The sequence below is a fragment of the Patella vulgata genome, chromosome 1 (genome assembly GCF_932274485.2).
Source record: "Patella vulgata chromosome 1, xgPatVulg1.2, whole genome shotgun sequence".
NCBI classification, from domain to species: domain Eukaryota; kingdom Metazoa; phylum Mollusca; class Gastropoda; family Patellidae; genus Patella; species Patella vulgata.
The window spans coordinates 82,813,749-83,102,106 of record NC_065879.2 but is presented as its reverse complement, the minus strand read 5'-3'; the positions used below and the strand labels follow the sequence as shown (position 1 = coordinate 83,102,106).

Genomic DNA, 288,358 nt, shown 5'->3' with positions numbered 1-288,358 from the left:
TGTACGTTGTTTTTATTTGAAATTTAATTTGCAATTAAACCGAATCGAAATTTGAACGTTGTAGATCGTGGATCGAACCGAGACGGCTAGTGTCGGTTATCGGTGCACCGAACTGAATCGTTGCAGCTCTACAAAACATCACTTTAAAATACCAGAGGCGCCCCGCCCCCCCTAATTTTCGACAGTGCCCTTTTTTACTGCTGAAAGTGCCCTTTTGTCAGACCCAAATATGTCCATTCCCAACCCATTGCAGGGATCCCAAATGACTCAAACCATCGATTCAAACACACCAGTCTGGTCTAATTAATGCTTCCACTTTCAAACGAATTCTTGTTGTTTAGCTGACGGTGCCCTAATCCTTTGTGGAATCGGCGGCGTATACACTCGTGCCCATCACCGACGCGCATGAGTGCAACTTGATGTAGCATTGTTTCATGTGTGGACAGTACAAGTTACAAGGCTTAAATAGGCATGAATTGGCTAGGGAATAGATTCGTCTTTTTTCCCATCATGATGCCTCGCTCGCCTTGACGATTTTCGAGTCACATGTTCAACTGCCTTTTTTGCTCGATTTTAAGGCTCTTTTTCAACGATTTCCGAACGTTTACTTAGACGAAAATATCAGCCAAATAGCTCTTGAAATGGCTACAGATGCAAGGAAATGACGGATAATTTTCTTGGGGACCCCCCCCCCCCCAAAAAAAAAAATCCCCTCTCAGCGGCGTGCCCTGTCTCTGCGGTCAGTGCCCTTATTTTGCGGCGACCCCCCCATTTCAAAATTCCTAGATCCGCCCCTGAATACACTAGTAGCTGTTTTCCATCAGTATGTGTTTTTGATTTTAATACTCTTTTGTTAATATTTATAACCATTTCTTGTAGATGATGTTGAAGCAACCGCGAGGGAAAAAAAGAACCAGATAGAAGATTCCAGCAACGAATTTCCGCTCCATCATTCAGCGTATGTTGACGATATACATAAATTCATATCAGTATTAGACCAGTATAAAGATAGTATAAAAATAGTAGATAACGATGGTAAAACGCCTTTAGAAAGAGCTTGTTTTTCTGAATTTGAAATTGTACATAAAGTAAAGCTTCTTGTTTTTAGAGGTTATACATCCTGTAAAATGCTTGTTAATATATGTCAATCAGCCCCAAATGATTTACTTAAACTTATATTTGATAAAACTATATATGATACAATGAACGAATTTGATCAAACCGGGATACTAGAGATTAGAAACCGTTTATTACAAGGTGGAGGTTTAGATGATCTAGATACAAACAAAAAAACATTATTGCATTATGCCTGTCAATATAGCACTTTAACGACTGTTCAGTATTTGATTGATAATAACTGTAACGTGAACTGTGTAGGTGGTAAGTATAAAAGAACACCAGTATTCTATTGCTGTTATAAAGATGTACCTCAAGCAGTTGAAAAGATGCAAATCTTGGTGAGTAATGGAGCTAATTTAGATGTTACAGATATGGATAAGACACCCCTGTTACATAGAGCTTGCTATCTAAGTACAGTAGAGGCTGTTCAGTGTTTGATTGATAATAACTGTAATGTGAATTGTGTAGGTGGTAAGTATAATAGAACACCACTATTCTATTGTTGTCATAAAGTTGTACCACAAGCGGTTGAAAAGATGCAAATCTTGGTGAGTAATGGAGCTAATTTAGATGTTACAGATATAGATAAGACATCCCTGTTACATAAAGCTTGTTTGTTAAGTACAGTAGAGGCTGTTCAGTATTTGATTGATAATAACTGTAACGTGAACTGTGTAGGTGGTAAGTATAAAATGACACCAGTATTCTATTGCTGTTATAAAGATGTACCTCAAGCAGTTGAAAAGATGCAAATCTTGGTGAGTAATGGAGCTAATTTAGATGTTACAGATATGGATAAGACACCCCTGTTACATAGAGCTTGTGCGTTAAGTACAGTAGAGGCTGTTCAGTTTTTGATTGATAATAACTGTAATGTGAATGGTGTAGGTGGTAAGTATAATAGAACACCACTATTCTATTGTTGGGATAAAGATGTACCACAATTGGTTGAAAAGATGCAAATCTTAGTGAGTAATGGAGCTAATTTAGATGTTACAGATATAGATAAGACATCCCTGTTACATAAAGCTTGTTTGTTAAGTACAGTAGAGGCTGTTCAGTTTTTGATTGATAATAACTGTAATGTGAATTGTGTAGGTGGTAAGTATGATAGAACACCACTATTCTATTGTTGTGATAAAGATGTACCACAAGCGGTTGAAAAGATGCAAGTTTTGGTGAGTAATGGAGCTAATTTAGATGTTACAGATATAAATAAGACACCCCTGTTACATAGAGCTTGCTATCGAAGTACAGTAGAGGCTGTTCAGTGTTTGATTGATAATAACTGTAATGTGAACTGTGTAGGTGGTAAGTATAAAATGACACCAGTATTCTATTGTTGTGATAAAGATGTACCACAAGCGGTTGAAAAGATGCAAATCTTGGTGAGTAATGGAGCTAATTTAGATGTTACAGATATGGATAAGACACCCCTGTTACATAGAGCTTGTGCGTTAAGTACAGTAGAGGCTGTTCAGTTTTTGATTGATAATAACTGTAATGTGAATTGTGTAGGTGGTAAGTATGATAGAACACCACTATTCTATTGTTGTGATAAAGATGTACCACAAGCGGTTGAAAAGATGCAAGTTTTGGTGAGTAATGGAGCTAATTTAGATGTTACAGATATAGATAAGACATCCCTGTTACATAAAGCTTGTTTGTTAAGTACAGTAGAGGCTGTTCAGTTTTTGATTGATAATAACTGTAATGTGAATTGTGTAGGTGGTAAGTATGATAGAACACCACTATTCTATTGTTGTGATAAAGATGTACCACAAGCGGTTGAAAAGATGCAAGTTTTGGTGAGTAATGGAGCTAATTTAGATGTTACAGATATAGATAAGACACCCCTGTTACATAGAGCTTGTGCGTTAAGTACAGTAGAGGCTGTTCAGTTTTTGATTGATAATAACTGTAATGTGAATGGTGTAGGTGATAAGTATAATAGAACACCACTATTCTATTGTTGGGATAAAGATGTACCACAATTGGTTGAAAAGATGCAAATCTTAGTGAGTAATGGAGCTAATTTAGATGTTACAGATATAGATAAGACATCCCTGTTACATAAAGCTTGTTTGTTAAGTACAGTAGAGGCTGTTCAGTTTTTGATTGATAATAACTGTAATGTGAATTGTGTAGGTGGTAAGTATGATAGAACACCACTATTCTATTGTTGTGATAAAGATGTACCACAAGCGGTTGAAAAGATGCAAGTTTTGGTGAGTAATGGAGCTAATTTAGATGTTACAGATATAGATAAGACACCCCTGTTACATAGAGCTTGTGCGTTAAGTACAGTAGAGGCTGTTCAGTGTTTGATTGATAATAACTGTAATGTGAACTGTGTAGGTGGTAAGTATAAAATGACACCAGTATTCTATTGTTGTGATAAAGATGTACCACAAGCGGTTGAAAAGATGCAAGTTTTGGTGAGTAATGGAGCTAATTTAGATGTTACAGATATAGATAAGACACCCCTGTTACATAGAGCTTGTGCGTTAAGTACAGTAGAGGCTGTTCAGTTTTTGATTGATAATAACTGTAATGTGAATTGTGTAGGTGGTAAGTATAATAGAACACCACTATTCTATTGTTGTCATAAAGATGTACCACAAGCGGTTGAAAAGATGCAAATCTTGGTGAGTAATGGAGCTAATTTAGATGTTACAGATATAGATAAGACATCCCTGTTACATAAAGCTTGTTTGTTAAGTACAGTAGAGGCTGTTCAGTTTTTGATTGATAATAACTGTAATGTGAATTGTGTAGGTGGTAAGTATGATAGAACACCACTATTCTATTGTTGTGATAAAGATGTACCACAAGCGGTTGAAAAGATGCAAGTTTTGGTGAGTAATGGAGCTAATTTAGATGTTACAGATATAGATAAGACACCCCTGTTACATAGAGCTTGTTTGTTAAGTACAGTAGAGGCTGTTCAGTTTTTGATTGATAATAACTGTAATGTGAATTGTGTAGGTGGTAAGTATAATAGAACACCACTATTCTATTGTTGTCATAAAGATGTACCACAAGCGGTTGAAAAGATGCAAATCTTGGTGAGTAATGGAGCTAATTTAGATGTTACAGATATAGATAAGACATCCCTGTTACATAGAGCTTGCTATCGAAGTACAGTAGAGGCTGTTCAGTGTTTGATTGATAATAACTGTAATGTGAACTGTGTAGGTGGTAAGTATAAAATGATACCAGTATTCTATTGTTGTGATAAAGATGTACCACAAGCGGTTGAAAAGATGCAAATCTTGGTGAGTAATGGAGCTAATTTAGATGTTACAGATATAGATAAGACACCCCTGTTACATAGAGCTTGTGCGTTAAGTACAGTAGAGGCTGTTCAGTTTTTGATTGATAATAACTGTAATGTGAATTGTGTAGGTGGTAAGAAAAATAGAACACCACTATTCTATTGTTGTGATAAAGATGTACCAAAAGCAGTTGAAAAGATGCAAGTTTTGGTGAGTAATGGAGCCAAGTTAGCCTTTATTGATAACAAGAACTTCACACCACTGCACCGGGCATGTGAATTTAGTACGTTAGAAGTGGTAAAGTATTTACTAGATAGTAATTGTAATGTGAAGTATAAGGCTGGTAGGTACAATAACAAATCAGTATTCTACAGCTGCTGTATCTCAGAAACACACCGTATTGATAAGATTAAACTATTGCTGTCTCGTGGAGCTGTATTAGAGGAAGCTGAAAAGTCATCTTGCATTAATAGGGCAAAATCCCTTGGTTATTATGACACTGTAGAATTTGTGAAGACAATACCCGTTAAAAGATAGTAGCAGTTCAGCTGGTGATCATACTGTCATTGCAGCCACGTCCGTTAATATTTGTTGCCATTGGTAGAATTAATAAAGTATAATTTCAAGAACAAATGATATCAATGTGCGTTTGAGATGTGCTTATCATTCTACCAAGGTATTTATTTGTTTAGAAATATACTTGTTCTAATATTATATTAAACACTATTTATTTAAACGGAAAATCAAGCCGATATTTTTAAGCTGATATGTTCCGTGTCAGTGGAATGCCTGGCGTATTGTTAACTTTAATACTCGTATTAATTAGATGAAACGCTGTTTAATGTTACGTCAGCACGTATTGAAATATGTATCTACCCTCTCTTGCCGAATAGTGTAACGCGTGGTGTACCTCGTGGCATAACGCGCGTACTTTAGTGTTTAACGCCCGCTTCCACCGAAGGTGATATCGCAGACAAGTTTTATTTTTCATTATCTTAGCGCACGCGCATAGGTCTTTCATGTGGGAGGAAACCGGAGTACAGTACCCCCACAAGGTTGAGAAGGCGCCTCTATTTCCAAGCCACATACGCTCACACCAGGGATCAAAGCCACAACCGCAAGAGGTGACCGGCCAGCTAGAGGTCGACCATCCCAGGACCCCTGCAGGCTACTTTAGACCAATCAACTGATCTATATATAAACTGGATTGCTCATGACGCAGGCCAATCAATGACGTAAGTTCAAGCCACCTTGGTGTTTCTCGGTGCCCCCCCCCCCCCGGTTTCCTCTCACTGCTAACGACCCTTACACGCACACAAATCATTGAAATAAAAATCAACCTTCTGTTCGTCCTGAAATGACTTAGTTTGTGAAGATTTGACGTTAAAACCCGTTTTACTTTCTTCTACTTACATATTAACTGAACCTAACCAGTATTTAATAAAACGGGTTCAATATCGGTTAACTCATCCATTTATTAAAAATACATTATGTAAGATTTAGATAAAAAGCTGACCGTTCTCGTTATAATAGTTTAAAGATACATAATGGAAAAGGAATATGTTAGACATTTCAGTCAAATTACTTCCTTCTGAGCAGGGTTATGAATGTTTATGTAGCTGAGCAGGGGGGGGGGGGCTGCGCCTGTGACCGTTCTCGTTATAATAGTTTAAAGATACATTTCTGTCAAATAACTTCATTCTGAGCAGGGTTATGAATGTTTGAAAAATAGCGGATGTTTCGATTTTCATTGCTACCGTTGTTATCGATTATTGATTTTTACATTAAATTATTAACCGCCAATCGTGTTTAAATCCGTTGAAAATCAAGAGCATCCGATATCATAGAGAGTTGATTATGTCTTGACAAGTTAATACATGTCTAATTAATAATTTATATAACATTTGACGCCACGCGAAAGGCAGATTTAGATCTTTAAGATCAACTTGAGTGAATCATCAAAGAAATTGTATATCTTTTAAACACATATAAAAGAAAGTATGATTGTTGATTCGCTATATATAGAAAACAAAACGGTTGTAATAACCACCTATTTGTGGTGCTATTTAGTTTGTATTTGGTGCATCATTAATAATTATTGCGTTGTTATGAAAACATCTTAGAACATATCATAGACTAACCCTGGTCAAAACTATATAAAGACAATCATAACTAAGCATCTGCGATATCACCTCGGTGGAAGCGGACGTAAAATACAACTAACTAACAACAACTAAGCATCTCCCGTTATTTATACTCTATACTCGTCAGATAATCACCATCTTATTTACGATACCACTTATCACCTGAACAGTTCACATAGCTAACATATTTTAAGGTATATATGTTTGCATTTACGCCAAACAGGGAGTTGGCATACATGCTAAATGTTGGTTATAATATGATCTATAGAAACAATATGATAATTGTATAACCTTTATAAACAATATGATAATAGACGGCTGTATAACCTTTATAAACAATATGATAATAGACGGCTGTCTAGACGGCTGTATAACCTTTATAAACAATATGATAATAGACGGCTGTATAACCTTTAGAAACAATATGCTTTACTACACAAGGCTATAACCTCTATGAACAATGGTATCTTAATAGACCCGTTTATTGCTTACATGTCTATTGCCTATTGCACATTAACACGCGTCTTAATACGAATTATATTATACTATACTTGTTTCTTATCTCATCTTCATAATATCATTCTTTATAAATTGTTACCTTGTCTTAATATAATTGTTACCTTGTCTTAATGTTATCATTCTTTAGAAATTGTTACCTTATCTTAACATTATAATTCGTTATTTATGTTACCATGTCTTAATATTATCATTCTTTATAATTGTTACCTTAACTTACCATTATAATTCGTTATAAATGTTACCATGTCTTAATATTATCATTCTTTATAAATTGTTACCTTATCTTACCATTATAATTCTTTATAAATTGTTACCATGTCTCAATATTATCATTCTTTAAAACTGTTCCAAGTCTTACCATTATAATTCGTTATAAATGTTAACTTATCGTAATATTATTATTCTTTATAAATTGTTACCTCATCTTAATAATATCATTCTTGGAATCTTACCTTATCTAAATATTATCATTCTTTATAATTTTTACCTTATCTTAACATTGTAATTCATAATAAATGTTACCTTATCTTAATATTATCATTGTTTATAATTGTTACCTTATCGTAATGTTAGGTATAGAACAGGTTTTTTTTAAAAAACCAGTGATAATCACATTATTTAACTCACACTGATTCCAAACGCTATGAGATATTATCTTACCCTGTGTTATCAACCTGTGTCAGTTATCAAAGATCTAATATATCATCTTACTCTGTAGTAGTTATCAAATATACCATATTATCATGTGCTTGTTATCAAAGATACGATATGTTATCCTACTCTGTGCTATTTATCAGATACGCATGTTATCCCACCCTGTGCCAGTTATCAAAGATATATGTTATCAAAGATACTATGTTATCCTACAGTGTGTTGGTTATCAAAGTTGTGATATATTATCTTAACCTGTGCTAGTTATCAAAGATATAATATATTATCTTATTCTGTGCTAGTTATGATATATTCTATAATTCACACTTATGGAAGAACTATTACTAATTTATTTTGGCCCCGTATCTTGCTTCTGATCTTGCTGATATCCTACGAGGTTTCTGATTTGGTGTTATTGCCCTGCACAATTGTGACTCTACTTGCTTTGAAACGTTGAGAGAATACTCTTCGACACATTGTCCCCAAAATAAATTAGTAGTTATTCTTCCATATGCGTTATAGTTATCATTCTACCCAGTTACTAAATACCACTAGAGGATTATTGTATCAAACAATATGTCAAACGTACTGTAAAATAGATGTATATATGTCATAGTTAATAAATTGAAATATTCACTATATTAAGGTATACATGTTGGCAGCCATCTTTGTTGTTTTGTTCATTTACATTGTTAAAATCTATACAATCTGCTTAAAATACAGATCTATATTTCGTTCCGTTGATGTTTCTAGTTCTTACCCACAGTTCCGTGCACCGCACGCCAAGAACTCGTCGTAACAGGCCGTTTCATTGCATAATCCTTTCATTGCACATCAACCAGAACATGGGTTATACAACAACTCTTCCAGATCCTAGTGTAGTAAAGACAAGTAAAACAAAATGTTGAACTATAAAAAACGAACGAAATAGGATCTGTGTTTAATCAGATTATAATCTACACCCACAAAATTGAAATGAGGTTTAACATCCTCCTGGCTATAATTATTGGCACATTATTCATCCCACCGACAGGTTATGTAGGGGGATAGTCCGCCAGAGTGTCTACAAGCTATGTAGGGCGATGGTCCGTCAGGGTGTACACCAGCTATGTAGGGAGATAATCCGTTAGAGCGTTCACACACTCTGTAGGGGGATAGTACGCTAGAGTGTCCACCAGCTATGTAGGTGGATAATCCGTTAGTCCGCTAGGGTGTCCACAAGCTATGTAGGTGGATAGTCTGCTACCAGCGCATGGAAGTAAAGCATGAGAAGAGAAATGAAATGAAATGGGGTTAAGGTCATACTATTCAGCTCCGACTGAGATATTGGAGATAGGCAAACGCTATACAGTGTGCTATGGGGGAAATTGTGCCCAAATAGCAGCGCTACGGGCTACTCTTATATTGAAGGCTGATTGACTAAGGTCCCTTTACGTTCAGACAAACGACGCCATTTCGATGAATGCAGGAGAAAAAACATACACACTGCGTACACGTGATTAATTTACCCAAGCCATCGCTTCGAAACCAGCTATAATTATTTAGTAAGAGTAGCAGAAAGAAGGCAGCGCCATCAGGGAACCAATACCTTTCAAGGCCGTCGCCTGCAGTATTGGACATCAAGTCGGCAGTCAAAACAAACTAACATTTACGACACCCGGTCAATGCAAGAGAGTGCGTTTTCCCACAGGCTTCTGTACCACTAACCTACGGAGAGAATAACTAATTAATAACAATGGATAATGTAATTCTATTATTTGAATTGCTTAAAGATAAACCTTAATGCTCCTAATCTTTAAAGAATTTTACACATCAACCAATTGTCTGTCCCTTGTACCAATGTTATTTCTGTAGTATCACAGCTTATGTGTGTTTCTGTAAGAGTATCACAGCTGATGTGTGTATCTGTAACAGTATCACAGCTGATGTGTGTATCTGTAACAGTATCCCAAATGTTATGTGTTTCTGTAATTGAATTGACACAGAAAAGATAACAAAAGGCAACCCCCCCCCCCCCCTATAATAAATCAAATATACGCCCACGGCAGCTAAATCGTCCGCGCGATCAACAAGGGTTGTGACATGTTCATTCTATTGTTGGTAATGTTGGACATTTACAAAACTCTTTCGTATAGATCAGTTTATAATATTTTTCGTTTGAGGGCCCACGTGGTTCTACAAACTGAAACAAGGGTTTCTACTCTGGAAGTAATTTACAGGAATTGTTGAAATTGGAAGGCTTTTTCGTGTTACTAATTTAAGTAATGCATATAAATTTCATACAGATCGGATGATAATATTTGTTGTTCGAGCGTTCACAAGGTTCAGCAAAGTAAAACAAGGGCCATAACTCTAGACGTAGTTAAATAAAATTGCTGAAATTCAATATTATTCTTCGTTTCACTAATTTAAAAGACGCATATATATTTCATACAGATCAGATGATAACTTTTGTCGTTCGAGCGTTAACAAGGTCCAACAAAGTGAAACGAGGGCCATAACCTTAGAAGTAATAAATGGAGATTGCTTTAATTCAATCGGCTTCTTCGTTTTACTAATTTGAATGGTGCATATACATGCCATACAGATCGGGTGATAAATTTTGTCGTTCAAGCGTTCACAAGATTCAACAAAGTGAAACAAGGGCCATAACTCTAGACGTAATTAATCGAAATTGCTGAAATTCAATACGATCGTTCGTTTCACTCATTTAAATGACGCATATAAATTTCATACAGATCGGATGATCACTTTTGTTATTAGAGCGTTCACAAGGTTCAGCAAAGTGAAAAATGGGCCATAATATAGTAGGGTGAATTTGGACTCAATAGTAAATGTTTAATACGTCGTGCTAATCCGCACAGTGTTCCTTAATTCAGTAAATTATATTTTAATGGATCTTAATCCACCTTAATTACCCACCATTTATATCTACTTCGTGCTAATCCGCACAGTATTCCTTAATTCAGTAAATTATATTTTAATGGATCTTAATCCACCTTAATTACCCACCATTTATATCTACTTCGTGCTAATCCGCACAGTATTCCTTAATTCAGTAAATTATATTTTAATGGATCTTAATCCACCTTAATTACCCACCATTTATATCTACTTCATATTGTCTTATATATTTCATTAATCACCTGTCTCCAGTATTCTTTGTTTTAAACTTTAAATTGAGCTTATAAATTATAATTAACGTCAACGGGCTATAGCGTTTAGTTACCAGGGTATATTGTTTGTAGATTTATAGGATTAATGCCCTAGGCGATGCATGGGGATATGTAAGCCAAAATGACAGAATTTGGGAGAAGAGGCTACACACGTGTCTTGGGAGATCAACTTAGATCACATACCTAAGGACAGACCTTATTTACCTGTATTTGGATATTTGGAGACATAAGTTGATGTCAATTCCAATATCCACATTGGAGCTTATTTACTATTAAGCATTGGACCAATAATTGTTACATTAATTGTCTGTTGTGATATTTGTTGATTACTGTTTACCAAAGAATATAGAGAACTATTAACCACCATCAACAGTCTTGTCTTATTTTAATCAACAACAGAGATTCCAGAAAATACACGAAAAGTGCACTTGTACAAATGGGGAGATTGCTTTGAGTGGCAAGATTTCGTTCGTACCTCAAACAGCCAAGCGAGAAGTTTGGAACGAGCTAGAACACTTTCCAACAATATAAATATTCAAGAAAGCAGAATTGGATACCAACAGTCCTGAGGAAGAAGAAACCACAGCTACACTAACCCTAGATAAGCAAAAGCGGGAAGAAGGCGAAAATGTTCCGGTCATCTAATCCAAGATATCCAGACCATGGTGGAAATTCGTACAGTCAAGACGTTGGAATATTCAAGCCGACATCATCAAATGGAGCTTTAGATAACAGAAGACAAAAAGGTATGTGGTCTTTTTATCAAGGTAATCGCCATGCGCCATCTAGTTATTGTCAGTTTAATTATCAACATCATAGTCCTCGTGCTATTGCTCCTAAACATGAGTATAAAGTCAAACGATCTGTTTCTTTAAATGTTCAAAGAAATAAAAATAAAACATCGGCTAAAACCGATCGCGACACTAAAAGAAAACATGAATATGAAACGCGGAAATTCTTTATGAGGCAACTTCCATTTTCGCAAATTGGCATACGAGCGTTTCATGAAATTCAAAATTTAAATGGCGTGTTAAAGCAACAGTTAAAAGCAGTGATGAAAAAATTAGACGTTACCCATACTATTAGGAACACGCCTATTCAAAATCTAAGCCATGATAAATGTAACATTGAAGCTAATAAATTAAATAGGAAAATCTCTGAATTGACCTCGGAACTTGAAAGCGCGCATAAACATAAACTTGAGATGCACCTTGATCTCGACGAATTATTACGTTCTAAAGAACAATTAGAAAAGACCCATGGAAACGCCATGCTCGAAATTGAAAGATTGGGCGTGAGAGAAAACTTTTTAGAGTCGAGCAAGAGTGACATAATATGCGAGCTTATTGAACATCAGAAACAGATCGAAGACCTTCAAGAAGAAAATGAACATTTAAAACAAGATTTGAACAATTGTTACGACTATGATGAAAACGATTTTTGTGATGGTCCACCCAATACTTGGCCCTGTAATAACGGGAACGATTTTTATGATGGCCCACCCAATACTTGGCCCTGTAATAACGGGGACGATTTTTATGATGGCCCACCCAATACTGGTCCATATGATAATGGTGGTAACGATTTTAATAATGGACCACCCAATACTTGGAAGTATAATAATGGAGATGATTTTTATGGGGGTCCATCGAATATGCGGCCATATAATAATGTAGGAAATCATTTTAATAATGGCCCACCAAACAATTGGCCAAATAACAGTGGACCAAAATATAAAAATAAATTTAGAAACAAATCTTTTAAAGAACGATTTTAATTATTTTATTTACGTGATAAAGACTGACAATATAATTACTTTGATAAACCACATACCTATTCCAATTTATATTTCATGCATACTTTTTTGATGGCTCAACAGTTTTAATAGTTTTAATTTATATGCTTATCGGCATAGTGTGTTTCATTATGATTTTTTTTATATATATTTTTGTTTTATGATATTAATTAAACTGGAACAGGGCGCATATATCCACTATGTGTCGACTCCCAGCCCCTTTACAGAATTTATTAATTTTTATATTTGTACTTTTATATGTTGATATTGATATGATGTATTATGATTGTTTTTATATGTTGCCGATTAATATTCGGGACGAATATTTTTTTTAAAATCTGGGAGTATTATAGTAGGGTGAATTTGGACTCAATAGTAAATGTTTAATACGTCGTGCTAATCCGCACAGTATTCCTTAATTCAGTAAATTATATTTTAATGGATCTTAATCCACCTTAATTACCCACCATTTATATCTACTTCGTGCTAATCCGCACAGTATTCCTTAATTCAGTAAATTATATTTTAATGGATCTTAATCCACCTTAATTACCCACCATTTATATCTACTTCATATTGTCTTTGTATTTCATTAATCACCTGTCTCCAGTATTCTTTGTTTTAAACTTTAAATTGAGCTTATAAATTATAATTAACGTCAACGGGCTATAGCGTTTAGTTACCAGGGTATATTGTTTGTAGATTTATAGGATTAATGCCCTAGGCGATGCATGGGGATTAATAAGCCAAAATGACAGAATTTGGGAGAAGAGGCTACACACGTGTCTTGGGAGATCAACTTAGATCACATACCTAAGGACAGACCTTATTTACCTGTATTTGGATATTTGGAGACATAAGTTGATGTCAATTCCAATATCCACATTGGAGCTTATTTACTATTAAGCATTGGACCAATAATTGTTACATTAATTGTCTGTTGTGATATTTGTTGATTACTGTTTACCAAAGAATATAGAGAACTATTAACCACCATCAACAGTCTTGTCTTATTTTAATCAACAACAGAGATTCCAGAAAATACACGAAAAGTGCACTTGTACAATAACTCTAGACGTAATTAATCGAAATCGCTGAAATGCAATAGGCTTGTTCGGATCGTGACCTTAAACACTTGTTCGTTTCACTAATCTAAATGATGCATATAATACGGATCGTTAGAGCACTGACCAGGTGCAACACAGTGAAACCAGGGCCAAAACTCAATACGTAATTAACGGAAATTATTAAAGTTAAATAGGAGTCTTCTTCTCACCACTGTAAACAACATATATCAATTTAAAAACAATCAGATGTTTTCTTCATCTAACTAATCTAGCAATTAATGTGGTTTCTAGAGTATTATTCATTTTGTACATTCAAAAGATTTTACGTGAGCAAGAACAATAACTCTAAATGTAATTATAAGAAATCTCTGAAAATGAATAGGATTCTTCATCTAATTAATCTAGCAATTAATTTTGTTTCTAGCGTATTATTCATTTTGTACACTCAAAAGATTTTACGCGAGCAAGGACAATTTTTACTGTTCACGTATTTCACCACACATAATAGATTACAAATTACAATAAATTGTTTTAAAATTGAACATAAATCTCTTTATGTACATTCATATTACATTATTATGTACTTTGAGACACATTTTTGTCTTTTTTACGGTTTCAAAGAATAGAGAGAGAGAGAGAGAGAGAGAGAGAGTTTAACATCCACTCGACACAAACTAGGTCATTTCGGGACTAACATATGGTTTAATTTTATTTCCATAATTCGCTTGCGCGTAGGGGTCTTTAGCAGTGGGAGGAAACCGGAGGCTGGACAGGCGACCCTACTCCTTGTCACGTACAACCGGGGTTCAAAGAATAGAACAACAATACACCCTTTAAAGTAAAATTATGTAAGAGCTAAATCTGCTTATAGCAGGTCTTTATTTTGGCTTCAAATATTATATAAATTATTATTTAGACATTTATTCACATGACACTGCATATACTCAAGTTTGTAGAACAACAGAAGGCAGATATGTAGACGTACTGAAATAAGATCGGTATTTAATGATTTAATTTAAAAATGCTGAATCTCGATTGACAAGTAACGTTCATCAGTGATAACGTCGCTCAGAATCAAGTAACTTGAATGAAATTTTCAATATATCAATTATGAATTCTCTTTTTTTAAAACCATTATAACATGTACGGCCAGCCCTTACATAAATCATCTTTAAATATAAACCGATCTGTTGCTGACAAGGTGCTCTGTGTCTTCATGATTATTGATATAATGTAGAGGTCTACGAGGTGGTCAATAATATAATATATGGATTCTAAGAAGTAAATACAGGCAAATATTTATAGAATTATAATCTATTACTGAATGTTAAATGTTAGATATTAATTAAAAACATTAATTTGAAAACATCAGGTGCGTATAAATACTAACAAACTTCGGCACAATAATGTAGAAATAAATTTACTTAACTTTAAATATTGGTTTATAGACGGTATACAAGTAATCAGTCGTCCCTGGCCATGAATCAGTATGGTTACAGAACACAACAAACGAATCCATCAATAATTATACAATAAGGTTGGTGATGCTAGGAAGATAACAGCAGCTGATCTGATAGAATTAATAGAAACAAATAGTATAGATGGAGACCCAGTAAAAGGTATGAAAATAACAGGTATGAAATTACATTATTTAACGAAGAAACATCTCAAGATATAATGAATTCAGAAATACAATTAGACAACGAAATAATTAATTAATTGATTGTAGTGTGGTATGTTATCAGGGTCGTATAAATGAATTCAAGAAAACAAAGAACTATTGAAATTCTTAATACCGGAATTTCAATAATATCGACTTACTGCTCAATATATTCACTGCATGTCTCCGTGAGACTTGTTTGGATGGAAATCTCATCAAAACAGTGTCCAAAACTTTGAAAGGTGTAGTGATATACAATACTAACAGCCCCGGGCCTGCTATCCTATTCAAGGATACTTTTCTTAATCAAATTTAAAATGACCAGATCAAGAAAGAGGGTTATTTATTCACAATAATACCCATCTTAAACATGACAATTATGTACAAACTACTGATTAGCAAAGGCTGTTCCATGTATAAAAATGAAATACCGATATGGTCAATCAAAGCAAAGAAATGAATTCATGAAAAAGTAATATGGTATAAAAAAATTTAAATTATGATCAATGTAAATCACACGCTTTAGTACTATATGAGAGGAGAAAAGGAGCATCTATAAAAATGGAATGCCGATATGCTGGATCAATCTGAAACAAGGGGATCACGTGGCTAAGTGGGTAAGACGCTGGGTAAGACGCATTGGCCAAGAAAGTTCATTCCGATTTTCCGGCGTGGTTTCCCCTTGTCAGTGTTGCAGGACGGAGGGCCTGACACAGACAGCTGTCTAGTCGTTCGGATGGGACAAAAAACCGAGGTCCCGTGTACACATTGGTGTGCATGTAAAAGATCCCCTGGGAGTTGGAATTCGATATAAGAGTAGACCGTAGCGCCGCTTCCCGGGCAAAATCTCCCTCATAGCACACTGTATGGCCTATGCCCGTCTTCATTAGCCTAGATTAGGAGCAGAACAGAAGGACGTTAAACCCCATTTAATTTCATTTCATCTGAAACAAAGACTGAAAAGTTTAGCGAAAGAATGTGGTCAATGAAAGTAAAGAAATGAATTCATGAAAACACTGTTAGAAAAGAATAATTAAAGAAAGAATACAGTAGGATTCTTCGTCTCATGACCTTAATTATTAAGTCACCAGAGCGTGGACAGACGTGGGCGACGACATATATGACATGTCAGCGTATAGAACAGTGTCGAAAACCTGAAATCATCAAATAGGTTTAAAATACATTTATCCGTATTCAAAAACCTGTCATTGAAATGCTATAATTTGTATGCATCGTAAATAAATAGCCTAAACAGGTATAAACTGCCGAGTAAACATTAATATATGGCGTGCAAAATACCCGTTATAGATTTTGTGTGATACAGGGCCTGTGATAAACTTAGCCTCTCTCGTATCCGTCCATTTTCAATCAATCATTGAACTTCTTACACAAACAAAGAATCCAGTGTTCAAGTCAGTTATCGACCTTGACCTCGGGGTAAAGTTAGATAAACACCCTAGCTCGTGCATTGAACACCTCGAACGCTGCGCTTTCTCGATGCACAATGTTTTATCAAACTTGAACCCCTCTATGTCAGTAGATAACCTTTAAATATCATTCTAATAGATAGCTGCACTAATTTGAAATTACTTTGACATGACTTTTAGTCGCCCGGCTATGAAAACGGGGGTGATGAAGCACTGCAGATACCAGTATATTATCTGTCTCTTTGACTTTTGTATCAAGATAAATTTGAAATTTTAGGATAATAAAACCCTGTGCATACCTGTAAGTTATTTATCTCTATAATTACAATTGATACCAAGAGATATTAACATATAATTCGATGGTATATCTTATGGAAGAATAACATTGCCAATATTATTTCAATGTTCACGGCAAATGTCAGCAGTTCAAAATGCTTATTTAATTTTACAATTTGCATTTTCCATTGCTCCACGGCGGTGTTGGCCGAGAAAACTCATCGGATTTTCCGGCGTGGTTTCCACTTGTCAGTGGTGCAGGACGGAGGGTCTGACAAGAACAGCTGGTGTACACGTAAAATATCCCTTGACAGCTGGAAAACAGTTGCAAAATTAGTGCGTTTGTATTTCATGTAATTTATCCAAGAGAATAAATCCTACCTTTCTGTACCAAAATTATTATGAAGATTTGCATGTTTTAATATATTTCATTACTTGATTCATAATAATAAACTACACGTCTTTATGGTTCTTGCATTCCTATTTGTTTATATCATATATCCATATAAATATATAAACAATGTATTCTCGTTATTTATTTGCTGTCCGGGCAAAATTTCCCTCATAGCACACTGTATGGCGTATGCCCGTCTTCATTAGCCCAGGTTAGGAGCAGAACAGTAGGACATTAAACTCCATTTCATTTCATTCGGTTATTTATTTATAATATTTATATCCAGTCATTATGTTTGTATTCTCGTTATTTATGATATTTATATCCAGTTATTATGTTTGTATGATGTCCTCATTGGATGGTTTGGTAAAAAAAAAATCTTATCTTATCTTAAGATTACATTGATATACGTGGCCGATACATATATCACTGCACGCTCAAGGTCCAAGTTCAATTATACGAAGAATGCAATATAAATACATGCTATACATCATAATGCATATGGAAATGTGGGGCGGAAGACCCCTTTTTATTTATTCATCCTAAAGCATACAAAGACACCTTCGTTGTAACAAAGTTAATAACTTGAAGTCCAAGTAAGTAGTCACTGGTTTTTTTTTTTCAAATTTTAAAAGACTGGATACAAACAGTGAACTGTGTTCTCGTTATATTTTATAGATCTTAAACATGCTTTATGGAAGAGGAAAATCTGCCTATTGCTGGTCTTTCTTTAGGCCTGAAATGTTATCTAAATTATTAATTAGACATTAATTAACTTATCCAGACCGTAATCAACTCTGGATGTAATCTTATATCAGATTTTCATTGGATTTAAATCCGATCTGCTGTTCAACGTCCGTTGATGATTAAACGCAAAATTAGATTATCGAGAGAGGTGGGGTTTAACGTCCACTCGACACAAACTAGGTCATTTGTGGACTAACATATGGTTCAGTTTTATTTCCATAATTCGCTTGCGCGTAGGGGTCTAGCAGTGGAAGGAAACCAGAGGACCCGGAGAAAACCCACGAGGTTGGAAGGAAACCCTACTCCTTGTCACGTACAACCACGCCAGTTGTCTCAATGACAGACTTTATGATACAGCGCGCACGTGCTAACCATTCAGCCATCCAACCCCCCTTGGATTATTGAACCTTTGTTAATTATCGTGACAGTAGTAATAATGACAATCGAGTCTACAGTGGTTTCAAAATAAGGTTTTCTCGGTTTAGAGTGAATCAATTTGACTGAAATTTTCAGCATTTTACATTTACATTATCCAGCTTTTAACTATGATAATGAGAACTGTCAGCTCTCTACCTTATCTTCCATAATGTATCTTTAAAGTTACAATTTCATATTTTTAAGTTATATTTTTAAAATGTATTAAAATAAAGCCCTAAAATAGATAGTATCTATAAACAGTCCTACCTTGTTAAAGAATAATCCTATTAATCCTATAATTCACTTGCCAGTTGAGAAATTGGCAAAAATATCATTCTCAACTTCAAATTCAAACGTTTGAAGATAGCTACTCCATGGTGGAGAATAGAAAACAAGGGAGGTAATTGGGAGGTAATTATGTTATTATTTCCGGTGTAAATGAGTTTTAAGTGTGAGAATGACACGTATGATCGTATAATAGTGAATTGATAAGCCATTTAGCAAAAGACAGAAATAATTCTGTTTTGACTTTCTTAGAAAATATGAAATTGTAACTACAAGCTAAATCATGCATCGTCAAATTTTCTCCCCTCAGAACGGGAATTGGAAATTATAAGGGATCTCCATTATTTAATTAGTGAATAAAATCAAATGTCTTTGTTGATGGCGATTGTCATAAGAATGTATTTTACATTTTACAATCCCATCATTAATATTTTCGTGGACAACAAAATGGCGGCATAGCGAGTAATTTCAATTCCACATATATTAATACCTACTGGACGGAATTGGACCATTTCATTTTGTTGGGGGATCAGCCATTAGAAGCCATAGTTTCATTTCATTCTCGATGAAATTTTGGGAGATTGGAGATTTGAAGAGATCTTATCATACAACTAGTGAATACGAGACCTTTATCTTTCAGAACCGATGTCCCGTGTATACATTGTAATGCACGTAAAAGATCCCTTGGCAGTTGGAATTCGATATAAGAGTAGGCGATAGTGCCGCTGCCCGGGCAAAATATCCCTCATAGCACACTGTATGGCTTATGCCCGTCTTCATTAGCCCAGTATAGGAGCAGAATAGTAGGACGTTAAACCCCATTTCATTTTATCTTTCAGCTAATAAAACGGGGACAATGGCGACTTCTTCCGGTAATTTCACAATGCCTGTCAATGACTCGGGGAGAATTCAGCGCCATTATGACTACTTTCTCGAGAGAGTGTTCAATCCCGGTGACCTGATCACCAACTTATTCTCTAAAGGTGTTCTTGATCTTGACAGAAAAACCCGTATACTTAATACAGAGACCGGTAGACCTAGAGTAGAAAAGCTATTGGACATCTTAATGACAGAATGTGGTGATTGTTATCAGATATTCCTAGAGACTTTAAGAGAAAGGGGTTTTGGACCTATAGCAGATACATTAGGTAAGATATCATTTGTAGTACCTATCCACACAATCATCGGATTAACATAAAGGATTGGTCGTAATGGCAAATGTCGTCGAATCACAAGTCGAACGTAGTTAATCTGGATTTAATTGATTTATTGTTATTCCCCCTGTCTATAATGTTGGTGTGAAATCGCCATCAATTTCATTAGACCGATCGTCCGTCCTCTTCGTTTCCAGAGTAGAAAGCGAACAACATTCACTATTTTTATAGAAAATTATTTAAACTCACCAATCGCGTGTTGTGGTGATGCCCTGTAATATATTGTCTATTTTTATGTGCATACAATTAGACTTAGTCTGGCCTTGAAGTGGGTCTCATTTCCGGATCGGATCTCGAGAATCATGTAATATTTCTTCCATTCTACACACATCTCCTAGTGTTCAAGTGTGTTATTTACCATTCAAAATTTTTAATTTTCCTTTTAAATGCGTACTGTTTAACATATTCGTGGAGAATGAATTCGCCTTAAATCCTTGAAAACATAATTCATGAGAGTTATTCCCCCTTGTTCGGAAATCTGATATATTATCTAAAAAGGGAGAGTGAGTGAAATGGAGTTAAACGTCCATTCGACAAAACTAGGTCATTTCGAAACTAACATATGGTTGAATTTTATTTCAATAATTCGCTAGCGCGTAGGGTCTTTAGCGGTGGGAGGAAACCGACGGAAGCGGAGAAAACCCACGAGGCTGGACAGGCGACTCTATTCCTTGCCATGTACAAGCGGCGGCGATTCGAAACCACACCGCTTGACTCCAAGACAGACCTTGTGATCAAACATGCACACGTTAACCATTCGGCTACCCAAACACCCTATATATACAAAGATTTGTCTATTAAAGATCAAAAATCGTGGGATCGGATCGAAACTTTATGGATTATGGCCTCTGATTGTACGAAAAATCACGTTGTTAGCTTGTGGACCTTCTAGAGGTCACAATTTTGAGCCGATTTTGATGAAACTTGAAATGAATTTTTATAACCCAAAGATCTTGGTTCCTTTCGATATTTGCGCATATCTGATCGTAACTTTCCGGATTATGACCTCTGATTGTTCGAAAAATCGCCCTTTTAGCTTGTCGTCTATCTGGAGGTCACAATTATTATCCGATTTACAAAACCGTTTAAATATCTCACCGTTACACCGTAAGGTTGGTTGAGTTCGAATTTCGTACAAATCGGACCGAAATAGCCGGACAAAATAACCGTCGCTTGTACGCTTAGTGTAAATAAATGGTATATCAAGGTTGTGGACCCTGCAGAGGTCACAATTTTAATTCGATTTTGACGAAACTTGAAATGCATGTTTATAACCCAACGATCTTGGTTGCCTTAGATATTCGTGCATAACGGATCGTAACTTCCTGAATTATGGCCCCTGGTTGTACGAAAAATCGCGTTTTTAGCTTGTGGTTCCTCTAGAGGTCGAAATAATAATCCGATTTAAAAAACGTTCAAACATTTCCTAATCGTTACACCGTAAGGTTGGTTGAGTTCGAATTTCGTGAAAATCGGACCAAAACTGCAAACAAAATGGCCGCCCCTCGTACGCAAATAGTGTAAACATCTGGTATATCAAGGTTGTATACCCTCTGGAGGTCACACTTTTGTGCTGATTTTGGTGAAACTTGAAATATATCTTTATCACCCAAAGATCGTGGTTCCTGTCGATATTCGCGCATATCGGATCGTAACTTTCTGAATTATGGCCCTTGATTGTTCGAAAAATCGCTTTTTGTTTAGCTTGTTCTCTATCCATCAATTGCAAAATGTGCGCGTATCCTGCCTGGCAGCCGCTGGTTTTTCTTCCCTTTCTGTTTCGCACTATTTTGCTTTAATGGCGAAGAAACGTGTAAAAATAACTTTATATAAAACATTCAGACTTTTTTAAATTTCAAATATGTCACAATAAGCTGAATTTGTCAGTACCATACTCACGCTTCCAAATTTGGAATATGTCACTATGCAATATTGGGAAATACAGTTTCAAGTAGCCAGCATCAAGAAGAAAAGAAATAACCTCTCAAAAATTAAGGCTTGAAATGCTATGAGCACAAAGTTACTCAACATCTTTAAATGTAGATGCAATTTCAAAAACATTCTACATTTTGGCTTACACATTAGTATATGTGCCCGAACAAGACAGATATACCGACGTAAATATGGGAACACTGAATAAAGTACCCCCGTTTCTACGATGTTATATTGTGGACAATCATTATAGACCGGAGGCTCAGTGCGGGGGTGTCCATCAATTGTGGGCACAAAACCAGACCCACCTTTTCTTAGTAAATTTTTTCGTAGAATACGTTGCCTTGTGGTAAACAGTCCGCCGTTGGGCGTTGTCGAGATATTCGGGGTCAAGGGTCAAATGGGGCCATTTGCACTGAAAGTGAATGCGGACGGTAAACACTAATAGAAGATGATGATGTATCGATTCACTAGAACGTCCATTAATGCGATATACAGGCTGTTCTTTTCTTTTCATTTGTGAATTCAGTATGTAAATCTAAATCATTGATTATTTCATTCCAAATCTAATTATCATCTTGGAATAGTTTCAATTAATTTTCTAAATATAATCTGTAATACAAGCCATCATTGCTATCTTTGTCTTTGTTAGGCAAACTAGGTACATAACGGATGATGAGGACTGTTGGAGGGGGTACTATAGTCTTCTTCCTACCGACATTGTATAATCTTGAGTTACTTCACCCCGTCTGTTCATGTCCCGTTTATTCCCAATTTTACTGTTCCAGATGAGCATAAGATAAACAATAACCCTTTATTATTTTACAGGTGAACAATCTCCTGCACATATCAGAGTGGCACTCATTGGCAAGACTGGAGTTGGTAAAAGCCACTTGGGAAATTTACTTCTACATAGAGATTATTTTAAGTGCAGTAATTCGCTTCATTCGTGTACATCAGTCTGTTCAAATGGAGAACGCGCTTTAGATGAAGATACGAATTTGAACATCATGGATACTCCAGGTCTTTTTGATACAAGAGATAACAATACAGAAACGGTTAAAAAATTTCTTTCCATCTTCAAATTTACTGGTATTCACATATTTTTAATGGTTGTCAAAATTGATGTGAGGTTTACAGAAGAGGACGAAAATGCCCTGCGGTCTCTATGCGACGTGTTTGGCGAAGACATAAATGACCATCTTATTGTCATAATGAATAACCAGAGCCAGGGGATCAAATCCAAAGAAAACTTGCTTCCTGAATTACCGACGTCGTTAAAAGATATTTTAGATCGTTGTAAATACAGATGTTTAGTTGTAAATTATGTTACTGATGTCACGGTCGATGGTAACGAAGAGATCGAAGCAATTATAAACACTATACAATCAACCGTTACTGGAAACAAAGGACGCTCTTATACACATCAAATGTACAAGGAAGCTGAAAAGGCATACACTGAAACATTTAAAAAACAAACATGTGATTTCGCGAAGACAATTAGACGACTTCAACGTGAAAATAATGAGTTGAAAAAATCTAGTCTATCAACTATAACACTACCAAAACCTAAACGAGAAAAAACTAAATACCAAACAGGTTCGTTCTAGAATTTACACTGTTTAATAAATAATGTGGGATTTTGTGATAGATGAAGAATTGACTAGTTGTCAGATCAATACTACCTGTAGGAATTGTTGCCTCCGCCTTTCGAAGAAAGCAGGGGACTATTAAAATGGGTTCGTGTGTCTGTCTGTCTATCCGTCACATTAACTCTCTTTTTAATTGAGCTAGAATGTTTAAACTTGGTGTATGTGTTTATTAGACCAATTCTTTGATGGAGTCCGAAGATGAGATAAGCAATTTGATTGCTTGGTGCTTTGGGACACGAAAACTTTAGTTCTTATTAATTGAGAGTGATAAAACTTGGTGTATAGTTTCATGACATCACAATGTAACCCAGGTATCATTTAATCGTCTGTATCTAGCACTACTTTCTTTCACAGATGTTTAATATCAAATTTGTTTGAAAAAAATTCGTAAAAACTGATTAAAATCACCATAAATCGTTTGATTTGTACTTCTGTCCATTTTAAAGCTGACCATTCAATTTTGATTATGAGTGTCCAATTTACAAGTGTTTAATTTCTAAATCACTGTTAATAAATGAACAATCCAATTGATAAATGATATATAATGATTAATTTTTGTACAGTGGTCAGGAAATTGAACACTTGTAAATTGAACAATCATTATCAAAATTAACCAGTCAGCTTTAAACTGGACACAAGTACAGATTAGAGCTGATGATTTTTGGTGATTTTAAACGATTTTTACGAATTTTTAAACAAAGATTTGATATTAAACGAATGTGAAAGAAATTAGTGCTAAATACACAAGATTAAATGATACCCAGGTTACAGTGTCAATACCTGTTCGATAATGAACATTTTCTGCTGAGAGTAAGCAGAGCGATAAGCAATTTGATTGGTCCAGACTTTAGAACACAATAACTCTCCTTCTAATTGAGGTAGAATGTTCAAACTTGGTGTAGGCGTTCATTAGTTGAACATTGCCTGCTTACGGTAAGCAGAGATAAGCGATCTGGTTGATGCTTTGGGGCACGATAACTTTGGTTCTAATGAAGTGAGAGCGATGGAACTCCGAATATAGATTCATTATATCATTACCTTGACTAAGTTTGATGGCGAGAATTTTCCGCTTAAGCAATTTGATTGGCCAAGACTTTGGAACATAACAACTCTACTTTTAAATGAGGCAGAATGTTTAAACTTGATGAAGATGTTCATTAGGTGAATGTCTCGACTGAGTTCGATGATTAACATTTTGAGCTGAAGCTAAGCAGAGCTAATCAATGTCATTGGTCGATGCTTTGGGACAAGATAATCTTGATTCTATCTGATAGAGAGTGATGAAACTTAGTGATTGTTCGATACTTTTGAAAAAAAATGAATGTGCGATTAATTAATACGTGTCATCTATTTATTTTGGGATTTCGGTGGGGGACATCCGCCTCACTGTTGGCTTGTTTATATATGAGGTATAATCAAGACACTACCTGCGCCCCTACAACAATGTAACGAATGCATGTTCATACTAAAGCAAATTAGTACTGTTACTATTATTTATCAAATAGCTTTTACCGAGAAATCATCTAACTAAATTGAATTGTCTGTACTTGGGTGGCCACTCTGTACATTGGAAAGGGGGGCGGGGTGAAATTTTGGCTTTAGCCTTTAGCGGTCAAGCAACGCATTAAAACCAACCGATAGAAGGACAAAGCATGGAGGGATCGTAAAATCGAAGATGGTCGTCAAATAGCCACAGCACGACATATCCTTTCATAGCATTTCAGAAATAGCATTTGGTGTACCACTTATTCTCTTATCTTATTTTTTGACGTCTGTAAACTATTATAGACACCAAAATTGATACCCTAGCATGTATGGGCGGTTTATATAGAATTTCACCCTTCCCTGTAAAATGGCATGAGAGCATTAACATTTTTATAGCCAAGGGATTGTAGCTTCAATCTTTCGTTAGGGCTAAATTCCACAAGGAAATCCTAATTTGCTTTTACAATGTTTGGTCTGGATGAGTATGTATTCGTCGGTCAGATAGAGTGACACTTTTGTTTTGCTTTATTTTCATTATTATATCATTATACTTCAATATTCAGGTAGAAGAATATTATTAAAATTATTCCATTTCGTTTCGTTAAAGATGCCGAAAATTTACTTCATGATGCCTCAAGTAAGCAGTTTGTAGAGACAAGAGCTTTCAGAGAAGGGAGGCGTATTTTGGAAAAACATTTTATCTTGGGTATAATTGGCGCTGTAGGAGATGGTAAAACAGTAATGTGTCGGATGGTCGCCAATTCGTTCTTGACGGTTCATAAAAATTTTATTCCATTGGAAATAGGACACCCGAGGGACCTGGATTCCGTAACTTTTACAGATGAGGATAGCTACTTATTGATTATTGATGTAATGTTTGGTATATGGACACGTACAATAAAAGAACAAATGCAAGAATGGCCAAAAAATTTTGAGTTATTATATTTAGCAAAACAAAAACGTAAATCGGCAATAATCTATGTTATGAGACATGATGTCTACCAGGCTTGTCAGCATCTTCTTGGGAAGTATGAAATATTCTCTACATTATATCGGTTACAGCTTCATGAGACACAATTCCAGTTGTCAAATGATGAAAAAAGGGATATTTTGCGATACCATTTGGGAAACTGTTCCGACAATATGCTGGGGAAGATGGTGGAACACAGTTCAGGATGCTTTGGTTTTCCAGGTATTGTCAGTCTTTGTAGTAAAAGTAGTAAAACTTACACAGAAGAAGAAATTTGGATGCTAAATGGTCTATTTGATTTTTTGAACAGGGAATACGACATATTCTGGAAGGAAGATAGAATTAAGTATATGGCTTTATTTGTTGTATTTAGTCCACGGCCTCTCTCCGAGGATGGAATACGACAAAAGACGAATCACTTACTACAAAATCAGATACAACAAGCAATGGGGTATTCCGGTGGAGTAGAAGATATTCTCGATTCGTGCAAAAATTTAACTGGTTCTTACGTAATATGTGATGAGGAAAATGAGAAGCGCATGTCTTTATCAGAAAAGGTGATCAGACCCTTTCTGCTTCATGTCTCTCAGCGATTTATAGAACTGACAATAAAATTTTGTCCCTTTGATCTCTTAATAGATCACGTGTCTACCGTACCGGATGATCACAAGGTTTTCATAAAGTCCTCTCGTTATGTTGATCTATATGAAAGATTCTCTCGTGAATTGCAGGAGAAGAATGAAGCTGTGTTATTCCACCAAGCATTTCTTGACAGTAATTTCTTGCAAAAGGTACTTAATGTAGATAGTGGTGACATGCTGCTAAATCCCGAGCTAAAGATACAGCTTGGTGGTGATCCAATGGACGAGGGACATTTTCTGCATTATGTATGCTTATTTGGATATTTGAAAGAGATGCAAATAGTTTTCGCATACTCCAGCAAAAGTACTGCAATTTTATGTGACATAAAAACAAAGCTTGGGTTTGATTTATTAAGCCTTGCTGTTAAATCCAAGAACGAGGCAAAAGATAAAATAAAATATTTACGTGATGAGAAAAATGTTATGGAATGCCAGAGTAAAACTGAAATTCAACAACTTATTCGTACAGCAGCCAAGGCAAACAATTTGGATACTCTGAAACATGTTAGTTCTTTTACAGATATTGACATTAGCTCTGTGGATCTTAACCAGCAAACTTTTCTACACCATGCCTGTGATTCGGATTATGATGTCCCAGAAATCGTCCAATATCTCATTGCAAAAGGCGCGGATGTCGAGGCAAAGGATAAAAATGGCTGCACTCCTCTAAATCTAGCAGTTAAACGAGGAAAATTCTTGACAATAGATTGTCTCATAAAACTAAAAGCTTCTGTCACCGTGGCTGACAAAGACAGCAAATTACCCATTCATGTAGCTGCCAACTCAAATGCAGGCCGTTTGGATATTGATACACCTGGTATAATAGAACTGTTGGTGGGCGCTGGATCACCTGTTAATGCTAAAGATGCTAGCGGTAGAACACCACTGGTAGAAGCCCATGCTAAATTTGACGAAAAGACGATTGGTGTGTTAATTAAAAAAGGAGCAGGTAAGATCCAGTCTTTAATCTTGTAAGGATTCCGACCCTGGTTGTGAAGATCTGTAACACCCTCGACATGTAAGCATCGCGTAGTTAAACGAAATGGGGTTTAACGTCCTACTGTTCTGCTCCTAACCTGGGCTAATGAAGACGGGCATACGCCATACAGTGTGCTATGAGGGAAATTTTGCCCGGACAGCGGCACTACGGCCTACTCTTATATCGAATTCCAACTGCCAAGGGATCTTTTACGTGCACGCCAATGTGTACACGGGACCTCGGTTTTTCGTCCCATCCGAACGACTAGACAGCTTTCCTTGTCAGCCCCTCCGTCCTGCATCACTGACAAGGGAGAACCACGCCGGAAAATCTGGATGAACTTTCTCGGCCAATGCAGGGATCGAACACCCGACCTCCAGGCTAGCGAGCTAGCGTCTTACCCACTTAGCCACGTGATCCCCGCGTAGTTAAACAAGGTTTAATGAAAATAAATTGATTGTATACATGTACCTCTTTTACAGGTGCACCTCCGCTACTTTAGGGCTGGCTTGTATTATAAAATATCCTTAAAATTAAAACCGAATGAATGAAGTCTTAACACGATTGTTTCTGCGCATGTCTAAAATACGTTATTAATTGTCGAATGGCATAATTTTGGGACATTTTAATAATGTGAATATCTCTGTGTTCTTTTAAATTTCGAATGTCATTGCTCGCATAATATATATATATACTGATGTCCAAAAGAAAGTATACACTGTGAATTTTGTGCTGCATCAACCAAAGTCGTTTTTCCATGGTATACGGTATTTGGGTAGAATGTCAATTTGTTTCACATTTTTATTTTGCTTAGAAATGTTGAGTTTGGACGCAAGAGACAAACCCAGTAATGCTTTATCAAATGTTTTTAATCTAATCAAACCTTAGTGATACTGTTAGTGTGTATACTTTCTTTTGGACATCCAAACATATTTAAGAACGTTCGCTGCGCTTGTTCATACAATTTCTTCAATCTCCTCTAGATGATCGACAAGCCAAACACGTGCAATCAGATGCTATATATATTTTAAGTTTCAGCAACCTCGGATACAAATTATGGCCTCTTTTGGGTCAACAACCTAAAAAACGTTACTTTTCGTGAAATCAGGGGTCATAATTCACGAAGTTACGGTCCGGCATATGCCAATATCGTCAGGAATCCTTGGAATATAAACATATAGCCTATTTTTAAGTTTCGTGAAAATCGAATAGTAATTGGGACCTCTAAAGTTTCTACAAACAAATGTGAACGACATGGACGTATAAAATAGAACGATTTGGATAACATTTACACCAGTTCGTGCCCCAGGCCCCCATCCCCAAAAGAGTCTGGCGGATCCCTTTACACCCCCACCCCTGGACTTTGGTATTTAACTCATCAGAGTTTATATTGGAAATGACAAACATCTGTAGTAACAGATCAATCCTAAAGACTAACTTAAGCTCACCTAAGTAACTATTTTATAGTAGACCAAACTCCTTCGGATGAACAACTTTCTACGGATGAACAGTTGTCTACAGATGGCCAACCTCTTATGGTTAAAGATCATTCTATAAATGAACAGTCTCATTCAAATGGAATTCATCTTACGGATGAACAGCTTTCTACAGACGAACAGCTTTTTACAGATGACCAGCTTCTTACAGCTGACAAACGTTCTGCAGATGGACAACCTACACGAGATCACAAAGGTAAGAATGCGTTTCTATGGTTTACCAACTTTGAGCATGTGCCAGCTTTTCCTGTATTTATCGCATTAGTGGGTTCGTTTTGCCAAAAATGCGTCTTATGATCGACATTGAAATGAAATGGGTTTAACGTTATAGTGTTCTGCTGCAACTGGGCTAACAAAGGAAATATTATTCAGACAGCGCCGCAACGGCTTGAGCTTATTTCGAATTGAGTCGGGGCACCCAGATAAATAAATTGTAGTGATGACATTTAAATAGTAATTGTAAATGACAATGTAATTACATTGGCCATTTAATAGCCACATCCCTGAGTGTACTTCCCGTAAGTCTAATGCTACATATTGGGAGTATAAAGATAATCTTCCTGTGTGTCGACGGGGACGTTAGATCATAAAGTCTGTCATTGAATCAAGTGGTGTTATGTGGGTTTCCTGCTTGTTACGTAACAAGGAGTAGGGTCGCATGTCTAAAATTGTTTCTTTCCTCCAACCATCTGTTTCCAAAAAAGGAACCTTGTTATCCTGTAGTATTACATTTTGAGCAAACATTAATACCATTTGACACAGGATAGGAAACGGGGATAAAAGCTCAAAGAGCTTGCAATGTACCGGGTCTAGTAAGGGACCTGGAAAAATAAATGGCTGAATTAAGAAAAAAAAGGTCCAAAATTGTGAAAAATATATTCGATTTTGTGCATTCCTGTGTATATTCTTGGCGAGTAACACAAGTTAAATGAAAAATAAATATTGTGTATTTTTTTTGTATTAAAACATAAGTTTCAAACATCAGTCGACCAAGTCGTACCAAAGCCAGGCATATCTAATTCAATTCTTGTACTCAACCATAAATGTTTGGGGGTCTGGGACATTTGTGTGTAAGACGCTAGTCTGGAGGTCGCGGGTTCGCTCCCGGTGATGGCCGAGAAAGTTCATCAAGATTTTTCCGGTGTGGTTTCCCTTGGCAGTGGTGCAGGACGGAGGGCCTGTCTAGCACAGCTGTTCTTGTCAGGCCCTCCTCCTGTATCACTGACAAATGGGAACCACGATGTGAATATCTTTGAAGTCTACGTGTTTTTTGGTGGTTTTTTTTTTTAAATTTCAAATGGTATTGCTCGTATTGCATATTTAATTTTATATTTAAGAACGTTGGCTGCGCTTGTTCATTACAATCTCCTCAATTTCCTCTAGATGATCCACATGCCAAACACGTGCAATCAGAGACTATATATTTTAAATTTCATCAAACTCGGATACAAATTATTAATTCTTTAGGGTCTACAACCTAAAAAACGTTATTTTTCGTAAAATCGGTCCGGCATATGCCAATATCGTCAGGAATCCTTAGAATATAAACATATATTTTTAAGTTTCGTGAAAATCGTATAGTAATTGGGACCTGTAAAGTGTTTACAAACAAATGCGGACGTATAAAATAGAACGATTTGGATAACATTTACACCAGTTCGTGCCCCGGGCCCCCATCCCCAAAAGAGTCTGGCGGATCCCTTTACACCCCCACCCCTGGACTTTGGTATTTAACTCATCAGAGTTTATATTGGAAATGACAAACATCTGTAGTAACAGATCAATCCTAAAGACTAACTTAAGCTCACCTAAGTAACTATTTTACAGTAGACCAAACTCCTTCGGTTGAACAACTTTCTACGGATGAACAGTTGTCTACAGATGGCCAATCTCTTATGGTTAAAGATCATTCTATAAATGAACAGTCTCATTCAAATGGAATTGATCTTACGGTTGAACAGCTTTCTACAAACGAACAGCTTTCTACAGATGACCAGCTTCTTACAGCTGACAAACGTTCTGCAGATGGACAACCTACACGAGATCACAAAGGTAAGAATGCGTTTCTATGGTTTACCAACTTTGAGCATGTGCCAGCTTTTCCTATATTTATCGCATTAGTGGGTTCGTTTTGCCAAAAATGCGTCTTATGATCGAAATGGGTTTAACGTTCTAGTGTTCTGCTGCAACTGGGATAACGAGGAAAATATTGTTCAGACAGCGCCTCAACGGCTTGAGCTTATTTCGAATTGAGTCGGGGCACCCAGATAAATAAATTGTAGTGATGACATTTAAATAGTAATAGTAAATGACAATGTAATTACATTGGCCATTTAATAGCCACATCCCTGAGTGTACTTCCTGTAAGTCTAATGCTACATATTGGGAGTATAAAGATAATCTTCCTGTGTGTCGACGGGGACGTTAGATCATAAAGTCTGTCATTGAATCAAGTGGTGTTATGTGGGTTTCCTGCTTGTTACGTAACAAGGAGTAGGGTCGCATGTCTAACATTGTTTCTTTCCTCCAACCATCTGTTTCCAAAAAAGGAACCTTGTTATCCTGTAGTATTACATTTTAAGCAAACATTAATACCATTTGACACAGGATAGGAAACGGGGATAAAAGCTCAAAGAGCTTGCAATGTACCAGGTCTAGTAAAGGACCTGGAAAAATAAATGGCTGAATTAAGAAAAAAAAGGTCCAAAATTGTGAAAAATATATTCGATTTTGTGCATTCCTGTGTATATTCTTGGCGAGTAACACAAGTTAAATGAAAAATAAATATTGTGTATTTTTTTTGTATTAAAACATAAGTTTCAAACATCAGTCGACCAAGTCGTACCAAAGCCAGGCATATCTAATTCAATTCTTGTACTCAACCATAAATGTTTGGGGGTCTGGGACATCTGTGTAAGATGCTAGTCTGGAGGTCGCGGGTTCGCTCCCGGTGATGGCCGAGAAAGTTCATCAAGATTTTTCCGGCGTGGTTTCCCTTGGCAGTGGTGCAGGACGGAGGGCCTGTCTAGCACAGCTGTTCTTGTCAGGCCCTCCTCCTGTATCACTGACAAATGGGAACCACGATGTGAATATCTTTGAAGTCTACGTGTTTTTTGGTGTTTTTTTTTTTAAATTTCAAATGGTATTGCTCGTATTGCATATTTAATATCTATATTTCAGAACGTTGGCTGCGCTTGTTCATTACAATCTCCTCAATTTCCTCTAGATGATCCACAAGCCAAACACGTGCAATCAGAGACTATATATTTTAAATTTCATCAAACTCGGATACAAATTATTAATTCTTTAGGGTCTACAACCTAAAAAACATTATTTTTCGTAAAATCGGTCCGGCATATGCCAATATCGTCAGGAATCCTTAGAATATAAACATATATTTTTAAGTTTCGTGAAAATCGAATAGTAATTGGGACCTGTAAAGTGTTTACAAACAAATGCGGACGTATAAAATAGAACGATTTGGATAACATTTACACCAGTTCGTGCCCCGGGCCCCCATCCCCAAAAGAGTTTGGCGGTTTCGGTTACACCCCCACCCCTGGACTTTGGTATTTAACTCATCAGAGTTTATATTGGAAATGACAAACATCTGTAGTAACAGATCAATCCTAAAGACTAACTTAAGCTCACCTAAGTAACTATTTTACAGTAGACCAAACTCCTTCGGTTGAACAACTTTCTACGGATGAACAGTTGTCTACAGATGGCCAATCTCTTATGGTTAAAGATCATTCTATAAATGAACAGTCTCATTCAAATGGAATTGATCTTACGGTTGAACAGCTTTCTACAAACGAACAGCTATCTACAGATGACCAGCTTCTTACAGCTGACAAACGTTCTGCAGATGGACAACCTACACGAGATCACAAAGGTAAGAATGCGTTTCTATGGTTTACCAACTTTGAGCATGTGCCAGCTTTTCCTATATTTATCGCATTAGTGGGTTCGTTTTGCCAAAAATGCGTCTTATGATCGAAATGGGTTTAACGTTCTAGTGTTCTGCTGCAACTGGGCTAACGAGGAAAATATTGTTCAGACAGCGCCTCAACGGCTTGAGCTTATTTCGAATTGAGTCGGGGCACCCAGATAAATAAATTGTAGTGATGACATTTAAATAGTAATAGTAAATGACAATGTAATTACATTGGCCATTTAATAGCCACATCCCTGAGTGTACTTCCTGTAAGTCTAATGCTACATATTGGGAGTATAAAGATAATCTTCCTGTGTGTCGACGGGGACGTTAGATCATAAAGTCTGTCATTGAATCAAGTGGTGTTATGTGGTTTCCCTGCTTGTTACATAACAAGGAGTAGGGTCGCATGTCTAACATTGTTTCTTTCCTCCAACCATCTGTTTCCAAAAAAAGAACCTTGTTATCCTGTAGTATTACATTTTGAGCAAACATTAATACCATTTGACACAGGATAGGAAACGGGGATAAAAGCTCAAGTAGCTTGCAATGTACCGGTTCTAGTAAGGGACCTGGAAAAAATAAATGGCTGAATTAAAAAAAAAAAGGTCCAAAATTGTGAAAAATATATTCGATTTTGTGCATTCCTGTGTATATTCTTGGCGAGTAACACAAGTTAAATGAAAAATAAATATTGTGTATTTTTTTTGTATTAAAACATAAGTTTCAAACATCAGTCGACCAAGTCGTACCAAAGCCAGGCATATCTAATTCAATTCTTGTACTCAACCATAAATGTTTGGGGGTCTGGGACATTTGTGGGTAAGACGCTACTCTGGAGGTCGCGGGTTTGCTCCCGGTGATGGCCGAGAAAGTTCATGAAGATTTTTCCGGTGTGGTTCCCCTTGGCAGTGGTGCAGGATGGACGGCCGTTCTAGGACAGCTGTTCCTGTCAGGCCTTCCGTCCTGTATCACTGACCAGGGGGAACCACGCCGGAAAATTTGGATGAACTTTCTCCGGGATACCATTTTAGAAACATTGATATTCAAATGTAATGTCTATAACGATGTGAGATTCGTATTTCGTAAAACAATCACCTTCCACTCTTCCATGTCGTTCTGTTCATCATGCTTATTTAAAATCCCGAAGTTCTGAATTCATACTGCCATACACATATGTAAAGTAAGAATTGTTTATGCTAGGTTCCCAATACCACGAATCGTGTTTTTAATCGTGAAGTAATCGTGGTGATCCTATCAGGTCTTATCATATATTGAGGTCAGTTGTAGCAATCGTGTTGAGCGTATCGAAACGTATCCGAGCGTATCTGCACGTACTAGATCGTAGACTCATTAGAGACAATCCTATCATAACGCATCGCACGACAGTGGGAACCTAGCATTACGAAACTCAGGCCCGCCAACGAAACCAAGCTTGGCAGGTACCAATAAAGGACATGCTCTGTAACTCATCTCATAACAGATTCATCTACCAATACCCTCTTGCCTCATATATGTATTGCTGTATTATATTGATAACGTGGAGGGAATACTCATCAAAACATTAGGGCTGCAACGATTCACAACTACCTCGATTCAGTTCGGTTCGATTATCGATTTTAACCATTGATTCGATTATTTTCGATTCGATTATCAGCTACAATAACCAGTAATTTTTCCTGTATATAATTCATTAAAAACAATAAAAACACAAGACTAAAATTCTCTTGAACACTTTTATTGGTTTGACAGGTTTGTTGTGTTGCCACATCTTCAGAGTTTTTTCTTACATCAAAATGATCCCAAACTTTAGATTTCAAATGACCAGGTGGTCGAGAAAGTACGTCGTCTGCCGTAATTTTACCTTCCAGTCTTTACTTGACAACGGGTAATAATCGCTAAACACGAAAATATCCGAAGATAATGACCGGAATTATCAGCTAATGAGATCGTTTAGAATTTAGATAACCATTACCGAAGCTATTGACCTAAATTAATATCCAATGAACATTCGGTACGTCACCAATTTTAAATAAATTAACTTTCGTCAGCATACGGAAATTGTTTTAAAGGGAGGTCACTCTGTTTTAGTTATGTTTTCGAGTGACATTCGTGTTTTGTTAACTAGGCTAACGTAAATTAAAAGTTATGTAAAAACAATTTTTTTTTAAAATTTTAAGTGGACTTAATTGCTACAGGTCTTTCATTTTTTTTCATATGGTAAGGTGTACGTTGTTTTTATTTGAAATTTAATTTGCAATTAAACCGAATCGAAATTTGAACGTTGTAGATCGTGGATCGAACCGAGACGGCTAGTGTCGGTTATCGGTGCACCGAACTGAATCGTTGCAGCTCTACAAAACATCACTTTAAAATACCAGAGGCGCCCCGCCCCCCCTAATTTTCGACAGTGCCCTTTTTTACTGCTGAAAGTGCCCTTTTGTCAGACCCAAATATGTCCATTCCCAACCCATTGCAGGGATCCCAAATGACTCAAACCATCGATTCAAACACACCAGTCTGGTCTAATTAATGCTTCCACTTTCAAACGAATTCTTGTTGTTTAGCTGACGGTGCCCTAATCCTTTGTGGAATCGGCGGCGTATACACTCGTGCCCATCACCGACGCGCATGAGTGCAACTTGATGTAGCATTGTTTCATGTGTGGACAGTACAAGTTACAAGGCTTAAATAGGCATGAATTGGCTAGGGAATAGATTCGTCTTTTTTCCCATCATAATGCCTCGCTCGCCTTGACGATTTTCGAGTCGCATGTTCAACTGCCTTTTTTGCTCGATTTTAAGGCTCTTTTTCAACGATTTCCGAACGTTTACTTAGACGAAAATATCAGCCAAATAACTCTTGAAATGGCTACAGATGCAAGGAAATGACGGATAATTTTCTTGGGGACCCCCCCCCCCCCCAAAAAAAAATCCCCTCTCAGCGGCGTGCCCCGTCTCTGCGGTCAGTGCCCTTATTTTGCGGCGACCCCCCCTTTTCAAAATTCCTAGATCCGCCCCTGAATACACTAGTAGCTGTTTTCCATCAGTATGTGTTTTTGATTTTAATACCTTTTTGTTAATATTTATAACCATTTCTTGTAGATGATGTTGAAGCAACCGCGAGGGAAAAAAAGAACCAGATAGAAGATTCCAGCAACGAATTTCCGCTCCATCATTCAGCGTATGTTGACGATATACATAAATTCATATCAGTATTAGACCAGTATAAAGATAGTATAAAAATAGTAGATAACGATGGTAAAACGCCTTTAGAAAGAGCTTGTTTTTCTGAATTTGAAATTGTACATAAAGTAAAGCTTCTTGTTTTTAGAGGTTATACATCCTGTAAAATGCTTGTTAATATATGTCAATCAGCCCCAAATGATTTACTTAAACTTATATTTGATAAAACTATATATGATACAATGAACGAATTTGATCAAACCGGGATACTAGAGATTAGAAACCGTTTATTACAAGGTGGAGGTTTAGATGATCTAGATACAAACAAAAAAACATTATTGCATTATGCCTGTCAATATAGCACTTTAACGACTGTTCAGTATTTGATTGATAATAACTGTAACGTGAACTGTGTAGGTGGTAAGTATAAAATAACACCAGTATTCTATTGCTGTTATAAAGATGTACCTCAAGCAGTTGAAAAGATGCAAATCTTGGTGAGTAATGGAGCTAATTTAGATGTTACAGATATAGATAAGACACCCCTGTTACATAAAGCTTTTTTGTTAAGTACAGTAGAGGCTGTTCAGTTTTTGATTGATAATAACTGTAATGTGAATTGTGTAGGTGGTAAGTATGATAGAACACCACTATTCTATTGTTGTGATAAAGATGTACCACAAGCGGTTGAAAAGATGCAAGTTTTGGTGAGTAATGGAGCTAATTTAGATGTTACAGATATAGATAAGACACCCCTGTTACATAGAGCTTGTGCGTTAAGTACAGTAGAGGCTGTTCAGTTTTTGATTGGTAATAACTGTAATGTGAATGGTGTAGGTGGTAAGTATAATAGAACACCACTATTCTATTGTTGTCATAAAGATGTACCACAATTGGTTGAAAAGATGCAAATCTTGATGAGTAATGGAGCTAATTTAGATGTTACAGGTATTAATAAGACACCCCTGTTACATATAGCTTGCTATCTAAGTACAGTAGAGGCTGTTCAGTGTTTGATTGATAATAACTGTAATGTGAATTGTGTAGGTGGTAAGTATGATAGAACACCACTGTTCTATTGTTGTGATAAAGATGTACCACAAGCGGTTGAAAAGATGCAAATCTTGGTGAGTAATGGAGCTAATTTAGATGTTACATATATGGATCAGACATCCCTGATTCATAAAGCTTGTGCGATAAGTACAGTAGAGGCTGTTCAGTTTTTGATTGATAATAACTGTAATGTGAATTGTGTAGGTGGTAAGTATAATAAAACAGCACTATTCTATTGTTGTGATAAAGATGTACCACAAGCGGTTGAAAAGATGCAAATCTTGGTGAGTAATGGAGCTAATTTAGATGTTACAGATATAGATAAGACATCCCTGTTACATAAAGCTTGTTTGTTAAGTACAGTAGAGGCTGTTCAGTTTTTGATTGATAATAACTGTAATGTGAATTGTGTAGGTGGTAAGTATGATAAAACACCACTATTCTATTGTTGTGATAAAGATGTACCACAAGCGGTTGAAAAGATGCAAGTTTTGGTGAGTAATGGAGCCAAGTTAGCCTTTAATGATGTCGAGAACTTCACACCACTGCACCAGGCATGTGCATTTAGTACGTTAGAAGTGGTAAAGTATTTACTTGATAGTAATTGTAATGTGAACACATTAGTATTCCTCAGCTGCTGTATCTCAGAAACACACCGTATTGATAAGATTAAACTATTGCTGTCTCGTGGAGCTGTATTAGAGAAAGCTGAAAAGTCATCTTGCATTAATACGGCAAAATCCCTTGGTTATTATGACACTGTAGAATTTGTGAAGACAATACCCGTTAAAAGATGGTAGCAGTTCAGCTGGTGATCATACTGTCATTGCAGACACGTCCGTTAATATTTGTTGCCATTGGTAGAATTAATAAAGTATAATTTCAAGAACAAATGATATCAATGTGCCTTTGAGATGTGCTCATCATTCTACCAAGGTATTCATTTGTTTAGAAATATACTTGTTCTAATATTATATTAAACACTATTTATTTAAACGGAAAATCAAGCCGATATTTTTAAGCTGATATGTTCCGTCTCAGTGGAATGCCTGTCGTATTGCTAACTTTAATACTCGTATTATTTAGATGAAACGTCAGCACGTATTGAAATATGTATCTACACTCTCTTGCCGAATAGTGTAACGCGTGGTGTAACGCGCGTACTTGGATGTTGTTGTTATTAGTGTTTAACGCCCGCTTCCACCGAAGGTGGTATCGCAGACAAGTTTTATTCCTGTGGGAGGAAACCGGAGTACCCGCACGAGGTTGAGAAGGCGTCCCCTATCTCCAAGCCACATACGCTCACACCAGGGATGGAAACCACAACCGGAAGAGGTGACCGGCCAGCTAGAGGTCGACGCGCGGCACACTAGACCACTAGGCCATTCCAACGCCCCTGTACTTTAGATCAATCCACGGATCTATATATAAATCAATGACGTAGCTTGAAGCAGCCACCGCGGTGTTTCTCGGTGCCCCCCCCCCGGTTTCCTCTCACTGCTAACGACCGTTACTCATTGAAATAAAAATCAACCTTATGTAGGTCCTGAAATGACTTAGTTTGTGAAGATTTGACGTTAAAGCCCCGTTTTACTTTCTTCTACTTACGTATTAACTGAACTTAACCAGTATTTAATAAAACGGGCTCAATATCGGTTAACTCGTCCATTTATTAAAAATACATTATGTAAGATTTAGATAAAGAGACAGTTCTCGTTATATAATAGTTTAAAGATACATAATGGAAAAGGGAATATGTTAGACATTTCTGTCAAATTACTTCATTCTGAGCAGCGTTATGAATGTTTGAAAAATAGCGGATGTTTCGATTTTCATTGCTACCGTTGTTATCGAATATTGATTTTTACATTAAATTATTAACCGCCAATCGTGTTTAAATCCGTTGAAAATCAAAGAGCTTCCGATAGCATAGAGAGTTGATTAGGGTCTTGGCAAGTTAGTTTTTTTATTAGATTTTATTTTCTTTGTGAATATATTTGTTCTACTCAATGTAATATAGTATAGCCTTCAACATTAAACCGACGCTATCTGTATGATGCTACACACTGTGATTGTAATATGTGAACTATGTACTATGCTGTTATTGATTATTTGAAATAAAGATTTAAAAAAAAAAAAAAAAAAAAAAAGTTAATACATATCTAATTAATAATTTAAATAACACTTAAGGCCAAAAGAAAGGTAGATTTAGCTCTTTAAAATAAATTTGAGTGAATTATAAAATAAATTGTATATCTTCTATACAAAAAAGTATGCTTGTTGATTGGCCATAATATATAGGAAACTAAACGGTTGTAATAATTTTCTATTTGTGGTGGAAGTTTTCTCAGGGGTGCTGTAAAATTGACGGACAATTTATTCCCACCTTAGTTACGGGCATGTATTTATTTTGTATTTGGTGCATTAATGTAATTACTGCGTTGTTATGGAAACATCCTAGAACATATCATAGTCTTCTGGACAAGCTAGGGTATGGGTTATAGAATCTGTCGTTATATATACACTATACTTGTCAGCTAGGATATTGACTATAGAATCTTCCGTTATTTATACACTATACTTGTCAGCTAGGATATTGATTATAGCATCTGCCTTTATTTATACACTAGGCTATACTTATCAGATAATCATCATCTTATTTACTATGTCATACTTAATATTCGATCTAGAACATCTGATACCACTTATCACCTGAACAGTTCACATAGCTAATATAAGGTGTATGTTTGTATTTACGTCAACAGGGAGTTGGCATACATGTTAAATGTGGGTTATAATATGATCTATAGAAACAATATGATAATTGTATAACCTTTATAAACAATATGCTTTACTTCACAGGGCTATACCTCTATAAATAATATTATCTTAAAGGCTCAATACCACTCTTGTTGTAACTGAATAATATGTCCCAATCTTTATTCTGGTCAACAAATTGTACTATTTTACAATATTCCAATTAATTGGTGATATAAATTTCATCTTAACACACCTAATTTAAAAAATTCAACTCAATGATTTGAAAAGCCTGACGTAAAGCTTTTCAAATGTTACTTGGATTTAAAAATATTTTTGAACCCTCTGGACAAGTAAAATAGGATTTAATGGATAATTTACATAACAGGTAGGACACTAACACATCTCGTACTTAGAATAAGGCTATTTTTTTTATTTTCTAGAGCTGTCAAGCCAGCAAGAGTGTTATTGTCCCTTTAATAGACAGGGGTCTGTTTCACGAAATTTTACATAAGATAAAATCCAAATTTTAGTAATTTGATTGGATAATATTTGATTGATTTTAGTGCTCAGCCAATCAACATTGAAGTATCTACTAAAACTTGCATTTTTTCTTTAGTTAAGATTTCGAGAAACAGGGCCCTGGTTTATAAACTATACAAATAGCGTGCATTGCACAATAACAAGCTCCTTCATACGAATTATATTATACTATATCTGTGCTTTATCTCATCTTAATAATATAATTTTTTATAAAGTGTTACCTCATCTTAATATTACCATTTTTTATAATTGTTACCTTATCTTAATATTATCATTGTTTGTAATTGTTACCTTATCGCGCATGTATATTGCCTATAAGGCTATGTTACCTTACAATCATTGTTACCTTGTCTTAATATTATCATTCGTTCTTATTCTTACCATATCTTAACATTATAATTGTTATTTTGCCATAACATTATAATTTTTCTTTACAAATTGTTATCTTGTCATAACATTATAATTATCTATATAATTGTTACCTTTTCCTAATATTATCATATAAATATGATAAATTGTTGCCTCATCTTATAGACCAAGAGCCAGTGACGAAAAAACTGCCTCATAAGTAATAGAAGGTTTGACTATATCAATTGGCAGCTATTGATAGGGCAAATTCAAAACACCCAGTCTTACGAGGTTTCAGTGGGGCATTTGGCTGGGAGGGGCAGATAAAAAGGGCCAAAAAGGACTAAAATTTGCCTCATAAGTAATAGGATCAGAATTATTTCTAAAATGTTGCCATACAATGTATGAATATAAAAAATATAAATCTGACCAGAAAAAGTGGGGCCATGCCCTTTTCTGACTGCCTTAAAAAGTGCTGACGGGGGCCAAAATTTGCCTCATAAGTAATATAGTTGAAATTGGTGCCAAATGTTAGCTATGTACGAGCCGATTTTAAAAATATCAAATCTGACTGGTTTCAGTGGGGCATATCCCTAATCTGACCACTTAAAATCTGCCCGATCTGCCACGCCCACAAAAAAGGTCAAAATTTGCATCATAAGTAATACGATCAGAAATAGTTTTGAAATGTTGTGGTGCTATATCTGAATCTTAAAATGTAAAATCTGACCGGAAAAAATGGGGCCACACCCCTTTCTGACTGCCCTAAAAAGTGTGTCCGGGGGCCCAAAAATGCCTCATAAGTAATAAGATTGAAATTGGTGTCAAATGTTAGCTAATTATGAGACGGTTCTAAAAATATCAAATCTGACTGGTTTCATTGGGGCAAACCCCTAAACTGACCACTTAAATGTGATACATCTGCCACGCCCACAAAAGGGGTCAAATTTTGCCTCATAAGTAATATGACTGAAACTGGTGTCAAATGTTAGCTGTGTATTAGTTGGTTCTAAAAATATAAAATCTGACTGGTATCTGTGGGGCATATCCCTAATCTGACTACTTAAATATCACAACCCACCACACCAGCAAGGTGAATACACATTTTGTTTTCACTTAAAAGTTAAATCTACAAACAGAAATATGATTCAAATTTGTGCCAAATTTCTGTGAGTAGGTTCTGTTTGGTTTATAAACCTTTCAGAACTTTCTATATCTGGCCTAATTTACATTTGTTACATGACATAATCCATATATGCGACAAACCTTTCTATTGTAGGTGTATCTTCGTCATTCATATCTTGGTGGCATCCTAAGTTCGAAAATTATTCTTGGGACTCTGTGAATTGCCCTAAGGACCTTTGTTGGGAAACTTTCCCATTCTGAAGAGTGCAACAGTATAGTCACAGTCAGTGAACCCATGAAAAGCTGTCAAAGCACTGCATAATGATGAAACTAATTGTCTCAATATATCTCAAATTATTTTGCGACTGTATTCCAAGCTCTATCCACACATTTCCAACACAAGGAATTTTCAAGTAGAATGATCAAAACATCTGTAGCTATGGAACGGACAATATTATGTTTGGACAGGTTTGTCGCAATTATATGGAAAAGCATTCTTGAATCTGCTTCTTCGAGCATACATCTCAATGTAGAATCTTTGTTACACTGAAGGGACCCATTTACATTTGAAGAGTCCAGGGGAAGAACGATCTAAGTCACATTTTTGTCTTTCCGCATAAAACGCAAAACAGACATTTGGACGAGAATGTTTGACGCGAACAGAACAACGAGTGGGTTTAATTACAACTTCAAAATGATGTCACGAACCTTAATTATCAGTACAACAGACTTCAAATTTTCAGGCAAATTAAGGTTAAATAAAGGGTCCCATGGACTTGTATTTGTCCGGCAGGCCATTTCAGAAGGGCCTTGGTCCGATGTGACTCCGATCGTTTTTACCTGAAATTGATTGTTCCACAGAAAGCTTACACAATTTGCTACCAGATGGCGCCATTAAATGGGGTTTGTTGAAAAAATGACTTAGATCGTTCTTCCCCAGGACTCTTCATTTGTAAAACATAACCGTCCGTATCCCGAGTTACATACAATGTCTTAGATCTAATAACTGGCAAAAAGTCAGTACACATTCAATTGCTAACTATGTACTGCACAGAGATTTTTTGAACATGTCATTTTTTAATGCTGATGTAAAGTTTGATGGTAGTCTCATGTTTGGACCTGAAATGCTGTATTCTTGGTCTCGATAGGAACCAGCACGTCTATCTCTCTCTATGTCCTTTATCGATGATTTTTCATTTCTGTCAAATACAGAATGGATATCTTGACACAACACATTACATATTTTAACCAAAATATAACCAGCAATTGCACCAAATGTTGCTGGGGGGTATCCAAGAAGATGGAAAAAATCCATTTAGGCTCACAAGACTCTATTCTGCTTTCAAGGGCCTTCAAAAGCAAAGATGTTTGAGTTGATATCATGGTTTCATCTATATAACTAAACACAAGTGGCATTGTGTGAGCGGATAAGATCTGGTAATCACCAGGTCTTAATTTATTTTTGATAAAGAAATCGACTCATCATATCTTTCTCCATTTTCAACTGTAGCCTATGATCTTGCCGGGTTTTTTTCCGTTTCTTTTAGGTACCGTCAAAAGCAAATGTGCTTGGTTTTGACCGTTTTATGTGTTTATCAAACCAGGAGGGGTTTGCAATAACTTCTGAAATACATTTGTCACTAGACATGTTACCATTTTCATAAACGTTTAAAAGGAAATCTGTTGATTAATGTTAATTAATATATCTTGTTCCGCATTATTCTTGAATGGATTAGACATGTTTACAATTCTTTCAGTAATTTTGATGCGATGTGCTGTGTTCTTCTGAATATTAGCTTGTCTCAATTCAGAAGTTTCATCTTCAGGTCTGGAAATGCCTAAATGTTCAAACACATGTCCAACTATAGTTGCCCTCATATAACGAGACATGGACCATTTCCGTCTAGCTGCCATGGAATTTCTATGATGATACTAATACCTGAAAAACGATCAGCAGTATCTGCATTAAATGTCTGTTCTGCGTATGGGAAGGGCACCTCTATGGAATTCGTCAGATATTCCAGGATGTGTTTCATCTATTTTCATCATATTGTCATTCAACCAGATTTAAAAGGATTGGAGTAAATGACCATCTTTTCCGACAAACAGGAAGCTGGTTATCATTGTCAGTTGTTTCATTACTGGTACTTGTATCTGATACAGTTTGTAGTAATTGTCCCAGGCCGTGTATTCCATGTGGAACCGTACTCTGTTCTTCCTGTAAACTGTATGTTAATTCGTCTCTAGTTCATCAATGCCGTTGTAATTAACGATTTAAATATCAATTACTTTTCTTAGGTTTCCTGTTATACTCTTCATCGCCATTACAAGAGTCAAATGTTTGGAAGTTTTAATTTTGCCACACGAATAGTGTACATGGCATCTTGAGAAATTGAGGAAATTTTTCTTACATTTTTTTCTGTTTTCCTACCTCTCTGGCCAGGCCCGCCTAATAAATGAGTAAAAAGTCGATTAATAAATCTGGTACAGAAACCTCTCCTTGAATTATATCCTGCACTGATAATTTTGATGATAAAGTGGACTTTGATATATTTAGTATTTCCTTCCGTAATATGTATGCCATGTCACGAATCTTTGCTTTTATCGATGATTTTCTAAGAACACACTCTTTAATGGCCTCTTCAACATTCATTCTATTGTTATAAATGATATTTCCTTTAGTATTTGATGATAATAATGTCAATTTCTGTGGTCCAAAGTAATCCACTATCTTCCTTTCAAAATTGAAAATAGTAAAATCACCAAATATATTATTATCTTGGCTGCCATCCTCTGAAAAACTGGTATATACTTCTAACAGATTGGCAATGTACTGACTATACAGCTCTTTTGTTATGTTTACGTTTCCTTGTTCAATAATAGATTCTTGTATAAAAGATATTGTCATGAAATAATTTAATATTATAATCGCTATTCTTTGGCACCTGGAAATGGACACAAATGGGTCACAACACATAAAATAATGTAATATGAATGTATATAAACTGGTTTACATTCAATCGTTTCGGTTATTATTGTAATTTCTAATCAGTAATGTTTGGCGAAATAGGCAACGAGTCCGAATTGAATGGTAGTCTTTGGCATCTGGTTATTCCAGTCTACACTGGTAGTATTCTCCTACATGGGATATGTTTAGCCTCGTTCATCAAGTCGCTTCATACAAATTGCGCTCAAAAATGTTCTGACACACGATTCGTGTGCCAATTTTAAAATTTCATTTTGTCTTAAATGCCAGAAGCTCAACTTTTCATGGTAAGATAACAACATCAATGTATGTTGATTTAAATTGACCATTTAAGTCGTGTTTGCAACCTTGAAAACGGATGATATTGACTTCAAGACTTTGCCCCTTTAATGGAGAATCGTATCACTTGGTTGAAAATTGGGGATGATATTGAGTTCAAGACTTGGCCTCTTTAATGGAGAATTGTATCACTTGGTTGAAAATTTGGGATGATATTGAGTTCAAGACTTGACTCCTTTAATGGAGAATCATGTCACTTGGAGGCCAGCCATGCTGTATTGAATTTCTACTATGTTGTTGAAAACTGTAAATTAATAGTGGGGTGTCAAATTAGTTAGATTATAGATTTAAATTTGAATTGAAATCAAGCATGAGTATTCAACCTTTGGGTGGTTGGTGACAATTAAGTGGTCAGATTAGGAGTTTGCCCCACAGAAACCCATCAGATTTTATATTTTTAGAACCGACTAATACATAATTAACATTTGGCACTAGTTTCAGTCATATTACTTATGAGGCAAATTTTGACCCCATTTGTGGGCGTGGCAGATTCGGCACATTTAAGTGGTCAGATTAGGGGTTTGCCCCAATGAAACCAGTCAGATTTGATATTTTTAGAATAGTCTCATAATTAGCTAACATTTGGCACCAATTTCAGTCTTATTACTTATGAGGCATTTTTGGGCCCCCGTCCACATTTTTTAGAGCAGTCAGAAAGGGGCGTGGCCCCATTTTTTCCGGTCAGATTTTACATTTTAAGATTCAGATATAGCACCACAACATTTCAAAACTATTTCTGATCGTATTACTTATGATGTAAATTTTGACCTTTTTTGTGGGCGTGGCAGATCGGGCAGATTTTAAGTGGTCAGATTAGGGATATGCCCCACTGAAACCAGTCAGATTTGATATTTTTAAAATCGGCTCGTACATAGCTAACATTTGGCACCAATTTCAACTATATTACTTATGAGGCAAATTTTGGCCCCCGTCAGCACTTTTTAAGGCAGTCAGAAAAGGGCATGGCCCCACTTTTTCTGGTCAGATTTATATTTTTTATATTCATACATTGTATGGCAACATTTTAGAAATAATTCTGATCCTATTACTTATGAGGCAAATTTTAGTCCTTTTTGGCCCTTTTTATCTGCCCCTCCCAGCCAAATGCCCCACTGAAACCTCGTAAGACTGGGTGTTTTGAATTTGCCCTATCAATAGCTGCCAATTAATATAGTCAAACCTTCTATTACTTATGAGGCAGTTTTTTCGTCACTGGCTCTTGGACTATTAATATTATCATTCTTTATAATTGTTACCTTATCTTAATGATATCATCAGAACAGGTGTTATAGAACCAGTGATATCCCATTATTTAACTCACACTAATTCCAAACGCTATGAAATATTACCTTACCCTGTGTTATCAAATATATAATATATTATCTTACCCTGTGTCAGTTATAAAAGTTATGATATTTCATTTTACCCTGTGTTATTAAATGTATGATATGTCATCTTACATTGTGCTAGTTATCAAAGATATAATATATTATCTTACCCTGTGCTAGTTATCAAAGATATGATATCTTAACCTGTGCTGGTTATCAAAGATACGGTTGGTTATGTTACCCTGTGCTGGTTATTATATATTCTATGACACACACACTTATGGAAGAACTATTACTAATTGATTTTGGCCACGTATCTTGCTTTTGGTCTTGCTTTTGTCTGATTTGGTTTGCTTTTGTCTGATTTGGTGTTATTGCTCTGCACAATTGTGACTGTACTTGCTTGAAAACATTGAGAAATGAAAATGAAATGAAATGGGGTTTAACGTCCTACTGTTCTGCTCCTATACTGGGCTAATGAAGACGGGCATACGCCATACAGTGTGCTATGAGGGAAATTTTGCCCAGGCATTGGCACTATCGCCTACTCTTATATCGAATTCCAACTGCCAGGGGATCTTTTACGTGCATTCCAATATATACACGGGACCTCGGTTTTACGTCTCATCCGAAGGACTAGACAGCTTGAGAGAATACCTTTCGACACATCGCCAAAATATATTACTAATTGGTGTTAGATTATTTGCTCTATCCTGTCACTACATGGTTATTGTATCAACAAATATATAAAACTTACTCTAAAACATACTGTAAAATAGATGTATATATGTCATAGTTAACCAGTTGAAATATTCACCATAAAGTTATACATGTTGGTAGCCATCTTTGTTGTTTTGTTCATTTATATTTTCATAACAAAATTGAAGTGGAATGGGGTTTAACGTCCTACTTTTCTGCACCAACTGGGGTAATAAAGACAGTCCCGGCCTAAGGGAGATGTTGACAAATTCCAACTTTCGAAGGTTCTATTACGGGTTGGATGGCTGAATGGTTAGCGTGCGCGCGCTGTATCATAAAGTCTGTCATTGGCGTGGTTTCGAATCCCCGGTTGTACGTGACAAGGAGTAGGGTCGCCTGTCTAACCTCATGGGTTTTTCTCCGGGTCCTCCGGTTTCCACTGCTAATTCAAGCGAATTATTGAAATAAAATTAAACCATATGGTAGTCCCGAAATGACCTAGTTTGTGTTGAGTGGACGTTAAACCCCATTTCTCTCTCTATTAGGTACATGCCAACGTATCATCCAACCCATCAGATGGTGTTCCTTCCCAGAACGTCTATCGTGACAACCACGGTGAAAAATTCCGAGGAACCTTCTCGGCCACTACTAGAATCTCCTGGTGGATGAGCCAGAGATTCACTTACTGAGTCACCGTGTTCCCCTTTCTTTACACTAACAACCAGTGGCTATAAACATCAATACATTATTTATCCCACCAGCGACAATCTCTGTCAAAACTGATCCGTTTGTTGAAAATACAAATTGTGATCACTAGAGGGTCCACCAACATGTAGGGGGATAGTCCGCTAAACGGTCCACAAGCTATGTTACTATGTAGGGTGCTAGTCAATTAGAGGTTTCACCAGCTATGTAGGGGATTGTCCGCTACAGGGTCCACCAGCAATGTAAGGGGATAGTCCGTTATAGGCCCACAAGCTATGTAGGGGGATAGTCAGCTATAGTGTCAACTGTTCTGCTCCGACTGCGCTAATGAAGAGGGACATGTGCTATATAGTGTGCTATGAGGGAAATTTTGCCCGAACTGCGGCGCTATGTCCTACTCTCATATTGAAGTCAGACTGACAATGGTCCCTTTACGTTCACGTCAATGTGTACACGGAACCTCGGTTTTTCGTTCCGTCAAACCCTCCGTCCTGCACCACTGACAAAGAGAAGCTGTGCAGAAAATGTGTCAGACAAACGAGGTGCAGGAGAAAAAAAAATATGCTCTGCGTACACATGCCTAATTTACCCAAGCCATCGCTGCGACAACAGCCATAAGCCATAATTATTAGTAAGGGAGAGAGAGAAGTGGGGTTTAACGTCTACTCGACACAAACTAGGTTATTTCGAGACTAACACATTGGTTCAATTGTATATCTATAATTCGCTTGCGCCTAGGGGTCTTCACAAGGGGGGGGGGGGAAACCCACAAGGTTATTTAGTGAGGGAGGCAGAAAGAAGTCAGTCCCCCCCCCCCCCAAAAAAAAAACTTTAAAAAACAACACTATTTTATTTGAGAACGAAAACATCCCCACCCTGTATCCTGCAGTATTATACACCAGGTACAGCTGTAATATAATCTTCACAATACCAAGTCAATACGTTTTCAATTAGGGGGCGTATATTTCCCACCCCAGAGGACAGTCACTGTAACTGGGATTACGGGACCGTCCTGTACCACTCACCTTCGGAAACAATAAATAATTAATAACAATGGATCCTGTAGACCTAAAACATTTAATTCTATCATTTGAATTGCTTATAAACCTTAATGCTCCTAAATCTTTAAAGAATTGCACATATCAACCAATTGTTCTGTCCCTTGTATTAATGTTAGTACCAAGGTTATTTCTGTAGTATCACAGCTGATGTTTGTATCTGTAACAGTATCACAACTGATGTGTGTTTCTGTAACAGTATCACAGCTGATGTGTGTTTCTGTAACAGTATCACAGCTGATGTGTATTTCTGTAACAGTATCACAGCTGATGTGTGTTTCTGTAACAGTATCCCAAATGTTATGTGTTTCTGTAATTGAAATGAGTCAGAAAAGATAACAAAAGGTGATCCAGCCCCCCCCCCCCCCCATTAATAAACCAAACATATATATGCCCAAGGCAGCTAAATGTTGGACATTTACAAAACTATTTTGCATAGATCAGATTATAATATTTGTCGTTTGAGGGTCCACGTGGTTCTACAAACTGAAACCAGGGTATCTACTCTGGAAGGCTTTTTCGTGTTACTAATTTAAGTAATGCATATAAATTTCATACAGATCGGATGATAACATTTGTTGTTCGAGCCTTCACAAGGTTCAGCAAAGTAAAACAAGGGCCATAACTCTATACGTAGTTAATTAAAATTGCTGAAATTCAATATACTTCTTCGTTTCACTAATTTAAAAGATGCATGTATATTTCATACAGATCAGATGATAACTTTTGTCGTTCGGGCGTTAACAAGGTCCAAAAAAGTGAAACGAGGGCCATAACTCTAGAAGTAATAAATGGAGATTGCTCAAATTCAATCGGCTACTTCGTTTTACTAATTTAAATGGTGCACATAGACATACAGGGTGCCCAAAAAATGTAGTTAGGTTCTTAGTATGTTACATAATAATAATAATAAATTCGCTGTTAAATTGGACACATTCAAGAACGCAATATTTTTTTATACAACTTTTACAAAGTACAATTGTGTGCCCACATTTTCCCATCATTTGGTGCCCAAAATGGCCCCCCCCCACCCAGCTCGTATGCTTATTGGTGCATATACATGCCATACAGATCGGGTGATAAATTTTGTCATTCAAGCGTTCACAAGGTTCAACAAAGTGAAACAAGGGCCATAACTCTAGTCGTAATTAATCGAAATTGCTGAAATTCAATACGATCGTTCGTTTCATTCATTTAAATGATGCATATAAATTTCATACAGATCGGATGATCACTTTTGTTATTAGAGCGTTCACAATAAGGTTCAGCAAAGTGAAAAATGGGCCATAACTCTAGACGTAATTAATAGAAATCGCTGAAATTCAATAGGCTCGTTCGTTTCACTAATCTAAATGATGCATATAAATGTCATACGGATCGGTTGTCGTTAGAGCGTTCACAAGGTGCAACACAGTGAAACAAGGGCCAAAGCTTTAAACTTAATTAACGGAAATTATTAAAGTTAAATAGGAGTCTTCTTCTCGCCACTATAAACAACATATATCAATTTCAAAACAATCAGATGATAAATGTAGTCTGTAGTGTTCACAAGAAATTGTGGACGACGGACGGACGGACGGACGAAGGCGACGGCAATATACAACCACATTTCCATGTGGCGTATAAAAAAACCCAAAGAGAATATATAAATTATGTAATAACAATTATATTCTGTAAATATGGCATCACAAAATATTTGATAATTATAAGCAATAATATGAAAATCACCATAAAAAGAAGTATTTACACTACCTTATTGTGATTTTAACTGAATATACTCTAAGTATAAGGTTATACTTCTATGTAAAACAGGTACTAAAAGCATAAGGCCATACTTCTAAGGTTTATCGTCTAGCTTGAGGCGCTTTAATTAGACCAATAATTAGTATCAAACTATTCACGTGGAAAACAGCTACTAAATGTATAAAGCAATGGAAAACAACTGCTAAATATCAAGACCATACTTCTATACCACATGTATAAGGTCAAAAATGTAAGTAATGGAAAACAGCAATTAAATGTATAAGGTCATACTTATAAATATTGTAAAACAGCTACCAGATGTATAAGGCCATAGAACAACTAAATATGTCATAGTTCTAAGTAATGGAAAACAGCTACTAAATGTACAAGTCCATCCTTCTAAGTAATAAACCATAATGCCTAATTATGGAAAACAACCAGTACTCTATTTGGACAATGGAATACAGCTACTAAATGTACAAGGCCATCCTTCTAATTAATAAACCATAACGCCTTATTATGGAAAACAGTCAGTACTCTATTGGGACAATGTTTGGAAAAGTATTATTTCAACATGGTTATGAAACTAATAACCTGGCCCAAAAGGGTTAGTGGATGTTTTCCATAATTATTCTATATAGTCTATTACTCTATCCAGTTACTAAATGCCTTTAAAAGAAAATAATACTTCCAATCTCGTAGCTGTTTTCAATAAATATGTGTTATAGTTTACTGTAATGGAAGCAGCTATATATCGATAACAGAACGGCCAATTTTCGCCAATTGATTTATATTTAGGAGTTTTATCATTATTTCTGTTAATTTAAGGAAAAAACAAAATCTTATCTCAGTTTTTTTTATTTTTAAAGAATTCGAACAATGGATAAAAGTTCTTGCGCTGTATAGACCAGAAGTAATGATAAACATTTTATAGGCTTAATATAGTATCAACAACACAGATAATGTATATCAATATAAAATCTATTACTAAAGTTTAACAAATGAGCAAGCACTTGGGAAATATTAAATACATCTTCTCTCGTGGTTAACAGGAACCGTGGTGACTCAGTGAGTAAGACATTGGCTCACTAATCTGGAGGTCCCATGTTTGATCCTTGTGTTGAGAAAGAAAGTTTATTCAGATTTCCTGGCTTGGTTCCCCCTTGTCAGTTATCCAGGCAGCAGGGCCTGGGAAGGCACACCGCATAGTCGAAATACCTAGCTACCGTGCACACATTTGGCATGCACATAAAAGATCCCTTGGCAATTGGAATTCGATGCTGGCTGTAGCGCCACTGAATATCTTTGTGACTAGACACTCACAATTATAAGATTCTACAAAGTTAGCCAGGGCAATTCAACTTCAACAAAGTAAGCAAGGGGAAATAACTCTAGGAATGAAATGAAATGGGATTTAACTTGCTACTGTTCTTCTCCGACCGGACTAATCAAGACGACTGGGCTAATCAAGACGGCCATACGCCATACAGTGTGCTATGAGGGAAATTTTGCCCAGACAGCGGCTCTATGGCATACTTTTATATCAAATTATAACTGTCAAGGGATCTTTTACCTGCTTGCCAATGGGTATAAGGAGTATCGTTTTTCGTTCCTTCCAAACGACTAGACAGCTGTCCTTGTCGGGCACTCCATCCAGCACCACTGACAAAGGGAAACCACGCTGGAAAATCCTGATAAACTTTCTCGGCCAACACCGGGACCAAACTAAGCTGAAATCCTAGGCTAGCGAGCCAGCGTCTAACTCACTTAGCCACATTGGCTCCAACTCTCGGAGTAATTTTTATCAGAAATTGTTGAACTTCTATAGGATTATTCATATCACTAATCTAGACAAACTATATAAATCATAAGCAGTATGATCACTTTGGTCATTAGTACATTCAAAAGACTTTATGTCAGCAAGGACAATAACTCTAAATATAATTATAAAAAAATGTCTGAAAATGAATAGGATTCTTCATCTAACTAATCAATGTGGTTTCTAGTGTATTATTCATTTTGTACATTCAAACGATTTTACGTGAGCAAGGACAATAACTCTAAATGTAATTATAAGAAATCTCTGAAAATGAACAGGATTCTTCATCTAACTAATCTAGCAATTAATGTTGTTTCTAGAGTATTATTCATTTTGTACATTCAAACAATTTTACGTGAGCAAGAACAATTTTTACTGTTCACATATTTCACCACACATAATAGATTACAAATTACAATAAATTGTTTTAAAATTGAACATAAATCTCTTTATATACATTCATATTACATTATTGTGTGCTTTGAGACACATTTTTGTCTTTTTTTACGGCTTCAAAGAATAGAGCAATACACCCTTTAAAGATGAATTATGTAAGAGCTAAATCTGTCTATTACAGGTCTTTATTTTGGCTTCAAATGATCAAATTTTATATAAAATAAACTATTATTTAGACATTTATTCACATGACAATCAACTATCTAGAATATCTAATGTACACGAATTGGATTGCCATTCAATGATTTAATTGAAAAATGGAGAAGCGAGACTGAGTCAATTAACAAGTAACCTTAAGTAATCTATGCCAAAACTTCAATCAGTGATAACATAGAATCAAGTAACTTGAATGAAATTTTTAATATACATTATCTATTTTTGAACAATTATAGCATGTATGGCCAGCTCTTTCTCTAAATCTTACATAATGCATCTTTAAATATAAACTGATCTGTTGCTGACAAGTCTATCTCTGTCTATAAGGTGGTGAATATTAAGAAGTTCAAACTACCGGTATTTATAGAATTATAATCTATAACTGAATGTTAAATGTACAGATATTAATTAAAAACATTAATTTGAACACATCAGGTACATATAAATACTAATAAACTTCAGTTTACAGCTGTTTACATTGATACCAGTGGGGGGGGGGGGGGTGTGTGGAATGATTAACATGTGCCCTTTAGATCATAAGGTCTGTCGTTCAGTCAAGTGGCATGGTTTCGATGTTTTAAACAAAGAAGTAAAGGATTGAGAACCTAACCCAAGAAGAACAGACACTGTGTTGATTAGTTTAAAATGTTAATGTTTCGATCTTAATCGATCTTCTGATGTATCTGATGATGGAAATGAAATGAAATGAAAAGGGGTTTAAAGTCCTACTGTTCTGCTCCGAACTGGGCTAATGAAGACAGACATACACCATACAGTGTGCTATGAGGGAAATTTTGCCTGGACAGCAGCACTACGGTCTTCTCTTATATGGAATTCCAAATGTCAAGGGATCTTTTACGTGCACACCAATGTGTACACAGGAACTCGTTTTTTTGTCCCATCCGAACGACTAGACAGCTGTCCTTGTCAGGCCCTCCGTCCTACATCACTGACAAGGGGGAACCAGGCCGGAAAATCTGGATGAACTTTCTCAGGCAATGCAGGGATCGAACACCCGACCTCCAGGCTAGCCAGCCAGCGTCTTACCCACTTAGCCACGTGATCACCATCTGATGATGGTCGATTATGACCAAAACCTTATTATGATAAACTAATCCGATCGATACAGTCTCTTGGGTTAGAGGGGGATACGATGGCTAAATGGTTAGCGAGTGCGTGTTGTATCGTAAGGTCTGCCATTGAGTCAACTGGCGTGGTTTCGATTCCCCGGTTGTACGTGACAAGGATTAAGGTTGCCTGTCCAACGTGACAAGGATTAGGGTCGCCTGGGTTTTCTCCGGGTCCTCCGGTTTCTTCCCACTGCTAACAGACCCCTACGCACAAGAGAATAATTGAAATAAAATTGAATCGTATGTTAGTCCCAAAATGACCTAGCTTGTGTCGAGTGGACTCTCTCTCTCTTCTCTCTCTCTCTCCCTCCCTCTCTCTCTCCCTCTCTCTCTCCCTCCCTCCCTCTCCCTCTCTCTCTCTCTCTCTCTTGGGTTAGGGTACTTTTACTTATTTTGTTCACGACCACTCATTGATCCACCAAGCATCTTGAGATCCTTAAAAAGACAGTTTGCTGCTACACAGATTACCTCCACCTACCCCACTGTTTAGTATTTAACAGTTTTTCTCCAGTCAATGACCTCAGTGCGTTTTAACACAATTGAGCATGATATATGGTTCACTGTTCACAACACACTTTATCTAATTAATCATAAGTTATGATACTTGAGATTGTTATAAATTATTCTATATATTTTACAGATATCTGGTACAAAATGACTCACATTGTACTGAAAAACTCTGTCACAACTCATGTTAACAGAATATTCATAATCTACTCAGACCAAACTAATTTGATTTTCAGTTTTACAAGGCATTGATAAAAAAAACAGCCACTTAAATCACATGAATACGGTGGCCGTTTTAGGACACGCAAAGAAAAAATAATATCTTGGGTGCTTGAGATGATAAGTCGAGCGCTTGAGATAATTAATTCGAGAGCTTGAGATAATTAAGTCGAGCGCTCAAAATAATTAAGTTGAGCGCTCGAGTTAATACAACCGAAAATGTCTCAACCGATGTTTTAAGCTGTATAATTTTGTGCATAATTTGATGATAAACTTGCAGAATAAAGATATTCAATTGTTCGTTTTTTCAGCCCATCCAAAACTGAAGTGACGGAGTGGATACCCCCCCCCCCCCTCTTGCACGAGATATTTTTTTTTTTTCCGTGTCCTAAATCTGCTACCGTACATGAAAGATGTTGAGCTTAAAATTTGGAACTAAAATCTTTTTGAACAGTGCAACCAAGTACTTTGGATTTTTTTAATGTTTACCAGTGTTCCCAGAGAACAGAAAATAAAATTGGTGTGGCCTTACTTTAAAATACAGATATTAATCTATTCAGTATCAAAGTTGGGTTTTCTTGTAAAATTTGTGGCCTGGTTGTGGATTGCTAATTGAATTGTAGCGGCGTTACATCTGCATAGCAATAGGTATAGGTATTGCGACACATTGGTATTGCAATATGTATCGTGACAACTACGTAGTAATAGGTATCGCGAAACATCTATTGCATTATGACAACTTTGTGATACATATCGTAACTGATTATCAGTTGGTCTTTATGATACTGTCACTCTTTCTCATCAGTGAGAATCAAGAATTGCCCCCACTTTCAATTATCTGCTTTAAATTCAATTCAGTTAAATACTCTGGACCTTACGCATGACAATTTAAACTAAAATATATTAAGGATTCAGACTTTTCATTGGCTAAGAGCTCAAATTTATTTTAGAATTTTAAATCTTATCGAATGAAAAAGCTGTATTTCATTTTAAATCTTATCCAGTGAAAAAGCTGTATTTTATTTTAACTCTTATCCAATGAAAAAGCTGTATTTTTTGTTAGGTTTTCATGAGTAAGCCGTTAATATGGGGTATTAAACGAAAAATGAATGATTGATTCACTTGTCTCAAATTCAAAATGATATAAGAGTAATCTCTGTTTGTATTTAAAGATGCATTCTAGATCATTAGATGGCCATGATATTAAATGGATTAGAATAACCACTCCATTTAATAATTCATTATTGTTTATTATAAAGTAATATGACTGAAATTTTCAATATGTTCATTTTGAATTAACAAGAACGGCCAGCTCTTTATCTAAATCTTACATAATGCATCTTTAAAATTCGCCGATAATATCAATATAAAGATAAATGTACAAATTTATTTATATAAAAATAGTAAAATATAAAAAATTTAATTCATGTGAATACTATCAGCAACATGTTGATTTTTTCTCTACACCGGCTGGTCTGTTAGAGTCTATAACTATCTTATCATTGTCATGATCGTTGTCTCCTAGTTTCATTGCTTTATCTTTCTCTAAAATCTGAAGAAGAATAAAAATCATGCTTTAATAAGTTTTAAAATCAGCGATTCAATGATACTTAAAAAAAACTATTATAAGTTCTAAATTCAGTGCTTCAAAAATAGTGTTTATATTTGAAATGAAATGGGGTTTCATTTCTTACTTTTTTGCTAATGAAGACGGGCATACATCATGCAGTGTTCTGTAAGGGAAATTCAACAAAGTTAGCCAGGGCAATTCAAAGTAAGCAAGGGGAAATAACTCTTGGGGTGAGAGAGAGAGAAACTAGGTCATTTCGGGACCAACATATGGTTCAATTTTATTTCAATAATTCGCCTGCGCATAGGGTTCTTTAGCAGTGGGAGGAAACCGGAGGAACCGGAGAAAACCCACAAGGTTGGACAGGCGACCCAACTCCTTGTCACGTACAACCAGGGAATCGAAACCAAGCTAGTTGACTCAATGACAGCCCTTATGATACGGCGCGCACACCCTAACCATTGGGCCATCCAACCCCCCAACTCTTGGAGTGAAATGAAATGGGGTTTAACGCTCTACTGTTCTGCTCCGGCTGGCCTAATGAAGACAGGCATTCCATACAGTGTGCAGTGAGGGAAATTTAGCCCGGACAGCAGCACTACTCTTATTATTCCAATCATCAAGGGTTTGCAAGACAACATCTTACTCAGTGCTTGAATGATACATAATAACAGACTTTATCTTTATCTAAAGTATAATTTTAACTGCCATTTATATAGTGATGAACATTATTAAAGTGGCATTATTCAAGAGCTATATTTCAAGAGGGACCACAAACTAAAAACGTGATTTAGGGGCCATAATCCAAGAAGTTACAGTCCGATATCGAAAAGAAACCGAGATCTTTGGGTTATAAACATTCATTTCAAGTTTCATCAAAATTGGATAAAAATTGTGACCTCCAGAGTGGCCACAAGCTAAAAACGTGACTTTTCATACAATCAGGGGACACAATCCATGAAGTTACAGTCCAATACATCCCAATTTATAAAGGAACCAAGATCTTTTGGAGATAAACCAAAATCGGATAAAAATTGTGACCTGCAGAGTATCCACAAACAAATTTTGGCCGGACGGATGAACAGGAGCGACGACAATATACCTGAACACTAAAATGTGGGTATATAAAAATAGATAATCAAGACTTTGTTTATTATGGTAACAATGGTAGCAATGACAATCGTGACTACATTGTTTTGTAATCGACAATATCTCCGCTCAGGATGAGGTAATTTTACTGAAATTTTCAGCTTGTGTCCATTTCATTATCTATTTTTTAACTGTTATAGCAAGAACTGTTAGCTCTTTATCTAAATCTTACATAATGCATTTTTTAACTGTTATAGCAAGAACTGTTAGCTCTTTGTCTAAATCTAACACAATGCACGTTTAAATTTACAATTTCATATTTTCTAAGAAAGTCAAAACATAATTATTTCTATGTCTTTTTGCTCAATAGGTTGTCAACTCGCTATTATACGATCATAGGTTATCTTTCTCACACTTAAAAATCTTCACACTGGAAATAATAACACAATTACCTCCCTTGTTTTCCTATTCCCCACCATGGAATAGCTATCTTCAAACGTTTGAATTTGAAGTTGAAAATTATATTTTTGCCAATTTCTCAACTGGCAATAGTGAATTATAGGATTAATAGGATTATTCTTTAACAAGGTAGGACTGTTTATAGATACCATCTATTTTAGGGCTTTATTTTAATACATTTTAAAAATATAACTTAAAAATATGAAATTGTAACTTTAATGTAATAACTCACTTTTGTGACAAGAAAACGAGCCGCTTCATCTATATTAATATTTTCTTTAGCTGATGTCTCATACCATCCAATAAAACCTTTTTCTTTACAAAATTCATCCATCTGAGCGGTGTTATTCACTAAACCTTCTTTTGCTTGGTCACACTAAAATACATCAATGTAAAACAAAGTAGAACCATTTTATTTATTTAATTCTTGTGATCAATATAAAACAATTCAAGTAGAACCAATTTATTTATCAAATTCTGTGATCTAGAGAGAGAGAGAAATGGGGTTTGAGTCCACTCGACACAAACTAGGTCATTTCGGGACTAACACATGGTTTAATTTTATTTCTATAATTCGCTTGCGCGTTGGGGTCTTTTAGCAGTGGTAGGAAACCGGAGGACCCGGAGAAAACCCATGAGGTTGGACAGGCGACCCTTCTCCTTGACACATACAACTGGGGAATCGAAACCACACCAGTTGACTCAATGAGAGACCATATGATACAGTGCGCGCACGTGCTAACCATTCGGCCATCCAACCCCCCTTCTGTGATCTATGTTTTAACAATAAGTATCTGGTTTCAGAATTTTGGTCCATTTCAACACTTGTTCCAAACGAATAACCTGTGGATAGATCTCGAAAACCAGTCGCCCACCTGCCCGCGCAAACAGAGTAAGAAAACGTTGACATATTTCAATTTATGATTTTATATTAAATAACCAGCATAAAATATTGGTTGAACGTTTGGACAGCCCCTTTCTCGAGGACAACATTGCTAATAATCAAAATTCTGCAGCATTAACCGGTGAACCAACCCTAAACGGCTTGGGGGGGGGGGGGGGAGGGGAGGGGTGGTCAATAAAGGCACTGGACTCTCTATTAGAAAGCCCTTCAGCACTGGCTTGTGAGACCTTCATATACTTCCAGGGGTGTGTAGTAGTCTAGACAGTAAAGACACTGGACTGTCATCTAGAATATCCCGTAGCATTGACTGGTAAATCGTTCATTAACTTCCAGGAGCTGCAGTAGTTGAATGGGGAGAGCATTGGGTTCTCAACAAGAATACCATGCAGCATTGGCTGGTGAATCGTTCATTAACTTCCATTGTGCCAAAGTAGTGGGCCGAAGAGAATCTTACAATATTTCAAACTTGGTTCCCACTTGAGTCATTTAATCTGGGCGCCTCAATCCGTTGCTTGTACATGTCAAGGAGTAGGACCACCTGCTGAACCTTGTTGGTTTTCTCTGGGTCCTTCAGTTTCCCCCGACTTTGACTGGATGTTAAACCTCTACCTAATGAGGAATACTTACTTTATTTGCTAATAAAACACAAGGTACTGGTGAACCATCTGGTAACTGAACTTTACTATCAAGGTCATTCTTCCATTTGGAAACTGCTTCAAACGTGGATGCTCTTGTAACATCAAACACCACGAAAGCTCCAACAGCTTCCTTATAATATACCCTAGTCATATTGCCAAATCTCTCCTGACCTGCCAACATATAAACAAAACAAATGACTTAGGGTACAACGTCCTACATTGTTGACTGACAAAGATGGACAAAAGAAGTAAAATTAGAATCTGTAAGGACTGGACTCCTCCTTTTAAATATTAAGTGCAGGAGGACACAACAGCACACAACACAAAACTGATAAGACAAACCTGTGGACAAGGTAACCTACATAGACATTGCAAGATATACAAAAAATATCATATTAATATATATCTGAGCTTGGGGTCAGCCGTAAGCATCAACTGCGCTATACCAGGGGCCTGCTTCACGAAACTTTAACTAAGATAAAATTCAAATTTTAGTAATTTGATTGGATAATATTAAATTGATTTTAGTCCTTAGCCAATCAAAGTTGAAGTATCTACTAAAATTTGGATTTTATCTTTAGTTAAGATTTCATGAAACAGGCCCCAGGCCTGTATTCACTCAAAATGAAACAAATTTGATTTACAAGAAAGACCTGACAGAAATAATGCGACTGATCATGATGGTGGTCATCTTTCTGCCAATCAACCCAAGAGTTAGAATGTCCAACTATTTTAACAATAAGGGCAAGATTTTATCCACACTGCTAAAGACCCCTACGCGCAATGACCCGAAATGACCTAGTTTGTGTCACGTAAAACTCTCTCTCTCTCTCTCATATTATCCAAATATTTTGGATACCTATATATCTTAAATTGCTTTTACACATAGAAGACAAGCTCTAAATATATCAGTGCTTACTGTTGTATGGGTAAATTCTTTGACATTCAAAGTTTGACATAAATTGACTAACAGGTCAGTTATTGTTTCGGTCAATTTGAAAGCCAGTCAGTCTAGGCTGACAAATATGGCTGAAGCACGAGCCCTACTATAACCATACTGTACCTGCTATATCCCATAACTGAAGTCTTATCAATGTGTCTGCATCCCAATTTAATACTTTTAAAGCAAAGTCTACACCAATCTATTTCATTAATTAAAGATCAATAATAATAATAACAAGCCAACAGTGAGATTGATGTCCCCCGCCGAAATCCCAAAATAAATAGATCACACATTATTAATTAATCACACATTTATCTTTTTTCAAAAGTATCGAGCAATTAAACTACACACTAAGTTTCATCACTCTCTATCAGATAGAATCAAGATTATCTTGTCCCAAAGCATCGACCAATGAAATTGATTAGATCTGCTTAGCTTTAGCTTGAAATGTTAATCATTGAAATCAGTCAAGACACTCACCTTATGAACATCTACATCAGGTTTAAACATTTTACCTCAATTAAATGCAGAGTTTTTATGTTCCAAAGTCTTGACCAATTAAATTGCTTATCGCTCCTTAGCCCAGACAGAAAATTCGCACAGTCGAACTTAGTCAAGGTAATCGCTCTCACTTCATTATAACCAAAGTTATCGTGCCCCTAAAGCATTAACCAATCAGATTGCTTATCTCTGCCTACCTTAAGCAGACAATGTTCACCATCGAACTCCGTCAAGAGATTCACCTAATGAATGCCTACACAAAGTTTGAACATTCTACCTCAATTAGAAGGAGAGTTATTGTGTTCCAACATCTCGACCAATCAAATTGCTTATCGCTCTGCTCACCCTCAGCAAAAAATGTTCATTATCGAACTTAGTACAGGTATTGATGTAATAAAGCCATACACCAAGTGTCCTCACTCTCACTTAATCAGAACTAAAGTTATCGTGTCCAAAAGCATCAACCAATCAATTGCTTATCTCTGCTTACTCTAAGCAGAAAATGTTCATCTTCGAACTCCATCAAGGCATTGACCCAATAAACACCTACACCAAGTTTGAACATTCTAGCTCAATTAGAAGGAGAGTTATTGTGTTCCAAAATCTTGGCCAATCAAATTGCTTATCGCTCTGCTTACCCTGAGCAGAAAATGCTCATTATCGAACTTAGTCAAGGTATTGATGTAATGAAACCATACAACAAGTTTCATCACTCTCACTTAATTAGAACTAAAGTGATCGTGTCCCAAAGCATCGACCAATCAAATTGCTTATCTCTGCTTACCCTAAGCCGAAAATGCTCATCTTCAAACTCCATCAAGGTATTGACCAAATAAACACCAACACCAAGTTTGAACATTCTAGCTTAATTAGAAAGAGAGTTATTGTGTCCTAAAAAGTGTGACGGACAGACAGACGGACAGACGGATGAACCCATTTTAATAGTCGCCTGCTTTCTTCAAAAGGCGCTGGACAATAATATGAACACTTGTACAGAACTAATTCCACACTTAAAGTTTGCTTTTTGTGCTTCTGAAAGATACATTATGGAAGATTAGATAAGAAAACCTTATCTTAAAATCACTGTATAGGCCTAAAGAAAGACCTGCAATAGGCAGATTTAGCTCTTGCATAATGTGTGATTAATCGTAGGTGAATCAATTCTGTTACATAAATAAATGCCATCAAGTTATGAACAAAGGGGCGTGTCCAAGGTGGAGAGAATTCAAGAATTTAAGTTTTGTGCTAAGTCAAGGGTAACTACCCACGAATTGGATAAAATCAGAAGCTTTGTTCACTTAGGTTGACACATGTAAAAGATTTTAGTGGAGTGAGCAAAAATAACGGCAATATTTCGCAAGTCAAGGGTAACTACCCACGAATTTGAAAAAAACCAGACGCTTTGTTCATTTAGGTTGATACATGTAAAAGATTTTAGTGGAGTGAACAAAAATAACGGCAATATTTTGCATGTTAGTTTTTTCGATGTTATCTCCATGAATGTCGGAGAGAAAAAATATATGCTCTGAGCCAGCAAATGAGGCTTTGGACCCCATTGTTCCCCTCTCCCACCCCACCCCACCCTCCCTGCCTGTGAACACATTGGTAGATCAATGGTTGTGTTTTCCTGTTTTTATTTTATAATTTATAACATAAAAACCTTGTGAGTTTTCTATGAGTACTCCGGTTTCCTCCCACTGCTAAATACCCCTACATGCAAGCTAATCAATGAATTAAAATTGAACCATAAGTTACTCCCGAAATGACCTAGTTTGTATCAGTGTGGACGTTCAACCCCATTTCTCTCTCTCTCTTTTTTTGGAGAGAATTTATTTAGCCTCTTGACTGTTTTTCAATCTGATTAAATTGAATAAAACATTGTTTAAACTAAATCAATCGTTTCCTTAATTTGGAGGCTCTTTCATAAATTAAACTGAAAAATTAACAGGGAGGATTAAAAATTGAGTCAATGTTGTCTAAGGTGACGTCATTGGGCAAGGTTTATGAAAGTGGGAGGAGCTACATGTATAAGTCTCTGACGGAAAGGTCAAAGCGTCAAACATTCCTGAACAATGATAGACCTCGTTCTTAAGAGGAAATGTTTTTTTTTTAAATCTTGAAACTTCTTCCTGTTTCCTGTGCAGACAATTTGCGTCACAATGATCAAGCTTCAGTCTCTAGTGTAATACCATGTCTTATATAAATGAATGAATGAATGAATGAATGAATGAATGAAGTTATATATCCTACTTTTCTACTCTAATTGGGCTAATAAATACGGATATACTCAGACAGTGTGTTATAAGAGAAATATTGCGGATACATGCTTACCAAATTCTTCCAAGATATTCCTCAGACATACAACTAATACTGATCTATATTTCATTTTGTTTTTTTAAACTTTTGATGGCCTCTACTACATGACCCTACGACATTAGACATTTGATTAACCAATCAGCATTGATGTTTCTAGTAGGATACCCACAGTTCCATGCAACTCGCTGCAGCAGACCATTTCATTGGCTAATCCCTCACATCAACCACAAGGCGGGTTATATAACAACTCTTCCAGATCCTAGGGTAGTAAAGACAAGTAAAACTAAATTCTGAATTATAAAAAAACAAAAAACGAAATAGGACCTGTATTTTAATGAGATTGGAATACATCCTCCCTCCTGTTAACTTTGTTATTCTTGGAATAATAAAGGATACAGTTGCTCTATAATGCTGTGAGAAGAACTGATGAACATATCTTTTGATTATACTGGTTTTTCCTGTACCTAATTCTCCTATGACTAGAATCTTATAAAGATGTTCTTTCTTCTCACCTCCTGCTGCCTGAAAGAGAAAGAGACAAATGGGGTTTAACATCCACTCGGGACTAACATAGGATTCAATTTTATTTCAATAATTCGCTGGAGCGTATGGTGTCTTTAGCAGTGGGAGGAAACCGGAGGACCCAGAGAAAACCCAAGAGGTTGGAAAGGCGACCCTACTCCTTGTCACATACAACTGGGGAATCGAAATTACGCCTGTTGATTCATTGACAGACCTTATGGTACAGTGCACACGTGTTAACCATTTGGCCATCCCACCACTCTTGCTGCCTGAAAAAATAAAATGAAATTGGGTTGAACATACTGCTTTTCTGCTCCAACTGGGCTAATGAAGATGGGCATATGCACCATGCGTTTTGAGGGAAATTTTGCACAGACAGCCGCGCTACAGCCCACTGTTATATCAAATTCCAGCTCTCAAGGATTTTTTTATGTTCACGCCATTGAGTACATGTACATGGCAACTTGATTTTTCATCCCATCCAAATGACTATATGTTTCCCTTGCCAGCCCCTCTTTCTGGCACCACTGACATGAGGGAACCATACCGGAAAATCCTGATGAACTTTCTCGTCCAACACGGGATGGACCACAGGACACCTAGGTTAGCGAGCCAGCGTCTACTCACTGAGCCATCATAGGTACATCTGAAGGGACAGAGAGAAATGAAGTTTAACGTTCACTCGACACAAACTAAGTCATTTCGGGACTAACATATGTTTTTTTTAAAATTCATTTCAATAATTCGCTTGCGTGTAGGGTTCTTTAGCAGTGTGAGGAAACCGGAGGCCCCAGAGAAAACCCACGAGGTTGGACAGGCGACCCCACTCCTTGTCACGTACAACCGGGGATTCGAAACCACGCCAGTTGACTCAATGACAGGCCTTATGATTAGGGATGATACAGGCGCACATGCTAACCATTCGGCCATCCAACCCCCCCAGATGCGTCAGAAATAAAAGTAATTATAATAATAATACGATAAAACAACAAGATAAACAACATAACAACAATTATAAAAGGATAAAACAACATATAAATAACAATAGGATAAACAACATAACAATTATAATAGGATGAACAAGTTTGATTCAATCTAGAACAATCCTGCGGAGTCCATCAAGTTCTATCCAGTTCCGGTCCACAAGAGAAGACTGAATTCGAGCAGAGCTTAGATCTCATGATATATATAAATATTAGCTGAATATTTGTCACTTGGATTTATAAAGAACTAAATCAATGTCAACAATGGTGACAGAATGAAGAACATTAATATAACACACAGAGTAGACTTAATAGTTTAATATCCACTAAACAGAAACTAGTTCACTTGACATTGTAGAGGTGTTTATTAGCTTTTGGAATCAAACATGGTTAGGCAAGCGAAATGAAATGAAAAAATGAAAGAAATAGGGTTTAACGTCCTACTGTTCTGCTCCTATACTGGGCTAATGAAGACGGGCATACGCCATACAGTGTGCTATGAGGGAAATTTTGCCCGGGCAGCGCCACGATCGCCTACTCTTATATCGAATTCCAACTGCCAATGGATCTTTTACGTGCATTCCAATGTATACACGGGACCTCAGTTTTTTGTCTCATCTGAAGGACTAGACAGCTGTCCTTGTCAGGCCCTCCGTCCTGCATCACTGACAAGGGGGGAACCACGCCGGAAAATCGGAAAGAACTTTCTTGGTCAATGCAGGGATTGAACACCCGACCTCCATGCTACTGAGTCAGCATCTTACCGACTTAGCCACCTTGATTCCCAGTTAGGCAAGCAACTCTACTCGTCACGCAAGCTTGGAATTGAAAACACACCAACTGACTCAATGATAAAATGTTAAAGATGCATTGTGTAAAATTTAGATAAAAGCTAGCCATTCTTGCTATAATAGTTAAAAAAAAATAATAAATAATAATAAATAGATTGCCAGGCAAAGAAACATATGCCCACATCAGGTAAATAGTCCTAGCAGTCGACAATTGTTGTCGCATATATATTCTTTTGTAGGTAATAAGTGCATTTACAAGACACTGACATCAATTAAATACAGTCAAAGGGTTCACAGGGAGTTTATCAAAGTGAAACAAGGACCATAACCCTAGAAGTTTCTTTGTTTTACTAACTCAAATATTGCATATAAATTTAATACAGATCGGATGCATTTTATCGTTAAATTTTAAAATCTCACATGTATTAATATCCATTTAAATCTCAGCCATCTGATATTCTAGAGAGTTGATTAACACCTTGCCATGTGAGTAAATGACTAAATACTCATAATTTATATAACATTTGAAGCCACAAAACAGACCTGCAATAGGCAGATACTGCTCTTACATAATGCAAAATGAAAATGAAATGAAATGGGTTTAACGTCCTACTGTTCTGCTCCTATACTGGGCTAATGAAGACGGGCATACGCCATACAGTGTGCTATGAGGGAAATTTTGCCCGGACAGCGGCACTACGGGCTACTCTTATATCGAATTCCAACTCTCAAGGGATCTTTTACGTGCACGCCAATGTGTACACGGGCTTACATAATGCATCTTTAAATTCATGTCTACTTTTTAAAGTAAAATTTCTTCTTACCCTTGTCACTCTTTTTGAACTTTTTACCCTCATGTCTATTTTTAGGCTAAAACTCCAATTTATTCCTACATGTATCCATGCCACTCTATTAATACTGATAAGCTTAACACATCATCCTTATGAAACATGCTCCGAATGCTAATTTAAATTATTCATGCATGAAACTAAATGGTTCAGTTGAGATACTGAACTACTCTTCTCTATTCAATTATCCTAATTTCAATTTATTATAATGAGTACATTTATAATCATTGATGACAAAATCGTTATATTCAGTGTATATGTATACACCTTACAATATGTGGTCTCCCTCCTAGCCGAATATATCACTGTATTAATGTCTCTTGAATGATGCACATAAATGAGCAGACATATACAATGTAGTCTTATGTACAATCTCTCAGACCTTATGCCCCAAACTTACTGAGAAAACCATTATATTTTCAGTGTTTTTTCGAGCTCAGAAAACTTGTCCCCAGACAACTCGTCCCCGGGGACTATTCATACCCCACTATTTGTCCCCGGATAATTCGTCCTTGGACATTTCATCTCCTAGCACTATTTGTCCCCTAGCACTATTTGAACCTAGACAATTCGTTCCCGAGGACAATTCATCCTTAGACAATTCGTCCCTTAGCACTATTCGTCTACTAGGAATATTCGTCCCTGGGTTGTTAAAAAAATATGAAGGCCAAATGGAGGAAGAAATATTAGTAGTTTGACCTCTTCCTGTCTGAAGACTACTATTTTCTGCCAATTGTGAGACCCTTCGGTGGAGGTGGGGGTTGAGTGCATTCCACTGAACCCCAATCCTTCCAATTCTAAATCACAGATCAATTAAATCCATAATTAGGAAACCATTTAAACATTATGACCCTTTTTATACAACTGTAAGGTGTTTGGCAAAAGCTATCCGCTGGTGATTTGAGTCACAAAAAGGTGATGAAGCCACCAGAATGAACAACAGAGAGAGAGAGAAATGGGGTTTAACGTCCACTCAACACAAACTAGGTCATTTTGGGACTAACATATGGTTAATTTTATTTTAATAATTCGCATGTGCGTATGCGTAGGGGTCTTTAGCAATGAGAGGAAACCGGAGAATCCAGTGGAAACCTAAGAGGTTGGACTGGCGACCCTACTCCTTGTTACATACAACCGGGGAATCGAAACCATGGCAGTTGATTCAATGACAGATCTTATGATACAGCGTGCACGGGCTAACCATTCGTCCATCCACCCCCCCCCCCCCCCCCCCCGAATGGAACAATATATAACTATGCAGATGATATTTCTATCAATTATCACTTCAGGAACCATTAAGTTAAGGTCTAGATTTAAAGGACAATATTGGTGATGGAACTGGTTAAACATATTCCAAACATAATTTTAACACAGATAGCAGAAATTCGCCTGTGTATGTGTTATCACTCGTCACTTCAGTCAGTTATATATAGAGAAATAACACATGTTTTGCGTTTGTCACCTCCGATTGTTGAAACCTTCATTTACGCAGCTATCGTAGCAATGATCTCTGTGTTAAAATGATATTTGGAACGTGTTTAACCAGTTCTATTACATATGTGGTAATGACTTTAATACTAAACATAAAATGATGTAAATCTAGCATCAAAACTGAAATTTAGGATAAAAAGTAAAGATTAATTCAGTTTTTGATAATGGAACAGGGGGCCAAGGTGGCTATGTGGGTAAGACGCTGGCTCGCTAGCCTGGAGGTCGGGTATTTGATCCCAGCATTGGCCAAGAAAGTTCATTCAGATTTTCCAGCGTGGGTACTCCTTGTCAGTTATGCAGGATGGGGGGCCTGACAAGGACAGCTGTCTATTCATTTGGATGGGACGAAAAACCGAGGTCTCGTGTACACATTGGCTTGCACGTAAAAGATCCCTTGGCAGTTGGAATTCGACATACATGTAAGAGTAGGCCGTAGTGCCACTGCTCAGGCAAAATTTCCCTCACGGTAGAACAAAACATGGCATATAGTGACATGTGATCTATGACAAACTCAGGGCATAAAACAATGATAAAACATTCAAAATTGTATTGAAATATGAAATGATACAGGGACGTCCGTTTTCTCTGTACTGTGGTACGGTAATGAAGACAGGCATAGGACATGCAGTGTGTTATAAGTGCAATTTTGTAAAGGCAGTAGTGTTATGGCCTTCTCTATTTCAAATTCCAACTGTCAAGGGTTCTTTTACGTGCACACCTCTGTGACCTTGTAGGCCTACATCGGGTCTTGATTTTCCATCCCAATCCCAACGACTTCAATTCTCTTCCTGAGGTCCTCCATCCTGCGCCACTGAGAATAGAAAACCATGTTGGAAAATCATGAAGAAGATTCTCAGCCTACACCAAGAGAGAACCCAAAACCTCCTGGAGAAGCCAGCCCACACGCACCTCACCAGAGCCATGTTGCTCTCACACACGCACTAGCTTAGCTTTCTTTAAAAATTCCCTAATAATACTAATAGGCCTACTTAAAACAAACTATGGATATTGTTTGGTAATTATTTGAAAGAATATTATTTTGTTTTATTCATATGCAAATTCGAATTTAAATGAATTATGTTTGTATCTGTTAGAAATTGAGTGATTTGGGTAATTTTGTTCATGTGACATGTTGGTGCAAACAAGAAAATGAAGGACCAATATTTGCAATGTTACTATAAATAGCGTCGGCTGCTATCCGCAACGCTAGATCTAAAGAAAAATAATGAGTCTAAATTTATCAGATCGAATGTCAGCAATAAGATCTTATTCAGTTGGATTATGAACACTGACAAAACGGTGATTTTAATGTCACTCACCATTTTTGTTGCGGCTGAAGGCCTTAATATTGTAAATCGCTCAACACCTGGATTGAAATCACATGACAGCGTAAATAAATACCGTAAATGGGCTCGACTGTATTTTTACGACAATCTCATGACCGAGAAGTCCCAAGTTCGGATTATTTCATAATTGTGTATGACTTCTCAATGAATTAAGTTGCTAAAGTTTGTTGTAAAACAAAAGCGTGATAAATAACCCAACAACTGAATTAATATATGTTTTGTTGAAGAAGTCAGAAATAAATATTGCCTGTCGTAAAATGCCCAGGTGCACGTGACATTTGCCGCTGTGGTTTGAAGTAACGATACTGCCCAAGAAAAGTACAGTATCATTATGATAACGTAATGATAACAATATAGATATATTTCAGATACGGGACTCTTCAATTACATTACACCAACCTTACAATAACGTTCAAAAGTTATATAGAAAAAAAAAACCGACACAAAAGGGTCACAACAATTGAATTGTGAATTTAAAATCAGGCGTTTATAAGTTTTATTATTATTAATATACTATATAGACCTATGTATAATCATGGACAAGTTGATATGATATTATATATCATATATAGTCAATGATGTAATCTCCAAAAAATTATTATATAATTATAATATATATTAATCACTTACTAGAATAAGGCCACTTAAAAAAAATGGAATCGCTGATTTTATCCAAAAATTTGCGAGGGGGGAGGGGTATAATAAATAATAATTATACAGAACTATTGCATCAGCTTTGTACATTATTGTACTTCTTTCTGTGTTGTTGCCGTAGGTGAATTTGAAAAAATAGTTTTTTTTAATTGCAGCACTCTAGTGCCCAAAGTTTGACTCTTTAAATCAACACCTATGTTATAAAACAAGCTGGGAGTTGGATGGCCGAATGGTTAGCATGTGGGCATTGAATCATGAGGTCTGTCATTCACTCATTGAGTCAACTGGGCATAGTTTCGATTCCCCGAATGAACATGAGAAAGAGTATAGGGTCGCCTGTTCAACCTCGTAGGTTTTCTCTGAGTCCTCCGGTTTCCTCCCACTGCTAAAGACCCAGGCTATGCGCAATGATATTTATGGAGAAAACAAATTAACCACATGTTAGTCCCAAAATGACCTGGTTTGTTTTGAGTGGACGTTAAACCCAATTTCTCTCTCATAAACAAGCTTATTTTAAACCATATATGTGGGCCCTACTCAATATTTTTGTTTTCGTTTGTTTTTCAGGGAGCCATGGTAGTTCAGTGTGAGTAAAACATTGGCTCACTAACCACAGAGATCCCGAGAAAGTCCATTAGGATTGTCAGTGGTGTGGATGAAGGGATAATGTATAGTCATTCGGATGGGTCGGAAAACTGAGGTCCTTGGCGTGCAGATTAAAAAAAAACCCTAGTAAAATTTTCCTCATAGCACACTGTATGGCGTATGTCCATGATCATTAGCCCAGTCAGAGCAGAACAGTAGACTTTAAACTCCTAATTTGCTTCATTTTTTTTTCAGATTGTTTCAGCGTTAATACTAACTATCGAAGTTGAACGAAAATGGTTGAAGGCCCAGGATGTAAATTAAAGGGAGAGAATATCAGAGCGAAGTTGAAGGATAAAAGAATATCAAATATTATTGTTAAACAAACCTCTCAAAATGTAAGTCAATAAATGAATTGAAATGGGGTTTAACGTCCTTCTGTTCTGCTCCGACTGGGCTAATGAAGACAAGCATATCGCTATGCCCTACTCTTATATCGAATTCTAACTGCCAAGGGATCTTTTAGGTTCATGACAATGGTACATGCTAAGTCTCCAACTCAATATCATCCAAAATCTTCAACATTGAAAACACAAATTATTTGTCAATTTAAATCAACATTGTTGTTGTGATCTTACCGGGAAAAGATGGGCTTCTGATATCCAATATTTAAGACAAAATAAACATTTTACCATTGGTACACGAACCGTGTACCATAATGCGCTTCAGCCCCAGTTGTATCAAGAGACTCGAGGGACGAGGCTAGACACGTTGCAACAAATCAAACGGCGTATGTAGACTGGAATAACCAGACGCTAGAAATTTGCACTCGCTTGAGACTGCTGGCTTATTTCGCCTAACATAACTGATTTGAAATTGGAGTAAAAACGGAAACCATTGAATGGAAATCAGTTTATATACATTCATATTACAGTATTATATGAGTTGCGACCCACTTTTGTCAATTTCTAGGTCCCAACTGTTAGCGATTTAGCTCCTTTAAGTTGCGCTTCCCCCCAAAGATATAAGAAGCAAAAATTAAATAGGTATTTTTGAAGAAATGAAATGAAATGAAATGGGGTTTCTTTTCTGCTCCGACTGGGCTAATGAAGACGGGCATAGAGAGAGAGAGAAATGGGGTTTAACGTCCACTCGACACAAACTAGGTCATTTCGGGACTAACATATGGTTTAATTTTATTTACATAATTTGCTTGCGGGTAGGGGTCTTTAGCAGTGGGAGGAAACCGGAGGCCCCAGAGAAAACCCTCGAGGTTGGACAGGTGACCCTACCCCTTGCCACGTACAACCGGGGATTCGAAACCACGCCAATCGACTCAATGACAGACTTTATAATACAGCACGCGCACGCTAACCATTCAGCCATCCAACCCCCCGAAGACGGGCATACGCCATACAGTGTGCTATGAGGGATATTTTGCCCAGACAGCAGCACTACGACCTACTCTTATATCGAATTCCAACTGTCAAGGGCTAATGAAGATGGGATGAACAAATATAAAATGAAGTATAATTTAAAGTATCGTTGAGTCTTTTTTTGAAAATAAATTTAACAGTATAATTTAAAGTATCTTTGAATCATTTACCTTTTTCGGAAAATATCAGGTTTTCAGTTCAATACTAAAATCAAATAAATGAAATGAAATGAAATGAAATGGGGTTTAACGTTCTACTGTTCTGCTCCTATACTGGGCTAATGAAGATGGGCATTTTCCATACAGTGTGCTATGAGGGAAATTTTGCCCAGGCAGCGGCCCTATCGCCTACTCTTATATCGAATTCCGACTGCCAAGGGATCTTTTACGTGCATTCGAATGTATACACGGGACCTCGGTTTTTCGACTCATCCGAAGGACTAGACAGCTGCCCTTGTCAGACCCTCCTTTCTGCACCACTGACAAGGGGAAACCACATCGGAAACTAAAATCAAATAAAGAAAACAAGTCAAAATGTGAGTAGACTTTCTCCTGGCTTGGGTTTTCAGCCTTTTATCTGATGATTGCCTCCAAAGTTATGTTTCTTTCCCCTGTAACCTGATATGAGGCAAAAGATAAATTAATTGAATATTATTGCAAAATTGCGACAAGATTTGAATTGCCCTTTCACACTAACACGCTGGTGGTGAGCACATGTTTTGTTGCCTGGCAATGTATGTTTTTTTTTAAATTGTGGTTTGTATAAAACATTGACTGGTGGAATTTGTTTTGTTGCCTGGCAAGCTTTTTTTACCTTGTCACAACTTACAAATAATAAGGGGTATTGTGTGGCCGGATGGTTAATGCATGCGCAGTTAGTCAAGTGGCGTGGTTTCAATTCCCGGCTTGTACATGGCTGGGAGTAGGGTTGCCTTCCAACTTCATGGGTTTTCTTCGGGTTCTCCAGTTTCTTCCCATTGCTAAAGACCCCAACGAACAAGCAAATTATTGAAATAAAATTGAACCATATGTTAGCCCCAAAATGACCTAGTTTGTGTTGAGTGGAGTTAAACCCCATTTTTCTCTCTCTATCTACAAATAATAATTATCTGTGATGCAAATACCAGGGGCGGATCCAAAGGGGGGGGGTTAGGGGGTCGAAACACCCCTCCCTGCTCAGCTACATAGATTTTTTGGTAAATCAACACTTTTTGTGAGAAAGTTTCTCGGCCGTGTGCTTTATCCTTTATCGTCAGATTTGGGACAGGATGGGCACTCAAAGCACGAGATAATGATATAGACATTATGTGATATCACAATTAATGCTTTGCATCCATGAAATTGAATCACAATGTCATTGTATTAATTCATAATAAAAATTGACGTCAAACGAGGTGTTGAATTTCTCTGTTTAAGAAGCTCAATGTGTATGTATATACGCCAAAATGACGATAGAGACCATGCGGGAGGGGGTGGGGAGATATATTGTCTCCGGAACATGCCCCCCCCCCCCCCGGCAAAAATTCCTGGATCCGCCCCTGAAATACTTATGAAATTTTATTGTTGAAATATTTTCAGGCAAATGGGAGTTGCAGTGGGAATAAAAAGCAGGAGCAATGTAATAAAATTGTTGGTCAAACCTTGGAAGAAGTAATAACACTTGGCAAAGAATTATTTATGGTGTTTGGAGATCAGTGTTTAAGGTAGATAATATTCCCAGGGCCAGATTAAGCTTTTAAGCTTGTGCAGTTAGCTCCCCTCCCTCTACCTTGACCTTGAGGTTTTCTAAGGGAGAGAGGGAGAGAAATGGGGTTTAACGTCCACTCGATACAAACTAGGTCATTTCGGGACTAACATATGGTTTAATTTTATTTCAATAATTTGCTTGCAGGTAGGGGTCTTTAGCGGTGAGAGGAAACTGGAGGACCCAGAGAAAACCCACGAGGTTGGACAGGCGACCCTAATCCTTGTCGAGTACAACCAGGGATTCAAAGGTTTTCTAAGGACAATTGGGGTTAACAGAGTCCAGAATTTCGTCACCAAAAGTCGTTGCCTGCTTGAGGAAATAACGTCAATAAGCTGCTATTCCGTTTAATGGACTTCAACTAGAAATATATTTTATGTTATGTAGAATATCATCTCGGCCGATTGGAAAATTGCGTAGGACATGTCACTTACCATTAATTTTAGAGTTACTGCCCTTGTCTTCATAACATAGAGAGAGAGATCGAAAGAAATGGGTTTAACGACCACTCAACACAAACTAGGTCATTTTGGGACTAATATATCGTTAAATTTTATTTCAATAATTCATTGCACGTAGGGCTCTTTAGCAGTGGGACAGACCCAGAGGACCCGGAGAAAACACACGAGGTTGGACAGGCGACCCTACTCCTTGTCATGTACAAGCGAGGAATCAAAACCACACCACTTGACTTAATGACAGACCTTTGATCCAACACACACGTGTTAAACAATCGGCCACCCCCCTCATAACACAGAGCAATTATACTTGCAATTATACATTACAGTGGGATGTTAACCCAAAGTCCTTATTGGCGTGCATAAAGAACCCTTATTGACAATTGTTGGAAAATGCTGCTGTCCGGATAAAATTTACATCATAAAAGAACTACATAGCATATATGGTCGTCTTCATCAACTGGATTGGTGCAAAAAAGAAGGGCCGGTTGGGTGGCCGAATGGTTAGCTTGTGCACGCTGTATCATAAGGCCAATCGTTTTTAATCCCCGGTTGTACGTGACAAGGAGAAGGGTCGCCGGTCAAACCATGTGGGTTTTCTCCGGGTCCTCCGGTTTCCTCCCACTGCTAAAGACCCCTACTCGCAAGCGCATTATTGAAATAAAATTAAACCATATCTTAGTCCCGAAATGACCTGGTTTGTGTCAAGTGGACCTTCAACCTCTCTCTCTCTCTCTCTCTCTCTCTCTCTCTCTTGCAAAAAAGAATTTTAAACCCGATTTCAATTCATTTGCTTTCCAGAGTTCACTTTTTAATGAATGGTTCACATCGTATATCTCCATCTACAGTGGTATGTAATGATAAGAAAGAAGAACCAGTAGTATTGTTATACTTCCAACAAACAGTGTTATATTTCTATCAGTCAGCTTTCGATGTCAGGTAAATTAATCCCCCCATCGGTATTTGGATTGTATCTTTGGGGTGGGGATGGGGGGAGTAAAAGTGTGCACATTAACTCATAAGGTCTGTCATTGAGTCAAGTGGTATGGTTTGGATTCCCTGCTTGAACATGACAAGGAGTAGGGCTGTCTGTTCAGCCTAGTGTTTTTTTTCTCTGTATCCTCCCTTTTCTGGCTCAATGACAGACCTTATGATCTAAAGCACACTCGGCCAACCAACCAACTGTGCCACATGATGGGGGGTTGGATGCGTTAGATCATCAGGTCTGTCATCGAGTCAAGTGGCGTGGTTTCGATTCCCTGCTTGAACGTGACAAGGAGTAGGGTTGCCTGTCCAACATCCTGGGTTTCCTCCTGGTCCTTCAGTTTCCTTCCACTGTTAAAGACCCCTATGCGCAAGCTAACTATTATTATTGAAATAAGATTGAACCATGTGTGTTTGTCCAGAAATGACCTTCTCTCTCTCTCTCTCTCTCTCTCTCTCTCTCTCTCTCTCTACTACAGGATATTAATTAAATTTGTTTCAGATCCACCCAGTCTTGTTTACAAAGATATGAACAGCTAAAAGATGTAGATATTTGTTCACAATATTTTAATCCCAAAAAAGCCCTATCCTTAATTTTTCCACAGAAAGGGAGACAACTCTGTGATGTACTTCTCGATCAGACCATTCTGCCTGGTGTAGGAAATATTATCAAATAATGAGGTAATATATAATGAAAATGGTTGTTATAAATGTGATGTGAACAACCCAAACCTAGAAATTGGCAACTGGAGACTAGAATTTGCAACATATGTCAGTCACAGAACTTGGTTGTTATAAATGGGATGTGGGATACACAAACTGGAGACTGAAATTTGTGGCCTATGTCAGTCACACAACTTGGTTGTTATAAATGTGATGTTGGATACACAAGTCTGAATATTAGCATCTGAATTTGTGGTGTTTGTCAGTCACAATTTGACTGTCTGTCACAAATTTTAATTTGACTTCACAATATTCCTAGATAGTAAATCCTACTAGGTTTGACGATGTCATTTTGTGTAAAAAGGTGTTTTTTTGAAGAGCTTGTGCTCTACTTCTGGGGCATTTTTCAGTCAAACAAAACTGTCAGAAATTTTAGTTTTAATTACAATATATCTTGAAATTTAATCCAGTGTTGCCTAAGGTTTATTTTTAATTTTGTACAAAAAGGTATTTTTTGGAGACCTTGTTTTCTACTTAAGCGCCTTGTTGCTGCTTGATGTACTCTGTAGCAAGTAATTGTGATCTCATATCTGGGTTCTTTATTCTGGCTTGTTCTATATCTTGGAAGGAATGGTAACATTGATAAGGAATGATGTTATAAATATTGATAAGGAATAATGTAATAAACATTGATAAGGAATGATGTTATAAACATTGATAAGGAATAATGTAATAAACATTGATAAGGAATGATGTAATAAACATGTTGTAATTTATGAAAGAATGAATGGTAACATTGATAAGGAATGATGTAATAACATTTGATAAAGGAAGGAATGATAATAGACATTGATAAGGAATGATGTGTAGTAAATATTGATAAGCAATGATGTAATAATAAATTTGTTTTGCTCCTTCAGGCTTTGTTTGACAGTGGCATCAACCCATGTATGCTGGTAGGTTTACTTTTAGTCAAATAATATAACATTTCATGAGAATCTGTGCAGTATTAAACCCCGTTTCTCTCTCTCTCCAATCTATTTGATAATTTTTTTTCAATCCCTGCATTAGCGGAGAAAGTTCATCGAGATTCCCCGACGTGGTTTCCCCTTGTCAGTTATTCCGGATAGAGGACCTGACAAGGACAGCTGTCTAGTCGTTCGGATGGGACAAAAACCGAGGTCCTGTGTATACATTGGCGTGCAAGTAAAATCCCTTGGCAGGTGGAATTCTATATAAGAGTAGGCCATAGTGCCGCTGCCCGGGATATGCCCGTCTTCATTATCCCAGTATAGGAGAAGAATAGTAGGACGTTAAACCCCATTTCATTTCATTTTTTGTCTGATAATTATTTTGTTATTGAGCCCACTTTCCATTTTATTCCAGGTGGATGAGTTAAAACCAGAGCATATTTCTAACATCATAAAAATGACAAGAGATTTTACCATGATATTTTACCAGGTAAGTAAAAAAAAATAGTTTTATTTTTCTCTTGAATTGTAGTGAATCAGAACCACACTGACCCCGAATATACACTTGATATAAGATCATGCTTGATACCAGTAAATAAACCAGACCCAGAACATATACCTAAGTAAAATAATGGCGATACCAATGAACACACCATACCCGGAACATATGCTGATGTAAGATCATGACAATACCCGTAAACAAATAAGGGCTTTCACATCAAAAATTTGAAGAAGCGGTTCAGTGAGTATGGTAAGGCTCACTTACTATGATTTGATTATGGCGTGGTTTCGAATCCCCGGTTGTACGTGACAAGGAGTAGGGTCACCTGTGCAACCTCATGGGTTTTCTTCAGGTCCTTCGGTTTCCTCCCACTGCTAAAGACCCTATGCGCAAGCGAATTATTAAAATAAAATTAAACCATATGTGAGTCCTAAAATAACCTAGTTTGTGTCGAGTGAACGTTAAACCCCATTTCTCTCTCTCTCATATTGCAGTGTGCAGTGGGGGGGGGGGGGGGTGGATGGCCGAAAGGTTAGCATGTGCACGCTGTATAATAAGGTCTGTCATTGAGTCATCTGGCATGGTTTAGATTCTCCGGTTGTACATGACAAGGAGTAGGGTTGCCAGTCCAACCTTGTGGGTTTTCTCTGGGTCCTCCCACTGCTAAAGACCACTACGTGCGAGTGAATTGTTGAAATAAAATTAAACCATGTGTTAGTCCTGAAATGACCTAGTTTGTGTCAAGTGGATTTTAAACCCCATTTCTCTCTTTTTTTTGGTCATGTTGTTGGCTGAGAAACTTCCTCTCAATTTTTCAGCCTACTTCCCCCTTGTCAGTAGTGGAGGATTTCTGTCAACTTCTTTTTCCGCTGTTTAATTACAGAGTCTGTTATACGTTTACACCTCTCAATGTTCCCAAATCCACCTAACCATTCGATCAGGAAATAACAAGCTAGCATGCAATAAGTTAGTGATACCCTGACATTTTTGCCCAGTGCTTGCCCCATGGGTGTTTTTCGGATAATCCAGTATTTTTCGAGTAAGACTGGGTGTCCTTGCTTTCCATATATACCAAATTTTTCATACTTTTATTGGAAATAACCACTCAATAAATACTTTCAGGACAATGTATCTTTAAAAATTAAGGTTTAGTTTATTTTGTTTTGTTTTGAAGTGTCGTAAAACTGGGAAGCCTCTCAATAAATATTATAGAATCTACGCCCAGGAGACGTGTAAATCGTGTGGTACTAGAGTTACGAAAACTAGAATGGGTGATGACAGTGGAAGAGTTACATATTTCTGTTCCTCTTGTCAGACAGCAGATACCAGTAAACTGGATAAATTGTAAGTTTACATGTTTTACGAAATAAAGAGAGCAGTATTTTGAGCATCTTCAAATGTGTTGGAGGGGTTGGATGGCCGAATTGCTAGCTCGTATCATAAGGCCTGTCAATGAGTCAGCTGGCCTGGTCTCAAATTCACGGTTGTACGTGACAAGGAGTAGGGTCACCTGTCCAACCTTGTTGGTTTTCTCCAGGTCCACCGGTTTCCTCCCACTGCTAAAGACCCATATGCGCAAGCAAATTATTGAAATAGAATTAAAACCATGTTAGTCCCGAAATGACCTAGTTTGTTTCGAGTGGGCGTTAAACCCCATCTCTCTCTCTCTCTCTTTCTCAAATGTTCTGAATGGACTTAAATCCCATTAAATCTCTCATTATTAATGATTGTTCATAGGTGTATGACGCGGGGGGAGGGGGGGGGTATTAGCCCCCTAACTTTTGGCAATCTGAATTTTCAGACAGACAGGTAGAGTGACAACAAAAATTATTATTTCATTTAGTTGGCCAAATATAATGCCCAAAATTTTTTGGGCATAAATTATTATTTGTAAATGCAGCTATAACTCTGATTGGATGGTTAAAATTTTAATCAGCATAGAGTAGGATTTCGGTTGCTCCACTCCTTGCCTCTCGCTGTCGGTCACCCGAAATTTTTCTGCCATTTCAGGTTCTGACCCCTAACATTCATCGAGCCGTAACGTCTATGTGATTGTTTCTTCTATTCGTACATTTTCTACAGTATTTTATTTTTTCAGAACCCTTCCAAGTAAAAATAGTCTTCTAAGTTGGGTGAAAACTGCCAATTGTAAAACAGAAGTTGATTGGTCATGTCCAGTTTGTACTCTTGTGAATAAAGTCACACATTTGAGCTGTGATGCTTGCCTAGGGCCAAAGCCAAACCAATCAGACATTCCAGTACAAAGAAATGGGATTCAAGACCAATCAAATAGTTCCTTATCTAGAAAGGAAACCGCTATAGACCAATCAAATAGTTTCTTAGCTATAGATTTAAAATTCAAATCTACACAAGAACCAAAAAGTTTATCATTAGACACTGCAAAAAAAGTAATCGCTGTGTCCTCAACTGACATATTATCATCAAAAAATTCATTTCAAGGATCTAAAAAACGGAAGTCATCTGATTCCCAAGATTCAACGCAACCTCAGTTTAACAACAAAAAAATAAAGAAGGAAAATGTCGGAACAGAAAATAATGTCAAGAATGACTTGAATAGTAAATTTCCTAATTGTTCTCAGCATGGGAAAAAGTGTTCTTTGTGGCAGACGCATAAACCTGGGCCTAATAGAAACAGATGGTTTTTTACTTGCTCTATTAAGGGACCCAAAAAGTGCAATTATTTTGAGGTAAGAGGGTTTATTTGAAAGCTTAAATCCTATTTCATTTCATTAGCCCAGTTGGTGCGGCAAAATAGGATGTTAAAATTAACCGTTAAACTCATTTCATTAGTCCAGTTAACAGTTAAACTTCATTTCATTGGAAACACAACACAGTTTATATGGAAATACAATCACTGGTTTATAGGCATAGCACGATGTTTCGACAAGTATTCTCTTATCATTATCAAGCACAAATAGTTTAGTTTAAAAACTTCATTTCATTAGCCAAGTTGGAGCTGAAAAGTAGGATGTTTAAGTATTTCATTAGCCCAGTTGGTGAGGAAAGGTAGGACATTAAAATTAAGGGTTAAATTGCGTTTGGCCATTTCATCTCATTAGCCCAGTTAATGGTTAAACTCCATTTTATTAGCCCAGTTAGTGTGGAAAAGTAGGAGTTAAAATTAATGGTTAAACCTGTTTTCATTAGCCCAGTTAACGGTTAAACTTCATTTCATTAGCCCAGTTAACGGTTAAACTTCATTTCATTAGCCCAGTTAACGGTTAAACTTCATTACATTAGCCCAGTTAACGGTTAAACTTCATTTCATTAGCCCAGTTAACGGTTAAACTTCACTTCATTAGCCCAGTTAACGGTTAAACTTCATTTCATTAGCCCAGTTAACGGTTAAACTTCATTTCATTAGCCCAGTTAACGGTTAAACTTCATTTCATTAGCCCAGTTAACGGTTAAACTAATAATAATAATAATAATGACTTTATTTAAGAAGGGTTGAAGATTAGGCTATAATAGCCCTTTCTAACATCCTGCCCTTCGTAGAAAATATAATAATAAAGATATGGCTAATAAATTAAATAACACACTTCATTTCATTAGCCATGGGGGATTGGATGGCCGAATGGTAGGCATGTACGCACTGTATCATAAGGCCTGTCATTGAGTCAACTGGCGTGGTTTTGAATCCCCGGTTGTATGTGACAAGGAGTAGGGTCGCCTGTCCAAATTTCATTAGCCGGGTTCACGGGTTTCCTTCCACTGCTAAAGACCCCTACGCGCAAGTGAATTATTGAAATAAAATTAAAACCATATGTTGGTCCCGAAATGACCTAGTTTGTGTTGAGTGGACGTTAAACCCCATTTCTCTCTCTCTCATTAGCCTAGTTGGTGTGGAAAAGTAGAATGTTAAACCCCATTTCATTTCATGTTTATTATGAATTATTTAAATTTGGGTTCCCGCGTACAAACTGGGTGATTTAATGGTGTTTATAGACCAAAAACATTCAAACTAATTAATTTGTCATAATTATGCTTCAAATCCTTCTCAAACATTGTAATTGCGAAGGAATGCCCTGCTATTAAAATTCGATCAAACCAGGTCATGTTTACGTCAAGTCTTGGGAGTCAGAGGAGAATTCATTGCATACATAAGACGATGTTGTCTTTAATCGCTTACTATTTATTACAAATATCGAATCCTAATTAAATTCTCGGATTATCCACTACCCGCGTCTTTTTCCATCATTTTTATCTCAGAAAGTATTGTATGTCTAACTCTTCATAAAGTTTATCAACTTGTACATCAAGCACTCAATGTTCGCTTGTGACCTTTGACATCACGCATGCAGAAGTTCCTAATCGACGGGCTGTTGATTAGGGGAACCCTTACATTTTTGTCCCGTATACGCCCCATGAGTGTTTTTCGGGGAATCCAGTATTTTTCTAGTAAGATTGGATATCTCTACTTTCCATATATACCAAAATTGCCATACTTTTATTGGAAATAACCACCCGATAAATACTCTTCTGGGAACCCATCTTTAATCTGATTGGCTGTTTTTATTTCAGTGGTGTGATAAAAGGTTTCCAGCTTGTTCAGGACATGGTAAAACTTGTGGTTATCACACTGTTCTAAAACTTGGCGCCAACAACGGCAGAAAATTCTTCACTTGTTCACTTCCAAAAAAAGAACAATGTGAATTCTTTGAATGGGCCGATGGATTTGGAGATGTTGTAACAAGGAAGTAATTGCTGTGGACGGACACCTGTAAATTATTTATTTGTATCAATATTTTAAAGATGCATTATGTAAGAGCTAAATAAGTCTGCCTATTGCAGGTCTTTAATAATAATAATATTGTCATTTATAAAGGGTGTTAATACTGAAGAAAACAGTTTCTATTTTAACTATTATTTAGACATTTATTCACATGAAAACCCTATAAGCAACTCTCTAGACCGAGATTTGAACACCTGCTAGATTTAAAATTTATCGATTAAATCGATAGTTGAGGCTAAGTCTAGGTTGTCAAGTACCGTTGCTATGATAATAAACAATCTACGCTACATTTTCAAACAGTCATAACTTCCCCCAGAATAACGTCATTTAAATGAAATTTTCAATATACTCATTTTGCATTATCTATTTTTGAACCAATTTAGCAAGAATGGACAGCTCTTTATCTAAATCTTACATAATGCATCCTTAAAAAAAGTTTTCTCTATCTCCAATAAATCAATATACAAGCAAAAGATGAACTTGCTAGTGAATAATATTCTGGCCAGCAGATAAGGAATTGGACAGAAAATCGTGAACATGGAGAAAGATGCTAAGATGGTTCTCCACTATTTCCTGAAGCCTTATGTGTCCTGGCCCCGAGTTTACAAAGCATTCTCAGACTTAAATTAGGAATTTACTCAACTTTCAATCCCTGCTTATGAGAAATATCTTTGATCCAGAAACACAGAACTTTACACATAGTTTCTTATTGATGTATTTGATACTTTAAAACAACAAAAGTTTTATAAACGGCTATATTTTAGTTAAAATATGGCGAACAATTTTGAGTAAATTCTTAATTTAAGTCTGAGAATGCTTTGTGAACTTGGGGCCAGATGAGATTTTACAAAATTATATTAAAGCAATGAAAAGATGTACTTAATTATTAATTAATAACTTCAATTATAAGTCTCCAGTGAATTATCAATATCTCTATTTATTCAGGGGCAAACTTGAGCTGGGGGGGGGGGGAGTCCTAAGGCAGTACAAGGTGCTTTCGAGAGTATGTCTTATTGTTTCTAGCTTATGCACAAATTTAGCATGTTGCAATCTAATGGTACGAGCGTAGGTTCCCACCATCGTGTGATGCATTACAATAGGATTGTCCCTATGGAGTCCACGATCTGGTGCATGCAGATACGTTCAAATACAATCACCATGATTGCTATTTTTATTTATTTACATATGTAAACATGCTTTTAAAGGGCTCACACACAATGCTGCACGTGAATATTGGGTTTTTTCATGTGCATCTCGTGCAATTTTTTTTGTGCTCATGGGCCGATATTTTTTGCGATTGGGAGCATTGTGTGAAACAATAGTTCATAGTATTGCATAATATTATACATACAAAACCACCTAGTAATAAAATATTTGGGAAAAAAAGTGATGCGTTTTCCATGGCGCTCAGTATATATAACTATCTATTTAATTAAAATTTTTAGATTGTAAATTGTACAATTTGTTCTGTCCTCTTGTCTATAATTTAACTGATATTTATATGTATGTACATGTATTTGAAAATAAACTATATTACCTGTTATACATAATTATTCTGCTCATCCAGAGAGGGGGAGTGGGAGAGATTTAAAAGTCGACACAAACTAGATAATTTCTGGAATAACATACAGATCAATTTTATTTCAAAAACTTGTTTGCGCATAGGGGTTTTTAGGTGTAGGATAAAGCACAAGACTGAGGTTATGCTGGGCAAAGAAAGACTGAAGAAAATAACCAGAGAGAAAGAAAAACCGAGGCCGGTAGGCCGAGGTTTTTCTGTTGAGGGTTTTTTCTGAAGTCTTTCTTCCCCAGCATAACGGAAGTCGAAGACTTTATCTTGCTTATAAACCGTCTATGTTTACATGTACGCAAGATGAGAATATCCCAGAATTCCTGTAAGAAAAAACTTATATCATGTTTTCTTATGGAAAAAAACCTACCCTGGAAGAATAACCCGGTACAGGTTTAAAGAAAAACTTTCAGAAGAATAACCCCAAATTTCCCTGTATATCCAAAACCTCCCCCGACTTTCAGACCGTAAGTTATTCCGGGCATAGAATATACCCCAAAGATCAAAGAGATTTAAAGTTACAGGTTTATAAAATTGAGAGAAAACCTTTAAGGGACAGGCTGCATCGAAACCATGTCAGTCGACTAAATGACTGAACTTGGGATCTAAAGCTCATGCATCAGACCATACGCACCCATTCTGAATTGATTAACAATTGCTGTTTCCGTAAAGGAATGCAAAAATAAATCCTTCTTCAAACTAAAATTAAATCTTGTGTTTATTTTTCTAAAAAGCAACACCTCAACATATGAACAAATCTCTTTGAAAAATGAAAATATGTGACACCAACAGATCAGATCGAGTCATCATTTATATACTTAAAATACAGATGTGACATCATCCTTTGATGTTGGCATACCATTATTTCCAATAATGTACGGGCAACTTGCCAATCATACATTATCTAAACTAGATGAAATATTGGATTCGCAGGATGTATTTCATTGAAAAGCACGTGTGGGTCAGGTATTTTAAATTGTTTAATGGTCTCGATCTAAAGACATTGTGTAATATATTGAAATACACTCAGCTAATGCCTCGTGCAGTATCAATATATTACTTAAAGTTACAATTTCATATTTTCTAAGAAAGTCAAAACATAATTATTTCTATGTCTTTTGCTCAATTGGTTGTCAACTCACTATTATACGATCACAGGTTATCTTTCTCACACTTAAAAATCTTCACAACGGAAATAACACAATTACCTCCCTTGTTTTCCTATTCCCCACCATGCAATAGCTATCTTCAAACATTTGAATTTGAAGTTGAAAATGATATTTTTGCAAATTTCTCAACTGGCAGTAGTGAATTATAGGATTAATAGGATTATTCTTTAACAAGGTAGGACTGCTTATAGATACAATTTTTTTTAGGGCTTTAATTTAATACATTTTAAAAATATGAAATTGTAACTTTAATAATGTCTCGCTCTTGACCATTAAACTATACATAATGTTATTAAGTTAAAATGATTAGCACTCCGGCAGCAGTCATTAAGTTAAAAAGGTGACTACTGAATGATATACATCACTTATTGGTCAGCTTTGTGTATTCAATATAGGGATGGGTATTAGAAATAGTAATGATTTTACACAATAACAGCAAGTTACACACCTGTTAATTAATGACTACTGTATAATTTCAAACACTTTCTATAAGTTATGATCATTTGTATGAATACTCAAGCCGGAAAAAGCTTAGTTTGGGTCCCTGGCTGAAAATGTTACAGAGGGCCGACCCTATAACATCAACAGTTGAAGGAGGCACATGTGGTACATTTACCCTGGTTCCCTAGTTACCATAGCCTCAAAAGTTTTATGCCCGACTTATTAAACTTGGCCGTAACATTTGATATGTTTTATTTATTTATTGTACAAAATTATTTTTAAAACTAATTTGGGGGACTCTGGCTGCATTCACACCCCTACCCTTTAATTAGTTTAAACATGCATTATGCAAGAGCAAAATCTGCTTATTACAAGTCTTTCTTTAGGCCTGAAATGTTATCTGAATTATCAATTAGACATTAATTAACTTATCCAGACCATAATAAACTCTCGATGTCAAGGCTAGCCTTCGATGTTGGCTGGATTAGATTCCTATATGCCGCTAACGGCCACTGATAATTAAATCAGAAAAAGTGGATAATCGAGACTATGCTGTTTATATTAATGATTTTAGTAATGATGACCGAGACTATGCAAAAATTTCACCCGCTTCTTTCTCGGCTCATAGTGGATCAATTTGACTGAAATTTTCAGCAAATTACCTTTACACTATCTAGTTTTAACTATTATAGCGAGAACTGCCATCTCTTTATCTTATCTCCCATAATGTATCTTTAATAAGACGTGTGAATGTAGGGAGCATATGAATACATGTAATTTCAAACTATTTTTATATAAGTTCATGTTATCAGTTATAAAAAATGACTTAGAAAAGAAATGTGTATCTAAAACAATGCCCATATATTGATCTTGAGACCTGAAACCGTCAACATATATTTTCATCTTGTTTCGGTCAGTTCCTGCTGTGATTCGGTCTGTTTCTATCTATTCCGGTAACTATTTATAGCTCAGTGATCGACATTCCCAATACGTCACTGCTGGGATTCCCCTGTTTCCTGTTAAAAGCGTGAAATGAAAAATCTGATGAAATTGTCCTATCACCTGGACTAATATTAATTTTCATTAGAAAGATTTGCGAAGTATGGATAACAGCTGTAATTTGTACTAGACTCTATATCGCATCAAACAAGGGTAGACTTTAATTTATTTTCATTTGTGACCCCTTTTTTTACTACCCGCTAACCCGGTATAAAACTTGTTAAAGCAAAGGAACTCTAGACTGAGCCAATAAGATATGAAAAATATCCATAAATTTCTCCCATTCGAAATTCCATCGCTTGATTCCCGTCAATGAAAAGTTAAAAAATTACTAAAAATGATAACACACTATATTATATCATGGACCTTTATAATACATGCATTATAAGGTCCATATTTGACACTTTCAATACCTTAGTGAACAACACCAGCTGTACTAAACTAATTATTTCGTTATGGTAGGCTGCCCCACCATAAATAAATATCTCCAAATATCTCGACAATTACACCACAATACTTATATATATACTAAGCCTTAAATCAGTTTCGCACAATTATAGTCACTAAATAAATGGTCATGTTGTACTTAATAAGATATGATCATTTAACCATCTATAAATAATACACTGAAAAATGGTTCAGAGTGTCGTCCATGACATCCAGACACTTTTGAGCAAAAAATAGGTTACATGCCCTTGTTTGAAATTAGTCTCACTTAACCAGTCTACCGACCATTCTCCGTCTGATTGACAGGCCGGGATAATCAAGACTACTTTTTTACGAAACATGACAGAAAGCTAGAACAAGAAATTGAATTTAGAAATAACGCCCAGTGGGCGACACAACAATTGTTTTAAGAACCTTGTAAAAGTAAAATGAAACTACTGCTAGTATCATTTTCCTGTCCAACCCGCGTTATTCAGAGATATTATTTGTACTAAACCAAAAGATGCCACTCCTAATGGTCTAGTTAATGATAAAGCAATTTAAAAAAATAATACGAGCGTTATTTCTAAAGCTGATGTAATAACCAAAAAGCTAAATATTACTGCTATTCAGAATCGTCAACAATAGATTTTTTACGTCGGTAATAGTTATTACATGTGTTGAGAATTTCACGTGCTGTGGCTATTTATAGACACAAAGAGAGCCTGAGACTCGTCTGAAATCAATTAGAGTTATGTCACTGAAGCGTGCACATTCAACGTGTCGAGTACAACTTTTAGTAGGGAAAAGTTTCGACCACGGGGCACCCTAGTTATGGTAGGCCTACACAGCTAGTATAGAACCAGAGTGACAATTTACCAATGGCAAATGGCATGTGGGTGGTGGGGTTGGGATGGCCTAGTGGTCTACTGTCAGTCACCATTGGCTTGTGATTGTGGTTTCGATACATGGTGTGATCTGGTGTGGCTTGGAGATTGGGGTGCCGGCCTTTTTTAACCTCATATGGGTTTCCTCCCAAAGGAATGACCCCAGTGCATGCGCAAAGCATAATAAAATAAGACAACTTGTCTGCAATATCACCATCAGTGGAAGCGGACCTTAAACACCAACAGAAGAAGAATAATAGGGCATGACACTTTGTTACATGTTGTACGTCCAGTTTACTAATTGCTGAGCAGTTTCAAAACATGTTCCTTTAGGAACTGTCTCTGATCATACAATGTCCACTGACATTTCCTATCCATCCCTATATAGCTGCAATATGAAAATACCGCTCTTCCCCATATCTGTTCTAGGGCTATTTTGGAATCCTTACCTTCTAATATCTGACAATATGGTACTGTAATGATTTTACAATGTAAAACTTACTTATTTAAGATGGCAGACTGTCAAAGTAAAGATAAAAAAGGTGCAGTTCCTGATAATATCAAAACACCCAATGAAGGTAAAAAAAAGCAGAAATCAAAAAGTAAATCACCACGAGGCCAGGATTCAGTGAAGTCACACAGTCCAGGTGGCGCAGCTGTACAACAAGAGACAAAGGTTAAACATACATTATTATGCAAGAGCTAAATCTGCCGATTGCAGGTCTTACTTTAGGCCTGAAATTATTAATTAGACATTAATTAACTTAAGCAGGCCATAATCAACTCTCGATAGCATTGGATTTCTCCAATATAAAATAGATTAGAACAGTTCAGCCATATTTTGATTTAAGCTAAAAATGGAGGAGGGAGACTTAGTCTCGAACAACCAGTACAGCGGTTGAAATTATTGCACACATCTTGCCAAACCTTCAAAGGCTAATATCTTGGCTCGCAATAGAGTAATTTGAATCAAATTTTCAAATTATTCATTTTACATTACCTATTTTCGAGCCATTATAGCAAGAATGGCTAGCTTTTTATCTAAATCCTCCATAATGTATCTTTAAGCGACCAGATTCTAAAATTAAACAAAGTGATGTAAAGAAAGATACACCCGGTACTCAAATGGAAAATCCTAAAGAAATGAAAAAAAAACACAGCAAAGAAGAAATTCAGAAGACAAACAAAAATGAAATTCAGCAGACGAAGATCAATCAAAAATCATCTTCTGTTGACGTTCCTGGATCATCAACAGAAACAACCGATGGTCAACCAAAATCTAAGGCTCAGTTGAAAGCTGAAAGACGAGCAGTTCAGGTGAGGAATATGATGTTAGAAACGAGCAGAGTAGTATATTCATGAGCACGTTAAAGGGTTCGACACATGCGAGAAACAGGTTCTAATAAAAGTTTAACATGCATTATTCAAGAGCTAAATAAGCCTATTCCAGGCCCCAAATTCACAAAGCACTCTCAGACTTAAGTTAAGAATTTACTCAAAATTGTTTGCCTTATGGTAAATACAATATAGCCCTTTATAAACCTTTTGTTTTAATGTATCAAATACATCAATAAGAAACTATGTGCAAATTTTTGTGTTTCTGGATCAAAGATATTTCTCATAAACAGTGATTGAAACAATGAAAGTTGAGTAAATTCTTAACTGAAGTCTGAGAATGATTTGTGAACTTAGGGCCAGGTCTTTCTTTATGCCTTAAATTTTATATAAATTATTAATTAGACATTAATTAACTTACCAAGACCATAATCAACTCTTGATGCCATCGTAAAGTCTAGATTTTCAATAGATTTAAATATGTGTTGTGCTGGATGAAATGTATCCATAACAATGGATAATCAAGACATTGTTTATTTTCATAACAATGGTGGTAATAATAGTCAAGGCTGGCCTAAAATTGAATTGCTAGAGTTATCTTCCCATTTATATTCAAACTAATTTTAAACTTAATGTTAAAGATGGGTTCCCATAAAAGTATTTATCGGGTGGTTATTTCCAATAAAAGTATGGCAATTTTGGTATATATGGAAAGTAGAGATATCCAATCTTACTAGAAAAATTACTGGATTCCCTGAAAAACACTCATGGAGCGTATACAGGACAAAAATGTAAGGGTTCCCCTAATCGACAGCCCGACGATTAGGAATTTCTGCACGTGAGATGTCAAAGTTCACACGTGAACATTGAGCGCTTGATGTACAAGTTGATAAACTCTATGAAGAGTTAGATGTACAACACTTTCTGAGATAAAAATGATGGAAAAAGACGCGGATAGTGGATAATCCGAGAATTTAATTAGGATTCGATATTTGTAATAAATAGTAAGCAATTAAAGACAACATTGTCTTATGTATGCAATGAGCTCTCCTCTGACTTCCAAGAGAAGTAAGTCACGTGACGTAAACATGACCTGTTTTGATCAAATTTTTATAGCAGGGCATTCCTTCGAAATTACAATGTTTGAGAAGGATTTGAAGCAAAATTATGACAAATTAATTAGTTTGAATATGTTTTTATACGCCCACATTGAAATGTGGTTGTATATTGTCGTCGCCCCCGTCCGACCGTCCGTCCGGCGTCCACAATTGCTTGTGGACGCTCTAGAGGCTACAGTTAATATCCGATTGACTTTAAATTTATATACAGTGTTTAAGGCCATGACACGAAAAAGCCTATTGATTTTCAGCGATTTCCGATAATTTTTGCCAGAGTTATGGCCCTTGATCACTTCAAAAAATCTTGCGGACGCTCTAGAGGCTAAAGTTAATATCCGATTGACTTTAGATTTATACACAGTGTTTAAGGTCATGAGACGAAGACGCCTATTGATTTTCAGCGATTTACGATAATTACTGCCAGAGTTATGGCCCTTGATCACTTCAAAAAATCTTGTGGACGCTCTAAAGGCCAAAGTTAATATCCGATTGACTTTAAATTTATACACAGTGTTTAAGGTCATGAGACGAAGAAGCCTATTGGTTTTCAGCGATGTCCGATAATTACTGCCAGAGTTGACTTCAGATTGATACACAGAGTTTAAGAGCTTGAGACGAACAAGAATATTGATTTTCAATGAATTTTTATGACTTGAACAGCTAAATCCAAGATATTAAAAGTTTTGTATACTAAACGTTAGCATGGGGCAGAACTTTATAAAACTAAAAAAATTCTAATGATTTTCTGATAATTACTTCATGAGTTGTTACTCTTAATCAGATTTTAGTGTATTATAAATGTTTCATTACTGAAAGAAGTAAAAATATGCGACAACACTTGTTGACTGCCCGGACGATTTAGCTGCTGTGGGCGTATGTTTCGTTGCCTGGCAACCTATCTTTTAGTCCATATATACCATTAAACCACCTAGTTCGTACGCGGGAATGTATCTTTAAATATTATAAGCTTAATGGTAAATATTTCGAATGGTTACAGCCTAAAAGTATTGTTTGTTTATTTGTCTATTGCTTTCAGGAAGCCCAGAGAGCTGCTAAAGCTCAACAGAAACCAGGGCAACAACCAGGTAAGATAGTTAATTAAGTCTTTGTACAAACAGCCTGGGCCTTTATTCACGAAAACTTAAACTAAGATACAATCAAAATTTTAAGAAATACTGCAATTCGATTGGCTGACCAGTAAAATCAATTTGCATATATCCAATGAAGTTGCAGTATTTCTAAAAATTTCGGTTGTAACTTAGTTTAAGTTTTCGTGAATAAGGGCCCAGAAGGCTTATGTGGTCAGTTCTGTCCATTCTAACCGAGGAGATTGGTCAGGCAAATGGTCTAAGGCATGCGCCTTATAATATATCCACCATTTCACTGTAATTACAGTTGAGTTCGAATTTCGTGAAAATTGGACCGAAATTTCCTGTCAAAATGGCCGCTCCCCTTTACGCAAATAGTGTCAAAGCATGTTATAATAAGGCTATGGACATCAAAAAAAGGTCACAATTTTTCATCAGATTTTAATGAAACTTATAATGTATGTATATATCCCAAAGATCTCAGTTCCTTTTTATATTGACGCATGTCAGACCATAACATCCAGGATTATGGACCCTTATTGTACAAAAATTGCCTTTCGAAGAAAGCAGGGGACTATTAAAATGGGTTCGTCTGTCCATCTGTCTGTCTGTCGGTCACACTTTTTAGGACACAATAACTCTCCTTCTAATTGATTTAGCTTGTTCTCTGTCCATCTCTTCCAAAATGTGGACGTATCTTGCATGGCGACTACTTGTTTGAAACACTATTATATTTCAACCTTTTTTTATATATAGTGAAGAAAGACAAACCCCAGGAGTCAAAGAGAGTACCGGATCATGTCAAGGCTGATTTACCAGATACACAAAAAAAAGTTGCAAAAAAATTAGAGAAACAGCAAGTACCACAGAGAACCTCCGTACAGCGTAAAATAAAATTATTTAATCATCTCCAGCAATATCAGCGTGAAGTTTCCTTTACACAAATTAACAGGTGTGTATAGTTGTGTGGATGGGGCAAAAAACTGCAGTCCTGTGTACATATGTCAGTCCTGTGTACATTTGTCAGTCCTGTGTACATATGTATCCATTATTGTTATATATTTTATGTAGATTTACATTATTAAACTAGGGTTGCAGTATCTTGAAGGTTTGATTATATATATTTATAGGGGGGTTGGATGGCCGAATGGTTAGCACGTGCACGCTTTATCATAAGGCATTGAGTCGACTGCCGTGGTTTCGAATCCTCGATTGTATGTGACAAGGAGTAGGGAGGCCTGTCCAACCTCTTGGGTTTACTCCAGATCCTCTGATTTCCTCCCACTGCTAAAGACCCCTACGTGCAAGTGAATTATTGAAATAAAATTAAACCACATGTTAGTCCCGAAATGACCTAGTTTGTGTCGAGTGGACATTAAACCCCATTTCTCTCTCTATATATAGAGTTACAAGTAGTTTATATATCCAGCCATTATTATTATTATATATTTTTTATGTAGATTTACAAGTAGTGGTATACATCCAGCCATTATTAAACTAGGTTTACAGTATGCTGAAGGTTTGATAGTAGGATCTAATGCCAGATGTGTCGCATTGTTAGCTGCTTTTAAAAAGGTAAACAAATTGATTTTTTATATACCTGTAAATTCTTCCCGTTTCAGAGTTATCCCCCTTGTGAATGTGATAGAGGCTACAGTTTCTGACGTGTTTTTTTCAAATTTGGTGTGAAGCATTGTGGTTATCTGAGGAAAAATACTATCGATATTCAATGTACCTTGACTTTCTACTTTAAGAGTTATCCCCCCCCCCTTGGCCAAAAACCTTGTGAACATGAGAAAGGCTGTAGTATTTAACAGATTGTTTTCAAATTTGTATAATTATTATAATATATTATTATTATTATTGTTGTATATTTTTATAGCGCACAAATTCCCCGACACATGCACTTTACCAAATATCTCTCTCACTCTCGGGGATCACATGGTTAAGTGGGTAAGACGCTGGCTCGCTAGCCTGGAGGTCGGGTGTTCGATCCCTGCATTGGCCGAGAAAGTTCATCCAGATTTTCCGGCGTGGTTTCCCCTTGTCAGTGATGCAGGACGGAGGGCCTGACAAGGACAGCTGTCTAGTCGTACGGATGGGACGAAAAACCAATCGTGTGTACAAATTGGCGTGCACATAAAAGATCCCTTGGTAGTTGGAATTCGATATAAGAGTAGGCCGTAGCGTCGTTGCCCTGGCAAAATTTCCTTCATAGCACACTGTATGGCGTATGCCTGTCTCATTAGCCCAGTTTAGGATCAGAATAGTAGGTCCTTAAACCCCATTTCATTTCATTTTCCTCACTCTCTTTTTCTCTGTCTTTCTCTCACTCTTTTTTTCTTTTGTTAACCTGTGAATAAAATGAATTCGATATAAGAGTAGGCCGTAGCGTCGCTGCCCGGGCAAAATTTCCTTCATAGCACACTGTATGGCGTATGCCTGTCTCATTAGCCCAGTTTCATTTCATTTCCCTCACTCTCTTTTTCTCTGTCTTTCTTTCACTCTTTTTTTCTTTTTTTCTTTTGTTAACCTGTGAATAAAATTAATATTCATGTATTAAATTCAGGTTATAACAGACTACATAACTCCACCTCAAAAAGAACTGTGTAGAGATTTAGATAGTAAAATAAAACCATATATAAGGTGAGTATCTTGTCATTCTTTATATTAATTTAGGGTGCCAAGGTGGCTAAGTGGGTAAGACACTGGCTCACTAGTCTGGAGGTCGCAGGTTGAGCATTCTAAAGAGCAGTAGTTTTGGGCAGTTTCGAAAATCAAGATAATAAATATTACTTTTGTCTAATTTTTTCAAGGATTATTAATTTTCAACCCAAAAAAGAATTCCCGTTTTATTTTAACTAAGAAATGTTTATGTTTCAGTTTTTTAATACAATGCCGCCCTCTGTCTGTCAGTATGGGAAATGCCATTAAATATTTAAAATGGCATATAACACATACACCTCATGAACTTAGTGATTCTAAGGTAAGTCATAAATCTCATGAACTTAGTGATTCTAAGGTGAGTCATACACCTTATGAACTTAGTTATTCTAAGGTGAGCAATGTATCTCATGAACTTAGTTGTTCTAAGGTAAATCATACACCTCATGAACTTAGGGATTCTAAGGTGAGTAAAAAAACCCACTGTGATTACAGTTTACTTGATGGCAGTTATAAGCATATTATTCATTTCAAGCCGGTTTCTTTCATACAGAAATACATGCTCACTGACCATGTTGGCCTAGAAATTAACAGAGATCCTAATTAACAGAGAGTCTGACCGTCTAATCCTTTGGAAGGTATCAAATGTACCATTGATATCAAGATATCACTAGCCCAGAAAGATATGGAAGCCACAGTGGCTCAGTGAGTAAGACGCTGGCTCGCTAACCTGGAGATACTGTGTTGACCCAGAAAGTTCATTTAATTTTCCGACATGGTTCCCCCTTGTCTGTGGTGCAGGACATAGGGTGTAGCAAGGGACAATGTCTAGTCCTTCGGATGGGATAAAAAACCGAGGTCCTGTGTATACATTGGCATGCACATAAAAAAAAAGGTGACAGTTGGAATTCTATATAAAAGTATGCCCTAGCAATGCTGTCCGAGCCAAATTTCCCTCATAGTACACTGTATACATTAGCCCAGATGGAGCAGAACGGTAGGACGTTAAATTCTATTTCATTTCATTTCCCCCAAAAATAAGACATTAATCCCCATTTCACTTGTATTTCAGGCGAAACAGAGTTTATGTGAATGTATTGATACGTTTATCCATGAGAGAATCACGGTTCCAGCAGATGCTATATCGACGTATGCTTGTAAAAAAATCGCAGATGGCGATGTTATTATGGTTTATGCTTGGTAAGTTACATTTGACTGTATGTTATACTAGATTCCTACTATCACAATTTGCGCTACGATTTGAATCATGGTTTGAGTCGTGGAGTAATTGTGGTGATCCTATCGGGTCTAATCATATATTAAGGTCAATTGTAGCAATCGTGTTGATCCGAACTTATCTGCACGTGGGGGGTTGGATGGCCGAATGGTTAGCATTGAGTCAACTGGCGTGGTTTCGAATCCCTGGTTGTACGTGACCAGGAGTAGGGTTGCCTGTCCAAACTTGTGGGTTTTCTCCAGGTCCTCCGGTTTCCTCCCACTGCTAAAGACCCCTACGCGCAAGCGAATTATTGAAATAAAATTAAACCATATGTTAGTCCCGAAATGACCTAGTTTGCGTTGAGTGGACGTTAAACCTCATTTCTCTCTCTCTCTCTCTATCTGCACGTACCAGATAGTGGACTCAATAGGGATAATGCTATCGCAAAGCATCGCACGACTGTAGGAATCTAGCAATAGTGCTGGCACGATATATAACGTTGAATCGCTGTATCACGATTCACTTTCTCATAATACGCGTATTTAATCGCAAGACTGAATCTTTTTAATTTTTTTTTGTCACTCCAGTAACTAACCTGTCATTCTTCATTTATCCATGTTCCACATTATCCATAGGTACACATGTAACCAAACGAACATTTCAAGCCCTGGACAATTTGCAACTTGCGACTCCAATAAAATATCAATTATTCATTTATCCTGTTGTTTTGTTGGTAAATATTGACCTGGTTTTGAATCGTGATACGAATCGCATTGTGGCACCTGAATCGCAATATGAATCGTATCATGACTGCAGTGGCAATACCCAGCACTACTGTATGTTCAGTTCATGTTCAACAGGAGGTTGGAGTGGGTGCGAGTAATTGAACGCATTCGCGTTAGAGATAGTCTGTCATTGGGTCAGAGGGGTTGGATGGCCGAGTGGTTAGCACGCGCGCGCTGTATCATACGGTCTGTCATTGAGTCAACTGGGGTGGTTTCGAATCCCTGGTTGTACGTGACAAGGAGTAGGGTCGCCTGTCCAACTTCGTTGGTTTTCTCTGGGTCCTCCGATTTCCTCCCACTTCTAAAGACCACCATGCGCAAGCAAATTATTGAAATAAAATTGAACCATATGTTAGTCCCGAAATGACCTAGTTTGTGTCGAGTGGACATTAAACCCCGTTTCTCTCTCTCTCTCTCTCATAACTGTGACTCAGTGAGTACAACATTGGCTCACTAAGCTGGAGGTCCTGTGTTCGATCCCTGTGTTGAATGAGAAATTTCATCAGGATTGTCTGGAGTGGTTTCCCCTTGTCAATGGTGCAGGGTGGAGGGTCTGAAAAGGGACAATGTGTCGTCATTCAAATGGGACGAAAATGTCGAAAGAACTCTTTGACAGTAAGAATTTTATATAAGCATAGGCTGTAGTGCCGCTGTCCGGGCAAAATTTCCCTAACAGCACACTGTATGGCATATGCTCATCTTCATTAGCCCAGTCGGTGCAGAACAGTAGAACGTTAAACCCTATTTCATTTCATTTTACTTTACAGGTGACTGCTAATATTTTTGTTGCCTGGCAACAGTAGATGTATGTTATATCAATATGATGAAATACATTGTTTATTTCAGTTCCTCGTTGATACGTCATGTTTTATTAGATGCTTATAAACAAGGAAAGAGATTTCGTGTTATAGTTGTCGATGGTCGACCAAAACTAGAAGGTAGATTTTATTAAATTGGTTTATTGTTATTTAGTAATTGAGCTGGAATCGTGCTTTTCTTTTACGGCCTCAACAAGAGTCGTGTATTACGTCTAAATATTCACACGCACAGCAACTAAAATAATCGTACTGAGTGTCATGCAAATTAATGATTTAATTCTTCACAATCGGCAAATCCAAAATCAGCAAAATGGCTGAGTAATGATCGATACCGATTTCTTCCGATAGACCAATTACTGATGTTGAAACTACCAACTACGGACACATCAATGTGTATACAGAATCTCATTTTTTTGTCCCATCTGAATGACTAAACACTCACTACATCTTGCACCACTGACAAGGGGGAAAACCATGCCTAAAAATCCAGAGGAACTTAACCGGTCAACCCTGCAGCAAAGCCGAGACCTCCTGGATAGCGTGCCAGTGTCTTACTCACTGAGTAACCACGGCAACACAGTTTGATAAAGAGCCTATGATATTTTATGTTTATATATATTTTAGGTAAAGAAATGTTAAGAAGATTAGTTAAAGAAGGTATTAAATGTACCTATGTTCTTATTAATGCAGCATCTTACGTTATGCAAGAAGTAAGTCAAACAAAATGAAATGGGAATTGAACTCCGTCTGTTCTACATGGGGGGACATGGTGGGTAAAACGCTGGAGGTTGGGTGTTCGATCCCTGCGTTGGCTGAGAAAGTTCCTCCAGATTTTCCGGCGTGCACATAAAAGACCCCTTGACAGTTGGAATTCGATATAAGAGTAGGCCGTAGGCACACTGTATGGCGTATGTCCGTCTTCATTAGCCCAGTTCGGAGCAGAACAGTTGGATGTTAAACTCCATTTAATTTCATTTCATTTCCTTCTTTTCTACAATAACCTGGCTAATATGAGGGGAATCTTGCCTAGGCAGTGGCACTACAGCCTAGTTTTATTTCGCTCTCCAACTGTCTGCCACTGGTTTCACAGGACAACAGGTTGTTTTTTTTACCCTATCCGGTCCAATGGAAAACTAGGCTGGACATTTCTAAGAAACATTTGCATTACTATAAGAATATCTAATGAAGGTCTTAACACACATGCTTTAGATCATAAGGTCTGTCATTGAGTCAAATGACATAGTTTTGATCCAAGCTTGTACGTGACAAGTAGTAGGGTCGTCTACCCAATCTCATGAGGTTTTTAATGTCCTCCGGTTTCCTTCCACTGCTTGGGAGTTGAGTCAAGTAGCATGGTTTCGATTCCCCGCTTGTACATGAAAAAAGTAGGGTCGCCTGTCCAACCTTGGGGTTTTCTCAGGATCCAGCAGCTTCCTCCCGCTGCTTAAGACCCCTACGCGCAAGTGAATTATTGAAATAAAATTGAACGATGTGTTAGTCCCGAAATGACCTGGTTTGTGTTGAGTGGACGTTAAACTAACTCTCTCTCTCTCTCTTTCTCTGTCCATATATACCAAAATTGACATACTTTATGGGAATGTATCTTTAAATACATGTAACTTCTCTTCCAGGCTACCAAAGTATTTTTGGGATCCCATGCCTTATTGGCTAATGGTTGTGTTATGTCTCGTGTTGGAAGCTCTATGATAGCTCTAATAGCCAAGGCTTACAATGTACCAACTCTAGTCTGTTGTGAAACATATAAATTCTGTGAACGGGTCCAAACAGATTCATTTGTATTTAATGAACTTGGTAAGTTGTCATATCTTTTTTATTCCAATAATCAATGCCGAAACATATACCTATTTTATGTATTTAAACATACATTATGCAAGAGCTAAATCTGCCTATTGCAGGCCTTTCTTTAGGCCTGAAATGTTCTATAAATTATTAATTAGACATTAATTTACTTATCCAGACCATAATCAACTCTCGATGGCATCGCTAGCCAGTGATGTTTGTTGGATTAGGTGCCGATTTCCTGTTCGACTTCCATTCATAATTTAATCATGAAATGGATAATCGAGACTATGATTTTTATCCTACCGACTTTAGTAATGATGACCGAGGCTAGGCCGCAAATTCAATCGCTAAAATCTTGGTTCAGAATGGATCAATTTGACTGAAATTTTCAGCAAATTCCCTTTACATTATCTATTTTTTAACTATTATAGTGAGAACTGCCAGCTCTTTATCTAATCTCCCATAATGTATCTTTAATCCAATTATAGCACTTGATAAATTACAAATTTATTTCTTATAGGATTAACATTTCATCATCATTTACATTATTTTTGACAATATCTAATTTTTCACACCTGAATCTACACTAAAATACATTTAATTTGATTCTTCAACATTCCATTACGACAACAAAACTAAAATATCACCTGTCTTATATTCAGTTGGAAATGAAATTGGGTATAATTTGTATATAATATCTTACTGTTCTGCATCCTCAGTATCCCCAGTGGTCTCATTCCGATCCATTCCACTAACCCCTGGGTTCATCCATGGGGTAGACACATATCCAAATTATCTGCCCTTGATGACTGGGCTATTTTTATTGACCAATCAAAGATATTGTTTAATACAAAGGAAGCTGGCAAAGGGAAGTAACTCTTATCCAGGTGCAACAATATAGCCGCCTTATTGTTGTGAACGTAAGCAGTGAGGCTAAGACTGGTGTGTACGATCTATGATCAAGGGCAGATAATTTGAATAAGTGAATATCCCAGGGTATAGTGGAGTAGAACGGAATGAGGCGTCTGGGGATACCAAGAATGAATGATAAGTGACTTTAGAATAAAACATCCATTTCTTATTAATAACTGACATTTATTTAATTTTTGTGAATTTTTTTTAAGGTGATCCAAATGATTTAGTAAAAATTGGAAATAAAGCGCCAGTTTTAACAGATTGGAAGGACTATAATTCTCTGACACTACTCAACCTGGTGTACGATGTGACACCACCGGAACTTATTACAGCTGTTATTACAGAGTTTGATATGATACCTTGTACCTCTGTACCTGTGGTCCTACGTGTTAAACATACACAAACTAGTGAAACTTAAACTCTCATTTATGGTATACTCTATATAGTTGTGTCATTAGGGATTCCAAATAAAAAATGACTGGTACCAGATTAAGAGTTTGACACAATAACTTGTACTTCTGTACCTGTAGTCCTATGTGTTAAACATACACAAACTAGTGAAACTTAAACTCTGATTTATAGGACACGCTTTATAAAACATCAGTAGGCACTTCTCATGTTCTCATATTCAAACATGGTTTATATGGTTTGTCCTGAAAGTATTTATCGAGTGGTTATTTCCAATAAAAGTATGACATATTTGGTATATATGGAAAGTATATAGACACCCAATCATAGCTTGACTGAGGGAGCGGTTGTTATTTCTTGATCAATTGTTTGAACGGTTTTGGAAACATTGGGTGGGGGGTGTCAACATACAAAAGATTCTGCAATTAAACAGTGTAAAAAAGAAGTTGAAAGAAAATAATTCGAGAATTTAATTAGGCCGCAGTATGTTTGGTAAATGGACAGTAAGTAATGAAAAATATATTATGCAAAATGGACCCTCCCTCAGTGAAAAGATTTGACAGACATGGCTTCTAACAAGTTTATTTATAGCTTGACCTATCTCACTGCGAGTACAATGTTTTGAGAGGGATTTGAAGCAAATGTTTGATGGATTAATTAGTTTGAATATGTTTTAGTCCAAATATATCATCAAATCACACAGTTTGTATGCAGGAAAGTATCCTTAAATGTTTCAAAATGGCTGCTACCTAAAAAGGTATGATTAAAAGACCTATTCTTTAGGATTACAAAATTTCAATAGCATGGTTGAGTCGGTGAGAATTCAGCATATAAAATGATTGGAACCAAGACTATGAGGTCTTGTCCTATAGACTCACAAAATGTTTCAAAATGACTGATGCAGTTGTGTCAGTGGGCTTTCAGTATGTCGTAACTGAACATTTTCAGGTGAGGCTAAGCAGAGATAAGCAGTTTGATTTGTCAGTGCTATGGAACATGATAATTCTGATTCTAATTGCATGGGAATAGTGAAAATTGGTGTCTTGTTTCATTACATTGCTACTTTGACTAAGTTTGATAATAGAGTTATAAGCAATTTGATGCTTTATAAAAAGATAAATGTGAGACATCAGCCCCACTATGGTAGGGTGACCCGTACAGTGAAAATTTTCTCTACAGAAAGTTGGACTCGACTCAGCGAATGTGCACGCTTCAGTGGCTTGTCTCAAAGTGATTTCTGTTTAACCACGCAGTATATGAGACTATAAATAGCCATCACATGTGCAATTCTCTACACATCCATCAACTATTACAGCCGTAAAAAATCTATTGTTGACGATTCTGAATAGCAGTAAAATTTAGCTTTTTGGTTAGTACAGCAGCTTTAGAAGTTATTTTATTTTTTAAATTGCTTTATAGTTAAAGATACAATATGGGAGATTAGGTAAAGAGCTGGTAGTTCTCACTATAAAAGTTAAAAAATAAATACTGTAAAGGGAATTCGCTGAAAATTTAAGTCAAATTGATCCACTATGAACCGAGATTTTAGCGATTGAATTTTCGGCCTAGCCTCGTCATCATTACTAAAGTCGGTAGGATAAAATCGGAACCTAATCCAATAAACATCGCAGGTTTAGCGATGCCATCGAGAGTTGAATATGGTCTGGATAAGTTAATTAATGTCTAATAATTTAGATAACATTAAGGCCTAAAGAAAGACCTGCAATAGGCAGATGTAGCTCTTGCATAATGTATGTTTAACTGTACCATATCTCTGAAACACTTTCGTTAGGCAAGAACTTGATACTAGCAATAGTTTCATTTTACTTTTACAAGGTTCTTAAAACAATTGAGTTGCTTAACGTGCGTGTTTCTAAATTCGATTTCTTGTTCGAACTTTCTGTTATGTTTCTTAATTATCCCGGCCTGTCAATCAGACGTAGAATGGTCAGTAGACTGGTTAAGCGAAACTAAATTCAAAACAAGGGCACGTAACCTATTTTTTACTCACAAGTGCCTGGATGTTATGGCCGACACTCAATAACTATCCTTCAGTCAATTATTTATGGATGGTTAAATGGTCATAGCTTATTAAGTATAACATGACTGTTTATTTAGTGACTATAAATCTGCGAAACTGATTTAAGGCTTGGTATATATATATATATATATATATATATATATATATATATATATATTGTGGTGTAATTGACAAGATATTTGGAGATATTTATTTATGGTGGGTCACCCTAACTATGACTTGTACTTATTGAATTCAGAAATCTAAGAATTATTTCATTGTTGACGATCATAAAACTTTTGAAAAGTTGACTTGAGTCCAGTTGGTAAATATCCCTGTTTCAGCAATTTTAAAGTTAACTGTTTGCTACCGACCATGAAGTCAATGTATAAAACGAGCATGCTCTGGCATAACCATTTTGCAGGAAAGCACCCACCCAATATGCTGGCGATTTATACACAATGAAAAGATAGGTTGCCAGGCAACGAAACATACGCCCACAGCGGCTAAATCGTCCGAGCGGTCGACAAGGGTTGTCGCATATTTATTCCTTTGTAGGTAATTGGGGGCCTTTACAAGACAGTTCCATACAGATCAGATTATAATTTTTGCTGTTTGAGGGTTCACAAGGTTCTACAAATTGAAACAAGGGTCTCAACCTATCTTTGTACTATTCAAACAACTAGACAGCTGTCCTTGTCAGGCCCTCCATCTTGCACCACTGACATGGGGAACCCACTCTGAAAAATGTGATTAACTTTCTCGGCCAACACTGGGATCGAACCAGTGACATCCAGACAGCGAGCCAGCGTCTTAACTCACTTAGCCACCATGGCTCTTATATTGAGTTCCAACTGTCAAAGGATATTTTACATGCACGCCATTGTATACACAAGGACCTCTTTTTTTCCCATCCGAATGACTAGACAGCTGTCCTTGTCACGTACAACCGGGGAATCGAAACCACGCCAGTTTGACTCAATGAGAGACTTTATGATACGGCAACTCGATTATCACAGGCAGACATTTTAGCTTGAAAGCGCGAGACTTGGTATTCGCGACGATCGAGGAATCTGATATGCTCACAAGTTGGGCTTGTACCCAGTCGAAATTAGTGCTGCAATATGCATGGTATTACGTGAAGGCCTTGATAAGATTTACGTAGTTAAACAAGATGGAGTCTAACCAGGTTTTTATTTCATGAAATCATTCTACATATAATAATACATGTATTAATATATATAACAATCCCATCAAAATAGGGTCAAAAAAGACATAGCAAATCTTACAAGTAATTTGCAAATTTTCATTAATCAACTTCTGAAGAAACACACCAGACACAATTCTACAGAATACCGTTTATGTTTAATACTGAGATATATTATGTATTGTTTAATGGTATAGAGCGAGACATTGCGTAATATATTGTAACAACAAGAGGATCGTAGGCCCGAGTGTTTTTACAATATATTACGCAATGTCTTAAGCTCGAGACCATTAAACAACTTAAAATGCAGACACTTGCACGTGCTTTTACAGTGAAATACGTCACGCGAGTCCAATATTTCACTAGTATAAATAATGTACGATTGGCAAGTTGCACGTACAATTATTTGAAATAATGGTACGCCAACATCAAAGGTGACGTCACATCTGTATTTTAATTAGTGTTAAAGGAAGCAAGTCCCTAACTCAATATCATCCACAGTTTTCGACATTGCAAACAACGACTTACTGGTCAATTTAAATCAACATTGATGTTGTTATCTTACTGTGAAAATATAGGCTTCTGGTATGCAATATTTAAGACAAAATTTTTAGGTTTTGAAATTTTAAACTAAACATCTTTCACATGATTCAAGTGGCCATTTATTTATCAACATCCCGAAGAGAAGCCTTGTTGACTTTTCTGTATCAAGCAATGATAGTAAAACATAGCTCAGTATAATTATATTCGATAAAATTGTGTCCTGTGGAATTCCAGTTCCATTATTAAAGATAAATGAAGCATTTTATGTGATTAAGAGTTACCAGCATTGATAGTGTAACATGATTTAAATAAAACTATATATCCTACCCTAATAGACTCATCGAGTGAAATGTTGTTGCCAAAATAAAAATAAAATAACAGCTGGCAAACATTGAGGCAAAGTTAAAGTGGCTAGTTTTGATTAATAAAGACAATCTGCCTTGAACTTGTAAATGATTTTCAATATTTTCCCCAAAACTGATTAAGGCCTGTTTTCCATGTACGTGCATCTAAAGCAAATGTAATGGGATCGTAACCGGCTGAAACACGTACATGAAAAGCCGGCTGAAGGATAATCAAATGTATAAACATTCTGAAACCCTTCAAATAACAACAGCAGCCCTTCACCGATTTCTAGTTACAAACTCTCGATATGAAACCAGGAGAGCCCTTGAGGTCTAAAAGCCTTAAAACATAAAGTAGGTTGCTAATGTTAAATTCAGAGCTCACAACATCCTCAGTTTCCCCGGTAGTATCATTCCGTTCTATTCCACAATATCCTAGGTTCATTTACAGGCTTTCCACAAATTCAAATTATCTGCCCTTGGGTCGTTTGTTGATTCTCAAACCAATCAAAAAAGTGTTTATGTACCAGTCTTAGATTCATTGTTTACAATAATCTTAGTTGCAATAAAAGGTGAGTTATTTCCCTTCGCTCACTCGATTGGTCGAAAAAAAATAGCCCAAGTATCAAGGGCAGATAATTTGACTATGCATCGCCCCTGTGAATGAACCCAGGGTATTGTGCAATGGAACGAAACAAGATACCGAAGAGTTAGAACTAATAAAAATAATCGATTTCTATAGTTTTTCAGGCCTATTCCTACCAAATTTTTAGCTTTCGTTAATCAATGTTTATTTAAAATAATGGAATTTGGACTGGTGTTTGTCAACTTTGAAATATAATTTACTAAAATTAATTCAAGGAAATCAACTAATATCCAAAACAAACAGATACAGTAAAATATATTGATTTAAAATTAGAAACCCCAAAATGCACCAGAAATTATCAATTCCAGTCAATCAAATATGTAAATAGCATTGGAATAATGAATAGTAAAGTCGACATTCAATGTGAGCTCCACTGTATGATAAAATTTTCCTTATAAGTCTTGGTTTAATACCATATAGAATTCAAGTAAATTTGAATTGATCCAAATACACAAACTCGCATCAGTGTCTGTGTACATTCAAACATCTTATAGATAATTATTTCAACAAATTGGCAAGTCGACTCTAAATATCTTTCAATGATTAAGCAATACTTTTTATTAAATTGAGGAGTCTCTAAATATCTTTCAAGTTATAGATAATTATTTAAATGATTCAGCAATACCTTTAATTAAATTGAGTCGACTCCTAAACATCTTTCAAGTTATAGATAATTATTTCAATGATTCAGCAATACTTTTTATTAAATTGAGTCGACTCTAAACATCTTTTAAGTTATATACAATTATTTAAACGATTCAGCAATACCTATAATAAAATTGAGTAGAACCTCAAATGTATTAGTAATATTCATTTCAATTTCATCACACAAATACAAAGAAATTTTACAGTACGAGTGGCAGCACCAGAATTTTTCAGTAGGGGGTGAGGGGGTTTTCAAAACATTTTTCAGTGGGAGTTGGTTGGGTTTTCATTGAAAATTTTCAAAAATTACCCTGCAAAATACACTATTTGAAGAATGTACTTGTAAAGGATCACAATCTACACAAATATTTGCATCTCAATCTGATTCAAATACAGATCTATATTTCGTTTCGTTTTTTTTATACTTTTGATGACCTACACTACATGAAGATCTGACCAGCTGTAGTGGAAGGTCGCATCAGGGGTCATACGAGCGGCATTTGACCCTATGGCGTCAATCAGCGGTGACGTTTCTAGTGGTTTACCTACAGTTCCATAACAGACTGTTTCATTGGCTAATCCCTCACATTAACCAGAACATGGGTTATATAACAACTCTTCCAGATCCTAGTGTAGTAAAGACAAGAAAAATGAAACTTTGAACTATAAAAAACGAAACGAAATAGGATCTGTGTTTTAATCAGATTGTTTGCACCTTCGCATTACCAGAAATATTGGTGCATAGATGTGGTTCCCATCATATCAAATTTACATCCATTGATTTTTGTAAGTCTCCACCCCCTTGGTGCTGCCACTTCAGTACTGTACTCTTCAAATAGTGTTAGAAAAATTTATAGAAAAATAATCATCTAATCATTTCTTGTGGCGCAGGAACTTTTATTTCAAGTGGGTTGGCAGACTTTAAATTCTATGGGGGCAGGGTTTTTCTCCCCCAGCCATAGGAAAATATTTGGAAATTGATGTATCCTCGATCATTTTTTTAGTATATATGTAAGGATATACCTACTTCAAACGGATGAAATATACATGGCTGTGCATGCTAGGTCATATAAGGGTTAACTGCTGGAGACTACTCACATAACTCTATCTTGTAGAATGCAAAATTACCTATGAACAAAAATGTGGGTTGGCAAAATAGGCCTTTTGCCGACTACCTGTAAAGTTCGTCTCTGAACACCAACCCAGTCAAGCGTGTTCCTGCACCACTGATTATCACATCGTAAGTTACAAATATAATACTACTAATTCTATGTTATTTAATTTATTGCTACTGTTAATTACCCTATCCGTAACCAGCAAACTATTAATTATAAATATACACAGGACATACCAGGTAACCACAGATGCTGCTAAGGGACATAACTCATTAATAACTTCCGATAAGCTGTCTCAAATTCCTGTATGACACCCATTGCTGGTAGGGTCATTAAGCCGTTACCAGTCAATATATTACAAGGTCCATGCAAATATACACAGGACACAATTCTACGGAATACAAGTTACGTTTTGTTTTGATGAGGGTTCTCATGTCTTTATATTTGTTTGATAGAAGACAAGAGAATCAATGTCAAGGTTTGACTTGAGTGTGTTTGTGTCATAATCTCTGATTGGGTGCTACTGTTCATGTGTCTGCAGTAAAGGGAGGTAACGTAGCTATAAGTTCAGGAATTGCAAAGCAATCTAGCAATGTCAAGATGTTGTAAAACTTGCAGTCGTTGCTTCTAGAACATGCTGATATCGGTAAAACATATAGTACCCATATCAGCACATTAATATAACACATGTGAGAAAGTAAGATTGTAACATGTATATATTTAATCTCAATTTTGGGTATAAAAAGAGTTTAAATGTCACATCATTGTATTCCATAGAATTGTAACCTTTGTATTCCAGGTCAATTATTGAATAACATCCAAACTGTTTTTTAATAACAAATCTGACTTTCCAATATTCCACTAAAGGCACAAATAAACACTGTATGTTATTAAACTGTAAAAAGTTGGTAATTTTTTATTTAAGTCATTAATTTGAATATTAAAGATGCATTATGTAAGATTTAGATAAAGAGCTGGCCGTTTTGCTATAATAGTTCGAAAATAGATAATGAAAAATGAATATATTGGAAATTTCATTTAAATTACTTTATTATAAGCAAAGTTATCACTGTTTGAAGTTTTGATATAAATAAATTATTTATCCTTGCAGCAACGTTACTTGTTAATCGAGACTCAGTCTCACTTTTCCATTTTTAAATGAAATCATTAAATGGTATAATCTGTTACATCCAATGATCTAGAGGGTTGATTATTGAATGTCATGCAAATAAATGTCTAAATATATCATTTGAAGCCAAAAAAAATCCTGAGATTTAGCTCTTACATAATGCATCTTTAAATTAAAATCTTTTAAAAATACAGCCTTTTCATTGGCTGATAGCCAAGATCCTAGCACAAAATTTCGACCTTAGCAAATGAACAGGCAGTATTTCCGGGCTAGAATAGATAGATCGAGTTGCATAGTCCTTGTTAATTTATATCAGTACCAATAAAATGAATATCAATATTTTAAGAATACTGCCTTTTCATAGGCCCAAATTTTAGCTCTCAGCCAATTAACAGCTAAAATTCTCATGTTTGTATACATTGAATTGCGTAGTCCGTACCAATAGATTAAATACCATAGATTAAATCTGTGAATTTAAAAAACTTCTACAAAAATTACATAAATGCTACTTTATCTTTTGAGTTCACAGCAGAAAAAGTGGCACAGATAGCAGCGAAAACTGTTTTAGGAGGTTGTGAAGCATCAACTGCCACGTGTAAACCTTTTTTACTATAATAATCAACCAATGGTTTTGTTTGTCTGTGATAAGAATCTAATCTTTTTTTTAATGCCTCTTCGTTATCGTCTGATCTCTTAATAAGTGGTTCACCGGTCAGCTGAAAGACAGAGAAATAGAGTATTACAATATCTGATTAGAGAGAGAGAGAGAGAGATGATTTAACGTCCACTTGACACAAACTAGATCATTTCGGGACTAACACATGGCTCAATTTTATTTCAATAATTCACTTGTGCGTATGGGTTTTTAGCAGTGGGAGGGAGCCGGAAGACCCGGAGAAAACCCACAAGGTTAGACAGGCAACCTTACTCCTTGTCACATACAACCGGGTAATCAAAATCATGCCAGATGACTCAATGACAGAGCTTATGATACAGTGCACACATGCTAACCATTCGGCCATCCTATCCTCCTCTCTGATTAAAACACAGATCATATTTCATGTAGTTTATTATAGTTGAAAATTTCATTTTACTTGTCTTTCATTTTGCTAGCACAATATCAGTCATTGTTTTTTAAGAGAGCGATCGCTCTCGAGTGATTGTTGCTCATCTGAATGTCGACCCAGGGGGAGGTTTTTTTCTCTCCCCTTAAGATCTTCAGAAACATTTCCCATACACACAACTAATCACTCTCCTTAATATCAGATTACTCTCCTTAATTTCTAAATCACTCTTCTTATCGAAACTGGGAGAGCTTTTTTACAGGACTGATTTTCTCAATTTGTTGATTAAGGGGAGTTTTTATTGGCTCTCCTCTAAAATACAAACAACAATGACTAAAATGAAATAAATGGGGTTTAACGTCCTACTGTTATGCTTGAACTGGGTTAATGAAGACAGGCATACATCATACAGTGTGCTATGAGGGAAATTTTGCCCAGACAGCAGCACTACGGCCTACTCTTATATCGAATTCCAACTATCAAAGGATCTTTTACGTGCACACCAATGTGTACACAGGACCTCACTTTTTCGTCCCATCCGCAGGACTAGACAGCTGTCCTTGTCAGGCCCTCCATCCTGCATCACTGACAAGGGGGAACCACGCCGGAAAATCTGGATGAACTTTCTCGGCCAATGCAGGGATCGAACACCCGACCTCCAGGCTAGCGAGAACAACGACGGAAATATCCACTTACATCATCTTTCATATGTACTTTAGGTGGATGGAACTCGACATGATAACTTCTACCGCTAGATGGGTGAATTAGACGTCCTGTAATACGTCGAACTAATAGAGAATCATCTATAGAAAACTCAATTACAGCATCTAATGATGTATGTCTTCTCTCCAATAATCTGTCTAACTAATAAAAAAACAAAAAGCAAATTATTACAGTTAAATTACTTCACTCTGAGCCTAGATATCTAACCTTGGTTGTCATTACTACCATCGTTACAATAATAAACAAAGTCTCGATTATCCATTTTTATAACAACCGCAATGACCACAAAACGTATTTAAATCTACTTATATCCATCCAATGGTATCGAGAGTTGATTATGGTCTTGGCGAGAGAGAGAGAGAAATGGGGTTTAACGTCCACTCGACACAAACTAAGTCATTTCGGGACTAACATATGGTTTCATTTTCTTTCAATAATTCACTTGCACGTAGGGGTCTTTAGCAGTGGGAGGAAACAGGGGGACCATGGAGAAAACCAATGAGGTTGGACAGGCGACCCTCCTTCTTGTCACGTGCCATGTGAGAAATTAATGGCAAAAATATCATTTTTAAAGACCAGCCCATGGTTACTATATCAACTTTACGGCAAGTTCACACCAATCTGATTAAAATTAAGTCCGCTGTTAACGTTTAAGTATCCGACACGCCAAAACGCTTATCGATTTTTCAATTACGATCTTAATCCGGTTGATTGGCTGGTGACGTCACAGGCACTACACATAGTATATACATTATCTATACAATATCTCACCGTATGTACAATATAGCACTATCAATACACACGGCAACTGGGCAAGCGTCTATTGACGGTCGAATTACCACGTGACTGGCCTAATCATAATCACCTAATTATCGTCTTTCATTGGTATAGATTAGACATTTGTGATTGGAATATTTTAGAGTAAATTTAAAATGTCGTATCATGCCGTAGATCAATTTAAGCTGTCTTTGTTTAAATAGGCCACGTGTCAAATGAAGATGTCGATATATTCATTATTAGCTATATATAATAATAATAACCATTTCTATACATAAAGAACAACTACAGTGAATATGGAATTTTCCGATGACTATGCATAACATGTACAATAGATCGCACTCATTTCTCTGCCAATTAACGCTTGGTATCTTATTATCATGTACCGTTCCACGTACTACGGGTGTAGTAAATGAGGTTAAACTTCGCCGCGAAAATTGCACGGGATCATTCGTGGAGTTCCTGGTGCCGTTTGGTGAGTGATTAAACTGTCAATGCTGTTGTTGTTGTTGTTTATTACAAATTTAACGTCCAATACATAATGCATGATATTATGGACAGGTTGATTTGATTAAGTTATTTACTTAAATAAAAAATAGAAGTTAGGTAAAAACACTAAATAATAAAAAGTTCTTGTATATCTAAACGTCACTTTAAAACAGATTTAAAATAATTAAAAGTTCTTGTATATCTAAAAATCACTTTAAAACACGGTTTTAAAAATGGCTTGAAAATCTTTGTCGTGGGAAGAGAGGGCGGGTCATCTTCTCACTTTGTCATAATGAAAGTTAAAATAGGAGATGCAATTGTAAAATACTTTTATTATAAAGAAGATAACCGATGTTAGACATAATCTAATCGTATCAAAAACGTTAATTCATCCATCAATTAAATGTTGTTTAAACGCCAATCAACAAACAATACAAGGCTACTTGATTACAAAAACACCGGTGAGCAATAATTATTGGGTATATAGTAATTTTAAACAACTTATTAGTAAAACTTAATTTATTTTATACAATTAATGTGTGTGTGTATGATTCTACCATTAGTTCGTTCATGAGGTATTACGCACACGTTCCACTGAGAGTGATGTCTTTGATCTGGCCGGCGTAAAAAAAAAGATAATTACCTAATCAACATTCTTAATCCCACTAACACTCACTGCTAACACCAACTTGAAATTAATTTATGATCCATGCCTGTATAACTTTTATAGTCGGATTGATTAATTAATGACAGATATTAACGACACTACAATTTATGTGGAAAAGCGAAGTGCTCGCAGTAAAAACCACATATTATAACTGGACCCGTATATTTTTTACATATTAAAAGTGTTCGTCCAATAAGTTCCATATTGTAAAAAATTAATTAAGAGTTCAGGACTTCAAAGTTTAAAAGTTGTAGGCACTCTAAATTGGATCTTAAATTAAAATGAATTACAAAACAAATTATTCCGTAGTCAATTGTTTTATTTATATGGGGGGGTTAAGGAATCATTCAGGCGTTAAAGAATACACACGCCGGCTGTATATAGGTAATTAAGGAATAAACATTCCGAATATGCATTCGGTCACTGTGACGTCACTGGCGTCTGAGGGGATTAAGAGTGTTTTCGATAATTGGCAAAGCCGTTTTTATGGAAGGTCTATTTTTATGACTTTGAATGAAGATAACTGAATTAATTTCAACCAGATTGGCGTGAACTTGCCGTAAAGTGGATATAGTAACCATTGGCTACACGTATCTCAAATCTTCTGGGACCATCTTATGTGCACTTTAACTTCAAATTCCAACGTTGGAAAATGGCTGCCCCATGTTGTCAATAGCAAAACAGTGGAGGTAATTGTGTTGTTATTTCCTGTGTCATAGATTTTTAAGGGTGGGAAATAATGCCCATGATCGTATAATAGTGATTTGATAACCTATTGAGCAAAAGAGTAAAGACATAGAAATAATTATGTTTTGACTTTCTTAGAAAATTTGAAATTCTCGCTTTAACACACCTAATTTAAAAAATTGGAAAAATCCAACTAAATGATTTGAAAAGCCTAACGTAAACCTTTTCAAATGTGACTTGGATTTAAAAATATTTTCGAACCCTCTGGACAAGTAAAATACGATGTAATGGATAATTTACACAACAGGTAGGACACATAAACATCTAATACTTAGAATAAGGCTATTATTTATTTTCTGGAGCTGTCAAGCCAGCAAGAGTGTTATTGTCCCTTTAACATGAATTTGACGAGTATCTATTTAATCCGACTAAATCCAAGACAGGTGATTATCTATGTTAGATATTTTGGTTTTGCCGACTGGAGATAGTAATGCAGTAATTGTACCTATTTTATCAACCGGATTAAAACACAGATCGGATTAAAACACAGATCGTATTTCGTTTCATTTTTTATAGTTCAAAATTTCTTTTATTTGTCTTTACTACACTAGGATCTAGAAGAGTTGTTATATTATATAACCAGCGTTCTGGATGGTGTGAGAGATTAGCCAATGAAACCATCTGTTACAACGACTTCTTGGCGTGCCATGCACGTAATTGTGGGTAAACCACTAGAAACGTCAATACTGATTGATTAAAGAATGTCTGACATCATAGGGTCAAAAGGCGTTCGTACAACCACTGACGCGACCTACCAGTACAACTGGTCAGATCTTTGTTTAGTGTAGGCCATCGAAAGTATCAAAAAACAAAACGAAATATAAATCTGTGTTTTAATCAAATTGTTATTTTATCACACTACACAACATGTTAATACAATGTTAACAGCATGTTTATACATGTATTTCAATGCTATTTATAATTTGTGGAGTCGTGTTTCACTGCTTATCATATACATGATTACAGCATTGGTCAAATTACACCTGATCTCACCTTGGGATAAAAGATTATTGATATGCATGTAGTAATAAAAAATACTGAACACAATCATGTATCAACTAGCCTTGTTTAATTTTAAACATGGATTATGCAAGAGCTAAATCTGCCCATTGTAGGTCTTTCTTTGGGCCTGAAATGTTGTATAAACTACTAATTAGACATTTATTACTTATCCAGACCATAATCTACTCTTGTTAGCTAGCGATATTCAGTGGATTTGTATACATATTTTGATGGATGATTTAACGTAAAAATGGATAATCGCGACTTTTATTATCATACCAACTGTAGTTATGACATTTGAGGCTAGCCTAAAATTAAGTTGCTAAATATCTTGGTTTAGACTGAAGCAAGGGGAAACATTGGAAAATCCTTCTGAACTTTCTCGGCCAATGCAGGGATCGAACATGTGACCTCCAGGTTAGCATCTCTGCATCTTACCCACGTAGCCACCGTGGCAGGTGGCTCTGACTTTTTTTATAAGATTTTACTACAAATACTTACAGCTTCTGCTTGACCTACGGTTCTTGGGAAACCATCCAATAAAAATCCATTCCGACACATAGGTTTATTTAAGTTGAGGTCAATCATTTCTACGACAAGGTTGTCGGATACAAGCTGACCATCATCCATTACTTTCTTGATTCGTTTACCTAATTCATTACCTGATGCCACTACAGCTCGTAACATATCTCCTGTAATAAAATAAAATGGGGTTTGACCTAGGGCTGGATATTGCCACTGCAGGCACAATAAGATACATATATGTATTGCGATTCTGGTGCTACGATACAATTCATATCACAATTTATAACCAGGCCAATGTTAGGAGTGACCGGTTACTTATTTAAACGACAAAAAGTGTCTTGCAATTCAATACGTGAATCACAATACATCGATTTAGCCTACTCTTACGATGAATTTCATTTGTCATGGGATCTTTTACATTAATGCTAATGTGTACATGGGACCTCAGTTTTACGTCCCATCCAAACGACTAACACTCAGGCATAATGGCATGGAGGGAAATTTCGCATCTATTTCCAACTGTTCTTTTACGTGAATGCCAAAAAAACATGGTTTATTCGTGTCATCTGAATGAATGGACAGTTGTCAAATGTCCAACCAGGAATATGCCCAATCCGGCATCAAGATATGGTGAATAATATTCAAACTCCCAAAAATGTATGACAGGTAAAATTTCCAAACACCATCCCTGGTTCATTGGATATCAAATTAAATGACAAATAGAGAATTTTTATTCAACAATGTCCAATATTACCTGTTGATAAATGGCAAACACAGAATTTTTCAGCCATCAAAGGAGCCTGAAATAAACAATAAAAAAAAATAATATATTTACTCCTCAGTGTGTTATGAGGAACATTTTGTCCACGCAGCGGCACTAAGGCCTATTCTTATTTCGAATTCTAACCATCAAAGTTTCTTTTACATGCATGCCAATGTTTACACAGGAACTTGATTTTTAGTTCCAAGCCACGACCTCCGTCCTGCACCAATGACAAAAGGGAACCACTTTGGAAAATCCTGATGATGTTTCTTGACAAACATTGGGAACGAACTCAAGATCTCCTGGTTGGCGAGCCATCATCCTATTCACTGAATAATCGTGTCTTCCTCAAACATAATTAAAATTAAAAATAATGTATTACGGTATATGTCCCGATTCATGAAACATGTTACGCCTTATTTCACACATTTTAACCAATTTATTTCTATTTAATACAACAGCAGTGAATATTTGCTAAGTCGGATGACATCGGTGTGGCTTAATGAGTCCCCAATATTCACTTTTTTCTTTCTGCAAACTAAATTCTAGAACATTTTTTAGAAGTATTAGAAAATAAAGGTGTTTGAAGTATATCTAAATAAAAAATATTTCCTATTTAGTGTAAATTGGTATATAAAATGCATTAACGGCACCATTCTGCCCGGCCAAGTTCACGCTAATGTCTTACATGGAATCAATGATTGACGCCTTGAGATCTGACGTCACATGTTGAACTTATAAAGGTAAGTCATACTACAGAGATATTAGAAGGCTTTAGTAATACCTTTGTGAAACAGATTGGTAAGAGACAGAGAGATAGAGAAGGGGTTTAACATCCACTCAACACAAACTATGTAATTTTGGGACTAACAGTAACATATTGGTCAATTTTATTTCAATAATTTGCTTGCACATAGGAGTTTTTAGCAGTGGGAGGAAAACAAAGGACCCAGAGAAAACCCATCAGGTTGGACAGGCGACCATACTCCTTGTCATGTACAACCAGGGAAACGAAACCCCACCAGTTAACTCAACAACAGACCTTATGATACAGCGCACAAACACCCACAGATTGGTAAGATGTCTGCAAATTTTCTTTAAAGTTTAAATTACCGGTACCAATGATAACAGTCATCTTAAAGACTAGTAGAGCTAAATTTCAAAAGAAAAGTCTTCAACTCTAGGGTACTTTTTCTAGCAGTCACTGCTAGGGCTATAATATAAATAGTCTTCCAATGGGTTTTGTGGATGGCACAATTATGTGGAATACCAAGTTACTTAAAACATTTATTTCTGGCGACGTTTTGTTGCGGGTTCTCTTGTCTTTACTTTAGCATTTTTTTCTCCGAAGAGAATTATTCTTAAAATTAAATTTGAGGTACATGTACTGCCACTGTAAATTTAAACTATTTTAAGTGTATATGATACTGTGTGATAGCATTATTCTTCTACCGTATACCACAAAGGATATGATAGAAAGTGGTGAATTATAAAATGAGTGGCAAATAACTAAAGTCAGTGGCGCAGGATAGACTATACTCCTTGCCATGCCCCCACCCGGTAGCACGTTCGGACTTAAATGACGACTTTTTGGACTCGGTCTGGCGACGTTTCGGACTCCGATTAATAATTAAAAGACTGTTGAAAATTTGTGTGATATATTTGTAATAGCTGGGGTGTCTTTACGTGTGTCAGAATAATCGAATCAAAAAACACAGTCGCCATTATCACTGATTGACAACTCACGTTTTTCCTCATCCACTAAAGAACTGTAAGGTTTCTTTGCGCATACTACAATAACATAGGGATTATCGGTTAATCAGCTTTAAAATACAGATGTGACGTCACCCTTTGATGTTGGCGTACCATTATTTCAAATAATCGTACGGGCAACTTGCCAAAAGTACTTTATTCATACCAGTGAGATATTAGACTAGTGTGACGTAAAAGCGCGTGCGGAGGGTCAGTATTTTAAGATGTTTAATGGTCTCGAGCTTACGACATTGCGTAATATATTGTAAAAACATTCGGGCCTACGGCCCTCATGTTGTTACAATATATTACTTAATGTCTCGCTCTCGACCATTAAACAATACTTAATTATCCCACTTTGATCGTTACCATTTCTAATATTTTCCAAAAAGAGTTTTCTTTGTACACACTAATTTATCGATTGGTATTTCTATCTATGGCAAGCTTGTCGAGGAAAGTATGTCAACGTGTACTTACAGATTATCGTTAAAAAATTCCAGAGTCTTGTAAAAACATTCAACAATGAAAATTTTGCAGTTCCTTGAGAGATCTATACGGTGCTTGATCCACGATTCCACATGCTGTACTTGATTGCGAGCGGTAAATTTTACCTGCATGTTATTTTTTATAAAATCACTTTTGGTTTATTATAGATTGATTTGACAATTGTGTTCAACCTTTCCTTTCAACTTATTCCCAAGTTCGAAACATCGAGGCCACATTTTTTGAGTCGGAAATGTTTTAAGTCCAAAATGACGCGGCACCGAAATGACATGTAATCCCCCACCCACAGCATGGTACTCAATATCCTCTACCAGTACAGTAGGGTCGTTTATAGAGAATAGATAGATTCTAGTATTGGTCTAGGCTGATAAAAAAAAAACACATAAAAACTTAAAACAAATGTAATATAAATATATCATTTCTGTCTTTTTATCATCTTTTTTCATTAGTAGTACATAAGTACAAATAAATTGTACTGAAATGGCAAGTTGCCTCTTTCTTTTTGGCAGAATCATTCTTAGACAAATGATCTTATCATATGCAATGTCAAAGCCTCACAGTTATAGTACGTGTAGTTTGATCTTAGATTTGAAGGTCGTTCATTCAATACACTACTATACTACGAAAGTCAATGCAATGTGATCAAGCATGAGACAGGTGTGTGAAATGCACATTTACCTGGGTACCTTTTCCAGACCCTGGTGGGCCGAGAAGAATAGCATTCACCCCTGTCCCCTCCTCCTGTTTTGCTAATGCTGGTGCTGCAGCTGGTGGCATTGTGGCAAAGAGAGAAAATTGAGCAAATTCGAAATATATTTTCCAGAAGAGATGAATAGCCAACTCAAATAAAAAGTCGGCCACTATGGTGAAATGAAGTGGGCGCGTTTCCGTTTCAATTTTTATTTTACGACATCACTGATAGTGTCTAAAATTGATATTTTCTGATGAACAACAGATTCTGAAAACAGGTCAGATGGGAATTAGGCAAAGTTACCTTTTACACCTTCCATTTAAAACACTAAATGATTATTTCTATTGATTTCTGATTTTGACATTTTTGACATTCTAAGATCACGTGACAAAACACATAAAATGGCGGAAGGGGAGTGTTTGAAGTAAATCTTTCCAAAGAAAACTGATGCGCACATGTACAATGTTGCTATATTAATGTAAATCATCTTAACTTCACATATTTTATATAATTTGAATGCTTCATAATGCACTTTTCAATTCCTGACACAGAAGAGTGTAAAGACTCCAGTGGAACTTCCTTCACGGTGAGCTTTCGGCATTTTTTCGACGTCTTCGTCTAGCCCCATCCAGGGCATCCAATCCCTCTTACCACTAAACTTTCCATCACACCCCCGGTTGATTAAAATCGATTTCACGATAAAGTATTAACCTAAATTTAAAGGTTAACTCTTGTGACATCCTTAATTGTCTTTAAAATCAGTCCAGTGAATGTAAACAAACCTCTCAATTGGGGTGTTTAGAATAAACATTCTTTTGACTTTTGGCCCTTGGATATCTCTGAATAGACATCAAGTAGACAACTAAATGACAATATGGTATTATTAATCCATAGAATGACCTTTTAGATTTTGACTTCTTTCAATTTATAGTTGATCTACGGTACTCAAAAGATGTCAAGTAAACTTAATCTTTTGTAACTTAATTTTCAGTACCGGTATTTCAACTATTTGCTATTGGTTTAAACAGTATTTATTTAACATATAATGACATATTAACAATACATAATAAACTATATGGATTCGGAAACCATCTATGAGGCTTATATTAATCCATCTCCAAGATAATAAAACAAAACATGGCATGTCTAAATTGCATGGAAATTATAATACATTGCGCGAAGATAAGTACATGTATAATATTGTGTCATTTTTGTCACCGTGGTATTAGAATGTACATAGTGTGTCCTCATCCTCGGGGATTTGCTATTAAATTATATGTCAATTTTGAAACTAGGGAGATGGATTTTACATAGGCTAATCTGTTCCCCAGTCCAATTCAGACATCCAGAATAAAAATATTGTTTTAAAAAAAATAAATAAAACCACCATATTTAATAATTCATGTTTTGGGGTTTTTTTCGTCTCCTATTGAAATATTTTATAATATTCATTTATATTATTAAAAAATAGACAAAGCAATAAAATTAAAAGAGACAATAAAATATTTATTATCAATCCAATAATATTTTATTTATTTATTTACATAAATGACTCCAAATAGCATGGTTTATAATAAAAAAGACTTCAGGAACATCTTTCACAAATGTGGTGGACTCAAAATCCATTACCGGTACTGGCCATACAGGTGTACGTATGGCTGTTCAGGTAACACATCTGTTGACTTTCCCTGTGTCGAAAATTTGATGAAATCCTGTTTTCTCCTCCTGTACATTACATTAATACATATATAAAGTTGCAGAATTTTCATATGATGACAGGATTTGACAAAACTATAAGCCTATGCTAGAGAGTTAGTAGAAAGATTTCTTAAAACATACATGTACTTGAATGTTCCAATAATAAACCATTGTTTTGAAATGAAATGGGTTGTAACTGACTATTGACAATTTTGGGGGACTTGACTAAGAAAGATAATTGGCTAGTAATTGAGAAAATTAGATGTCTTTTGCATTTCACTTTAAAATCAAAAACATTCGGCTCAGTTTACATTATCCGTAATGGCTGGAAAGAGTGTGAAATACCTAATTAGGTCTTCTTTGAGCATCATTTATCAATTGACACACGTAATAAACACAAAAACTTAATATGGAACACAAATTTACTATTTTAATTAAAGCAACGTTTCGTTGAGGGTTCTCTCAACATTTTCAAGCATAGGATGATTTTACGTACGCTTCCACCGAAGTGATACCACAGTGATAAAAATAATATACAGATACAAAAAACAAGTAATAACTAATTAACCATTAATCAATTGGGGAAACCATTTAAAGATATGAAGTAAATTCACCAATCAAAAGGACTAAATTCTTTTACTTAATTAGTTATTAACCAATCAGTTGATTAATTAGTTATTAACCAATCAGTTGATTAATTAGTTATTAACCAATCAGTTGATTAATTAGTTATTAACCAATCAGTTGATTAATTAGTTATTAACCAATCAGTTGATTAATTAGGTATTGACCAATCATTTCATTAATTAGGTATTGACCAATCATTTCATTAATTAGGTATTAACCAATCAGTTGATTAATTACATTGTAGGTATTAACAAATCAGTTGATTAATTAGGTATTAACCAATCAGTTGATTAATTAGGTATTAACCAATCAGTTAGATATTAACCAATCAGTTGATTCATTAGTACTTTACTCCTTCCTCTGAAGAAATGCCAGCAATTTACCTGGTTGGCAATGAGCATTTTCATTGATTATGGATATTGTGATGAAAAGTTGAAACTACGTTTAAAACGATTAATAGTTACTTGTTGTTTTTATCAAAGACATTGTAATGTTTTGTAAAATAATATATTGTTTTTCCAGTGTGTTTTAAAATATATATTTTTAGGCCTTTTGATGCAAAACACTAGCAGTAGCCACTGTGTTTTGGTTTTTTTTCAACAACAAAAATTTGCAGTCCATCTTTTCAAGCTAAGATAACAACATCAATGTTGATTTTAATTACTCAATATGGTCGTAGAGGTAGCAAGTCTTTAACTCAATATCATCCAAAGCCTTCGACAATGCAAACACATCTTATTGATCAATTTAAATCAACATTGATGTTGTTATCTTAGCTTGAAAAGATGGACTTTTGATGATATCCAATATTTTAAGACAAAATGAAAATTTTAGAATTGGCACATGGAATCGAGCACCAGAATGATTTCAAGGGCCATTTGTAATGAAGTGACTGGATTACAGCCCTACCAGTAACAGTAGTAGCAATTGAGGTTTATGTAGAGAAATTTATATTCATAGTACCATTTTATTTTGCAGTCTTACAATCTATACATTAATGGAGTCTTCCACTGTCAACTACGTTACAGATTGTTGCATCAATTCCATGAACAAGTGAGAGAAATTTTGTTATCACAGCAACACATTACATTAATGTCCGATAGACGGCTGAGTAACACATTGGCCCCTGTGTATACATTGACATGCACGTTAAAGATCCCTTGGCAGTTGTAATGCGATATAAGAGTAGGCCATAGTGCCACTGCCCAGGCAAAATTTCCCTCATAGCACACTGTATGGTGTATATTCCCATCTTCATTAACCCATTTCATTTCATTTCAATGCGTGGGCTCGCTAACCCGGGGATCCCATGTTCGATCCCAGTGTTGGCCAAGAAAGTTCATCAGAATTTTCTGGCTTGGTTCCCCCTTGTCAGTGATGCAGGACAGAGAGAGGGCCAGTGTACACATTGGCGTGCACATAAAAGATCCATTGGCAGTTCAAATTTGATATAGAGTAGACCATAGTGCCGCTGTCCGGACAAAATTTCCTTCAAAGTACACTGTATGATATGATATATACCCATCTTCATTAGCTGAATTGAAACAGAATAGTAGGATGTTATTTCATTTCAACATAATCATATTTATTTGTTTATATTGGAGGGGTTGGATGGCTGAATGGATAGCGTGTGCGTGCTGTATCATAAGGTCTGTCAATGAGTCAACTAGTGTGGTTTCGATTCCCTGTCGCCTTTGGGTTTTCTCCGGGTCCTCTGGTTTCCTCCCACTGCTAAAGACCCCTATGCACAAGCGAATTATTAAAATAAAATTAAACCATATGTTAGCCCCGAAATGACCTAGTTTGTGTTGAGTGGATGTTAAACCATAGTTTTCTCTCACTCTCCCTCTGGTTTATATTGTGTTGTAATGCCCATTTGTTATTACTGCAGACTATTATCACTGTAACACGGGTATCATTTAAACTTGTGTATCTAGCACTAATTTCTTTCACATTCATTCAATATCAAATCTTTGTTTAAAAATTTGTAAAAAATCATCCAAAAATCATCTAATTTGTACTTGTGTCCAGTTGTTTATAGCTGACTGATTAATTTTGATAATGAGTGTCCAATTTACAAGTATTTAATTTCCTGACCACTGTTCAAAAATAAACAACCCAATTGATTATTGATGTGTAATGATTAATTTTTGAACAGTGGTCAGGAAATGAAATACTTGTAAATTGGACACTCATTATCAAAATTAATCAGTCAGCTTTAAACTGGACACAAGTACAAGTCAGATGATTTTTGGTGATTTTAAACAATTTTTACTTATTTTTAAACTAAGATTTGATATTAAATGAATGTGAAAGAAATTAGTGCTAAAAACCAAAGATTAAATGATACCTGGGTTACAGTGTATATTAATGTCCAATAAGCGCATCTATAATCTGTCATTGTGACTATTCATCCTTGTTAGCCTGCATACATACAGATACATTCAATAATAATTGGGTTTTTTTATTGGTGGATATTCTGTTGTAAAGCCCATATGTGTATAGGTAATTAAATTACATGTATATATACATTTAGTTATGCAGTTAATTGTCAAGAAAAACTACTACCAATGGATCATGGCACTTGTATTAATTTTAGTCATATTTACTAGTTATGCTTAGCTGGAGAAGTAACAGGCAAAAAAATATTGATTTCAAGGAATTTAAACATGCATTATGCAAGAGCTGAATCTTCCTATTGCAAGTCTTTCTGTAGGCCTTAAATGTTATATAAACTATTAATTAGACTTTTATAACATGACAAGACCATAATCAGCTCTCGATGCCATCTGGTGGGTCTGATTTTCAACAGATTTCAGTCCAATCTGCGGTTCAATGGCAGTCACTGATTATCCGTAAGAATGGATTATAGTTAGTACCAAATAGTTTATTTATATGAGAGTCAAGCTTTGGACTATGCCTTGGAAATCGGAAGTGGGAGGCAACTAGTATGTGTCTCTCTTTTGTGGACCTAGGTGAGATTCTCCATTGTATTAAAGGGCCAATTCCGATAATATTTTGGAGAAAAAAAATGCTTAATTTAGTGTTAAAATCACTTAAAATCCTCCACCATAGGGCTGAGCAACTATCACATACGTTTTCAAACAACTTAAACCCGTCAGTCTTCATCTGGAAATGGGGACTGGTGTCCCAAGCTGTATTATGCGGTGTCTGGATAAAACCAGACTTTTATTTTATAAGAATAATGTGTAGGTTAAATTTATCTTTCGTTATCAAGTACAGCACATGGGTCATTCACTTTATAGACCTCTAAAAGAACGGGACTCGATTATAAGGTCACCCAATGAAAAAATTGCCCCGAAATCTTAAAAGGGTTACATGTCCGGATAAGCAGTTTTGACATTCACGTCCAAACGACTCAATATTTTGAGCTGAAATTTTGAGACAATGTTAATACATCATTCCACAATATTTTGGCGCTTAAATTTCATACGTACTCAGACTTTAATTTTTGAGACTCTGTTCAAATCGGGATAGTCCCTTTTACTGAACGGGTTGGCCTGTCATCTTTCGGTTACGTGTCTTTGTTGAATGAGTGGCTTCGTTTTCATGGACTGATTTGATTCTACGGTGTCTCTTGTACTGAGAGAATAAAGATTTTTTAGCCGAGAGAATATCTTCGTCAAAGTGGTGGTTGATTTCGAGGCAATAAATGCAGTTAAATTTATAGCTTTTTTGTGTTAAAAAAATTGAAAAATATATAATGCTAAAGATTGTCACATTGTTTGGAAATATTTATATCTTAGTCTTACTAATATGAGGTAAGCTAAATATGTCAAAAATTGGTATAATAATGCTAAATATTTTCACATTTAGATGAAAAAAGAATTTGGTGTTCTTAACCTGCCCCAGTTTCCTCCAAAGAAGCTCTTGTCATTAACTCCAATACAGATAGAGGAGAGACGGATTATGTTAGAGAGATATATCCAATTAGGTTAGTATAGACTTATTATGTTAGAGACATATCCAATTAGGTTCGTATAGACTTATATCCAATTAGGTTAGTATAGATTTATTATGTTAGAGGGATATACCCAATTAGGTTAAGAAAGACTTATGTCAGAGTGATATACCCAATTAGCTTAGTAGAAACCACGCCGGAAAATCTGGATGAACTTTCTCGGCCAATGCAGGGGTCGAACACCCGACCTCCAGGCTAGCGAGCCAGCGTCTTACCCACTAAGCCACATGATCCTTGTATCGTGACTGCAGTGGCAATGCCCAGCACTACATGATGTTTGCCCGACTTAATTAGTCCGATTGGAGTAGAAAAGTAGGATGTTAAACCCCCATTTCATTCATTCATTCCCTGTTGTAATGACATTTCTGGTCCAATGATAGATATGAAATTCTGTGTCAAATAATTTAATGGTTTGTGTATTTTTTTTTAATTTCAGTTAGTCAAGATGCTCAAATATCCAACAGCGAAAGTTTTAATACTTTCCTACTTAATGCCCAACAGGTCGGTTTTTCTAAAAAAAAACCTTTTTTTTTAAAAAATTTTTGGGATGAGTGACCCATGCTGATTGTGGCACTGACTCACGAACCAGGAGGTCGCGGTCTCTATCCCGCTGTCAGGATTTTCCGACTGGGTTTCCCTGTGTCATACAGTGGTGCAGGATGGAGGGCTCAAGATAATAGAAAAATAGGTCATAATTGTATTCCATTGAAATGTGACCTGTATATCCCAGTTCAATTACTAAATGCCATTGCAACAAGATAATAGTAGATTGTAGCACTACTGCCTGGGCAAAATTTCCCTAAGCACACTGCATGGGTTATGCCTTTTTCATTTAGAGGGTTGATACAGGAAAAGTAATGCTTTAAACCCAAGCCTGGACAGGAGGCACATGTAACAAACATTGTCACACACAAATTAATCAGTGAAATCTGTCACTGATGACATGAAAATGACGGATTTCACAGAATGCCGTAGTATTCAGAAGCAGGATGTGACACGAGTCCACTGTATATACGTTGTGTGATATGTTTCAGGTGCCATATGTCCAAGATACATTGCGTATTAAATGTGTTTGACAATGTCTGTGACAGGTGCCTTATATCCAGGCTTGTATATATATATATATACATTGTGTAATAATTTGTGTATGACAGGTGCCTTATGCCCAGGCTTGTATATGCACATTTTGTGATAGTATGTACTTGACAAAGTCTGTGACAAATGCTTTATATCCAGGCTTGTGTTGTTCGATAGTTTGTGTCTGACAATATCTGGGACAGGTGCTGTATGTCCAGACTTTTACAATGTATAGAGTAGGCCGTAGTGCCGCTGTCCGGGCAAAATTTCCCTCATAGCACACTGGACGGCATAAGCCTGTCTTCATTAGCCCAGTTCGGAGCAGAATAGTAGGACGTTAAACCTCATATAAAGTTTGTGTGATAATTTGTGTCTAACAAAGCTTGTGATAGGTACCTTATGTCCAGACTTGGTTAAACCCCATTTTGTTTATTTTACATGCAGCACCATATTTTTAGGGGCGAAATACATGTTGGCTATGTGTTGCTGTCAGAAACACCACTTGCCTGTCTGTGCCATCAGATTTAGGCCAAACTAATCAAATTTTCTGTTTTTTGATGTATTGATAAATAAATAGCCACTTAAATCACATGAAAGATGTTCTGTTTAAAATTTCAAAACTTTAAAAACTTGGAACTAAAAGCTTTTGAACAATGCAACCAAATACTTTTGGTTTTTAATTAAGTTTTTTTTCTGGGCCCTTATTCGCGAAAACTAAAACTAAGATACAATCGAAATTTTAAGAAATACTGCTATTCGATTGGCTGACCAGTAAAATCAATTTGCATATATCCAATGAAGTTGCAGTATTTCTTAAAATTTCGGTTGTAACTTAGTTTAAGTTTTCGTGAATAAGGTCCCTGAAGTAATAACAAGAAAAATTATAACAGGTGTTTCGAAAGAACAGAAAATCAAATTGGTGACCTGAAGGGTAACCAGGAAATCTCAGGTGTATAGTCGTTCGGATGGTACAAAAAACCAAGGTCATGTGCATACTCATTGGTGGGCATGTAAAAGAACCCTTGTTCAGGCGAAATTTCACTCATAGCATATTGTATGCCGTATGCCTGTCTTCATTACGGGTAGCCCAGTCGGTGCAGAAAAGTAGGACGTTAAACCCCCATTCTATTTCATTTATTATTTTCTGTATGTGTATTGAATATTTGTTGAAGGAGATGCAGAAAGAAGCTGCAGAGAAAGTGACGTTAAATATATATTTAATGAATGGTCACAAAATATCTGTAAATATAAATTCAACCGACCAAACAGACGACGTTTTAGAGGTATGTTCTGTAATGGTTATCTCCCATTGTCGTGCACGTAAAAGATCCCTTGGCAGTTGAAAATTTAATATAAGAGTAGGTCGTAGGGCCGCTGTCTGGGCAAAATTTCCCTCATAGCACATTGTCTGATTTCTCTCAAGATGAATTAAATTGTTCTGTCATGGTTATCTCCCATTGGTGTGCACGTAAAAGAACCCTTGGCAATTGGAATTTAATTTAAGGGTAGGTCGTAGGACTGCTGTCCGGGCAAAATGCCACTCATAGCACACTTCATTAGCCCAATCGGTGCCATGTCCCAGAAGCAACTGCGAGTTTTACAACATCTAGACGTTGCTAGATTTCTTCGCAATTACCTAACTTATAGCTATGTTATATACAGACACGTGAACAGTAGCGTCCAATCAGAGGTTGTGACATGGCAACCTCCACAGAAACCTTGACATTGAACAAACCTTGAACTTTGCAACTCGATTATCACTGGTAGACATTTTATCTGGAAAGCGTTAAGACTTGGTATTTGCAATGATCAAGTTATCTGATAGGCTCCCAAGCTGGGTGAATACCCAATCGAAATTAGTGCCAAAATAAGCAGGGGTCTTACGTGAAGGCTTTGATAAGATGTATGTAGTTAAAGCGAGATCAAGCCTTCTATTGAAGATGTCTCCCATTATGAATGGTCAATCCAAAAGGAAATTATGTTCATCCGTGATGATTTTGGGGATGCTACATGTAGATTGAATCTATGAAAGGTGTCCATCATGTAAGGGGGGTTGGATGGCTGAATGGTTAGCGTGCGCGCGCTGTTCCATAAAGTCTGTCATTGAGTCAACTGGCGTGGTTTCGAATCCCCGGTTGTACGTGACAAGGAATAGGGTCGCCTGTCCAACCTCGTGGGTTTTCTCCGGGTCCTCCGGTTTCCTCCCACTGCTAAAGACCCCTACGCGCAAGCGAATTATTGAAATAAAATTAAACCATATGTTAGTCCCGAAATGACCTAGTTTGTGTCAAGTGGAGTTAAACTCCATCTCTCTCTCTCTCTCTCTCTCTCTCTCTCTCTCTCTATTATTTGTTTTAATCTGTTTTACAGAATGTAGCATCAGATATACAGATACCTGATGACTTTGTCTATTATTTTGGTCTTTATTTAGTGAAGAAAGAACGAGGGGGAGATAACTCAAGTAAGTGACTAAATTCTTCTCAAATATAAAATGGTGGGAAAAGGTGGCAGACAATAAGTACAAGAAAACTGCAGGATTCATTATAATTTCTCTCATTAATATTTATATCCCCAAAATAATGATTATTGCCTTAATTTCAGTTGTCAGAAAGTTACAAGAGTTTGAGTCCCCGTTTATTTCCCTTCGTTCAGCCAACAAAGAAGGTGAACATCGAATTGTGCTACGCAAAAGGTAAGTTTTGATTATCAGAAATGTTAAATCAGAAAGTTTGTTTTTTTGATTTTGTGTGATTGTGACACTTTAACCCTTAAAAATCGTACTGTTTCTTCTTGAAAAATTATAATAAAACAGTGATATTGTTTTGATTCCCTGCTTGTATGTGACAAAGAGTGAGGTCGCCTGGCCAACCTCATGGGTTTCCTCTGGGTCCTCTGGTTTTATCCCACTGCTAAAGACCCTGAAGCATAAGCGAATTAATGAAATAATATTGAACCATATGTTTGCCCCGATATGACCTAGTTTGTGTCAAGTGGACGTTAAACCCCCCTCTCTCTCTCTCCCCCGATAGCGATTAGTAGTTTCAGATTACTAGTTTCAGATCGTCCACTTATCAATAGTTAAAAATGCATTATATAACAGCTAAATCTGCCTTGGTTTAATGTTTAAAGATACATTATGGAAGGTCAGATATAGAGCTGGAAGTTCTCACTATAATAGTTAAATACTAGATAATGTAAAGGAAATATGCTGAAAATTTCAGTCAAATTGCTCCATTTTGAGTGAACCGAGATATTAGCGTTTGAAATTTAGGCCTAGCCTCAATCATCATTACTAAAGTCTGTACAATAAAAAACATAGTCTTGATTATCCATTTTTGGATTAAATCATCAATGAGCATTGAGCAGCAAATCAGATTCAAATCCAGTAAAAATTTGACACATAAGATGACAGCGAGAGTTGATTATGGTCTTTTCATGTTAATAAATGTCTAATTAGTAGTTTATACAACATTTTAGGCCCAAAGAAAGACCTGCAATAGGCAGATTTACCTGTTGCATAATGTATGTTTAATTCATTCTATGAAGTGCATGGTATGGGAAGTTTTTGATTTATAATTTTGATTTATTTCAGTTATTGGGATGCAGCATATGATGAAGAATTACTAGACAATAAAATTACAATGAACTTACTTTATGTACAAGTAGGTATACAATTATATTCAGATATTATGTACAATTATACTCAGATACTATGGTTTTGTCAGTGAATGGAGGGTTGGATGGCCGAATGGTTATCATGTGCGCGTTGTATCATAAGGTCTGTCATTGAGTCAACTGGCGTGGTTTTGTTTCCCTGTTTGTACATGACAAGGAGTAGGGTCGCCTGTCCAACCACGTGGATTTTCTCCAGGTCCTCTGGTTTCCTCCCACTGCTAAAGACCCATACACGCAAGCAAATTATTTAAATAAAATTGAATGATATATGTTAGTCCCAAAATGACCAAGTTTGTGTCGAGTGTTAGCCCTCTCTCTCTCTCTCTCTCTCTCTCAACCATGAGGTCTGTCATTGAGGCAACTGGCATGGTTTCGATTCCCCGTTTGTATGTGACACGGAGTAGGGTCGCATGCCCAACTTCGTTGGTTTTCTCCCACTCCTAAAGACCCCTATGTGCAAGCGAATAATTGAAGTAAAATTAAATCATATGTTAGTCCCAAAATGACCTAGTTGGTGTCAAGTAGATGTTAAACTCTCTCTCTCTCTCTCTCTGGTCAGTGAATATCACACCAGTAAATAATAACCTTTGTTCTCTGTCTATAAATAATTTGTCCTATAAAAGAGTCTTGCTAATCCTGGCTCGTCAATCAACTGACAAACTGTAAGTAGACTAGTTTAGCACAACTAATTTCAAATCAAAGGCATGTAACCAACTTTGCATTAAAAAATGTTACAAAGTTAGACCCTACTGTTTAAAACAAAAGTATTGTTGAATTTAAAGTAGCTAAGTCTCTAACTCAATATCATCAAAAATCTTCGACATTGAAAACACGAATTATTTGTCAATTCAAATCAACATTGGTCTTGTGATCTTACAGGGAAAACATGGGCTTCTGATATCCAATATTCAAGACAAAATAAACATTTTACCATTGGTACACGAATCGCATACCATAATGCGTTTCAGTGCCATTTGGAACAAGGGACTCAAAGAACGAAGCTAGACATATTCCACAAGTCATGTCAAATGGTGACGCTATATTCTTATCTGGAGAGCATGTGCAATAAATACCATCGGTGTAAACTGGAATAACCAGATGCTAAAGATTGTCATTTAATTAAGACTTTGGCGCATTTCGCTGAACATAACTGATTAGAAATTACAGTAAAAACAGAAACAAATGTAAATCAGTTTATATACATTCATATTACATTATCCCATTTGTGTCAATTTCTAGGTCCCAAATATTAGCGATTTAGCTCCTTTAAATTAATCTGAGGTTTTTTTTATTATAAACAGGCTTTAAATGATATTGAGAGACAGTGGATATTAGCAACCAAAGATCAGTTAAAACATCTGGCTACTCTACAGGATAGGGGATCAAAACGAGAGGTAGTTCATTTTCTCTATACTAGACTTGGTCTCTTTTATTTTAATGCACTCACACTAGGATGTGGTCATATACTTGGTCTCTTGTCGTAAACAAAATTTTTAATTTTATTTTAATGCACTCACACTAGGATGTGGTCATATACTTGGTCTCTTGTCGTAAACAAATAATTTTAATTTTATTTTAATGCACTCACACTAGGATGTGGTCATATACTTGGTCTCTTGTCGTAAACAAATAATTCTAATTTTATTTTAATGCACTCACACTAGGATGTGGTCATATACTTGGTCTCTTGTCGTAAACAAATAATTTTAATTTTATTTTAATGCGCTCACACTAGGATGTGGTCATATACTTGGTCTCTTGTCGTAAACAAATAATTTTAATTTTATTTTAATGCGCTCACACTAGGATGTGGTCATATACTTGGTCTCTTGTCGTAAACACAATTTTTAATTTTATTTTAATGCGCTCACTCTGAAATGTTGTCATATATTATCGTTAATCTCTTCTCGAGTTATTCAGTTTATAGAATCTTGTGAACACTCTAGTGAAAGGCATCATTATATGTTCTAATATAAATTTGTGTTCTTTGTTTCGTTTATTGCAATGAAGAACAAATGCAACAATTTTTGATAATTACTTACATAGTTATTGCCCTTGATCATTAATTATAGAGTTCTCTTTTCAAAGTGCAAATGTTTTTATGCAGCATTATTACTTTATATATACTTAAAGATTCACAATATGACAACGCAGAATAAATTAGCTGCTGTGGGTGAATGTTTCATTGCTGGGCAACCTATCTTTTTTCACTATTTGACACCATGTTGATATATGTATAATTTATTTCAGTACATTCGGTTTGCTAGAACGTTACGTTACTATGGTTACTTGCAATTTTTACCATGTATAACAGATTACCCGAAAGCCAACTCTCGTGTTCTCATAGCAGCTGGTAGTAAGGAGCTCAACTTTAGAATACAAGTCGATGTACGTATAATTTATTTATATTAAAAGACAGTGTTGGTGTCCACCATGATGCTGTTTAGCCCATTTGTGCTTGACATAAATATTACACAGAACTGGTTAAACACATTCCAAATATAATTTTAGCATAGAGTCTTTGCTTTGGATCAACCGTAGCAAACACTACAGATCTGATTCAAATATAATGAAAATCGGACCCATCAGATGGCATCAAGAGTTGATTATGGTCTTGTCATGTTAATAAATGTCTAATTAATAGTTTAAACAACATTTCAGGCCTAAAGATAGACCTGTAATAGACAGATTTAGCTCTTACGTAATGCATGTTTTAAAGATGTGTTAAGACTGAAGATTATATAAAACACTGACTCCTTCATCTCCAGGTGTAGCTGTGTATTTAAATAAGAAATATAATGACAGCGGCACTACAGCCTACTCTTATATCGAATTCCGACTGCCAAGGAATCTTTTACGTGCACGCCAATGTGTACACGGGACCTGGGTTTTTCGTCCCATTCGAACGACTAGACAGCTTTCCTTGTCAGCCCCTCCGTCCTGCATCACTGACAAGGGAGAACCACGCCGGAAAATCTTGATGAACTTTCTCGGCCAGTGTAGGGATCGAAAACACCCGACCTCCAGGCTAGCCAGCGTCTTACCCACTTAGCCACGTGATCCCCCTATTTAAATAAGATAAGCCCTCACATCTGAATAATCACAAAGACTTGTCGCGGTTGTTTTTTTATAAATTAATAAAAATATTGTTAATTTAATGAAATGTACAGAAATACCTGTTTTTTATCCACCCTGATATAGATTGTATGAATTACATGTTTGTCCACCGTGATATATATTGTATGATATATTTTTGCGTTATGAAAACAATGATTAATATTTTTTAGGATCAGATTAAAGAAGGTAGTTTTAGTATAACCAGAATGAGATGTTGGAGAATAACAACAACAGTAAGTTTTAGACAGTTTTTTTTTCTAGCTTAAGGCAGGGTCACAATAGTTCAGTCGTGGGAAAACCTTTTAGGTGAAGGGCCAAACACAAAGTTTATAATTTTTAGGATCAGATTCAAGAAGGTAATTTTTATTAGTTTTTTTTTCTAGCTTAAAGATACATTATTGAAGATTAGATAAAGAGCTGACAGTTCTTAGTATAATAGATAATGTAACGGAAATATTCTGAAAATTTCAGTCAAATTACTTCACACAAAGCTGAGAAATACTCATTTTAATTTTAAAACCTTGTAGCCTTGATTGTCATTGTTGCCATTGTGATGAAAATAAAGAAAGCCTTGATTATCCATTGATTATGGTCTTGTCATGTTAATAAATGTCCAATTAATAATTTACATAACATTTCAGGATTAAAAAACAATGACCTGCAATAGGCAGATTTGCCTCTTGCTTAATGCATGTTTAAAGCAGGTTCACAATATTAAATGAATGTGAAAGAAATTAGTACTAAATACACAAAATTAAATGATACCCTAGTTACAGTGTATGCTGATAATAAAGAGCATGGTTCCATCCTATAAAATATCTCAACATTTTTTATAATTGTTTCAGTTACCAGAAGAAAATGAAAGTAAAAATAGTAACGGAAAGCCGAAGTTAGAGTTATCTTTTGAATATTTAATGTCTCGAGACAGTTTAAAATGGGTGACTATAACTAGTGATCAGGTATGTTGTTATTATTATTGAAACGTTCTTTTAGATGGTTGTTCTTAAAGATATGAACCTATATGGACATAAACAATTTTCTTAAAGGTCCTTAATCAAACCCCGTGGTGAAGCATCATATCTATCACATACTATAAAATCCTGCTCAGAGAGCATCTTGGTATTACAAGGCCACATTCAGTAAAATCCTGCTCAGCGACCACCTCAGTATTGCAAGGTCACATTCAGTAAAACTCTGCTTAGCAACCACCTCTATGATAAATAAAAATACACTTTCATAAATATCAAATGTTGTAAATATTTTTACTTCCAGGCTATGTTGATGAGTATGAGTTTACAAAACATGGTAGATGAACTCTTGATGAAAAAACAAGGAAGAAAATTTAAAAAGGTTTGTTATATTGTGGTATTGTCATTGGTGTAGGATAGAGGACTTGGAAAATATATGAAATGAAAGGAAATGGGGTTTAACATCCTACTGTTCGGCACAGACTGGCTACCCCATGCTGTGTGCTATGAGGGAATTTTTGCCCTTACAGCAGCGCTACGACCTGCTCTTATATCAAATTCAACAGCCAAGGGATCTTTGACATGCACACCAATGTGTACACAGGACCTCTGTTTTTAGGTCCATTCGAACGACTATACATTGCCGCTTGCTAGGCCCTCCATCTGACACCACTGACAAGGGGGAACCATGCCGGAAAATGGCTGATGAACGCCAGGAATGAACACAGGACCTCCAGGTTAGTGAACCAACGTCCTACCCACTGAGCCACCGTGGCTCCCTTGAATGGGATGACAAACTGAGATCCCATGTACATCATGAATATGATAAAGCTGGGTAAAATTGTGTTGTTAGAATTTAATGAATATGAAAAAGCTGCTGTCCGGGTAAAATTTTGTTGTCGGTGGTGCAAGACGCGAGGACCTGGCAAGCTATGCGTAGTGTCTAGTTGTCTGAATGGGACAAAAAAAAAACTAAGGTCAAATGTACACTTAAAAGAAACCATGACAGTTGGAATCCGATGAATATGAAAAAGCTGCTGTCCAGATAAAATTTTGTTGTCGGTGGTGCAAGACACGAGGACCTGGCAAGCTATGCGTAGTGTCTAGTTGTCTGAATGGGACAACAAAAAAAAACTAAGGTCAAATGTACACTTCAAAGAAACCATGACAGTTGGAATCCGATGAATATGAAAAAGCTGCTGTCCAGATAAAATTGTGTTATTGTCAGTGGATACAAGATGGAGAGAGAGAGAGAAATGGGGTTTAACGTCCACTCGACACACCTAGGTCATTTCGGGACTAACATATGGTTTAATTTTATTTCAATAATTCGCTTGCGCATAGGGGTCTTTAACAGTGGGAGGAAACTGAAGGACCCGGAGAAAACCCACGAGGTTGTACTCCTTGTCACGTACAACTGGGGATTCGAAACCACGCCAGTCGACTCAATGACAGACTTTATGATACAGCGCGCGCACGCTAACCATTCAGCCATCCAACCCCCCGGATGCAAGACGGACGGGACCTGGCAAGATACAGTGTGTAGTTGTTTGGATGGGACAACAAAAATTGAGATCTTGTGTACACCCTTGACATTTGGAATTCAATGAAGAGAAGGTAGAAACTCTTCCCTCAAGGTAAAATAAATAACTCAAAGCACACTGTATACACATCTTCATTAGCCCCTGTATGACGTATACACATCTTCATTAGCCCCTGTATGACGTATACGCACGGTGTTGTTAACCCGATTTGTCCAGAAAAGTTTGACGTTAAACCTCATTTCATTGTGTCATTAAATATGAAAATTAAGTCCTTTCATTTGAAGAGTCCCAGGGTTTAGGGAAGAACGATCTAAGTCAATGCTTGACGCGAGCAGAACAACGAGTGGGTTTAATTACAACTTCAAAATGATGTTTAATACGAATCATAATTACCAGTACAACAACTGACTTCCACTTTTCAGCCAAATTAAGGTCAAATAAATACAATGGACTTCTATTTGTACGGGAGGTCATTTCAGAAGGACCTTGGTTCCATGTGACTCCGATCGTTTTTACCAGAAATTGATTGTTCCACAGAAAGCTTGTACAATTTTGCTACCAGATGGCGCCATTAACTGGGGTTCGTTGAAAAAGTGACTTAGATTGTTCTTCCCCAGGGCTCTTCATTACTTTTCTTTTCATGAAAAAATTCTACATAGATGAAAATATCTAATTTATTATTTTTCAATTTACACAGCCACAAGATAGAAGTAAAAAATCAGTCAGTGGTCTACCCATCAGGGGAAATAACTCTTCTTATTCCACAGCTCTTAATTCCACAAATGGAGAGGTAAGTTGTTGAATAATTGCTATTATGCAGGTATTGGTTTCATTTACCCATGTTGAAATTTGTAGACGGTTTAGTTCTGCTCTATGTGATTGTTCATAAAATATACATTACTATTCTCTTTCTATACTTAGTTCAGTTCGGTGCTGGTTTTGATCAACTTTTCAGGAATATTACTTAAAATTGTTCATTAATGTCCTACTGTTCTGCTCCGACTCGGCTAATGAAGACGGGTAAATGCCATACAGTGTGCTATGAGGGGAATTTTGCCCAGGCAGCAACACTATGGCCTACTTTTACATCGAATTCCAGCGGGACCTTGGTTTTTCACACTATCCAAAGGACTAAACAGCTGTCCTTGTTAGGTCATCTGTCCTGCACCACTGACATGGGGAAACCATGTCGGAAAATCCCAATGAACTTTCAGGGATCGAACACTCGTCCTCCAGGCTATCCCACATGATATCCTAATGTGCTCACTCTATAGAGTACTTGTCATGACCTATTTTAATAAAGGTTGGATTATGATCAGTAATAGTAGAGGCCGAGCAAACATTTACTACAGATCAGTTTACCAGGAGCAACATTTAATTCAAGTAATGAATCAAGTCTTTGGCGACAATTTCTGACCATGCCAGACACAAAGCTCAGCCACTATGAGTGGCTTATGTTAATTCTATTATCATATCTGTTGAAGCCTTGTAAAATCTTTCCAGTTCGTTCTTCACAGGTTTTATTATTTTTTCAGGGTGATGAACATGGTGCTATAAATAAAGCAATAGAATCTGTCAAGAAAATATCAGTAAGTGTTGTAAATCATTACATTATATGTTGTTTATTCTGGTTGGCTCCGTAAGTATGGCGCTATCTCACCAACCAGGAGGTCCTAGGATTTTCCAGCGTGGTTTCCCCTTGTCAGTAAGGTTGGACGTTGGTCCTGGTATGGAAAGGCATCTCATTGGCTCGGTTAATATTGTGGGGCCTTGTTAATGGTGCAGGACGGAGATAGGGCCTTGTCAGTGATGCAGGGCAGAGATGGGGCCTTGTCATTGGTGCAGGACAGAGATAGGGCCCTGTCGGTTGTGCAAGACAGAGCTAGGGCCTCGTCGGTGGTGCAGGACAAAGATAGGGCCTGGCAAGTAATACTGTCTAATTGTGTAAAGGGGTTTAGGTCTAAATATTAAGGCCACTAAATATTAAGGCCACCTCATGAGATGTAAACAGGGCTAGCGCTAACCCTACCCCTAGACCTAGCTCTAACCAACAATCTCATCAACAATCACATATCGCAGAGTTATAGCCCCCCTCCCCCCCCCACACACACACACACAAATTCAATCCCATCTTCAAGTTATCTTTCTGTTCCAAGCTCTTTTTCTGTAAGGATTTTAGAGCTGTAATGGACTACTTTGCAGCTGGTAGGCATATTAAGGGGCCATACAAGCTCATATTGGTTTTTTTTTGTGCTTTTTTTACAGGATAAATTATCGAAACCCAAAGCAAGTGAGAATGGGGTAACAGAAAACAGTGTATTCCAAGGAATAGGTGACGACGACTTGTGATTGGTCAATTTGGACTTCAAATATACGAAAAACTTCTTCCTCATCCAATCAAAACAGTTGATACATTGTGATAGAAAATTTTGTTAATTTAATTAATGCATTAAATGGCTGTTTTCACTTTTTATTTATTGTTACGTTACCTGTTCCAAATGGTAGATATATATTCAGGCATGATGGATAACAGTACAACGCAGTTATTAGGCCCCGAGTTCACAAAGCATTCTCATACTTAAGTAACAAATTTTCTCAAAATTGTTCGCCTTATTTTAACTAAAATATAGCCCTTTATAAAACTTTTGTTGTTTTAATGTATCAAATACATCAATAAGAAACTTACGTGTTTCTGGATGAAAGATATTTCTCATAAACAGTGATTGAAAGTTGAGTAAATTCTTAACTTAAGTCTAAGAATGCTTTGTGAACTTGGTTTTCAGGTACTTTTGCTGTTTCTGTATTTAATGTTTAGTTTTAAACCATTGTTGGAAAACGGTTTAAATTTGTTAACTGACAGAAAGAGAAATTGACTGTGAGTCAATTTAGAATTTCAAAGAATTTAACCTTAAAAACATAATATATGAAATGAAATGGGGTTTAACGTCCTGCTATTCTGCTCCGACGGGGCTAATGAAGACGGGCATGCAGTGTGCTATGAGGGAAATTTTGCCCGGACAGTGGCACTACGGCATATTCTTATATCAAATAAAACATTAAGACTTTGTACCCCATTTCATTTTTTATATCGAATTCCAAGGGATCTTTTAGGTGCATGCCAGTGTGTACACAATACCTCGGTTTATCGTCCCATCCGAACGACTAACATTGTCCCTTGCCAGGCCCTCTGTCCTGCACCACTGACAAGGAGCAACTTCAACGGAAAATCAAAAAAAACGTTCTCGGCCAACACAGGGATCTAACACACAGGACATCTAGGTTAGTGAGCCAACGTCTTAGTCATTGAGCCAGCATGGCTCCCAAACATAATAAATACACCTCTTTAAATGGCATTTAATAACTGTATAGAATAAAAACTAAAACACATACTTATGGGAAACACCAACTAGTATATTTAAAGATACATTAGTTAAGATTTTGATAACATTTTGGACTAGAAATAGGCATCAACTGTCTCTGCACAATCTCTGAGAATTGCCAATCGTTTGATTGACAGATGATAACTCCGCCAACACATTCTTGATTATCAAGTAACATTCTCAATGCCTACGGTACCCTCGATTGTCAGTCCTTTCATCGGCAGTCTACAGTGATTAACAGTAAATGTTAGCTTGGTCAGCCATTTAATGGTTTGGTCTTGTTATGTAAATAAAGGTCTAATTAATAAGACTTGCAATAGGCATATTTAGCGCTTACCTAATGTATCTTTAAGGCTACACATCGATAACATTAAGAAAATACTGTTCAAAATCGTGGCTGCTTTCCATAAGTATGTGTGTTTATTTTTTATAATAAATACAGTTCAATTTATAGGTTTATGTATAAAAATGATTTAAAAGTCTTGAATATTGCTAAAAATAGTCACATTCTTTGCAAAACAATATCTTTTTTACCCCCGAATAAAGACAAAATACTTTTGAAGTAAAATCCCTGAATTGCAGAGTCAAACTAGTCATTAATCAAAAATTGTATAATGTAGAATTTTTTATATATTTTTTAAAAATTACTTTCATCTGTCATTCCATGTTGATTATTTGTTTTTGAAAGATTAAATATGTTGATGGTATTGATGTTTGATTTTTTATGAATTGAGACCATGGAAACCATCAACTTTTTCAGGGTCTTTAGAATACTGTGGTAGGATGGTAGGGGAGGGGGAGTAATTCTTTACTAGTCACAATAATCAGGACTTCTTTTGCCACAGTACAAAATTCTAAGGACCTGAGGGAGTTGCCTGTCCATATTATGTGTGGTCCATGTTGAACTAATATATAATATGTTACTAAATAATAGTTATTAATACAGAAAATGGATAAATTTTTAAAATTGAAGTTTTACCAATGATGCTTCTGAGTTGTATCAGATGAATACAGTATATGTGACCCATGAAAGCAAAATGAGTCGCAAGTCATTGTTTACGATATTGGAACAAAAATGTTGAAATAGGCTAAAATTGGTTTCAATTCCCCGGTGGTACGTGACAAGGAGTATGGTTGCCTGTCCAACCTCATGGGTTTCCTCCCACTGCTAAAGACCACAAGGCGCAAGCTAATTATTAAAATAATATTGAACCATATGTTAGTCCCGAAATGACCTAGTTTGTGTCGAGTGGACGTTAAACCCCATTTCTCTCTCTCTGAAATAGGCTAAAAATATAAAAGAAATTTAGTTTGCTTTATTTGTCAAATCTAATGTTTTACCTTTGGTGTTATATCATTAAAAAAATATTTCTAGCCTATTTTAACATTTCTGTTCATATCATAAAAGACGTGTGACTTCCGACTCATTGTGCTATTACAGGTCACATATTGCCTTTTAATATATATAATGTCATATAGATTTATTATCCAAGTTATAATTAACCCTTTCACACCTGGTACATATGAATATTTACTATAGTGTTATTGCCCTTGATTATTTTATTATTAATTATTAGAAGACCAAATAAGAAGCTCTCTCTATGTTTTGGGGCATATGCATAGGTTGGCCTCCTTGCTTTGGTTTGTTTACAATCTGATTAAAATACAAATCTATAGTTCGTTTCATTTTTTTTATACTTTCAATGGCCTACATTACATGAAGATCTGACCTTTTGTAGTGGAAGGTCATGTCAGAGGTCATATGAGCGACTTTTGACCCTATGACATCAAACATTTGATTATCCAGTCAGCGTTAATGTTTCTAGTGGGTTACCCACTGTTCCGTGCACCTCACGTCAAAAATTCGCTGTAACAGACTGTTTCATTGGTAAATCCCTCACATCATCCAGAACGCAGGTTACATAACAACTCTTCCAGGTTCTAGTCTAGTAAAGACAAGTAAAGCGAAATTTTGAATTATAAAAAACAAAACGAAACAAAACAGGATCTGTGTTTTAATCAGGTTGATAAAATTTCATGTTCATTTGTTGGGGTGACTTTTGTTTGTTTGTTTGTTTCATTAAAGCTATCTGTAGGCTAAAAAAAACTTTCAGACAACCAAATATAATGATTGGTCCCCAAAATTTATCATGTCAAATGTATAGCTTGTGTTTTTATCATTTCGTGTTTTTAAAACTGAATTATAATGTTTTATGATGGTACATTAGAATTGGTTACGGGAACATTCATATAACCCATCAATTATCTATGGTGGCATAGCAGACTACAAAGCCTGGAAATAAGGCACCTGTCACAGACAATGTCACATACAGATTCAGACACTAAACCTCTGGTGCCTGTCATTTTGTCCGGCACTGATTTGTATTATTTATTTATATTATTAATGCATGTCCAACACTTTGTTGAAAATGTCAAGTAAAATAAAATTTTGAACTATAAAAAATGAAAGGAAATAGGATCTGTGTTTTAATCGCATTGACTATATCTGAAATAAATTACTTAGAATTATTCATCTGACAAACATTTATAAATAATTGTTTATTGGAATATATTTTTTACATTTTGTATGTAATATTTTTGAAATACTAATGAAATTATGTACATATAATTAAAATTTGAAATGAATTTCATTACAGATTAAAAAAAAAAAGGGATAGGCCTATCATTACTGATAAGATCAGTTTCATTACTGATGAAACAAGTTTAATTACGGATGAAATAATAATTACGAATGTAATTATGGATGAAATAAGTTTAATTATGGATGTAATTACGGATGAAATAAGATTAATTATGGATGTAATTACGGATGAAATAAGTTTTATTACCAATGTAATTACAGATGAAATAACTTTAATTTTCGATGAAATTAGGAACATTACTGATTAAATGGGTATCATTACTGATGAAATGAGTATCATTACTGATTAAATAAGTTTCTTTGCTGATTAAATTAGTTTCATTACTGATGAAATGAGTATCATTTCTGATAAAATTAGTTTCATTACTGATTAAATGAGTATCAATACTGATTAAATGAGTATCATTACTGATTAAATAAGTTTTATTACTGATGAAATTAGTATTATTACTGATGAAATTAGTTTATTTACTGATAAAATAAATTTAATTACGGATGAAATTAGTATCATTACTGATGAAATTAGTATCATTACTGATAAACAAGTTTTATTACTTATGACATTATGTACATACAATTAAAATATAATTTCTAAGCTGCGGTTACACAGAGTTGGGGCTTATTAGTTCCACACTTACTAGTCGCTGTATTTTGTACTTACAGTGCTGAGTGTTTACATGGCTAAGTGAGGTTTTATGATGTTAAGTATAGTCGAATCAGAAATTTATTTTCACAAATTGCAATTAGAGGTTTATGTTGTAGACAATCTAAAGGCTACTCTAACAATTACTACAACAAATACAAGACACGCCCCACAACACCTAAGGCCATGATTATTACGTCACCATTCTTTGGTACCATGACATAAAGGGACAAATATTGTGTGGTGACAAGACGAAATGCTATGGGTATTACGCCGTTATTATTTGGTACGGGGACAACCATATATCATTATTATTATGCCGTGATAGTTTAAAACAGCACTAAATGCCATTATTATTAATTATTACGCCGTGATTTTTTGCTACCGGGAAATGTATAGTTTAAACACAGCACGAAATGCCATTATTATTACTACGCCATGAGTTTGTGGTATAGATTAAACACAGCACGAATTCGAAATGCAATGATTTGTATGCCGTCATTATTAAGTACTGGGACATATAAGTATAAGCCATATTTTAAACAATGCACGATATGCTATGATCATTACGCCGCCATTATTTGGTACCGAAACAAGTAAGCCATGTTTTGTATAAGACGAAATGCTATGTATAATTACTACGCCGTTATAATTTGATACCGCGTCATGAAAGCCATTATGTACAATAAATGCACAGCACGAGCCATGTATCGTTTAAAGCAAAGCACGAAATGCCATTTATTATTACGCCGTCATTATTTGGTCGCGGAACATGTTTAAAGTCTGTTATAGTATTATAGCGTATTATAGCAGAGCCCAAAATGCTATGATTAGGCCTATAACGCCGTCATTATAATGGCACCGGGATATGTAACACGAAAATTGTGCTGTGATTATTTGGTACCAGGACAGCTTAAACTCAACACGAAATGCCATGATTATATAGTCCCGGGATATTTAAATCATAGATAGACATGGCTTAAACCCAGCACGTAATGCCAAGATAATTACGCCGCCATGTGTAAACGCTCGGCGCCGCACCCAATTTCCAGTGTAAATGTTGCTCTGGTTTCTGGTATAGCCTACCGCAATTAAGGCTTTATTGTTTTGTATATATTTAATTCGATATATTGTATAAAATAATTATCATTTATTTGTCACAAGATTATTTAAATATTTTATCATACTATACTATACAATGAAATAAAATAATATATGATGTTAACAAAGACTTCTAGTTTTATATGAGGGGATTGGATGGCCGAATGGTTAGCACGTGCGTGCTGTATCATATGGCCAGTCATTGAAGTCAACTGGCGTGGTTTCAAATCCCTGGTTGTACGTGACAAGGAGTAGGGTCGCCTGTCCAACCTCGTGGGTTTTCTCCGGGTCCTCCCACTGCTTAAGACCAAGCAAATTATTGAAATAAAATTAAAACATGTTAGTCCCGAAATGACCTAGTTTTATATGAGGGGGTTGGAGGTCGAATGGTTAGCACGTGCGCGCTGTATCATAAGGCTTGTCATTGAGTCAACTGGTGTGGTTTCAAATCCCCGGTTGTACGTTACAAGGAATAGGGTCGCCTGTCTAACCTCGTGGGTTTTCTCCTGGTCCTCCGGTTTCCTCCCACTGCTTAAGACCCCTACGCGCAAGTGAATTATTGAAATAAAATTAAACCATATGTTAGTCCCAAAATGACCTAGTTTGTGTCTAGTGGAGGTTAAACCCCATTTCTCTCTCTCTCTCTCTCTATAGAGAGGGGACCCAATGGCGAGCTTTATATATCATGGTTTAGAGTTTCTGCACCCCATCTGGTTTGTCATCCAGTCAAGTGGCGTGGTTTAGATTCACCGGTTGTACGTGACAAGGAGTCAGCCCAGCCTCGTTCGCTGGATTAAACCCCCACTGTTAAAGACCCCTACGCCCAAGCGATTTATTGAGATGACTAATAATAGGATGACTTTATTTTCGATTGTCACTATCCAGTGACCCTTTTCAGGTTACCAAACATGCTTATTTTTTATACCCAAGCTCCAGGATATACGTCAGAATTCACCAATTGGCATCAATTATTTCAATTTTTTCTTCTTTTATTTTTGGTAGTGGGGGAGGGGCGGTCGACCCACATGACCCCCTCCTGCTTCGCAAGCCGAACTGGAAATTCTCTCACTTTTAGCCCATCTGAGTTCGACAGATTGTACTCCAGTAGCCACCAGACCTCCGACGTTTGTCTGACCTCATCCCATCATCGTAGTTTACCAATAGAGAGAGTGAGAGATTAACGTCCACTTGAGCAGTACGGAGGACCCGGAGAAAACCCACGTGGGGTTGGGCCGGCAACAGTACCCGGTTACCATGTTGTGGAAGAAAAAATAACTGCATAGGCCGGGCCTAACCTCCAAAACACCCCTGGTCAAGAACAGGCTCGACACGCACGTAACTGTTGTTGACGGACGCCCTTCGGTGCTTAATTTCGTGTTTTTAAATTTATACAAAATTGGTCTACATTCTTCATAAATATCACTCCATGGATTTCTCTTATGCTAACCAAAGACATCCCCACATGTACAGGGGCGGATCCAGGAATACCCCCCCTACACACCCACGTACGTACTCTTTCAGATTATCCCGTTTATTCATGTTTAATCCTGACATTTACAGAGCCTTAGTGGCTCCCCTTTTTGACATGAACATTGCTGATACTCTGTTCTGTCACACAATAAAGAATTATCGATTTCAGATCCATTTGCTATGGTCGCAAGCAATAGCATCCATTACATTTTTTTATTTCCTTCTGGTCTCTTTCTACAATTGATCGTCTTCGTATATTTCTTTACATCTACCTGGTACAGTAAATGTAAACTCATAGGTGTAGCATGTTTTGCCACCTGGTCCTAAAAGGTGTCATAAAAAAAAATCAACACCCGCTTTCCCGAAGCGTTTTCTAAGTAATTGGGTAGTCCTAAAGAAAAATATTCTAAACCGCCAATGGTACACAAAGGACCTCTTTTTTGTTATTGCCCCATCCGAACGACTGAACACATTTCCTTGCGGGGAACTCGGGAGAAACCAGGTTCGAAAATAACGAAGATCTTTCGCTAAACGAGCCATAGACACCCTGATAGTGAGCTAGCCCCCGATCAAAGTAACGCTAAAAGGACAAACCCATATTATAAGTAAAATGCTACACTCGGGACCTCGGTATTTCACCCCATTCGAACGATTAAACGCTGTGCCTTGCGGGTGACCCAGTCCTGAACATCAGTTTAGTAGAAACCAGGTGGAAAAATAACGAAGAACTTTCACGAACTCTAGACCTCCTGATAGTGAGCCAGTGCCATACCAAACCGAACGACCGTGGCGCCCGAATTAACATTAGTAGCCAGTGCCATACCCATCGAGCCACCGTAGCACCCAATATTAACGTTAAAGGAGAAACCGCCTATTTGATTTGGTCAAAAATTGATATTATGTCTGAAACTGTCAATTTAACTAAGCGCAATATATGACATATTGTGCATATCATATAGTTATAAATCACATGCCCCTGTGATTTGACCTCAATTCAGAGAAAACACATGTAGGCCTAAACTTATACTGGATCTATTTTAAGCTTCGTGGAAATTTGCTAACTAATTTGAGAACACCGTAAGCTAAAATTACCAGGAAGTCAATTTCAATTTTAAACGTGTCTGCATAGACGATTCGTTTCTAAGCTGTACAGAGGTTTACGTTTTAGTCTTACAGAGACAGCTTATAGAATAGCAGGTAAGTGATAAACGGGTCAAAGCTACCCTCCATTCTACATGCGCCGTGGTGTGTCGCGTCTCCTATCTATAGGCCTACAGGTCGGTTGGTGGGGGTTCAGGCTGATTGGTTGGGCAGGAGTGCAGGCCGGTAGTGTAGGTCATTTCCCTTCGGGAAATTCATTTGGGAGGATTTCTGGGTTGGGGTAAGTGTGCGGGTTACCTACCGGAAACCCCTACCTCTAATCCTTCTGCTGTCTATAACTCGGCAAGTGGAAATTCCCTACCTCCCCATCCGGACTAAAAATAGGCTCTCCCATAACACTGGCAGTAAATACTCGTAAAGTCTTCCGGTTTCAAATGGTCTCAGACTAGTAATTATTTCCCCTTATTTCACGAATGTAGTGCGATCACATTAAAGAGAGAGAGAAATGGGGTTTAACGTCCACTCGAAACAAACTAGGTCATTTCGGGACTAACATATGGTTTAATTTTATTTCAACAATTCGCTTGCGCGTAGGGGTCTTTAGCAGTGGGAGGAAACCGGAGGACCCGGAGAAAACCCACGAGGTTTGACAGGCAACCCTACTCCTTTTGGGTTGACTTTTTGGTCTACAATTGGAGAAATGGGATCAAATTTGCAATTTCATAGCAGTTTTGGGTAATACTGATGATATTATGTACAGCGGAGGGATAGGGGGTGTAAAGTGTCTTTCTGCAGAGCAATCATTGTGTCGGAAGTGAGATTTTCACCCCAGTCAACTTCAAATCCCCGTAGCGAAAAATCTAAACGGTCAACCCCCTACAAAATTATGATGAGGAGATTGCCAAATGTGGTCCCCATTGTACCTATAAAGGTTGGAACCAACGGAATATTGAGCAAAAAGTTATGCCTGTGATGTTACAGCCATTTAACATTGAAGTCAATGGGCAAATAATTGCTAGCCTGAGTCCAAATCTAGAGTAGTGTAGGGGTTGGTACGGGGTATTCTCGATTTAAAACCCGAGCATGCCAAAATAGAGTTTACGGTCATACACAATCAAAGCTTATGTCGTCAACCTGTCCGTCGGAAAATTTTGGAAACCTATGTGAAACTTGTGTATGTAGGAATTAAATACTTTATTCCTGTTAGAAACCTGGGGGGTTGGATGGCCGAATGGTTAGCACAAACGTGCTGTATCATAAAGCCTGTCATTGAGTCAACTGGCGTGGTTTCGAATCCCCGGTTGTACGTGACAAGGAGTAGAGTCGCCTGTCCAACCTCGTGGGTTTTCTCCGGGTCCTCCGATTTCCTCTCACTGCTAAAGACCTCTTCGCGTATGCGAATTATTGAAATAAAATTTTAAAAAACATATGTTAGTCCCGAAATGACCTAGTTTGTGTCGAGTTGACGTTAAACCCCATCTCTCTCTCTCTCTCTCTCTCTCTCTCTCTCTCTCTCTCTCTCTGTTAGAAACCTGGATATGTTTATTGTCCATTTAAAACCACAGGATGCCAGAATAACGGTTAAATGTAGATTTTAAGGCCATACACAAGCAAAGGTTTTCTCTTCTTAGAAAATATTTTTGTCCAACAATTATTCTGATCTATAAACCCTAAATATATATATATATATATATATATATATATATTATTCACACCGCCATCTTTATGGATCTCTGGATGAACTTTCTCGGCCAATGCAGGGATCGACCACAAGACCTCCAGGCTAGAAAGGTTTTCCGATCTAGATTGTTGTTGCCTCCCTGAATAATCTAGTTGATTTCCATGAATATCCTAAGTTGTTTTCCGAAGTTGCTGGTGTTCATATTTTTAGTTATCCGTGTCTTGTGTAGTAAAGGAAATGAAATGGTGTTAATTAAAACGCTCTACTGTTCTCCTCCGACTGGGCTAATGAAGACAGCTAGTCGTATACGCCATAGAGTGTGCTATGAGGGAGATTTTGCCCGGACAGCGGCGCTATGGCCTACTTTTATATCGAATTCCAACTGTTAAGGGTTCTTTTACGTGCACGCCAATGTGTACATGGGGCCTCGATTTTCGTCGCATCCGAACGACTATACGCCCAGCTAAGCTTCTTGGGGGAACCACGCCGGAAAATCCAGATGAATTTTCTAGGCCAACACCGGAATCGAACACGGGAACTACAGGTTAGCGAGCCAACGTCTTACTCACCCTGCCACCGTGGCTCCCCATGTGGAGTAAAGTTAGGAACTATGTTATCAAATTAAACATACATTATGCAAGAGCTAAATCTGCCAATTAAAGGTCTTTCTTTAGGTCTGAAATGTTATCTAAATTATTAATTATACATTAATTAACTTATCCAGACCATAATCAATTCTCGATGGCATCGCTAGCCTGTAATATTTACTGGATTAGAACGAGGTCTGCTGTTTCTGCATACTGCACACAGCGATCCATCTACGTCATACTTATTAGAGCTAGCTGTAGACAGGCAGCCAAAGTTTGGGATGCTGCTTCTGATTAAATCAAAAAATGGATAATCAAGACTATGTGTTTTATCGTACCGACTTTAAGAATGATGATCGAGGCTAGAATCAAAATTCAATCGCTAAATACTCGGTTCAGGGTGGATCAATTTGACTGAAATTTTCATTAAATTCCCTTTACATTATCTAGTTTAACTATTATAGTGAGAACTACCATCTCTTTATCTAATCTCCCATAATGTATCTTTAATTATAATCTTCAAATGATTTTCTCACCAGAATGAAAGTCTATTTTACTTATTTCTGTATTTCAGGGTCAATAACCACACAAATATGGCTGCTGACTACCTGCAACCTTTTCAGTATGACATGCCATTTTCTGATTGTCGTGGAAACAACACCCATAAGATAAATGATTATACATTAACATGGAATCAAAAAAGACATGACGGGATATGTGTTAGCAATAGGCCAATTAAAAAGGGTGACAGATACGAGTTGGTTGTTAAAGGTGACGGTCGCGTGATTGTTGGAATATCTGATAGACCACCATCTTTAAACGATATACGGAGTGGTAATTATTATTATTAGTTAACTAGATGTTTAAGCGGCATTGCACGGGTAGAGCCACTGGACAGTGAAACCGAAAGTAGTATAAATCCAAAACCGGAAGTGGTAGTGCATCGCCATCGGATGTCACGTCCCGCCTCGAGCTGTCGACATATCCCAAATTTCATCTTCAGAGCAGCCCTAGTGCAGTAGCCGCCCACCCTAAACAGACAACCGACAGTCATCAATATAATTAAGCCTATGTTGTAACTTCCATACTCAAGTCTGAACAGAAAGAAAGAAATGGGGTGTACCGTCCATTCTTTTAGCAGGCCGGGGTTTGGATGGCCGAATGGTTAGCACGTGCGCGCTGTATCATAAGGCCTGTCATTGAGACAACTGGCGTGGTTTCGAATCCCCGGTTGTACGTGACAAGGAGTAGGGTTGCCTGTCCAGCCTCGTGGGTTTTCTTCGGGTCCTCCGGTTTCCTCCCACTGCTAAAGACCCCTACACGCAATTAGCGAATTATTGAAATAATATTAAACCATATGTTAGTCCCGAAATGACCTAGTCTGTGTCGAGTGGACGTTAAACCCCATTAACCAACTGCCAAGGTGTAATCTTCTGTGTGTACACCAACTGTCAAGGGTTAAACTGATGCGTGTACACCAACAGGGGCGTCGTGCAAAAATTTTTTTTAGGGGGGCCCAACTTTCTGCAAGTGTGTTCATGGTAAATTAAAATTACTGGCTGCGGAGAGTGTTGGCGGTAGCGCCGCACACATCGAATGCAGTAGGCATGAGCATGCAAGGGGGTTACGGGGGGGGGGGGCCTCCCCTGGAAAATTTTTAAAATTAGAAGCCGGGAAACGCCATTTCGATGTATTAGAGACAATAAAGTTATGATTGAAAAATGGTCGTTTTTTTAGTGATAATTGTTATTTATCACTCGAAAACTGAATTATATTTTATTCATCATTTCGAACAACTTCATGCATGGTCAAATACGTATTTAGATGTATTTGTATTTTAATAAAAAATACTTTCAGTCTTTATTTTTGACACCCGTATATGGATATTTTATCAAATACAACATACAATCATAAATAGGGATTTACACAACAAGCACAAAATCAACTCTGTTCGTAAACCCCCGGATGGCTTGGATTCGGCTTGGATTTAAACAGGATTTCATTGATTGATTAAATTTTTAAATGGCGACGTGAGCGGAGATTAACATTAACCGTTACATTGACGTCATACTCCCGGAAATTTTAGATCGAGGCTAAATGATAGAGTGTACGAAGCGAGTTATATAGAAATATAGCTCTATGGCGAGGCCTTAACAAATGATATCTAAACTAAAGTGCAATAAACTAAACACGGATAATGACAAATTATACAATTCCTGGAGACCATGTGATGACTAAAATAGACGGACAGGTCTTCTGTCTTAATAATATCAATAAAAATATTTTTATTTCACTGAGAATTTGGGGGGGCCCAGCCCCCCCCCCCGGGCCCCAATGGGCACGACGCCACTATGTACACCAATGAGTACACAGATAGATCTCGACTTGTCGGCCCATCAGGGGACACCGAATGGTTAACTTGTGCAAGTTGTGCGCTTGCATCATAAGGTCTGTCATTAGACTGTCATTGAGTCAAGTGATGTGGTTTCGATTCCCCGCTTGTACGTGACAAGAAAGAGGGTTGCCTGTCTAACCTCGTGGGTTAGTCCCGAAATGACCTAGTTTTTGTTGAGTGTACGCTGGCGGCCATTTTTAAAAAAGGTTAAATCGTTAAGGACAGCTGTCTAGTCATTTGGATTGGACGAAAAACTAAAGTTCTGTGTATATATTTTCATATAAGAGTAGGTCATAGTGATGTTGCCCGGGCAAGATTTCCCTCATAGCACATTGTATGGCACATGCCCGTCTTTTATAGCCCAGTCGGAGCAGAACAGTAGGACGTTTAACCCTATTTCATTTCGTTTCATTTAAACTTTAATAAGGCATATGTAGAGAAATGAAATGAAATGAAATGGGGTCCTACTGTTTTGCTCCGAACTGGGCTAATGAAGACGGGCATACGCCATACAGTGTGCTATGAGGGAAACTTGGCCAGACAGCGGCACCACGGCCTACTCTTATATCGAATTCCAACTGTCAAGGGATCTTTTACGTGCACGCCAATGTGTACACGGGACCTCGGGTTTTCGTCCCATCCGAACGACAAGACAGCTTTCCTTGTCAGACCCTCCGTCGTGCATCACTGAAAAGGGAGAACCACGCCGGAAAATCGGGATGAACTTCTCGGACAATGCAGGGATCGGCAAAAATATCATTTTCAACTTCAAATTCAAACGTTTGAAGATAGCTATTCCATGGGGGGAATAGAAAAACAAGGGAGGTAATTGTGTTATTATTTCCGGGGTCAAGGATTTATAAGTGTGAGAATGATACCTATGATCGTAAAATAGTGAGTTGACAACCTATTGAGCAAAAGACATAGAAATAATTATGTTTTGCTTTCTTAGAAAATATGAAATTCTCGCTTTAATATAAAGGCATATCTATTATTTAGCAATTTAATTCATAGGTGCAGTTTCCTTGGATTCGATATGTACACTTCTTTATCAAATTCGTATAAAGAAGAATATAGCAAATTTATTGGTGGAATGCTTAGAAAAGGGGAAGATCTGGATTTACGATAAAGACGATGTAGGATCGAAGAGACATGTCAATTACACGAAGAAGACTAAATCATATTATTTATATTGTGGTTTATTATTTGGTGATATTGATGTTACTTTTAGAAGTGTGGGTAAGCTATGATATAATCAGGTCAGGCTCCGAGTTTACAAAGCATTCCCAGGCTTAAACATACATTATGCAAGAGCTAAATCTGCCTATTGCAAGTTTTTGTTTAGGAACTATGTTATCAAATTAAACATACATTATGCAAGAGCTAAATCTGCCAATTGCAGTTCTTTCTTAAGGCCTGAAATGTTATCTTATTTATTAATTTTACATTAATTAACTTATCCAGACCATAATCAGCTCTCGACGTCATCGCTAGCCTGCGATATTTACTGGATTAGGGTGCGATTTGTTGCTCTACTTTCATTCATGATTAAATCATGAAATGGATAATCGAGACTATGTTGGTTTTCCGTACCGACTTTAGTAATGATGATCGAGGCTAGGCCGAAAATTCAATTGCAAAATTCTCGGCGGATCAATTTGACTGAAATTTTCAGCAAATTCCCTTTACATTATCTAGTTTTTAACTATTATAGTGAGAACTGCCAGCTCTTTATCTAATCTCCCATAATGTATCTTTAAATGTATGTTTATGAGAAATATCTTTTATCCAGAAACACAAAACTTTGCACATAGTTTGTTATTGATGTATTTGATACATTAAAGCAACAAAAGTTTTATAAATGGTTATATTTTAATTAAAACAAGGCTAACTGTGAACCCGGAGCCCGGATTAAAGGGGGAGGGGAGAGCAGGCTGTAGCCAAGGGGATCCCAACTTAGTTACAAAAAAAAAACAATTTATGATTTAATTTATTATGTTGTTACGATTTTGCCAAATGAATCTCTAGTATATTGCAAACAATTTGCTTATGCGTGAGTGTGACGGACAATGGCCAGAATATGCCCCCATTTCACTGTGGATGCAAGGGTCCCCGTGACAGTTTCAGACAGGGTTCCGATGCAAGCTTAACTCGGTCCTGGTTATAATAAGATCAATAGAGTGGGGTTTCGGTGAGCCACGGTCGCCCATTGAGTAAAACGCCGGCGCATAAACAGTGTCGGATTGTGTACGGTTTTTATGTTAGGTCTAAAAATCATGGCCAACTGCAGATTTGGTTAATGGTTACGAGACCGGGCTAGCGCTAACCCTAGACCTAACCTTAAACCACACCCACAATCTCTTCAACAATCACGTGCCCTAGCCCCGTTTACATCCCGCGACTTTGACAAAATCTGCAGTTGGCTCTAATTGTTAGACTTTACCAATCTTGTATGGCGTATCAGTCGAATTACATAGCCTATGATCTGCATTGGACGATGACTACTAAAGGTAGTAAATTATAGTTAAAGATACATTATGGGAGATTAGATAACGAGTTGGCAGTTCTCACTATAATAGTTAAAAACTAGATAATGTAAAGGCAATTTGCTGACAATTTCAGTCAAATTGATCCACTATGCACCGAGAAATAAGCGATCGAAAGTTCCGCACAGCCTCGGTCATCATTACTAAAGTCGGTACGACAAAAATCATGGTCTCGATTATCCATTTAATCGTTAAATCGAGAAGGAAAGTTATGCAGCAAATCGGATAATAATCCAACAATTATCGCAGGATAGCGCTGCCATCGAGAGTTGATTATGTTCTGGATACGTTAATTAATGTCTAATTAATAGTTTATATAACATTTCAGGCCTAAAGAAAGACCTTGAATAGGCAGATTTAGCTCTTGCATAATGCATGTTTAATAGAATGGGGTTTAATGCCGTACTCCTGTGCACCGACTGGGCTAATGCAGACGGACACATGCGATGCAGTGAGCAATGAGTAAATTCTGCCGGAGAGCAGCGATTCCTTTTACACTACATCCAATTCCAGCAGTTGCCATGGGTTTTTTTTATGTCCCATCCGAACGACAATGTGGCGTCCCTTGTCAGGGCCTTCGTCCTGTACCACAGACAAGAGGGAAACCAAGTTGGAACTTTCTGGGCCAACCCCGGTATCATCACGGGACGAACTATCTATAGATAGTGGGCTAGTACGTTACTCGCCGCGATAAGCTTATGTTTGATACTGTTGCTACAGAAGTATGCATTCTGATGGGTTTGTTGTCCTTGTTTACTCAATGAAAGACCTTCTGATCCAACGCGCATGCGTTAACCACCTACCCCCACCCCCGGAGATGGAGAGGGAGAGAGAGAGAGAGCACGAAGAACATAAAAAACGAAATATGTCCTATTAAAATTTTCCATTTTGAAATGATTTTCTTCAGTTCCAACTAAAGTCAAGCAAATGCACTGGAACGTGTCGTGTGGTTTAAATGTGGAACAGCTACAGGGCGGTGCTACAACAAAACTAAGGTATTCGAATCCGCTGGCTCTGTGTGGATGTCGTGTACCGATGACTACAGATAAGACTATTATGTTAAGAGTAGAGCAAATACCTAATTGTAATTGGTCCTATCTTTCTGTTGGCGTGTCCAACAAAACTCCACAACAACTGCACCTTGATTCTATACAAGACTATTATACAGGTATGTAGGGTACATCCATATATGGTATACAGTGAAACCTTCCGGTTAAGACCAGTTGCTGGACTGATAAAAATTGGTCTTAATAGTAATGTGGTCTTTATAGTGATGTAGAATCTGAAGGCTGCAGAGTTGGTTTCAAATATGGCCAAATACGTGAAAACTCTTATCACCAACTCTGTTTCCCTCCTAAATTTGGCACTCTGAAATAACCCGGCCTTTCCCATCTGACGCAATTCCCTCTGATTTCTACTAGAAGTCTTTAAACACATTTCGCTCTGATTTCTACTAGAGAAGTCTTTAAACACATTTCCCTCTGATTTCTACTAGAGAAGTCTTTAAACACATTTCCCCTCTGATGTCTTCATGGCAGGAGAGGCCTTTAAACACATTTCTCCTCCTCTTTAACTTAAATTTGTTCAGAAGTCTTTTAACGTGTTTCACTCTGATTTCTTTAGGAGAAGTCTTTAAACACATCTGCCCGCTGGTTAAATTTAAGAGAGATACTTCGGGAATTTTTAGTATTATGTGGAATGGTGGTGATAGCATAACTTGTATTAATGATGGTAGAAAAACCAATATAGAGGTTGTCTCCCCTACTACTACTACCCACCGACCCATATATCTTATACTAGAGTTGTTCAGAATAAAAGTTTCCATAGCAACAATGCATAAAGGTAGGTGGATATTTGAGTTTTTCGGATAGAACGAAAACCCGAAGTCCTTTGGGTGCAGAAAAGTAGGACGTTCAACCCTAACTTCCTTAAAGTCTCTATGCGTCATTTGGGGGTGGGGTGGGGGTGGCCGAATGGTTAACGCGCGTTATCATAAGGTCAATCAGTGAGTCAACTGGCGTGGTTTAGATCCCCGGATGTATACGTGACAAGGAGTAGGGTCGCCTTTCCAACCTCATGGGTTTTCTACGGGTCCTCCGGTGTTCCCCCACTGCTAAAGATCCCTACGCGTATGCCCGTCTTCATTAGCCCAGTAGGAGCAGAACAGTAGGACGTTTAACCCCAGTCCATTTCATTTCATTTCCATAGCGAACCCCGCCTTTATTAGAACAGACGGGGCAGAATAGTAGGACGTTAAACCTCATTTAACCCATTCTCCACACAAGGTTAGTATGGACTGCAAAGGAAGACAACTCTGTTTGGGATATTGTAGCGAACCCTCGAACTATCTCTTTATAGATAGACATCCCAAGAATAGTTATATTTTCTCCATGGCACTGTTTCTTCATTTACAGGAGAAGATGGTGGATATATAGAAATCATTGATAGTCCGCCTCCGAGCTTGCAAGACTCAGTCGAGAACCGGTCTACATATTTAACTGCAGTAGCGGACCACAATCCAACAGGGCTTGGGAACCATTCTGCGTACTTGACTGCAGTTGCGGACCATGTCAGGTCAACATCAACAGCGACGGATACGAACCAATCCCGCCTGAGTTCATCTGAAAGTGGTTCGGAGACGTATCTTCGTGTTAATCCTATGGGTTCTCAAACCAGCATAGATTCAATGGACCTTTTCGGAGATGGCCATTACACATATGACGTAAGTGTCTGTTTTTGATTGTTATTTACAGGAGTCAATGACCAGGGAGTACCGGGTTCGACCCTGTGTTGGCTAAGAGATTCTTTGGGGCGAAAACCGGGGGTCCACCCGTGTACTCATACTAAACTTAAGCTGTCTGTTTACAGTTAGCTCCGCCTGAGAACAGACACTAAGCTAGTTGACCGACATTATAAGTCCTAAATCGATGATTTTAGTCGAAAACACTGAGTATTTTTCGAGAATTTGGAGAAGTATATATTCTTTTTGTGTAAAACAGATGTGAAACGGTTGGATATGGCGGCCATTCAGAAAAGAGATCTATTCTCGAAGTATGAAATAGATGGATCGCTGTGTGCAGAATGGCGTGCACTTGGTCGATTCGAAAAACATTAAGCGGAAACACGACTGTCCGGGTAAAGTTTCCCACGTAGCACACCGCATGGCGTCGGTTCGAAATGAAATGGGGGAGAGAGAAAAATGGGGTTTAACGTCCACTCGACACAAACTAACATATGGTTCAATTTTATTTCAATGATTCGCTTGCGCGTAGTGTCTTTAGCAGTGGGAGGAAATCGGAGGACCAGGAGCAAACCCACGTGGTTGGACAGGCGATCCTACTCGTTGTCACCTACAACCGGGGAATCGAAACCACGCCAGTTGACTCAATGACAGACCTTATGATACACCCCGCACGCGCTAACCATTCGGCCATCCAACCTTCTCGAAATGGGGTTTAACGACTTACTGTTCTGCTCCGACTGGGCTAATCAAGACGGGCATACTTCATACAGTGTATAGTCGTTGGCGTGCACGTAAAATATCCCTTGGCAGTTGAAATTCGATATAAGAGTAGGTCGTAGCGCCGCTGTCGGGGCAAAATTTCCCTCATAGCACACTGTCCGTCTTCAATAGCCCAGTCGGAGCACAACAGTAGGACGTTAAAACCCATTTCATTTCTTCTGTTAAAAACTCCAATTGTTTTATCCGTTTTATATATATTAGCCTGATAGTGAAACAATTTATGTTTTATAGTAATTGCCTATTATTCAGATTTTCGGCGTGATCCCCCCTTGTCAGTGATGCAGGACAGAGGGCCTGACAAGGACAGTTTCTAGTCATTCGAATAAGACGAAAAACCGAGGTCCCGTGTACACATTGGCGTGCGCGTAAAAGATCCCTTGACAGTTGGAATTCGATATAAGAGTAGCCCGTGGTACCGCTGTCCGGGCAAAATTTCCCTCATAGCACACTGTATGGCGTGTGCCCGTCTTCATTAGCTCAGTTCGGAGCAAAACAGTAGGACGTTAAATCCCATTTCATTTCATTTCATTTCATTTCCTATTATTCAGAACACGGATAAGCCAGGGGAAGTAACTGAGCTAAAAACAGACGAGAATCCCAATCAAGGAAGAGTTGATCCATTTTCAACAGACGAAGAATCTTTGGAAACACCTACCGTTAATAAACCAGACACCCAAGAGGAATCGGTGACCTCGCCCACAGAATGCGAGTTGTTTGAAATACCCACATTAAATAACTCCAACACCCAGGACGGCTCGGTGGCCTCACTCACTGAAGAACAATGGCTGGATGCACTTCGAACTAATCATTCGTTTCTCGTGGAAAATATGGACGCCATGAGACTAGCCGATAAACTGTTTGAACAATGTATAATACACGTTAATGATCATGAAGCGGTTGAAAGGGAAAGAAGTAAAAATGAAAAATCACGTTGTTTAATTAGAGTTTTAAGACGACAGTCTGGTAATGTTAAACAAATATTAGCGTCATTAGCAGATACATCACAGAGCCATATTGTTGATATGTTGTCAAAAACTAAGAGCAAATGATCATATATATTATAATATAACATTGTTTTCAATGGCTGTTTTATATGACTGACAATGGTATATTGCCTGTCCTCCGGCTACGGCACTCCCAACGAAATGTGCTGTGGACTTTTCCACTTGTTAATGTTATATCTGAGGAGGTGCTTGTTCTTATGGGCTGTAACATACAGAGAAATACATACCACTTGGCTTCGTATATCAATAAATACATGTATTTCAGCAGATCAAGGAGAGCTCAACAAAGTAGATGTGTTAAGTTGAACTACTACTAGTAGTAAAGTATGTGTTATGTTGGTATACTAGTAGTAAAGTATGTTATGTTGGTATACTAATAGTAAGGTATGTGTTATGTTGGTGTACTAGTAGTGTAGTAAAGTATATGTTATGTTCGTATACTAGTAATAAAGTATGTGTTATGTGATGGATAATGGCCGAAGACTGTCCATTATGTAAATAGAAAGAACAACTGAGGGGCGTCAGCCCCGAAGTTTTTCTTTGTATTTACATAATGGACAGTCTGAGGCTATTATCAAACTTAAAACATAGCACCATAGAGATACAAATAATGGATAGTTTTCTAAAACAACAAGCCATTATTCTTAAAACAACATGCACATGCTCATGAATGCATGTGAAAAAACACTCCACTCATACAATGCAAGCATACACAGACAGTCAAAAATATATTCGACATGGAGACGACATGTTTATAACACAGTCGAAAACAAATATAAATAATGAGAATATATGTGATAAGCATTTGGATACTGATTACATTGGTAATGTACTCTATATGGAAGATAATAGCCGTAAAAATTGTGATGGTCTTGATATGGGGGAATAATAGCCGTCAAAGTTGTGATGGAAAGGCTGCTCACGAGAATGATTTAGATATTGATAATATTCTTAGTACTGTGGTTAATATGGAGGGTACCGGCCGTCCAAATTTTTATTTAAAATTTAATATATGGTGTAACGGTGATATATTTGAACGTTTGTTTATAAAGGGATAAAAATTGTGACCTGTATAGGTTCCACAGGCTCAAAAGACGTTTTTTTGTTCAATCAGATCCACAACAACCTCATTAACATCACAACAGACATGCTAATTCCACCAAATAGGACAACTAGACACACGCACCCTCAAACTTTCCAAATTCCATCTGCCAGGAATGACACCAAGAAATTCTCCTTCTTCCCAAGAACAATATATAGTGGAATGCTTTACCACCAGACATTCCATCCTCCGACACTCTCGAGATCTTCAAGTCCATGTTGTCTGGGGCTCTGTGAGCTTCGACACCACGTCATTTTTATCCTGTTTTTTTTTTAACTTTTCTTCCCGTTTTTAACTTTTCATCATCACGCCGGCCATGCGCAACCCATACCGTGTCAAAATAATCAACCATGATTGTGGACACTACCTGGTAGAAGTAGAAGAAGTAGAAAATCAGGGGCCATAATCCAGGAAGTTAGGGGCCAATATCGCAAGGAATCGAAATCTTTGGGTTATAAACACACATGTTCAGTTTCATCAAAATGGGCTAATAATAATTGTGACCTCCAGTGTGTACAGTCAGGGGCCATAATCCATGAAGTTACGGTCCCATACAAAAACAATATCGAAAGGAACCGAGGTCTTTGGGATATATACCTGTATTTCAAGTTATGACCCGTAGAGTGTCCACAAAGAAGGTGTGAAAATGTAGGCCTATAAAAACGTATCATCGATCTAGTGCCGAACGTACTATTAAACAGACAAGTGACATATAACGGACGGATTTAAGTGGAATTCTTTATGTAGACAAACACGTGAAATCAACATTCGGTCATGTGACATTTCGGTAACTATGATCGAGGTTTTAAAGTAATTTCATGTTCTGTAATTTAATTTGTTCAGAGAATAAATTATCTCAAAATACATGTCCATTTTTCAGAGATACGTGTGTCTATTATTGGTATTTTCTTAGACAATCGTCTATTATTTATAAAACTGTCCATTATTTATTAAAAATAATGGACAGTTTTATAAATAATAGACGATTGTTTAAGAAAAGCGTACATTCTCATATATACTGGTTAAAAACATCAAAGGGTGACGTCATATCTATGTTTTAAGTTGGTATACTAGTAGTAAGGTATGTATTATGTTGGTATATTAGTAGTAAAGTATGTGTTATGTTGGTATACTAGTAGTAAGGTATGTGTTATGTTGGTATACTAGTAGTAAGGTATGTGTTATGTTGGTATACTAGTAGTAAAGTAGGTGTTATGTTGGTATACTAGTAGTAAAGTATGTATTATGTTGGTATACTAGTAGTAAAGTATGTGTTATGTCGGTATACAAGTAATAAAGTATGTGTTATGTTGGTATACTAGTAGTAAGGTATGTATTATGTTGGTATATTATTAGTTAAGTATGTGTTATGTTGGTATACTAGTAGTAAGGTATGTGTTATGTTGGTATACTAGTAGTAAGGTATGTGTTATGTTGGTATACTAGTAGTAAGGTATGTGTTATGTTGGTATACTAGTAGTAAGGTATGTGTTATGTTGGTATACTAGTAGTAAGGTATGTGTTATGTTGGTATACTAGTAGTAAAGTATGTGTTATGTTGGTATATAGTAGTAAAGTATGTATTATGTTGGTATATTAGTAGTAAAGTATGTGTTATGTCGGTATACTAGTAGTAAAGTATGTGTTATGTCGGTATACTAGTAGTAAAGTATGTGTTATGTTACGTTAATGTACCGTTAGTAAACTATCTGACAGATCAGTATGTGTTATGTTGGTATACAAGTAATAAAGTATGTGTTATGTTGGTATACTAGTAGTAAGGTATGTATTATGTTGGTATATTATTAGTTAAGTATGTGTTATGTTGGTATACTAGTAGTAAGGTATGTGTTATGTTGGTATACTAGTAGTAAGGTATGTGTTATGTTGGTATACTAGTAGTAAAGTATGTGTTATGTTGGTATACTAGTAGTAAAGTGTGTATTATGTTGGTATACTAGTAGTAAAGTATGTATTATGTTGGTATACTAGTAGTAAAGTATGTCTTATGTTGGTATACTAGTAGTAAAGTATGTGTTATGTCGGTATACTAGTAGTAAAGTATGTGTTATGTCGGTATACTAGTAGTAAAGTATGTGTTATGTTACGTTAGTAAACTATCTGACAGATCAGTATGAAGGTTTGTTCCTTTCCTGTCTTTTTACACTCAAAGATGATTTGAATGACATTATGGGGAAGCATAATTTTCCTTACTCGTATGGTGCTGGCTCCCTAACCATAAGTATCCGGGATTTCGAAACCTGGCTTCCCCATAGGAAGGATAGGATAAAACTAAGATTCACTCGTGTAGCCTAGCCTACCCTTCGTGTAAAAGCAGAGAGAGAGAGAGAGAAATGGAGTTTAACGTCCACTCGACACAGACTAGGTCATTTGGGCACTAACATATGGTTTCATTTTATGTTAATAATTCGCTTGCGCGTAGGGGTCTTTAACAGTGGGCGGAAACCGGAGGACTCGGAGAAAACGCACGAGGTTGGACACGTACAACCGGGGATTCGAAACCACGCCAGTTGACTCAATGACAGACTTAATGATTCAGCCATCCAACAGCTTTTGCAGTTGGAAATGTATGAAGAGCATGATGTATGCCCCGTCTTCATGTCAACCGCAGGACGGGGGTTCTGGCACCGGACAACGTATAGTCGTTCAGATGGAACGAAAAACCGAGGTCCCGTTAGCACAATGTATGACGTATGCCCGTCTTCTCTGCATTAGCCAGTTAAACCCCCATTTCGTTTCATTTTTGTCATCGAGTAAAGTGGCGTGGTTTCAGTTCCCAGCTATAGTACGTGCCAAGGAGTAGAGGAGAGCGGAGCAAAGTGGACAAGAACAGGGGCGGATCCAGGATTTTCAGAAAGGGGGGGGGGTGCTGCCCCCACTTGGGAGTGATGGGCAATCAACCAAGTCATCAACCGGCTCGTTTCGGGGTAAATTACGATTTCCAACCCAAAATGACTGTTAATTCGTTTAGCAACATGAGTTTCGGCACCTACCTACAGTACTAGTCAAACGGAAGTATTAAATTTCCCCGACGTCCGACCCGGGCGAAAATGAAAAATCGCCGACGTCGGTTAATCAATCCTCTCTGGCCATGCTCTAAATTTCCTCCGCGAATTTGAGTAAACCGCCGAACTTCGCAATTATTTTAAACCGCCGCCCACCGCGAATTTTAAAAAGTCGGACTTTCCACGCATGTACAAAATGTACAGTCAGCACATCCATAGCTGGTTTTAAATAGGTTTATTTATCGTGCGATTCCACGGCAGTGATATCGTAGCCGAATATCAGCTAATACGGCATGCAAACAAATATTGTTAATTTAACACGGTTAGACACGCAGATTTTACTGGCTTATATTGAAAATATGACAAATATCAAACATTGGCAGGCTTTTAAATAATAAAATAAACAGAATTATTGTTGCACCGATACATTACTTCATCAATATGTTCGACATTTTAATACTTGCATCGATCGTCTATTTCAAACTCATTCAAATTACGAAAACTTCAAAATTTACACACATAGATGCTGGTCTTACCGTGGACGAAAGTTTTGTCCATTGAAATAGCCATTTCCATTCTGACAAATAAGTCACACAATGCATTTTAAATTAAGAAATCAAACCTGAACTAATATATCTTCGGGTTTAAATCACAAATGAATTAAATGCCTTCATCTCTGTTTTTAAGCACACATCGCCAGATGTCACCGTAAACCTTGCTGAACGCATGTACATTAACACGTATCAGTCGTATAATATCTTGATGACCTTTTCATTTCGGCACCAAGGAGTCTTGAGTCAATGCATACTTCCAAATTACGTGAATTCACACGTGCTATCAAAAGGAATCGATAATTGACTAAAATAGAATCCCCTTTAACAACAAATTGTTACCGTGTCGTAGTCTTGTAGACACTATTCTGAATTGTTAGTAAGTCTGGTCCGTAACTAAGGGAGGGGGGCAGGGGAGCAAAGACACCCCCCCCCCCGCAAAAAGTTTCGCCCCCCCCCCCCCCCCCGTGAATATATGAATTACAGGTTAACTAAAACGACTAATATACTCGTGATATTGTTCCATTAAATATTTGTTTCTTTCTAATAACGTTGTGACAATATGGACTAAATTTTATATTTTCGCGGACTTTTTTCCTCCCAGAACGTCTCTAATTCCGCGGAGTGTATAGGCCTATGGGAAAAACACCGCGATTTTTGAGCGGAAAAAACGCCCACAAGGACTAATTTCATACTTCCTCCTGACTAGTACTGCAGCTGAGGGGGTGATCATTTTTGTTCTCCTTTCCCGCGTGAATATATGGGGCAAAAAATTGTTCGCCACCGCAAAATATGGGAGGGGGGGGGGGGCGTGCGCCGGGGGCGCCCCCCCCCCCCTTGGGTCCGCGCCTGCGTTTTTTTTTTTTTTGTTTTTTTTTTAGTGAATTGACCAGAGGTGAAATCCTACAGAGAATCAAACCATGTACTCGGGTGAAGCCAGTCATTTGTTCGATTTAACAGTGCTGTTAAGAAATTGAAACCATTTTTGTGCAGATATTGCAAAACCGAATTTGTTTTTGACCCAATGAGCCCTGTATGTGGGGTACACCTGGTTACACTATGGGACGCAGTTGGCCATTACGCATGTTTATTTTTTTTTTAATGTATAGTAAACACATTGAAACTCCTAAGAACTGTAAAAACTAAACTTTTAGTTCAAAATATGAATCCACAATCCCAAAACACAATGAATGTGAACAACATACTGGCTACACTGAGCGTCCAGGTAGAACATAGATCGTATTGCCTATGTAGTAGCAGTTTTATTCAAGATAACATAAAGTTCATGTCATATTATGATCAAGGCCGCAGACCCTCGTCCCCCCCAGAAAAATGCATCGATAAAATTTCAAAAGTCTTATTTTCAGCCCGGGAAATGTAGCCTATATTTCCGAACATGCCGGTGTACAATCCCCAGAAATGGTCTCAGATAGCATTTTGAGGCATCCTAATTTTAAAAAATCTTCCGGGGGAGGCACCAAGACCCCCGCTAAATGCGCGGCTGTAGCGCACGTGGCGTATGCCTTCGCCCGCCGTACTCTGTCAGCGTATCTTGAGTCCTATTTTCAGACTGAGGATATTTCCCCTTGGTTCAAAAATGCCCGGTCTTTGATGTAATCCAGATCTGAGAATGATCTTTTCATGACCTCAGCAGCTTATGCTCAGAGCTGGCCACTTGAGAAATTATTCATCACATTTTTTCCGTGACCGGCAAATTAGTAGCCTACCTATATCCCTATATTGCGAGGACTTCTTTGATTAATCAGTCCATATCATCTGTGGTTTACTGTTTATATTTTTAAAGTTTAATAATAAATATTTTTAACTTTTGTAATATAACTAGTCCGCCTGCACTCTAAGCCCTCATAACTACTTTTTACCGTATTCGTATTCGTATTACAAATGTCGTCTACTGATGGACTTCCGTTCAATATGAGGTACAAACGAATTATAAATCAGAATGTAGATGTACCTAGGTAGCCTATACATCAATTCAATTATTCAAATTGGATTTATGTTTGAACTTTGAAATGATATGGTTTAAATTGAAACGAACGATTATAGAAATTTGTGAGAGTTGACATAATATTTGTACAGTATGTCTCCCCACGACCCACTCACTATTGATACTACTAATTAAACAATTCACTGTAATCGTGAATATAATAGTGATGAGATAGCCTAGTAGGCTATAAGACGGGGAGCGGAAGAAGAAGCTCGAGACATAAATGAATCGAGCGCCGTAGGCGCGAAAAAATTTCCGATATGTAGGGCCTAACTGAGTTTTTAATTTTTTGGGACTGGGCCTGGGGGTTATCTGTCTCGCGGGGGCGCTTATTTGGTCTCGTGGGTGGGTGGGGGCGGCCAAGCAGTTTAACCAGTCCACTAAAAACGGTTAATGATTGATAAACAGGGGCGGATCTAGGAATTTTGAAAAAGGGGGGGGCGCCGCAAAATGAGGGCACTGACCGCGGAGACGGGGGGGGGGGAGGGGGACTTCCCGCGAGAAAATTATCCGTCATTTCCTTGCATCTGTAGCCATTCCAAGAGCCATTTGGCTTATATTTTCGTCTAAGTAAACGTTTGGAAATCGTTGAAAAAGAGCCTTAAAATCGAGCAAAAAAGCCAGTTGAACATGCGACTCGAAAATTGTCAAGGCGAGCGAGGCATAATGATGGGAAAAAAGACGAATCTATTCCCTAGCCACTTCGCTATTTGAGCCTTGACACTTGTACTGTGTACTGTCCACACATGAAACAATGCTACATCAAGTTGCACTAATGCGCGTCGGTGATGGGATGAGTGTATACGCCGCAGATTCCACAAGATGCTATCATTGATGTCCGTCTATAGTCACTCTATAGGATTAGAGCAACGCCAGCTAAACAACAAGAATTCGTTTAAAAGTGGAAGCATTAATTAGACCAGACTGCAGTGTGTTGAGTCGATGGTTTGAGTCATTTGGGATCCCTGCAACGGGTTGGAAACGGACATATTTGAGTCTGAGACAAGGCACTTTCAGCAGTAAAAAAGGGCAATGTTCTAAAATTAAGGGGGGGGGGCGCCCCCCTGGATCCGCCTCTGATAAATATTAATCAGCTTACAAGAATTTATTGAATTTAGGAGGTAAAACGGTTGGGGGGCGGTAAAGGGGAATTTCCCAATGACCTCACAATTGAATTTTCCAAAAACGGTTAAAAATTATAAAGCTTGGCTTACTATGCCCCGCTCTCCCCCTAGGGTCGCCTGTCCAACCTTGTTGGTTTTCTCTGGGTCATTCGGTTTTACCCCACAGCTAAAGACCCCTACGCGCAAACGAATTATTTAAATAAAATTGAACCATATGTTAGCCTCGAAATGGCCTAGTTTGTGTCGAGTGGGCGTTAAACCCCATTTCTCTCTGTGTATATCATTAGTAAGAGCAGGAGAACCACACTACACGCAAATCAAAACCGATAAAAACCTGCGGACACTTACACATAGTATTAAAATTTTATATGCTATTTTATGAAGTATCAGATAGTAATCATTCATCTGTGAAAATGTGACAATATTCAGGCAATGGATTAATATTATAATTTTAGTCTTATTTGTAAAATTTATTGTGGAAATTTAAAATAGGCCTATTTTAAGTATGTAAATTTAATGAAACGAAATGGAGTGTAATTAAGTGTGTAATGTCATATGTTTGTGTAATGTCATATTTTTCTGAACCAACCGGGAAAATGAAGAGGAACATTTTGTAATTGTTTACCTAATTTCCCAAATCTTCGCTCTAAACTAGAATGAATATTGAATGACCAAAATATTAAGAAGTCTTTTTCGCTTTACTTTATATACTTTATTTCCTTTCTCCGGGTCCTCCGGTTTCCTCCCACTGCTAAAGACCCTTACGCTCAAGCGAATTCTTGAAATAAAATTGAACTATATGTTGGTCCCGAAATGACCTAGTTTGTGTCGAGTGGACGTTAAACCCTAAACCCCATCTCTCTCTCTCTCTCTCTCTCCTTTCAATCTATTTACTAAGACGTCTATTCTCAAACAGTCCCGCCATATGACGTCATCCCGTCTGGATTTTGTTACCCACAATTCATTTCGCTTGAAAATGCCGTGCGCCATGTTGTGATCATTCCTTCTGTGTCAACCTTCATCCAATGCAATCGGGGTAAGAAATGCTGTTTTCTCTAAGTATTTAGTTTTTGAGTAGTCATACGTAATAATTCTTTTATGCACAGATTAAATTTTTAATGCAGGTTCGGATTTTCCAATTATAATAACGGTGGACATCGTCTTCCTGTGTATCTCCCGCCATGTTTTTGTTTTGGGAAAATTAAGGTTAACGCTAAAAAAATATTATTTAATCTCTTGCCTTGAAAATGTCATCCTTTTATTCTAGGTTGACGGGAAATAGAATGAATGTTAAATGCCTGTGCCAAGCATGAACCACAGTGCTTGGGACAATAATACTGCCGGAGTGTTACAAAACCCGAGAGAAATGGCCGGAATCCGACAAAATACAGGAGCAAGATCGCAAGACGATGCAATGGTTGGATATTTCTTCCAGAGACCACAGACAGACGAATTAACGGGATATACTAACAAACGATGGGCTGTCGGGGATGACAGTGTGATAGAACAGGTAAGCAAACAGTTATATTTTCTCGTTGTAAGCTGGATCTCCCAAGGTCGCTACTCCACTCGTATTTGTTGACATTACAGTACACACACACAGCATTCGGCAAGCGGGGCTGATAAGAAAATGCACGCCATTGCGGAAATGGAAATCAATCCGTACACAGTTCAGGTCATGATGACATTATATTTTTCAGTTCAATTGATAACCAACAATTTGATTTGCATTTATTTTTTATTTATAGACACCTCGAGGAATGACAGTTCAGGATTTGGAACGCGATTTCCATGCCCTCTCAATGAATCGGGAGGTAAGTGACGGCCATTTTGTTTTTTTAATGTAAACGGATCTTCTTCAATGCAAACAAAGGATTAGAGAACTTCCGACAAGCTGAAACAAAGGGCACAATTCCGCATTTCGTTGATAGCAAACTGTCAGTGGACATCCACACTCAAGAAAGATAATATTTGAAGGACATTGGTTAAAGCCAAAATTTGACAAGCCATTTGTCAATGTTTGTTTACATTTTCTTGGGCAATCACTGCTGCTGACCTGATCAAGCTCTGCATTGAAGGGCTGTCGTCGATTTTGGCTAGCAAACTAAAAGATTGTATTTATCTAAATTCATGACGATTTTTAAAATTATTTTGCTTTCTCAGGGTTTCCAGAAAATCCCCCCCCCCCCTCTTCTATAGTGAAACGAAATCCTATATGTGCCTATATTAAAGTGCATAATTGCCATGAGCCCATGAACAATTGTTAGTACTTTTATGATTAAAAGAAAAAAATCAAGACTTCTATGAAAGATCAGAGATTTTGAGAATTTCTATTGATGACATTATTAGTCTTTAGATTTCCGGCTATGAGTCATAGTTATTGCCATGGTAACATGAGTCATTGATGCTGTAATGGTACTCCATGTAAATATATTATCAAATTGTTGGTGCTAACCCCTGGTCTGAATTCTGGGTAATTTTTTATGCAATGACATGGAAATATGTTGAAGTCACCTCTATTGCTGATAAGCAGGTCAACAAAATCCGCAAAGGGTATAATAACTTTTCTCCAAAATGGAATAAATAGAAGTCAAATGATATAATAATTTTAGTGCATTTTATTTATTTTTCTGTTGGAAACATGGAAATAATAAATTTTTTGATACCTGAGGAAATATCAGTCCAAAATATACCAGCTCTTGACATTTTGAATGTTGTGCTGGTTATCAGGATTATGTATTAAAAGCCATATCAACTCTAATCATTTGTAATTACTATACGAAATTGAACCATTTTTGGACTGATATTTTTGTGAGGGAATTTAAAGCGTAATCGTAGCGTCTATTATAACACAATCACAGTTCTTTTGGCTGATGATCATTATACAATACAGTGTTCCAACAAGATTTCACTGGTCTTGAAATAGAATGGGATTCAGTGTCCTACTGTTCTGCTCTGGCTGGGCCAACGAAGACGGGCATATACGCCATGCAGTGTGTTATGCGAGAAATTTTGTCCGGTCAGTGGCACTATACCCTACTCTTATATCAAATACCAACTGCCAGGGGATCTTTTACGTGCATGCCAATGTATACACGGGACCTTGGTTTTTGTCCCATCCCAATAACTAGACAGCTTTCAATGTCAGGGCTTCCTGCACTACTGACAAGGGAAAACCACGTATTTACTGGTCGTTATCATGCATACAAAATTACAAGAGAACGACTAATGAAAACTTTTAGAAACGTTTGTGTATAAAAAGTAATTGTTATCCATAGAACTGTGTTGCGTTACATGTATGTTTAATCACTAAATGCCATTTAAAGATTATAGATTGTCTATTAAATACATACATACATATAATCTTCGATTGGCATTCAGCGATCGGGAAACATATTAACAGAACATGCAGTTTTTATGGGATACAATCACTAGTTTTATTCTAAACGCACAACGTTTTGACAAGTATCCTCTTATTGAAACGATGTGCTTTTAGAATAAAACTAGTGATTGTATCCCATAAAAACTGTGTTCTGTTACATACATATAACTGTAAAAATTGTTTTATAATATCAGGTGAATAATCCTTCAAAAAAGATTATAAAGTGTCTATTAATTACATACATATGACTGTAAATGTTGTTTTATAATATCAGGTGAATAATCCTTCAAAAAAGATTTGGGATGATGATCCTAACAAGGGAGGAGATGCAAGCAAAGCTGGATTATTTCAGCCACATCATTGGACAACTAGAGATGATGGATGGAGTGGAGGCCCTCCCCAAGGAAAGTTACCAGGTGCTCCCCATATGATGGCAATGCAAAAATACCAAGGTCAGTGGATTAGTAATCTGATATTGCTGAATGAAATGGGTTTTTTTATTTATTTATTTTTACCAAATCTTTGATTGGTAATCTAGCCTTTATATCGCCATGAATCTATATGCTTAGATCTGATTCATATAGCTGTCTGCGGATTTCTTCATAGAAGACCTAGCCCGAAACATTAACCTGACAATAACCCAACCCTAACCAACAATCCTTGGCAACAATCGCATGCCCTTACCCTGTGTACATCCTGTGACCTTGGGGAAATCTGCAGGTGACCATGTGAAATATATCTATCCATGAATCTATAGCCTGCGGAGAAATTGTCTCTAAGTAAATGAAATTATGATTTTACTGCATATGAATTGTATATTCTAATATTGACTAGGGTGTCCAATTTGAACTGGTATAACATACAATAATTAAAACAAATTAGTAATTATTAATGGTGGTGATTGGATCAAAATCTGTGGTTTGTACTGGAAATGTACCAAGATCATCCGAGTTACAAATTTCAACTGGTTCTAATTTGATATTCAGTGTGCCCTCAAAACTAAAGTTGAGTTTCTGTTGATGGTTGGACAAAACCTATTGAATTTCACTCATTTCCTTGTATTGCCCTTTCATAGATCATTTTATTTGATAACTCACATGTCACTTGTAAAATTCACCTGGATATATATACAAGGCCATTTTTTTTACCCATGGAGCGTATGCATTTAGTGAATTGAAAGGAAAGTTTTAATTTTTTTTTTTTTTTTTACAAATTTTGCATAGTGCTGGTCTCTCTCTACCACAGTGTATAACTTAAATGAAATGGGGTTTAACGTCCTACTTTTCTGCACCTAACCTGGGTTAATTGAAGACGGGCATACGCCATACAGTGTGCTATGAGGGAAATTTTGCCCGGGCAGCGGCGCTACGGCCTACTCTTATATCGAATTCCAACTGCCAAGGGATCTTTTACGTGCACGCCAATGTGTACACGGGACCGGTTTTTCGTCCCATCCGAACGACTAGGCAGCTGTCCTTGTCAGGCCCTCCGTTCTGCATCACTGACAAGGGGAAACCATGCCGGAAAATCGATGAACTTTCTCGGCCAATGCAGGGATCAAACACCCGACCTCCAGGCTAGCGAGCCAGCGTCTTACCCACCTAGCCACCGTGGCTCCCAACTTATATGAACTATAAACTCGAAGTGGGTGGTTGGGTGGCCAAATGGTGTGCGCGTTGTATCACAAGGCCTGTTTTGAGTCAACTAGTTTGTGTCAAGGGAAAACCCCCATTTCTCTCTCTATAAATTGTAATGATGAAATGAATATTGTTGTATTTACAGATAGTGCAGTAGGTATTGATATGGTGGAGTATGTGTTAGGTCGTTCACCTAATACTGGTAAAGAGATGGATGCCAGATTAAATAGGATGAAACCTGGTGCATACAATGTAAGTCGTACATTATATTGTCACCCATTTCTCTCTCTCTTGGGGGGGGGGGGGTGGATGGCTGAATGGTTAGCATGTGCACGCTGTATCATAAAGCCTGTCATTGAGTCAACTGGCGTTGATTCGAATCCCTGGTTGTACGTGACAAGGAGTAGGGTCGCCTGTCCAACCTCATGGGTTTTCTCCGGGTCCTCCGGTTTCCTCCCACTGCTAAAGACCCCTACGCGCAAGCGAATTATTGAAATAAAATTAAACCATATGTTAGTCCCGAAATGACCTAGTTTGTGTCGAGTGGACGTTAAACCCCATTTCTCTCTCTCTCTTGCTCCCTAACATGGAGGTCCCAATGTTCGATCCCTGCATTGGTCAAGAAAGTTCATCAGGATTTTCTGGTGTGGTTCCTCTTTGTCAATGGTGTGGTATCAAGGCCCTGAAAAGGGACAATGTATAGTCATTTGGATGGGACAAAAAAACTGAGGTCCCGTGTACATAGTGGCTTGCTCTTAAATGATCCCTTGGTAGTTGGAATATGATATGAGTATGCAATATGATAATGAGTATGCTGTAGCAAAATTTTCACATAGCCTACTGTATGACATATGCCTTTCTTCATTATAACAGTCGGAGTCGAACAGTGGGATGTTAAATTCCATTTCATTGGCCAGTCACTGTATGTAGTAATTTATTGGTCCGTCTGGTCAGTATGGGCGTCTGTCCAATCTCGTGGGTTTTTTCCTGGTTCTCCAGTTTCTTCCCACTGCTAAAGACCCCCCACTCGCAAGCAAATTATTGGAATGAAATTGAACTGTGTGTTATTCCCAAAATGACCTAGTTTCTGTCGAGTGGACATTGAACCCCATTTCTCCCCCTCTCATGTTATTTTCATTCCTACTGATGATTGCCTATCCATGTTATCATTGCTTGATAACGGGGAGATTGCAGTTAATAAACCTAGTGAATGTTATCCATAAAACTGTCTGTTTATTCGCATTTAAACATTATTGTTTTAGGTACCTCCAGTTGGTGATGGTGGGGATGCAGGTGGTGAAAAGAAAAGCCAGACATCGTCACCATTTGATGGTGAAGGTGATCGTATTGAAGATAATAAAGATGGCCTCCAAACTAATGGTATTTTACAGAATGGATTAGAAGATACGTCTGGCTTCAGGTACATTAAATTTAGTTTCTGATCAACCTGTGAATGCCTAGCACTGTGCTAGGAGGGAAATTTTGCCTGGACAACAGTACTAAGACCCACGCTTATATCCAATTCCAACATGCCAAGGGATCCTTTATGTGCATGCCAATGTGTACACAGGCCCCCGTGTTTCGTACCATCCAAACAGCTAGACAGCTATCTTAGTTAGGCCCTGTCATACACCACTGACAAGGAGGCACCACACCGGAAAATCCCGATGAATCTGATTGGTCAACACCAGGAGGGAACCTGCGACCTCCAGACTCATGAGCCGACAACTTGGTTGGTGTTTGCTGTATTCAAAAATTACTCATGGTAGGTTATTGAGTAATAGTGAGATCTGTAAATAATACTACCGTATTGATAATAAATTGGAGATGATCAAAATTTACTGCATGATTGATAACTTTTTGTTTTGAGCCAAGTAAACGTCAAAATTTTTTGTGCATAGGACACATTAGGTAACTCAAGAGTGGGGTTGGGCAGTTGAATGATTAACACTGTTGCATCATAAAGACGGTCATTGGGTCAAGTGGCGTGGTTTGAATTCCCATCTTGTACGTGACAAGGAGTAGGGTCGTCTGTCAAACCACTGCTAAAGACACGTATACGCTAGTGAATTATTGAAATAAAATTGATCTATGTTAGTCCCAAAATGGCCTAGTCTGCACAAAGTGGATGTTAAACCCCATTTCTCTCATATTATCAAGATAAATATAGAAAAGTTATTTCAAACTTCATAATTTTCAGGGGAAGTCGGCAAAATTCGCCAACAGGAGACGAAGGGAAATACCAAGATATACCAAAATTACCTATGAAACCGGAAGGAGATTTTTTCGAAAGCCAATCATTTCATCCTCAATCTGGTGGTAACTTCCAGTTTGATTCTCAGCAGTTTGAACCCATGGGTATAGATCCAGTTCAATTTGATTACACGAATCAGATGATGCAATCTATGGATAGTCCCAACTTTAACAACATGGATTATAATCAGGTAGGCTTATTAATAGACTGGATACTTTCCTGATTGTTCAGTCTTTCAAAAATGTGTTTGTCTGTCAGTCACACTTTTTGGGATACAATAGGGATCTTTCGCATTGGTACGAAAACGAACACATGATCGTTTTCGTATCCTCTAACACACGGTTTCGCATTCTGAAGTACGATAAAAGCTAGATGGCGTTAATTTCCACTCCATGAACTTCTCGGTCAAGGCATAGTTTTCAATCGATTTTTTGGCAGATGTACAACAAATCAAGTAGAATATTGCTTTTGAGCACATTCTACGAACTCTACACAATCAACAATATACACAAAGCCTCGAAAAATGGTGGAAAATTCAATATGAGACAAGAAACATATTCATTTGCATACCTATGTAAATCCAGCTCCATACGCGTAACGTTTTTCACTGGCCGAACACTCATTACGGATTGACGTCACAAGTGCTCCAGAATCGATGACGTTTTCGTACCGATGCAAAAGGTCCCTTATAACTCTATTAATCGAAGTAGTTTTTCATTTGATATCTTGAATTTCGGTGTATTAACATCTTTTGGATCTCAGTGTCTTTATTTCTGATTCAGTAGATATTCTGATAGTGTAGGTATTCTTTAGTGAATGTCTTAATTTTGATCAGCAATTTTCTGCTCAGGTTATAACAGAGTTGTAAGAAATATATGATTGCTCAATGCTTTCCAGTAGGTTAGCAAATAATTTTTGAATGCCTTCTATTTTGTGATTAGGGTGGGGAACATCAGTCTCACTTTGTCTAGTATTATAAGTACTTTATTTTGTGTGGGATTAAGTGGCAGAATGGTTAATAGTTGCACGTTGCATCATAAGATCTGTCATTGAATAAAGTGATGTTTCGATTCCATGCTTGTTCGTTTAATTTGTCATACAAACATTTAGGACTACCTTTTGCGTAGTTGTGGGTTTTAGTCCAGGAGATTTATCAAAATGATTGATGTAGTAATTAAACCTGAATGGAACAAATTGAAAACAAAATGTTTCTAAAAACTTGTCCTTATACATCAGTAATGTGGCCATAACCTTAACATGTATTTCTGGCTTAGCTTCCCCTTGTCAGTGCTACCAGAGGACCGGTGGAATAAGAGTACCACAAGGCGTCGCTGCCTCATCAAAATTTCCCTTATTGTATGCTGTAAGTCTGTCTTCACTAGGCCCAGTCCGTGCCGAAAAGTAGGATGTTAAACCCCATTTCATTTCTTAACATATTTTAATTTTTGTCTAATCGAAGCAACTACAGAGACAGCAGCAACCAATAGCAGTTCTGACACAACAACAGTATGCCCTTGCTACACAGCAACAACTAGGTAAGTATTGTTGATGATTGTTACAATGTCTAACAAGTATAGCATGTTCATTTTGTTGTGCTCTATTTTAATTACATGTTATTTCATCTTTTTTAATTTTTTTTTAGTTTTACATGTTGTTAGAAATTAGAGAAGTTTAGCATTTTTACATGTACAATTCTTATGAATCCAAATCCAGTAGTAGAAGGAAATTTTAGAAACAAAATTAATGTAGTTGGAATTTTTGTAGCGTACCTCTAAATTTAAGACGCGTTATAATTGTAAAAAGTGTTTTAATCTTTAACCATTTTATGAGATGAATAGATATCGGATTGGCGAGCACCTATCATGAATATGGTCAGGCACCAATCCCTCCGACATGCGTTTCTCCCATCAGTATCTAAAATGATTCCTTATATACATGTCTGGGAGTTGGGTGGCCGAATGGGTTAACAGGTCTGACATTGACTCGAGTGGCGTGGTTTGAATCATCGCCTGTACACGAGGAGTGGGGTCACCTGTCCAACCTCGTGGGGTTTTCTCCGGTTTCCTCCCACTGCTAAAGACACCATTCGCAAGGAAATTATTGACATAAAATTGAACTGTGTGTTAGTCCTGAACTCTATATGTCTGGTATAAGTTTGGAGGTGCCTCACCACTAACACTTATGTCAGGCCTAAGAACAGAAACATGAGAACTAGTGCCAAGATAAAACAATTTTGTCTCCTTCAATTACTATCTGGATTTAACAATAACCACATATTCTATTAAAAGATAAGGCGGGAGGTGGTGGGGGAGTGGATGGCCGAATGTTTAGCACGTGTGCGTTGTAACCTTAGCTCTGTCATTGAGTCAAGTGGTGTGGTTACGATTCACTGGTTTTACGTGCCAAGGAGTAGGGTTGTCTGGGTCCTCCGATTACCTCCCACTGTTAAAGACCCCAATGTGCAAGCCAATTATTGAAATAAAATTGAACCATGTGTTAGTCTCGCGTTAAACCCCATTTCTTTCTCTCTTACAAGATATTGAGAATGCCCACTTATTTTTGCGTAAATATCAAGCCAGTTTATTTTTCAATAGACAAAAAATCCTAATGTGGAGTTGGAGTATCAAATTGGGTCCCCAAATCTTCAATAACCATGTGTGATATGTTTTCATGCCTAGTAAAGCATAACTTTTGTGAAATTGATACTTGCTGAAATTTGAGATTAAAACATTTTTCCTTGTGCCCAAATTGAAATGTGGTTGTATATTGTCGTTTGATATGTCTGTCTGCTGTCCACAATTGCTTGTGAACGTTGTCGTATTATTGACTAGAGATTTATTTGTGACGGTTATGTTCGTGTGATGGAGAATCCTATTGATTTTCAAATCTGAATTGTAGGGCCATTGATTACTAAAGCTATGATCAGGTTGATTGGAAATTCATACCGTGTTTCTCTTCATCACAGAAGTTGATTTTCAACGATTTCTGATATTGCGAAAATGGCAAAAGTTGTCATCTGATTAACAGTGTATGTTCCTCTACGAAGAACTAGAAGCCTATCACATTTTAATTCTCTGATAATTACTTCATGGGTTATTTCCCTTGATCTGTTTTATTGTGTAAATGCTTCTGTTACCTATAAATGACAAGGAGCAGGGTCGCCTGTCCAGCCGTGTGGGTTTTCTCTGGGTCCTCCTGTTTCCCCCCACTGCTAAAGACCCCTACGCACAAACAAATTATTGAAATAAAATTGAACCACATGTTAGTTCTGAAATGATCTAGTTTGTATCCTGGACCTTAAACCCCATCTTTCTCTCTATTCCTACAAATGAATAAAAATGCAATCCTTTACAGACTGCTCTTACTACTTAGCTTCTGTGGGCTTATGTTTGATAATTTATAGTACCAGTAAATTTTCTCAACTTCTCGAACATATCGGTTGATATATAAAATATTGTACTACATATTACACTGTTCAATATAACTTATTTTATCATTATACTTTTAATTTATTTCTTCGGCCACAAGCAGTGTCGAATAGAGAATAGAAAGTGGAATATTTGTCAATTTGATTAAATTTGTGAATATTTTATATAAAATGCTAGCCAAATCATTGGTCGTTTTCCAGTTTTTATCATCAATCATAAATAAATCATTTCATATCTGTTGATTTATAGCAGAGGGATAAAGTTAAACATCTTCACATATACTATATAGACAAGGACAAATAAATCTATACATAGTTTATCAGTAAAGCCATAGAACATGCATGGAGGAGGAAGTGATCTCTGCACGAGCGGTTTTGACAGTTAATGTTAACTCCTCTCCACGATAGTTACATGAAAAAAAAAAGATAACCGACTAAGATATATAAATAATTACTGTCATTAATAAAACCCCACATATACAATACTGTTAAAACACTTCCCTATAGTAGATCATGTGATTGGTCTTGACAAATGAAATGGGCTGATTGAATAGGAAGAATATTTTCTATTTCCCAGGAGGTATATATTCCTTGATCAAATCAGAAATAACTTTTTGTTACGAAGGGAATTCATATGGTTAATATTTAACATAATGGTGTATTACATAAGATTTAGATAAGGCAACACAAATAAAATAAGTTGTTTCTCGGGCACCGCCCGCACGCAAAATTGGTTGCGCGTGCGGCCTATGTATTAGTCTTGATGAAAAATAAAAAATATGTAACGCCCGCCCGAACATCGTAAAGCAAGTCATAAAAAATATATGCCGCATGTATCTACATGCCCCATTCGTGAATATCCATTCAAATGTATTAAACGGATTCAGATGTAAACGCTCATTTACGGGTCTTTTTTATTGATATCGAAAAAACCTCCATTTTTGTATCACGTGATTTTAATTACCTCCCCTTGTGAACTAGAATTTGATTCATGTTAAACACCGAAAGTCATTAACAACAATGCAATGTATTTCAAGCATTCGATCTTAATTGGCTCATTATTGCCGGCTTCAGTCGGTCCATGTTTGAAAAAATCCTACTTATAAAACAATGAATCGTAGAACAGGTTAATTATTATAACTTGTGGCTATGAATACGATACGATGATAGTCACCATACCTTAATCAGAATCTGGGTCATTAGCACATTTAACGGTAGTTTTGATAATCCGGAAAATAATTATTGGATTACACATTTGATGGTTTTACTGACGAGTTGTTAGTTAAATTTAAATAGTCATTCGATATAGTCATTGTGGCTACGAATACGATACGATGATAGTCACCATACCTTAGTCAGAATCTGGGTCATTAGCACATTTAACGGTAGTTTTGATAATCCGGAAAATAATTATTGGATTACACATTTGATGGTTTTACTGACGAGTTGTTAGTTAAATTTAAATAGTCATTCGATATAAACCCCAGATAGAACACCGAATATCCTGAGAAACACACCGAATAACCTGAGAAACAGTCATTTCCCGAATCCCGATGACACGTGACATGCATTGGTTGAAATTAGGTCAATCATTATAAACCAGCGATACTAGATTTAGCTCGAAGTGTCGTTTATCGTGATGATTATTTTTGATACACATGCTGTCCGAGGCTTACTCTTTAAAATATTGTCGTTATTATGGACGGCTATTAATAGTCGTACGGAATTTTATTTTAAACCAATTTCAATTATGGTTGTCACCATTACCATTAGTAAGCTAGTACAATACGTGAATTAAATATGGAAAATTATTTTCCTTTCAGTGTTTGAGTAGACTTGATTTTTGGGTTTATGTTCTAAGTATGTTTAATATATAACTGAAAGCAAAACCGTAGACAAGTAATGACTTTCTCATTAAAAATACATGGCCGCCCTCCCGCCCCAACAATTTTCAACAATAGCCAAATTTTATTTTGCACCATCCTCTAGCCCTACAGTTTCAGCTGTCAGTTGTGTAGCCTAAAGAGCTGAAAGTTCTCGCTATAATAGATAATGAAAAGGGAATATGTTTAAAATTTCAGTCAAATCACCTCATACATAATGCATTTTTAATTAAATTATACATGATTAAATTTTACATAATGAATTTTGAGTACATTAAGGTGTGGGAAGTTACATACTGTCCGACAAGTGCAAATTACGATCAGTGACTACAAGACCGGTCTTTGTTAAATTATGTGATTACTGGTACATGTTTATGTTAGTGCTAGGAAGACCTACAAGCCAATCAATTTTAGACTTATAACTACCGAATGTGCTGAGTGCCCTTTTATCAGTTTTTAATGTGTTGTAAATGCTCCCATTACCTGCAAATAGATATCAACGTGACAGCCTTAATGGATTGCTCTGACAACTTGGCTGTTGTAGGCATATGTTTTGTTGCCTGGCAGCCTATCTTTTTTAAATTGATAGCAATATTACCATATACTTAATGGACAAGACATTCCAATTCGGTTGATTTATAATTTATTAAAACAAATTGCAGTGAGTTTATTATTGTAGACATTCCTATATAACTCTTGGGGGTTGGGTGGATAAATGGTTTAACAATTCGCTTTAGATCATAAGGTCTGTAATTGACATTCAAGTGGCGTGGTTTTGATCCCAAGTTGGTACATTACAAAAGGTACTGTTGTCCAACCTTGTAGATTTTGTTTGGTTCCTCAGTTTCCTACGAGCCAGCGAATTATTGAAATAAAATTGAGCCATATGTTAGTCCCAAAATGACCAAGTTTGTGTCTAGTGTGTGTTATTCCCAATTGTTTCTCATATAACTCTTAATCGATGGGCATGTTAGGCCTTTGCTAACAATGTCTTGGCTCTTAATATAATTCAGTGGAATTTATAGTCCTATCACTTTTCATTTGTATTGAATACAGCATTATTCCCGTGGATAATTGGAAAATAACATTCAATTTCAGGTCCAAAAATATAATATTTTAGGTATTGACTCGTGTCGCTGTATCATTTCGAAAATCCCAGCAAGATTATAAAGCCGTATCAAATTAAGTTTTTGAGCAAACCTTGAAATATTTTGTGCATTAAGTGGTTTTCATTGTTAGATAAGCCCAAAATAAAACAAAGTTAATATCATATCACTCTTTAACCATTCATAGTTAATCATAATCTGGCTAGCATTTTACTGGTTTTCGTTATGTTTCAAATTTTAGAACATTTATTTCAACACTGCATGTGACCTTATTTTATATAATATTAAAAAAATTCTTTATAAATTATCACCAACAGCATACAAGATAGTCTCAAAAATACACTTTTCACGATGTTTAGAACACAAAAAAATGAATGTACACAGCAGGGCTTTCAATTCAAATTTTTGACACATTTTATTTCTAGAGATTGACAATTATTATCATTACCCCAATGATTTTACACAAAATAGATTATAAATTTAAATTTATCTGTATTTTATTTTACGTCTAAATTCACTCAAATTCTTATTTTATTGCATGTGAATTGACTGGCAGGTGAGTTCTCCAGCCAGTGGGTTTAACTGCCAGTCATTCAGGACAGGCAAATGATTGAAACTTGAGGTCCCTGGTATGCTTCATAGCAGTAATTCTAAAAACAAAAACTTTTATTTAGATGGATTACAAAATCTTTTTTTCACCCCGCCCTATTAAAATTAGTTATTGGATATTCAGCTCATCTTGTATGCAACTTGATGAAATAAATAATAAAAATAAAATTTGTATACAGAAAGCATGATAATTTTCTTGTGTTTGCATGGCTTATATTTGTGTGCTTGGCTCTTTAAATAGGCTTGAACCCCTCAAGTGTAGGAACGAACGCCCAGTACCTAATCGGTACCCAGGATCCTTATGCCGTGGGAATTCCTCTAGCAGGTTAGATAACTCTATGTACCTTAAAAAATATTGTTCCAGATATTTAGGTGCTTATTTTTTTTTTTTTTTAGGAATAGGCATAATTCTGAAAAATGATTTTTGATAGGATAGGAAATTGTGTTGGTTACAGGGTTTTTGTGATTTTTAAGGTTTCAGAATGTCTGTCTTTTGTTCATGCCCACTTAACACTTATTGTGAGAATATCCCTATTTTAAAATAAACCAGAATAAACAATAAAGGTGAATATGCGATTTTTGATTTGCCATTTTCCAACAAACAGGGTTTTGTTTGGCGGTGTTGCATTTCCCAAAAATCAAAACTGAATGCTGTGATGCATTAAAACCGCCTAGAGATTCTTTTTCAAATTTACCGACTTGCATTACCAGCTACTACTAAGAAGATTAACCATTTGGTCACGTGACCAATTGTTGACTAAATAAATTTGTAAGGATTATCATGGATAACTGATACTCAATTTTTTTTCTGAGAAACTTTTAATATTGACATTGAGCCTATAATACACGTATAAGTTTACTGGTAGTGTTCGTAGCCTTGTTATTTAGTAAGAATTTGATTATTTTACACACGTATTCTAATGTGGTCATGTATTGCTGTCGTTCCATCATCCACTTGTCTGGTTGGCACACTAATGGCTTTAATTATAATCAGATCTTTTTGAAAAAATTGAATTCAATTTTCAATACTTGTTATTTTGTGTAATAATTTAGTTATTTCTGTTAAATGTACACCATCCTTAGCGTAAATCATTAACTTTTAATTTATTTGTTATTATGAATAATTACAATTTAAGATAATGATAATTATAGTTCTTGCTTCCTGTAGACTGCTAGGACAACTTGGCTGCTGTAGGCGTATGTTTCATTGCCTAGCAACCTCTTAAATCATACAATGAAATCAAAGGAAATAGAATAATTTGACAGTTGCAGAACTTTTGAAAAAATATTTATGGACAGGATTTTTAATTGCTTGTGGTAGTATCCATTATGGTACACTGTATGTAAATATAGACCATACTTATAAAGTATATTACAATCCTGTTTAAATCGATCTTTCCAAAGCCTTAATCCTGCATGATAACTCATGAGGTCATGTGATGAGAATCCCTTGCATTTAGCTACAAGTTAATGGAAATAAAAATCAACTACAATAGTTTAAAGTTGCAATTTCATATTTTTAATTTATATTTTTAAAATTTATTAAAATAAGGCCTTAAAATAGATGGTATTTTTAAAATTTATTAAAATAAGGCCTTATTTTTAAAATTTATTAAAATAAGGCCTTAAAATAGATGGTATCTATAAACAGTCCTACCTAATCCTATAATTCACTATTGCCAGTTGTGAAATTGGCAAAAATATCATTTTGATCGACAAATTCAAACGTTTGAAGTTAGCTACTCCATGGTGGAGAATAGAAAACAAGGGAGGTAATTGTGTTATTATTTCCGGTGTAAATGAGTTTTAAGTGTGAGAATGACACCTATGATTGTATAATAGTGAGTTGACAACCTATTAAGCAAAAGACATAGAAATAATTATGTTTTGACTTTCTTAGAAAATATGAAATTGTAACTTTAAACATTACAAGAATAAATTACTTCAAGTTGATTTCATTATGCCATTGAAATTTTAAAGCTAATCTGTGATCCTGGTTATCCAAAATACTGTTTTCTACATTATTTCTTGAAATATCGTTAACTAAAATTATACAAAATATGATCCACCTTTATTTTTTATTTGTTTTATTTAAAATAAGCATTCCCTTCTAAATAATGTTAATAAAATATAAAGGCACTGGAGAGAAAAATGCTGAGAAGTTTGAGTTGGTTCAAAGTTGTTTGATGTGACTGAAAGAGAAATTCTGTTGATTTTAGTTAAAGATACATTATGGGAGATTAGATAAAGATCTGGCAGTGATCATTATAATAGTTAAAAACTAAATAATGTAAAGGGGGTTTGCTGAAAATTTCAGTCAAATTGATCCACTCTGAACCGAGATTTTAGCGATTGAATTTTCGGCCTAGCCTCGATCGGATCGACACTTCATGGATTATGGCCCCTGTTTGTACGAAAAATCACGTTTTTAGCTTGTGGACCCTATAGAGGTCACAATTTTTATCCGATTTTGTTGAAACTTGAAATGTAAGTTTATAACCCAAAGATCTCGGTTCCTTTCTATATTCGCGCATATCGGACCGTAACTTCCTGAATTATGGCCCCTGATTGTACGAAAAATCACATTTTTAGCTTGTGGACCCTATAGAGGTCATAATTTTATCCGATTTAAAAAAACGTATTATTATATCACCGTTACACCCTAAGGAGAACTGAGTTCAACTTTTCGTGAAAATCGGCCCAAATTAACAGACAAAATGGCCGCCGTTCATTCTCAAATAGCGTAAAAATATGGTATATCAAGGTTGTGGACCCTATAGAGGTCGCAATTTTTATCCGATTTTGTTGAAACTTGAAATGTAAGTTTATAACACAAAGATCTCAGTTCCTTTCGATATTCTTGCATATCGAATTGTAATTTCCTGAATTATGGCCCTTGATTGTAGGAAAAATCACTTTCTTGTTAGCTTGTTCTCTATCCATCTCTCGAAAATGTGGGCGTATCCTGCCTGGCAGCCGCTGGTTACGATATTGTAGTTTGCAAAAAAAATCAATTCAATTCCATCAAATGAAAGTAAGCGGATTTAAAAATTGTAAAATTTTAAATAAGCTTACCTATTATTACACTCTCCAGTTTAGAAAATCTCCACAAAGTCAATGAGTGGTGTGTTTTAAATAGCTTATTGCCAGGAATATTTCCTTTTTTTTTTTTTAATACCTACATGTTCATGATTTCTAGATCACAAAGCTGACTTCTTGTACCTTCCATCCTGCATTGCTCACATGACCATTGAAATGAAAATAACTTTGTTACTCTCAAAATGACAAAAGTATTGTAAATGAGACATTGAACCCCTTTCCGATCTCTGCAGCTCTGTGACTTTAAATCAAATTTTGAAGAGATGTTTTTAGAGGTGAAACACAAATTTCCCTGATCAGAACAAAACCACTGTTCAAATTGATCAGATAACGTATAAATAAAAGAAGCACAATTCTCAAATTGCCTTGATTTTGATTTTGATTGGCTGAAATTCATCATTTATTAAGACCATAACTCCCCTCTTAAAACTTCTTGGGTTCTAATGGCCTCAGGCAGGATACGATGTACATCTATATCACCCCTGTTAATTCAAAACGAAAACTCGGAAGTGTTTTATTACATTTACAAACCATCACACAATGTTTGAAAGGTTAATGGTATTGTTCTAAAAAATCAAAATATTTGATCGAGGGAATAATTAAATTTTGGTTATGAATTATTTTTGAAATTCAAGAATTAATGAGTTAAAAATATTGGCTGTAGATATTAACTTACATCAATGTAGCTTGCTTTTTGATGTGGTTGGGTGACTGAAAAATAATTGATAATTGAAACTGCTTATTTATATACTAAAGTAATATTTACTCCCAGGCTTTACATGTTAATTCTGTTTAGAGTCTATAAGAGCTTTAGACATAAACTTTCGGTTATTTTTACTGTTCTATTTATATATATATATTTGTGTGTGTAGTTGGTTATTTTAAAAATTAAGTTTCTCTGTATTTAATTAGTTATTATTTCTAGTTAAGATCTTTTTATGTGATTTCTTTGTATTAATCTTATAAATTTTTATCGTTATTTTTTTTTTGTGTGTTTTTAATATCTGGAGATATTACGCTTACAGTTAGCTAATGAGAAAAGAGTTGTCAAAGGTTGAAATACATGTACTAATTCTGTAATGCTTCATTACACTATTGAAATCACTAATTAATTCAGTAGGTTTTATAGGGTTTTTTTTTTGTCCGAATATATTACCAATAAATGAAATGTTTTAAAGAATTGTATATTTTTCCAGGTCCAACAGTCATTCACCCCCAGTATTATGGAGTTCAGGCCCCCTGGGGTATTTATCCTGCTAATTTGATTCAGCAGGCTCCCCAAGGACAGCAGACACCTCAAGGCATGTCTCAACAACAGCAGCAGCAGTTGTTACGGGGTCAAGGTAATCGACCTTTAACCCCCTCTCAGCAGAGCGATGGTATGGGCACACCAAACTCACTACAGCCTCAATCATTACCTTCAAGTAAGTGTATTATTTTATGCGCCTAAGTTTTCATGTCCACAGACATAATGTCCTTGCCCAGATGTCTGTAAGTCCAGACATCCGTTCACATTTGTTTGGACACTGTAAATCGTGTAATATTGCTATTGTTTCTGTTGTGAAACCAAATCATATTGTTAGGTTATTTTTCAAATATTGTGTTGATTTTTCTGTATAACCAAGCACTGGTTCATAACTAGAAAATCTTGGGTGGCAATTGGAATTCATAGTGTTACTATTCAGACAAAATTTCCAACCTTGTGGGTTTTTTCTCCGGTTCCTCCAGTTTCCTCCCACTGTTATTGAAATAAAATTGAAACATGTTAGTCCGGAACTGACCTGGTTTGTGTCGAGTGGACATTAAACCCCATTTCTCACTCCCTCCCAGTAGTTGGAATTCAATATAAGGCAAAATTTCCCTCATGGCACACTTTATGGCATATTCCTGTCTTTATTAACCCAGTCAGAGCAGAACAGTAGGACGTTAAACCCCATTTCATTTCTCTGTGTTGAAGGAGAGATTTCATTGGGATTTTTCAGTGTGGTCCCTCATTGGCGGTGCAAGACAGCCGATCTGGCAAGGGACCACATATAATCGTTTGGATGGGATGAAAAACAAGAGGTCAGTGTACATTGCTGTGCATGTAAAAGAACCCTTGACAGTTGGATTCGATTTAAGACTCTGTGCTGCTGTTGGGGCAAAATCTCCCCCCATAGCATAGTGTATCAGTATGCCCGTTTTCTATATCCAAGTCGGTGCAGAGCAGTAGGACGTTACACCCCATTTCATTTCATGTTTTTAACGTACATGTTTATATTGTAGATGGAGCGTATCAGATATTGACACCAGCTTACTATGATCAGAATGGTCAGTTAGTTATGGGTAATCCTAGAGGTATGGGAACACCTGTACGACTTGTATCACCTGCTCCAGTTCTTGTTGGCGGTGGAGGAAATCAACAAGGTAAGTTTATCAACTCCTTATATTACAGCTTGGAGGTTAAGTTGGCTGGCATTATACAAAGCTGTTATTTCTTGATGATTAAGGTCAGCCACATAATCGCACTTCGTCGCCACGATCCACATCCAAATCTGGTATCAAATTAACCAGCATCTGTGAATGTTCCTTGCCGAATTGGGCCATGGGCGAATAACACTTTGTCACTCTCCAACCCCAACGCGAATTAAGCAGCTGTGCGAATTTGGACCCCAGGCGAAACCATGTATCCTGCTAGTTCAACATATATAAAAAAGATTATATCCTAGAAATATCTAATTAGTTTGGTTAGAAAAAGTACAAAAAATAGATGTAGGTAGGAAGAAAATAAAGATGTTGGTCTTATTAGTCCAAAAAATGTACGGTACATTATACATACCAATTTTTAAGGTGGGTACATATTCTTCCTAACTTGTTTCAGAATTTACATTTTCTTCCTGGATAAATATATACCCCAGCAGAAGAGTAGAACAATAAACCCCATTTTATTCATTGATTTATTCATTATTATAGGTGGCAATAATCCATTGAGATTATTAACAACCCAGACACAACAAGTACCAACTCCTCCTGTTGTCTTGTCTAGTAACAGTTCTACCAGTCAAAATAACTCAATGGGTAATGTATACTTATATAACAACCTTTTCTACGTTCAATTTGTATTGTTACAGCCAGGTAACTCATGAGTTATGTGTAACAATGAATAAATATTGAAGTTAAATAATTATCTCTGCACTGAGTGTATTGATAGTTCGTGGCAAAATAATGAATCTTGGCTCAATACAGATAATTGAGCTCGTAGAATTATCTCTGCACTGCTAAACTAAGAGTGTATTTATAGTTTATTGATGGCATAACATCGGTCTCATCTCGATTTGGGGCCACGGTGTCTAAGTGAGTAAGACACTGGTTCGCTAACCTGGAGGTCATGGGTTTGCTCCTGTTGTTGGCTTAGAAATATTTCAGTATACACATTTAAGTGCATGTAAAAGATCCCTTGGAAGTTGGAATTCGATATAAGAGTAGGCCGTAGTGCCGCTGCTCAGGCAAAATTTCCCTCATTAACCCAATCGGGGCAGAACAATAGGACATTGAACCCCATTTCTATTCGCCATTTGTAAAGAGACACAAACATGGGTGTTTCGCCTTACTAATACTATCTATACATTCTAAGAAGAGGGTAATGATTGTATGACCATATAATGGTTATTAATACATCTTGCCTACAAAACTGATGATTGAAATACCATAGTCTTGTCAAGTTCTTCTGGTTCATCATTTTATACATGTCAATATTGAAATATGGCTGTATATTGTTGTCATTCCTGTCTGTTGGTCTGCCACTTGTCATTTCAAAATGGCCCTTTCTGTAAGGTAAACTATTCAGTTAGATTTTGGAAACCATAACCTATTTAACTTATTTTGTTTCAACTTATCCCATTATTATGGAAAACAAAACTTATTGTAGACATTTTTTTGCTTAGAATTTTGGCATCACTGTATTTTAAGAAATAAAACTATTAAAATTGATATGATTTTGGAAATATGACTTGAAAACTGTTAACCCCAAATTAACACATTGAAATTTACCTGTTGCAGGTAATATTGACATTCGGCTTCGTGTCATACTTGTGTTGACATAATTACTTGCATTATTTAAAAAATTTATGAAGCTTTTCCGGTCACGTTTAAAACTGTTATTCCATAACCCCAAATTAACACATGCAGCTTGCCCCATTTATATGATGAATAACAGAAAGGTTTGACAACTCTTGGTGGTTCCATGTTCAGAATTGTGCATGAGATTGTTTTGTTTATGGTTGAAACTGGGTAATACTGAATGAATATTAAACAAATTAATAGCAATAACTCTTCTGCTTTTAATACTAACCTAATGTTATGGTTTATACTAATAAAGTAAATTGAATTTATTCTTTAGCTCAGTAGTTATATTAATATTCAACTCAATGATTTTCATCACAAAACTAGAACAATTATATGAAACAATCACCGGTTTGTTATACATAGGCACAATGTTTCGATAAGTATTCTATTGTCGTTTTTCCTCCCACTGCTAAAGACCCCTACGCACAAGCGAATTATTGAAATAAAAAAATTGAACCATGTATTAGTCCCAAAATGACCTAGTTTGTGTCGAGTGGACGTTAAACTCTCTCTCTCTCTCTCCCCCTATTGTCGTTATCGACTGGCAAGGGACAATGTATAGTTAGTTGAATGGGGCAAAAAAACAAGGTCCCATGCACACATTGGCATGCATGGCCGAATAGTTAGCGTGCTGTATCATAAATTCTGTCATTGAGTCAACTGGCGTGGTTTGATTCCTTGGTTATACATGGCAAAGTGTAGGGTCGCCTGTCCAACCTCTTGGGTGTCCTCCGGTTGCGTCCTACTGTTAAAGACCTATTCGCACATAGCACAGTGTTTTGATAACAAATAATTCCTTATCAAAACATTGTGCCTGTTTATAATAAACCAGTGATTGTTGTCCTATATAATTGGCCTAGTTTTGTCATGTTCCCAATCGCTAAATGATAAAATGACACCAAAGAATTAATGATATTCACATTTTCAAACGGCCATCTTTCTTTTCTAAGACTATCATATACACTTGTATTACAAGCTTATTAAAACAAAGTCTATGGAATATAAGCTTATTAAGACGGTCTATAATATAAGCTATCATATACACTTGTAATACAAGCTTATTAAAACAGTCTATGGAATATAATCTTATAAGACAGTCTATAATATGGAATATAAGCTTATTAAAACAAAGTCTATAATTTCTTATTAAAACAAAGTTTATAATTTTGAGTATAACAAAGTTTATAATTTTGAGTATAGCAAAGTTTAGAATTTGGAGTATAGCAAAGTTTAGAATTTGGAGTATAGCAAAGTTTAGAATTTGGAGTATAACAATGTCTATAATTTGGAGTATAACCTTTTTAAAACAATGTCTATAATTTAGAGTATAAACTTGTGGCTTGAATATAAAAAAAATATATAGAGGATATTTGTCGTTTTAGAGTGAATAACATATTTTATTTCATCGAGAAGCAAGAAAACTTATATTTTCTCGAATGCGTAGCATGATTGAAAATATAAACGTTTTCTTGCTTAGAGATGAAATAAAATAAGTTATTCACGACAAAACGACAAATGTTCTTTTTATTTTTGATTTTACAATCATTTTAGGTAAAAACAACTAGCCAGTGAAATGACACTTTCTTTTTCACTGATAAAACGCGGTATTCCACTACTGATCATAAAATAAATAAATATAGTTGTCATTGATATGAAGACTACTTTTATAATAACTCAGTTTTATGATTAACAATATACTGGAACATAATAATGGGTTTTAGATATTTAGTCTAATATATTTAAACTACATATATTTACTGATTCAGTTAAAAAGGGAAAAAAAATTAGGGAAATTCAGTTAACCAATATTATTTACAAAAAGATGTTAAAGTGACACAATCAGAATCATGGCTTTTCTCCTCCTCTCAATACTCATTTAGCAAACCTAAAATGTCAATTTAACGGCAAAGCGTTTCATTAAAATATTTCGGATTGAAAAGCCATAATTCATTGACATTTCTGTATTTTATGCTAGAAGGGAATGTAGGATTTGTTTTTATACACCCACATTATTGAAATGTCATTTATTGTCGTCAGTCCAAAGTCCTCTCTTGTGAACACTCATCCAATCTTTCCTGTTAGGATTAGGGAGACAAACCTATTGAATTTCAACAAACTATTTTTAACTCAATGAGTTATGGCCCATTAGAATCTTGTGAATGCTCTAGTGACAAAATTTATCCTCTGATCTACTTGATATTTACAGTTATATACCTTTTTTATGTTAGTCAAATGAAGAAGCTAGATTGAATTTCAACAATTGCTGTTAATATCTTTTAGAGTTATGTCCCTTGTTCAAAAATCAACATCTGAGCTAATTTAAATTTTTTAATTTTTGCATTGAATTACAGTTTGATAATTAGTTTTAGAGTTATTTCCCTTGTCAGTTTCTGGATATTTTGATACAGTATAAAGATCTTGCTTTTAATTTATGATATCTAAAGATTCATAATGTGTTTGGATGACTTGGCATTTGTGGGTGTATGTTTTTTGTCACTCTATAACCTAACTTTCTAATAGTCAAATATGAAGTCAATAATCCTCCAGGAATTGAGTTTAACTTTGTTTTTTTTTATGACAAGTGCCCCGTTGGTAAATCAAAATATTAAGTGTGTATATATTTATGTATTAATATACTATTTTCTGACAATACAATACGAAATTTTGCAGGCTACACCCCATCAACGAGTGTAGGTTACACTCAGGTGACCCCTAGTTTATACACGCCCATTTCTACCAATCTAACTTTAAACCATCAGGCTAACAACTACAATAATACCGGTCTTGATGCTATTACATCTTCTAATACAGGCATTATAGGTAGGTTCATGACCCCCCTATAATCCACATTTCTCCCTATATATCTGTCGGATTAAAACACAGATCCTATTTCATTTCGTTTTTTATAGTTTAAAATTTCGTTTTACTTGTCTATGCTACATAAGATCTGAAAGAGTTGTTATATTACCGGCTTTCTGGTTGAAATGACGGATTAGCCAATGAAACGGTCTGTTCTGGGAGTTTTTGGCGTGCGATACACGGAACTGTGGGTTAACGGCTAGAAGCATCAACGCTGATTGATTAAGCAATATCTAATACAGCCGGTTAGATCTTCATGTAGTGTAGGCCATCGAAAGTATAAAAAAAGGAAACGAAATATAGATCTGTATTTTAATCAGATTGTATATATCTATACATTTTGTATATTTGGTCACGGGCGTTGATAACGTGGAAAATCTTTAAAATAAAACCAAACTAACTTGCGCCCTGAATTTTATATCTTGCTTACGAAGATGAGCATAATAGACTTTTAGACATTATACTTTGTTATTGAAAGATTTTCCACGTTACCAACGCCTGTGTATTTGGTTTGTAGCCATCTCTTTTGGTCCAAATTACTTTATCCTTAATTTGACATACCAGTCTGGAAATAAAGATTATAATTGTACCTGATGATATGTCAAGCACTAAACGACTATTGGGTATTGTAAAAACATTAAAAACATTGATAAAAGACAAACCTGTGTTAGACGACATTGCAGGCATCAGAAGGATTGTACCTAACAAATCTTGGATTGGTGCCTGACAATTGTCTTTGACTGGTGCCGTATTTCCAGGCTCTAGGACTAACAAGCCTGTATTGGTGCCTGGCAATGTTTTTGACTGGTGCCATATTTCCAGGTTCTTGGACTAACAAGTCTGTATTAGTGCCTGGCAATGTCTTTGACATGCCATATTTCCAGGTTTCTAGGACTAATAAAGCCTGGATTAGTGTCTGACAATGTCAGTAACAGGTGGTGTATTTCCAGGCTGTTGGATGTATCTAATACTATTACTAGTACAAACTGTGTAATTTTACGGATTACAGTGATAACTATTTATGGCATAGCTAATGTAAATTTGACAAATTGAGATGGTTTAATTGTTTTAGAATGCTTGGTTGTTGGTGTTGGTGTTAGTTTTAGTTTCTTCACTGATGATTGTTTTAATTTTGAACTTGGTGAAATGAGCCAAATTGAAACCTGGGCCTGCTGCTTATTCTTGTAAAGACTTGTAGAAGTATGGTCAGATATTCTTTTCACATACATTGACAGAATGCATATGGTGCAGCATGACCCATAATGATTACATTATGGAAAACCAATCAGAAATCATTATTTCAGTGAAAGAACAATGTTGATAGTCATCAAGAGCACATCCTGCTCATTTCCATTAATGGGTTATCGTCCTATCAAGTTCATATTATTAAGCAAAGATGAAACTGATTGGTTTTCTTTTTCGTGATCATTGACCCAGATCATGTGTGGTTAAATTTTTTAAACAAAGTTGTATGATAATAATAGTGTGAATCCTGAAACTGTGATTGATTTAAAAGCTTTTTCATGGCTACTTTTTTTTTTCTTTCCACAATGTGTATCTATTCAAAACTTTAAGCATTGATCAAATGGGATCGATTTAATTTCAATAATTCAGGATTTTTGTAAGAGGATTATCGTAATGGACTATCTGAATTTATGGTCTCCTAAATTTTAGGAAAAAAAGAAAACCCTTAAAGATTACAAAAACAAGAAATTCAATTTACTAATTAACTAACGTTTTGTTTAGTGCACCTTGTTTTTAAAGGAATAGTAAGTAGGTCAGGGTATTAATATTTTAGAATATGGCCATCAACCTATTTCAAATATTTTATTGGTTGCATTTTTATTGTGACCATCTTTATTTTCTTGTATTCATCTTTGCATGTAAATAACTGAAGTCCTACTCAGTCTGTGTGTGTGTGAGGTTTTGTATGCACATTTCCTTTGCCATAATCACTAGAAATAGACAAAATGTAGTTGTAAACTGCCACATCCCTTGGCTGTCCATCCATCATGCACAATTTTTTTTATGAACAGTCTGAATTTATCATCTATCTTTATGGGGCGGGGAGGGGTTGCCGAATGGTTAATGCAATCATGTAGGTTCCTAAGGTCTATCATTAAGTCAAGTGACATGGTTTTCAATTACCCACTCGTACGTGACAAAGAGTAGGGTCGCCTGTCCAAACTTGTTTTTCTCCCATTCCTATGGGTTCCTCTCACTTCTAAAGACCCCTATGCACATGCGAATGATTGAAATAAAATTTTACCATGTTAGTTCTGAAATGACCTAGTTTGTGTTGAGTGGACATTAACTCCATTTCTCTCTCAGAATCTTTATGTAGTTTGATGTTAAGTGAAACAAAAAGCCCTTTGATTTGCAGTGATATCTGATAAATTCTCGAATTACAGCCCTGAATTATTAAGCTTAAAACTAGGGACGTGATTGACAAGGATTTAGAGATATAAAGAGGCTTGAAAACATTAAAGACTATAGGAATCAATAAGCCTGTCTTTTTTAAAAAAAAAAAACAAAAAAACTTTATCCAAAAGATGGAGGTGAGGTGCTCACTAACAGAAAAAGGTTTTATTTTTGAACAAGTGAATATACCTGGAACAGTAATGTTGATCAAACATTTAGTAAGTAGTTGTAATTGCCATAGTGTATTGAGTGTTTGTGTTGACTGTTGAAGCTTGATATCTTTGTAGTAATCTGCATGATGAATGTTGTCTACTCAGTATTTGTCAACTTGTGGTCTAAAGCCATCTGTAATCTTTGATGGGCCTCTTTTTTTTAATCCAATTGAATCATAGCTGGTAGATTATCTATTGACATTTTTTTTTTTTTTTTTATTAAATGTTAAATAATACTTTGACTACATTTTAGCTGGAGTGAACTGTTCAAAATAAGGTATTTTCCGAAAAAAAATGAAATGGGCTTCGAGATTTTAACACCGCAGATTATATTTCAGGTCAACGCCGTGAATCCTTTGATGTGAAAAGACAACTGGGAGGGTATTATGGCTCATTATCAGGAATGGCAGGTTCACCTGTTGGTCATGGAGGACTCTTACAGCCTGGTCAATCAATGACACCACCTCCTTCACTATCTGGTTCCTCTTCGAATCTCACACTAGGTAAGTGAGACATCCATCTTGAATCTTACACTAGGTGCAATGTCCATCTTGAATTTCGCACTTGGTAAACATCCCTCTAGTTAGGTCGTCCGTCTTGAATCTTAGTATTTTAGATGTCATTTTGAATCTCACACTAGTTGTGACGTCCATCTTGATTCTCACACCAGGTACAACATCTATCTAGAAACTCGCTCCCACTAGGTTAGATGCCCATCTTCGATCTCACACTAGGTTAGACGCCCATCTTCGATCTCACACTAGGTTAGATGCCCATCTTCGATCTCACACTAGGTTAGACGCCCATCTTCGATCTCGCACTAGGTTAGATGCCCATCTTCGATCTCACACTAGGTTAGATGCCCATCGTCAATCTCACACTAGGTTAGATGCCCATCTTCGATCTCACACTAGGTTAGATGCCCATCTTCGATCTCCCTCTAGGTTAGACACCCATTTTAAATCTCACGCTAGATTACATGCCCATCTTCGATCTCCCTCTAGGTTAGACACCCATTTTAAATCTCACACTAGATTAGATGCCCATCTTCGATCTCCCTCTAGGTTAGACACCCATTTTAAATCTCACACTAGATTAGATGCCCATCTTCGATCTCCCTCTAGGTTAGACACCCATTTTAAATCTCACACTAGATAAGATGCCCATCTTCGATCTCCCTCTAGGTTAGACACCCATTTTAAATCTCACACTAGATTAGATGCCCATCTTCGATCTCCCTCTAGGTTAGACACCCATTTTAAATCTCACACTAGATTAGATGCCCATCTTTGATCTCCCTCTAGGTTAGACACCCATTTTAAATCTCACACTAGGTTAGATGCCCATCTTCGATCTCCCTCTAGGTTAGACACTCATTTTAAATCTCACACTAGATTAGATGCCCATCTTCGATCTCCCTCTAGGTTAGACACCCATTTTAAATCTCACACTCGGTAATATGCCCACTATCTCACACCATCTGAAAGCAGAAATTTTGATTTCCTAAAGATACCATAACTTATCTCGGAGCTAAAGCATTCAAAAGGCTGTAACTGCTCACTAACTTAGCCTGGCAAGGGAAGGCGTCTAGATGATGTGTACCATTAGCAACACATGAAAAGATAACTCTTTTGAAACAAAATGTCCTTCTTTGCACACTGCGTGCCCATCTTCATTACTTTGGTTGGTGCAGGAAAGTAAGACATTGAATCTTGTTTCATTTTATTTTGAAGAAAATTATTTTAAGTATTTTCATTATTTTGAGTATTTGAAGAAAATTATTTTAAGTATTTTGAACCAAAATTATTTTGAAGAAAAGTTATTTTAAGTATTTTTGAAGAAAAATTATTAAGTATTTTGAAGAAAATTATTTTAAGTATTTTGAACCAAAATTATTTTAAGTATTTTGAACCAAAATTATTTTAAGTATTTTGAACCAAAATTATTTTAAGTATTTTGAACCATAGTTATTTTAAGTATTTTGAACAAAAGGTATTTTAAGTATTTTGAACAAAATTATTTTATTTGTGGTTGTTTGTAGGTTTTGGAGCAGCTCGTCCTTATTCTGCTGCACCTGGAGCAGAGGCTAAATATCGTGCTGGTCTGATGTCTCCAGCAAATGGTCTCTTTGGTAACTCATCTTTATTCCAAAATCGCAACATGGCTTCCAGAAGGTTGGTATTAGCTTTCCTTATTATAAAGTTGGTTGTTTAATAAGAACACCTCAGTTTGTTTACAAGTATGGCTGCCCAGGTGGCTCGGTGGGTACAACGTTGGCTCGCTAACCTGAAGGTCGCGTGTTCAAGCCTTGCTTTGACAGAAAGAAGTTCATCAGTATTTTCCTACATGGTTCATCCTTGTCAGTGGTGCAGGGCCGAGGGCATGGCAAAGCACAATGTATAGTCACTCTGATGGGATGAAAAACCGAAGCCCCATATACACATGGCATATGCCTGTCTTCATTATCCCAAGCCTCATTCCATTTACAAGTATTGGGAGCCACTGTGGCTCAGTATGATGTATGGTGCCGACTTAACTAACCAGGACATATCATTGTTCGTGGATAGATTTCCTCATGATTTTCTTTCCTGGTCTTTCCTTGTCAGTGGTGCATGTTGGATGGCCTGACTTAAGAAAAGTTTCTAGACAGGAAAAACTGAACCCCTGGCCCCAAGGTCACAAAGCATTCTCAGTTACTGTCCATGAGAAATATCTTTGGTCCAGAAACAAAACTTTGCACATAGTTTCTTATTGATTTATTTGACACATTAAAACAACAAATGTTTTATAAAGGGCTATACCAAGCACTCTGCCATGGGTTATGCTCATGTTCATTAGCCCTGATGATGCAGAACAGTTAAAACCCTATATGATTTGAGCTGTTTAAGAAATATTTCCTAACATTATGGCATAATACATGGTAACATTACCACTTTAAATATATATTAACAATAAATCTGAATGTTATTTTTTCCAGTGCAAGTCTGTCAAAAGAGGTAACTGGTCGAAGTCGTCTTCTAGAAGATTTTCGTAATAATCGTATCCCCAATTTACAGCTGAAAGATCTAGCTAATCATGTAGTGGAATTTTCCCAGGACCAGCATGGCTCAAGGTATACACATTTACTTCAATCTGTCATAGTTCTCAAGTGAAGTGCTCAAGTTTTTGATGCATCTATGTTTAAATGAATCCATATTATCATATTAAAATTCCTTAGAATCAAATCTGATCAGGTTATCGATCATTTCTTTCTTGGATTATACAAACATCAACCTGGTATAGTTGTTATACTATTTTGCTAATTAGAAATTTCTCGGATTTGAACCTTATGATTTCTGTTATTAACCCTTTGGACCCGAGTGGCTGAAAGACCAGTCCGGATGCCCCTTGGCTAGAGTACCGAGCGGCTGATGTACCGACTGCCACAGGTACCTGTTCGGCCAATCAGTAACAAACAGGTACCTGTGGTGGCCGATATACCAGTTGCCCGGTACTCTAGCCAAATTATTCTAGTCTGTTTTCGGTCGCTCGGGTCCTAAGGGTTCATAATATTATGTATTAACCCTGGGAGCCCAGTATATAGGCCTAATATTGTTCAGGGTGTCATTGTCCAAAGGGTTATAAAAAAAAAATAAAAAAAAAAAGTAGTAGCGTTATCCGTATTTTCCTTGTTTTTTTTTGTGTGGAATAGTTAATCATTTCTGTATGTACAGAATCATAAAAATGAAAACAAAATTTATTTTTTCTTGAATCAAATTTGCATTTAATCCTTGCGTTATTTTATTTACAGATTTATTCAGCAGAAATTAGAACGAGCATCTACACAGGAGAAATCCATGGTTTTTGCTGAAATATTAACAGCCGCATATAGTCTTATGACCGATGTATTTGGAAACTATGTCATACAGAAGTTCTTTGAGTTTGGTTCACCCGAGCAGAAGAACACACTTGCCCAGAGAGTACGAGGTCATGTGTTGCCTTTAGCTTTGCAGATGTATGGTTGTCGAGTTATACAGAAAGCTCTGGAATCAATACCAGCAGAAATGCAGGTTTGTTATGTTTAAAGTAAATTAGTCTAGCCACCTTCAGTATACTTTATTTACATTTAGTAGAAACATGAAGTATATGGAGACATATGATATAACACACACTGAAGATAAAACAAAGAATGGTTGCAGTGTGTACCGCAGTACATGTGCAGATCAAGACCTGTCTCATCAGTACACATGTCCAGTGATACACACCCAGAGGGTTAACTAGCAGACGATAAAAGTCAATGTGTATATTTCAAGTAAACAGTTTTTGCGTACATTACTAAAGGCTGTTTAAAATATGCAAGAGTTACAGGCTAATATAGAAACTCAATCTTTAAGTACAGTATTAAAGGTCTTGCACAATATTCTGGAGTAATAGACATTCAGGTCTTACACAATATTCCAGAGTAAGACACAAATAGACATTCAGGCCTTATACAATATTCCAGAGTAAGACGCAAATAGACATCGGGCTTTATACAGAAAGCTCTGGAATCTAATGTCGGTTTGTTAAAGAGGCAAATATAAATCATTAAAACAAAACATTTGTTGGCCCCGAGGTTAGCAGACACTGTCAAATATATTTCAAATGACAAGAACGCAGAAGAAAATAAGGCTTAAAAATATTTGGGGAGTTTGTGGAAATGGCAGACCAAAGCAAGACACAATATTGGCCCATTTAGTGCAGATTTCATTTCTGAAAATTTCTACACTACTAGAAATAGGCTGTAATTAAATACCTGTTTACAGGTAGATATTTTTTTTTACAGGTAGAAATATTAAAGGTATTAGATGGCCATGTATTTTATGTTTATAGGTAGAAATATTAAAGGAATTAGATGGTCATGTATTGAAGTGTGTTAAAGATCAGAATGGTAATCATGTTGTACAGAAATGTATTGAATGTGTTGAACCTAAACATCTACAGTTTATCATTGATGCTTTTAAAGGCCAGGTAAATACCTATATTCATCTTTTATCCACTTTAGACAGGGGGGGTTGGATGGCTGAATGGTTAGCATGCACGCGCTGTATCACAAAGTCTGTCATTGAGTCAACTGGCGTGGCTTCAAATCCCCAGTTGTACGTGGCAAGGAGTGGGGTTGCCTGTCCAACCTCGTGGGTTTTCTCCCGGTCCTCCGGTTTCCTCCCACTGCTAAAGACCCCTACGCGCAGGCAAATTATGTAAATAAAATTGAACCATATGTTTGTCCCAAAATGACCTAGTTTGTGTTGATTGGACGTTAAACCCCATTTCTCTCTCTCTCTCCACTTTAGACGCTGGCTCGCTAGCCTGGAAGTTGTGGGTTTGGTCCCGGTGTTGGGCGAGAAAGTTGACAAAGATTTTCCAGCGTAGTTTCCCCCCTTGTCAGTGGTGCAGGACCGGAGGGCCTGACAAGGACAGCTGTCTAGTCTTTCGGATTTGACAGAAAACTGAGGTTCCATGTACACATTTGCGTGCACGTGAAAGATCCTTAATTGGAATTCAAAATAAAGAGTTGGCCATAGCGCCGCAGTCGGTGCAAAATTTCCCTCATAACACACTGTATAGCATATGCCAGTTTCCATAAGTCCAGTTGTTGCAGAATAGTAGGACGTTATACATTATTTCATTTCATCATTTGAATGAAGAAAATTAATTATAAAGCCATCTTTATTCATAGACATATTTGGGTTATTTGCAGGTGTATACTTTATCTACCCACCCATATGGATGTCGTGTTATACAGAGAATATTAGAACATTGTGTGGCTGAACAGACAACCCCTATATTAGATGAACTACACGATCAAGTTGAGAGATTGGTACAGGATCAGTATGGTAATTACGTTATACAACATGTACTAGAACATGGACGACCAGAAGATAAATCTCGTATTGTCAACATGATACGAGGAAAAGTTTTATTACTAAGTCAACATAAATTTGCCAGGTGAGACTCATAATAATAATAATAATCAATTTGGATATCACTGAAACTCGGTCGGAGCAGAATAGTAGGACGTTAAATCCCATGGATGGCCGAAGGGTTAGCACGTGCGTGCTGTATCATAAGGTCTGTCATTGAGTCAACTGGCGGGGTTTTGATTCCCCGGTTGTACTTGATGAGTGTAGGGTTCCCTGTTAAACCTTGTGGGTTTTCTCCGGGTCCTCCGGTTTCCTCCCACTGCTAAAGACCCCTACGCGCGAGCAATTATTGAAATAAAAAAATTGAAAAATGTCAGTCCCAAAATGACCTAGTTTGGGTTGAGTGGATGTTAAACCCCATTTCTCTCTCTCATTTCTGATTTATTTTGTTTTGAAGCAATGTGGTAGAAAAATGTGTATCTCATTCGTCACGAGCAGAGAAAGCCCTACTGATTGATGAAGTTTGTACCATGAATGATGGGTAAGTGGATATCATGATTGTTTTTATTTACTGAATCTTCTAAACCAACTGAATTCCTTGAATGATATAGGTGTAATCTGTAAGTCCCAGATATTAGATGTGGTCCGAGATTGTGTTGTCGTCATAACTTTCAGTTTGGGAGATGAGTCGGTTCAGTAAGGCACTGGCTAGCTATGTCCAGGGGTTCGATCTCGGTGTTATTTGAGTAAGTTCCACAGGATTTTTGGCCATGGTTTCCCCTGTTGTCAGTGGTAATTGACTAGGGGCCTGGCAAGGAACAGTGTCTAGTCCTTTGGATGGGATGAAAAAAAGGTTTAGTGGTGTAGTCCTTTGGTGTGCATGTAAAAACTTATCTTGAAAGTTAGAATTTGAAGAGAAGGCGGAAATGACACTGCCTGGGCAAAATTCCCCTGATAGCCGATCCTGGCTTTTGCCAAGAAAGTGCATCAGGATTTTCTGGTGTGGTTTCCCCTTGTCAGTGGTGAAGGACGGGAGGGCCTGGCAAGGACAGCTGTCTAGTTGCTCGATAGAACCAAAAACCATGGTCCTGTGTACACATTTACATGCCCGTAAAAGATCCCATGGCAGTTGGAATTCAATATAAGTGTAGGCCATATTGCTGCTACCCGAGCAAAATGTTCCTCCAGTCGGAGTAGGACGTTAAACCCCATTTCATTTCCATTCATAGCACACTCCAACCTCGTGGATTTTCTCCAGGTCCTCCGGTTTCCTCCCACTGCTAAAGACCCCTACGCACAAGCGAATTATTGAAATAAATTTAAACCATATGTTAGTCCCAAAATGACCTAGTTTGTGTCGAGTGGATGTTAAAGGACAATATTGGTACCAGTCATTATCACATCTGTGATAGAACTGGTAACACGTTCCAAATATTTTTTCACAGAGATCATTGCTACGATAGATGAGTAATCAATGTTTCAACAATAGGAAGTGACGAACGCAAAAGGAAAACACGAGTTATCCCTCTATAAAACTGGCTGAAGTGACGGGTGATAACAGATACATGGGCGAATTTCTGCTCACTAATAATTCCTTCGAAGACCAAAAGTTGTTGTATGGGACTGTGAAAGGATATCTGACAATTCATAAACAAATTTGACTGCCACTAGATAAGAGAACATGAAAGAAAAACAGAAAAAGTCTGTGCATTACCATGTTTTTATAAGTATAGAATGAATAAACACCTGTGAATGTACGGACTGTTTCTATTTTTCTCGTTTCTATTTTTCTCGTGTTCTCTTATCTGATGACATTCAATTACTTTTTTGAATTGTCAGATATACTCTTACAGTCTCATATAACAACTTTTGATCTTCGAAGGAATTTTTAGTGAGCAGAAATTCGCCCATGTATCTGTTATCACCCGTCACTTCAGCCAGTTTTATAGAGGGATAACAGTGTTTTCCTTTTGCGTTCGTCACTTCCTATTGTTGAAACATTGATTACTCATCTATCGTAGCAATGATCTCTGCGATAAAATGATAAAATAATATTTGGAACGTGTTTAACCAGTTCTATCACATGTGATAATGACTGGCACCAATATTGTCCTTTAAACCCCATTTCTCTCTCATAGCACACTGCTTTTCTACATTAGCCCTGTTGGTGTAGAATGTATGATGTTAAATTTCGTTTCTATTGTTAAGAATGGGGAGTGTAAACCTGTAACAAGTTGGCCCTTCATGTTTTTCAGACATCACAGTTCTCTATATACAATGATGAAAGATCAATTTGCCAATTACGTAGTACAGAAGATGATCGATGTTGCTGAACCACCTCAACGCAAGATTTTGATGCACAAGATCCGCCCTCACATTGCCACACTCCGTAAATACACTTACGGTAAACACATTCTCGCCAAGTTGGAGAAATTCTTCTTGAAGAACAATCCCGATCTTGGTCCGATTGGTATGCCTCCTAATGGCGGGTTGGCGTAATATAAAGGAAAGCCCTTTTCTTTATTTATGAGTATAAGTACTAGTTTTGTAAAGAATAGCTTAGTTTTAAAATTGTACTGAATCTAATTGTATTTGTTTTTGGATAGAATTAATAATGAACTTAATCAACTAAATCAATTTGATTTATTTTTTTTCGATAAATTGTTGACTTGTGAAGAGAGAAGTATTTTTTAACTATAAGATCTATTGTAGATTATTGTTGTACGATTATATATAGTTAGTATTGTATAAATCTGTTGTCCTATCGTCAGGGTACAATCCAAACACCATCTTGTAATTTACGACTTTTAATTTCAAAGACAAAATGACCTGCAGATTTGTAATTTGTATATGCCTACATTTTCATCTTGGCATATTTTTTCTGGAATTATTGTAGAACTTATTATGGTTCTAGAACTTGGCTATTAGATAATTTAAGTTTCATAACATAAGAATTTCAAAGACATAATTTTTATATGCCTGTGTTTTCATCTGGGCGTATTTTTTTTGGAATTATTTTCACCGAGTTAGTCATATTTGTCAATCGTGACTGGTTGTAGAACTTGGCTATCGGATTATTTAAGTGTCATAACATTCGAATTTCAAAGAATATTACCATGAAAAAGACCTTAAGGTTTAAGAAATAGATGATAAACACAAGGTTATTAATGAATACCTCTCCAATTACAATTAATCAAACCAGGGTGTTTGTTTCAGTCATATCTGTCAGTGAAATTGACTGAAGAACTGATCTGTCAGTCATTTTACATGCCATGACATACGAATTTAGAGGAAATTAATCTTGAAATAAGAAACCTAGTTCCATTTATAGTTTTATGTGTAGAAAAGTAACTTTTACGTAAATTGGGATATTCTTTGAAAATAATATATCTTGAGGTAAACAAACCTCGAAAGTTGACTGCCAAATTTTTTTTAAAGTGAAAGCTCTGATACAAAGATATGAAACGGAGTGTTTTATGGACAGCATTTCATTATAAATAATTTTACTTCTGGTAGTTACAATTCTTTGTAGTACATAATTAGATATATTTCATTCTGTTATGTTTTGAGCCTCAATCAAAGAATTTGTGCCCCTTTTTAACAACATTGAAAATTGGTGACCTTTTTTGAGGTCTTTATTTTTTACTTGATTGGCCTCGATGGATACATTTTTAATTAATCTTATTTTGTTGAGTTATATAAGTGGTTAATACTATTTGAGAATCTTTGTAAAATAATGTTATGGGTAAGAGTGTATCGTTGGTAAATTATTCTACAATTATTCTTATAGTTAGTTGTACTATTGTCACGAATGCATTAATTAAAGGGGCATTAGGTATGATTAGATAAAGAGCTATAATAGTTAAAAAAAAAAATAAATAATGAAAAGAGAATAGGCTGAAATTTTCAGTAAGATTACTTCATTTTGAGCCTAGATATCGGTGATATATTATCATCTATTCTTGATTGTCATTACTGCCGTTGTTTCGATAATAAACTCTACTTATGTCGATGGCATGAAGAGTTGATTGTTTTGTTAACAATTTATGTAGACCTGCCTGTAACATTATTTTACATCTATTGTAAACCAATCATGAAGAAGGTTATTATTAATGTAGACATGGTTGTCATGGTTACTATCTATATATTATCTGTATGTTATTAGTGTAAGTGTTATGGTGTTATTATTGCTTATAGTGCCTTTGATGTAGATAAATGTAGTCCTCCAGTCACTATGTTGTTTCACTTGATGCTTGTAATTCATATTCATTCACATTCGGAAATCAAATTCAGGGGTAGTTGTTGGTGTTCGGGATAAGGCAAAATATTTGCATAGCACATGATGCTAGATTAACAAGGCTCCAAAAGTATGTAGCATATGATGCTAGATAACAAGGCTCCAAAAGTATGTAGCACATGATGCTAGCATAACAAGACTCCAAAAGTATGTAGTATATTAAACATTCTTTAGAACCCTTAATATCGAAAGTGTGTAGCAATAAAGACTGAAAAAATCACATTGTTTATTAAACATTCTGAAAAGTTCTATAGAACGGTTAATATCAAAAGTAGGAAAGAGATGGGCCTATTTGATGTAATGACATTGAGGATTTTAGATTGCTTTCCCCGAACACTGGTAATTGTACACTTCACATTATTTCACTATGTGGGATTTATTCCTTAAATTTTCAACACATTTTTGAATGAATTTATGAAATAACCTTACATCTTCAATGTTCAACTAAGTACTGACATTGTTTTTAAAATAGTGTTTTGATCCACAGGCATTGAATATTGTATTTAGAAAAATATTTTGATCCGCAGGCATTGAATACTGTATTTAGATATAAAAATTTGTTTTATTTCTATATATTTTGTGTAATTTAGTATGTAATTAGCTATTGGTCATGTATATTTGAGCCGTTTTCGCTTTTCTGTATACATATATTTGAAAGCACATTTTTTGCGAATATTTTTTTTTTTTTTAATTGGTCAAAGATATGTTAAATATTTACAATAAAACACAATACAAGATATATAACTACATCTGTTATTTGATAACCATGTTTTGTAACTCATACAGGCTACATTTGGTAAAACTTGAAAACGTGACCTGTGTGTTACAAAATGTCAACTTAAAAACATGACATGTATGTGTTACGAAATGTCAACTTCAAAAAAATGACCTGTGTGTTACACAATGTCAACTTAAAAACATGACATGTATCTGTTACGAAATGTCAACTTAAAAAAAAATGACCTGTGTGTTACAAAATGTCAACTTAAAACATGACGTGTATGTATTTTACAAACCGTTGTTATTAAACAGTGAAGTGTTTATTATATCCATGCATACCTTGTCTTTATGTTTTTTTGTGAATATTTAACCGTACTTGTAGATGTCATATTAAGACTTGATGTTCTATATATTGTAGTTACTGTATTTTCTATCTGTTGTGGTTTAGCTTTGATTAACCAGTCATTCTATATATTGTGTATAGTTGTATTATTATAGTGTATGTATATGGAGTTTAATCATCTACTGTAGATAGAGAAGTTACAAAATTGAACATATTTACAAATATTAACATATTTTTTTGAACAATAGAATGAATTAAGATGTAATTTCTACTAAAAATGGATAAAGGCATTTTCTGTTTAATTTTCTTCCAGTCAGAATAACATCAAACATTTCGCACTGATCCTGAACTCAAGATATGGTGAATAATATTCAGTTTTCCAAATTTATTTGATTGTACTGGATATATAACTATTACTCATCCCGATTATCGTTGATTTGTTAATTAAGTAATAAACATATTTATCGTGTCATTCCATCTAAAAACCTATCTTTTGATTAACTTCCATTAAAAAATTTGCTGGGCTTAGTCTTACAGGATCAATTCACTAGTTTGTCTCTAACGTTCCTACATTATTGTATACTATACAAAATAAAACTCAAAAAGAAATTGCCTTTAAACATTTTGGTCTAGAAATCTTGATTCTTTTTTGCCTAGTGTAATAATTTTTTCTTACTCAAACATGTTGCTATCAATTAAGTTAATTGAAGTAATATGTCTTGTATTTTTGTAAAAATTAGATTCAGTTTATAAAGCTAGAATTATCAAGAATGTGCCAATGTATCTTTTTCTGTTTTTTTTTTTTTTTCTTTTAAATTATTGTACATTATGAAGCCCCCTCCCCTTTTCTTTTTAAAGCTATATATAACAGAGAAATGTATACTTCACTTATGTACTGCTCTTATTACTTCATGTTATAGGTTATTTTACTAGTCGTTATTTATCTTGATTGGAAAGCCTGCCTTCAGTAACCCATGAAAAGGATGTTAAATCTCATTTCATTCATTTTTGGATAATTTCTAATTTTCGAAGGCTTAATACTTGCTAGAATTTAATATTTATAGGTGGAACTTGCTTGTTTAATCACCTGGATCGGCGTATTATCTCATTTATTTGACAAATTGAAATAGTTAAAAAGTTTTAATTCTTGAATTAATAGTAAAAAGTTACTTGTACAGTATTATTAAGCAAAAATATATTGCTGACTATGTAATATATTATAGTATATTGCTGACTATGTAATATATTGTGATGTATTGCTGACTATGTAATATATTATGATGTATTACTGACTATGCAATATATTACAATGATGTATTGCTGACTATGTAATATATTACAATGATGTATTGCTGACTATGTAATATATTATGATGTATTGCTGACTATAACTATAAACAATAAGAGCGGTACATTAAAACTTGTATAAATCAAAATATACCATCAATACTTACTTATAAAATATGAGATATCAACTGTACAAAATATATTCTCTATCATTGTAAAGATTACAAAACACAGGTTACTGTTCACTGCCTATGCAATGCTCTTAAATCCTGTATGTAAATATCGGACACGTCTCTTTGCATCATATCTAACTTACTTCTGCATTCTAGATAAATTTATCCTTTTGTTATCCTAAAGTCTTTTATATTAAACTGAGTTGTACAAATTTTATATTATTATAGGACTTTGACTTAAACCTTTTCTCAAAAACGTCCCCAGGTTCTTAAAGATATCGTATGCAAAGCTATTATTCTGCCATAGATTATAAGCAAATTATGGAAATGAATATGTATAATTCTGATAGTGTAAGCGTATAATTTCTAGACTGCCCTAAATTTTTGAAAAAGTATAAGATGTACATAAATAATTCTATTCTGCCACAATATAAAGCTAACTCTAAATCTATATTCTAAAAATGTACATAAATAAAGGCAAATTTATAAAAATGTATAATTCTAAAGGTGTACGCAAATAAATTAGCCGGTCTGCGCTAAAATAAAAGCCATTTAAAAAAACATATTCTAAAGGTGTACATTCTTTTATTCTGCCCAGAAAGTCACGTTCTAAAAATTGTATTCTAAAGGTGTAGGTGTACATTCTTTTATTCTGCCCAGAAAGTCATGTTCTAAAAATTGTATTCTAAAGGTGTACATGTATAAATTCTAACAATGTACATAAATACCTATGTATATAACGACATGTTTTATTGAATGAAATTTATTCTAGAGTTAAGGAGTAATTTAATATGATGTATCTGGAGTCCAGTTTGATCAAATTGTATATAATATAACAGTATCAAATAATGTATAGGGGTTACGTTAATAACCAAAAATTAATAGTTTTAAAACTGACGATAGGGCAAAGAAGCTTTTCTATACAATATACAGAATTCTTTATAATAATCTCATTCTAATGGAATACAAGTTGTAATTTGTGTTTCAGAGCTGCGTTGCAATTGCCAGTCTGGAAATAATGAATGGGCGTCGTCGCTAGAGATACAGGGACATAATTTATAGACGAGGCGATCCCACGTGACCTCATTGTTTACCATATAACACAGTTTTCCTGTACATTCATTACGAACTCGTGTGTTGACAAACGTTAGTTTTTGTCGTTAATATGGAATTTAATACCAATACGGTTCTCTTACCATCGATAAGGTCACGTAGAATCGAGTTTTTACTAGGGACACATGGTACTGGGAATTCCTTCATCGAGGACGCTCATTGAGTTATACTTTATAAAATGTCACTAATGAACAAGTACAGATACCTGACATTTTAAACTTTATATCAGATGCTGCTAAGAAAACTTTATTCCTGACAAAAAGACAGGTACAATGGCTGATCGGTGCCTTATTTCCCAACTTGCAATTGTAGCCTTTTATGAAAAATTTGATAATCTTAGCATAGAGTTAAGTGAAGTTCTGTTAGAAAACAATATACAATGTATATTATGAAAATCTACTTTGCCCTAGTTGTGTTAAAGACCAAACTGTACAAAATAAAGTCTTCATATATATCTGATTCATTTGTATAAAACTTTTACAATTTCTCCTTAGGAGAAAAAACTCATTTCATAAAGAAAGTTCCATTCCTTGTACATTAAGTATTTAGAGGCAAAACTGAACTTCTTTTCCTAAAATTTTATAACGGATTCTGAATATATTTTTTATTTGTAGTATAGAACATGGGCTATAAATGTAATTATGAAACTTTGATCAAGTCTTAAAGATGGGGATTAACCGGTTAAAATTTTGGCTGTTAGAAGTTCAGTTTATGCTGTAAAAAAAAACCCAATCTCTTAAAAGATGTTGAAATTTTTTTTAGTTCATTTTCTGTTTATAAAAAGAAAACATTTTGTAAAAATATGTGCATAGGATATAAAATCATGTATAAGCCTTATTCTGAAAATAAAAAAGATGTACAGTTGTAATTTTATGTATAAACAAAGATCGTATCCAAGAGGTCCAGATATATAGTGCTATGTATACTAAGAGAATTGTTGCTAGCACTTAAATAGGTTAATGTACAGAAATATACTATCATAGAAATTGGCACATTAATTGTTAATAGTCACCATCTCTCTCTCTGTATAAATATTCTCCCAAAATATTATTTTTATTGTTTTCATTTTGTTTTGTTTATTTTTTATGATCTTTAGGGGCTATTATATTAATTTTTTTTTTTCCATTGTTTCTTGTCGGGGAAATGAAATTACACATTCTAAATCACTATTCTTATTATACTTAATTTCTTTTAAATGTGAATACATGAATTAATAATAGGCTGAATGTGAAGATGTCCCTTCAGACAACAGAAAAGTCACATTGAGGTTTCCATATGAAATATTTTTTTTTTAAATCGGATGCCTTGGTCACAAAATTTAAACTACAAGTAATTTAAGGATGCTGCCTGTTCATTGGTTGGACTTTAGTTCAAATTGAGCTCTTAGCCAATGAAAAGCCTGCATTCTTAAAATGTTTTAGTTCAAGTTTTCTTGAAGGAACCAGAATATTATGAAATGGTTTGTTTTGATTAGGTTTTGTTAATTATAAGAATTTTACTGAGGAGTTGTCTTCCCCTATAACAATATAACTACTAACATTTATCTTTCTACTGTAAATGTCAATGGTGGCAGGTTTGTTTTTCTTTATAATTTTTTTTTTTTCTTACTATTGGCTTTTATTTTCTTGTGGCTTTTTTTTTTCTCTCTGATTCTGGTTCACAAGTTGTTTTAATTTACTTTGAATGATTGTAAATGTGGTTGATTTTTCTTCATGGTAAAATTAACAGCAAATTATCTTTTTTGGTTGAATTCTTGAAAATACACATGGTGTGGTCACCGACATGTACACCCTTGATGGCCACTGAACATGTGCGTCCTTGATGGCAGCTGTTTTAACATGTGCACTCTTGATGGCCACTGTTTTAACATGTGTGTCCTTGATGACCACTGTTTTAACGTGCGCTCTTGATGGCCACTGTTTTAACATGTGCACCCTTGATGGCTGCTGTTTAAACATGTGCACCCTTGATGGCAGCCATTTTAACAAGTGCGCCCTTGATAGCAGCCGTTTTAACATGTGCGCTCTTGAAGGCCGCTGTTTTAACATGTGCACTCTTGATGGCAGCTGTTTTAACATGTGCGCTCTTGATGGCAGCTGTTTTAACATGTGCGCCCTTGATGGCCACTGTTTTAACATGTGTGCCAGAAAGTATGTGCAAGAGAAATGGTCAGAATTTTGTTGGATTTTTTTAACCAGAACTCAACACATTTACTCTCATTGTAGAATGCTTCTGAGCTATTTCGTTAGATATATTAGTTAACTTCATATCATTATAGACTAGATTATTGAGTAATATAGACTAGATTATCTAGTCTGGTTTGTGTGACTACTGTTATCATTTTTTGTTCATTATTCTTATGAACAGTGTTTTTTGCTTTTTATATAACTATATATATAGATATTACTATGTAGTTGTAAGTATAAATGTGTAATGGGATATATATATATATATATAAATATACAATATATAGTAAATATTGTTTTGTACAGATGATGTACATTCTGTAAATTTGGACAAAAATTTAATCGCTGCCCAATTATTAAAACACTTGTTTTGTATCAAAAGAAAAGTATGTACAGAAATTTCCTATAAAAAGTGCTTTTTGAAAGAAAAAAAAATACCCAGTCTCGGACACTGGATCATAAGTTTCCTTTTTTCTTTTCATGATTGAGGTTTAGGCTGAAATTTGGTTTTTGAGAGGTTCTCAAAATATACAGGCTTCAAGTTATGAAGCTTGAAAGGTGATTGTCTTTTTCTAATTGGTCATGTTTTTGAAAAAAGGGAATTGTGTGTGATAGTTGAAGAGTTCACCGTCATTGTTCATTTGTATAAATAATCATAAGTGGAAATTGAAGTATCTAACAAGAATTTGCATGTATTATTGGACGTCTTGGAGTAACTAACAAGAATTCACAATAAATGGACGTCTTGGGAGAGTCAAAAATATACAATAAATGGATGTCTTAAGTCAGAAATTTATAATAAATGGATGTCAGTCAGAAATTTACAATAAATGGACATCTCAGAGTCAAAAATTTACAATAAATGGATGTTTTTAGAGTCAGAAATTTACAATAAATGGACATCTTAAGAGTAAAAAATTTACAATAAATGAAGGTCTTGGCATATCAAAAATTTATAGTAAATGGACATCTGGCGTATCAATTAAGCGTTTGCATATATACATGGATGTCTTGGAATGTCACATTTCTTACTGCAACAATTTAAGATATTAGTAAGGCTAAAACAATTTCTTTTTTTTCCTGTCATTTTTATTGATCTCAAAATTTATATACTGGTACAAAGCGAACAATTTTAAAAAAAAAATTAAATGGAAACTAAATGTATTTTGATGTGTAGGTCTTGTAGCCTGTTCCAAGACGTACAGACATGAATTACTTGAAACTTTTGTTTATTTCATTATGTAGAATGATTCAGTCAATACTGTAAGTAATATCAATATGCCCAATTTATAGGCGCTTGCCCCCTGCCCCCTTTCCCTTCCCAATCCAACTTTTTGCATTTTTCTATGTCTACTTATGTCCATTAATATTGTTGTGTCTATGTGGGAATAAAATATGTTCATCACAGATATTTTTTGTTTTTTTCTTGATAGCATATACGGTGTTCGATCTCTGCAAGTTCATATCCCTGCATTAAGTTCGATTCCTGCATTAGCAGAGAAAGTTCATATACCTTTTTGATCTCTGCATTGGCCGAGAAAGCTCATATACTGTGTTCAATCCCTGCATTGGCAGAGAAAGTTCATATACCTTGTTCGATCGCTGCATTGGCAGAGAAAGTTAATCATATACTGTGTTCAATCCCTGCATTGGCAGAGAAAGTTCATATACCTTGTTCGATCGCTGCATTGGCAGAGAAAGTTAATCGGGATTTTCGGACGTATCTAAATGTTTGATATAAATTAAACACCATCAAATTTGCTTTAGACATCATTCCGAGACTGTAGGGAAGACATTTCAGTTGGTCAGAACAGTATGGCGTTGAACCCCATTTAATTTCAGTTGGAAAGTGTCCAACTTAGTATTCGCGATGATTTTTGCTATTGAGGAATCTGGGAGGTCCCCAGCTGGGTCAGGAACCAACCAATCAAAATTAAGTGCCGAAAAAAAAATGTTGGCTGTTAACCTTGAGGTCCAAGTCTTCTCCTTCCTGTTCCACCGACACGAGGAAACTAAGGCTGGAGGTCCTGTGTTGGCCGAGAAAGATCATCGGGGTATACCGCACGGTGATGTGGGACAAGAGGGCCTGGAAAAGGACAACCTAGACATCTGGATAGGTCCTGTGTGCACGTTAAAGAACCCTTGATAGTTTTGAATTCAATATAAGAGTAGGCCATAGCGCCACTGTCCGGGCAAAATTACCTCATAGCATGGTGTAAGCTATGCCCCTCTTCCTTAGCCTGATCCGAGCAGAACACTAGGACATTAAACCCCATTTAATTTTATTTTCATTTCCTACACTACTGATAATGTAAGAACCTGCTTTACAGCCTAAGTTAATGACCCAGTGCCATGCTCCCTGGGGTCCAAAGAGAGAGAGAAATGGGGTTTAACGTCCACTTGACACAAACTAGGTCATTTTAGGACTAACATATGGTTCAATTTTATTTCAATAATTTGCTTGCGGGTAGTGGGAGGACCCGAATAAAACCTACGAGGTTGGACAGACGACCCTACACGTCACGTACAACCAGGGAATCAAAACACTGTCAGCTGAATCAATGACAGACCTTATGATACAGCGCGCCTTATGCTAACCATCCAACTCCCCAGGGGGTCCAAAGAAGGGCAGTATTTTTCTACAGAGGTGTATAAAATATCTGGTAAAAACAAAAATACTGGACACAGATTACTTGGGCATGATCATATATTTATTTATTTTACAGTTTATATGACTTTCAGTAACACAATTTAGGCCATTATCACCCATAACTGTACGAAATGATTATAAAAAGGATTTCAACAAATATGGTACTCTCACAGTCTATTGTTACAGCGGTAGGATTTTGCAGTGGGTGGGTTGGGCGCCAAATTTTCCTGAAAAAGGGACACAATTAACAGAAATAATTGAATCTTAACATCAGTCAGAAAGGAGTAAAATTTGCTCATGCAGCTTTGTATATAGCTAGCTTTTTTTTTAAATTCAAAGAACATAAAATAATTTTTCGATTTTTTTCCTTTTAAGTTTGTGGGCTAAATCTATTTGTTAAGGCCAGCTCAATTTCTTGTCAAGGTCACTGAGATATAAATAAGGTGTGGACACATGATTGTTGACGAGATTGTAGGTTAGAGATATGGTAAGTATTGCGGCTAGGTCAAGGGTTAGGGTTGGGATTAGCACTAGCCCAGTTTACATCTCGTGACCTTTGACCAGACTTGAAGTTGGCCTTATCAAATAGATCTAAACGCTTTTTGTGCCAACCCACTCTAGTGCTGCCACTGTGTTGTAATTGATGGAGTACTATACAATAATCACAGTAACCCTTTTCATGAGAACTTAAAAAAAAAAAACTAAAATATTTTAATGAAGCAGCTGACTGAGGGTTTAAATCATGGTACAAAAAAGATAAGTTGCCAGGCAACGAAACTTACACACACTGCAGCTAAATCGTCCGAGGAGTCAACAAGGGTTGTGACATATTTGTTCTTTTGTCATTTATACTACACTAAAATCTGATTACGAATAATTATCAGAAATCATTAAAATTTGTTTCGTTTGTTGGTCTCATGACCTTAAACACTGTGTATAAATATTTATTACCTTAAGCCTCTAGCATGTCAACAAGATATCTCAAAGAGACCAAGTTCCATAACTCTGTTAGTAATTATCGGAAATAAACTTCAGCCTCTAGAGAGTCCAAGACATTTTTCAAAGTGATCAAGGGCCATAGCCCATAACTCTGGCAATAATTATTGTAAATTTTTGAAAATTGATACACTCCTTTGTCTCATGACCTTAAACATAGTGCATAAATTTAAAGTCAATTAGATTTGAACTTTAGTCTCTAGAGATTGTAGACAGCGGACGGACAGATGGAGGTGACGGCAATATACAACCACATTTCAATGTGAGCATATAAAAAGGCTGCATTCTCAAAATACTTCAGTTGAAGTTGTTTTTTTTTAAAGGCTCAATACCACTCTTGTTGTAACTGAATAATATGTCCCAATCTTTATTCTGGTCAACAAATTGTACTATTTTAGAATATTTCAATTAATTGATGATACAAATCTCATCTTAACACACCTTATTTAAAAATTTTGAAAAATCCAACATAATGGTTTGAAACGTCTAACTTTAACCTTTTCAAATGAAACTTCGATTTAAACATATTTTCGAACCCTCTGGACAAGTTAAATAGGATGTAATGGATAATTTACACAACAGGTAGGACACTTACACATCTAGTACTTAGAATAAGGCTATTTTTTATTTTCTGGAGCTTTCAAGCCAGCAAGAGTGTTATTGTCCCTTTAATAAAGTCCCTGACCAGCAAGATTATCTGCCATAAACTACATGTCTTTTACTAACTAAATGTAAATTTGGAATCTTTTTAATACAGAGATAAAGATAATATTTAGGCCATACAACAAAAATATATTGGTTCTCCGACAATACTTCAAAAATCTTATGCAGGAGGGAGGTTTCAATAGTTATGTTTGTATTTTGTTATTCCCCTTGTCAGTGATGCAAGATGGAGGGCCTGACATGGACAGCCATCTAGTCGTTCGGATGGGATGAAAAACCGAGGTCCCGTGTACACATTGGCATGCACGTAAAAGATCCCTCGACAGTTGGAATTTGATATAAGAGTAGGCTGTAGTGCCGCTGTCCGGGCAAAATTTCCCTCATAGCACACTGTATGGCGTATGCCCGTCTTCATTAGCCCAGTTCGGAGCAGAACAGTAGGGCGTTAGACCCCATTTCATTTCATATCATGGCTAGCAGGGTTGGATGGCCGAATGGTTAGCAGGGGTGCACGTTGTATCACAAGGTCTGTCATTGAGTCAACTGGCTTGGTTTCGATTCCCCAGTTGTACGTGCAAGGAGTAGGGTCGCCTGTCCATCCTTGTGGGTTTTCTCAGGGTCCTCCGGTTTCCTCCCACTGCTAAAGACCCCTACGCAAAAGCAAATTAATAAAATAAAATTGAACCATATGTTACTCCCGAAATGACCTAGTTTGTGTCTGAGGTTAAACTCTCTATCCTTCTCTCTCTCTCTCAAAAAAAAAACTTATGCAGGAGGGAGGTTTCAATAGTTATCTTTGTAATTTGTTAAATGTCCCTGTCCCTGTAAGGCATTATTATGTAAGGGCGATCACTCTGTTTGCTTTATTAAAGACTTCCTTCCAGTTTTGCGAGCCTACAAACATAACAAGGGTGTTCCTTTTTTTGAAATAAAAACAAGTCATGTGGACCTTTTCAAGCGAGAGAAAGAAATTGGGTTTAACATCCACTCTACACAAACTAGGTCATTTCAGGACTAACATGGTTCAATTTTATTTCAATAATTCGCTAGCGCGTAGGGGTCTTTAGCAGTGGGAGGAAACCGCAGGATCCGGAGAAAACCAGGGAATCGAAACCACGTCAGTGGACACAATGATAGACCTTATGCTACAACATGCATGCACTAACCATTCCGCAATCCGCTCCCCCCACCACCACCACCCCCCTTTCAAGCAATGAGGCAGTATCTGAAAACCAGAAGATTTGTTTTATATGGCCTTTTATTAGATAAACATGTGAATAATATTTATATCAGTTATCATAGTGATAATATTTTTATCAGATAAAGCTAAAAACAAGGTTACATTTAAAAGCTACATATATTAGAAAAGGTTTTATATATATATATATATATATATATATGTATCGACAGATTATTTTTTAGGATTTTATATAATACTATCATAGCATAAAATCCATCAATTTCACTCAAAAACTTAACTATTAACAATAACGCTAGAATATACATCTTATAACAATATTTACAAAATTAATTATATCATAACACATTTCATTTTATAAAATATTAACATTTATAATGCATTATGTAAGAGCTAAATCTTGCTGCTCTTAGAACCACTGTTCTCCAAAAAACTAAAGACACTGACGTAGATCAGTTCAATCTCATGACATTCTTCTAGCCTGGAAATAAGGCACCTGTCACAGACAATGTCAGACACAGATTCAGGCTTTGTGAGGCACTAAACCTCTGGTGCCTGTCATTTTGTCCAGCACTGATTTGTCTTTTTTATTGATATTATTAATACATGTCCGGTACTAAGTTGAAAATGTTAGGTAGTATTTCATTAGTGCCTGACATTTTGTCGGGTACATGTAAAACCGTTATTTCCAGGCTTGCATTCTGTCAACAAATATAAAAACTCAGATTGTAAATTCACATGATATTGAAATACAAGTATACAGCAAAAACATCCAATCTCATTAAAACACAGATCCTATTTCGTTTCGTTTTTATAGTTCAAAATTTCATTTTACTTGACTTTACTACACTAGGAAATGGAAGTGTTGTTATCATTGAGTGTTCCGGGTGGTGTGAGGGATTAGCCAATGAAACGGTCTGTCACGGCGAGCTTTAGGCGTGTTTTACACAGAACTGTGGGAAATCCAATAGTAACATCAATGCTGATTGATTAATCAAATGTTTGACAGTGACATCAAAGGGTCAAAAGCCACTTGTATGACCTCTGACGCGACCTATCGCTACAACCAGTCAGCTCTTTATGTAGTGTAGGCCATCGAAAGTATAAAAAAACAAAACGAAATGTAGATCTGTATTTTAATCAGAGTGAAAAACATCTCAGTGGTTAAAGATGCATTATGTAGGAGGTGAATCTTCCTATTGTAGGTCTTTTTTCTGGCTTCAAATCCTATATAAATTATTATTTGGACATTTATTGTCATGGCGAGCGTATAAACAGAGAGAGAGAGAGAGAGAAATGGGGTTTAACGTCCACTCGACACAAACTAGGTCATTTCGGGACTAACATATGGTTTAATTTTATTCCCATACTTCGCTTGCGCGTAGGGGTCTTTAGCTGTGGGAGGAAACCGGAGGACCCTGAGAAAACCCACGAGGTTGGACAGGCAACCCTACTCCTTGTCACGTACAACCGGGGAATCGAAACCCTGCCAGTTGACTCAATGACAGACCGTATGATACAGCAAGCCTGTGATAGCGTATAATCAACACCTTACAAACCTAGATTGTAAATACAAGTATACAGCAAAAACAGAGAGAGACAGAGAGAGAAATGGGGTTTAACATCAACTCGACATGAACTAGGTCATTTTGGGACTAACACATGGTTCAATTTTATTTCAATAATTTAGCAGCAAGAGAAAACTGGAGGACCCGTAGAAAACTCATGAGGTTGGACAGGCGACCCTACTCATCTACTCACATCATTTCACAAACAGCCCATTGGTTACAGATGCTGTGAAAGGTAAATCTATCTATTTTGTAGATCTTTATTTCTGACTTCAAACGTTATATAAGTTATTAAGAAATTTATTCACATAGCAAGCCTTTAATCAACATCTTTATTTCTGGCTTCACACGTTATTTTGTTTTTTATAACACTTCAATCACAGCTTGATAACATGTGCTTTATTTTTATAACATTGTTGTTGTTTATTAGAAACATAACCTCCAAAACATTCTAATATAATGTTATGGACAGGTTTATTTAATTAAACACACATTATGTAAGAGCTAAATCTGCCTATTGCAGGTCTTTCTTTAGGCCTGAAATGTTATCTAAATAATTAATTATACATTAATTATCTTATCCAGACCATAATCAACTCTCGATGGCATCTCTAGCCTGCGATATTTAATGGATTAGGATCCCATTTGCTGCTCAACTTTCATTCATGATTTAATTATGAAATGGATAATCGAGACCATGTTTTTTATCGTCCCGACTTTAGTAATGATGATCACGGCTATTATCTAATATAGCAAGAATGGCCAACTCCTACATAATGTATCTTTAATAATATTATCTATTATAGCAAAAATGGCCAGCTACTACATAATGTATCTTTAATAATATTATCTATTATAAGAAGAATGGCCAGCTCCTACATAATGTATCTTTAATAACATTATAGGAAGAACGGTTAGCTCCTACATAATGTATCTTTAATAATATTATCTAATATAGCCAGAATGGCCAGCTTCTACATAATGTATCTTTAATAATATTATCTATTATAGCCAGAATGACCAGCTCCTACACAATGCATCTTTAATAATTAACCCTATACAGTTGTAGCACTTGGTACATTTTGACTAAGTTAGAGAAAGGTGATATAATTAATAATATAATTAATACAGCTTAAAATCGTACACAATTACTGCTTCTCAGACCAACTTAAAATCAGGGGTTGGGTGGCAGAATGGTAAACGCATGTGTGTGGGATCATAAGGTATGTCATTGAGTCAATGGTTCCTCCGGTTTCCTCCCACTGCTAAAGACCACTACGTGCAAACTAGGTCATTTCAGGACTAACCTATGGTTAAATTTTATTTCAATAAATCGCTTGCGCGATGGGGTCTTTAGCAGTGGGAGGAAACCAGAGAGAACCCACGCAGTTGAACAAATGACCCTACTCCTTGTCATCTACATGTAGGGAATCAAAATCACGCCAGTTAACTGTATGACAGACCTTATGATGCAACTCGCAATTGTTAACCATTCTGCCACCGAACCCCCCTCGTGAGGTTTGGAGGTCTAGCTTTGAGTGGTCCAAATGCAAAAGGGTTAAATAAAAGACAATTAAAAATTAAAGTTTAGATTCACCGATTCCTGTCTTCGAAATATCCGATTTACTATTTGTCAGAGCTTTTAGACTTTCACATTTTTCAAAATCAATCTGAGCGTACGATAAGGGTTCCACTTTTTCATCGGCCGCCGAGGCGTGTCGACTTTTAATACGAGGTGACCTTAGACTGTCATCACCGATATTTTCCGATGAGCCAAGATCGAGCGACGCATAGTTCAACACTTCCTTGCCACTGGTTAGCTGTTGTTGGGAGCCAGAACAGGGACTCGTTACATTAACGGACAAATTACTCATGGATGATACCACGTTCGAAGACGTTGGTGTTGCCGACTTCATTCCTGTGGCAGGTTTGTCAATGTTTTTACCCGTGGAAGAAACACTACTAGATGATCCTAATTTAGCAGAAGACATGCCTGTTGTAGGAAATGTCATCTGCTCGTAACCGCTCAGATCCGAGATGCTATGACGAGCATGAGCAGGATCTAATACACTACCCCCGATATTTGATACACTTGATAGGCTATTATTACTAGCAGTTTTATTTTTATCTGGGGTTTTAATTGTTTTTATTTGACCCGGTGAACTGTTGCTAGGCGATTTGTCTACAGACAGAATACAAGGAGGATTTATAGGGATAGGAAGTTGTTTGATACCGGCTGATGGTATTGATGTTGTGTCTAATTTTTCTGTTAGAAGATAATCATCTTCGACATAATTCGCAACACGCTTTATTTTACTGTCTTCATTCGACCCTTCCTCCACTGTTGGTTTAACTTTATTGTCTTTAATTGGAGCACTCGGAACCTTATTTGGATTAAACGGAGACGATTTTAAATCTGCCTTCTGACGTCGGTTTTTTCCTGCAGATGTTTCATCTTTTCTAGACGTTTGGGACTTGACATTAGTCGCAGGTTCAAAGTTTAAGTATTCACTTTCATCACTGACATTCTTGTTTTTAAATCGCTGGGTGTGCGCTGATCTCCCACTAAACGAAGCACTACTGGCCAGTTTTTTGGGCTCCTTGGCACCAGCGTGGTTCACATTTCCAAAATAACTTCTCTGACTCACTATTTGTCCCGGCGTGGATGATTTTTTCTGGTTATTGGGCGTAGACGTGTTACCCGCTACCTGACCTGGTTCAAATCCCATATACTCACAACTATCTTCAAGACTGTCGCAATCTTTCCCCACGTTAGATTTCGCGTAAGTCTTGCTAAGCGCTTTTCCATCAGGAGATTTTGACATGGGAGAGAACTCAATATACTCATCATTTTTTTCTATCGAGCTTTGTTGTTCCGCATTATGTAACCACTGATTAGACTTAGAAGCGTTGCCAGTTTTTTTTCTTTGATCTCGTTTACTGGGTCGATCAGATGATCGCTTAATAGAAGAATCCGAAGATATTGGTCGAATTTGTTTATTATGAGGGGTGTTAGAAGACGTTCTTGTAGTAACTTTCGGTTCGTACATCACATAACTTTCTAGATTCTCCGCAGACGAAGAACGCGAGTTATCTTTTCCTGATTTCTGATTTGGATCGTTTATAATTTGACTAGAAGAAGACGACATGTCCATGTTCACGTACATATCACCACTTGTTGGTTTATTGTCCACGGAAGTAGACATATTATGAACTTTATCACTACTATAGGACTTTTTTGTTGGAATCTCACTGACGGGTAAAATTTTGTGACTTGTCCCAGAACTGAACGAACCGGAGCGTTCTTGAATCATTTTGTCTCTGGTCTTATTGAATGTTCCACTGCTGAACGACCCCGAGCGTTCTTGCGGCGTTCGACACCTGCTGGGGGAGGATGTTCTCATACCCAGAGTCATATCCATGTAGCCGTTTGGTTTGGATGTTGGCGTCTGCTGATAACCGGGTTGGGGGGAAGGTGTTTTACGCTTGTCTATGGACATATCAAGATAATCTGTACTCAACAAACTAGATGTCTTGGCTCGTACTTCCCGCGACAATTTCCTCAACGATTCACTGGACGACATTCGTAGAGAATCTGAGGAACCTTGGCAAGAACTCATCGATTGTCGTAACTCTTCGGACGTGGTACGAACGGAGTCAAAAGCCTTTTTGGGTTTAAATGTGCGGGCTTGTTGACCATGACTAGAAGAACGAGGACGATGGGCCTGTAGCGACTTGTTACCGAAACTGGAGGCCCGAGGTCGATAACTATAACTATCACTGGCAGTTCGGGGTCGGTAAAAATCAAATTCCATAAACGACTCAGAATCGTCGGATCGCATTGAGGTACTGAGAGGACTAGCACTAGGTGTCGGAGAATCTAGATGTAATTTCCGTTGAGGTATAAGGTGAGGCGCGCTACAGCTGCGACCTTTATCCGTAACACCTTTGTTTATTGTCATATCTAAATAACCTGACGTCTTATTACCAGTATTTACTGGCGGTTTACTTCCAAGAGAATATGTCCTTTTAGGGAATTCCAGTGTGTCGTCTGACAACATGCAGACGGCAGGTTCAGGTTTTAAATGAGCACTAGAAAAGGGACTCTGTCCGTATGTTGGTGACATCGGTAAATAACCTTCATTGCCTGAAATACATAATTAGACAATGAACTCGAATACATAATATGACAATGAATTCGAATACATAATGAGACAATGAACTTAAATACATAATTAGGCATTGAACTAATATACATAATAAGACAATGAACTCAAATACATAATTAGGCAAAGAACTCAAATACATAATTAGACAATGAACTCAAATACATATTTAGGCAATGAACTCAAATACCTAATTAGGCAATGAACTCAAATACATACTTAGGCAATGAACTCAAATACACAATTAGACAATGAACTCAAATAAATAATTAGGCAATGAACTCAAATACATAATTAGACAATGAACTCAAATACATAATTAGACAATGAACTAATATACATAATGAGACAATGAACTCAAATACATAATTAGACAAAGAGAGAGAGAGAGAAATGGGGTTTAACATCCACTCGACACAAACTAGGTCATTTCGGGACTAACATATGGTTTAATTTTATTTACATAATTCGCTTGCGCGTAGGGGTCTTTAGAAGTGGGAGGAAACAATTACACAAAGAACTCAAATACAAAATTAGACAATGAACTCAAATACATATTAAGGCAATGAACTCAAATACATACTTAGGCAATGAACTCAAATACATAATTAGACAATGAACTCAAATAACTAATTAAGCAATGAACTCAAATCCATAATTTGCCAATGAACTCAACTACCTAAACTCGTGCATGAGACTTAAGCATCAATTGGTTGTGTTCAGCACTGTGGAAGATCTCAGACTGGCCGTTGAGAATTTTAGTCCTGCACATACAACATTTTCAACTGGTTTCCTGCGGCTGGTCTGCGAGCTTCCAAACTCTACGAACCATGTGTGTCAAATCACAAGCGGCAGGTTGTGAGGTAGGCTTAAGAAATAGTATACTTACTTCCACCTTCTGACGCTTTGAACTATTCGTATTCGGCCACCGAACCCCCTGTGAGACCCAAGAACTTATTTGGCCAACACTCGTATCAAACCCAAAATTTTTGGGGAGCTACCGTGTTACTTAAAAGATAATATATACTTACTTCCACCTTCTGTAACCGTTGGTAACGGTGTACAATGTGACATATCTTTATATAAACTATCTGGTGGTCCACGTATAGGTATAGGTGATGATGCAGGAGGACGACTCACAGACATATTTAAATATCTGTCACTTTCACTAGAAGCTGGACTTAAATCTGTATCTATTACAAATAATATAAAATAAACTTAGCTTTTATTTTCATGGAAGCCTGGAAATGAGGCACCTGTCATAGACCACAGGTGCCTGAAATGTGGAAAATATTTCAAAAATAACATCAAGTTATGACTAAGTTTATGTCTAAAGTCTGTTACGTCCATGTTCGTAAACAAGATTATTAAATAACTGGTCTGATTCCGATTTCTAACTCGGGGGCAAATAACTGGTCTGAAACCGATTCTCTTTCAGTAGATATCACATAGAAAGGTAAGAAACGGGTTGGAATAAAATAATTAGGATCAAACTTCACTACTCTAGATTTCGTCAACCAGTGGCAATACTCACTACTTTTCGCTAGGTAGACAATCGAGTCTACGATGATGTTTTAAAATTATCCATGTGACCCTCTTTAAGTCACATGGACAATTTTTAAACGTCAGCGGCCATCCAACCCCCCTTCCAAAGGTTGGGGGTGGGGGACATGTCTATCTGATTATAAGCTTACTTCTCTGTGACCTGGTGGTCATCTCAACGTAACCACTTGTACCAGTAGGTGGTGTTGAAGCACCTGGCTGCATCACCATATATGCACTTGCTCCTCTCCCTTCTTCTTCTGGTGACATCTTTAAATGTTCTATAAAAATAAATGAAACAGAGTTTAACGTCCTACTGTTCTGCTCCAATACTGGAAATGAAATGAAATGGGGTTTAACGTCCTACTGTTCTGCTCCTAAACTGGGCTAATGAAGACGTCCAATACTGGCATAATGAAGACAGGCATATGCTATGAGGGAAATTTTGCCCGCGGCAGTGACACTATGGCCTACTCTTTTATCGAATTCCAAGTGCCAAGGTATTTTTTACGTGCACACCAATGTATACACGGGACCTCGGTTTTTCGGCCCTCTGTCCTGCACCACTGACAAGAGGAAACCTTGTCGGACAATCCCGTTGAATTTTCTCGGCCAATGCAGGGATTGAACACGCTACTTCAAGGCTTCCGAGTGAGCGAGCGCGCGTCTTACCCCTTGCAAATGTAACAAAAATTAAATAGATATTTATTAGCAGCAGAGAGATGCACAGGCTCCACCCCAGTAAAAGTACATTTTTGTGGTTTTTAGACAGACCCTTGCAAGAGAGATTCTACATGTTATAAAAGAATGCTTTTCAAAAAAAGATTTGTGACAACTTACCTTGGAGTTCGTTAGGTGAAGAGGGTAAAGGTTTGTGACAACTTACCTTGGAGTTCGTTAGGTGAAGAAGGTAAAGGTTTGTGACAACTTACCTTGGAGTTCGTTAGGTGAAGAAGGTAAAGATGAGAAATCAGGTGATAATTGATTATATGAACCATCTTCTTCACTGATAGCCTCCACTGTATCAGTTCCACCACTATAAATATATAAATATATCTATAACAACTTATTGATAATCTCCTACACTGTAACCAATTTGTACTTGTGTCTGAATGATTAATTTTGATAATGAGTGTCCAATTTACAAGCGTTTAATTTTTCGGTCACTGTTAAAAAATTAATCATTATACATCAATAATCAATTGGGTTCTTGATTTTTTAACAGTGATCAAGAAATTAAACGCTTGTAATAATAATAATAATAATGAAGTTTTATATAGCGTCTTCTCCATGTTGACACATGCTCAAAACGCTTTTTGTAATGGCTCTAGGGGTAAAACTGTTGAAACAGGAAAGTCTTTAGTGCGGATTTAAATTGATTAAAAGTTTGTTGATTCTTGATCTGTTGTGGAAGTTCGTTCCATAATCTAGGACCAGCTGAACTGAAAGACCTATACCCATGTGACTGTTTATTTTGAGAGCGAAGTGATCTAATAGGGTTGTAGTCATATAAGAGTTCAGATAAGTATTGAGGAGCTGCATTATTGCGACATTTATACACTAATGTTAGTATTTTGTATTTGACTCGCGCCTCAGCAGGTAACCAATGTAAAGAAGCCATCACATTCTGGATGTGATCAAACTTGTCCTTGTTACTATTCGGGTTGCAGTATTAAGAACCTTTTGGATCTTGGCTAGAAGTGTTTGTGGGATTCCATAGAGTAAACTATTACAATAATCAATCCTTGATAAAATAAGTGATCTCACAAGTAGTTTACAAGCGTCAGCAGTGAGATAGTTTCTGATGTTGCATCTACAGCGTAGATGATAGTAGCATGTACGGCATACCATATCAACCTGAGCGTCCATTGTCAGAGAAGGATCAAATATCACTCCAAGGTTTCGAACATTTTTGCAGAAATTTATTTCTGAATTACCAATGGTGATTTTAAGATCAGGTAGTAACTTGAGTTGTTGTGATGAACCTACTAAAAGAGCCTCTGTTTTATCGTCGTTCAATTTTAGTTTGTTCGCTTTCATCCACTGTTTAACTGCCAGCGAACAGTCAGTAGTTTTTTGTAAGGCATTTTTGATTAGCATAGGACTAGACACACCAATGAGTTGAGTATCATCGGCGTAAGAGTAGTGCCTCTGATCATAGCCATCGATCAAAGACCCTAAAGCGGTTGTATAAAGAACAAAGAAAATGGGTCCTAAAACACTGCCTTGTGGTACGCCACAGTCAAGTTTAAACGGTAGAGATTTAGCCTCACCAAGTAGAACTGTTTGATGTCTATTACTAAGATATGATGTGATCCATCCATCTCATTATCAAAACTGAATGATCAGCTTTAAACTGGACACAAGTACAAATTAGATGATTTTGGGTGATTTTAAATGATTTTTACGAATTTTTAAAACAAAGATTTTATATTAAATGAATGTGAAAGAAATTAATGCTAGATACACAAGATTAAATGATACCAGAGTTACAGTGCTAGAGTCTTAATGATTTCTCAATTGAAATAATACCATGTTTTAATTATATATTTACCTGAAGAAATCATCATCTAATTTACTTTTACGTGAAGCTCTGGATTCCATGCTATCTGATCGTAATCTATCGTTATATTCAGAATTACTGTATAAAAAAAACAGAAAAAAAACTCTTGCAAAATGATCCTATTTTGTTTCATTTTTTATAGTTCAAAATTTCGTTTTATTTGTCTTTACTACACTAGGATCTGGAAGAGTTGTTATATAACCCGCATTCTGGATGATGTGAGGGATTAGCCAATGAAACGGTCTGTTACAGCCAATTTTTGGCGCGAGTTGCACGGAACTGTGGGTAACCCACTAGAAACATCAACGCCGACTTGTTAATCAAATGTCTGACATGATAGATTCAAAAGCCGCTCGTGTGACCTCTGATGCAACCTGCCACTACAACCGGTTAGACCTTCATTGATCTGTATCAGCAGTTCGACTCCATCTAGATCAATACCCCTGTGGTTTCCTGCGAGCCTTGTAAATTTGTAGCCACAAATAGGTTATTCTGGGCACAAACTAGGTCATTTCGGGACTAATATATGGTTCAATTTCATTTCAATAAATCACGTGTAGGTTTGGGGGTTTTTTTTAGCTGTGGGAGAAATTGGAGACCTGGAGAAAACCACAGGGTTAGACATGCGACCATACTTGGTGAGGTATTTTATGTAAAATAACTTACTATAGAGGACTTGTACTTGGTGGGGTATTATATGGTGGAAATGCCATCACCGGATTACAGGATACAGGACGTTTCTCACGAATACGATTTGGGCTAAAAAAAACAACAAGCAAACAGTTTTTATATAACAATTATTAACATAACATTGCAAGTAATATACACTCAGGGGCAATAACTCTCCATTACATTGATAGGTGACTCTCAATGGCTACAAATAGAGCGACACAAACTAGATAATTTCAGGACTAATATATAGATCCTATGCCTTTTTCACAATCAAGCAGGGAATCGAAATCACGCGACTTGACTCAATGAAATGAAATCAAATGAAATGTTGTTTAATGGCACGTCAGCTCCAACCGGGCTATATTGCGCCAAACATATGGTGAATCTAACGAGACAAATTAAAACAATATCACATAATTGAATTTATATATGTAAATAAAAACAAATATCACAGACAATATATAATTAAAAATAAATATAACAAATCTTTTACATATATAAATATTTAAAACGATATACATGACTAAATATATACAATTAAAATTGAGAATAAAAGTTTGTCTCTTTTAAAAATGTTAGCACTTTATCATATAGCTCCGGTTGAGCAAATAGCTGACGTAATGACTGGCAATGGTAGTATTTAGATCTAGTATACTTGAGATGTTTGCACTCAATCAAGATGTGTCTCACTGTCAAAGGAACATGACAGTGAACACATTCCGGTTGAGGCTCTCGCTTCAAAATGAAAATATGAGTTAAAAAAGTATGACCAATGCGAGAGCGACACAAAACAACTTCATCTCTCCTGTTAGACCTGTAGGAGCTTGGCCATTCTCCAAGGAGAAGCTTTATGTGATGAAGTTTGTTTGTGCCTGCAAGATCCCAAGACCATTGCCAGCGGTCATAAATAAAATTATTTATACAGGATTTAAAATCCGTGTATGGCGTTAAAAATTCGAATAAGGCAGACTTTGACTCAATGACAGCATACTGATTTCAAGTGCCAGTTTTATACTACTGAACGCCGCCCCCCCCCCCCCAAATTAAAGAACTGCTTTCGTCCATCATGAAACCAAGAGAAACAATTACTAGTTTTAATCCATTTGAACCTGATCCTGGAAAATCAAATGTTTAAAGCTTACCTTTGAACTGAACCACTGGTACGACGTGAATTAACATAATCTAATGTACTGGTTGATCGTGGTGATATTGTAGAGTTGATCGTACCAGACCGTTGTCTTTCTTTAGATTTTATATCTGTGTCATCCATAGATGCAGCCTTCATACACCTAGTATAACAAGTATTATAATTATATTCCAATTTAAAGGTACTGGGCTTGATTTACATTTTTCAGAATATATCAAATTTCTTGCAGCCTAATCCATGAACTTAGATTGATTATTTAACATTTAATTAAAGATACATTATGTGAACATTTCAGTCAAATTGATCCACTATGAACCGAGAAATAAGCGATCGAAAGTTCCGCATAGCCTCGGTCATCATTACTAACGTCGGTATGACAAAAATCATAGTCTCAATTATCCATTTAATCATTAAATCGAGAAGGAAAGTTATGCAGCAAATCGGATCATAATCCAACAATTATCGCAGGCCTGCGTATCCAGAGTTGATTATGGCCTGGATACGTTAATTAATGTCTAATTAATAGTTTATATAACATTTCATGCCTAAAGAAAGACCTACAATAGGCAGATTTAGCTCTTGCATAATGTTTGTTTAAGAAAACGAAATGAAATGAAATGGGGTTTAACGTCCTACTGTTCTGCTCCTAAACTGGGCTAAGGAAGACCTACATACGCCATACAGTGTGCTATGAGGGAAATTTTGCCCGGGCAGCGGCACTACGGCCTACTCTTATATCGAATTCCAACTGCCAAGGGATCTTTTATGTGCACGCCAATATGTACACGGGACCTCAGGTTTTTGTCCCATCCGATTGACTAGACAGCTGTCCTTATCAGGCCCTCCGTCCTGCATCACTGACAAGGGGAAACCACGCCGGAAAATCTGGATGAACTTTCTTGGCCAATGCAGGGATCGAACACCCGACCTCCAGGATAGCGAGCCAGCTTCTCACCCACTTAGCCACGTGATCTCCTTAAGAAAACGAAAATCAAAACTTATCAATGATAGATAATCTACTGGATTTCGCTCGTTTTCATAGGAAGTAGCTCTGATCAATGGAATTTCGTCGTAAATACCGAACAGAATTAAACCATATTGACCTGGTTATGAATCGTGATACGAATCGTATCGTAGCACCTGAATCGCGATACTTAATTGTATCGTGACTGAGGTGGCAATACCCAGCACTAGTTCTAAAATGTACTTCTATTATTAAACTTACTGGAATATGGAGTCATGCATATTTTGAGCTGTAGCTGAATCATCGACTTGCATCCATAATTCTCCAGACCCCGTCGCTGCTAAACTCCCAACTTCCATTCTAAATAAACAATCACTAATTGCTAATGATCGTACTGTAGCCAACTGAAATATAAAGATATTTAATACTATATCCAAGTCAAACCCAAAGAAAGAAACGCGATGTAATGTTCACTCAACAAACTAGGTCATTTCTTGCTATAATAGTTTAAAAATTGATAATGAAAAATGAATATATTGAAATTTCAGTTAAATTCTGACCACAGTTATGAAAGTTTAGAGAAGAAATAGCATTTGATTGTCAAGTACATGTACCACTGCTACAATAGCAAAATAAAGTTTGGTTTTCAAATTTAACGTTTTTAAAGGGACAATAACACTCTTGCTGGCTTGAAAGCTCCAGAAAATAAATAATATCTCTATCTAAGTAAATTACCGGTTGTGTAAATTATCCATTACATCCTATTTTACTTGTTCAGAGGGTTCGAAAATATTTTTAAATCGAAGTTTCATTTGAAAAGGTTTACGTTAGACGTTTCAAACCATTATGTTGAATTTTTCAAAATTTTTAAATAAGGTGTGTTAAGATGAAATTTGTATGATCAATTAATTGAAATATTCTAAAATAGTACAAATTGTTGACCAGAATAAAGATTGGGACATATTATTCAGTTATAACAAGAGTGGTATTGAGCCTTTAATATATAATGACGTGTATAAAACCTTCACAGATTGTTTATGGTTTATTATTATTGTTTACATTTTGAATTGTATACTATACAGGGCCACCAAAATCTTCTAAATAGTTAGGGCCTATATGTCTTAAACCGACACTGTGTAGTTCGTTTGGACAGGTTGAAATTTTGCGACATTAAAGAGACTGGGCAACAATATGATTACGAATATGTATTCATAATGGTTGAAAACTGAATTCGTTTCGCACTTACGATTATCTGGTGTGGTAATCGCATCCAAATTGGCTGCTGAGACGAATACAAGTGACGTCAACACATAAACTGATGACGTAATCGTTTTCGTTCACGTATTCGATGCTTGCACAACCTGCCTATTGTCTAATGTATTTTAATAATGTGTGAGTTCTTACCTGAAAGGTATAGAGAGGTTTATCTGTGTTAATTTTAACAATACAAAGATTCTGTGAAGATAAACATAATCTATGGTTACCCCGAATATGTTTATGTTCTGGGTGTAAAGCCAACCCTTTAGTCTGGATACTAACTTGCCATACATGTTCTACAAAAAATAAAAAAAAACTCATCATAAACAATCTTAAAGGGAGGGGGGGGGGGATGGGTCCACAAGAAAAAAACAAACATCATATACAATCTTAAAGGGGGCTCCACATGAAAAAAACCCCAAAAACATCATATACAATCTTAAAGGGGCGTCCCCATGAAAATAAACAATCATATACAATCTTAAAGGGGAGTCTACATGAAAATAAACAAACCATCATATACAATCTTAAAGGGGCATTATTTATATAAGATACAGATGTAAGAGTTGGCTGTTCTCGCAATTCTATTTCAAAAATAGATAATGCAAAATGAATATATTGAAAATTTCATTCAAATTACTTTATTTTCAGCGAAGTTATCGATGATTGTAGTTTTGACAAAATGTGTGCATTGATCATAACCACTGTACTGGTCATTGAAGTTTTAGCCTCGCTTTTCCATTTTTAAATTAAATCCTTAAATGTCCAAACCATTCTAATCTACTTAAAATCGGATCCATCTGATGGCATTGAGAGTTGATTATGGTCTTGTTATGTTAATACATGTATAATTAATAGTTTATATAACATTTAAGACCTAAAGAACGACCAGAAATAGGCAGATTTAGCTCTTACATAATGTATGGTTACCAAGTTTTGGTTATTTACAAACAAGAAGAACTGTCATTATATAATAAGTCTATGTCAAATTGGTTTCCATGGAATCAGAAAGATAGGTTGCCAGGCAACAAAACATACACACAAAGAACAAATAAACCGTTTCAATTTTATTGAATGGATGTGGAATTAGAACTTAAAATGTCATTCAACTACATGCAGCTTAGTGCCTGTCCTCAAGCGGAGCTAACTGTAGACAATCTTTAATAGAAGGCCTTCACGTAATACCCTGCATATTTCGGCACTAATTTCAATTTTGTATTCACCCAGGTTGGGAGTCTATCAGATTCCTCAATCATCGCGAATACCAAGTCTTGTGCTTTCCAGCTAAAATGTCTACCTGTGATAATCGAATTGCAAAGTTCAAGGTTCATTCAATGTTAAGGTTTCCGTGGAGGTCGCTATATTTGATTTGAGCGTGTTTGTGCCACAACTTCTGATTGGACGCTACTGTTCAGGTGAGTGCAGTAAATAAAGACAACCTTGCTATAAGTTTGGGAATTGTAAAGCAATCTAGCAATGCTCAGATGTAAAACTCGCAGTCGTTGCTTCAGGAACATGACTGTACACCGACAGCCTAAGTTTAGTATGGGACTACTTACCAAAGTGTTCTCTACTATTATCATGATAGGCATACTGTAGCTGATATTCTAATAAAACTGTTAACCAATCATCTTGCTCTATTGAATTTTCTGCTATCACCGTAAAACAATCATCCTTAGTGTATAGAGCAATGGCATATTTATGCTTACTGTCTGATTTCTTATTGATATTAAAACACTCATGGAGCACTATCGAACGTTTCAAATTATTTCTCTCAAAGTTTTTCTCTGATGTATAATATTCTAATCTGGCTGGTCCGCTACTGCTAGTGGATCTTAACACAAAATATCTCTTCTTCATAGTCTACAAAATACAATTATAATACAATAATAAATAAAATAACCTAGGGTTTAATGTACTACTGTTCTGAAATGACTGGGCTAATGAAGACGGACATATGTCATGTAGTGTTCTATGGGGGAAATTTGCTAGTACAGTGGCGCTACGGCCTACTCTTATATTGAATTATAACTACCAAGGGATCTTTGCACTACTGACAAGGGGAAACCATGCCGGAAAATCCAAATGAACTTTCTCAGTTAAGGCAGGGATCGAAAACGTGACTTCCGGTCGCATTATTTCTTGTAAATATTTTCTTTCATTTTGAATGAAGCCTGTATCATTACAGGTCCGGGACTGTACAGCACATGGAAGCTTACGGCTGGCCCACGGATCCATTCACTTGATTTGATATTTGTTGTTTATCTCTTGCAATGTCTATGTATGCTGTCTTGTCCACAGGTTTGTCTTGTCGGGTTTGTTTTGTGTGTAGTGTGGTCTTCCTGCATTTAATATTTATAAAAGATAGAGAATCCTATCAGAGCCCCTCACCTCCAGTCCTATGGCTCCTTGGACCACAAATGAGGCCCGGACTGCCAAAACAATCTGTAATTATTATTCATTGGATGCAAAGATCCATTTCATTTATTTGGAGAAAAAAAATATGTCAAATTTTTTTTTCCAATCAGCGCCCCTCAACCCCCTCCCTCCTATGGCCCTTTGAGCTATAACCGAAACCTAGACTGTCCATGCACTCTGTAATTATTATTTATTGGATGCAAAGATCAATTTCATTTATTTGAAGAAAAAAATATATCAATTTTTTTTTCCCAATCAGAGCCCCTCCCCCCCCCACTCCTATGGCTTCTTGAACCACAATCGAGACCCAGTCTGCCCATGAACTCTATAATTATTATTCACTGGATGCAAACATCAATTTCATTTATTTGGAGAAAAAAATATATATCAAATTTTTTTCCCAATCAGAGCCCCTCACCCCCTCACTCCTTGGACCACAATCGAGACCCAGTCAGCCCCTGTGCTGTGTAATAAACAGATATTGTATTATTGTATAGGAATGTATCCTGTATATAATACAGAGTAGTATTACGTCAGTCAAAATAACCTGTTTACAACCTTCTGGCTTATTATTATACAGGATATCAAAGGTCACGCCTGTTAGTTATAATTCTCACAATATTTCATTCAAAATAACTTGTAGCCATAATAACAAAAACAACCACGACAAAAATATTTACTAGAATCTACTACATAATAACACAGTTTCAATGAACTCATGTTTATTTTGTTGTTTTTTTAAAGATCTTCAATGAACACCCACCACACACAGGGAAATTTTGTGTTTCACCTATAAAAACATCTCTTCAAAATTTGATTCGAAGTCACAGCTACAGAGAATGGAATGGGGTTTAACATCTCAACATAATAATTTCTGGTCGTTTTGAGACTAACATATGGTTTATTTTTGTCCATTGCTCACATGTGTAATGCTAGAGATAATCTGATTAAAACACATCTTCATGCAGTGGAGACCATCGGGCGTATAAAAAAACCGAAACGAAATGTAGACGACAAATTAATAACAAATGAAATGACATGAAATGGGGTTCAACGTCCTACTTCTCTGCTCCGAACTGGGCTAATGAAGACAGGCATATACCATACAGTGTGATATGAGGGAAATTTTGCACACTGTATGGTTACGGCCTGCTCTTATATCGAATTCCAACTTCAAGGGATATTTTACGTGCACGCCAATGTGTACACATGACCTCGGTTTTTCATCCCATCCGAACGACTAGACAGCTGTCCTTGTCAGGCCCTCCGTCCTGCATCACTGACAAGGGGGAACCACGCCGGAAAATCTGAATGAACTTTCTTGGCCAATGCAGGGATCGAACACCCGACCTCCAGACTAGCGAGTCAGCGTCTTACCCACTTAGCCACCGTGACCCCCAAATAATAACAAATATTTACCCCAATCTACTACACAATAACTTTGTTCCAAAAAAGCCAATCAAATCATTTAGAAGGTTGATATGCAAGTAGAAATGTTACCATACAAATAATTTGGCTTTTCATGACTGATCCCGACTGAGACATAAATGATATATGTCACGTTGGGATAATATTTGAACCATTTTAAATTGAAATTTATTATATTTATATCAGTTTCATTGCACCCCTGTCTATCTTTCATTTTTTTTTAAAAGATGTATATGGAGTTTAAATTCTCATAAACACAACACTTTAGTGATTTTGATAAAAACATGATTTATGGAGATTTGCATAGACAGCAATATTTCCGCATCTCATTCAAAACATCATGAAGCCATCACAACAACTACCACAACACAAATATTGATCTAAATCTAGTAAACAATAACAGTTTCATTCAACTCTTATTTATTTTTTTGTATTTTTTAGAGATAAGAATGAAGTTAAGCAGTTTGTCAAAACAATGTTTTTCTATGGTTGGCAACATTACATGTGCTGGGAAGTGGAATTTTGCCGAGATAGTGACATTTCTACTTGCTGATCATCGGATTCCACCTTTAGTCGGTTCTGCTACCTGTACTCTAATGTACAACTGTAAAGCTCAGTGTTACATCCTATTCCAAACTTTCCTTGTCCACCTTGGAGGTGGGGGGTTGGATGGCCGAATGGTTAGCGCGCGCGTTCAATCATAAGGTCTGACATCAGTCAACTGGCGTGGTTTCAATTCCCCAGTTGTACATGACAAGGAGTAGAGTCGCCTGTCTAACCTCATGGGTTTTCTCTGGGTCCTCTGGTTTCCTCCCACTGCTAAAGACCACTACACGCAAGCGAATTATTGAAATAAAATTGAACCATGTTAGTCTCAAAATGACCTAGTTTGCGTGAACATTTAACCCCATTTCTCTCTCTCTCTCCCTCCCTGATGATAGGTGAGAGAGAGAGAGAGAGAGAGAGAGAGAGAGAGAGAGAGAGAGAAAGAGAGAGATGGTGTTTAACCTCCACTAAAAACAAAACAGGTCATTTCGGGATTAATGCTAAGTATTGCCACTGCAGTATTGCAATTCAGGTGCTACCATACGATCAAAATAAGGACCAAAACCTATGGATAATGTGAGACTGGATAGCCAGGTTACTTACTGAAGACTTAAACATACATTATGTAAGATTAGATAAAGAGTTGGCAGTTCTCATTATAATAGTTAAAAACTAGATAAGGTAAAGGCAATTTGCTGAAAATTTCAGCCAAATTGATCCACTCCGAACCGAGAATTTAGCGATTGAATTTTCAGCCTAGCATCGATCATCGTTACTAAAGTTGGTAAGATAAAAAAACATAGCACACTGCATGGCGTATGTCCGTCTTCATTAGCCCAGTCGGAGCAGAACAGTAGGACGTTAAACTCCATTTCAATTCGTTTCCAAAGATATATAGTCATTTCCAACAATTGTGGGAGTGGGTCTATGAGTTTAACACGTGCGCATAAAATCACAAGGTCTTTCATTGAGTTCAATGGTGTGGTTTTGATTCCCCGCTTTTACATGACAAGGAGTCTATCCAATCTCGTGGGTTTTCTCCGGTTTCCTCCAACATGCAAGCGAATCATTAAAAAAAAAATAGAATCATGTTAGTCCTCTCTTTAACAATTGCAATAAAAATAAAAAATTTGATCAAATGTGGTGATTTGTTTGGCAATAAACTTTTCTTTGTGGGGAGTCAAATCAGTTGCTTGGTGACAGTTTCTATATCAAATCAAAATGGATTTTTTTTTTCCACAAAAAGTTTATGAACCTTTATTTAGTTTCAGTGTCATCTATCCACTCTGCATGTCAGTCAATTAACACTCAATTAAGTATTACTAATAATGGGGCTAATCAGTATCTATTTTCTATAAATCAATCTGAGATTTGGGTTAATTACATTGTAGTGTCAGTGGCAGGAAACTGCAGAACCCTGAGTAAACCCATGATGTTGGACAGAAGACCTTACCCCTTGTCAAGTACAAGCAGAGAATCCAACCCACATCATTTGACTTAATGACAGGCCACCCTTCAGACCTAATACTCAGTGTTGAACCATTCGCCCCCCCCCCCACTCGAATCAAAATAGTGAGACAGAGAGAGAGAGTGAGAAATGGGGTTTAACATCCACTTGACACAAACTAGGTCATTTCAGGTCTAACACATGGTTCAATTTTATTTTAATAATTCGCCTGCGCATAGGGGTCTTTTAGCAGTGGGAGGAAACCAGAGGACCTGGAGAAAACCCACAAGGTTGGACAGGCGACCCTACTCCTTGCCACGTACAACCGGGGAATCGAAACCACGCCAGTTGACTCAATGACAGACATTATGATACAGCCCCCCCCCCCACCGAATCAAAATAGAACTAAATATGTACTTACCTTCATACGTCGTAACCATCCCTTCTTCTTTATATCGGAACCAGGCCTCTCAAACGTTCGATGTCGGGTTGTTGTAATGGTTGTTATGGTTTCAAAATTAGGAGACGCCATTTTGTTCCTATATTTAGCACACTTTTCTTTTAACAAACCCTAATAAACAAAATATCAAAACATTATGAATACAATTAGATCAGTTTTATAGTTTTATTATTTATAAAACATGTCCTGCATAAACACTGCAATCCGACTATCATTTAATCTTATGTATTTAGCATTAATTTCTTTCACATTCGTTTAATATCAAATCTTAGCTTAAAAATTCATAAAAAACGTTTAAAATCACCAAAGTTCATTCAACTTGTACTTGTGTCCAGTTTAAAACTAACCATTCAATTTACAAGCGTTTAAATACACTTAAAACTCATAAAACATCACCCACATAAACAAGTGTGCAAAATAAATAAACAAAATCATTAAAAACACAAGTAAGATAAATTATTAAAAAACATACAGGATATAAAATAGAGAGAGAGAGAGAAATGGGGTTTAACGTCCACTTGACACAACTAGGTCATTTCGGGACTAACATATGGATTTAATTTTATTTCAATAATTCGCTTGCGCATAGGGGTCTTTAGCAGTGGGAGGAAACCGGAGGACCCGGAGAAAACCCACGAGGTTGGACAGGCGACCCTACTCCTTGTCATGTACAACTGGGGATTCGAAACCACGCCAGTTGACTCAATGACAGAATTTATGATACAGCGCGCGCACGCTAACCATTCAGCCATCCACCACCCCCACCCCACCCCCGGATATAAAATACAAGATACCGTAAAACTGTTTGCTTATAAAATAAAATTGTATTGGAAGGTTGCATCAGAGGTCATAAGGACAGCTTTTGACCCTGTGACGTCAGACATTGATTAATCAATCAGCAATGACGTTTCTAGTGGTTTACCCACAGTTTCGTGTATGGCACGCTAAGAACTCGCCATAACAGACCGTTTCATTGGCTAATCCCTCACTTCAACCAAAACGCCGGTAATATAACAACTCTTCCAGATCCTAGGGTAGTAAAGACAAGTAAAATGAAATTTTGAACTATAAAACTGAAATGAAATAGGATCTGTGTTTTAATCAGATTGCATGTAATTAAAGACATGTAAAAGTTAATAAAAGTATTTTAAAACAGTATTATTCTGCTCCTTTCGAGGTTTATCTACATGTATATCAATATGCTGGGAAGGCCAATTAAAAGAAATGAAATGAAATGGGGTTTAACATCCTACTGTTCTGCTCCGAACCAGGCTAATGAAGACGAGCCAATCAAAAGATAGTTACAGTTAAAAGTCTAGAGAAGTTACTATTGAACGAATTAAAGAAGCTAAGTCTCTAACTCAGTATCATCCAGAGTCTTTGACATTGAAAACACAATTATTTGTCAATTGAAATCAACATTGATGTTGTGATCTTACTGGGAAAAGATGGGCTTCTGATATCTAATATTTAAGACAAAATAAACATTTTACCATTGGTACAGGAATCGTGTACCATAATGCGTTTTAGCGCCATTTATAACAAGGGGCTCGAAGAACGAGGCTAGACATATTCCACAAGTCATGTCAAATGGTGATACCATATTCTTATCTGGGGAGCATGTACAATAAATACTATTACTACCATTGTAGACTCAAATAACCATATGTTAGAGATTGCCATTTGATTGAGACTTCTCGCATATTCCGCCAAACATACATGTAACTGGTTTGAAACGGAAACGATTGAATGTAATTCAGTTTATATTTATACATGTATATACATTCATGTTACATTATTATATGTGTTGCGTCCCATTCGTGTCAATTTCTAGCTCCCAAATATTAGCGATTTAACTCCTTTAAAATCTTTGTAGCTTCCTTGGAAATAATGTATATTTATGTATACGACCAATGTTTATGATATAAAAATAACATGATATACAAATACATTGTATAATAAAAATGAGGTTTAACGTCCCCTTGACACAAATTAGGTCATTTTGGGACTAACACATAGTTCAATTTTTATTTCAATAATTCGCTTCTGCATAGTGGTCTTTAGAAGTGGGATGAAACTGTGAGACCTAGAGAAAAATCATTCCGGTTGAACGGGCGACCCAACTCTACTCATTGCCACATACAAACCACTGCAGTTGAGTCAATGACAGACCTTATGATTCTCACACACACACGTTAAAACACGTGACCATCAATCCCCCGCTAGTTTGTAAGTACATGTACCTGACATTTTGACAGATTGCCTTACAAGTAAAATCATTATTTTCAGTTTAAACACATATTATGCAAGAGCTAAATCTGCCTATATCTTTCTTTAGGCATGAAATGTTATATAAATTATTAATTAGACATTACTTAACTTTTCCAGACCATAATCAACTCTCGATGTCATCGCTAGCCTTCGATATTTACTGGATTAGAATCCGATCTGCTGCTCAACACTCATTAATGATTAAATCAAAAAATGGATAATAGAGACTATGTTTTTACTTTAGTAATAATGAATGACACTAGGCATAAAATTCAATCACTAAATTCTCAGCTCAGAGTGGATCAATTTGACTGAAATTTTCATCAAATTCCCTTTACATTATCTAGTTTTTAACAATTGAATTATAGTCAGAACTGCCAGCTCTTTATCTAATCTCCCATAATTTATCTTTAAGTAGTGCTTTAGCAAAATTTAGGTTATCAATTCTAATGTTTAAGATTCCCATTTATAATCACACAACATACAAAGGGCAGACAGAATGCACCTGTCGCAGATTTTGTCAGGCATAAATTATCAGATTGTGTGATAATTAGTGCTGGCACGATATACAAGTACATGTATATAACGTTGAATCAATGTATTGCAATTCACCTTCTCGTGATCTGAATATTGAATCGCAAGACGCTGAATCGATGTATTATGATTCTTTTTTGTTTTATTTTTGTCACTCTTAATTATCCACGATACACATTATCCATAGGTACACACTCTTAAATTGTTCTGGTTGACATCGGCAAGACATAGGTATCATATCGTGACTGCAGTGGCAATACCCAACACTTTTGGTAATTTGTGACTGAAGAAGTGTGTGACAGGTCTCTTTGGTCCAGGCTTGTAACTATACACGTACATTGCTTTAATATTTAAAAAAAATGAGTGTTGAATGTATGATTTCATGCGACCTACAGAATTCTAATTTATTAGAAAACTCTGTTTGGGGTGATCATCTATAGATCTGTGGATTAAAAATATATTTCAACAGATGAGTTAGTATTGGTATGTGACTGTATGTCTATGTGCGGAATGGATAATCAGCGGAAAAACAATCATCTTTCACAACCCTATTGAAAATTTGATTAGCCCTGTTTACATTACACATTCTAAACGTGCCAGGAACTGTGTCCTACTGAGACCAAGTAAGCGCACCTGTGAGACTAAGTAAGGGCTCCTAAGCAGTGGTGCCCCTGAGCACCCTTCCCTCAGAATCAGTCCCAGGAAATTCAAAGCTCAGTATATTACATATTATGCGTTGCTACATGTATCTGAACTTTTTTCGGGCCTTCTGTGCTTGACTCCATTATGTCATCCTTCATTCACTCCTCTACGGTCTTATGGTCTTATTTCTACTCTCTCATCGCTATCATATTCACAGTTACAGTGAATCACCCAGCTAGTAGTACCACTTGTGTGTGGGTCGTGGGGCGACAGACTGTAGAATTGTTATTTCTACTCTCACAAAACAGGCTGAATTAACATTGACTAAAATTTTTAAGCCCAGTCCCAAAAAATTAAAAGCTCAGTTACATAGATTCCATTATGACATCATTCTTCCACTCCTCTGTGGTCTTATCTATCTCATCACTATCATATTCATGGTTATAGCGAACCGCCCAGTAAGTAGTATCACTTGTGCGTGGGTCGTGGGGTGACACACTGTACAAATGTTCTGTCAACTCTCACAAAACAGACAGAATTTACAGGCAGATCTCCGATCCTCTCGTTCAGAAGAATTTGCTCAAATTGACTAACATTTTTCCAAAAAATTAAAAGCTCAGCTTTACATAGCCTATTATACTTCACTATGTGAATTTTTTTCACGCCTACAGTTCTTGATACCATTATATCTGCCCACTCCTCTGTGGTCTTATAACACCCCATCCACCCATCCAAGAATCCTCCTTCAGGTAGGCGCAAGCAGGATGCCCCCACCCCAAAACATGGTTCACAAAAAAATAATAATAAAATCAATAGAATAATCATAATACGACATGATCTTTACGTCAGATTGCATAAAACTGCTTTCTAGTAGAGATATAACGATCGACGAACAAATGCCGTATATAATCAATGCAATCTATGTTCTACCGAGGTGCTTAGTCATAGCCAGCATATTATGTTGACATTCATTGTGGGGTGGGAATGCGGATGGTGCCCTCATCATTTGGACCCCCAACCGGTACTGGTTGCTAGTTCGTAAATCAAGTAATTATGTATTCCTAAATTAAAACTGTATATTGGCTTAAGAATTGCTTTTTGCTCAGTTTTGAAGTAAATCGACTTCTCCGATTCATAAAGTAGGTGGCTCATATTGTTGTAAATCAACAACATTGAATGATTGAACAAGTAACAACACAAAAAAATAATAATTAAATTACAACAGACTGGCTAAGACCTACGAATTCATAAGCGCGGATTCCTGTTTATTATGACTACAGGCTCAGGCAGCCTGTAGCACTAAGCTCGGTAAACAACTTAAAACACACAAGGCTAATCATTTTATACAAAAACACCATAAAAACAAACCTTGCTCTCTCTCACTCTGTCTCCGATCTCATCAGCTCCACATCGAATCCCAATCAATGCCCACGATAAGCAGGCTTATAAGGCCTACGGAATTAAAATATGGCGATATAATTCTCTTCGGAGATTTAGTTTAGTTATCAGTAGCGATATTCACATACACGACTCGAGTCGTAACTGCAAAAGGTTGTGAAAAACTAGTCACATACTTATGTTTCAAGGACATATCTCCAATCGACGCCATTTTCATTGATCACGTGGTTATCTTTCACGTAAACATCAAATGCACAGGCGCAGAATAGGGGTCATTGGGTGCAATTGGAATTATTTTTGATGAGCTTACCGCAGGGGCTTCACCCAATGACATGAAATGAAATGGGGTTTAACAATATTCTCCATTCATGCGCCCCATTATAATACCCTTTACTGAATGTAAAAAAGGAAAACATCCATCTGGTTATGGTAGGAATATACCAGTTTTTTAACACTGAATAATATTTTTTTTTTATTTTGTCTCGGGATCCCGTTTTCATTAGTCAAATCGGTACAGAAAATTAGAAAGTTAAATAAACATACATTATGCAAGAGCTAAATCTGCTTATTGTCGGTCTTTTTTTAGGCCTGAAATGTTATCTAAACTATCAGACATTTATTAACATGAAAAGACGTAATCAACTTTCGATGTATAGTGTGTGTCTGATTGTCACTGGATTTGAATCCCATCTGCTGCTCAACGCTCATAATTGGTGATTAAATCAAAAAGTGGATAATCGAGACTATGTTTTCTATCGTACCGTCTTTAGTAATGATGACCGAGGCTAGGTCGAAAAATTAATCGCTAATATCTCGGTTCAGAGTGGAGCAATTTGACTTAATTTTTCAGCATATTTCCTTTACATTATCTAGTTTTTAACTGTTTATGTTATGGTGATAACTGCCAGCTCGATCTTTATCTGATCTTCCATCATATTTTCTTTTTATTTATTTATTTTATTTTATTTTTTTTTTTTTTTTTTTGTCCCGGGATTCGATCACAGCGGTTAACAAGTGTTGACCGAGAAAATACCTCTGGAATTTTCAGCGTAATTCCCCTTCGTCAGTAAAATAAAATGTAATTGGATGGAAAGTAGGTGGAACGCCTCTGCCCAGGCAAAATTCCCACCAAAGCACACTGCATGGCGTATAGAATGGTTGATGCAGAAAGGTAGATAAACTCCATTTCATGTCATGTCATTTCATTATAACGTTCCCAAAATAAAATCCCCTATAGCAACCAGTGTGCCGTGGCACACAGGTGTGCCGCGAGATCTTTCTGAGTGTGCCGAGAAATTGTGAACGACACACCAAGTTTACTGATGAGTTCATAGCTGTGTTTTCTTTATTTAGTTTGAGTCATTCTAGGCCTATATGTCTATGGCTAGTCTCTGTCTACGGTTGTATGTCGTCGGACTTATGTTTTTATTTTGCAAAATTCAAATATTTTTCATATATATTTAGGGAGGTGTGCCGCTATTTTTTCATATGTTCCAAAGTGTGCCGCTGGCAAAAAAGGTTGAGAACCACTGCCCAAAAGCAACACACTGACAAGACTGTCTAAAAGTATTTATTCCAGGACGCGTTTATCAAATGGCCACGTGTCCACGCTGACCTGCACTAGTGTTCAAGGGATTTAGTCCACCCACTATTACTACTTTTAGTAAAAAGTTGAATTGTCGCAGTCTTGGAATTATTCTAATGTTCCCTTAAAGGAGCTAAATCGCTAACATTTGAGACCTAGAAATTGACAAAAGTGGGTCGCAAGGCATATAATACTGTAATATGAATGTATATAAACTGATTTACATTCAATGGTTTCCGTTTTTACTCCAATTTCAAATCAGTTATGTTCGGCGAAATAAGCCAGGCAGTCTCAAGCGAGTGTAAATTTCTAGCGTCTGGTTATTCCAGTCTACATACGCCGTTTGATTTGGTGCAATGTGTCTAGCCTCGTCCCTCAAGTCTCTTGATACAACTGGGCTGAAGCGCATTATGGTACACGATTCGTATACCAATGGTAAAATGTTTATTTTGTCTTAAATATTGGATATCAAAAGCCCATCTTTTTCCGGTAAGATCACAACATGAATGTTGATTTAATTTGACAAATAAAGCGTGTTTTCAATGTTGAAGATTTTGGATGATATTGAGTTAGAGACATAGCTCCTTTAATTACTAAAAAAAAAACCATCTGCCAGAAGAATAAATCTCAAATTTGGATTCAATTCCGGATTTAGATGAAGAGAGACTAATTACGAGACCCCTCGCAATCCCCAGCCTTTATCATTGGTGGAAGATGAATTGTGTTTTAAACACATTTCAACAAAGCCTTGGATGATGATGGACATTTATCTTTTAAAGACTATATATGGTGCGTGTAAGAAAGGCTTATACGCAGTGTCAAAAGTATTATTCACTTTGGCCACAGCTAGGCCAACAAGATCTTCAGACCAAGCCTATATAGGTAAATCCGGCACTTATAGGACAGGGTGACCTATCGTTATCATTCAGGATTTAACAAAATTTCTTTAAAAACTTAAATAAAATGAAATGAAAATGAAAATAAAATCAAAAGTAAATTAAAAGCAAAAGTTCAAACAAAAGCAAAAGTTAAATCAAAACTAAAAATTAAATCAAAAGCAAAAATAAAAATAAAAGTAAAACCAAAATGTAAATTAAAATCAAAACACAAATGAAAACTAAAATCATTTTTAAAAGTAATTTGAAAAGTTCAACCAAAAGCAAAAGTTAAATCAAAACTAAAAATTAAATCAAAAGCAAAAATAAAAATAAAAGTAAAAAGTAAAAGTAAAACCAAAATGTAAATTAAAATCCAAACACAAATGAAAACTAAAATCATTTTTAAAAGTAATTTGAAATGTAAAACAAAAGTAAAAGTAAAAAGCAAAATAAAAATATTTGTCGGCCTATCGCTATCATTCAACTTTTTTTCACGCAAAAGGAAAATAAAAATATTTGGTCGTCCTATCGCTATCATTCAACGTCCTTGACCCTAATCGGTAACCGTCGTATATTTCCGACCGCTTCGACTCGACGGTTTGTTCTCCCGCGGTACATGAAATGAAATGGAGTTTAACGTCCTACTGTTCTGCTCCTTAACCTGGGCTAATGAAGACGGACATACGCCATACAGTGTGCTATGAGGGAAATTTTGCCCGGACAGCGGCACTACGGCCTACTCTTATATCGAATTCCAACTGCCAAGGGATCTTTTACGTGCACGCCAATGTGTACACGGGACCTCGGTTTTTCGTCCCATCCGAACGACTAGACAGCTTTCCTTGTCAGCCCCTCCGTCCTGCAGCACTTTCTCGGCCAATGCAGGGATCGAACACCCGACCGCCAGGCTAGCGAGCTAGCGTCTTACCCACTTAGCCACGTGATCCCCCTCCCGCTGTACAAATAAAACTGAATCAGAACAGTATTTTCTTATGGAATGCGAACAGTATAAAGATTTGCGAACACAATATATATATATTCAACCGTAAACATTACTAATCAAACCTTTTGTTTTAATAATCTCTTCAATCCATCAAGCATCATTGTCCCGATCAGTGTTGCAGAATTTGTGATTTATATGTCTACATAATATTAATTATATTACCCGTATCTATTTTAAGCGGGCATGTTGTTTTTTTGTCCTGTTTTTATTTTCTATATTATGTATACTGTATGTATGGTTTGTATTGTCTGTCTGTAAATTGATTCCCGTGTATAACTTTTTCATCTTTACATATTGTATATGGTCGCCCTAAAAGGGCGTTCCGATGCAATCAAATTCTATTTTGTTCTTTTCTATTCTATATACATATTTACACATTCGTTAGTGTAATGGTAGACGTTACTGATTAAGCGTTGCACATCCCTCTACACTACCACCGCCTTTCGATGGGTGGCCCTCGAGACGTAGCTATACCCAAGGCCAGGTTGTCGCTATGACTTTTTTTCGGAGAGAAGAAATGAAATGAAATGAAATGGGGTTTAACGTCCTACTGTTCTGCTTCTAAACTGGGCTAATGAAGACGGACATACGCCAAACAGTGTGCTATGAGGAAAATTTTGTCCGGACAGCGGCGCTACGGCCTACTCTTATATCGAATTCCAACTGCCAAGGGATCTTTTACGTGCACGCCAATATGTACACGGGACCTCGGTTTTTCGTCGGGAGAAGAATCACTCCGACGCTCACGTTGGGCAAACAATGTGAAAAGATACCGCGTCAAGAACCGAACCCGCTAATCCAGGCAGCTGAAAGTTTGACGTCATATTCAAAATGGATGCCTCCGTGTCTTGCCACTTTGGCCAGACAAACTTCGATTTAACTGAAGAATTATCCAGGGACCCGCCCTGTTTAAGCTGGGCTTTGAGTTTGGGAGTTAACAGAGAAAACCCACGGGTTGTGCAATGTGACTGTAACCATGATATCAATATCCGATTTTCTTATGGGACAATCGTTCGGATGGGACGAAAACCCAAGGTCCCGTGTTCACATCGGCATGCACGTTAAAGATCCCCAGGCAGTTGGAATTCGATATAAGAGTAGACCGTATTGTCGCTGTCCGGGCACAATTTCTCTTTGATCGATAATTCTTCAGTTAAAGGAGCTAAATCGATAATATTTGGGACCTACAAATTGACACAAATGGGTCGCAACGTACATAATAATGTAATATGAATGTAAATAAACTGATTTGCATTCAATCGTTTCCGTTTTTACTCTAATTTCAAAGCAGTTATGTTCGGTGAAATACGCCAGAAGTCTCAATCGAATGGCAATCTCTAGCGTCTGTTTATTCCAGTCTAAACCGATAGTATTTATTGTGCATGCTCTCCAGATAAGAATATGGGGTCTCCGTTTTACATGACTTGTGGAATATGTCTAACCCCGTTCTTCGAGTCGCTTGTTACAAATTGCGCTGAAACGCATTATGGTACACGAATCGTGTACCAATCGTAAAATGTTTATTTTGTCTTAAATATTGGATATCAGAAGCCCATCTTTTCCCGGTAAGACCGGGGGGTTGGATGGCTGAATGGTTAGCGTGCGCGCGCTGTATCATAAAGTCCGTCATTGAGTCGACTGGCGTGGTTTCGAATCCCTGGTTGTATGTGGCAAGGAGTAGGGTCGCCTGTCCAACCTCGTGGGTTTTCTCCGGGGCCTCCGGTTTCCTCCCACTGCTAAAGACCCCTACGCGCAAGCGAATTATGTAAATAAAATTAAACCATATGTTAGTCCCGAAATGACCTAGTTTGTGTCGAGTGGACGTTAAACCCCATTTCTCTCTCTCCCGGTAAGATCACAACACCAATGTTGATTACAATTGACAAATAATTCGTGTTTTCAATTTCGAAGGTTTTGGATGATATTGAGTTAGAGACTTAGCTACTTTAAATCGAAGTTTATCTCGCCAAAATGGCAAGACAGCACAATACTGGATCTTCAATGAGTTACTTTCTATTTTTCACTCGGCAACCGGCTGCAGATTTCACTCGGCCAACTTCGGTTACTCCTCTACACCAAACCATGTTTCCAAACAGAATTATCTTTCCGTGACCCGCAAATTATATTTTTAACTGGTTTGCTTTTGGCGCAATATTCTGATGTTTAGGCTAACACTGTTTTTAACGGCGTCAGCTTCTTATATTTATTGGGCTACAAACACTAAACAGTTGTCTTTTATTTTCTGAGGAGATTTTCTGACCTGGGTAATGTAAATGAAGTTTGTTACTTTATAGTAGGCTAGTATTTGACTAAAACTGCATAAATCAAATCTTAATCATAGATGTAGTGATGTACCGATTGTAAATAATTTTTTTTGCTGACGAAGTCTTTTCTAACTTTTGGGGTAAGACTACTAAGTAGCCTACATTGAAATTAGTGCTAGTACAGTAGAAGTGGTCTTGGCGTCGGGTAATCGATATGAAAACAAGTCTACATTATAATTAGGCCTAGATATCTACCTAGTCCGACTTCATTTCAAGCATTTTATTTATACCCCTTAAGTTGTAGTAGTGACAGTTTAACTACAAGTAAGTACAACAGCAACTAACAGGGGGTCACAGTATCGTGACTCGTGGACTTGTCAGGAGTATAACTTGAGCCTGAGAATGATCAATGAGATACACACAAATGGATAAGTCTGATAATCAGTTAATAAATCAGATGTAACTTGTAAATAAAGGCACTGTATGACAGTGTATGTAGGCCTACATATGATATATATTCTAAATACTAATAAATAGGCCTAGTAGTATTGTTTTATTAATATTACCTATTTATTAATTAATAGGGTTTCAGGTCAAACTCAAAGTTTCAAATGATCAAAACGCTCTATATACCAGTCAATGCGTGGGATGGCACCAAAATAAGTGCTTTTCTGTCATATTTGAGTGACGTCATGAGTCATAAGCGGTATTTTCCCTTCAGAATCGCTATACTGGCTAGGCTCTATATAGTACCAATTTTAAAACTGAATGAAATCCGCACGTTATTGTCAGCTAAGATTTATTAAAATCATAATTATATATTATAGATCTAATTTCAAATATTATACTTAACTAATAGAATCAATTAAGCTTTTACTATCTAATATGGTCGAAGCTCAGGTCCTAAAAACGCCTTTAATTTATGGTTTCTGTTATTCTTAAATAGATATTGTTAGGGACCTCATGCTGGAGGTTCGGTCGCATGATCATTTAATGTTCGAATTCTATACAAAATTGTAAAGTCTGAAGTTAGTATCAATGTAATTTGCTTATCTGGTCAACAAAGGTCCATTTACATTGATTTTGATGGAAAATTAGATCTGAATTACATATTACATATTTAAAGTTTATATTTCTTGATTATAAAGGTAGAATTTGAAATTATTTTCTCAGTGTTTTAAATGGGTTGGTTTTTTTTTTTGATGGCTTTGACCATTAAATTGAAAAAAATCAATGAAATGGACCTTTGTTGTGGTGTGGATAGGCTTGGGTGTAGGGGTGCCGGGAGCCCAAGTAGTGTCGTTAAAAAAGTATTAACATTAGTGTTACTTTACTCTTATTTTATGAAAGTTTTTTTCGCAAGTTGATTTCCTTTATTTTTTTAATGTAGAATGGTAATGAACTGCTTTTTTCCTTTTCTTTGCTTTATTTGTTCCGTTTGAATTTGATTTATCTGTTTAGTTTTTGATTGTTTAATTATTGTTTTTGCTAATTAAGTTGATTCTTTTAAACTTTGTTTTTATTTTTATACGTCCGTCGTCCACAATTTCTTGTGAACGCTCTAGAGACTAAAGTTAATATCTGATATTTACTGCCAGAGTTATAGCCCTTGATCACTTTGATAAATCTTGTGAACGCTCTAGAGGCTAAAGTTAATATCCAATGGACTCCAAATTGTTACACAGTGTGTAAGGTCATGAGACGAAGAAGCCTAATGATTTTCAGCGATATCCGATAATTACTACCAGAGTTATGGCCCTTGATCACTTTGAAAAATCTTGTGAACACTCTAGAGGCTAAAGTTAAAATCCAATTGACTTTAAATTTATACACAGTGTTTAAGGTCATGAGACAAGACGCCTATTGATTTTCAGCGAGATCTGATGATTACTGCAAGAGTTATGGCATTGATATGTGAGAGACATCAGTTTAAAGTCGATTCTGGTTATTATAATCTAATGTGTGAACTTTGTGTTGATTTTACCAGCCTGTAATTGTGGTATCATAATTAATTGTGATTTTAACATTTTTTTTAGTTAACTATATTAAATGAATTCCAAATGTACGTGTTGGCGAGGGGGTACATTAATAATTATATGTTTTTGTAGTACATGTTCCTTGTTTTATAATAAAACTACGCCCTTTCATTTTTCAGAAGAAAAGTATAGAAAATATTTCCAATTATCTATCTTGAGGTAAATCAGTTTATTATTTTCATTAACAGTTCTTATTTTTGTAAATTTTTATGTAAATCAACTACTTGTCATTGGAGTGCATCTCAAAATTCACTTTCCTTATCTACATAAAGTTTATGTAATAAGTTATAGTGTGTAAATTTGAAGTAAGTTCATATGTTTTTTTATTAATTATTTACAGATCACAGAGATTGAATGCTGCAGGTCTTGTGTTTAGTGTATAGACTAATTGGTGGATGTTATTAACATTAACCTTTTAGCAAAGGTTAGCTTGATGATGTTACTGACTTTGCAGTGTAGTGGAAGATGTTAACCTAACTTTGGTAGACAACAAGCCTAACCCTGAAGTCAACGATGTACAATATGTCAGTGTCACTGTTCCACTACCAAACGTAACGCGAATATAAACAATACTTACGGGTACATGTATTTACTTTGATTGAAATGAGGTCAACTTAAAAATTTGTGTAGATGTGTTATTTGTTGTAACAGTTATATCCATAAAAGTTATATCCATAAAATGTAAATTGTATTTTCTCTATATTAGTATAACAGATTAAACGAAATAAGATTATTTCACTCATGACTCGTAGTCACCCACCATCGTAGAAGTGTCAACATATCGAGAACACGCATTCATGAACCATGATTAGTTGGGACAAATTAATAATGAGGAATACTGTTTTCAAAGGCCTTAAGACAGGAAAGTGGTTATTGGTCACAACATTCATGTGTCACTGCAGGGGAGGGGGTGGAGTCAAATGATAATGCATTCGTGTTGGATAATAAGGTCTGTCATTTAGTGAAGAGGCTTAGCTTCGTTTCCAAGAGTAGGGTCGACTGCATTCCCACTGTTAAGATTTCGAGAAACAGGGCCCAGATTCTCACATCAGATACTTGAACCACAGAAAAGGTTACCTTTCAGAAAATTGGCTCTGTAGCCTAAAACTGAATCACCTATATCTCGGTTCAGAGCAAAGCAATCTGACTGAAATTTCAGCATTTTCTGTTTCTATTATTTATTGTTGAACTATTATAGCGAGAACTGTCAGCTCTTATCTAATCTTACCCAATGGCGCCAATGCCCCTTTAAAATGCCCCTTATAAATCTGGTTTAAAATCCAAATATTTGTCTAAACTTTAGACAGACCTTATGATCTACTAGTATATTCTCCAGTTGGTCAATTTCACTGCAAGTCAGTCAAAACGGCCAAACATGACTGGCGAAAATAAGACAAATAAGGTTGGAAGTACCTTCAAAACAAACCATGGCACTTGAATCAATGACAGACCTTATGATCTAAAGCATACATCAGACCACTCAACCACACAACTGGTAAAGACTTTAGACAAATATTTGGATTTTAAATTAGAAACAAAACCATACTGTTGAAGATGTAATTGAGACAAGACATTAGACTAGCACTTATATTTATTAGCAAAAAAAAGCCAACAATTTGATTGGTTTTAGTGCTTAGCCAATCAAAATTGAAATTTCTACTAAAATTTGGATTTGATCTTAGTTAAAATTTCCCTACTTTTAAGTTCTGGTAAAATGTCCTTATGTATCGGAAGTTCTGATTTGTCGACTTAACGAAAGCGACCAGACTGTCCACCGTTGGCTTTGAGAAATGCGACAATTTTGATCGGTGACATACTTTGCGTTACAATGGTGTACATCTGATTTCTAGTGGAATGATTTATAAAGCGAACTGGAACGGGGAGGTTATACAGTAAGCCGTTAATCTGGCGTGTGATATGATGAGGGAAAGCAGGTCCAAACAGTAGATCTTTTAGCATTTTAACTTTTATGAATTCGTCTAGTCGTGCCTGGGCAGCTTTTAAAATAAATCTATCAGCATGACGGTAATGTGGTTTTCTAGGATATTTCTTCTTAGCCTGTGAATCTGTTACTTCTTCCTTCATTTCAACATCTGTGTCACTGGTCTCAGTTTCTGAATCAGTTCCCTCAGCTGTAGTAGCTGTAACGTTTTCTCCTGCATCCTCGGCAGCTTTCTTCAACACCTCCGCTTCTTTAAGCAACGTATCAAAACTGACAGATTCTATCGCTTGATCAGGTTTAGTGTAAGCAGAAACCTGGAATGAAAAACGATTTACTAAGACATGATATCTAGGTTAACTTTAAATAATGGCATTCATCAATTAAAGGTCAAATCTGTGCCTAGCCAGGAAGGCATTTTTATGTGCAATACAAGAGCAGAACGAAAACCAAGGTGGCTCAGTACATGAGGTGCCAGCTCTGTGGATAAGCCATCGGCTCAGGGGTTAAGCCACCAGCTCAGTTGGTAAGACAATGTCTCAGTGGGTAAAGACCCACCTCTGTGGGTAAACCGCTGGCTCGGTGGGTTCTGACTCGGTGTGTAGGACACTGGCTCATTGATAAGAATCTGTTTTTAATCTGGCCAATGAAGTTCCTCAGGTTTTTCCAGCCTTTTTTCGTCTTGTTGCAAGGGCAAGATGGACTGGACAAGAAAAAAGGTCCCTTGTATAGCCATTGGCAGCATGTTGACGGAACGGGAAAAAAATGCACGATACTGGACATGAGATTCTACTCCTTGTCACATACAAGCTTGGCTCAAATTGATTCAAGGACATATCTTATGATCTAAAGGGCATGCATTAGACCACTAGACCAGCCCACCCATATATCAATCTTCTGGTGTTGTCACAGGATAACCCTGCTCAAGGGACAGGAACGTTGCTTCAGTGAAAGGGTGTAGAAATGCAATGCTTGGCTAAATTGGTTTTTATACGCCCACACTGAAATGTGGACGTATATTGCCGTCGCCCCCGTCCGTCCGTCTGTCGGTACGTCCGTCGGTCCGTCCGTCCATCGTCCACAATTTCTTGTGAACGCTCTAACGCCAAAAGTTATCATCCAATTGTTTTAAAATTGATATATGTTGTTTTCATTAGTGAGATGAAGAAGCCTATTTAATTTCAATAACTTCTGTTTATTACGTCTAGAGTTATGGCCCTTGTTTCACTTTGTTGAACCTTGTGAACGCTCTAATGCCAAAAGTTAACATACGATCTTTGTGAAATTTATATGCAATATTTATGTTAGTGAAACGAAGAAGCCTATTGAATTTCAACAATTTCTGTTTATTACGTCTAGAGTTATGGCCCTTGTTTCACTTTATTGAACCTTGTGAACGCTCTAACTCCAAAAGTTATCATCCGATCTTTCTGAAATTTACATGCATTATTTAAATTAGTGAAACGAAGAAGCCTATTGAATTTCAGCAATTTCCGTTTATTACGTCTAGAGTTATGGCCCTTGTTTCATGTTATTGAACCTTGTGAACGCTCAAACGAGAAAAGTTATCAACCGATCTGTATGAAATTTATATGCATCATTTAAATTAGTAAAACAAAGAAGCCTATTGAATTTCAGCAATTTCCGTTAATCATCTAGAGTTATGGCCCTTGTTTCACTTTGTTGAATCTTGTGAATGCTCTAATGACAACAGTTATCATCCGATCTGTTTGAAATTGATATGCATGATTTAAATTAGTGAAACGAAGAATCCTATTGAAGTTCAGCAATTTCCTTTAATTACGCCATGAGTTATGGCCCTTGTTTCACTTTGTTGTACCTTGTGGTTGCTTTAACGACAAAAGTTATTATACGATCTGTATGAAATTTAAAGGTATCGTTTAAATTAGTAAAACGAACAAGCCTATTGAGTTTCAGCAAATTTCCGTTAATTACATCTAGAGTTATGGCCCTTGTTTCACATTGTTGAATCTTGTGAACGCTTGAACGACAAAAGTTATCACCCAATCTGTATGAAATTCATATGCATCATTTAAATTAGTGAAATGAAGAAGCCTATTGAATGTCAGCAATTTCTGTCAATTACTTCTAGAGTTATGGCCCTTGTTCTACTTTGTTGAATCTTGTGAACGTTCGAACGACAAAAGTTATCATCCGATCTGTATGAAATTGATATGTATTATTTGAATTAGTAAAACGAAAAAGTCTGTCGAATTTCAATAATTTCTGTAGATTACTTCCTGAGTTACAGCCCTTATTTTAGTTTTTAGAACCTTGTGAACCCTCAAACGACGAAAATTATAATGTCATCTGTATGAAGTTGTCTATTAAATGCCCCCTAATTACCTACAAAAGAACAAATATACGACAACTCTTGTCGACCGCTCGGACGATTTAGCTGCTGTGGGCGTATGTTTAGTTGCCTGGCAACCTATCTTTATATAATGTAGGCCCTATTTAGCTCAGGAATCCATAGCCCTAAAGCTAATTCAAGTATTCAATAGAATAACTTACCTCTATGACTGGTTGTGTTTCGTAGAGCTTAAACAAGATATCAGCTGCTGCAAAATTTCTAGAGCCTATCTTACTAAGAGACACTGCAGGTTCGGTTCCAACATCTTCCTTCTGTATCTTCATCTGACATCTTAAAGTAAAAAAAGAGAGAAATGGGGATTAACACTCACACAAAACAAACCAACATTTTTGGACTGACACCCAGGAGGTTTGACTCAATGAAAGATCTTATGAGCTTGGACCACTCAACCACCCCTAAAAACAAAAGAAGAGTAACAAGCAAACTGAACATTTCAAAATTTTGATCAATGGGACAAGACTAGATCTTAAAGCTACAATTTCATATTTGTTAAGTTATATTTTTAAAATTTATTAAAATAAAGCCTTAAAATAGATGGTATCCATACACAGTCCTACCTTGTTAAAGAATAATCCTATTAATCCTATAATTCACTATTGCCAGCTGCGAAATTGGCAAAATTATCATTTTCGAATTCCAACATTTGAAGATAGCTAATGCATGGAGGCAATAGGAAAACAAGGGAGGTAATTGTGTTATTATTTCCTGTGTCAATGATTTTTAAGGGTGGGAAATAATGCCCATAGTCGTATAATAGTGAGTTGATAACCTATTGAGCAAAAGATATAGAAATAATTATGTTTTGACTTTCATAGAAAATATGAAATTCTGGCTTGAAGGCTAAGGCCAGGAAACACAGCCTAAGTCTTACAGTTAAGGCCGGAAGACGCAAGACTACAGTAGGTCTTAAGAGATTCAAGACTAGGTCTTAAGAGACACAAGACTAGGCCTTACAGTTGAGGCCAGAAGATACAAGACTAAGCCTTACAGTTGAGACCGGAAGACACAAGACTAGGCCTTAAGATTATGGCCGGGAGACAACATATTGTTGACAAAACATGAATGTTGTAAAATATAGAAACCTTGAACTTTACGATCTACTATCCAACTGACGTCCTCAAAGACAACGATATCCTTGGCTGGTAGTGTTGATATAGGTTTTCGGGTCCATTGTAAGCGATGAAGATTCGAACAGTTATCTTCCAAAATGCAGTTGCCCTTGACACGAAAGTCGATAACATCTGTTGCTGCTTGGTCGTGTGGTTGAAGTTTACTGTGTTGGGGGAGGATGAACTCGGGGTCACAGTTCGTGAAACTTATCGGGCTTTAGAGTAAGCGTCTGCTTGGGCATCTGTTCGGTTCTCTGCTTCACCAATCATGATGAGATGACCAGCTAGATAGAGGTTACAGAAAATTTTCTCCTTTTCTATTTCTGTGTTCATGCTACGACGGTATAGACAAATGGGCGTCAATTTTACATCGTTGAAAATTCCATCCAAGACAGTAATGATGGATGCAGGATGCGTGGCACTGCTAAGTTCGTTCATTTTGACAAACTGTTCACGGAGATCAAATGCCCTAGGATTTGGTGCTGCCTTTACCAAAGTGCTCTGAACCTGTGCTTCTGCTTCTGTTATGACAGACTGTTCGACACCATCTAAGATGTTGCCATGTTCAACATTCATGGTGGTCAGTCGTTCAACCACCATATTATAACACAATGACTTAGCAGTTTTTTTGGAAACTGAAACACCTGCACCTTGTAGTATGTTGTCAATAAAGTACATTCCCTTATGATAAACTTTCCCTGATTCAGCTTTACAACTCTCTACATCATATCGACAACGGACTCGACATTTAGCCACAGAGGCCGCCAACTCCATTTTGCTGACTGAATTGGTTGAAGCATATTTAGGATTGGTTAGAATATCTTGGATCTGTTTCAAAATAGATGGTGGGGGTAACTCTGCAATTGTTTCTTTCTCCATCTTAGCAACGGTCGAGTTAAAATTCTCCAGTTTCTCCTTGATAACTTTTGGGGTCATATCATCCTGGTTCAAAATTTCAGTGACAGGAAGGGTACGATAAAGTTCCACCGCCTTCTTGAAACATGACAGTTTGATTTCTTTCTTGTTGATGCCGATAGCTCTGGCTAGGAACACACCACCCAGATTAAGTCGGCCAGTGAAAAAGGATCCGTTCTTTCCTTGTACCATGCCATCGATCAAAAAATCTGGTCAAATTCCAACTTTACAACTCATCAGAGAATTCTCAAACAACTAAAATGAAATAAAATAGGATTTAATGGGAAAGAGAGGAAAATGGGCTTTATTGTTCACTCGACACTAGGTCATTTCGGGACTAACATATAGTTCATTTTATTTCATTAGGGGTCTTTAGCAGTGGAAGGAAACCCTGAGGACATGGAGAAAACGCACGAGGTTGAACAGACGACCCTACTCCTTGTCACGTACAAGCGGGTAATGACGCATTAACGCTTCGACCACCCAAACTCGCCCAACTGGTCTTATGTAGATGGGCAAATAAAAGAATTTTATACGTAATACATGCTTGAATAAAAATAAAAATAAAAATAAAGCAGAATCTGTGTTTTTAATGAGATTATTGTGAAAAATATTAAACATGCATTATGCAAGAGCTAAACCTGTCAATTTCAGGTCTTTCTTTAGGCCTGAAATCTTATCTAAATTATTAATTAGACATTAATTAACTTATCCAGACCATAATAAACTCCCGATGTCAAGGCTAGCCTTCGATGTCGACTGGATTACAATTCTATATGTTGCTATCGCTCATTGATAATTAAATCACAACAATAGACAATCGAGACTATTAGTTTCGAGGCTAGGCGAAACTTTCATCCGCTTAGTTTTCGGTTCATAGTGGACCAATTTGACTGACATTTTCAGCAAATTCCCTTTACATTATGTAGTTTTTAACTATTATAGTGAGAACTGCTAACTCGTTATCTTATCTCCATCTCCCATAATGTATCTTTAATAAATAAAACCTCACCATAATTTCATTGATTACTTTTTTTTCACTTCGTAAAAACATTGAAAGTCGTCGAATTTTTTCTGCTAGCGGCAATTTTGTGGCATCGATTGGTTCTGGGTTGGGTGTTTTGTGTACAGCGGCAGCAGGCAGACCTTTGTTATCAATGGGGCGTGTCTGGCAGCCTGGTAATGTTTCCCATTTCTTCTCTGTAAATAAACCATTAAAAAATGTAGTTTGTTAAAGCTGCATTTAGTAACTGTATTGAATAAACCATGACTAATATACCGGTGTATTAAATACAAGTTTTTTCACAGTTCATTTCTGACGACGTCTTGAAAAGTGTTCTCTTGTATTTATCAAGCCACAAACAAAATAAACTTCTAAATAACTTGTATTCTGAATATTGTTTAGTGCCCAGGTTCACTTTGCTCATTTCTGTTGATCAGCGGCTGGGGAGGGGGGGGGGAATAGGTTTTACATTTAGATTCAGAACGAACATGATTCTTCTACAGCCATCCTTTTTACAGTGGTTACAACTTAAACATACAGGTTTCAAGTTTAACTGACTACCATGACTAGAGAATAGAATAACGTGATTTATCAACGAATTAACAGAATTTTAAAACAAAATTAAAAGCTTTTGAGCAGTAGTACGGTAAAAATTATGTGTGTCAAAAAGATAAGCACCACCGTTTAAAATGAGGTCTGTTTGATATTTAACCATCAACAATAAATTCAGATGGTTTTTATTTGGAACCATGTAATATCCATCACAAAATACTTCCAGCATAAGTTTTGCCACTCCAAGAAGAATAGTGTCAGGTTCCTTTGGTACCATGGTACTAATCAAACAAGAGGTGTTGAGGACGTGATCCAAGTGAGAGAGGGGGGGGGGGGGTTGGATGGCTGAATGGTTAGCTGTATCATAAAGTCTGTCATTGAGTCAACTGGCGTGGTTTCGAATCCCCGGTTGTACGTGACAAGGAGTAGGGTCGCCTGTCCAACCTCGTGGGTTTCCTCCGGGTCCTCCGGTTTCCTCCCACAGCTAATGATCCCTACGCGCAAGCGAATTATGGAAATAAAATTGAACCATATGTTAGTCGAGTGGACGTTAAACCCCATTTCTCTCTCTCTCTCCAAGTGAGAGAGGGATACACATGACGATGGTTATCACTACTCTTGTCTGTAATCCTCATCCTTTTCCTGACCAGATCATCTAATGGACTCCTATATTTTTCGAAATCCTCAATTAAAAAATATCTATTACTTAAATGACCAAATATTCCTGTCTTGTTTTACTTTAAGGTGGTCCTTAACCTTTTGTCAGTTGTATTTATTTTTATAACTTACTTGCACCACCGGCACTGTTTGCGGGAGTTCCAACACCTCCTATAGAATTCAACTCATTGTTAAAAATATAATTTGCGGGTCACGGAAAGATAACTCTGTTTGGAAACATGGTTTTCGTGTAGAGAAGTAACCGAAGTTGGCCGAGTGAAATCTGCAGCCGGTTGCCGAGTGAAAAATAGAAAGTAACTCATTGAAGATCCAGTATTGTGCGGCAAGACACGGAGGCATCCATTTTGAATATGACGTCAAACTTTCAGCTGCCTGGATTAGGGGGTTCGGTTCTTGACGCCGTATCTTGTCACATTGTTTGCCCAACGTGAGTGTCGGAGTGCTTCTTCACTCCGACGAAAAACCGAGGTTCTGTGTACATATTGGCAGTTGGAATTCGATATAAGAGTAGGCCGTAGCGCCGCTGTCCGGGCAAAATTTCCCTCATAGCACACTGTATGGCCTATGTCCGTCTTCATTAGCCCAGTTTAGTAGCAGAACAGTAGGACGTTAAACCCCATTTCATTTCATTTCATTTCTTCTCTCCGAAAAAACTCATAGCGACAACCTGGCCTTGGGTATAGCTACGTCTCGAGGGCCACCCATCGAAAGGCGGTGGTAGTGTAGAGGGATGTGCAACGCTTAATCAGTAACTTCTACCATTACACTAACGAATGTGTAAATATGTATTTAGAATAGAAAAGAACAAAATAGAATTTGATTGCATCGGAACGCCCTTTTAGGGCGACCATATACAAAATGTAAAGATGAAAAAGTTTTACACGGGAATCAATTTACAGACAGACAATACAAACCATACATACAGTATACATAATACAGAAAATAAAAACAGGACTAAAAAACAACATGCCCGCTTAAAATATATATATATATATATTGTGTTCGCAAATCTTTATACTTTTCGCATTCCATAAGAAAATACTGTTCTGATTCAGTTTTATTTGTACCGCGGGAGAACAAACGTCGAGTCGAAGCGGTCGGAAAAAGCCGACGGTTACCGATTGGGGTCAAGGACGTTGAATGACAGCGATAGGCCGACCAAATATTTTTATTTTCCTTTTGCGTGAAAAAAAGTTGAATGATAGCGATAGGCCGACAAATATTTTTATTTTGCTTTTTACTTTTACTTTTGTTTTACATTTCAAATTACTTTTAAAAATGATTTTAGTTTTCATTTGTGTTTGGATTTTAATTTACATTTTGGTTTTACTTTTATTTTTATTTTTGCTTTTGATTTAATTTTTAGTTTTGATTTAACTTTTGCTTTTGGTTGAACTTTTCAAATTACTTTTAAAAATGATTTTAGTTTTCATTTGTGTTTTGATTTTAATTTACATTTTAGTTTTACTTTTATTTTTGCTTTTGATTTAATTTTTAATTTTGATTTAACTTTTGCTTTTGGTTGAACTTTTGCTTTTAATTTACTTTTGATTTTGCTTTTCATTTTCATTTCATTTTATTTAAGTTTTTAAAGAAATTTTGTTAAATCCTGAATGATAACCATAGGCCACCATACAGGCCTGAGATAGGATAAGGTTTTATTGACTAAAACATCCATTTTTGTATAGGCGGGGCAAGTTATAGACAACATCATACTCAAATTCATCAACGATTCAATATGGCTGTCTCAGGGAAGTTCCTCAGAGTGATATCTTTAACTAGTGCGTTTCAGTGGTGGGACAATAAATAGATTTTTTTTTATTAAAATCCTACAATACAAAGTGGTAATATGGGCGAAATGTTCCGAAAATAACAAATTTTCACATAATACCAGCAATTTTTTCAAAATAGCTGCCAAATTCGGTAATAAAATGGCGCTGTCCCCATATATAACCAGTCACTATCTCGTAAGATATGACTTTGTCTTTTGTATGGTTTTCGATATCTCTGGATTTAAAAATGAATTATGACAATCCAACATATTAGAAATTCAAAATGGCTACCAAAATGGAATCCAAAATGGGGGATTTTAAATTAATCGTTATTTTTCCCTTTTGGATACGACTTGAAACATGTAACATGCCTTTCACATGTCTTAAGAATTTGCGCCCTAATATTAGATCAAAAATGGTTACGCGGTCTGTGATTACAGCCCTTATGGTATCAATTCCAGGGATATTGATTGAGAAGAGTATGGTAGTTTCAAGGGTTTCTAAACTAGTTAATGTTATTGCGTAATTTGGAGTCCCCTGTTAGTCATGAATTATGTTGTTTTTGAAAAATTAAGAATGCCACACGTTAAATATGTGCATAAGCTAGAAACACCATGATATATCATAGAAAATAGCATTTACATACAGTTTTTAAAAAAGAATTTTTCTCCCGTTTGGAGAGACCCCCCCCCCCTCCAACATAGTGTGGGAACCCCTAACGGAGCAAGGATTAGGACCCCCATATAGTCCGCCCCTGGTATCTCATAGACCGATAGTAACCCACAAGGTCATTTAAGAAAATCACATTTAAACAATATTGAAAAATGGACTACACCCGTCGCACCCCTCGAACTAAAAACAAATTAATTATTGGAATTTTCGATGAAACGGAAAAGTTAGTTCCGCATAAGAATTAGCGTAAAAGAGTCAAATACAATTTGTAGAACTGGCTACTTTGATGTTAGTGAACCCATTTCACACAAAATCTTTTTTTACTATCCAGACGGACCTTCAGTATAATAATCTATCTGCATACAAAGTTTATGAAAATACACATCTAAACAACATTTAAATATGGTCTACCACCTGTAGGACCCTCCCTTTAACCTAAAATTAAATTGTTTGTTTGAATTTTCGATTAAACGTAAAATTCTGGACTAAATATATCAGTTGTTAATTTGTAACATGTTTAACACCATATCTTCCTACGCGATATAACAATAAATTGTTCATTGGATAAAACAGAAATATCAAAATACCTGTAAAATAATATAACAATTAATTTATATGATAAGTTAACGCCAGTTAACGTCTACCATGAAATACGGAAATTTGCAACACATTTTAACACCATATCTTTCTTCGCGACCTAACAATAAATTGTTCATTGGATAAAACGGAAATTTTTTTTAAAAAATATAACTGTAAAATAATATACGAATTATCATTTTATATGGCGTATTCTTTACTGATAATTAAAGTAATCAAGTAATGCGGGAATTTGAAACACGTTTTAACATCCCCCCCTCCCCCCACCCTTTTCAGAGATGGAAAGTTCAAAGTTCATGAACCTGTCCTCTCGAGAAGTTCCCACATGGGATCCCGGTGTGGTTCTCTCCTTACAAAAGACGTATTACAAGCCATATCAATCTGGAAAAAATGATGTTAACTTAAAATCCGCTATTTTTGGGTCCATTTTTAATTTCTGCGATGTTGGATTTTTTAAATTTAACTTTAAATTCAGAGACATCGAAAACCATATAAAGGACATAGTAAGGGTCATATCTTACGATATTTTTGCTGGTTATATGGGGAAAATGCCATTTTGCGATTAATTAAAATCCGCCATTTTGGATTTCATTTTGGCGGCAATTTGGAATTTCTACCATCAAGGATTCTCGACATTAAATTTATGTCACAAGTCATATCCAACAGGAATAAACGACGATTAACTTAAAATCCGTCTTTTTGGATTCTATTTTGGCTACCATGTTGGACTTTTGAAATTATCTTTGAATTCAGATACATCGAAAACCATATAAAGACACAGTAATAGTCACATATTACGAGATTCTCGCTGGTTGTATGCGGGAAAAGACCTTTTTATTATTAAATTTGGCAGCCATTAGCCGTCCATGTGAAAAATACGGAACATTTCGCCTCTATAACTACTTTTTGTTTGAAGAATATAAAAACAATTTATTCTCCCACCACTAAAACACACTGGTTACGAGATATCGCTCTCCGAAACTTCCAGAAGACCGCCATGTTGAATTATGTTAATTACGTTATTTCGCTTTGGCCGAATTTGAGCATGATGTTGTCTGACACATGTATCATTGAACCAAACTGCATTGGTTTAATTATTTTGCAATTTGTTTTGTTAAAACGTTATCCCTCCCCGGCTAATATACGAAAGCCCGAAAGGCTCATTCCAAATTCCAAATTCCAAATTCTAAAATTCCAAATTCCAAATTCCAAATGCGAAATCCAAATTCCAAATTCCAAATGCGAAATTCCAAATTCATGTCTTACCAATGAACTAGCAAATTGGCAGCCCCCTTCCCCCCCCCCCCCCCAATTAAACAAATTAGAATTTAAATAAATTGTAATTTTACACAACTAATTATGCGACATTTATCTTCCCCCCAGCTGCTATGATGATTGTAATGTCACGTGATTATGTCGAATTTGGAATTTGGAATTTCGCATTTGGAATTTGGAATTTGGAATCTAGTAATTTGGAACGGGTGTTTATCCGGCCCAGGCATCAGATAGGTAAACTAGCACTAATTAGTTGTGTAAAAGTTCAATTTATTTAAATTCTAATTTGTTTAATTGAGGGGGGCTGCCAATTTGCTATTTTATTGGTAAGATATGAATTTGGAGTTTTGAATTTCGCATTTGGAATTTGGAATTTTAGAATTTGGAATTTAGAATGAGCCTTCTGGGCTTTCGTACTAATACCCCATTTCAATTTGAAGTGAGTGGGAATTATGTCGGAATGCAGTCATGGCTAGTTTAAAATAAATTCTTATTATGTACATAAAGGCGACATTCAGCAGGGTTATATAGATTTTGGTTTTAAATAAGCCGCGAGTACAAAGCTTTTGTAGCTTTCAGTGGGTTGGAGTGGCACGATTCGGTGAAACGGAGTTGAATTTGGATTGACGTGATGATTTGATATTTATTTTATATTGAAATAATTTATTACGTGTGTTATAGAGACAGCTAGTCCACGAGAGATTAATATTGGAGTTAGCTATTTTAATAGCGTCATTATATTATGCCTCAGCCAGTAACGGGTTAGATTCTTTTATGTCAGCCGTCTTCATTAGCCCAGTTCGGAGCAGAACAGTAGGGCGTTAAACTCCATTTCATTTCTTTTGTCAGGTTGGGTGTCTGATAGAAAAACAAGCTTTTAAATGAGTTGTTATTTTGTTATGTAAAATCCTAGGTACATATAAGATATTGCGTATTCTGACCTGTGGGTGCTAAACAGGGGGGGATCCAGGATTTTCAGAAAGGGGGGCGTGCTGCCCCCACTTGGAAGTGCGAAGCCCGGCTTTCGGTGGGCGGACTGACGGGCAATCAACAAAGTCACCCACCGGGGCTCGTTTCGGAGTAAATTATGACGGGGATCACTACCATTTTTAAGTATTTTTGTTCTCCTTTCCCGCAAATAATTGTTCGCCACCGCACAACACAACACAACAGCCTACCCTTATAATTGTTCGCCCTTGGATCCGCGCCTGCTAAATTGAAATTGGGTAGGATTCTTTATTTTTCTAGTCATTAAAACCATAACTTTAGATATTATGGCGTTTGATTTTGAATTGAATGCTATTCCTGGGGCCATTAGCGTGCTGTCCTGGATAGCATTAGCAAATAGTAAATTTTAGTATCATCTAAATAAAAGATATAGTTTAATGGATCTTTTGAACTTTTGGAGTAGCCTTGCAAGTTGTTAATAAATAAATTGAAGGCGTAGGGCAGAGCAGAGCACACGTCCTTATCTGATTCGTCGTACAAATAGGCGTACGGGTCCGATGAATGATGGGGTTGCCAGACCTTAAATGACCGACAAAATTTCAGTTTAAATGTTGTAAATTTAAAGTCCGCATATACGCATGTTCTTGGCTCTTGCTCTTTCAGTTCGTGAATACAGCAACTTCAACTTGGTTGAATATAGCCTAACTGGCCCAAGCGAATATTGAAATAAAATTGAACCATGTGTTAGTCCCAAAATGACCTATGTTAGTCCCGAAATGACCTAGTTTTTTTTATCGAGGGGTTTAACGTCAAACTGTTCTGCTCCGACAGGGCTAATAAAGACGGGCACACACCACACAGTGAGTGTGCCATGACAGCCTACCCTTATATTCCAACTGCCAAGCGATCTTTTACGTGTACGCCAATGTGTACACGGGACCTCGGTTTTTCGTCCCATCCGAACGACTAGACAGCATAGAACAGAACAGAACATATTTTCGTATAGAACAGAACATATTTCGCATAGAACAGAACATATTTTCGTATAGACGATTTTCGTATAGAACAGAACATATTTTCGTATATAAAACAACAAATATGTTTAGGACTACACAAATGGCTTTGTCACACTTTATTGCACCACTATATAAATGCTGTGTAAGCATCGCATTTAAAACATGTAATAAAAAGTAAAAGACGTGGAATGTGTGTTTCAGTTTATATTTATTGATTCTGTAATGGCTGTTTCTAGTTTATATAACTGTGACGTGTTTTACTATATATAGCCCATATTGTATCTTCACAAGCGAGCTACTCAAAGTTCCATATAGTTAGATAGATTGATAAATATTTTATTACATAAAACACCATTTTCAGGCAGTGTGTATAGAAAATACATTATGACATGATATAAGGGATAAAAGAAAATACATAAAATGTAGTTCATATACATTAAGTAGGGACTACAAAATATAAATCAAAGTTATGAATAGGCCTACATGATAGTCGCTTTGGCTGAAAGTGAAATCGAGATCTCCATGTGATCGACTTTAGGCACGTTACAGAATGAGTTGAGGGCGTATAGCTCTATTCTTGGGAACCTTATAATAGTGGAAAATGGGGCGAAGAGCGCGTGTTTGGGAATGCTCATATACGTATTTCACTAGTTTAGTCCACCGATATCTATTATTAGGGGTTGGGTTAGGGTTAGGGTTACGCTGCACTTGTCGGATCCACGGGTTCAATAGTGCATGCCGATTTAGGGGTTGGGTAGGGTTAGGGTTACGCTGCACTTGTCGGATCCACGGGTTCATTTGTCCACCGATATCTAGTATTAGGGGTTGGTAGGCTTAGGGTTACGGTGCGCTTGGGATCCACGGGTTCATTTGTCCATGCCGATATCTATTATATTAGGGGTTGGGTAATGTTAGGGTTACGGTGCACTATTGTCGGATCCACGGGTTCATTAGTCCACCGATATCTATTATTTGGGGTTGGGTTACTAGGTTCGGATTATATATAATTATAATTAGGCCTAAGTTATTTTGATACCTTAAAGGCCTAGTATTTCCAATAGCGCGCGGACTAGTGAACATGTGTGGGTTAGTGAACCCCTAGCTCGCCACGTGTTAATGCAATATGAAATTTAATTAACTGATTTACATTTTTTTTTTTAAAATGGTTATGGTAATTTCTAATGAGTTACGTTCTGTGAGCAGTCCAAACTAAATGACAGTGGTTTTTGTCTTAAATATTATAGCCTAGTCTAGCTTAATTAAATTTCACATTTTATGTCATACCAGCTGTAGGCCTATATTATATAGTATTCTCGGTCAACTATGGACAATGTGTTATGGCCAATTTTTTTTTAATGGCGTCTATGTTATTTATAGACGTCATCACCTAAGGCTAAGGCCATTTTTTCCAAAACACAATAATATTCGTAGCCATCTATAAATAGATTTCTTCACACTGTCACGGGATAATGAACTGTGCAATTTTGACCCGGAAACAAAATATCACTAGTAGATGACGTCATTAATTGCGCATGCTCAAATAAATAAGATTTGTCTAGTTGTAATGTTATCATTAAAATAAAGAAAATAAACAACAAAATGCCACTTTTTGCGAATACTACGCCGTTTGATAGCGATGTGGGTAAGTAAAATAAACTTTTTGTTCTTTGTGTAACGTAGAAATATGTTAAAACCAGGGAAAGACACCCATTCTACGATAAATTTGTCGGGAGACCGGAAGCTTCTTTCTATTCTTTCAATGACTATGACATGATGACTGAGACTGCGACTTATTCACACTGTTGTCAGCATGATTATACAATAAAAGAGACCCAAACGAGAGTATTCGTTGATGTGCCATAATATAATTGATCTCCTCTTGTTAATGTTAAAAAAGTAGAGGGACAATTTTGATTTAATGCCTATTGTCTGAGCTATTGAATATTTGATTAACTCATCTCATGAAATGTAGACCTACATAACAATTCTGATTTCTAATTCTAAAACTCCTTTTGTGTAGGGCCTAAACTTGGCTATCAGGGGACATGCCGACATGGGTTGCTTAAAATAGATGTCGCAATGACTGATTTTTTCGCTTTGGTTGCTGTAACAAGGGGTAATGGGCTGGCAGGGTCGAGTGAATGAACTATCAGACCAAAAATGAAATAATGGGCTAGCAGAGTGTCATCTTTATTAGAAGTCCATCTGTCTATCTAACTTGAGTGGGGACCATCGAATGAATGAACTATCAAAGAATGGAATAATGCAGAGGCAGAGTAAACACAGACCCTGCATCAAATTTTTTTTATCAACTAGGGGGGTTGGATGGCCGAATGGTTAGCGTGTGCGGGCTATATCGTAAGGTCTGTCATTGAGTCAACTAGCATGGTTTCGAATCCCTGGTTGTACGTGACAAGGAGTAGGGTTGCCTGTCCAACCTTGTGGGTTTTCTCCAGGTTCTCTGGTTTCCTCCCACTGCTATTGCTAAAGACCCCAACGCGCAAACGGGTGACCAAATGGTTAGCGTGTGTCAAGTTGACGTTAAGCTCTCTCTCTCTTTCTCTCTCTCTCTCTCTCTCTCTCTCTGGTGCTGCCCATATACAAAAAATTGCTGATTATTGCCACTGCAGTTGCGATTCAGGTGCTATGATACGATTTGCATCACGATTCATAACCAGGTCAATATTTACTAAGAAAGAGACGAACAAATGACAGTCAGAAATCTATAGAAATTATATAATAGTTCCATGTTTTAGACAGCCGAGTATTTTTTCTAGGGGGGTTGGATGGCTGAATGGTTAGCGTGCACGCGCTGTATCATAAAGTCTGTCATTGAGTCGACTGGCGTGGTTTCGAATCTCCGGTTGTACATGGCAAGGAGTAGGGTCGCCTGTCCAACCTCGTGGATTTTCTCTGGGTCCTCCGGTTTCCTCCCACTGCTAAAGACCCCTACGCGCAAGCGAATTATGTAAATAAAATTAAACCAAATGTTAGTCCCGAAATGACCTAGTTTGTGTCCGTGGACGTTAAACCCCATCTCTCTCTCTCTCTCTCTCTCGTCTCTCATGCTGCTCACATACAAAAAATTGCTGAGTATTGCCACTGCAGTTGCGATTCAGGTGCTATGATACGATTTGCATCACGATTCATAACAAGGTCAATATTTACTAAGAAAAAGACTAACAAATGACAGTCAGAAATCTATAGAAATTATATAATAGTTCCATGTTTTAGACAGCTGAACATTTTTTCTAATATTGTTGATATGTTGTTTTATTTGATTAGATAAAGCCACAAGTGAGATGAACACAACTGAAGACTGGAGTCTGATATTAGATATATGTGAGAAAGTTGGTAGAACACAAAATGGGTAAGAATATTTTACGATCATTATTAGTCCAACAAATTAAACGTCTTTAGTTGTCACTTACATGCATGTCATCTGTCTGGCATGGGGGGTGGATGGCCAAATGGTTACCGCGTGCACGCTATATCATAAGGTCTGTCATTGAGTCAACTCCTGTGGTTTCGATTCCCCGGTTATACGTGACAAAGAGTAGGGGGACGTTAAACCCCATCTCCCCCTCTCTGTCTCACTCTCCCTCTGCCTTCTCTGTCTCTCCCTCTGTCTCTCTCTCTCTCTCCCTCTCTCCCTAATTGAAGCTTCAATTCCCACACCTTAAGTCTTGTGAAATGAAATGGGTTTTTTCGTCCCATCCGAATGACTATACATGTACATTGTCCCTTGCCAGGGCCTCTGTCCTACATCACTGACAATTGGGACCCAAGCCGTAAAATCTTGATATTTCTCAGCCAATGCAGGGATCGAACACAGGACCTACAAATGAGCGAGCCATTGTCTACTCGCTGAGTCACCGTGGGTCCCTCTACATACATGTACATGACTCAGTTTATGACAATGTTTTCTGGTGTATGTGAACTTTAAATACTGAGGAATCATAAAACTACCGGTATGCATGGTTCATTGCCTGGCAACCTATCCTTCTGCACATTTTTTTAATAGTGTATGGGCACAATGTCATGGTGTGATGACCTTTTGATGTACAGTTATAAAGTTCAACTAGTAATTCAGATAAAAAAAAAATGTATAAGTTTAATAAATGTGTTATAGCTGACAATAAATTAAAACCACAATAGGTAGAAAAAAAGACTTATGTTTTCCAGACTGCAGGGAAATTGACTGGAGAACTTGACTGTCAGCCAGTTTACATGCTGCAAAGAATTTAACCTTCAATTAAAACACAATAAACAAACTTAATTTAAATGAAATGAAATGAAATGGGGTTTAACATCCTACTGTTCCGCCCTGACTGGGATAATGAAGACGTTCATATGCCATACATACTATACAGTGTGCTATGAGGGAAATTTTTCCTGGACAGCAGCACAATTCTAACTGCCAAGGGATCTTTTACATGTACACCTATGTATACATATGACCTCGGTTTTTCATCCCATCCAAATGACTAGATAGCTGTCCTTGTCAGGCCCTCTATCACTGACATGGAAATAAGGCTTCTGTCACACATTGTCAAACATGAATTTGGCCGTATGAAACACCAACCTGGTACTTGTCATTTGGTCAACTACAGTACAATTAAAATCCATATTTCCTGGCCAGGGTACATACACGAATGCTTCTAGTGACTGACTGACTCTGTATCCAGGTGGATTGGATGGTTGTGTGATCTAACTCATGCACTTTAGATCATAAGGTCTGTCAATGAGTCAAGTGGCTAACGTGACAATAATGAGTAAGGCCCATCGCCATGGCCTTCCCAACCATGTGGGTTTTCCCCAGGCGCCATGGTTCCTCTTGCTGCTAAAGGAATGAAATGGTGTTTAATGTCCTAAGGTTCTGCTCCAACTGGGCTAATGAAGATTGTGGTGGTGGTGTTAAAGAACCCTAGGAACAAGTGAACTATTGAAATAAAATTGTACCGTTAGTTTGGAAAGGAACTGTTTTGTGCCGATGGCATGTTAAACTTAAACCCCATTTCTCTCTCTCTGTGGGGGGTTGGATGCCGAATAGTTAGCACGTGCGCGCTGTACCATAAAGTCTGTCATTTAGTCAACTGGCATGGTTTTGATTCCCCAGTTGTACGTGACAAGGAGTAGGGTCACCTGTCCAACCTCGTGGGTTTTCTCTGGATCCTCCGGTTTCCTCCCACTGCTAAAGACCCCTACATACAAGCAAATTATTGAAATAAAATTGAACCATATGTTTGTCCCGAAATGACCTAGTTTGTGTCAATTGGACCTTAAACCCCATCTCTCTCTCTCTCTCTCTCTCTCTCGTTTTGTGCCTGCTTCCACCTATCGTGATATCAGCAGATAAAATAACAAACATGTATAGTTAAAACTGTAAGGAAGCCATTATATACATTATAACACGTACTTGATCAAAATGATATATTAAAGATACATTATGGGAGATTAGATAATGAGTTGGCAGTTCTCACTATAATAGTTAAAAACTAGATAATGTAGAGGCAATTTGCTGAAAATTTCATTCAAATTGATCACTATGAACCGAGAAATTTCCGCCTAGCCTCGATCATCATTACTAAAGTCAGTACGATAAACAGCATAGTCTTGATTATCCATTTAATCGTTAAATCGTGATGGAAAGTCATGCAGTAAATCGAATCATAATCCACTAAAGATCGCAGGCTAGCGATGCCATCTAGAGTTGATTATGGTCTGGATAGGTTAATTAATGTCTAATTAATAATTTAGATAACATTTCAGGCCTAAAGAAAGACCTGCAATAGACAGATTTAGCTCTTGCATAATGTATGTTTAAAGATCACCTGAGAAGCTTCATAAACTTTTAAAATAATACAAGTGATTATGTCAACATATCCTTTCCATGTAATGTCTATATTACCTGCAAAAGGTAAATTTCAACATTAGTAATTTCAGCTATTCTCCGTAGGTAGTTGTAAATTTCAATCAATTAACAATCCATGACGTTATTTTAGTCCTTCTGCTCATATTCTAGTCTATATTTCTATGAGCAGAAGGACTAAAATGACGTCACAGATTGTTTATTGACAGAAAGTTACGACTACCTTAGACGGAGAATAGCGGAAATTACTAATGTTGAAATTTACCTGTAGCGGGTAATATTGACATTCAGGTTCATGTTATAGTTATGGAAAGGATATGTTGATATAATTACTTGCATTATTTAAAAAACATTTGAAGCTTTTCGGTGACCTTTAAGAGAGAGAGAAATGGGGTTTAACGTCCATGTGACACAAACTAGGTCATTTCGGGACTAACACATGGTTCAATTTTAATTCTATAATTTGCTTGCGCGTAGAGGCCTTTAGCAGTGGGAGTAATCCAGAGGACCCAGAGAAAACCCACAAGGTTGGACAGGCAACCGTACTCCTTGACTCAATGACAGACCTAATGATACAGCATGCACGTGCTAACCATTTGGCCATCTAACCTCCCCCGGTGACCTTTAAACTGATCGTTTATACTAATTTTGCATGTTAATGAACCAATGATAGTTCTTCTATACATTAGACTCCATTAAATCCAGATTGAAAACATACTTATTTGAAAAATATTTGCAAGAGTGATTGTGTTTTTTGTAGCGCTATGAGCATGACTATATGTGGAAATATAATTGGACTTATTACTATGTATAGTTTTTATTGTGTTACTGTTCAATTACTAAATCAAATGTTTAATTTTGTTTCTACAGATCCCGTGATTGTTTAAAATCCATTGTGAGAAGACTGAACCATAAAGTTCCATTTGTGTCTATGCAGGCATTGACTGTAAGATATTATAATTTTATCAATGATTTAAACAAAATGTTTCATTCATACTTCAAAGTTACTGATGATCATTTGAAGGAATTTTAGTACAATATGTGAATGGTGCCAGCAAAATCAGTCACTTGGGTCACTTCACCAAAATTGAGTTGTATACATTTCCTGAAACGGAAAGCCACAACAGCAGGCTTTAAAGATGGGTTCCCAGAAAATTATTTATCGGGTGGTTATTTCCAATAAAAGTATGGTACATGTAATTTTGGTATATATGGAAAGTAGAGATATCCAATCTTACTAGAAACGTTACTGGATTACCTGAAAAACACTCATGGAGCGTATACAGGACAAAAATGGAAGGGTTCCCCTAATCAACAGCCTGACGATTAGGAATTTCTGCACACGTGATGTCAAAGGTCACACACGAACATTGAGCGCTTGATGTACAAGTTGATAAACTTTATGAAGAGTTAGACGTACAACACTTTCTGAGATAAAAATGACGGAAAAAGACGCGGGTAGTGGATAATCCGAGAATTTAATTAGGATTCGATATTTGTAACAAATAGTAAGTGATTAAAGACAACATCGTCTTATGTATACAATGAATTCCCCTCTGACTTCCAAGAGAGGTAAGTCACGTGACGTAAACATGACCTGGTTTGATCAAATTTTTATAGCAGGACATTCCAATTGCGAATGATTTGAAGCAAAGTTATGACAAATTAATTAGTTTAAATATGTTTTTAGTCCATATATACCATTAAATCACCCAGTTTGTACGCGGGAACCCATCTTTAAAATGCAACAAAAATTGCAGTGCAGACTTATGGTTGTAAAATTGTTTGATGTGAAATAGACCACTGATTCTGATTGTTTTAGTGAGAATTTGATCATGTACATGTATGCTTCAACATCCCTTATTAAAATCAATTTTTTACTTTAGGCATTTAGAGTTTGAATAATTTAAAATGATTTAGAATTCTGAAAGAAAACATTTCAAACTATTGTTTGATGATGATAATTGAAAATCAATAATTTCAACATTGACTGTTGTATGTGTAACCTATAGCGCAAAATGAATGAATGTGACTTTCGACTGATTTGGCTGGAACTGTTCACATATTGTGAAAATTGAGTGCCTAAATGGATTATCAGTTCAGTTTCCCTTCACTATTTACAAAGATATGGTGGATTAAAATTTTCGCAACATTCAACATCATCTTTGGATGACAAAAACAAACCAACACGAACTGAAGTGTTGGTTAAAATCTCCTTTTATACGCCCCTGTCCGTTATCATCCAATTGTTTTAAAACTGATATATGTTGTTTACATTAGTGAGATGAAGAAACCTACTAATTTCAATAATTTCCATTAGTCTAGAGTTATGGCCCTTGTTTCACTTTGTTGAGCCTCGTGAACGCTCTAATGCCAAAAGTTAACATCCGATCTTTGTGAAATTTATGTGCAATATTTACGTTAGTGAAACGAAGAAGCCTATTGAATTTCAGCAATTTCCGTTTATTACATCTAGAGTTATGGCCCTTGTTTCACTTTATTGAACCTTGTGAACGCTCTAACGCCAAAAGTTATCACCCGATCTTCGTGAAATGTATATGCATGATTTAAATTAGTGAAACGAAGAAGTCTATTGAATTTCAGCAATTTCCATCAATTACTTCTGAAGTTATGGCCCTTGTTTCACTTTGTTGCACCATGGGAACGCTCTAACGCTCTGCCGATTTGTAGGAAATTTACATGTGTCATTTAATTTAGTCAAGAGAAGAATCCTATTGAATTTCAGCAATTTCCTTTTATTACTTCTAGAGTTATCATCCGATATGTATGAAATTTATATGCATCATTTAAATTTGTGAAACAGAGGTCTTTTGAATTTCAGCAATTTCAGTCAATAATTTCTAGAGTTATGACGAATGTGAACATTGTGAACGTTTGAATGACAAAAGTGATCATGTGATCTGTATGAAATTTATATGCATTATTTAAATTAGTAAAACGAAAAAGCCTGTCAAATTTTAACAATTTCTGTAGATTACTTCCATAGTTGAGACCCTTGTTTCAGTTTGTAGAACCTTGTGAACCCTCAACGACAAAATTTATAATCCGATCTGAATTGTAAAGGCCCCCAATTACCTACAAAGGAATAAATATGTGACAACCCTTGTCGACCGCTTGGGCGATTTAGCTGTTAGGATGTTAAATTCCATTTCATTTAATTTTTTTTTCTTAAAGATACATTAGTTAAGAGAGTTGGTCATTCTTGCTATAATAATTCAAAAATAGATGATGAAAAAAAGAAAATATTATAAATTTCATACAAATTACTTCATTCTCAGCCAAGTTATCATTGTTTGTAGTTTTGACAAGATGTGTGCACAGTGGTAACCAGCGCACTGGTATAATCGGGACTTAGCCTCGCTTTCCCATTTTTAAATTAAATTTTTAAATGGCGAACCGTTTTAATCTAGTTAAAATCTCGAGTATCCGATGCCATCGAGAGTTGATTATGGTCTTGTTTTGTTAATAAATGTCTAATTAATTGTTTATATAACATTTCAGGCCTAAAGAAAGACCTGCAATAGGCAGATTTAGCTCTTACATAATGTATGTTTAAATAATAATAAAAAGATTATAATTCTGACAAATTAGGTGATGTCAAATAAGATAAAAATGAAAATTCAAAGTACATTGTTCCTTCATATTGTGACAAGTTTTCATTGTAAGTTGGATGACAAACCCACCATTATTGAACAGTAGGACGTTAAACTCCATTTCATTTCATTTCATTTCCCACCATTATTAGATGTTTCTTTGCCTTAACAACAGATCAAAGTGGCTTGATATCTTTGATGTCCCTTTTTATTCAATCTGACTGATTAAAATTGAATGGCAAATTTCATTTAGTTTTTATATTGATATTTCTATTACATTGTCATATTTCTTTTGAAGCTGGGGGGGTTGGATGGTCGAATAGTTACACGTAGCATGTGCGTGCTGTATCATAAAGCCTGTCATTGAGTCAACTGGCATGGTTTCGAATCCCCGGTTGTACGTGACAAGGAGTAGGGTCGCCTGTCCAAACTCGTGGGTTTTCTCCGGGTCCTCCGGTTTCCTCCCACTGCTAAAGACCCCTACGCGCAAGCGAATTATTGAAAAAAAATTAAACCGTATGTTAGTTCCGAAATAACCCAGTTTGTGTCGAAACAAGGCTAGAAAATCCTGATTAACTTTCTCGGTCAAAATTTTATAATAAGACAGTTATTGGTTGCCTGTGTTATTTATATCTATCTATATATATATTTGTGACTGTCCTTTATCTGTCTGTCTGTCTGTTCGGGGTTGACGGCTACACTAGGTCTGCCCCGAGTCTGAAATTTGGGGTATAGGGGTAGCTTGGACCGGGGAGTAACATAGGCCAGGTGGCGTTAGTCTACCACTTCCGGTTTCGGAGTTATGACCCCCGAGCGAAGCTGGGTATCCTGCTAGTTTTATATATTTTTCAGTTATTGGATGCCTGCATTAATAATAATTGTTTATATATTTCAGTTATTGGATGCCTGTGTTAATAATTGTGGTCGTCAGTTTCATCTGGAGATATGTTCCCGTGATTTTACATCTGAATGTAGAACTCTGATTAATCAAAGGGTGAGTAGGCAGTTTATTACATCATCTGGGGTGGGTGAATGGCCGAATGGTTAGCATGTGCATGCTGTATCATTGAGTCAACTGCCGTGGTTTTGATTCCCCATTTGTAGGGTTGTCTGTCCAACCTCGTGGGTTTTATTCGGGTACTCTATGAAATAAAATTGAACCATGTGTTAGTCCCGAAATGACCTAGTTTGTGTCTCGCTTTTTAAAGAAATGTTAAATGAAATTATAATTTGATGATAATTAAACATAAGTGTCTAGTCCTTTGGATAGTATGCAAAGTCGAGGTTCTGTGTACATATTGGCGTTTACATAAAAGAAACCTTGTCAGTTGGAATTCAAAATAAGAGTAGCTGTAGTGCCTCTGTCCTGGCAAACATTTTCCTCATAGCTGGTTAAAATTAGTTATATGTCTGCTTGGGGAGGAAAGTTAAGGTGAATAAGTTAAAATATATCTTAAATATTGACCGGCTATTTTTATACCGTGATCCGAAATATTGACCTGCCATCTTTATACTGTCAATTATATCGCAATACACAAAACCTAGTGAACTATGTAATATAATTCACTCATGACCAACTTTCTGTAAATGAATTGATCATTTTCTTGTTTTACAGGCTCATCCTAAAGTAGCCCAGAAATTAAAGTCATTGGTAAAGAAATGGGCTGAAAGTTCAGAATTTAAAAGTGATCCTGCATTGAGGTTTGTATTAATTATGGCCTCATGTTGTCCACATGGGTGATATTTGAAAACATATTTAAAATTTTAATATATAAACTTAAATTTGTTAGTCATTGGTTGAGGTCAAGTTTGGTGTTGGTGACAGTCACTGTAACACGGGTATCATTTAATCTTGTGTATCTAGCACTAATTTCTTTCACATTCATTCAATATCAAATCTTTGTTTAAAAAATTATAAATATTGTTTAAAGTTTAAAGCTGACTGATTAATTTTGATAATGAGTGTCCAATTCGTTTTACATTGTGAACTCTTGCGATAATCCATTTTATCAATAGATTTTTAAATCAAATCCATTTAAATCTCGGCTATCCGATGGTCTAGAGAGTTGATTATAGGCTTGGCATGTAAATAAATGTCTAAATAATAGTTGAAAAACATTGGAGGCCAAAAGAAAGATCTGCAATAGACAGATTTAGCTCTTACATAACATTGTTTAACAGTCTAGAGGTTGGATGATCGGTCGCTGTATGGGCCAAAAAGGGACAACTGTCTAGTCGTTCGGATGGGATGATAAACCGAGGTCCCGTGTACACATTGGCGTGCACGTAAAAGATCCCTTCACAGTAGGAATTCGATATAATTTGATATGGCAACTGTCCGGGTTAAATTTCCCTTATAGCACACTGTATGGCGTATGCCCGTCTTCATTAGCCCACTTGGATTCCCACAATTTGCAGCAAAACTGTGCTACAAACGTGTATTCATTTCATTTCATTGTTTAACAAAGATATCAGCTTATATTTTACATCAATCACCTGTTTGAGAATCATTCAAATTGCAATTTTAGTTGAATCACTAATATAGTGATTTCTAATATTGTGATCTCTATTATAGAAATATTGTGATCTCTATGCTAATATTGTGATCTCTATGCTAATATTGTGATCTCTATTACAAAAATATAGTTAAGTCCTGCTAATATTGTGATCTCTATTATGAAAATATAGTTAAGTCCTGCTAATATTGTGATCTTTATTATGAAAATATTGTGATGATTTTTTGAATTTATATTCCCATGATGTGTTTCAGTTTAATTCCTGCATTTTGTGAAAGTTTAAAGAAAGATGGTGCAGATTTCACTGACCCAGATGTACAGGTTAGTATGAAACTAAATATAGATTGGACTTTTAAAACTTACATACATATATCCTCCCCCCCCCCCAAAAAAAAGCAAAAAATAAAGAAGCAACACAATACTTTAACTCATATGTGTATTATTATTTGGTGAGCAATTGTCTGAGTGGCAGTTATCATAATTATAATTTGCTATATCATTTCAACTTTATATTTTTAGCCCAAGACATCAGCCAGTTCTAATGCCAGTCAAGCTGTTAAAGAAGATGACGATTTAGCAAAAGGTAAGAATAGGAGTTGATCTCATTTTTTGTCCCATCCTTCTGACTAGGAAACACTACATGTATATACTTTGTGCTTTGCTGAACAAAGCCGCGAAGCAAGAAATTTTCTTTGCATACCTTCAAGCGCTTTACAGCCCAGCTTTGCGGAGCAGTTTTATGATAGCAATGTCTTGGTTCAAGTTCTTCACCTCGCTCAAAACATTCTAGTCAGACAGCCACTCAACAAGACATCGGCTGTTGCGATCATGTAATCAATTTAACAACACAAGACCGGCTTTGCTTAGCTTTGCTCACTACAATTGGCAAGTAAAACTTCTCATCGCGGCTATGTTTAACAGATTATAAATTGGCCTTAATACAAAGGAACCTCGTGGGTTTTCTCCGAGTCCTCCGGTTTCCTCCCACTGTTAAAGACCCCTACGCGCAAGCGAATTATTGAAATAGAAATTTTAAAAAAACATATGTTAGTCCCGAAATGACCTAGTTTGTGTCGAGTGGACGTTAAACCCCATTTCTCTCTCTGTCTCTAATACAAAGCAAACTGAAATGTGTGTTCACTAATTTGAGCAGTTGGTGAGACAACGCCAAGTTTTGACTTGAGGTTTGAAGATTAACAATGAATATTATAAAATCAAAAGCTCTGAGACAGTATTATTAGAGGTATAGATGTATAGAATTATAGTGGAGTGGAGCCAAAATGGTTGCAAGGCTTCGCACAGTTGTTATTTGTTGTTCGCTCTTATTTCAGTGAATGTACAAATGTTTGTGAAATGGTGGCCCCAAGGAAAGTTATATTGCCTATTATAAATTACTATTATTATCTCGTTTTGAACAATAGTTTAGCTATTATGACTACAGTATTAATATTGTTTTATTATTATTACAGCCATTGCTCTGTCTCTACAAGATGCTGATAAATCACAGAGTAAAACATCTAGTTTATATCCCACTGGCTTCTCTTCCTCCACATCAAACACATCTCAATCTAAACCAAGAGAAATTAGAAAGGTTTGTTCCCTATATTATTTATCTCAATGTAAACCTAGAGAAAGGTTTGTCTCTTATATCTCAATGTAAACCTAGAGTAATTAGAAAGGTTTATATTACATATATTACATATTCCAATCTAAACCTAGAGAAATTAGAAAGGTTTGTCCCCAATATCTCAATCTAAACCTAGAGAAATTAGAAAGGTTTGTCCCTTATATCTCAATGTAAACCTATAGAAATTAGAAAGGTTTGTTCCCTATAGTACTTATCTCAATGTAAACCTAGAGAAATTAGAAAGGTTTGTCCCCTATATTTTTAATCGCAATGGTTAGCATATGCGCGTTGTATCATAACGTGGGGGGTTGAATGGCCGAATGGTTAGCACATGCGTGCTGTATCATAAAGCCTGTCATTGAGTCAACTGGCGTGGTTTCGAATCCCTGGTTGTATGTTACAAGGAGCAGGGTCGCCTGTCCAACCTCGTGGGTTTTCTCCGGGTTCTCCAGTTTCCTCCCACTGCTAAAGACCCCTACGTGCAAGCGAATTATTGAAATAATTGTGTCGAGTGGACGTTAAACCCTATTTCTCTCTCTCTCTGTGTATCATAACGTCCTTCATCGAGTCAACTGCCGTGGTTTCGAATCCCCGGTTGTACGTGACAAGGAGTAGGGTCGCCTGTCCAACCTCGTGGGTTTTCTCCGGGTCCTCCAGTTTCCTCCCACTGCTAAAGACTCCTACGCGCAAGCGAATTATTGAAATAAAATTAAACCATATGTTAGTCCTGAAATGACCTAGTTTGTGTCGAGTGGAGGTTAAACCCCATTTCTCTCTCTCTCTCTCTCTCTCTCTCTCTTTCTCCAACTGCTAAAGACCACTGAGTCGCAAGGGAATTAATTATATTGTACTGTACACATAAGCTAGTTTGTCTTGTGTGGATGTTAGAACTTATTTCTCTGACTTAGTCTAGAACTAGATTAGTAATAGAGTATAATTTGACTAAATTACTGTGTAGTTATTCTTTAATCAATTGTTGATATCAGTGATGCATCACAGTTGAATGTGTTTTTAATGATAATTTATCTTCATATGAGTAAGGCCATACAAAACAGATATTCTGGAGCCTGTTTCACAAAATTTTAACTAAGATAAAATCAAAATTTTAGTAATTTGATTGGATAATATTAGATTGATTTTAGTGGTCAGCCAATCAAAATTGAAGTTTCTACTAAAATTTGGATTTTATCTTTTGTTAAGATTTTGAGAACAGGGCCCAGGTTCCATGTGTCACTTAAAAAGGGCCGCATGACTTATGTTTATTTCGAAAATAAAAAAATCAAAAAAAAAAAAATCTCATTAATAACCACATGTAAATATTTTCCCTCAGTTACATGGTAGTTTATTTACCAAATAACCTGTCCAACCTCGTGGGTTTTCTCCGGGTCCTCCGGTTTCCTCCCACTGCCAAAGACCCCTACAAGCACAAGCGAATTATTGAAATGAAATTGAACCATGTGTTAGTCCCAAAATGACCTAGTTTGTGTCAAGTGGACATTAAACCCCATTTCTCTCTCTCTCTTATTTACCAAATGACGTCAACGCAACACAAACTAGGTCATTTCGGGACTAACATGGTTCAATTTCATTTCAATATAAACTAGGTCATTTCGGGAATAACATGGTTCAATTTCATTTCAATAATTGCGCGTAGGGGTCTTTAGTAGTGGGAGGAAACCGGAGGACCCGGAGAAAACCCACAAGGTTGGTTGCTGCATCAGATTCTTTGGAAGGATAGTCTGAGAAGCAGAGTATTTGTTTTGTATGGCCTTAGTTATTTCTATTATAATGATTGATGAGTACAACAGCTGATGGTGTAATTATCTGCCTTGTTAGCTTTGATGCATCATTGCATGACAGCCATAGATGAAATACCTCTTTCATCTGTAAATAATGCAAATATTTTATGTGTAGTTTAATGATCGAAAGCGAGACATTAGGTAATATATTAATATTGCACGAGGATATTAACCCGAGTGTTGTATCAATATGTTATGCTATGTCTTGCTGGAGACCATTATAAGATAATCCAATATAATTTATGTGTAGTTTAATGGTCGAGGGTAGAGACATTAAGTAATATATTTATACTGCATGAGGGGGGTTAGGCCGGTTGTTGTTTTAACCATTTGGACCCAAACGGCAGAAAGACCGGCCCAGATGCCCCTTGGCTGCAGTACCAAGTGGCCTGTGTACCGACCGCCACAGGTTCCTGTGTGGCCAATAAGTAACGAACAGGTACCTGTGGTGGCCGATACACCAGCTGCTCGGTATTCTAGCCAAGGTGTTCTACCTGGTTTTTTGGCCGCTCAGGTCCTAAGAGTTCATAATATTACATATTAAGGAGGCTAGTATATAGGCTTAATGTCGTTCAGGGTGTCTGTGTCCAAAGGGTTAATATATTACGCAATGTCTTAAGCTCGAGACCATTAAACAAATTGAAAGACAGACACTATCAGAATGTGCGTTTAAATGAAATACGTCACGCGAGTCCAATATTTTAACTAGTATAAATAGTGTATAATTGGCATGTTGCTCGTACAATTATTTGAATGTGCAGGAGGACTGCACCACAGAAAAACAATTACACAAGACAAACCCATGTATACTACAACTCCTGAACAATGTTGAGTAATTGATTAGTCTGTTAACCCTTAACTGGTCATTGTCAACTATAGTCACCACAACGTTATACAGCTAAGTGGTCACGCACAGCAAGAACCTTTTTGATAAGCTGCATTCTAGTATTTAGTTTCATATTTAATTGATATGGCCACGCATGCGTGTCAGACAGGAACTTGTCTTGTCAAGGGCATTATGAAAAACATATCTTTGTTCAACAATTTTTGGCGAAAAACATAATTTAACGATGTCGGGAACGTTAAAGACGCTCGAAGTGGTTGAAATACTTATGAATGATTCCGACTCGGATTATATCGATGACACCGATTCTGAAGACAATATTTCTGATGAAAAGGTCTTAGAATGATTGCAAATTATACATGTAGATCAACTTATCCCCTTCAACTTTTTTTATTGGTATCAAGACTCTACCACTTTTAATTATTTGACAGTAGTCGATTGAAATAGGCATACAATATATTTCACATCAGCCTTTATTTAGCCTGACCACTTGACGTCATGACGTCAAAATGACGTCATGACGTCAAAATGACGTCGACCGGTTAAGGGTTAATTACTGAATAGTTCTTGATGTTCCTCAATGAATTTTAACAAAATGCCAACAATGGTTTGAAACTAAACATAAAATATTGAAACTCGGCTAAAACAGCGCAACTAAATGATACCTGAATTGGTAATGGTACAAGACACCTAATGTGGACATTTCAAACAATAAACAAAAAAAGTATTTATCAAATCAAGTGAATAGTTTTGTGCATTGTACGTTCTTGTGTAAATTATGTAAATGGTTTATTTAAAGGTCCATGCTTTGTATGATTTGGTGTAAATTATGTAAATTTTTTATTTAAAGGTACGTGCATTGTATGATTTTGAAGCAGCCGAAGATAATGAATTAACATTTAAAAGTGGAGAATTAATCAGTGTTTTGGATGATAGGTTAGTATGAAACATGTTTTTTCCTAAGATGTTGGCGCTCTTGGCCGAAAAATTTTGTTAGGATTTTTCCGTACAGAATGCCTGGCAAGGGACAGCGTGCAGTTGTTCGGTTAGGACGGAAATCTGAGGTCCCGTGTACACATTGGCGCACACATAAAAGAACCCATTGACGCCATAGCGCTGCTGTCTGGGCAAAATTACCACCATATCACACTGTATGGTGTATTCATAGGCTGTATGTGTGTAGTTGACCTTGTTTTAAAATATCCTCAATCCGAGTGTTGTCTAAGAAAGTTCCTCAGTGGTTTCAAGGTTCCATGTACTACATGTTGGCATGAATGTAAAATATCACTTGACTGTTGAAATTCAACGAAGAGTAGACGGAAAAACCCAGGCAGAGTTTTCCTCCTAGCCCAATCATCTATGGCAAGGTTTGGGGGCATTTGTGTGGAACTTTTCACCACAATAAAAAGAAAATGTTTCATAAATATTTCATTGTCCACTTTTCCAAATGCCCCCCAAACCTTGCCATGTTTAAGCCCAATAGGATGTTCAACAGTCAGATCTATTTACCAAGGCCACCTACAGATTTCCTTAAGGTCACAAAATATAGGGCACGTGATTGTGTCCGACGGTTTGGGTAAGGCTTAGGGCTAGGTTTTGGGTTAGGGTTAGGGTTAGCGCTAGCCCTGTTTACATCTTGTGACCATGAGGAAATCTGCAGGTGGCTTTGGTAAATAAGTTTAGCCGTGTTCAACCCCATTTCATTTGTATGTTTTGAACAGTGATTTTAATTGATGGATAGGGTATAATCATATTATGTTACAGTGATTCTAATAGTAATTGGTGGAAAGAGTATAATCATATTATGTTATTTTGTTACAGTGATCCTAATTGGTGGAAAGAGTATAATCATATATGTTTTTTTGTTACAGTGATCCTAATTGGTGGAAAGGGTATAATCATAGAGGTGAAGGGTTATTTCCTGCTAATTTTGTTACAGCTGATTTAACAGTTGAACCTGAAGATAGTAAGTCAATTATTAATTATTGTTCCCTGCCTTTTCGAGTCTGCTCTCCAAATAAGAACATGATATCACCGTTTGACATGACTTGTGGAATATGTCTAGCCTCATTCTTTGAGCACCTTGTTACATATGGCGCTGAAACGCATTATGGTACACGATTCGTGTACCAATTGTGAAATGTTTATTTTGTCTTAAATATTGGATATCAGAGACCCATCTTTTCCCTGTAAGATCACAACACCAATGCTGATTTAAATTGCAAAAAAATCGTGTTTTCAATGTCGAAGATTTTGGATGATATTGAGTTACGGACTTCGCTACTTTAAACATTAGAGGTTTTTTTTGTAAAAACAGTATTTTATTCAGGATATCTGCATGCAATTGGCGAACAGGCTTCTCCCTGTTAATGAAGTGTTAGTGTATATAATAATAATAATAATAATGTAAACTGTTTATTTCATCAGGTAAACCAGAGAAAAAGACCGTGCAATTTAATGAAGAAGTACAAGTAAAAACATTAGAATTAACACCAGAAGAGGTGGTCATAGATGAGGTTTGTTGACATTATCCTCTCTAACATCTACAGTACAATCTCATTAAAACACAGATCCTATTTCGTTTCGTTTTTTATAGTTCAAAATTTCGTTTTACTTGTCTTTGCTACACTAGGATCTGGAAGAGTAGTTATATAACCCACGTTCTGGATGATGTGAGGGATTAGCCAATGGTTGAAGTGAGGGATTAGCCAATGAAACGGTCTGTTATGGCCAGTTCTTGGCGTTTGATGCAAGAAACTGTGGGTAAATCACTAGAAACTTCAACGCTGATTGATTAATCAATGTCTGACGTCATAGGGTCAAAAGCCGTTTGTACGACCCCTGACGCGACTTTCCAGTACAACCAGTCAGATCTTCATGTAGTGTTGGTCATCGAAAGTATAAAAAACGAAACGAAATATAGATCTGTATTTTGTTCAGATTGTCCACAGTGTCTCAGTGAGTCAGATGCTAACCAGACGATCTCAGGCTCAATCCTCGTGTTAGCCTTGGTTTCCCATAATCTGTAGTGTGCAGGACGACTTAATGTGTATAACCTGTCTTCATGTTGGGGCTGAAAAGTAGGTTGTTAAGGGTTGGGGGCTACCCGAAAAATGCTTTCTGAAATTCTAAAGCTAGTGAATAAAAGATGGCACAAGTAGTTAGGAAATGTAATTAACAAGGGAAAACTAACATTAAGAAAAAAGAAAAAAAAGTTGTTGCCAGGGTAACACATTTTTTTGGAAAAAGTATGAGAAACGTAGGTACACCATATCTCTGATAATAATAAAGATAAATGTCTCATTTTAGGACTGCATATTCTTTAATGATAACCCCAAAACCAGACAGAGAGTTTTTCTCTATAATTTTTATAATTTCTTGGAAAATGGTGTTTAAAACATTTGCTTCACCACAATATTTTGTCTTTGGAGAAATATTTTGATAACTTTTGAAATATTAATGATAATTCAAATTGCTTTCTGTCTGATTCTGTGGTAGATATTAGTTTATATACCCTGCAAATTTGGCGAAGATATCTTAATTAGTTACAGAGATATAGTGTACCTACAGTTTTTTTCATAATTTTTTCCCCAAAAATGAGTTACCCTGGCAACAACTTTCTTTTAATGTTAATTTTCCCTTCTTTATTACATTTTCTAACTACTTGTACTATTTTCAATTCAACAGCTTTAACATTTCAGAACAAAAATTTTCAGATAGCCTCCCCCCTTAAAATTTCATTGGATTTCTTCTCTATTATATTACATCTGGCAAATTGTGTTTTTTGTTGCCTGGCAAGCTATCTTTATTTGCTCAATCTTCTTCTCTTTATTGTTAATAAGGCTAAATGGTTAGCGTGCGCGCGCTGTATCATAAAGTCTGTCATTGAGTCGACTGGCGTGGTTTCGAATCCCCGGTTGTACGTGGCAAGGAGTAGGGTCGCCTGTCCAACCTCGTGGGTTTTCTCCGGGTCCTCCGGTTTCCTCCCACTTCTAAAGACCCCTACGCGCAAGCGAATTATGTAAATAAAATTGAACCATGTGTTAGTCCCGAAATGACCTAGTTTGTGTCGAGTGGACGTTAAACCCCATTTCTCTCTCTCTCTTTATTGTTAATAAAACAGTTTATTTGTTTTTCAGAATAAAATAGATGAAGTATTAACATTGATACAGAATGCTGATCCTACAGGAGAAAGAGAACCTGATTCAGCGGAAATGTTGGCATTAGAAGGTATAAAATCAGACAGGGGTCTTCAGAGAGAGAGAGAGAGAGAGAGGGAGGGAGAGGGTTTAAGTGCACTCCACACAAACTAGGTCATGACACAAACTAGGTCATATCGTGCCAAAATATTTCATTTAATCGCTTGCACGTAGGGGTCTTTAGCAGTGGGATGAAACCGGGGGACCCAGAGAAAACCCATAACGTTAGACAGGCAATCCTACTCCTTTTCATGTGCAAGCAGGGAATTGAAATCACGCCACTTGACTCAATGACAGACCATTTGATCCAACATGCGCATGTTAACTATTCGGACACCCAACCCCCCTGCAATAGATATGAGATAAAAGCTGTTTTAACTTTCAATTTATGATTGGACCACATTTTGTGTTGATTTTCAACAAGTTTAACAAAATATGTAACTATAAGTTGGCCAGTACTTTAAATTTTTTATAATGAGGCTACTCTAAGTTTATCTTATATGATATGATTTTATTCAAATTTAATACATTCTTGGTGAAAATAATATAATTATATATTGATCTGTTTTTATTTTAGAACAATGTAAACAGATGGGACCATTGATAGATACAGAATTAGAAAAAATAGATAAGTAAGTGTGATCATGACATATGTATATATGAAGTTAAGTGAAGGGATATTGAAATCGAGGCCATCTATCTGTCTGTCCTTTGTTAACTCTGTGAGTGACAGGAAGTTTCGCATGCGCAGGGAATAGGTGTAAATAGGCATGATTGGGTATGGGGGCATTAGTTGCGTAGATCACCGCGATATTTAGATCCGATATTTAAACTTATTGTATATCTATATGCACTGTAACCCGACTATCATTTAATCTTGTGTATGCAGCACTAATTTTTAGTGCAAAGTTGTCCTTGTTTGAACAAAATCGGATAAACTTGAAAGAAAAACGGTTTCAGACTTTGAAATATTTGTATGATAAAACATTCTTCAAAGGCATCGTCATGGGCAACGCCGTTGATAATCCGGGAAAGTAGTTCCAATGGCTAGATGTAGGGTACTGGAATCTGTGGGCTTAGTTGCAATAAAAGGCAAGTTACTTCTCTTCGCTCACTTGATTGATCGATAAAAATAGCTCACTTATCAAGGGCAGATAATTTGACTGTGTCTCCCTCCGTGAATGAACCCCAGGGTATTGGTCAATAGAACGGAATGATACCACTGGGTGATACCAAGGATGATGTTGAGTGAGTTATTTGATATGAAATATTTGTATTATTACAGGAAACATGCAGATTTATATTGTTAGAGCAAACATGTTGAGTTATTTGATATAAAATATTTATATTATTACAGCAAACATGCAGATTTATATTGTTATAGGAAACATGTTGAGTGAGTTATTTAATACCACGGGGGATACCAAGGATGATGTTGAGTGATTTATTTAAAATGAAATATTTATATTATTACAGGAAACATGCAGATTTAGTAGATTTAAATAAGAAAGTAATAGATGCGTTACAGATGTATCATCAACTGATGAAAGAACAACCGTATGGTGTATACCAGAAAAATACACCCGTTTATTCTGGTGGACCTGGTATGATGGTTCAACCACCTTCAACACAGGTAACATTTCTTTAAAGATGGGTTCCCAGAAAAGTATTTTTATCGGGTGGTTATTTCCAATAAAAGTATGGTAATTTTGGTATATATGGAAAGTAGAGATATCCAATCTTACTAGAAAAATACTGGATTCCCCGAAAAACACTCATGGAGCGTATGCAGGACAAAAATGTAAAGGTTCCCCTAATCAACAGCCCGACAATTAGGAATTTCTGCACACGTGATGTCAAAGGTCACACGCGAACATTGAGCGCTTGATGTACAAGTTGATAAACTTTAGACGTACAACACTTTCTGAGATAAAAATGACGGAAAGAGACGCGGGTAGTGAATAATCTGAGAATTTATTTAGGATTCGATATTTGTAATAAATAGTAAGCGATAAAAGACAACATCGTCTTATGTATGCAATGAATTCTCCTCCGGCTTCCAAGAGAGGTAAGTCACGTGACGTAAACATGACCTGATTTGATCGAATTTTTATAGCAGGACATTCCTTCGCAATTACAATGTTTGAGAAGGATTTGAAGCAAAGTTATGACAAATTAATTAGTTTGAATATGTTTTTAGTCCATATATACCATTAAATCACCCAGTCTGTACGCGGGAACCCATCTTTAATATCATATTTATTTTATTCAGTCATCATTTTGGTGACCTGAGGGTTCCCCACTTGTGCATGACAAGGAGTAGGGTCACCTGTCCAATCTTGCGAGTTTTCCCCGGGTCCCCCGGTTTCCTCCAACTGCTAAAGACCCCTACACGCAAGCGAATTATTGATATAAAATTGAACCATATGTTAGTCCCGAAATGACCAAGTTTGTGTCGAGTGGACGTTTAACACCATTTCTCTCTCTGTCTCTCTCTCTGTCTACTTATTCACAGGGGATGGAAAACTGAGATCCCAGTTCTCACATAACAAACTACTTCACATATGCCTGAATTCATTAACCTAATAGTAATGATGATGACCTCATTAGCCTAATTGTAGTAATGATGACCTCATTAGCCTAATAGTAATAATGATGACCTCATTCACCTAATACTAATAATAATGACCTCATTAGCATAACAGTAATGATGATGACCTCATTAGCCTAATTGTAATAATGATGACCTCATTAGCCTAATTGTAAGATTGATGACCTCATTAACCCAATTGTAATAATTATGACCTCATTAGCCTAATTGTAATAATGATAACCTCATTAGCCTAATTGTAATAATGATGACCTCGTTAGCCTAATTGTAATAGTAGGCTTGTCTTCATTAGTGCGATTGGTTCAGAAAAGTAAAATGTCAAATGCTATTTCCTTTCATTTCATTGGTTTCTTTTCTTTTTTTCCAGCATGTGTATAATGGAGGCCCACAATATGTTCCACCTGGCATGAACACACAACAACCAGGAGCAATACCACCACATATGGCTGGTCAGATGGGTGTGGCACCTCAATCCATGCCCCAAGCAATGGGAGGAGCACCGTCAAACATGGGGCCCCAAGAAAGTTTTACAAACATAAATTCTAGTCAAGGTTATACAAGGTAAGTTTTAACCTGTTTATTTAGGGGGGGGGGGGGGGTGGATGTCCGAATGGTTAGCACTGCGTGCTGTATCATACGGCTTGTCATTGAGTCAACTGGCGTGGTTTCGAATCCCCGGTTGTACGTGACAAGTAGTAGGGTCGCCTGCCCAACCTCGTGGGTTTTCTCCGGGTCCTCCCGCTGCTAAAGACCCCTACGCGCAAGCGAATTATTGAAATAAAATTAAACCATGTTAGTCCCAAAATGACCTCGTTTGTGTCGAGTGGACGTTAAACCCCATTTCTCTCTCTCTCTCTCTTTTTATTTAGGTGTGCTGAATGAGATCTGTAATATAGTGTTGGTGGGGGGGGAGGGGGCCTGAATAGTCAACGGTTGCACGTTGAATCATAAGGTCTGTCATTGAGTCAAGTGGTGTGGTTTTGAATCCCTGCTTGTACGTGACAAGAAGTAAGGTCGCCTGTCCAGCCTCATGGGTCTTCTTCGGGTACTCCGTTTTCCTCCCACTGCTAAAGACCCAGAATTATTGAAATAAAATTGAACCATATGTTAGTCCCAAAATGACCTAGTTTGTGTTGGGTGGAGCTTAAAAGACACCTCTCTCTCTGTCTCTTGCTAATTAGATCTGGCCCCAAGTTCACAAATCATTCTCAGACTTAAGTTGAGAATTTACTCAACTTTCAATCACTGTTTATGAAAAATATCTTTGATCCAGAAACACTAAACTTTGCACATAGTTTCTTATTGATGTATTTGATACATTAAAACAACACAAGTTTTATAAAGGTCTATATTTTAGTTAAAACAAGGAGAACAATTTTGAGTAAATTCTCAACTTAAGTCTGAGAATGCTTTGTGAACTTGGGGCCTGATTTAATAATCTTTGTGTTTCCATGGAATCAAATTGAACTTAGTTTCTAGAACACAAGTCTGTCGATGACAGTCATATTCAACCCTAATATATCCAGAGCATATATAAATTGTTTAGGATATCCAGAGCATAGAAATTGTTTAGGATATCCAGAGTATTGAAATTGTTTAGGATATCCAGAGCATAGAAATTGTTTAGGATATCCAGAGCATATATAAATTGTTTAGGATATCTTTATGAAACTTTGTACACAGATTAATCTCTTATAATCATTGTACCTTTTGCTAAATTTTGCTAGAAATTTCACATTAGATATTTTTGGGTTTCCATGGAAACTAATTGAACTGAGTTTTTGGTATACAATGGCGCAGGATACTGATGACTGAATTCGCTGGTTCAAATTTAATTAGTTATTCAATTTTACTTTTTTTTGTATTTCAGCATTCCTAATCAAATTCATCAGACAACGTACGCTAATGTCCCAAACATGTCTTTACCGCAAAATATTCAACAAAATGGCGGTCCCGGTGGTATGTCAATGGGTTATAATATGGCCCCACCTAGCATGATTTCACAAGCACCGGTTTATCAGTCTGCACAACAGCCATTGTTGTGAATTATTTACACGCAAACTTTTATTATTATATGTGATATATGTAAAATAATATTAATATGACACAAATTAAGGCCACACCAATTTGAAGTTTTGTTTTTCGCCCAGGCCTGGAAATACGGTTAAAAACACAGGCCTGGAAGTATGGGTAATAACACAGGCCTGGAAATACGGTTTAAACCACAGGCCTGGAAATATAGTCAAAAACACAGGACTGGTAATACAGTTAAAAACACAGGCCTGGTAATAGGGTTAAAAACACAGGCCTGGTAATATGGTTAAAAACACTGGCCTGGAAGTATGGTTAATAACACTGGCCTGGAAATACGGTTTAAAACACAGGCCTGGAAATATAGTCAAAAACACAGGCCTGGTAATACAGTTAGAAACACAGGCCTGGAAATGCAGTTAGAAACACAGGCCTGAAAATAACAGTGTTATGCAAGAGCTAAATCTGCCTACAGTTCACTTTTTAATAGGAGATTTGAGTGGCTATTGATTTATCCGATACCTTGAAGAACTAATATTTAAATTGGTTTGGTCTGAACAAATATAACATCATGTTTTTCTATACACGTACGTTTAATATGAACAGATAGAGTTGTCTCCCCTTGTCTGTCTACGTTAACAGAAGTTTACAAAGCTTATTATGTTTTAATTTCCACACCATTTTGGATGAATGTGTAAATGATTTAAATTTTGCCCCAAACTTGTTTTGTTTTTTTCTAAAAAAAAAAAAATAAAGAAAAAAGAATCCTTAATATATTTTAACCCTTCAGAATCTGATACATGTAAATAGATAAACTCAAAGTCATGTTTTTTTTTTCTTTACATTGAGTTTCGTAGCTGATTTTTTAAACTCCATGAATTACAAAATGTGTGTTAAATAGTTTTATTTAATGTCCATTTCCACTGAAGTGATATCACCAACAGTTACATTATTATGTGATACTAACGGACGACCTGGCGCTGCACGGGTTGAAAGTAGTAGAAGTCCGAAACCGGACGCGGTCGTTCATCACCAGTGGGCCTATGTTACTCCCGGATTCGAGCTACCCTCTTCATAGTGATATCACCAATAGTTACATTATTATAATATACTAATCGATGACCTGGCGCTACACGGGTTGAAAGTAGTATAAGTCCGAAACCGAACACAGTCATCCATCACCAGGGGGCCTATGTTACTCCCCGATCTGAGCTACCTCTATACATCAAATTTCAGCCTCGGGGGACAGCCCTAGTGTAGCAACCAACCCTGAACAAACCAATAAATTACAGTCACAAATATTAGTATAGATAAAGTAAATTTGACCCGGTGCCTGTTTCACGAAATTTTAACTTAAGATAAAATCCAAATTTTAGTAAATACTTCAATTTTGATTGGCTAAGCACTAAAATCAATCTAATATTTTCCAATCAAATTACTTAAATTTGGATTTTAGTTAAAATTGTAGTTAAAATAACGTGAACAATTTTGAGTAAATTCTTAACTTAAGTCTGAGAATGTTTTGTGAAACAGGGGCCCAAACAAGCAGTGGTTTCAAATGGTCTTGGTCAGTCCAAGTCGTCTTGGGTCAGTCCAAGTGCTGGGGGGGGGGGGGGGGCGGGGGTTAAATAGTATAAATATTGTTTTGTTCAAATCTATTTATTAGTATTACAAGTCTATAATATTTATCTTTTAACTTTACAACTGCCATTAACATCACTCGGCAAACCTCAGCAGACTCTAGTACCCTATATCTAGCCTCAGCTGTATGACGAAGTCCGCCATTGGATCTATTTTCAAGTTCCCAGATTACTAATGGCGTTGCCCACGATGAAGCCTGTGAAGAGTGTTTTATCATACAAAGCTTTCAATGTCTGAAGCTGTTTTTCTTTCATGTTTATGCGATTTTGCAATGAAAACTCTTCACACTCTTCGAACAATGCAATTTTGAGAGTTTCTTTCTTAAAGCAGCAAGTTTTCCTGTTAAGTAAACCGGTAGCCGCATCGCAATTGTATAAGTGTAGGTACATATCATTTACCGTCATACAGCCGAGGCTAGATGTAGGGTACCAGAGTTTGCCAAGTGCCATTAACATGGCTCTGTAATATCCATCTTGAAACTGTATAACTATAGGGTAATCATTTAATTTGCTAGTTCACTATTCTCATATGCCGTGAGAAGTCCCATAAGGATTATTCCAGTTTGGCCTTCACTAGTGAAGGGTGGCATTTGTGAAGCTTACAACGAAAGTAGACATTCTCCTGGCTTGGATTATATAAAGAGGCCCATCAAAAGAATCTGTGAAAGTCATTACGGCTCTGACCCATCTTGACTACATCCCATATATAACATTGCAACCCGGGTATCATTTAATATTGTGTATTTAGCACTAATTTCTTTTACATTCATTCAAGATCAAACCTTTGTTTAAAAATTCGTAAAAATTGTTTAAAATCACCAAAAATCATCCGATTTGTACTTGTGTCCAGTTTAAAGCTGACCATTCAATTTTGATAACCAATGTCCAATTTACAAGTGTTTAATATCACTGTTAAAAAATAAACAACGGATTATTGATGTATAATAATTAATTTTTAAACAGTGGTCAGTAAATCAAATACTTGTAAATTGGGCACTCATTATCAAAATTATCAAAACCCGGGTTACAGTGTAATCTGCAGTGGATATTGAATGTTGTGAAATTTTCAATTCATCATAGCTTTGTATACTAAATGGATTTGAACTATGGCTTATATTCCTTTTAGAGTTTCAACTTCCACAATATTTTAATTTTCAAGGGATTCAAAACACCCCAAACTATTTCTGATTAAAACACAGATCCTATTTCGTTTCGTTTTTATAGTTCAAAATTTTGTTTTACTTGTCTTTACAACACTAGGACTTAGAAGAGTTTTTATATAGCCAG

The 288,358-nt window shown here is 36.5% G+C and overlaps 11 protein-coding genes and 3 long non-coding RNA genes across 16 annotated transcripts in view; 9 read left to right on the top strand and 5 right to left on the bottom strand.

Moving 5' to 3' along the window:
• The window catches only part of LOC130010853 (poly [ADP-ribose] polymerase tankyrase-like), a 12,387-nt gene extending 8,118 nt beyond the window's left edge, over positions 1-4,269 (top strand). Inside the window, exons 4-5 of the mRNA XM_056098972.1 lie at positions 880-1,380; positions 4,247-4,269. Of these exons, the coding sequence (XP_055954947.1) occupies positions 880-1,380; positions 4,247-4,269 (524 nt within the window). The remainder of the gene's footprint in view (positions 1-879; positions 1,381-4,246) is intronic.
• Positions 4,270-23,564: 19,295 nt separating this feature from the next.
• Positions 23,565-49,707, top strand: LOC126808568 (ankyrin repeat domain-containing protein 50). The gene is made up of 6 exons (XM_056098966.1): positions 23,565-23,700; positions 25,846-27,798; positions 31,152-31,376; positions 32,995-33,219; positions 36,366-36,993; positions 49,557-49,707. The coding sequence occupies exons 2-6, from the start codon at positions 25,980-25,982 to the stop codon at positions 49,705-49,707; spliced, it is 3,048 nt and encodes a 1,015-aa protein (XP_055954941.1). The 5' UTR covers positions 23,565-23,700; positions 25,846-25,979.
• Positions 49,708-55,010: 5,303 nt separating this feature from the next.
• On the bottom strand, positions 55,011-69,870 carry LOC126825042 (ras-related protein Rab-32). The gene is made up of 6 exons (XM_050554474.2): positions 69,792-69,870; positions 64,234-64,359; positions 61,141-61,219; positions 60,067-60,248; positions 58,768-58,911; positions 55,011-56,969 (listed from the first exon to the last, which is right to left on the bottom strand). The coding sequence occupies exons 1-6, from the start codon at positions 69,792-69,794 to the stop codon at positions 56,856-56,858; spliced, it is 648 nt and encodes a 215-aa protein (XP_050410431.1). The 5' UTR covers positions 69,795-69,870; the 3' UTR covers positions 55,011-56,855.
• A 7,327-nt stretch (positions 69,871-77,197) lies between these two features.
• On the top strand, positions 77,198-84,104 carry LOC126824762 (endonuclease 8-like 3). The gene is made up of 5 exons (XM_050554132.2): positions 77,198-77,297; positions 77,728-77,802; positions 78,989-79,158; positions 79,913-80,522; positions 82,360-84,104. The coding sequence occupies exons 1-5, from the start codon at positions 77,292-77,294 to the stop codon at positions 82,537-82,539; spliced, it is 1,041 nt and encodes a 346-aa protein (XP_050410089.1). The 5' UTR covers positions 77,198-77,291; the 3' UTR covers positions 82,540-84,104.
• Positions 84,105-86,742: 2,638 nt separating this feature from the next.
• LOC126808582 (translation initiation factor eIF-2B subunit delta) lies at positions 86,743-97,223 on the top strand. The gene is made up of 10 exons (XM_050533413.2): positions 86,743-86,902; positions 88,574-88,738; positions 89,131-89,379; positions 91,552-91,600; positions 92,360-92,555; positions 93,064-93,178; positions 94,173-94,249; positions 94,487-94,589; positions 95,340-95,467; positions 97,118-97,223. Exons 2-10 carry the CDS (start codon positions 88,574-88,576, stop codon positions 97,221-97,223), a joined length of 1,188 nt encoding a protein of 395 aa, XP_050389370.1. The 5' UTR covers positions 86,743-86,902.
• A 6,189-nt stretch (positions 97,224-103,412) lies between these two features.
• On the bottom strand, positions 103,413-117,761 carry LOC126825031 (adenylate kinase). Its single transcript, XM_050554446.1, has 5 exons — positions 117,556-117,761; positions 114,613-114,658; positions 113,835-114,025; positions 109,625-109,792; positions 103,413-108,580 (listed from the first exon to the last, which is right to left on the bottom strand). The coding sequence occupies exons 1-5, from the start codon at positions 117,652-117,654 to the stop codon at positions 108,359-108,361; spliced, it is 726 nt and encodes a 241-aa protein (XP_050410403.1). The 5' UTR covers positions 117,655-117,761; the 3' UTR covers positions 103,413-108,358.
• A 199-nt stretch (positions 117,762-117,960) lies between these two features.
• LOC126824550 (sorting nexin-17) lies at positions 117,961-136,727 on the top strand. The gene is made up of 16 exons (XM_050553787.2): positions 117,961-118,154; positions 120,872-120,946; positions 123,731-123,848; positions 124,312-124,376; positions 126,125-126,235; positions 127,323-127,413; positions 127,554-127,644; positions 128,545-128,614; positions 129,929-130,021; positions 130,878-131,015; positions 131,915-131,977; positions 132,590-132,703; positions 133,017-133,094; positions 134,954-135,046; positions 135,792-135,845; positions 136,522-136,727. The coding sequence occupies exons 1-16, from the start codon at positions 118,095-118,097 to the stop codon at positions 136,603-136,605; spliced, it is 1,398 nt and encodes a 465-aa protein (XP_050409744.1). The 5' UTR covers positions 117,961-118,094; the 3' UTR covers positions 136,606-136,727.
• A 7,877-nt stretch (positions 136,728-144,604) lies between these two features.
• On the top strand, positions 144,605-158,307 carry LOC126824395 (uncharacterized). Of its 2 annotated transcripts, XM_050553620.2 has the most exons (7): positions 144,605-144,709; positions 147,456-147,715; positions 150,291-150,515; positions 152,730-152,990; positions 153,446-153,664; positions 154,237-154,544; positions 155,894-158,307. In XM_050553620.2, exons 2-7 carry the CDS (start codon positions 147,475-147,477, stop codon positions 156,392-156,394), a joined length of 1,755 nt encoding a protein of 584 aa, XP_050409577.1. In that variant the 5' UTR covers positions 144,605-144,709; positions 147,456-147,474; the 3' UTR covers positions 156,395-158,307. The 2 variants fall into 2 exon arrangements, with proteins under 2 accessions (XP_050409577.1, XP_050409585.1); XM_050553628.2 differs by lacking the exons at positions 144,605-144,709; positions 147,456-147,715; positions 150,291-150,515 and having other exon boundaries at positions 152,307-152,990.
• A 6,805-nt stretch (positions 158,308-165,112) lies between these two features.
• Positions 165,113-211,560, top strand: LOC126808593 (pumilio homolog 1). The gene is made up of 19 exons (XM_050533421.2): positions 165,113-165,193; positions 165,425-165,667; positions 165,906-165,971; positions 167,814-167,991; positions 169,322-169,428; positions 170,439-170,596; positions 171,377-171,620; positions 172,890-172,965; positions 178,697-178,780; positions 182,751-182,978; positions 183,820-183,960; positions 184,507-184,611; positions 188,329-188,478; positions 191,489-191,653; positions 193,192-193,324; positions 194,128-194,262; positions 194,941-195,199; positions 195,955-195,984; positions 211,555-211,560. Exons 2-19 carry the CDS (start codon positions 165,452-165,454, stop codon positions 211,558-211,560), a joined length of 2,481 nt encoding a protein of 826 aa, XP_050389378.2. The 5' UTR covers positions 165,113-165,193; positions 165,425-165,451.
• On the bottom strand, positions 209,841-220,843 carry LOC126824029 (uncharacterized). Its single transcript, XM_056103059.1, has 4 exons — positions 220,821-220,843; positions 220,087-220,215; positions 219,424-219,585; positions 209,841-218,373 (listed from the first exon to the last, which is right to left on the bottom strand). The coding sequence occupies exons 2-4, from the start codon at positions 220,202-220,204 to the stop codon at positions 215,807-215,809; spliced, it is 2,847 nt and encodes a 948-aa protein (XP_055959034.1). The 5' UTR covers positions 220,205-220,215; positions 220,821-220,843; the 3' UTR covers positions 209,841-215,806.
• A 22,292-nt stretch (positions 220,844-243,135) lies between these two features.
• LOC126825070 (uncharacterized) lies at positions 243,136-246,133 on the top strand. Of its 2 annotated transcripts, XR_007681781.2 has the most exons (3): positions 243,136-243,411; positions 245,567-245,606; positions 245,788-246,133. It is a non-coding gene; the product is annotated as an uncharacterized LOC126825070 (long non-coding RNA). The 2 variants fall into 2 exon arrangements; XR_007681777.2 differs by lacking the exon at positions 243,136-243,411 and having other exon boundaries at positions 243,760-245,606.
• An 887-nt stretch (positions 246,134-247,020) lies between these two features.
• On the bottom strand, positions 247,021-250,550 carry LOC130010570 (uncharacterized). Its single transcript, XR_008785891.1, has 2 exons — positions 249,922-250,550; positions 247,021-247,703 (listed from the first exon to the last, which is right to left on the bottom strand). It is a non-coding gene; the product is annotated as an uncharacterized LOC130010570 (long non-coding RNA).
• A 277-nt stretch (positions 250,551-250,827) lies between these two features.
• Positions 250,828-254,260, bottom strand: LOC130010561 (uncharacterized). The gene is made up of 3 exons (XR_008785863.1): positions 254,150-254,260; positions 252,818-253,005; positions 250,828-252,060 (listed from the first exon to the last, which is right to left on the bottom strand). It is a non-coding gene; the product is annotated as an uncharacterized LOC130010561 (long non-coding RNA).
• Positions 254,261-273,751: 19,491 nt separating this feature from the next.
• LOC126808601 (signal transducing adapter molecule 1) lies at positions 273,752-287,038 on the top strand. Its single transcript, XM_056098955.1, has 10 exons — positions 273,752-273,760; positions 274,156-274,191; positions 277,441-277,526; positions 278,462-278,556; positions 279,018-279,106; positions 280,730-280,820; positions 281,367-281,421; positions 282,266-282,422; positions 283,768-283,961; positions 285,271-287,038. The coding sequence occupies exons 1-10, from the start codon at positions 273,752-273,754 to the stop codon at positions 285,443-285,445; spliced, it is 987 nt and encodes a 328-aa protein (XP_055954930.1). The 3' UTR covers positions 285,446-287,038.
• The last annotated feature ends 1,320 nt before the right edge of the window (positions 287,039-288,358 follow it).

What these genes read in the sequence shown, in the direction of transcription:
- LOC126808568 (XM_056098966.1), top strand. Translation starts at nt 25,980, where the DNA reads ATGTGTCGGATGGTCGCCAATTCGTTCTTGACGGTTCATAAAAATTTT. An exon ending in ACCTACACGAGATCACAAAG is followed by an intron (nt 31,377 to 32,994) that starts GTAAGAATGCGT and finishes ACTATTTTACAG; the next exon opens with TAGACCAAACTCCTTCGGTT. An exon ending in GATATAGATAAGACACCCCT is followed by an intron (nt 36,994 to 49,556) that starts GTTACATAAAGC and finishes TATCTGTAACAG; the next exon opens with TATCACAACTGATGTGTGTT.
- LOC126825042 (XM_050554474.2), bottom strand. An exon ending in TCAGTTATGGGATATAGCAG is followed by an intron (nt 60,249 to 61,140) that starts GTACAGTATGGT and finishes ATATGTTGGCAG; the next exon opens with GTCAGGAGAGATTTGGCAAT. An exon ending in GTGTTTTATTAGCAAATAAA is followed by an intron (nt 58,912 to 60,066) that starts GTAAGTATTCCT and finishes GATGTATTTTAG; the next exon opens with TGTGACCAAGCAAAAGAAGG.
- LOC126824762 (XM_050554132.2), top strand. An exon ending in TTACCATGATATTTTACCAG is followed by an intron (nt 77,803 to 78,988) that starts GTAAGTAAAAAA and finishes TTTGTTTTGAAG; the next exon opens with TGTCGTAAAACTGGGAAGCC. An exon ending in AAAAGTGCAATTATTTTGAG is followed by an intron (nt 80,523 to 82,359) that starts GTAAGAGGGTTT and finishes TTTTTATTTCAG; the next exon opens with TGGTGTGATAAAAGGTTTCC.
- LOC126808582 (XM_050533413.2), top strand. Translation starts at nt 88,574, where the DNA reads ATGGCAGACTGTCAAAGTAAAGATAAAAAAGGTGCAGTTCCTGATAAT. An exon ending in CTGTACAACAAGAGACAAAG is followed by an intron (nt 88,739 to 89,130) that starts GTTAAACATACA and finishes TGTATCTTTAAG; the next exon opens with CGACCAGATTCTAAAATTAA. An exon ending in TCCTTTACACAAATTAACAG is followed by an intron (nt 92,556 to 93,063) that starts GTGTGTATAGTT and finishes TTTTTTATGTAG; the next exon opens with ATTTACAAGTAGTGGTATAC.
- LOC126825031 (XM_050554446.1), bottom strand. Translation starts at nt 117,654, where the DNA reads ATGCCACCAGCTGCAGCACCAGCATTAGCAAAACAGGAGGAGGGGACA. An exon ending in GGTCTGGAAAAGGTACCCAG is followed by an intron (nt 114,659 to 117,555) that starts GTAAATGTGCAT and finishes TGTTTATTTCAG; the next exon opens with GCTCCTTTGATGGCTGAAAA. An exon ending in AAGTACATATGAAAGATGAT is followed by an intron (nt 108,581 to 109,624) that starts GTAAGTGGATAT and finishes TCTGTCTTTCAG; the next exon opens with CTGACCGGTGAACCACTTAT.
- LOC126824550 (XM_050553787.2), top strand. Translation starts at nt 118,095, where the DNA reads ATGCACTTTTCAATTCCTGACACAGAAGAGTGTAAAGACTCCAGTGGA. An exon ending in GTTGGAGAATAACAACAACA is followed by an intron (nt 131,978 to 132,589) that starts GTAAGTTTTAGA and finishes TAATTGTTTCAG; the next exon opens with TTACCAGAAGAAAATGAAAG. An exon ending in TGACTATAACTAGTGATCAG is followed by an intron (nt 132,704 to 133,016) that starts GTATGTTGTTAT and finishes TTTTACTTCCAG; the next exon opens with GCTATGTTGATGAGTATGAG.
- LOC126824395 (XM_050553620.2), top strand. Translation starts at nt 147,475, where the DNA reads ATGGCTGCTGACTACCTGCAACCTTTTCAGTATGACATGCCATTTTCT. An exon ending in TATACAAGACTATTATACAG is followed by an intron (nt 152,991 to 153,445) that starts GTATGTAGGGTA and finishes TGATTTCTTTAG; the next exon opens with GAGAAGTCTTTAAACACATC. An exon ending in ATGGCCATTACACATATGAC is followed by an intron (nt 154,545 to 155,893) that starts GTAAGTGTCTGT and finishes CCTATTATTCAG; the next exon opens with AACACGGATAAGCCAGGGGA.
- LOC126808593 (XM_050533421.2), top strand. Translation starts at nt 165,452, where the DNA reads ATGCCTGTGCCAAGCATGAACCACAGTGCTTGGGACAATAATACTGCC. An exon ending in CCCTCTCAATGAATCGGGAG is followed by an intron (nt 165,972 to 167,813) that starts GTAAGTGACGGC and finishes TTATAATATCAG; the next exon opens with GTGAATAATCCTTCAAAAAA. An exon ending in TTCTAATACAGGCATTATAG is followed by an intron (nt 188,479 to 191,488) that starts GTAGGTTCATGA and finishes ATTATATTTCAG; the next exon opens with GTCAACGCCGTGAATCCTTT.
- LOC126824029 (XM_056103059.1), bottom strand. Translation starts at nt 220,204, where the DNA reads ATGTCACCAGAAGAAGAAGGGAGAGGAGCAAGTGCATATATGGTGATG. An exon ending in GACCACCAGGTCACAGAGAA is followed by an intron (nt 219,586 to 220,086) that starts GTAAGCTTATAA and finishes TATTTGTAATAG; the next exon opens with ATACAGATTTAAGTCCAGCT. An exon ending in AACGGTTACAGAAGGTGGAA is followed by an intron (nt 218,374 to 219,423) that starts GTAAGTATATAT and finishes TATGTATTTCAG; the next exon opens with GCAATGAAGGTTATTTACCG.
- LOC126808601 (XM_056098955.1), top strand. An exon ending in AACCTAGAGAAATTAGAAAG is followed by an intron (nt 274,192 to 277,440) that starts GTTTGTCCCCTA and finishes TTTTATTTAAAG; the next exon opens with GTACGTGCATTGTATGATTT. An exon ending in GAATTAGAAAAAATAGATAA is followed by an intron (nt 281,422 to 282,265) that starts GTAAGTGTGATC and finishes ATATTATTACAG; the next exon opens with GAAACATGCAGATTTAGTAG.